A 288,358-nucleotide genomic window follows, 5' to 3' on the forward strand; every position below is an offset into this window, starting at 1 on the left:
TAGCTGGAAGCCTGCTTCATGAGCAGAAGAGAGAAGGCAGATGGAATAGGGAAGGGATCACTACGAAAATGATGGCTGGAGGAACCAGCTGGGATGGGAGATGAAAAACAGTACATTTCTAATGCATTCATTTTCCAGAAGAATTACATAGAGCAAAAACAATGTTTCCAATTATTAGCATGTCACATCTCTTGAAGTAACATAATTGGCTTCCAGGGGCTACCAAACTGCATACGTGCCTCTGATCTTGGGAGATGGCTGCCTGATATTCTCGGAGATAAGTCCAGAAGGAAATGAATAAGGCCAGAAGTATTCCTGCCTGGCAGCAAAATGAGGGAGGAGTGCATTAGGAGTGAGACATGCTTTACCTTTCACAGGAATTTGAAAAAAGGGCTCTTGAGTTTTCCCCTGCCAATGGAAAGTTAGATTTGGAAGTCTGTCAATGAAGATTTAGTCTTAGTCTGCTCTTCATTTTAAGGCCTTTCCTCAGTTCTCTCAGAGGGAGGTGTGTGTGTCTTGAATTGTTTCCAGTGTTCCCCTTCATCTGGGTAAGAAATAGATAACTTGCCTTTTCCAGTGCTTATGAATCTGATGATCTACTACTGTGTTAGCCCTTCTGTCACATACAGAGATGGCAGGAAAATTAATACACAGACTAGGAGACTCATAATTAGAGCAGCAGAATTTGGCACAAATAACTAACAATCATATGCATCATCCTCACTTTCTATCAGGACAACCACTGATGAGAGAACAAGCCTTCATTTGATGGACTTGGCTTCTCTTGCTCTCATCTAATTTGGGCAGAAAGAATGTTGGGTGGCTTATGCTGTCACATGTTTCTCTTATAGCTGATGAGATTACATAGTTTATTTAAAATATCTGCATAGTTTGGTGCATGTAAATCTGATAGGCATACAAATTAGCATTTTTCTACTTTCAGTGGTTATAACTATTGGATCTTGTTCCACTTGGATGATTTATACTGTGGCTTCCTCCAAGTCACGCTTCCCATCAGCATCTCTCTACTTAGTGGCTCCTTTTCAGAAATCTTTCCTCTTTTTCCCTGACATAGCTTGTTTCAAGATTTTAATTCTTTAAATTTTTGTTTTATTTTATTTTATTTATTTATTTTTTGCTTGTTTTTGGGGGGAGGGGTCACACCTGGCGATGCACAGGGGCTACTCCTGGCTCTGCACTCAGGAATTACTCCTGGCGGTGCTCAGGGGACCATATGGGATGCTGGGAATCGAACCCGGGTCGGCCGTGTGCAAGGCAAACGCCATACCCGCTGTGCTATTGCTCCAACTCCTCTTTAATTTTTTTTTATTTTATTGACTCACCATGTGGAAAGTTACAAAGTTCTCAGGCTTATGTTTCAGTTATACAACACTAAAACACCCATCCCTTCACCAGTGCCCATACTTCACCACCAAAAACCCCAGTATACCTCCTGCCCCCGCCCCCCTACCCCCACCTGCGTAACTGATGAATTTCACTTCATTTTCTCTTTACTTTGATTACATTTCATATTTCAACACAAAATTCACTATTGTTGTTGGAGTTTCCCCCCAAGAAAGACAGCCCTACTACCAAGGAAACATTTGATAATTAGTTTTCCATTGCTTAGAATGAAGAGATATGTAGTCCCACTGCTCCAAGTACATAACTCTTTTTTTTTCTTTCTTTTTTTTCTCTTCCCCCTTCCCACACCTCATAATATGGTGGATGCCACGCCGCGTTTCTCCCTGGCCGGCGTGGGGCTATGGCTTAATCCACAGTCTAGAGAAATGGCTGCTACTTTGATCACCTTCAATATTTCAATAAAAAACTCACTGTTATTGTTTGGAGTTCCCCCCAAAGTCAGACCTGCTAAAAAGGAACTGTTTCACATTGCTGACAATTAAGAGATGTTAAGTCTTTTAATTTTGGATTTCTGTATAACGTCCAGGGAAAATTCTGCCAGAAATTGTATAGCCCAGCTCACAGTCCCAATGCATTGCTGTAAGAAGCTGCTCTGGGTGCCAAAATTGGTTAGAAGACCTCTGGACTCAAAGTCTTTAGGAGAAGAGGGTCCTTCTTTAAATTTTTAATTATATTTCTTCTTGCTACTTACCATATGCTATTGTTATTGCAATGACCTCGGATCATACACATTTGATTGCATTTTTCCCACTCTTGATTGTGGTGCTTTCAGACAGTCGGTTGCAGTGTACAGGAGGTCATACATTTCTTGTTGCTAGTAATTTACTTAAAAATGTTATAAAGTGTTTTTTTAAGATAAAAAGGTTTTCACCAATTAGTTATTGCTATTTAATGCATCACCATAGACTTAGTGATATGAATCCAGAATTTAAAAAAAAGGTCTGTGATCAGTCAGGTTATTCTCTGGGTTCAGTTGAACATCCTCATGCTTCTATTGTGGGTTGGCTTTCCTAATCTTGTCGAATCTGCCTTAATACACATTGTTCTCATGGGTTCTGTATCTGGGCTCAAGCCCTTGACAACCACAGGACTCCAAGAGAGTCAGTGAAAACCTGGTGAACCCTATTCAGATCTATTTGGGACCATCATAGTTGCATATTTATTGCATTCTATTTTTCAACGTGAGGAAGGCAGTCAGCATAGATTCAGAAGGTAGAGGAAAAAAATTTTGCCTTTTAAAGGAAAAGTGGCAAAGTCACATTGCCAAGGGGTTTAGAATTAGGAAGAGAAAGAATCCTGATCATTATGGCAAACAATTGATTACAGCTTGTCTTTCTTGGAGATGAAATCACACCTGGGCTGCTATCACACCTGGGCTGGAGCCCACAAGCCTGCATTTGATGCTGATCTGTACAAGGTATCATAATTGCTTCTTTTGAAGTTGCTGCTGCCAGTGAATATTAACCCAGGAGACCACAGCCTTACTAATGCTGCTAAACAGCACAGATGTTTGGGGAACAAATAGTTGCTTATAGTCGCTGCTGCTACTACTGCTGCTGGAGGAAACCCTAGAGACAGACAAAAGTCTCTTTTTCTCCATCTTATGGTCTCCCCTCCAGTGGTTCCCTTGGGAAATCTAACAGGAAGCCAGCTGGGAAGGGAATTTGAAAAATGTATTTTGCAGATTTCTAACCCCCTGTCATACAGAGAATAGCATTGATGGTAGAGCTGAGGCCAAGTGAAAAAATAACTGTACAACAACATTGTTTATTTAACTAATCCCTCATTGCTGGATATTTAGTTTACATGTTTTGAAATGCAATATAAATGTAGAAAGTAAAGTCATTAATGAGATAGCTTTTGAAGACTGTGAAAGAAAGTAAATATTTTAATTTCCAAAAAAGATAATTCAAAGGGTTTATGTTTTCCTTGATGTATAAGATGTAGCAGATCTAAGTAATTCTGTTATACCCTGCCCCCTGCCAAGAACAGGTCTGTATCACTATTTTCAAAAAAGTGAAATAGGGCCAGAGTGATAGTACAGCAGGTAGGGTGTTTGTCTTGCATGTGGTCAACACAGGTTTGATCCCAGTACCCCCATATGATCCCCTGAGCCTTTTTAGGAGTGATCCCTAAATGCAGATTCAGGAGTAATCCCTGAACACCACTGGGTGTGACCTAAACACCAAAATGAAAACATTTTAAAATTCTTTCCACATGACTCTAGAATCTAGTTTACCTTCACATATTGTTGCTATTTGGTTGTGATCTGATGGGATAGCTAAGTCATAATTATAAATTTTTGCATTCTCAAATACATAGTCTACCTGAATTTTCCAATATCCAGAGTCACATTCTAAAATATATGGATCAGGCTGGAGTGATAGTACAGTGGGGAGGGTGTTTTTGCCTTGCATGCAAACGACCTGGGTTCAATCCCCAGCATCTCATATGGTCCAGGAGCACCACCAGGAGTGATTCCTGAGTGCAGAGCCAAGAGTAACCCCTGAGCATTGCCGGGTGTGACCCCCCCAAAAAAAAGCAATAACTAAATAAAATATATGGCTCCTATCTGAATTTCTTAATGTCCAAAGATCATCAAACAATATTTTAAAATATATTTTTAGGGTTTAGTCTTCATACATAGTTTCTTTAATACTTCATTTTTACTATATTTGCTATCACTTAAAATATAAATGCTGATATTATTATAACTATGTTATCCAAAATACAATAAAATTAAATAAAATAAATTGCAAAAATCAAAAATATTTAATGATGGTTTCAGAGGTGCCATTCCATCTTAATTCCTACCATTCAAGATTTTTATCTATGTTCTTCCAGATTTTTTCTGTAAACAATCATAAATTTCATTTTATATTTATAGAATTAAAATATTATATTTCTGTAACTTATTTTACAAGTAAAAACTATATACTATTATATACTGACCTACCTTTTGTTTTACTACAAGTGAAATTAGTACCAGTGATTTCAATACTGTTCATATGCTAAAATTGATTTTATGGTTTTTCTTTCCACACAGAAGTGCAAGCTCCCTGAGGAAAGGGAACTGTGTTTGTTTTGCCCAATGCTTAGAACAGTGACTGGCAAATAGAACATTCTCAAATAATTTTTAGAATGAATAACTAAATTGATTATTAATTTTTCATTTGTTTTAATTATGAGTTGTGGCATTGGTAATCTTATAGATATATTTTATACATTTATTTATTTTTGTAGTGGAGGAATTGCTGGGCTGAAGATCAGAAACAAAAGTGGAGGACTTCAATCCCTCCTTAATTCTTCCCACTTTGTTTAGCAAGTCCCCAGTTTGATGGGAGAAGAGCACTTGTGTTTACAAATCTAGTCTTCCTAGTTATTACTTAAAACTGCCACTGTAGACTGGTGAATGTAGTCATTAGACTTTTCCTTCCTTTTATCTCATGTCATTTTGGGAAACTTGTCTGAGTCTCTAATGTTTCCACTCCATGTTCTGAGACATTCAACTGTCATTCTGCTGAAAGGGAACAGTACCCTTTGTCCCTGCTATTTTTGTTAAGCAGGCTATACTGGCAACCAAACCAAGTGCTCCCAATATCTGTATGATTTTTTTTTTCTAATCAAGTCTTTAAAAACACACATATTGGCTTTCCTGAAAGAAATGGGGGGAAATTTCCAGGGTAGAAATTTGAGGATATATATCATTAACTTCATATCTGGGCTGGAGCGATAGCACAGCGGGTAGGGCGTTTGCCTTACACGTGGCCAACCTGGGTTCGATTCCTCAATCCCTCTTCGAGGGCCCGACGAGCTACCTCGAGTATCTACCCACGGTGTATTCGATATGCCAAAAACAGTAACAACAAGTCTCACAATGGAGATGTTATTGGTGCTCGCTCGGGCAAATTGATGAGCAGTGGGATGACAGTGGTACAGTGAACTTCATATCTAGCCCTTATCAATTCCTAGTTAGGTTATTGGACTTAACTTTATTATTCTTCCTGTTTCTAGTCTCTTTCTTCTAAGGATATTCCCAATTCAAGGTCCATTTCAAATGTTATACTTTTCAGTCAGTCAACAATTTGTGTATGGGCTAACAGCATCACTGCAGTACACCAGTGGCTTTCAGTCTTTTTTTTTTGGAGTTGGAGGAGGGGGTTGGTTTCAGCCACATCTGGCAGTGCTCAGGGAAGACTTGTAGCTCTGTGCTCAGAGATCACTCCTGGTGATGCTCAGGGGGCCATATGGGGTGCTAATGAGTGAACCTGAGGCAGCTGCATGTAAAGCAAATGCCATACCCACTGTACTATTGCTCTAGCCCCAAACCTTTTCAACTGCTGTGGATTGGCAGTTGAAAACCACGGATATGCTAAGTGACTCTTATATACTATACATTTTCAACTTGTTCAACAAATTCTTGGAATTGCTACTGTGTCTAGGAGCTGCAAATAGAACAGTGAACAGAACAGACAAATGAACCTGTGTAGTGCTTAGAGGAAGAAGTGGACTACAGTGCTAACACAGGACGAAGATGTTAGCTAAGTGTGATGCAGGGAATTAAAGCAATAGGAACTGGATGACTATTTTAGTCGGGAAGATATTTTAATCTACAATGGACTCTCTGACGACGTTACATCTATACAAAGATCTGAGTGACAAAGGGAAGAGACCAATCCTTCAGAGCTTAGAGGGACCATTTTTCCAAAGATAGGCCTAGCCAGTGTGAAGGCTTTCAGGTGAAGACAAGTCTGATTGCTTAAGGAACAGAAACAAGGCTCAGGAAGCTGAAGCATCAGGGACAGAGGAAGAATGGTCTGGAGGAAGTGGCAGCCAGCTCCCGAAGGCTTCCTAAGGCAGGGTAGCACTGTAGCACTGTCATCCCGTTGTTCATTGATTTGCTTGAGCGGGCACCAGTAACGTCTCCATTATGAGACTTGTTACTGTTTTTGGCATATCAAATACACCACAGGTAGCTTGCCAGACGCTGCCATGAAGGCAGGGTATCACTTGTATCACTTGTTATCCTGTTGGTCTTCGATTTGCTCGAGCAGGTGCCAGTAACGTCTCCATTTGTCCCTGTCTCATGCTAGTGTAGCCCAATGATATCTGCTCGATCCAGGAACAGGAAGAGCCTCAAATTGTTCATTCAGGGTTTTGACAAAGAAGTCTGACCATCTCGTTGGTGGGCGGCCACGCGGTCTTTTGACGTCCCATGGAATCCACTCGGTAACAGCTCTAGTTCAGCAGTCGTCTGTGAATTGCATTACATGTCTGGCCCATCTGATTTTCGACGCCTTGGCAAATGAGACAGCATCCCTGATTCTTGACTGTCGACAGAGGTCAGAGCTCCGGATTTCTTCTCACTTGAGTGAAATGTGATGTTCCTAGCATCGCTCTTTCTATTCTTCCTTGGGATACCTGAATAGCGTTCTCATCCTGTTTTTGTAAGGCCCAGGTCTCTGAGGCATATGTTAGTGCAGGCAGATCGATGGAGTCGAAAAGATGTGCCTGGAGCTGGAGGTTCTCCTCTTAACCACTTATTCGACACTCTTGAAGGCGTTCCACGCTGCTCTCTTCCCCCTGTGCAGTTCTGGCACCAAGTTGTTCCTCATGTTGAGTTCTCGACCCAGGTACACATAGCTGCTGCATTCGGAGATGTTCATTTCATTGAGAGCAAATGGAATGTCAGGAACTAGCTCGTTTTTCATGAACATCATTTTCCTGAGATTCAGCTGCAGTCTGACCTTTCCACACTTGCAGTTGAAGTCGGCCAGTATTTGTGCCGCTTGGCTAATGTTTGGTGTTATGAGAACGATGTCATCAGCGAAGGGGAGGTGGTGTGGTTGCCGACCATCTATCTTCACTCCCATTCCTTCCCATTCCAGTCGTCGCATGATATTCTCGAGGGTGCCACTGAAGAGTTTCAGTGAAATGGTATCACCCTGCCGAACCTCTCTCTTTATATCGGTGATCACCTCCAAGGTAGGCTAAAGACTGGAAATTTCATACCATATGCAATGATGGGGGATTCTGGGAAATTGTAAACAAAGGAATGACATGAAATGGTTTGTGTTTGAGCAAGATTACCCTAGTTGCTGTGTGGTCACCAGATCACGGGGATCAATAGTAGCAGTAGAGACCTGTTTAGAGCCAGGGTTTGTGGGCTGTTCAATTCCCCTCAAAGTACTTGTTGAGTTTAACATAAAGAAAAACTAAAAGCTTTGCTTCCTTTTTGATAAACATTGAATTCTTGCTATCATCTACTAGAACTGGGGTGGATTGATCGCTTTCCATTCTCTGGTGTGACTTCTTTGACCCACTATTAAGCCCTTTTATCCTTCTTTCCTCTCTCCAAATGAACTATTTCTTTGGACCACAGGGCCTTTGAGTTTGTTGCAGTGAAGTTTTATTTATGTGTGTGATAAAATACAAGGAACCTAAATTGGATTGTTTGAACCTCTTATTTTCATAATTATTATACAACCCAGTGGCATTTAGTATGTTCACAAAGTTTTGCAATCCATTACTACTATGTGGAGACAAAATGTTTTTGTCATCTCAAGAGGAAACTCCACTTCAGAATAAAAAGTAGCTACTTTTTCATTCCCCTTTCTCCCACGACCCCCACCCCCACCCCAAAGCAGCCATTGCTGTCTTCACAGATTTGCCTATTGTGGGATAGTTCAAACAAACGGGAAAATATGATATGTGGTCTTTGTGCTTAGCTTTTATTCAGTCAGTATGTTTCCTGGATTCATCCACATTATAGCATAGTGTGCTATAATGTGGATATCAGGATCCCATTCCCATTTATGACTAAGTACTATCCCATTGCATAGATAGACAATGGTTATCAATTCATCATTTATCTTGTTTCCATTTCCACTTAGTATGTGCATAGTGTCGCTATGGATATTCAAGTTCAAACAAGTTTAATTGAATACCAGTTTTTATTTATTCAGGATATATACTTATCTGTAAATTGCTGAGTAATATGATAGAGGTTGTTGTATTTTGAAAGGATTGGAACTTCTGACAAATCTTTTCAGGGGACACATATCAATCCATGAGAGACGGGTATTACTGAAACTTTAAATCCCTAGGGGATACTGTTATCTGGGCTTGGGGTGGTACCTGAGGTTACATGTTTTCAACAAATTCTCCCAATTGATGCTAAGAATGGTAGTTCAGAGATAGAATGACAGACTTGTTTTAGTTTGGCCAAGGCATTCCTGATTTTAGCAGTGAAACTTGCCAGAGAGAGTACAGGGGTTAAGGCACTTGTCTTGCATGCAGTTGATATTAGTTCTAATTTCCAGTTACACATAGGGTTTACCCAAGAATGAGCAAGAGTGACTCCTGAGCACAGAGCAGAGTAAGCCCTAAAATAAAAATGAAACTCCAGAGTGCAGGGAGACTCATGGTAACAAGTAAAACTGAGATGGTTTGTCATCCTACTATACAGGAGATACAATTTGAAGATACAATTTGAAGGTCCTTGTATCTACTGAGGACAGTCCAAATTTTCAAGATAGCTACAAGCTATCTTAACTTGCCTATTAATTATGCTTATGATGTTCATTTATCTTTATACTTACTTAATTTTTGAAAGGACAGTCCAAATTTTTTAGATTTTTTAAAAATTTTATTGAATCACCGTGAGATAGTTACAAGCTTTCATGTTTGGGTTACAATCTCACAATGATCAAACACCCATCCTTCCACCAGTGCACATTCCCCACCACCAATATCCCGGGTATACCCCCCCTTTCCCACCCTCCCCTGTTTCCATGGCAGACAATATTCCCCATACTATCTCTCTACTTTTGGGCATTATAGCTTGCAACACAGCCACTGAGAGGTCATCATGTTTTGTCCATTACCTACTTTCGGCATGCGTCTCCCATCCCAACTGGTTCCTCCAGCTATCATTTTCTTAGTGATCCCTTCTCTATTCCATCTGCCTTCTCCCCTCTGCTCATGGAGCAGTCTTCCAGCTATGGGGCAATCCCTCTGGCCCTTGTATCTACCGAGGACAGTCCAAATTTTCAAGACACTAACCTAGTAGGCATCTCCCTAAAGTCCCAGAAAAACGGTGAAATCGTGAATTAGTTAAGATGCTGGGTGCCATCTGTGACTATCACACATTCACTTCATGAAATAATCTATGATGTTCAGCAATGTCCTACTTGGGGTGAAATAGAAATTACCAAAACCTTGACAGAATAGTTATGCATCAAAAAGACCTTCAGAGACTAAGGTTACCCACTGTTTTTTGTTTGTTTGGCTTTGGGGCCCCACTGGCAATGCTCAAGGGGCAGTTCCTGGCTCTGTGCTCAGGGATCACTCCTGGCAATGCTCAGGAAACCATCTGTGGTACCAGTAACGGAACCTGGATTGGCCCCATGCAAGGCAAGTATGTTACCTCTTAAACTATCTCTCCAGCCCTTGTGTTTGAAATCTTTGGTATCCTTTTCCGAAAACAGGAGGAATCAACCTGGGTTCTGTAAAATTGTATGTGTGGGTGGAATAGGAATGATTTCTCTAAAACAGTGTCTCTCAGTTTGTGATTAAGCCCACTTGAAGAACTTAAAAAACACTTTGCTCCTTCACTCCACACCAAATGACTCAGGCTACTTGGTATGGGGCATGAGGAGTCACAGCTTGGTCCCTTTGTAAGTTCTCCAGGTGATACAAATGAGCAATCAAGAGTTGAGACTCATTGGAGGTCTTCCTTTACAACAGAAATTGTGCCCATCTGTTTCCAGTTCTTTTCAATTGCATCGTATTTTACTTCCTCGCCCACATGCACTTTTGCTATGATAGGTTATTTACTTAACCAGACTCTCCTCTTCCTCATAGTTGTAGCTTGTTTATGCAATGACCTCACTGACCTTGGGACCACGTACAAATCATTGGAGGTAATAATTACTGCTGCAACAATTGACCTTGGCAGTCTTTACCCAAACCTAATGGGCTCTTTTAGTCTTTCACAGAAGGTATCCTTAACAGATCTACCACTGTGTTAGCCTGTGACAGTGTTGCTGGTTTGACTGCAACTGCTTGGAATCTCCCGTCAGATCTGTATTGTGGGTTCCTATACAAACAAACTATGCAGGGAGTGGACAAGATTATTTTATTTTATTGAGATATAATTCTCATGCCACAAAAGTCACCTTTTTATTAAAGTATGTATCATTCTTTAGGATATCCTTAGTATATTCACAAAATTATGTTACTGTCACCACCAATTCCAAGCATTTTTGCTACTCCAAAAAAGAAACCTTCTGCTCATTAACTGTCAACCCTCAATGTGCTACGCTTCTTGCAACCACTAATCTATTTCTGTCCTCTTTATGAATTTATCTATTCTGAATGTTGACTAGATCATTAAATATGTGGTCTTTTGTATTCAGTGTTTTTGAGTTAGCACATTCTGAAGTTTCATCCATATTACGTAGCGTATAGCAGTACTTCGTTCCAGTTGTGGCTGAATCAGATTCTCTTGTAAGGATACATGGCACTATGTTTATTCATTACTGATGGAGAGTTGGGCTGTTCCCATGTTTTGCCGATTATGAAAAAGCTATGGTAAACATTCCCGTACAAGTTTCTATGTGAGCATATGTTTTCATTCCCAGGAGTGGAATTGCTGGGTCACAATGTTTAGTTTTTGGAGGAACTTCTAAAATATTTCCCATGGCTAGTTTTTTTTTTTTCACTCTGTTATGTTCTGGGTGTTTAGTTTCTTAAGAGCGGGGAAATGATTCAGGCACGTTCAGTGTTTGCCCCAGTGAATGGGTTAAACATGAAATGGCTGGGGGTGGGAGAGAGGAAGGTACCACTAAACAGAAATTTCTGGTCATTTGGTTTCATCTTGCAGAATGTAAGGAAATTAAAAATGGAGCTCTTGGCAGGGGCAGAGACTTGGGATCTGTCTGAGCGCTCAGGTTCCTGATCATCCTTCCAGCTATTTCTTAGGCCACCTGTCAGTCTGAGCCTAACACACAGGCCTGCTTGTTCCAAGGACTATTGGACCACTTCCATCTGAGAAGGCCTAGTGGGGCGTCCAAATGTAGGAACGTGCCCGCTTCGGGGGTGGTAATGGGGATACAGCAAAAAAGAAAACCTCACGTCGAGGACAGCAAAACTGCAACGCCCTAGATCTGCTACAAAGCTGAAGCCTAAAGGCATAGCTTTGACCTCTAACCTGGCCTCCTCCCAGCTCTCCTATTCCCTTCCCCCCGCCCCCCCAGCAGCCCGGCTGGCTCCGTGGCCGGGGGTCTGAGCCTGCGCGGGCTTGCCGAGGCCGGGAGGGGCGGCCCGCTCAGCATGCGCAGTCGCTGCAGGGCCCCCTCTCCTCCTTCCACCCGCGCCCCGCGAGGTGCGCGCTCACGCACGCGCACGCCTCGCCTGCGCGCGCACCGAGCCTCCGGAGGCACGCGCCCCCGCCCCGCCCCGCCCCGCCCCGCCCCCTCCCTCCTCCCGCGCCCGCCCGCCGCCCGCCGCCGCCGCCGCCACCGCCGGAGCTCTGTAGTATGGCATCGAGGAGAATGGAGACCAAACCTGTGATAACCTGTCTCAAAACCCTCCTCATCATCTACTCCTTCGTCTTCTGGGTGAGTGGCCGCGCCTGGCCAGTGGCCGGGTCGCCGTCCAGCGGTGGGTGTAGTGATGCTCGGAGAAAAGCAGGGGGGAGAGAAACCCACCCCAGACCCCAAATCATAATCGCAGCTCCTTCCTTAAGGGGCACGATGCTGGGCCAGGGCTGCAGGATAACTAGGGGCAGGTCTGGGTCTGCTTCGACTTGCACCCCAGCCGGCACTGGCTGCAAGGGGCTGCTGGCCCGGCTGGTGACAGCACATTGTCGACCTTTCGGAAGAAAAAAAAATAATAATACATTGATACCTTTTTTTTCTTTTAAGCGGGCGGGATGGGGTGAACCGCAGGGGAAAGTTGTGGGTTGGTTGGTCTATTTTCCTCCCTGGACAGCCCTCCCCAAACCTCTTTTCCCAGCCGGTTCGTGGCCCCTCTTACAACTAACCTGTGGCGGGTTGGGAGTGGGCGCGGGAGCTCGGGGTTAGATTTCCAATTCCCAGCGATTCCCGAACCCGCGGGGGGGGGGGGGGGCTTGTGCCTGCTTGTGGGTGGAGGGGGGTGGTCGAGGGCGAACAGAGCCCCGAATAACACTGGCGGGATTGCAGTGGGGGCTGGGGGTCGGCGCCGCGGTGGCGCAGAGACGCGGGAGGTGGGGAGAGGGTCTTATGTAAACCAGGGGCATCTTTGAGCTTTCTGGGGGACTTGGATGATGGGGCTTGAGACCCTTTCCCCACACCCTTTTATCTTTACGCCCCGATTTTGGTCTTTTGCTCGTTGCATGAACCCAATTCGCAGAGCCCAGAGCGAGGACCCCCGCCGCCTTGGTGACAGCAATTGAGCCCGTCGCCGCTCCTCATCTAATCAGTGCTGTTACGGATCCCTGAAGCTCAATGCAGAAGGGTGACGTCAGCCCCTCAGCCAAGGCCTCGGGGGGCTGCGTGGTGCACCTCGCGGAGGGATGCGCCCTTGCGCGCGCGGGAGGAGGAGGAGGAGGAGGGGGTGGGGGGGCTCCAGGCTTGAGCCTTACCTCATCCTGTTTGGCAATTCCCGCAATCAGTGCAGGACCGACACTGCAGCGATTCTTTTGGGGAGGTGGGTGGTACCTAAAGACCCCTCCCTGTTATTTTTCTTTCCACATCGACGACCCCTCCCCTATTTTCACATCAAACCACAGTCATCCTGCTAGAGAATAAATGTCGATCACCACCCTACACCCCTCAATAATCTGGGTCATTTCAGCTTCCAAGGCAGTAATTTGAAATCTGAGACTCCGTTAAAAAATCAGTCTCGCCTTTAGTTTGTTTCTGCCTTATCCCCTACCCCAAATTCGCCCTAATTTTTCGGTGGAAACTGGAGCATAGTGCTGCAGGAGATACCCAGATTCTACTTGGTGGTAAATCAGTCTTGTAATGACAAGCTAGGAAGAGAGGTTTATTACGGATGAAAATACAAACCAAGCCAAACGAAAACCGCCCCCCCGAACCCCCAGTGTCTCCCCTACCCCCGCGGGGATTTCGTGGTCCGGGACATTGGCGATTTTTCAGGTCAAGGAAACTGGACCCTGGAGACCAGGCGTATCCAAAGCTCTGCAATCAGATAGGATAGATTAACTGGTATATCCCTGGCAGGGCTAACACGGAGACCGACTTTTCACTTTGCCCTGAAAACGACGCAGATTGAAAAATTCCAATAAGGGAATTGGGGACTATGCACGGATCCTATCTGAGGTTCTAGCCTGGAAGAAGCAATAATGCCTGCTGGTTGCTGAAACTTCCCAGTAGCCAGTCCTGGGAACTGGTATAGCTTTGTATTTATTTCCGTAAATCTCTTTGTGTTTGGCTCTTCACTATGTACTCGACTTCCTAGCCGTTACTGGAATACATTAGATGGGTGATTCTGTTTAGCTTCCTGAAAGATCAGGTTTTTGCTGGATACCTGAAGGAGTGTTGTCCCCTTCAGCATCTTCATGGGCTGGTAAGGAAGGGTGCCTGCAAAGCCAGAGCTTCCCATAGGAGCTCTCTAACCTTCCTTCCCGCTCCCCACCGAGACGGATTACTTAATGCCCCCAAAGACATCTTAAACCAGCCACTGCATTTTATGCTCGCTAAAGCTCCTTGGTGCCTGGATTTTAATTTTTGTCTACTTTCAAGATGTTTTTGTAGTCTTAAATCCATGTTCATTTGAAGCATTGTTAGTAATTTAAATAGAATTCAATCATCACTCCCTACTTGACACCCCAAAGAAGGCAGATGCAAGGTAAATAGGATATTTCCCTTATGAATCCATGGTCTAAATGCCACATTTTCTTTTGTACCTTGAACACGATTTTTAAAAATAACAGATTTATTAAGATGTAATTCACATACTTGATTTACATCGGGGTTTCTTAACTGGGAATTGTGTGTGTGTCCCCAGCATATTCCTTCAAGAGGCCACAGGTGAAAATCCCATAAGTGGGGGTGCGTCATGGCTTGAGACTAGGGGGCCAAATAGTAGAACTGGGGAACATAGGAAGGAAATGAGGTCGGAAGGGGGCGACTCTTGGGAAAGGCTTGAAAAACGTTGCATTGCCTTATGTCATCCTTTTATAGAGGTTCAGTGTATTTTCGTATATTCAGAGATATGTGCAACTGTCACCGTAGTCAATTTTTGAAAATTTTCTAAATGTTTTAAGAAGAAACATTCTTGACAAAGAAATCCTTTATATTTTAGCTAGCATATCCACTAGCAAGTGCAATTGCCAATCTTTATTTTCTGTCTCTTTTAGATTTCTCTGTTCCTATTATTGCAAATAAATGATATCATATAGTATGTGGTCTCTGTGAATAGCTCCTTTCACTCATCCTTAGTTTTAAATTCATCCATGTTCATTCCTCTTTGTGCCCTAATGATAGATAATATGTCGTATGCCTATATCACATTTCTTTTATCCATTTGTCACTTGATGGATATTTGGATTGTTTCTATCCTTTAGCTATTATAAGTAATGGTGCCATAAACATAAACATTCATGTACAAGTTTTTGTGTGGATATATGTTTTCATTCTCCCAAGAGTGCAGACCAAGAAGTGGGGTTGCTTGGTCACATGCTGTGTTTAACTGTTTGAAAGAACTTCCAGATATTTTCTATGCAGGGAAACCCTTTGAGGTTCCCTCCAACAAACTTCTAACTTCTCTATATCCTGCCAACATTTGTCCCTCTGAATTTTTAATTCTAGCCCTTCTAGTTGGTATCTCACTATAGTTTTTATTTTCATTTCCTTGATGAGTAATGATGCCAAGCATCTTTTTATATGCTTATTGGTCATTTGTTTATCTTCCTTGACAAAATGTCTTTTCATATCCTTGGCCCATTTAAAAGAATTGGGTTGGTTTATTTTTTTTTAATTACCGAATTGTTCATGTCTATTATATATTCTTGATTCATTCTCTTTTTAGACATCATTTTCAACTATTTTCTCTTACTCTGTGGTTATTTTTTTTCACTTACTGGTGTCCTTTGAAGTACAAAGGATTTTTTTACATTTATTTGTGGTTCATTTTATCTGTTTTTCTTTTGTTGCTCATGCCTATTTTTGCCTTTTGGGCTACACCCACTGAATGCTCAGGTTTATTCATGGCCCTGCACTCAGGAATTACTCCTGTCAGTACACAGGGGACTATATGGAATGCCAGGGATCAAACCCTGGTCGGCCATGTGCAGGGCAAGCACCCTACCTGTTCTACTATCACTCTGGCCCTGTTGCTCATGCTTTTATCTAAAATCCTTTGCCAAATCCATGATCATGAAAATGTACCTATAAATGCTGTTTGTAAGTGTAACTCATCAGTTAAGTAAATGCAACCAATACTCTTGTCTTTTTCACCCAGAATTCTATTTGGCACATAGTAGCTATTCAAACCTTTTTCAAAATTTTTAGAGGTATGTTACCAACAAGAAAGAGCACTGGGATTCTTTCAGTAGGCCATTTCTTCTGCCCACAGTCACTTTTTCTTTAAAGTGTTCCTCTAAAAGTGGTGGTTCTCAAAACTCTCACAGGGGATAGTTTTGCCATTGGCCCCACCCCCACATTTGTCTTAGTTGGGGTAAGATGCTGCTGGTATCCAGTAGGTAGATGCCATAGATGCTGCTTAACATCCTACACGGCATAGAACAGCCTCTCATAACAAAGAATCTCACTGTCATCCCGTTGCACATCGATTTGTTCGGGCGGGCACCAGTAACATCTCATTGAGAGACTTATTGTTACTGCTTTTGGCATATCCAATACTCACGGGTAGCTTGCCAGGCTCTCCAAGAGGGGTGGAGGAATTGAACTTGGGTCCATCGCGTGAAAGGCGAAAGCCCAACCGCTGTGCTATAGCTCCAGCCCAACAAAGAATGATCCTACTTAAAAGATCAACAGTGTCTGCAACCTTTGCACTGTTGAGATTTACATAACGAAGAGAAACAGTCTCATGCAGTATTCATGTTTCTTAGTGTTTGGAACCACGATACCAATCACAGGAAGAAAAACATTCTTTATGGTGCCCCATAATTTCTTATTTGAAAACGAAAGGTAGGTAGTTCTTGATATAAAGTATTCAAATAGAAAGAATGACCTTCCAGTTAAATAACATGTCCTAGGTAAATGGATCATTTATCTTCCTTAATGTATATGTTTTATTTTCAGGTTTATAGAAGAGGAGGGCAAAACACACATAGGAGTAAGTTATCCTATGTCTTGTATACTAGCAGCCAGTGCCTAGCGTAGTACTCTGTAAATATTTACTTAATGTATGAATGAATAAATACAATATTGTTGACTACTCTTGGGTTTCTTTATTTATTTCAACTCACCTTAATTCGGAAGTTTTTAAAAAGTGTTATTTCCACTCTATAGGTGGTGATTTAAAGGTGTTCCTGACATTGGTGCTATGGAAAGACGAAAAAGAGGACTGTATAAACACTTGCTTATACTCATGATGTATTCTAATGTGTTTGTGATCAGTTTACCAAACATTTTTGCTGTCTAGCTATTTAATTGGAATTTGATTCGTTCAACTTGAATAAATATGCTATCTTGGAGCCAGAGAAATATTACAGGGTTCCAAAGAACAGCAAAGATATCCGTTGCTCAGGAGGAGTTCACTGGTAGGCTACCTTCCTTGTAGGCATGAGGGTGCTAGTTCAGAACCTGACACTGCCCTACTTAGTGTGATCCTGGCTACACTGCCATTTGGGCTTCCTGGTGCCACAAAAAAGTGTGCAACTGACTGAGTACTGCAACCAAGTGTGCAAGCCATGGTGAACATCACAATCAAGTGTGGAAGCACTTCAAGTATGTACAGTATTCCCTCTACACATCATGACAACAATAGTAAAGAGAAGGAAAAGATTTTTATCTCATGCTGTTTTTTTTTTTTTAACAAATCCTTCATGTCAAGCAGAATATGGGGCTGGGGTTTTGGATCACACCCAGCTTGTACTTAGGACTTACTCCTCACTCTGTGCCCAGTGATCACTCCTGGCAGTGCTTGGGTACCATATACGGTGTTGCAAATGAAACCAGGGTTGATTGGATGCAAGGCAAGTGCTTTAACTTTTATACTCTTAATCTCAGACCCAGCAACCAATACTTTTTAAACAAGTGAGATGACTTAAAAAAATTAGTTTTTGTTATTTTTTACTTAGGCACCACGAATTATAAAGTTATTCATAGTTGTGTTATACTTTTAAGTATGCTGTCTATCTGTAAATTCTATTACAATTTCTGTTAAAAACCCAAAACACATTTCTGTGACAATGTGTGTTGTTACTTTACCAAAAAAATGTGTTTTGTGATATAAATGCTAATTTTGAAGTGAATATTTAAGTTCACTGCATCTAAATCTATGAAAATAATATTCTGAAGAGCAATATTTCTTGCTTTGTTTCCCTATAGATTGAATTTAACTAATTCTCTGATTATCTAAGGAGATAATTAGCTTATCAGTAATACTATTTAATTTTCTTTGGTGAAATAGCAGTGAAAAATACTATTTTATTTTCTTTGATGAAATTTGTGTTGCATCATGAATCTTTTGGGGATGATATAAAATATAAATTAATTTTTTCATCCAGAAAGTTTAGGTACTTCTGTTAAATAAAGGGGAAAACATTCAAGAGCAGCCCCTGCTATTTTTAGAGTGTTTGAATTTGGGCACATACTGGACTTCATATTATTTTGCAAAGCAGCAAAATTCAACTAGCATTCACTGAATATATTTTATATGCTGGGTATTTCACTACAAAGTTTATCAAGTTTTACTACCTGCTGCTTTTAGCACATTGCTTTCATTTCTAAGTAACATGTTTATTTTTTTCTCTCGCTTTTTAGCTTTTTGGGTCACACCCGTAGATGCTCAAGGATTACTCCTGGCTCTGCACTCGGGAATTAGTCTTGGTGGTGCTCAGGGGGACCATATGGGATATGGATAGAACCTAGGTCGACCTCATGCAAGGCAAATTTCCTACCTGCTACTATCACTCTACCCCCAGTAACATAATTATTCTAATAAAGGTTTCCCCCACTATTCTACTTTAAAGGCAGCAGTTTGGTGGGCTATTTTGGGGGTCTGGAAAAATTACCATTTGTTTATATGCAATATTTTTTATTGATTCCATACCTTTAAAATAGCCTACCAAATCATACCAAATTGGATAACCCTACCTTGAATAGTGGGGAAAGTCTTTATGGCCCAACATTTCAGTATTAGTGTTATATGTCAATTTGCTGTTATGGAAGATGAAGATTTAGCTTTTTATGACTTTTTAAAAATATTTTGTTAGAGAATCACTGCGATGTACAGTTACAAACTTATGAACTTTTGTGTTTGCATTTCACTCATACAGTGATCGTTTACCCATCCCTCCACCAGTGCCCATTCACCTACACCAATGATCCCAGTATCTCTCTCACCACCTCCAACCCATCACCCACCACTCCACCCTGCCTCTGCGGCAAGGCATTCCCTTTTGTTTTCTATCTTTTTGAGTGTTGTAGTTTGCAATAGAGGTATTGAGTTGCCTTTTGGAAAACAATATGGATGATTCTCAAAAAATTAGAAATTGAGCTCCCATTTGACCCAGCAATACCACTTCTGGGAATATATCCTGGAGAGTCAAAAAGGTATAGTAGAAATGACATCTACATTTGTATGTTCATTGCAGCACTGTTTACAATAGCCACAATCTGGAAAAAAACAGAGTGCTCAAAAACATGACTGTTTAAAGAAACTTTGGTACATCTACACAATGGAATACTAGGTAACTGTTAGAAAAGATGAAGTCATGAAATTTGCATATAAGTGGATCAACATGGCAAGTATCATGTTAAGTGAAGTGAGTCAGGAAGAGAGAGACAGACATAGCTTTTCATGATTTCTTAAGCCTGTCTTGTGTTAGGAAACATATCCACCATTTATCATTTTATATAGTTGCATATCATTTTTATCATATTTTGGTTAGAGCAGTAGTCTGTGATTACACTGTGACTAGGTAAGCTTATTCATAGCTGAGCTATGTAGTTTCTATGATTATTTGAACAGCTTTTTGTTTGCATGTAGTTTAAAATTAATTATTTTTAGGTTCTGGAGTGATAATATCACAGGTAGGGCACTTGCCTTGCATGTCACCAACCTGGGTTTGATCCATGACATCACATATGTTTCTCTGACCAGAAGTGATCCCTGAGTACCACTGGATGTGACCAAACACAGACATACAAAAAAAGTAAAATTATCTTTTATTTTTTTTTTACTGAAGATATACTTCAGTAATAAATTGTTTGCATGTGTGACTCCCTGAGTTCCATCCCTAGCATTGTCTCACACATACACACACACACACACACACACACACACACACACGCACGCACACATGCACACGTTTCTTTGGTTTAGTCATTGCTTGTTTACTATGTTCACTTCTAACATATCCACTCTCTCCTCAAGAATTTGCATCTTTACTTGGAGTAAATCATATCAGTTTCATATATCAATTTCCTATTAGTGGAGACTTTTCTCCCACGGAGTTCTGACCTTTATTCTGAATGGCTGTTCATTGACCTTTGAAACAGCTGAGAACATTCCTGGGATCCTCCTAGGAATCTCTCACCTTTAATGGTGATCTTTGTTTCCTGGATATTATTTTGTTTCCTTTCATGGTTTATTCTTTCATTTTAATGGCATAAATCTTCTAGTAACTTTCTGAAAAAAAAAAACAGATGGACAGATGGGACATTAATATTTTGAGGCCTTGCTAGTATAAAAATCTTATTTCACTCTTGCACTTAGATAATTTGACTGAGTATAGAATTCTGTTTTATAAATCACTGATTCTCATAATTTTGTTGTCTGTACCAGTCTTCTTGCTCTAGTAATTGAAATATTGATAAATCAAATGTTATTCTGATTCTTCTTAAATTCTGTTTTCTTCTTGGAATGCCTTCGGGTGCTCTACTTCTTAGCACTCTGAAATTTCAGAATGTCTTGTTCTGTATTTATTTCCATCTCTTATGTATACCACTTCAATAGAATATCCTTCCATTTGGGGACTTTTTTGGAATTCTATTTTAAAATTAATTTTTCATTATTTCCTCTGTTCTCTGTTTTTATGTTTGGTCAGATTTTAAACAGATTCTCTAATTTTCTTCTGTTCTGTTTTCTTCCTCTTTGATTTTTTTTGGTCTATTATTCCGTAGATCGCTCCCTCTTTACCTTCCATTATTATTTCATTTTAAATTCATCTTCTACCTTAATTTTAGGTGCTTTCCCCCATATATGAATACTCCTTTTAAATAACTCTGTTGTTTTAAAATATCTCTGGCAATATTAGTGATTTACAAAAATGTTTCTTTCTTTAGTTTTCCCCAGGTTTCTTTGTTTTCTAGAGTATTACAGGCTTCAAAATTTTGGTAACCATTTGTTATCTATCATGTACATGTTTAAGTAGAGCAGCAAGAAAACACTGGAAACTACTAGCATCAACAGATTTTTGGTTAACTGTAAGTTTGGTTATTTGCCTAAAAAATTGAGTTTTGGAACCAAGATCAGTATCCTTACATAGTTTTCCCTTGGTCTGCTCTGTAAGCCTTAAAAAGAGTATTCCAATCTTTTTCTGGATGTAGAAGATTAAGGGCAAAGGCATTTCTGGTGCGTGTATATATACTCCCATGTTTATATACATATACTATATATGCTTTTATTTAAATTCGTATTTCAAGTGTAGAATCTATATCCACTGTTCTCTTGTATTAGACTTCAGCAAGTATCTTCCTCACCCTTCCTAGAAACTCTCTGAATCTATGCTAGAATTAGGGAGTCAAGAGACAGGAACTTAAAGAAAAATCTAATTGTTTCCAAAACACTTGGTCCAGTTCATCCTCATCTCTACTTACAGATGAGCATGAAGCTTCCTTTGAGGGGATTTGGGTACAAATATTTTTTTCTTGGTTTTTCTCAGAGATGCCCTAAGATCTGACTTTTTTCTCAACCTTCAAACTGTCATTGAAGTGGTCTCTTTCTCCTTGTATTGTATGTTAAAAAAGATTCTTTTGGTGTTATTTAGTGGAGCTTTGGGAGATAGCCAAAGTATGGATGTGTTCAGTCCATCATCTTTAACTGGAAGTTCTTTACATCTGCAACTGTATAATTCGTTGCACTAGTTAAATGCTTACTTGGTTGTGAGTGAATAGAGCATAGAAAATGACAATAGTTGGGATATCTTAGTAGATTTTGATGTATACTTTTCAATTAAAAAATCTTTGTCAGCCAGAGAGATTATGAAGGAGGCAAGATGTTTAGCTTGCATACAGCTGACCCATCACTGGTATCACATGTGGTTCTGAGCACCACAAAGAGTAATCCTTGAACACAAACCCAGAGATAAGTACTGAAAACTACTGGGCATGGCCTAACACCCTTCCAGTTTACCCAAATCTTTTGACAATCAAGGAGAGTGTTTGTACTTGAAATAAGCTTGCCAAGGTACTTCCTTTTTAAGGTCATTTGGTCATCAGGGATGGGTGTTGGAGAAATGAGAGTGAAGCTTTGAAGGGTGCTGGCAATTTTTTTGCCTTTATTTTTTCTTATTATCAGGTGAAGGCCTGTATGTCTTCTGACTTAATTCAGACCTTGCTGGATTAATTTTATGTAGAAAACAACAGAGTTCAATGTTTTTGGTGAGTGGGGCACTAATATTAAGAGGATTCTTTTTTTTTTTTTTTTTTTTGCTTTTTGGGTCACACCTGGCGATGCACAGGGGTTACTCCTGGCTCTGCACTCAGGAATTACCCCTGGCTGTGCTCAGGGGACCATATGGGATGCTGGGATTTGAACCCGGGTCGGCCGCGTGCAAGGCAAACGCCCTACCCGCTGTGCTATCTCTCCAGCCCCAAGAGGATTCTTAATTATATGATATCAATTATGTAATAAGTAATTATTACATATTATCAATTAATTAGCATGTGATTATTAATATTGGCAAATGATTATTAAAACAGATGTTTTTCTGTTTCTACTATGATACCCATTTATGTTTATTATAGGACTTCTGCTTTAAAATCTGAAATTTCTCATTTGATCAACTTCACTGCCATATTCAATACAGAATATTGTCTTTAGGGTATGTGTACTACCTTTTATATAATTTTGGGCACAGTAAATCTTTTACAGTTAGTAATTACTTAGAAACTAGCTCTGAATTTTTCTTCAAATATAATGAAATTATATTTCTTAGTTTTAACTGTAGATGATAAATATTTTATTTTATTTTACCTGGAACTATATCACTTATGATTCATTCACTGCTCAGAATTATATATAGTTTTAAGTTATCATCTCAGAAGGTGCTGATAATTGAAAGTTAGCTATAACTTTAAACACATCAAAACTTTGTGTTTAAACTTGACATAAATTATTAACACCCTGCTAAACCAATTTGAAACATTTAAAACACATTTTTATGTTTTTCTCTTTTGGTCTTATTACAGCAGCTTCCAATTTGGCTGTTCTCTTAAGCATTAGATTGCCCCAAGCAAATCATCAGATGACTGCTTTTAAATTTATTATTTTGGCTGTTTATCTCTTCCCAGGATAAAGTGCTTTTCATTCTTTTAAAATCTTCCACATAGAACTCCATTATTCATTAAGAAAAGGACATAAGAGCAAAAGGCAGCAGAGGGTTTTTTTTTTGTTTAGTTTTTCTTCTTGGTTATATGATTAGCTGTGCACGTAAGTTAAATAGTTTGTTGTTAGAATTGAGGATTGCAGTTCATAGTGGGGAAGAGTTATAGTGCTTTATATAAGATGTGGGATTTAAAAAAATCAGCATGTCTTTTAGAAGAAATTACAGGTGTTTTATATGATAAGGTAAGGTGAGTCAGGTACCTGTACTAGTTGAACTAGATCAGTGATTTTCAGTCCTGTGTGCTGATTAGGATTGACTAAGAAGCACTAAATACATGCTTAGATCCCACCTTAAGAGCTTCTGCACTAATCTCCCAAGTGATTCAGCTATGCAAGTAGGCTTGAGAACCATTGGTTCTGAGAGACTCAGTTTACAAGAGCATACCTAGTTGAGTTTGTTTTCTGGATCTGGAGAAAGTTCTTGATTTATCTAAGTAGTTTCTAACATTGGACTGTTTATTTGGGTTTGTTTTACTAAAAATGTGAAGTTAGGGGGCTGGAGTGATAGCACAGCGGTTCGGGCATTTGCCTTGCATGAGGCCAACCCGAGTTCGATTCCTGGCATCCCATATGGTCCCCTCGAGCACCGCCAGGAGTAATTACTGAGTGCAGAGCCAGGAGTAACACCTGAGTATCGACGGGTGTGAACTGCCCCCCAAAAAAGAAAAAAAAATGTGAAGTTAGGTTTCTAGTCTCTCTTACTAGATTAAAATAACTCTAAGGAGAATTCTAAGTCAATTCTAACTAGAGGAGTATTCACTAGAATCACCAAAGAAATTTAAAAAAAAACATGTTTTGTGCTATCTCATAAAGTTTCCATTTTAATAGACCAAGAGAGGGTCGTGAGTATGCATTTTAGAAACTTATTTCCAAAATTATTTTATTTTGATTCCTGAGATTTTGACTATGTGGTCTATGATGCAGTTTATATATATATACACATATATAAATTCTTAAAATATGAGTGCTTCCGATGATGTGATTTGTGGTATCAAAACTAGTTTGGAGAAGTTCCATAAGGAATATAGAGCCAATCTAGTATCTTTATCACATGAATCTAGTTTCTGGCATACATCTCCAATTGAAATATTGGAGTTTGAGGTAGTTTCCATTCTGTTGGGGAATCTATTGGTATTTGCAGTTGCTCTGAGAATTTAGGAAGAATTTGGATTGCCCTCTGCCAAAAGATGAGGCCATCATGCAGTATGCAGAAGTAAAATCTGAGTTCCTTTCTCTCCAAACTAAAGGAGCTGTGTTAGTCAAGCATAGTTTATAAATGAAGCACATTGCTTATCTTTTTGGCATCATGGTGCTTGCTTTGGTTACAGATGTATGAGTGGTTGACCTTGGTTGGCCTTAAAACCATGGCTGTTTAGGTGAAGCTGTTGTGAATTGTCGCTGAGAACTATGTTTACTGCAGCAAGTCTGCTGCTGATTGGGTTATCTTGAATCATGCAGGGCTAAGATCGTAATTTGCTTTCTGAAGCATGTTGCCTGGAGCTCATTGAGTTGTCCTTGAAAGACTGAGATGATTTACTACTGACCAAATAGATTAAAAGTGGATTCTGCTACTTACTAGCTCCCATGGCTATTGGATAATCAATCTTCTTTCCACTCCCACTAATATTTAAGAGACTTTTATTCATGCTTCAAACTACCAGTTTTTGTTCTTAGTGAAATGGCTGCTTCTGTACCTTAAAAAAATCACAGAGGTAGACCATTTGGCTTGAAAAGGAACCCAGGTTAATCATAAGAATGGGTGGCAAATGCTTGGAACTCTCTCTTCCATATTCTCACCTCTCTTTGTATTCTGTTTTGAGGAATTCAGGGTCTCCTGATTTCTGTTTCATATTTTAAACTGTATAACTCACTTGAAATTCTTTGTATCTGCTGTCTTGTGTTGCAGGGGACTTGAAATTAGAATTGCACACAAACCTTAGCTTGGACATTTGCTATGTAGCTTAAGGCAAGTCACTTGATCTCTCTGAGCCTCAATTCTCCCTTTATACTCTGTGGTATATGTGCTTAACCACCTCACTGAGGAAGAGTAAATGCTGAATTCATATGCTTTGTAAATTTTTTAAAGTGTCTTATTGTTCAGGAAACTTTGTTCTTTATGGTGTACATCATTTTAATGGCTTACACTTGGGAGTATGATGCCAATATTTGTTGAATGAATATGTTGATCAGAACTCTCCCCATCCTGGAAATTATGGACGAGTAACATTTCAGGTTTTGCAGTTTTCTACCAAAGAGAGCTGGGATTGCAGAAGGATTTGAATGGATACCCCAAATATGGTAAGTTTGAATTGCTGACTTTGCCTCTGTGATGGGGTGTTTTGAGAAGGAAAAATAAGCATAAATATGTTATTAAAAATAAAATGAGGAATTTACGACCTCCATTATGCTCTTAAAAATGAACTGAATTTAAAACTAGTTTAATATATGTAGAAAAATTTTGGCAATGCACAACACAGTCTCATACACGATAAACATCTCCTAACATATTAGTATGGTACACTTCTTACAAATAGTTGCCCAATGCTTATATTTTTTATTTGTATTTTGGGCCACACCCAGATAAGCTCAGGAGTTACTCCTGGCTCTGCACTCAGAAGTTACTTCTGTTGATACTTGGGGAACCATATGGAATGCCTGGTCTTGAACCTGGGTCAGCTGTGTGCAAAGCAAGCACCCTATCTGCTGTACTATCTCGCTGGGTCCTGATCAATTATTATTAAAGTTCATACATCATTTAGGTTTTTCGAAAAAAATTTCTAATATCCTTTGTTTGTTGTGGGGTTCTACTTTGTTTACTACTTTACATTTAGGAGTCATATCTTGGTTACTTCACTATATTTAGTAGTCATATTGGCTTAGGCTTCATTTACTTTAACAGTGTCACTCCGTGGGGTGCTAGGGGGATCATATGGGATGCTGGGGATTGAACATGGGTTGACTGTATGCAAAGCAAGCACGTCACCCATTGTACTGTTTTTCTGGCCCCTTATTTTGATGATTTTGGTAGGTTTGAAGAATATTGGTCATGTTCTTTGTACACAATCTCTCAACTGTGATTTGTCTGATGTTTTCTCATAAGTGGATGATTTGTTTGTTCAGTGGAAGACTGCTTTACCCCTGGGAAGGTAAAGTGTCATTCCCATCGCATTATGCCAAGCCTATATATAATCAATATGATTTATTACTGCTTATATTGACCTTGATTGCCTGGAGAAAAATCAAGTTTTTGTACTGTAGGTTACTACTTAAAACAATCTTCTCATGCTGCCCTCTTGGGACAAAATGCGTCTTTCTCACATTTAAGGGGTTAGAAGTTGTATTCTATTTCCATAATGGTACACTACCATAATTTTTATTGGACACATTAAAACCAACAGTAAATCGTTGTTAGACAAATACAAAACATTTAAATCAGTTGAGACTAATTTAAACTAGACAAGGATTCTTAGCATTATGATTTTAGCAAATGCAATTAGGTAATAACACTAGAAGAGACAAAATTATCTTTATACAAATACAGTTGTACACAAAAACCGCCCAGTGTTTAAAAAGTTTTTGAATTAAACCACCATGAGATAAATCATTACAAAGCGGTTCATGATTGTTTTAACTAAAAATTACTAAGATAAGTTTGTAAAGTGGCTTGTTACAAAGTAGAAATTTTTTTAATTAGGTGATTTTTTTTAGTATTTTAGCATAAGCCTTTGAACGAAAAAGAAAACATTAAATTCTTAGTAGCAATAGAAGTCAAAAGTAGAACAGGAAAGACCACACTGAAATGTGAAGAAAATGAAAATCTCGGGGCTGGAGCGATAGCACAGCGGGTAGGGCGTTTGCCTTGCACTCGGCCAACCCGGGTTCGATTCCCAGCATCCCATATGGTCCCCTGAGCACCGCCAGGAGTAATTCCTGAGTGCAAAGCCAGGAGTAACCCCTGTGCAATGCTAGGTGTGACCCAAAAAAGAAAAGAAAAAGAAAATGAAAATCTCACTGTGTCATAAAATAAGATTTCAACAGATTAAGTGATGCGTTCTTGAATGGTGAGATTTAATATAAAAGTATCACTTTTCTAAAACTGTATTTAAGGAATGTCAATTAAAACCCCCAAAGTATTTATTTTGTGACCATACTCAGCAGTGCTCAGGGATTACTGCTGGCTCTGTGCTCAGAGATCACTATTGAGGAAACATATGCACTTCTGGGCATTGAAATTGGATTCAGCTGTATGCAATGCAAGCACTAGCACCTTACCCTCTGTAAGCACCTTACCCATTTGTGCCCTCACCAAATAATTTTTTGAGGGATGGGGTAGTACTTATATAAAACATTTTTCACATAGAATAAATGCCTAAGATGTGCCTTACTAGTTATTAGAAACTTTTGTGCGAACTATAAAATGGCATCTCTCATTCTCAGTTTGGTGCCTTTACCCTTATGGATTCCTTCCATCTGGGTGTGGGCAGGACCTGTGACTTTCGTCTATTAGAAGACAACAAAAGTGCCCAGGTGTATGAAAACGTGGTTGTGTTTGCATTAAGATGCTAGTGTCTGTCTTGTTGACTCTGTCTCTTGCTGGCTTTGAAGAAGCATGCTTCTATGATGCCATCTGCTTTAGAGAGAGGACCACATGGCAGGAACTGAGGGCAGTCTTTTGGCTTATAGCCACACAGGAAACCGAGGCCCTCAGTATGGCAGGCGGGGAGCAATAGGATAATGCCAACAAGCAGGTGATTTGGAAGCACATCCTCCGGCATTGGGTCTCAGATGAAACTGCAGTCTCCTGATAGCGTGATTAAAGCTTTCATAGACCCTGGACGACATGAACAAGTTAGACTGTGCACATACTCCTGACCCCACAAAAACTAGGAAAATAAATATGTGAAGACTTTATATTTGTGGTAATATTGTTATATTTTGATAAGTGATACCATGATAAAGTCATTAATTCAGTATGATTCAGTGTGAGTGAAATGATGCATACAGAAAACAAAATTTTAGCCTATATGGTTTAATAGAAATGCAAAGGAATATTTATTTTAGATAGAGAAAGTTAGGTTTGGGGCTGGAGGAATAGCACAGCGGGTAGGGCGTTTGCCTTGCACGCAGCCGACCCAGGTTCGAATCCCAGCATCCCATATGGTCCCCTGAGCATCACCAGAGGTGATTCCTGAGTGCAGAGCCAGGAGTAACCCCTGTGCATCACCAGGTGTGACCCAAAAAGCAAAAAAAAAAAAAAAGAAAGTTAGGTTTAAGTTATGCTGTCACTGCTGGATATGTGGGCAGAATGTGAACTGGAGTCTTTCCTTAAAATATATATAAAAAAAACTTCTTCCTGCTTTAAATGCTGAAATAGAAATGAAATCCTCTTGTAAAGGAAAAATCATATATGCAAAACAAGAGTCAGAATGCCCTAGCCAAGCTGGAGACACCAAAGTAATTAAATTAAAAAAATAATTAGTGTATTTGCTTATGATAATTTTAATTATATGGCAAAAGTTATAATAAAGTCAGTTGTACTTTATCAAGATAAGGTGATGTAAGGAGATAGTGTCAGACTGTTAATTATTGTAGTTTTGTCTTCATTAGGAAGGTCTTGTTACCAAAAAAATCCATTTATGTTTTGATGCAGACTTCTCAATGTAGACGGACAGCACAGTTTGCTGACCAGCACTGACCCATTGGCCACAGTTCGGTAATTCATGCTCTGGGGATGGGATTAGAAATTTCCATACAGAACCAGATAGTAACACAATGGCTTAGATCTGACATTGTTATACGAAAACCTTGGAAACAATATGTGAGTGAATGAACAAGGCTATATTATAGTACAACTTTTTTTTGTCAAATTCAGCCAAATTTGACCCATGGCCAATAGTTTTTTTGAATCCTGTTCTGTGGTTTTGAATAAAGTATCTTCTTTAGACTTAATTTTTCTATTTCCTAAGTTTCTATGATCCTATAGGACTGGGAAGGAATCACACTTGAAAACATAGTTTGAAAGTACTGGACATGCACTATCCAGTAAGATAGCCATTGAGTATTTCTTGTACTGATAGTGGAAATTAATGTGTGCTCCAAGTGTGCAATAAATATGAACATTTTGAGGAGTGAATATGGAAAATGTAAATACATTGATTCCCATTTTGAAATGGTAATGTTTTGGATGTATTGAAATAAATAAATAATTGTCTCTGCTTCATTTTGATTATGGCTGCTAGAAAATTTAAGGTTAGATATACAGCTTGCCAGTTTATCTTTGTTGGCCAGTACTGGGTTAAAGTGAGTAGAAGTTTGCGTTAAATGCTATGGGACTAAGGAAGAGAGCTCACCTAGCTGGGGATATTGGAAAGGTCATCACTGGGATAGAAATGACTTTCGAAAGTCATGATATTTTGACAAGTGGTGCTCTGGGGGCTATTAGATGGAAGAAGTGGCATAAGTAGAGGGTGAGAGAAAGCAGAATGGTGTCTGTTTGAAGCAGGGACAGAACTGACTTTAGCTGTTCAGGAGATGGGCCATGTGATGAATCTACATGGCTACATGATTGTGGATTGACTGCCTGGGTTAGGACTTAGTATCTACATCGGTTAGCAGGGAACTGGAGACTTATCCATCTTTTTGAGCAGGTTGTGGTAGCTTTGAGAGCTGTACTTCATAGTTATAATCCAGAAGTAACAAATGGGTTGGAATAAGAAAATCAAGAAATGGTGCAAGTGTTAACTAGATGATCATGGTGACCCCCTCATGGTAAAATGGACCTTAGAAAAAGGTGCTCCAATGTGTTCTGTTTTGCAAATGCTTAGTTTGAGACACCTATGGATTTGAAAGGTAGACCAGTTCTCAGGTTGTTCACTTGTATTTTTTTGATGACAGATGTTGCCCTGAGAAATTCATTACTTTAGCCTTCCTTGTTTTTCTTCTGATCCTTCTCACAGTCCACCATAATCACTGTTAATTGACCGAAGGAGAGGACCTGACCCTTGGTTTCTGTTAGCTGGAAAGTGGGAATTGAGATTATCATTTTGGCAAGGTGAATGGAGTGGTTCATTTCTAGGCATTTGAATTTGAGGTGTAAGAGTCAAGGTTGATGTAGGGCCATAAAAAGGATCACAGGGGCAGTTATCAAGGACAGAGAAAACCTATATCTGGGAGTGGTAGAAAGCTAAGTGTAACTAGTAAATTCCTGGTTACTAGACTGTATAGCTCTTGGGAAGGCCTCCAGAAGTCTATGCTTTTCCCTTCTGGTCTGGAAGAGTGACTCTTCATGGTTCTGAAAAGCCCTGGCCAAGTGGATGTGATTTCTATCCTTAGTTCCTCCTTCCAAACAGTAAAACTCCTTGGCTGAGATGGATGATGTTTGAAGTAGTTAAAAGGCAGATTTAAAATGGAAACCCGAGGTTGGTGTGAAGCTGGAAAGTTGAGAAGAGCCCATTTGTTTAAAGTAAGATGCAGGAGATAGTAAATAATATTCTTTTCAACTGCACAGTAAGCTCAGACTTCTAAGTGCAGTCGATGTTAAAGTGCTCGGGGAAAGTAGGTGTAGCTAAGTAAGCAATCAACAGCACTAATGGAAACCTGCGTTTCCGGTAAGTCTTGCTGAAGGGATATAAGGTTCTGCTACAAGGTGGGAACAAGTTATTCAAGCAAGTTACTTATTAATTTTCTTAACAGCAGCTGCTGTGTTTGTGAAGTGAGTTTGATAGTTGTTTTAGTATATATCCTTCAGAGATGTTTAAAGGACAAACAAACAACTGCTTTGCATATTATGTTCCCTTAAGATAGTCATAGCGCTCAGAGGTGGTTGTCTGACAGTTTTTATAATGGCTTCAAACAGGCAGCTCTGAGTGACGGCTCAGTGAATACTTTTGTAGTTGTTTTGTGTCTCACCTGTGGTGCTCAGGGACTACTCCTGGCTCTTTCTTAGGGATCACTCCTGGCAGGGCTCAGGGGGGTGATATGGGGTGCTAGGATTAAACCCAGGTTGTCTGTATGCAAGGCATCCTACCCCTGTAAATCTCTTTGGACCCAAGAAGATATTTTTATTGTTTTTTGATATGCCTTTTGTTAAAGTACATTTTTAGTGTGGAAGATCATGGTGTTTTTGTTTCCTGTCATTAGTTGCTAAAGTGGTTATTGAGCACGTACTGTAAAGGGAAAGGATAGTATTAAGCACTTCACACACATTACCTTGTTTAATCCGCATAACGTTCTGTTGAAGGAGTAAATTACGAATCCTCATTTTGAGAAGAGACAGCTGAGACTTAGAGTTTGGTTAAGGTGATGTTTAAGGTTCAGTATACCTTTTCACCTTCACTGGGCCTAATTCTCTCATTGTCTCAGGGTCACCCTTCTAGGTCCAGGAGTTAGAGTGGTGGTTTTCAACCTTTCTATACCTGTAGTCTGATGAAAATAGGAAAATTATTTCCCAAATCACCAAGTGAAAATCGAAACCGTTATTTCAACGTGTAACATTCAATGTGCTTAAAATTCTAATATTGTAGATTGAAAATCCTGCATTATTGGCAATAACTTTTTCTTGGACTAGAAGCAGTGCAGGACTAGCAGTTGGAAACTGTGATTGGAGTATACCCTGTGAGTCCATACTGCCTGGAAACACGAGACCCTGGCCTCTGTACACGTGCTCAAGCTTCATGCACAAAGGCCAAGCTGGTACATCAGAAGGATCAAAGTTTCTGTCAAACTTCAGTGCCAGTAGAAAAAAAAGGGCCAGGACCATCTTTTTATGTATTTTGCTGTCCTCCTTTCAGCTCCAAACTCAAGTGAGAGGTATTCGGCTTCAGAGAGAGAGGAAGCGGAAGATTGCCCAGAGATCTTCATGTCAGTGCTTCCCCGAAATAGCTGGGCGACTCCTCGTTCCCTTACCAAAATTTAGAAAACATAAATGTCTTTCCCTCTTCACCTTGTGGTTGATGTATAAAGACAAAAGAAATTATGAATTTTAGAAGAATAAGTAGCATTTTATACTCTGTTACTTAAATTGATACCAAGACTCCAAATTCTTAACCCAAACCATGTGGGTATTTTCCCCCCCACTGTTGTGAACTATGTGAGTATGTGAATTTGTCCCCTATGGCTAGAAGCCCCCAACCACTTTGGACAAGGCAGTAAAGACAGAAGCCAAGGCTCATAGGCTGCTGGAGTTGCAGTTTTCTTTTTCTTTGCTTTTGAGAAGCAAGACGGAAAGGAGTGGAAATCATCAGGCACTTTTGCTATGGAGCAGACATTAGCGTCATATGATATTGGCACCACAATTTGTGTTAAGTAACCCACATTCAAGTGTGGGCCACCAGAGGTACACACGGGCCTGTTAAGTACAGTTATCCTAAACCATACACAGACACAAAAGATAAATCTTGTCACAATTTCTGCATCAAAGTTCATCAGTTTCCTGCCCTTAATTTGCTTTCAGGCGGTAATATCAGTTATTTGTAATTCCTGTTTATGGCAATAGAAATTCTTGCCTGCATTGAAGTATTTATTGCTAATGAAAAGAATGTAAGAAATTGGGCTGGATAAATAATGCCGAAGGTAAGGTACCTGCTTTACCTATGGCTGACACCAGTTCAAATCCCTAGCACCACCTATAGTCCCCCAAGTGCTGCCAGGATTTACTCTTGAGTGCAGAGCCAGGTGTAAATCCTGAGTACGAGTGGGTGTCCCCCAACCTCCCAAAAAACAAAAAAAGAATTTCAAAAATTATAGTACATTGGAGAAGGCCTTTTACAAAGAAAGTCTTTCCCAGGCTGCTAAAATCACATCCTATATATGAAGGGACTCTACATATATGCCAACACTATGATGATTCTAGATATAAAGCTCATTATAAATTATTTCTTAAGTTACCTAGCTAATGCACATGAGTTCTAGTTCAACAATCACTCAAACTGGGGTGCAGGTCTCAAGTTTTAGATTTATCAGGTGGCAGAAGAAAGGGATTTAAACCTTGGAGTGTGGTGACTAGGGATCTAGTTTCAACAGATTTGATTTAAATGTAATCATTCTACAGCACCATTTTTTAATAATCTTGCTCTGGGTTCTTTGATTTCCCTCCTCATCAGGTCCCTATAATTTTAAGGTTTAACTACTGAATATTATGAAGGATTAAAAGATTTATTTGGAGGCAAGGGTTTTGGCCAGAGACAGAAAATGCTTTGTACTTACAGGGAAAGTCTCCAATGAGATGACTTTCTTACATCACTTCCAATTAGTGGGTATTTTGTCATTGTACCTTTTACTGTACTTGGCACTGTACAGTAATACCTACCTGATTATTTTACCAACTGTAATCATCCTAAATACATATAGTACTGTCTTTCCAATTAATGTTACTCAAATGTGGGTTCTATGTGTTGAAATTATTGTATTTCTTTGCTATGTGTTTGAAAAACCAGCCTTTTATGTTGTGGGAGAAACAATGTGAACTGTTTTTAAAAATCATTAGGCAACAGATACTCATGAAATGAAATGTCCAATTTAAGAAATTGAACATTGATAGTAGCCCCAGAAACCTCCAGAGTAAGCTTTGTTATACCTGCCCCTCTCCTTCTTGCTTCTGAGGGAAACTGTACATATTTATTGGCCTTCCCCTTGCTTTCCATTTAATTGCATTACCTATGAATGCATTCTTAAATTGCCTAATTCTTAATCCATTTTCTCATGTTTGAACATTATGTAAACTGAGTGATTCTCTATGATTTTCAACATTGTATGTGATCCATCCATGTTGCTGCTTGGGGCTATGTAAAAAAAAATCCCACACTCCAGTGCACTTTGAAAATCCCCACTCACACTTGCAGATTGTATAAAATCCTCACTCGCGTGGGGATTACACATGAAAGGATGTTCTCGGGCTCTCCGGGCGGCTCTCTCTCACCACCCATGCTCTCAAGCCACTTCACCCGGGAAGGTTGTTGCCTTGGATGGACAAAGGAAGAACGAGGACCAAGCTGGTTGCTGATTAGTTGCCGTTTATTCAATCTCTCTCTCCCAGCTCTCTCCAACCCTTTCTCTCTCTGTCTCTCTTTAACTGCACAATTCTTTCTTCCCGCTGTATCCATCTCCTCTCTCTCTCTGCTGTCTCTCCTTCAATCAATCAAATCCATCCATCCATCTATCCATCCAATTCGTTTCTCCAACCAGCCAGCCAACAATATAATCCTTTTTCTTTCTTCCCCCTTTCTCCCCGCAGCCACTCTTTTTATCCACTCCTCATGACCCCCCCACACCTCCCCACGGGAAGCGTGATCAAAAATGTTTTTCCAGACTTCCCAACCACCTGCAGCCCACAAGGGCAAAACAGCCCTTACATCTGTTTCTCCTCTCCTTAGACCTGCAACTTAATTAGCATCTTTAATTCTCCTTCCTAATATTTGCCATTCTGTATGGACACAGTAATAGACACTTTTAGGCTTGTAGGGTGACTCTTCTGGGGACACCATACCACAGAGTCAGACTATAGTGCTCAGGCTGGATCAATCATTCCTAACCCCAGCAGGGTCCAAATCTAGTTATTACTTTTTGGATCATGACAGAATTTGTCCATGACCAAGCTTTTAACTTATAGTTAAGCATTAGGGCACTTTGGCCAGACCCATTTCGATGCCAGGGTAGCTCATAGCTCACCACTTGCCCTGGGTCCATCCAGTCCCTCATTGACACCCTGATTTGGGGGATCTAGGAAGTAATGGCAACTAAGGCTTAAATCGAGAGCTCAGATGTCCAGGAGATATATGGAATCAATCAATTCCCAAATCACAGGCTTGTCTTTCTAACTGTCTTCCTGTATCCATACAAAAAGCAATTGCTCTGGAATAACTAACCATGCAAAGGACATTAAGGAGAAGAGAAAGACAATATTTACAAGTCAGAGTCTGATCAGGAGACAAAGATAATTGACAGGCTGGGGGGCAACCAACAAACACAAGCTCCCAGCGGCCACGGAGGAAGGGCAAACCCATGTTATCGTACCGGGCTACATTTGTTCTTTTTAATTGCTGGATAGTATTTCATCGTATGACTCTACTACAAGCTGTCTGTTGTTACTGGACATATGGGTGGGCCTCAGTTTGCTTCCAGGAATAGTGCTGTTCTGACCTTTCTTTTGTTTGCTGATGAATATTTGTGAAGATGTAGGTGGATCCTGAACTTTTTTGAAGTAGTCATGGTAAGAATCTGTTTCACATCTTCTCCAGTTCTTGATTTTGTTACACTTTTCAATACTTCCCCTCCATATTATGGATGTTTAATAGTGTCATGGTGTTTTAATTCAGCTTTTAATTAATTTTCCCCTGGGTAAGAGCGAGACTGTATTTTCATGTGTTGGTTGCCCATTCTTATAGCAATTTATGGACCATGTACCATTTTCCAATAAAAATACATCTTATTTTCTCCACAATCCTCTGTTTTGAACTTTTTTTAATTAGTAAATTAAATTTTAAAGATTTTTTTGTAAATTGAATTACTTGTGCATGTATTTAATATATTTAAGTATGTTATTGACATCTAACTTGTGAACAACTCGAACACAAAATAATCACTAATTGAAATAATCACTAATTGTGGCATTGCTCCATCTGACTATGCTTGTTTCATTGTTTCTCTGAACTTAGCAACTTAGTAACACTACTTGGAGTATAAACTAGGCTCTATTTTAAAGACTTCGGGAATTCCCGGTGGGCTGTCCTTTCCGAGATTGTGTTAGAAACGCAGGTTCCTTGCAACTGTCATCTCTGACTGAAAGTGTTACATTTGCTCCTTTGCGTCAGTTTGCAGAGTTGGGATCTAATATTTGATATAGGCAGTGATTCAAATAGTTTTGGAAGTAAAATAGTTTAGGGTATATGAGGAGGGAGAGAGAAAGTATGGCATCCAAGAGCACATGGATTTCTTCAGAAGGCTGATTTTGAGAGGGCCCTATTAAGTAAGAGAAAGGAATAATAAATCCCAAAGTGAGGTGAAGGTACCCCAGAATGGGGGTGTGCCTTCAAATGTGTTTTTAACCTAACATTTTTGAAGTTGTTTCCTTGGAGTTTCTTTCCAAATGTAGAGTTTGAACAGTTTATTTCTTTTTAATCTGATATTTCATATGTGAAGAGATGAGCAATTTAAACTGTTTGCCCACAGTCTGTTTCATATACCCACTTTAATAATCTTTTGTTGACTTAAAGAGATGAAGTTGTGTAGCTTTTTCTTTTAATTTGACCAAATGTTGAGCTTACAAACTTTAATTTAGAAAAGCTAACAGTTTGAAAAACTATATTAAATGTTGAATTCAGACTTGTATCCTGTCCTTAGAGAAGATGATCAATTCTTTAATTTTTATGTTCTACTGGAACAAATGACCAAGTTATAAATTTATTTAGAGGGTCAGTAGTGATGATTTATGGCTGTATAGCCTAGTTTAATGATGACTCTTCAAAAATGTACTTGCTTCCAGATTATTTACCTATGCTCATTAGCTGTGAAGAAAAGCACTGATTGCATTGATTATCTGTGTTTGAAAGTGTACTAAAATCCTTAAGTCATCAACTTTGTCCATTTTTTCCTCCTGGGATTGTTACCATTCATGGCTCGCTTTAGCTTAATTTACATAACTGACCTTTTATGGAATCTAATGCAGACGTTCTCAACTGGGGTTGGATTTGCTCCCTGGGGACATTTGGTAATGTCTGGATACATTTTTGGTTGTCATAACTGAAGTGCAGATGAGTGACTGACATCTAGTGGGTCAAAGAATGCTTTTAAACACCCTGTAATCTACAAGACAACTTTCTACAACAAAATATCTGACCCACAACATTAGTAGTGCTGAGGCTATGAAACTCTAGAAACTCTAGTATAAATGAGCTTCTTCATTACCCTCTTCTTCCTTGCAATCACTGTTAATTCCATGTTTTTGGAGGGAATTACTAATTCCCACTCATGTTTTATGGGGCCTTAATATTATTAATATTGGTTAATTAGCCTTCTTGTGGTGTTTATGCATATGCATATGTATGTTCAATAAAGTGTGCCAATTTTAAGTGTGTGATTTGATGACTTTGGACAAAAGTATGTAGTTTCTGTACAGATAACACTATAATCATGTTTAATTTTTAATGATGTAGCTTGAAATATGCATTTATTAAATTATATATTCCATGACAACAGGAAACTTAAAGTACTTCTGGTACTACAATGATGGGTAGTTAGAAGTATACGATAAATAGTGAGGGTTAACGTCCTTGAGCTGAGTTCCAAATCTTTCTCTATTTTCATATTAACTTGATGGGTGTTTTATTTTACTTACAGGTCATGGTTAGACTGCTAATGATTGACCTGTCCACAAACTTCTGGTTTTCCTTGGCATTCTCTAGGTTTTCTTGTTCATGTAAATTAAAACTGGTACTTAAAAACACGAAATATTTACTCACTTCCAAAGGATAATTTCCAGAATGTTGGCTGCTTTGGTGGTTGAACTTAACCTCAGTACATACTAGAGTAGTCTGTGGTGAAATGAAGGGAAACCCTTGCTTTTACTGCAGAACCACATTCTTAGAGGTAGAGGAAGCTTTGCTTTGACCACTAATTGCTGTGATTGGAACTTGCAAAATGAGGAGAGCCTTGGAGATGTGACCCTTAGTGCTTGGCAGGTGTTTTCTCTCCCCCCCCAACACTTTAATTCCCTTCTAATCAAGGTCATATTCATATTCCAGGTTTCATAGAGAATTTGTTAATGTGTCACAAGGAGGAACACAGAGAAGTTAGATGGAAAGATTCTTGGTGGTAACTATTCATTTATGAACGGAATAGCCATGGAAATTTTACTGATTTTATTTGTGGGTTTATTTTAGGCACAGAACCAACAGTACTGAAATGATAGTACCATGAAAGGAAGGGAGAAAAAGTGCCCACTGATATAAAATTCTGTGTTTTTGGTTGTCCTTTCTTGACCTTGGCACCAATCAGTTGTTAAAGAAATAAGTCATGTCTACAACCCTGTCTATTCTATCATGTAATCTTGGGATTATTTATATTGTAGTAGTTTAATATCTCAAAGAACACTTATGATGAAGACAGTCTTATAACTTGAAAAAAATCAGGAATCTTTTAGACATTTCAAGAGCAAATTAAAGATTCATCTGTGAGGATGTTTGTCCTTTGCCTGTTCTTCCATAGTTTCTAATCGTAGGTGTCTTCTTGCCCGTTGGTGAAGAAATTGCAATCCCAGAAATGATATTTTGGAATGACTTTATGTATTTATGAAAGAGTCCATGGAAATGATTTCTCTTTATTCTTGATAATGATCTAAAACATGGACAAACAATATCAAACATTTAATCTCTCCATTTGTCACTACATACTGCTTATCTGCTTATTTACTCTTCTCTACCACCTAATTTCATTGCCCCTCTTGATGTGGGGGTGTTTTGCTAATGAATTTGTATTTATTTAGCCCCAGGCTGAGGCCAAGTAGACTTAAAAGGGGGGGCCGGGTTTAGAATTTGTTTGGTGGTACTCAAGCTTTCCATTGGTTAGCCAAATTGGCAGGGAAGCACTAAGGGGTCACCCTTTATTGAAAGTGCTGAAAGAACACTGCAGAACTTTCAAAAAATGAAGGAGAAAGATTTGGAATCATGCTTCACTGAATATATGTGGACCTTGATATTTTCCATTCAATCAGAATTTTCCCATGTCTTCAAAATTATTTTAAATTATAATTGTGGAGGCCAGGAAGATAGTGAAGACATTAGGGTACATGCACCCAAACAAGGTTCACTTCCTAGCACACTGTGGTCTCAGTATCACTCGGTGTGACTCTGGAAGCCTCCAAGCACTGCCAGTGAGGCCCTGGTGGTCCCTGGACACATGGGGCCCAAGTATACCATATTCTCAGGTGCTTGGATTGATCCACTGTCCTAGCTGGCAGAGTATCACTAGGAGTGGCTCCTAGGTCTCCTGAGCACTGTTTGGGAGCCCCTTCTCCCAAATATATCATTAAGTGACCATGTATTTTTCCATCCTGAGGCTCACTTACTTAGTACTTTCCCTGTAATTGCATTTTTAGATTGTTTCTAATTTTTCACTAAAAAGACTGTGCTAAATAGCTCTGTATACTTAAATGTTTGGCTTCACATTTTTATATTTGCTTAAGCTGACTTCTGAGTGGTAGAAGCAATGGGTAGATATTTTTAAATATTGAAAGCTTTTGCTAAAGGAACTATTAGAAATGATGTTTACTAATTTTCCCTAACTCGAGAGGCAAAAGTCTGTTAGAGACTAGAAGGAAGTGGAGAAATGGCAGAGCAGGGGAGGGGGGGTGGTCATAAAAATGCTGGCAGAATCCAGATCAGATCCAGAATTCTTAGGCACAACGCCTTAGGATTGTGCTTAGTTAGAGCCTTATAAAGAAATAAGTGGGCATGAAAGCCAATTAATTTTTATCAAATTCATAATTATTATGGCTCATACCACAAACTAGAAAAGGAATGACTAATAAGTTCATCTGGAACTAAGACTGAATCAATAACTTTAAACTATAAGCATTCTTATAAAACCAGCAGCAGAAAAAATTACCAAAAGAATTGGACATTTAAGTTCAGGGAGGTGGTACAAATGGCTGGGTGCACAGGTTTTGCATGTGGGAAATGCAGTTTCCTGGGTTGGCCTTGCTTGGATTCCTTGTACCACATAGTTCCTGGAGCACCATGACCTCCAAGCACCCGAGATAAAAGCCCTTTACCGCTGCCAGTTGTGGCCTCCCCAGCGGAAACAAAATTAATAGACCATTTCTAAAATGCGAGTGGATTTTTACATTTCCCCCTTATACTTTTATATGTTATATAATTAATTGAGCTATATTAATATTATAGTGGGCTGGAGTGATAGCACAGTGGTTGGGCGTTTGCCTTTCACGCGGCCGACCCGAGTCCGATTCCTCCGCCCCTCTCGGAGAGCCTGGCAAGCTACTGAGAGTATCGAGCCCGTGCGGCAGAGCCTGGCAAGCTAGCCGTGTGTATTGGATATGCCAAAAACAGTAACAATAAGTCTCTCAATGAGAGACGTTACTGGTGCCCGCTCGAACAAATCAATGAGCAACAGGATGACAGTGACAGTGACAGTGATATTAATAATACATTCATATAGCTTGCCCTTTAAAAAATCTACAAGTTCTAACATTTTCTCAGTCTTTGTCAATGGCAAGTGTCTGCTTAGGATAACCATTTTGTCTTTTAATTACAATTTTTTCTATAGTTTTCTGTGCTGTGACATGTTTGTTGGGAATAGTTCATATCTGTTAGTATGGCCATGATTATTGAAGATGGTCATTGCTCTTAGGTAGTTTCTATTCCAGTTATAGAAAGCATGCAATGTGTGTAAAAATAAAAGGTGGGCTTTTGTCACTCATAACCCCATTTGTTAGTTGGTTTGCTATGACTGTTTATACATCTTTCAAGTAGCTGAAGTCTTGGATTGATTTTATTTTTTCCTTCCCTTAACAGAGCACTAAATATTATAAAATTTCCCTTAAATAGTATTTTACTAGGATTCCCTGATTTTTTTTTCGGGAGGGGGGCATGTTCAGCAGTGCTCAGGGGCTACTCCTATCTCAGTGCTTGGGGTTGGGAAACTGTGCAGTGCCAGAGAATGAAACAGGGCTCCTTCATGTAAAGCATGTGCTCCAGCTCTTTGAGTCATTTTCCTGGCCCAGCACGTTCCAATTTTTGATGTAATTTCATTTGCATTCAGCTCAAAACTACTTATTTTGATTTTTCCCTTTGTCTATTGTTAACTTAGAAGTGTGTGATTTTATTTCCAAATAGTTGGAGATTTCCCAGAGAGCTTTCCCTTACTGATCTCTAAATTAATTTATTTTTGAGAAGAACATACTTTATCTAAGTCGAATCCCTTTGTTAATACTTTGAGACTTTGCCCAGATTGTGGTGTTGGAAAATTCCATGTATGGTAAAAAGTAACATATTTTGCTCTTTTGAAAATAAATTAAGTTTTTTATTTGGGGGAAAAAGGAGGAGAGAGGATGGAAGGAACATAGAGGAATCTAAGTTCCTTCAGAGAGGAGACAAACCCCGTATTTTGCTTTTATTGGGTAGAATCTTCTTCAGTTATGATTACATGCTTCACTCGTGATTAATTTGGATTCTTTAGCGTTTATATCCAATTTTGTGTGCTTTCTTCCCAACCCCACACAACTTTGGGAGACTGATTCTGAGTCAGAGCTATATATATACTTGGAAGTCTCTTTCTCTCCTATCCCTAATGTTCCTATTCCTTGTCTACTTCCCTAGCTCCACTTTCTGGTTTATGAAAAAGATCACAATGTTTTTATATATAAATGAGAAGATGCATGAATGTTTTCTTGTATATATCCCCTTTTGTGCACAAATGGTAGCATACACAGGTATAGTTTTTACATTTCCTTTTGTTTTCACTGAAAAAATTATTCTGTAAATCATTCCATATTACAAGAGTGTTTTCTCTCCTGTGTGGCTCAACCACTTTCCATGCTTGGCCATTCAGGCTGTTTCAAATATTTTGCACTTGCAGTTTTTCAATGAACTTTATAAATATATATATATATATATTATTGGAGGTATTTCCTTAGTTATAATAACTATATGTGGAATTTCTGGGCAAAGAGTCCCTTTTAAATAATTTTGGGTTTGCATCAGAAAATAGGGAGTTTTCTTTTTATTCCCTTCCTCTCATAGCTTTGATTTAAGAAAAAAATTATACAGGAATATATGTAAGGACTTTCCCTAACGTGTATGGTCCTTCAAGGACACTCCTAATATCTAGCCTTCATTCTTTGAACATTAGGTTCACACCCTTTCATTAAACCCCTCATTTAAATACTGCTTCTCCTAGAACTCTCTTACATGTATTTTAAAATGTCCTTAGGTGAATAGCTGGAGTTTGAGATTTGCTTACCTGCACAGTATTTTGGCCTTGTTGAGTTAAAAATTGCAACGAAAACTGCAATTTCTTTAGAAGTACTTAGTCAACTGAAGACAGTTATTTTTTTGAACTGAAACCGATACCATTTGTGCCCAAAGAAAGTAGGGTCTTTTGTTTGCTTTCATTTTTTGGTTTGGTTTCATTTTGTTTTCAGGCCACACCTGGCGATGCTTAGGGTTTACTCCTGGTTTTGTACTCGGGAATTACTCCTGACAGTGCTCAAGGGACTAGTGCTCATGGGATGCTGAGGACTGAACCTGGGTCAGCCTTGTGCAATGCAAGCTCTCTACCCACTGTACTATTGCTCCAGCCACAAGAAACATGATTTTAAGGAAGAAAACAGGCTGTAGACAGTTTTCAAGTGGTCTGGAAAATCAGACTTGCTTAATTGGTGGGAGGCTCTTGTGCTTCGTATCAAATGGAACTTGCAAATGTTAAATTGTAAACAGGAACCATTAAGTTGGAGCCAGTGGCCTTGGAAGAATCAGAACTGAGCATCCTAAGGACCAGGCTTGCTCTGTCTGTACCTTGCACAAATTGCTGCTCTTCTGAAGTGCCAAATGGGCACACTTTATTCTTTCTGTGCTTTGTAGTTATAATTGGAGCTTTGAAAATCCTTTCTGAAGACAAAATTACATCTGAATCATAGCTTGAAGTCACATTCCCACTGGAGTTTTTTTTTTTCATCAAACTGTTCTTCCAACAGGCTCTTCTGTACCAGGTCTCCTTCCCAAATGACAGCGTGTTGGTGCCACACTTATACCACCCTTTATTTCACCAAGTTGTCTTTGATCTATAGTGTGTTTCTGGGGCCGCAAGCACAGAGGCAATGAGAGGCACTTGCTTTTATCTGCAGATAACAGCTTCCTAATAATCCTGGCCCTTATCTGCATGTTAAAATGGACAAGTGGTGCTTTGCCCACTTGTGTGGCAGCTGCCTGCAAATGAGGCATTCAGTGCCTTTCAGATAATCACTCCTTTACTTCCTTTATGCTGCTAAAGCCTATGGAAAGAAGAGACATATATTCTTCAATCCATGGTCCTATTTGGAAAGAGGTACTGATATCCTAATATACTTTGTTTTCATTTTTTAAAGCACTACTAAGCTCTTTTGTAGAACAAAAAATGGTGTTGTCTATTCCAGACTTCATTACACATAGAATGGTTGACATTCTAAAAGGTTAGTTACTTTTTTTGGTATCTTACACATAAATCTTAAAATTGAAGGGCTAGTTTTGACCGAAGTACTTGCCATCTGTTGAATATAAGTCTATGTTGTATGGATAAATGAGTAGCGCTTGAATATCTTGAGTATCTTTTCCTAGTCAAAGTTCATGCCTCATCACCATTATCTTCCAGTTGTTAGAATAAGAGAACCCCCAGTCTCTATCCTTGATCCCCTGAATTATTGTTTGCCTTATTCACAAAATACCCAGGGGTTATGGGAGCACTTTAAAGTTTCAGATGCACTAACATAGAAGACGGGCACTTTGTTTAGGAATCAGGGCATCTAGAATTTATTTCTGGCCATTTTTATTTTCTGAAACAAGACTGTTCGTAATTCTTCAAAGTTTTGTTTTATCACATTTAAAAAATGGATTTAAGGTTTTTCCAGTTGATGGCAAAGGTATCCTTTTGACAGAGATACTTTTGAACTCAGTGGTTAAAAAAAATCACATAAAAACTATTTGGCATTGTTACCATTTCTTTTTGCCCATCTACAACAGTGCCATTTGATACCACAAGGCTCAGGTTTTGATATCTGGAAGATGGTCCATTATCATCGTCCCCTAATTCTATATTCGTGAATTTGCCTTCTGACAAAAATCAATTTGTATCTCTGATATCAGTGCTTGCATTGCTTCTGCAGTCTTTGGAAACTGGTGCAAAGCAGTGAATGTTTTGAGTCACCTGACATGTATATTCCCAGCTGAGGTTGAACAAGGTGACACTGACGTCTTCTATCTGCTTTCATCTTGTCAAAAAGCACCCTGTGCACAGTCTGTTTAGCATCACATTCCATTTGTTTTTGCTCCTTTGCAGGTGGTGAATTCAGTATTTAAAATGACCCCCCAAAAATTGTCTGCCATAGAGGCAGGGGGAAGAGTGGCTTGGGGCTGGGGGGAGGGAGGATACTGGGGACAATGGTGGTGGAAAGTGGACACTGGTGAAAGGATGGGTTTTTGATCATTGTATGATTAAAACTCAAACATGAAAGCTCTGTAACTGTAGTTCACGATGATTCAATTAAAAAAATGAAAAAAATTACCCCCAAGTCTAGTGCCAAAATGCTGACTAGTGTTGGTAGATGTCAGGAGGCTGAAATTTATGGAGAAAATTTATTAAGTTTAGGCAATGAGGTCATGTCACTGAACCCACTATATATTTTTTCAAAAATATATATCTTCATATGTACATTTGATAGATGTTTTTAAATGAAAATACAAATAAAACAAGATTATGTGCAAATTGCATAACAAAAATGTGACTTGAAGTTCCTGGGAACCTAGCTGTATTTGCACGAGAGCTGTGGGTCGATATTTGTTAATTTCATGTTTCTGAATGTAACTGCTGTAAATAATGTGAATAAACTGGATGCTTAAAATGTAGTAGAACAAGGATTTCAGTTGGGCATCATTTTCTCATGTATGGGTTGTGGTGAGACTACATTGTTGTAAAAAGTTTTAGGTTGAAGTATGTGAGCACAATTTCAAGCTAAGAGATCTGGCAGTTTACAATGGCATGCTTTGAGGCATTCCTAGGGTCATTAATGGAATATGTGAAGGAGATTTTTGCCTGTGAATAAGGTTGTACTCTTTTAGGCATGGCACAGAGATGAAATAGTTGCTTTGCAGTTACTATTAGACCACCATTTGTGTATTCAGTTCATTATCTGTTCAGTATGTCTCTTATTGCTGTACAGATATTAGACATCCATGTTCTCCATTCCTGCATCCATGATTCATGTGACTACTTTCATCGCATCCATGTCATTTATTTCTTGGGTCTTAAAACTGATGCTCTAATTACTTGTAGCTAGAGCCCACTCTTTAATGCAGCCCACAATCTTTAGAGCAGTAATTCTAAACCAGGTTCCATATGCCTCATGTGATCACCAGGATATTACTAGGAGGCCACAGGGACCAAAATGTATAAGTGGAGGACCACAGCTTGGGACCAGGGGCAAGGATAGGGGACACAAGAAGGAAACAAGGTATGGAGGGAAGCATGATCAGAAAAGGTCAAAAACACTGTTCTAGAGCAAATCTGATCCTATCTCTCCAGAGTATGAAATCTCTCAATAGTTCCCAGTGACCTTGGGATGAAGGTCAAGATGCCCTGAGATTTGACCTCTGACTTCTTTGCTACTATATTAGGCAAACCCTGACCATTCAATACTCTCCCATCTCTGGTTCTTTGTACCATCTGTCCATTTCTGTTTTTCTTTGTTTACCAGCCTCCTGGTCTAAAATACTGAAAATTACCTATTATATTGAAGTTGTTGATTTTCCCATCTATTAGGCTGAGATGGAAAGGAGTAGTTTTAATCAGCCTGATTTTCTCCAGTGCCTTGTATAGAATTTCTGACTATGAGGTGACTGGAAGTATCAAGAGATGAGAATTTAGGGATGAATATTTTCTGATTCATGCCATAAGAGATTGACTTTGCTCCCACTCTGAGTATCAGTAAGCTTCAAGAATATATAGTCTAGAATATTTAATAAACATTCAGTTCTGGAAGATAGGAACACAAAAAATCAAGGGTAAAGAGATTCATTTTGAAATATGATTGAAATAGTAGCAACTTATATTAGATCAGTTGTTCTAAGACAAGTAATGCCTAAGGATATATTTGTTAGGAACTAGTAAAGAACAGAATGCAACAAAGTTTTAATACACTAGATTTTAATTCTGTCTTTTCTTGATTCAGAGTGAGTAATATACAACAGTCAAAATGAACGATTACAAGATACGGAATGTAATAACTGAATCTTAGTAGTATTTTTACTTCCTTACTAATACACAGTAGGAGCATATCAAAGTTCCACATGAAATTCCAGATAGTAGTATTTCAGCAGAGGAAGATCTAAGTCAAATACATATTTTAGACTATGTATTAGTAGGTTAGTGTGTGTATGTTCACAAAATTTCAGAAAAGGCCCCGATAAATGGTCATGAGCCTATTTTTTTCATTCCTGTGATTTATCCAATTCTCTATGTGAATTCCTTGCTCTGAGATTCTCCCTATTTGGAAGTGCTACAGAAGTCTCCAACCCTTTTCCCTCTCTTCTAGGTGAGTTAAACACACACATAAGAATTTTAAGCATTTTGTATAGAGAAGAAGGTGAATAAGATGATCAAACACAAAGTATAATATTCACGGTGGATTCAAAGACAAATAGCCATGATGAAAGGGTGGGAGTAATGGGAACCATGCACAAATAACCCATCTTGTCTGAGCCAGTCAGACATTGGAGATGTGGAGATGGATTGCAACCAGCTTTAGTGGAAGCCCCCGTTCTGTAGTGTTTGATTTAGTTTCTCCTACATTTTCTTGGCAGCAGGTAAAAAGCAGAGGGCACCATTCAAACAACAACATGTGAAGCTTGTGAGAAAGTATATACTTCCTATATCTTTCATGCTGTGTGCCAGCGAAGAGAGCCTTGGCTAAAATTATTATGAAAAATACCCTTCATTTGAAAATAATCTTGTTTTACATTTCTTGCAACAGTAGTTACAATTTTCTGTCACTCTACATTCCTTTTTGTGGTAGAATACTTGAAATCTCTTTCTAGTAGCGATTGGTGCAAGATAATGTGCATTTATTTTGGTGGCAGCCTTTTCTCATTCCATGCCACAACGTTGGCCTTCACAATGAGCTAATTTTTAAGGCACTTTAGATTTCAGCAAGATTCCCCAGGATCAGATATGACCAGACAAAATTTTGTCTGTGACTACAGTTTTATCTGTGTTCTACAATGAATCTCTCTTTAGGTAGGCACTCCAGTTACTTCTTAGCAGCTCAGAGATAGGAATCAAGCTTTGGACTCTAAAATAATTTTAAAAGCTATCATAAATGTGTCCTGTCTCTTTGGTGGCATAGCCCTTTTATTCCTGAAATAAGGTTTCCCTGTGTTTTCAGTAACAATGGGAGAGGATGCATATTTGGGGAAGCTGTGTTTCCAACTAAGCAGACAACCCTTTGTGTTTCTTGATCTTATCCTCCTGTAACGCCCTGTTTTCATTGTAAAATACAGAAATGGAAGGAACACTTATGAAAAGCATCTCAGGACTATTGGCTGCCATTCTCTTTTTATTTAGCTCTTTTTATTTATTTTTTTCTCTTCTGTCTGCAAGAAAAATCTCTGAAGCTGTGCCTGATGTTTGTCACTTCCAGAGATAAGCTTTCTGTCACGTCTGTCCAGCTCAGCTAAGAGTAGAATCTTACTATTCTGACAACTTATAAATAGGAGACCTGAGTGAATATAATTTGGCAACGTTTTTGTGTTTCTCAAGCTGCTTGTCTCCATAGCTAGCAAGTGCCATTTACTCGTTGCCTGATTGAATTTTTGTAATTTCTAACGAAAAGTGGTGGTCTTTTCTTTCACTGGGCAGGAAAGCAGCTTTGTGTTCTTTTTAATAGTGGTTGGAATTATCTTCCCAGTCTCTCCCATTCTCCAGGGGGCCAGCCTGAGCTTTTTCACATATTAGCACAAGAATTCGTATAAGTAATGCATGCACACTTGTCCTGCCTTTATTTGTATGCTTGCCAGTGTTCCACTGGCTAATGCAAGTCCCATCACAAAGCCCAGAGCCATTGTAGGAGGCAGGACAACATGAGGGCTTGGATAAAGGCAGTTATGACTTACTGGGAGCATTAATGCAACAGTGTTCCACAGTGGACTTTGAATTGCCAGATACTTTCAGTGAATTGGAAGCAGTGCTTCTCTTTGCTGAATTGAAGGAGGAGACAGCTGAGGATGAAGGGAAATCAATTTCCTATAGTGGTACGATGAATGTGTCTTCAGAATAAGAAATCGTATAGGACAGTCTGGCAAGGAAGTTGTATGGAAAGTGTTTAAAGTATAATGCCCAACCACTTTGTGTGCCTTTTTTTGAGGCCCTGAATGGAACCAGGCAATATGGAAAAGCAGCTAGTATGTGGCTGTAACCACCTGATTTGAGGAATAGTAGAAAAGGTTCATAGATATAATTGGACAATGTGGTAGGCACAAAAGGCAGATATCTTAACCCAGGGAGTACGTCTTACAAATCGTGTATCTGTAAAGGACTTGTATTAAGAATAAATACTTCTTGTAATGCAATAGCATAAAAGGAAATCATACAATTCATTTGGGCAAGAAGTATGAAAGGGTCTTTCTCCAAAGCAGATACAGAAAAGGCCAATAGATACATGAAAAGGACTTGATATCAGCAATCAGAAAAATGCAAATGAAAATTACATTCAAATACCGCTTTCCACCCACTAGAACATTCATAATCAAAAAGGTAGAGATACTGAATATTGGCAAGGACATGGAGACTGTAATTCTCATACACTGCTGGTAGGAATCAGATTGTGCAGCTGCTTTGGAAAACAGTGTGGCGGTTCCTTTAGTGCTCAAACAAGACTTAACACACATCAGGCAACTCCTCCACTCATAAGTATATACCCCAAAGAAATGAAAAGGAACTTCCACACAGAAACTTGTACAAAAACGTTCACTGTATCTTTATTCACAATAGTGAAGACGGTCCCAAATGTCTGTTAATGAGTATATGGATAAATTCTATATAATGAATTATAATTTGACAATTGAATGATTCATACCTTGATATGGGTAAACATTGACAATAGGTACTAAGTATAAAAGCACATAGTCACAAAAGATATATTGCGTGACTCTATTTACATAAAGTATTCAGGATAGACAAACTTCTGAAGCCAGAAAGTAGATTAGTATTTGCCTAGAGTTGAAGAGAATGGGGGACTTTGTTAGCTATACCTGAAGACTAACATTAAGGTTTCTTGATTGTCACTTAAAAATGTCAGTACTATATTATGTATTTAATCTTTTTTATATATAAATTGGAATAAGAATAGAACAGTTATAGGAAAAAGTGGGAATAGAAATTGGGGAATTTAAAAAAATATTAGTGATAAGTGGATAATAGAAGAGGCAGCATCTCACCCAGCTGAGGAAGGGGAAAGGTAGGAAAATGTACAAGATAAAGCATCACTTGACTTGCTAAAGATGACTCTATAAATAGGCATCTGCCCCTAAATTCCTTTCTCAGCTGTCACAAGAGGTCTCCTTTGTGAAGATACGATGGAAATTGAAGCTTGAAACTTAATTTTTGCCCAGTGGAAGTGATTTGAACTGATTATGGTAATTTTTTGGTTTGGGGGCTATACCGAGCATCGCTCAGGGACTACTCACAACTCAGTGCTTGGAGATCATTCTAGGAGGTACTCAGAGAACCACACAGTGCTGGGGATTGAACCCAAGATCTTCTGCATGCAAAGCATGCATTCAGCCTGTTGAGTTCTCAGTACAGCCCCTAATCAATGACTAGAGTTTTTATAATGTAGGTTTTATTCTGGCTGGAGCGATAGCACAGCGATAGGGCGTTTGCCTTGCACGTGGCCGACCTGGGTTCGATTCCTCCGCCCCTCTTGGAGAGCCCGGCAAGCTACTGAGAGTGTCTCGCCCACACGGCAGAGCCTGGCAAGCTACCCATGGTGTATTTGATATGCCAAAAACAGTAACAGCAAGTCTCAAAAAATGGAGATGTTACTGGTGCCTGCTCGAGCACATTGATGAGCAACGGGATGACAGTGGTACAGTGATACAGGTTTTATTCTAAATCTGTTATGATTGGATACCTAAGACCATTTCTAAATGTGTGAAGAAATGTGTCAGGTTTCAAACAAATTATTAGGAATAACTTTTTGGGATCCTCATTTGTTTTGTGAAATAGAACTGCCTATATTTTAGAGTGCCTTGCTGAGTGTTGGTGCAGATGTAAAAGAAGGCAGCCTGAGAAATTAAGATAAAGAACTTCAGTTCTTGCAGATTCATGCATACTTGAACTCTTATACTCTTATACTCGTAATTGTAGCTCAAATTTTCTGGGACCTAATGTAGAAGCCTTCACTTTACTTAGTTAAATGTGATTTGCATGCAGCCAGCATCCTAGAAATCCTGTGTATGATGAATTTCATTAATCCGGTGATTTGTAAAAAGAGTTTGAATTAAATGCTTCATGCTCCAGAGACTGCATTAGACTGCTTTGTATTGGTTGCCACAGTTTCTCCAAGTACAGTGATATAAAGGGAAAAGACAGGAAGAAAAGCTGATCCAGAAACTTGCAGGTAGAGTTAAACTTTCACTGCACTTCAGTTTCTTACCGTAAAATACTATGTTTCGCTTCAATTAGCCTGAAGCTCCTGGGGAACTAATAAACATGCATATATCTGAAGTCCAACCCCGGAACTTCTGGTACTGTAGGTCTGTGGTGGAAGCAGAGAATTTACATTTCTAACAAGTGCCCAGATACTGTCCAGTGACTGTATCATTGGTAATGGTCATCTGTAAAATTTTCAAAATCACTTTTTTGTGTGTGTGTTTTGTTTTTTTGGCCACACCCAGTAGTGCTCAGGTCTTACCCCAGGCTTATATGAAGGCTGTTGAGATACTATTTAGAGAGAAAAAAGTGAGTGTAACGGAAGTGGTAGCAAATATCAAAGATAAAGTCATGAGCATGTGACTGCCCAATAGCAGAATCCAGTATGGGCAGCCCATTTCCAGGTTGGTTGGTTTGGTTACAAACTATTCAGTCCTACTGTTTCCCCCACCTGAACCATTTCTTAGTGGGTAAGAGCAGTGCACCGACTTTCCTTTCCTATGTGCTATTCCTGATGGTTCTCATACTCCTAAGAAATGGGATAAAAGTTAAAAAGTGGTGCTTTCTCCTTTGTTTAACATTAATTATATTATTCAATGGATCCTTATCTTTATTTCATTTTCACATTTAATCTGTTCAGTTGTACCATATATAATTAGTAAGAAATGACTGCCTCAAAAAAGTTGCCATAAACCCATTAATCAAAGATGACATCCTTTAGCATTCTCATGACTTTTTTTTTTTTAGCATCAGCACCTTTACTTTCTACATAAATAAGGTCCTGTTAGTCAAATAATTTCAGCACTTTTTTCCACTAATGTTATTGCAGGTGTTTTTCCATTTCATACAATGCATTTTTATGTCACAGCACTCCATTGCATGCTTGTGTCACCTTCCTGGTGACTAGTGGTATTTTTGTTTCACTTCTTGATGTTGAACAATGGGACGACATCTCTTGCCTTTTCCCAGCTAATTCCTAAGGATATATCTTAGGTGATGAATCCTGGGTCAGAGTATTTTGATGACTGAACTTAGAACAAGGAAGGCATTTAGGGATATGGCCACCCACACACTTAAATCCACATGCAAATTTTGAATTCCCACAAAATGTATTGTGGTCCCTTCAGAACAACACACCAGGGCTCAAAGTCCCTTTTAGTTTTTCCTCCGTAGTTGCTGATTCTGAGGATGGTTGAGTCTGAAATGTGGAACCCAACATTAGAAAAAGAAATCTGCATATGAGTGGCCCTGCCCAGTTGAGATCTTGTTCAAGGGTCAACTGTCCTCCATAAGTGCTTTGGATATCCAGTGTCAGGTTGCACTATGAGAATTTAGCCCTGCTTGTATCCCCAGAATTATCCGCTTAATAATCTGTATGCTTCAAAGTGAGTTTTTATGTATTTTCTTGAGTTTTCATATTTTAAGATGCTGCTTCATCGCATTAAACAATTTAAGTGTTAGAATTTGAATGAAAGCACCAGCAAGCTGAATGTCTGTAGTGTTGCTGGCAATTGTTATTTGCAGCGCTCTCTTCACACAACCTCTGCAGCATTTTTGCACTGCCTGATGAACCGTTTCTATTATTAGTGGAAGACAGTGGGCGAAACTCTGACATGTTTACCATCAGCTTCCTCTGTGTTTAGGACCTGCATGTATGAAAATATCTTTCCTCAAATACAACCTTATCTTTTGAAGCTTGTGCAGCCAAATATCTGTTCATACATCCATTTCAAGACCCTATTCTGTCTGATCTTCTGTTTTAAATATCTCTGAATTAATGGATTTCCAAACATGGTTCTTGGCATATAATATTTTTAAAAACACAAAGTTAAAAATTTCAGAGACCTTTGTTTCCTATATCAGCACAGAGAATCCTTTGAGTAAATGCCCCCTTTATCTTTTGAGAGAGGCAGAATCATATTCCTTTGAAGAGAAAAAACTTGATACTCTAAAGACATTCTTACCAATTCCGGCCGATACAACACTCAGCTTTCACATTAGGTTCTTACAGAGGTGTGGATGTCTGAAACTAAAGAGAAGGGTGGACACAACTAGGAAAAATGATTCTATGTGATGTTAAATTTCCCTCTTGGGTCTCAAAATGCCTCCTTTGTCAGATACGGGAAAGGTTGTGTTATAAAAAATAAGAGGTCAGATAGAAAAATTGAGTGATCATTTTATTTCCAAAATGTACAATTGGCATCTCGAACTTTGATCTGATTCTAGGATTATGAAGTGAACACAACTACAAATTTCTGTTTTCAGTTTCTCTGTGTGGATTTACCCAAATAGACTAGATATCCCTTTTAAAAAACAAATATGGCCAATAAATGTTTTGTATCATAACCATTGTTATAAGCATCCCATAAACAGCATCCAATATAATGTCCACCATCTTACCCAAGAGGTACAAGACACTCAGTGCCCAGGAGAACTCAGGTAGTGGATGACAAAGCTGGTAGTCAAAACCAGCAGTTGTAGTGTGTGATCTTGCCAATGCTGTGCTGCCCAGCCTATAGAAATAAGCATATACACTTTGGCATAGCAGTGATGGATTTTAGGAAATCACAGCTTATGTTTTTGACAAGAAGAACCTGGTCACTATATTCAGTAACAGACCTTCTTCTCAAACTTGTATGCACACTGGGATCATCTGGAAGCCTTGAAACTCAAGCAGCCCAGGGCACATACCTAACTTAGTAAATGGTGGGGTTTGGGTGCAACTCGTTTTTGAAAATTCCCCAGGTGATTTGCATGTGCAGCTATGGCTGAGAGCCCCCTCTCAGATCTAGATGATACATTATTACCTGCCATTACTTTCTCAAAAACATTTGATGAAAAAGAACATAGTGGCTATGTCTTGATACACTTCCTAAGAGGTGAGCATATTCCCAAAAGGAGCGATCACGGTTCCAAAAGGAAGTAGTTGAAGTATGGGGGAAAAAAACGTTTCCTTCTGAAGATTCTGGCTCTGACAGTATTTTAGAAAATATTTTAGACAGTATTTTAGAAAAGATTCAAGAGTGTGAATCTTTTTTGTGGTCCTACAATTTTGCCAGCTGTTTTATTACTTGGGTAAGTAGAAAGGGTTTCTTCCTCAAATTACAGCCCACTTGGTTTGGGGTCCTTTACATCCAAACTTCCAGGAAAATCCCACAAGAGGTCATCAAAAGTTTTTGGCAGTGGGAAATAAGTCCATGTCTCATTGAGATGGCTGATCGGAGAAGGTCCCCGAGAAGGGGGAAAGACTTAAGCCACAGCATCTTTGTACTTCTGTGAGAGCTGTGGGCTTCTTTCTCTTTCTTTCTTTCTTTCTTTCTTTCTTTCTTTCTTTCTTTCTTTCTTTCTTTCTTTCTTTCTTTCTTTCTTTCTTTCTTTCTTTCTTTCTTTCTTTCTTTCTTTCTTTCTTTCTTTCTTTTTCTTTCTTTCTTTCTTTCTTTCTTTCTTTCTTTCTTTTCTTTCTTTCTTTCTTTCTTTCTTTCTTTCTTTCTTTCTTTCTTTCTTTCTTTCTTTCTTTCTTTCTTTCTTTCACTGGACATAGAAAAGAAACACTGGGGCATGTGAGAATGTGGAAAGAATTTTTCTGTTGAAACACTTTCATGATGTTGAACAGCAAGATAGCTTTCAAGAAAAAAGTAGAGTCTAGTCACGGTGGTGAAAACCTGGCAGGCATGACTTTCAAGAAAATCTACAAAATAGGGATTAGTAGTTAATGACAAACATTTAAAATTTAATCGAAGAACTGTGATTTGCAAAGTTGTTGATAGTTGAGTTTTAGGCATTAATATTTCAACACCAACCCCACCACCCACGTGAAATTTCCTCCACCAGAGTTCCCATATGGTAAACATTTCCATTGTTTCATCTGAATCATGCTGGGAATGTGAATGTCTTGGTTGGGGTATTCATTCTGGAGTTGTCAGTCTGTTCAGAAAAGACAAAAAACATGTCATGGAAATGGTGAGCACAGTCTCTTTTGATTGGAGACTTGCATTTGTCTCAGGAGTCTAGGGGCTCATGGGAATCCCAGTGGTCTAAGAGCACCAGGACACTTGTCATTATGGCTATGTGTTGAAGCTAACTACAGACACCTCTGTTCCTGTTGGTTCCTGTCATAAAGTTTCTTCTAGAACTGTGATTCTCTGACTGCTGTCTTGGGGCACATAACAGGATTGTGGTGACTAGACTCTCTGCAGTTGTTTAAGGGGACAACAAAAGCAAATGGTACAAATTCTGTAGCATTTTCAATTTGTGATCAAAATTATTATTATTATTATTTTGCTTTTTGGGTCATACCCAGCGATGCTCAGGGGTCACTCCTGGCTCTGCACTCAGGAATTACCCCTGGCCGTGCTCAGGGGACCATATGGGATGCTGGGAATCTAACCCGGGTCGGCCGCGTGCAAGGCAAATGCCCTACCTGCTGTGCTATCACTCCAGCCCTGTGATCTAAATAATTTTGTAAAGTGCAAAGTATATTCAGAACACAGAGAGATGTTTAGTAAGTAGCTCTAATATCAGTGCTTCAGAAATAAAGAGCACCACATGCCCCTTGTCCCCTCCTTTTAAAACTAGTGCACAGCAGGGAAGGCACTTGCCTTGCACGCGGCCGACCCGGGTTAAATTCCCAGCATCCCATATGGTCCCCTGAGAACCGCCAGGAGTAATTCCTGAGTGCAGAGCCAGGAGTAATGCCTGTGCAGTGCTGGGTGTGACCCAAAAAGCCAAAGAAAAAAAAAGACCCCACAAAAAACTAGTGCAATAGTACTTTAAAGGCCTTCCCCCACCCACCACCCTCCCTTTCCCCAGTTCTGTGATACTTCATTCGTCCCTCACCAGATACCTACTACCCTGACTTGTGTTGCTCATGTTCCTTTTTCATCTGTAATTTAATTGATTTAAATTAAAATTGTAATTTAATTTTAAAAATTAAATTAAAATTTCCTTTGTAACTTATAGTTGATAGAACTAGCTTCATAAGGAATTATGACCATGAGAGACCATTATTAATTGTATTGTAAACCATAGCATCTAAATCAATACAATGTTTATAATGACCCAGGACTTAAGGAAGTTCCCGGAGAAGGGATGCCAAGGTAAGTCCATGGGAGAAGTCTGACTCACGTTTCCATTAGGTTATTCTGGGCATGTCGTGGGAAAGGACATAAGTGAATCCTGGATAAATGGAATTCTCCACCCTCAATAGCTCATGGTGCTGAAATATAGGGTCAAGTGCTAGATGGCCGGCGGAAGGTGGTCTGGAGGACTGGGTAGCTCTGGACTTTAAAATGCTCCCCAGAGTCTTTGTCCTGCTCTCAACAGTGGGTCAAAGCAAAATGCTGCTTTGAAATGAGGGGTGTAATGAGAGTCCACTGCTGAGCTGGGCAGCAGAGCATGGTTGGTGCATGAGACAAGGGTAGTGCTACTATCAGCCATGGTCAGGCAAAAAACCAGGAAGGATCTGAGCCCAGCTCACCAGTCTTCCTGTGCTCAGGTTTAGTGGCAGCAAATGTTTGTGACCAGGCCTCTGTGTACCTCTTCCTGGCATCACCCTCCTCCAATTGGGATTTGTCGTCTTTCTATAACCGGCTGTCACCCCCGGGCTCCCCTAACCTCTCCACCACCTGCCTTTGAGCTGCTTTGCCTTCTGTCCTGCCTTCATGCATGCTTTGGTGATGGACATTCTACAGAAACTTAATGAGAAAAGGGTGATGAGAAGTAAATTGTGTGATCCCTTCCATATCTGAAAATGGCTCTTTGACCATCACACTTGATCAGAGGTTTGGGAATGGAAATTGGAATTCCAACGGAAATGGAAAAAGAGTGCTCCTCTCTCTACTATGGCTGTCAACAAATATGAAGCTATTCTAATTCCTGATGGGGTACTTCTCGTGGCCTGATTTCCCCATTTGAAAACTTTTTTAAAGTCTTTTTGTCTCCAAGGATCTGAAGTTTCACACTCATGGGCCAAGGCATGGTTTGTTTTCATCCACTGTGCTGGTCTGCCACATGCAATGTGCCGTTTTATTCTGACCAAACCCTCCCTCTTCCATTTGAGAAATCTCTCTAGAATATTTCTTTCCTTTTATATTTTCACTTTACAGCATTCAGGGACTAGAGTTGATTATTTCTCTCTCTTAATTTCTTCTATTTTAATCTCTCTGCTCTAGATTTTGGAAGCTACTAACACATCTGCTTTATACTTCTCACAATGTTTGTGATTGTAAGAACATTCTAGCTTCTGAAATTTCTGGGTTTTTTAACCATGGTCTAAGTTTTTAAAAATCATAGTCTGGGGCTGGAGCAATAGCACAGCGGGTAAGGCATTTGCCTTGCACGCAGCCGACCCGGTTCAATTTCCAGTATCCCATATGGTCCCCCAAGCACCGCCAGGAGTGATTCCTGAGTGCAGAGGCAGGAGTATCCCGGGTGTGACTCAAAAAGCAAAAAAAAATCAGTCTGATTTCATGGACGTAATATCTTACCTCTCCAAGGCTATCATGAATTATATGTCTCTTTAGACTTTATACAAGAGCTGCCATTTCCTTGGCCTTCGATGGTTTTATTTTTCTGCTTTGCTTGTTTTGATCTGAGTTTTCAGGCTTTTCACAGATGTGTTGTAATCCTTAGTTGCTTGGGGACTAGAAAGCAGTTGGGAAAACTCGGAGCAGGTGGAGCTTGTCAAATTTGCTTCACTGGAGGGTGATCTGGTTGGGAATTGATTGACAACCTCCAATGCCTGTATTGTGAGGCCTTCCTGCCTTGGTTTGCATAGATGCCTAGAGAAGTCTACAGGGATGGATTGAGCCTGGCAGCTATAGTCAGAAGAGGCCTGGGGAGGGGAATATCTCTGCTTCAGGGTCTCACATGAATCTGGTCACTTAACACCCACCTCTTTTTTTTTCCATAAGAGCATCCATCACCCAATTATGCCTCCCGAGCAACCAGCTCTAGGTGACCCCATCTTAACCAAATAATCCTGCTAGTGTTCATGTAGATGGAGAGGGAGCAGTCCAACAGCTTCTAAGACAGCTTTATTTTCAGCTCTTTATACTTCTTGCTATCATTTTTTCCCTCCAGTTTCACAGGCGCCTTGTGCCCATTCTCAGCTTTACTCCCTCCTGGTTTGACATCAGTGTTTCCTGCACCAAGTGTGTTAGTTACCACTCCTCTGTGTGCTGTGCAGCTTCCAAACTGTGGTTGCTGTTGCCATTTCTCCTTTTGTCCTGGCTTTGTAAAAATCAGTTCCATTATGTGATCTGAAATTGGGTCACAGGAGCAAGTTCAATGCATGGGTGTAATCCACCAACTGAACCAGGAATCTGAAACTTCTTTCTAATGAGGGGAATGCCCATGAGATGATTTGAAGCCAAAGGTCAAGTTCATTTACAAGGTTTCTGACCGTTTCTCAGACACCATTATGTCAGGTGCTAGGGAGCCCCTGCTCCTGCAAGGAAGGATGGAAGTTATCCTCAGTGTATGAAAGAGGAAAATGACATTCAGGCTAAGCAGTGTACCCAAGGTCACCACTTTAAAAGTGACAGTGTTGGGATCTGAATCCCTTCCAAGCTCTGGGTTTTGAAGCCCTGTGAAAGTTTTTAATAAGCTCAGTGCTTTCCTTACACCAGAAACTGATTTGAACTAATGCCTGCGAATTCTGTGAGACACTCTGAGTTAATTGGACTTCGAAGGAGAAAAATATGCTGATCCTTATTGGCTTGAATAATTTTGCCTGGGATTTGTAAAGGAGCATGGGGCACCCACAAAGCATGCAAAGCACCTGCTTTCCCCAGCTGCACCACCCTGCAGCTGGGTGTGTGACGGAAGGTCACTGGTGGGAACTGCTGGACCATTTGTCCACAATAGCAAGGCGTGCATGTTTCCCTGGCCCACCCAGTAGAAATGAGGTGAGTAGAAACTGGTGAGACTGTGCTATAATGACGGACTTCTTTTCATAATGCCACAAGTGCATAATGTCACAAGCACCAGCATCTTAGTTCCCGATTGACAGTTTAGTATCTTTTCCTACCACAGTATGAATCCAGTGATATGTAGAATAAATACAATCATAAAGTTTAGCATCTTGAATCTTTATAGATTTTTAAATTATAAATCCTTTTTCAAACCAAAGTTTGTATGCAAACAGATCAGCTTGCAAGCTAATATGTTGCTGAAAGCCTTCAGTAAAGACTTGCTATATTCAGATATTAGCGTAGTAAAAATATTGGTAAACAATTAGACCATTTTCTGAACGTTGCCAGTGTTCTTTAGGACAAGTTTCAGCTTCAGTGAGCTTTCTAAGCATGACTGCTTGGTTAAGAATAAGATTCTATTTATATTCTCCCCAATAACTATTGCTAGTTCTTGACCTAGAAGAATGTAATAGGAAACACAAAAAGCTGAAAATAAGTTCCTTTAAAAATGCAAAATAATATCAACCTGCTTCTGCCTATGAACCCTTGAAATTAGCTGGGCTTCCATTTTCATACAGCATTGTGAGCCAAATTATTTTTAGTCTCTATGGAGAGAACCCTTTTCATTTGAAAGGATTAAAGAGTGCTGGACCAATTTCAGCTGCTTTAAAATGCACATTTGGGGCCCTTTTATGTTCCCTTGATTTCAAAAGAAAAGAATCGCTATAAGGATGCTCTGTAAACTGCTTCACAGTATTGGCTTACCATTTTAACTAGATCTCTACCTAGTGAAGAAAGTGGTAGCCCTGCCTGGGGTTTTTGACTTGTGAGAAATGAACTATTTTACCTTATGTTTTAATTTCTGTTCAGCATTTTACTTTCAAGGCGTCTCATCTCTTCCATTTTTATTATCCAAAGGAAAACCATTCATTATCTCATATGGGAAAAATCTTCTCTGCCCAAACTACATTTGGGCTCAGAAGAGAGCTTTAAAAGCCTGTGCCAACACTCTGCTGCAGTTTCAAGGGCTGTATCATTGTAGACCTCATCTGAGTCGTCCTCATGGAAAAAGCCTTGACATTAGAGTTGGATGCAGGGTTCACTTCTGCTCACACCTTGAAAAACTCATTTGACCTCACTTGTTGTCATGTTTCTACAGAAGTAAAGTGGTAATGATTTCCAATTTACATTTTTTTTAAAAAAATCAGGTATAGAGGATGTGCTGATGGTTGAGGTCTCCTATAACAACTAGTATGTAAAGAGTTGGCTCCATATTATTGTAAAGAGAAAGAGGCAATTTTTTTAAAAATTAATTTTTTGGACCATGCCCAGCAGCGCTTGGGGGACCAGGCTATATCTGAGATCAAGCCCTGTGTTCACTTAGGCTGGAGCAATAGTACAGCAGGTAGGGCGTTTGCCTTGCACGTGGCCGACCTCAGTTCAATCCCCGGCATCCCATATGGTCTCCCTAGCACCGCCAGGAGTGATTCCTGAGCACAGAGCCAGGAGTAAGCCCTGAGCATCACTGGGTGTGACCCAAAAAGCAAAAAAAAAACCCAAAAAACAACAAATCCTGTGCTCCCACAGCAAAACTTCTTTTCAGTGTCTGAGCACCTGTTCAATGTCATGAACACCAGCATCTTAGTTCCCTATTGCCAGTTTAGTACTTCTTCCTGCAACAGTATGGATCTACTGATTTGCAGAATAAATACAGTCTCAAGCTTTAGCATCTTGAATCTTTATAGATTTTAAAATGTTAAGTCCTTTTTCAAACTGAAGTATTTATGCAGACAGATCTGCTTGCAAGCTAATACGTTGCTGAAAGCCTTCAGGAAAGACTTGCTAGAAAAGGTCTGAGCCATCTTCTGGTCCATAGGGAAATTTTTTTTTTACTCAGAAGGGTGGAGGGTCTCTGTCACAACTGATACGCTATAGCTCCCAAGCAACCACATGCAAATATGCGTGTGTAGCTATGTTCCAAGACAGCTTTATTTACCTATTATAGGAGCTGGCTTACCACATTTGTCCTCCCTGTCGCAGTCACAATGGACTTCTTTACCCACTTTGGAGTATTGCAGAGTCACCTTGGACACAGATGTTTTAAAACAGATTCCTGGGGGTGCCACTGCTACAGAATCATTTTTGCTAAGGCATTTCATTGAAAATGGAGGCAAAACTGATTGTTTTCCATAATGGCTGGGAGGATGAATCTATCACAACTGAACACTGATGATATTTATATGTCTTTCAGTCACTGACAATTAGAGAATTGCAAAACAGCTGAAGCGTGATGAAAGTGTGTGGCCTAACGGCCCGGAGAGATGTGCTCCTAGACTATGCTGAGTTTTCCTTGGAAACACGTGCACATCAGAGACTGCCTCTGAGGGTCTGTTGATAGACTTGGGAAGCCGCATTGTGAATAGATCTGCAAAGTTTTAGTGAAGCTTGGCGGCTTCCTACCATTCTTGGTGAAGCACCATCAGGGGTGTTTGAGGTCCCTTGTTAACATGTGATGCCAAGGGTATTCCCCTGATTCCGGGAAATCAACCCTCACCTTGTAAGGTCACCCACCCATTTGACCAGACGGGTGACAAATAGTGTCAGAGTTGTAAGATGTGCTGGAGACATTGGGTGTTGGGGAGAGTCTATCCTTAAATGCCTATCCTTAGTCTTTGGCTAGGTCTGGAAGAAGGACTAGAGGAAGGAAGGAGACTTAATCAAGATTGATCATAAAAATTGTTTTGATGTTCCCTTCTCTATCTGAGCTGCCTTTTCCCCTAGCCTGTGAGGGAACACCAAGTAAAATGTGGTTGGAAATCCCACGTGGGAAGGGAGATGTGTGCTGAAAGTAGACTAGAGACTGAACACGATGGCCATTCAATACCCCAATTGCAAACCACAACACCCAAAAGGAGAGAGAGAACAAAAGGGAATACCCTGCCACAGAGGTGGGGTGGGGTGGGGGGATGGGATTGGGGGGTGGGAGGGATACTGGGTTCATTGGTGACGGAGAATGGACACTGGTGGAGGGATGGGTTCTCGAACATTGTGTGAGGGAAACACAAGCACGAAAATGTGTAAATATGTAACTGTACCCTCACGGTGATTCACTAATTAAAAATAAATATATTTGAAAAATTGTTTTGAGTGTTTGCAACAAAAGACGGGGGCAGCTAGAAATGGAATGTTCTTAGTGTTGATATAGAAGGTACAAGAGGGAGGTCGGGAGAAATAGGCCAGCATGGGAGTAGGGGGCGGGGGTTGCAGTGGTGGTTGTGCAATGGCTATACACCAGGCAAATAGGAAGCATGGTTTCCAAACAAGCAAGAGCACAGATTCCTCAGTAAGCATGTTAGGGAAGTCAGAACACATTCAGTTGCCAATCTGTTGTACATTTTCTTGCAGCTTTTGAAGAGAACACCAGTTGTTTTTCTGTTCTGTCAAAAAGCGTTCCTCCCTGACCCGAACAGCCAACCTGGCTTGTGCATTTTCAGAGGATGGGAAAGTTCAGAAAATCCCCCAAATGTCAGCAAGCTGACTTCCTTTTCACTAGGTTGTCTCTCCCTTTGTGTCTGGGTGTGTGTGAAAACTCAAAGGGACGAATGTGTGTGGGGTGGGGGATGTTTTTGATACAGGGAATCTGGAAAGTACCATCCAATCAATGAAGTTGAGGCATCATTTCCTTCTGGTTTGCTCCCTGGCGGAGACAATCCTTTGTGTCTGAGCGTGAAGGTGGAGTAGTGAGAAGGGTTTAGCACCTCTAAGTCATTCCCTCCAGCAATTCTCAGACTGTACCCCTAGTTGCTGAACCACCTTGAAAAGGATCTACTTCGTGCTAATCAGAGCACCTTTTTAATTTCAAGTCACTTTCTCACTGGGTTCAGCAATTTAAAAGGCAGACTCGTGTTTTTAAATCTGCCAGTGCTCTGAAAGATGCTGTGCTAACTCTGGGGTCTTCCAGGAGCAGGGGGCACAAAGCACAGCTCTGTGTAATTGGGAATGAGTGTTCCAGAGCCTCTCGTTGGGCTGTGGTTGGTGTGGAGTCATTCTTGGGGTCACAGACTAGGCCAGTCGGCATGTTGAAAGCTGGCTGGCTTTACTTCCTGGCATTGAAATGCTGGCTTTGGACACGCTGTGTTCATTCAGTTGACCCTTATGCCTTACTTAAGGGTCCACCCCTGTCTTGTCTTTGCCCTAAGATTATAGATCTCAGAATCTTTCCATTTTGTGATCTCAATTTTTATGAAGTCTTGGACCAGAAATGCACATTTTTGAGGCAGGAGAGAGAGTCCAGTGAGTAGGGTGCTTGCCTTGCATGCAGCCAGTCTGGGTTTGATTCCTGGCATCAGGTATCCAGTCCCTGCTCACTTCCAGGAATGATTCCTGAGTGCAGAGCCAGAAGTAAGCCCTGAGCCCTGCCAGATGTGGCCGACACAGAAAACAGCAAAGCAAAACCAGATGCATGTTTGTTTCTGCTACTGTCAAGAACCTGATAGAACATCCAGGTGGGTGGCCATGGCTGCCTGCAGGGTATTCCAGGCAGCCTACGTGATCAGGAGGCATAGGTGGCAGCAGCCAGGGCAACTGTTCAGGTCCCACTTGTACCAGGAATGTGGTATGAGAGCCTGCCCTGTTGGAATCAAAAAAGGCTATGTACAAGCCATTTGCTGCTGCCCAGCTCCTGCCACGTTGACTCTGCTTGGTATACTTGGTGCCTCCTCCAAAAATAGGGCAAGTGCACCGTTCTCGCTTTACAGGAGCCCTTCTTCCTGCCCTTGCTATGTTTACATCCCAAAGGGCACCTGCCATGAGAAAGGTTTTCTTGGGGGGCGGCATAAGACATGGCTCCAGTCTTGAGTCTCTCTGGGAAAGCTATCCCAAAGGCCTTTGTATTTTTTTTCTGAAGGCATCTTGATCTCAACGGGAGCTACAGAAACATTGGGGAGATAAGTGGGTGGGCTGATAAGTATATGAAAGGCCAGATCCTGCTTGCAGGCAGGACACAGTCATATGGTTTTCGATTCAGAATCCCTTGTTCTTAATTTAGACTGGAAATCTGAGACACTCTCTGCTTTCCACCCCATCCACATTCCCCCTGCTTTGTATTTGTGGCTTGTCAACACCCAGCACACTGACTAAGCTACAGACTTCTGGCCAATTTAAGAATAGCGTTTCAGGGGCCAAAGAGAAAGAGCACAATGCAGAAGGCACTTGCCTTGCACGTGGCTGACCCATGTTCCATCCCAGGCACCACATATGGCTCCCTTCAGCACCACCAGGAGTGACCCCTGAGTGCGGAGCCAGGAGTAAGCCCTGAGGTCTGCCAGATGTAACTCAGTGACCCAAAAAAGGCCCTTCTCCAGTGTGTGCTAGTGTGAATGTATTCTCTTTTTATTTGAATGGTTGTATTTAGTAACCAATATGAAGTTTTAAAGCCTTAAAGCTTGTTAACATCTCACATTAGAAGATGAAATGAAGAGGGAAAAAAATCACAAAGCAGTGAGCTCTTCAAACCCCAAATGGAGCTACCTAGACCTTCTGAATTTAAAGATGTCATGCCTTCCCATTTTGCCTCTAGTATCTTCTATGCTAGGAGAATGGCTGTGATGTGTTTATTGTTTTGGAAGCTCGGAAGGACATGGCAAGGGTGAATGGACTTGTCTGCTCTGGAGCAAGGTGGAAGCCTCATTTTAAGAGCTAAATTGATGGGGCATGGAAGAAATGCAGGTCAGGGAGCCACTAGTGAAGAGACTGACTTGTGCAAGGGTAGCACTCAATTCTGACATTCTCTCCTTGTGTGTTGTATCTCCTGCCCAACTGCCAGTGATGGTCAGCGGTCAGGAGAAACTACTTCCCATGTCTCACTTACTTGATCACTATCAAATAAAGAATTCCCTTCCTCCTGTAAGCAAATGGAACAGCCAGAACCAAGACTCGTTGTCTGTTTGTTTGGGGGAGGCCATGCACAGCAATGCTCCAAGCTCTGCACTCGGATTGCTCTTGGTGGACTCAGAAAACACTTTGGGATACTGGGGTTCAAGCTCGGGCTGGCAGCATGCAAGGCAAATGCCCTACCCGCTGAACTGTTGCTCAGGCCTCACCAGCTCTCATTTCTTATAGCCAAAGAAAAACTCTGCCTTGGTATATCTAATCCTTGGTTTGGGAATTTCTAGCTTTTCTCTGTCTAGAATTGACAGCCAGATTTTTCTGTGCTTCATTTTCATATGTTGAATTTGGTTCCATAACTTGTTCCGTGCAGGCTTGATTCTTTCTTTGGCTGATGATGAGCATGAGACACTGTGATCCAGAAAGCAGCAGACAAATATTAGTTGTGCACTTTTCTGCATTGGGAATAGACTTGCCTACAGAGAATAATGAGCTGGTTTGTCCTCATTTACACCACAGGCAATGTGGCGTGGGGGAGAGAGAGCCAAAGGCTTGAGGTCAGAAGAGCCAAGTTCTCATCTAGCTCTTCAACAACCTTAGATGGCTGCCCTTGAACAAATCTCATTTGCATTGCATTTTTCTCCTTAATTTCCACATTTGGGACAACCTTCCTCCTGTCTTGGCAAGGCTGTGGAGTTCTAAAGGAGAGCCAGCGTGATACAGAGCCTGTGCAATACTTTGTAAACACTGACTGTGATCGTCAGTTTTATTTATTCTCTTTCGTAACTGTCTCTGGCAGACCGTCTGGTTTCCGACTCGAAGCATTCGTTGGAATGATGAGAGAGTCTAGCTCCCCGAAGCAAATGCCACGTGGTAAATAAGATCAAAGCCCTTCCTGGAGCTCAGCTGCTATTCCTCCAATTAAGAAGAGGCTTAAACTTCAATCGCCTGATTTTTAAAGGACTCCATTATCTTGGCTTTCATTATGCCTCTCTGCTTGTCTTTCTGTTTCCAACCTTCGTTATTCCTCCTCTCCCTATTCTCCTCATGTTGACAGACCCCAGATCTCAATGTGCCTCTTTTTTGCTGTCCTCGCTCCCTTGGTGCTGTCATCTCATTTTCTTCATAAATGGAAAAAAAGACCATTTCTACTTACAACTGCACCCTCTCTTAAGTTTCCCATTCTTTTTTTTCTTCCAAATCATTTTCTAGATACTTCTCGATGCTCTCTTCTCCTCCACCCAGTACTTGTAGTATAGTCATATGGAGCAGAAACATATTTTGATGTCAGAACTGAAATGCTTTGTCATCAACTCACTTATTTTTGAAGCTGAGGACATAGGTCCAAAGTCTTATATACATAGGTTGGTTGCATAGATTCCTGTTTGCTTGGCAAACTGTTATGTGAGCTAGGAGTGACTTTTTTTCAAAGCAAGTGCAATCATTTATAAAGATGGAACATCTCAGATTTGGTCTAGGCAAGAGGTACAAGCAAATAACATATTAGACAGAATTTTACATTAAGTATTATTTTTATACCTAGTCCACAACCCCAAGAGTGCTATTATTTATTTATTATTCCAAAATTTTAGTAAAGCACCATGCATTACAAAGTTATTCACAGTTAGGTTTTTGATATGCAGTGTTCCATCACCAATCCTACCACCAGAGTCAACTTCCTGTGTTCCCAGGTTCCCTTTTCTAACTACTGTTCCCCCGCCACCCCCCAGCAGCCCCAGGCTGCCATCTGGACAGACACCTTTTAAGTTTGTTTATGAAAGTTTGGGTCTTGCAATTTCAGTGTTGTTGACTCTGTGGTTTGGATATTCAGCTGTATATCATTCCTTAACATTACCTGAATCTCCTTGACCCCTGTACCCATTGCTTCTGATCTGTCTTCTCCCCTTCCCCTTCAAGAGTGCTGTTATTTAAAATGTTAAACCTTCAAGTTGTGTCAAGCCAACTAGCTAGAAAAATATTGATGCTATATTAGTTCTGATCATGTCCATCTCTTGAGATCTTTTGAATCATATGCACAATGGAACATTCTATGGAAAGGCAAGTTACTGTATTTATTTTTAAGATAGTATTTATGCTTGCAGTAAATTATCTGCCATTTTGACTGATAAGGGTTGACTTATTCTAGTAGATTCTTAATAGGATTTAATAAATGTACAGGTCCTTATAAGTAGTTTTCTATTATTAATGATTTCTACAGTAAGGAACATTACTTAAAATAGTTTATAGATAAAAGCAAGTATAAATGAATGATTAAGGAACAGTTATATTTCCTGATAACAAATAGTGTACTTTATCTATCCCTATCTTCATCAAATCAAAAAGCAAAGTAGAATATTCAGTGTCCTTTCCTCTAAGGCAGTAGTTTCTTTTTTTAATTTTTAAAAAAATTTTATTGAATCACCGTGAGATAGTTACAAGCTTTCATGTTTGGGTTACAATCTCACAATGATCAAACACCCATCCCTCCACCAGTGCACATTTCCCACCACCAATATCCTGGGTTACCCCCCTTTCGCACCCTCCCCCTGCCTCCATGGCAGACAACATTCCCCATACTCTCTCTACGTTTGGGCATTATGGCTTGCAACACAGACACTGAAAGGTCATCAAGTTTGGTCCATTATCTACTTTTGGCATGCATTGCCCATCCCAACTGGTTCCTCCAGCCATCATTTTCTTAGTGATCCCTTCTGTATTCCATCTGCCTTCTCCCCTCCACTCGTGAAGCAGGCTTCCAGCTATGGGGCAATCCCCCTGGTAAGGCAGTAGTTTCAACTTTGGCTGCATGTTGGTATTACCTACATAGTTTAGGAAGATTGGTGCCCAAGACAGTCTAATTTGATTGGTTCTAAGTGTGATCCAGGCTTCAGTAGTTCTGTAACTTGTCCAGGTGTTTCCAATATAAGCCAATGGTTGAACATACCTGTGATAGGAACTCAAAAATACTGAGGTGCTGAAGGAACTCGCCTGGATGGTCATTATTAATGTGGATGATGCAATTGTCCATCTTTAAACATGTGAAGGGATTGGAACTTTGATAGGATGAGGTACAGTGTGCTAGATAGTAGAGCCACATGGCCTAAGCATTAAAGGAGAAGGGCTGGCTATTTGTAGGCAAAAGGAAAATGTCTGGAAGTACATTGGATCACAATATAAATACTATCTTCCTGGTTACGAGTATCTTGACATAGGATAATGGGCCACCAAATGTGTAGTGTCCACAGAGGAGAGCTAGAGTCTGTGGAGGGAAGTAACTGAAAATAAGTTGGAGAGGAGAGGAGTTATACTTCAGAGGAAAGGAATTACAATGAGACTTTAGCAGAGTTGCCATGTATATCACAGAGACTGCGACTGAAAGTGTTTCCATCTAAGGAAGAGCACGGTTGACCTATAAGTAAAGCATGTGTGGCAAATGCATGGTAGAAAGATTGGTTACAATAGGTGGGAAACCTCAGCCCTCTCAGGAAATACTTTATCTACTCACCCTCTCAGCCTTCATTTCTCTTAGCCTCCATTTCTCTAGGTGTAAATGGCAGTACTAACATTTTCAGATGGTTAGATTATACTGAGATAATTATTTAGGAAACATTTCATGAATGACGAACGTAAGCCATGGAGATCAGTGTGCAAAGATCAGCTGACAGTCGACCTCCAGCTTAAGCCTGGCCACGGTCAACCATTTTGAAGACCATCAGGACCAGATTACCACAGAAAGTCCTTATAAGTGTCTTTACCCCCTATCAGCACTTCAGAGATACCAGCCACAGGTCTCCTTCCGAGGATGAGGATTGTGTTCTCCTATCATCAGGAGACTATTACACGATGTAGCTTTTACCTTGAGGAGGATGCACGACTGCTTTCAGATGGCCCAGAATAGACTCTAAAATGGTAATAACGCATCCTTCCTCTAGAGGGCAGTGCCCTCCACCCAGCCCCTGGTAAATGGCCACAGTAGGACTTTATAGCTTTATTCAGAAAACCTGCCAAGACTCGGAGAGACTGAAAGCTGCAAGGCAAGCCTGCCTAACTCCTAGATTGACTTTCCTAGAATGCTTTTGGCTGAAAGAGGACTTCCCTACAGAGTAAGGCAGTCTTTTTAAGGATGTAAACCTATGGCCTGCTGACCAGTACCCATAGCAGGGCTTCATGGGCATGAGTCCTAAGCACTCTTCGTATTCCCCTTCCCAGAACCCTCCTTTAGGCATGGTATTGGTCCATGGATTCTAAAGAGCTTTCGAAAGGTTCCACACCAGGTGAAGGCCCATTTGTGGCAAGGAACATAACCAAAGTGGGATTTTCATCCTGGGGGCACTTAGTAGTGTCAATTATGTTAAAAAGTCTCTTGTCTTCTGACTCAACGGGCAAAAAAACCTTTATCCATGTGTCATCTGGCCACATGCATCATGCCCATTTGTCAAGGCATTTAGATGAATGTCATATATCTTGACTTAAGTAGGGTGATTAAAAGCTACATGTAAAGCATTATCTTTATGTTTTATCTCAGGTGCATTAAAGATGAATTGTTTTTATTTAAATTTTCTTTTATTGAAATAACATTGTTTTATAACCATACATCAGATAAAACTGTTTTATATCAGATAAAACTTTAAAACTGCTTGTTTTAATACTGAGCTATCAGATATCTATCCTGATTGCTTGCAACACTTCTTCCCTCTTGACCATTCCCTGGTGGGTTTGCAAAGCTCTGTGAGTTTAAGAATTTATATAATTATTGATTTATCAATCTGAATCTCATTGCCCATGTGCTGGATATCTTATTAAATCTGTTCACCTGAGTATGTTTGGATTTGTTTGTAAAACTGACTCTTAGGATGTGTCTGAACACTGATATCTGTGAAGAGAACTTGATATGTTTTAGTTTTCCTTTGGTTTGGGGGCCACACACAATGGTGTTCATGGCTTACCCCTGACTTTGTGCTTAAAGATCACTCCTGGTGGTGGTGGGGATTGAGCCGGGGTCTGCCACATGCTAGGCAAATGCATTGGCCCCTGCATTATCTCTGGTCCTTGTCCATTTATTTTAGGATTTAGCAATGTTAGCATAATATTGACCCAGAATTGACAACATGAATTCCCGCTGTGAGGTTTTAAATTGTGGCCAGAGGCAACTTGTTTATAAAATTACTTGAATACAGATATCTTAGAGAAAGGCAAGCTGTTTCAGAAGCCTCTAAATTATAATGAGCCTATTCTCTGCCAATTTGTTTTAGTACATTGCTCTGAACATTGTGCGGAATTTATTGGAGTCAAGTTGGAGCCTTCCATGCCACTGTCCAGAGGGGCTGGGAACAAATGATTTGGTAGCTGGTCTTGGAGAATCAGTCCTCTGTCACTCTACCATGATCCTCTAGTGAGATTATTAGCCTGACCTATGTTGACTTAAACCTAGGGTATTTTATTCTTTCTTAGCTAGTAATTGTCTAGCAGTGTAGGGCTAACAATAAGGAGAGGGGAGTTACACTGAAAGGTTAAGAGCACCCCCTGGGGCTGGAGTTATAGTACAGTGGATAGGGATTTGCCTTGCACACGGCCAACCCAGGTTCGATTCCCAGCATCCCGAGCACCACCAGGAGTAACTCCTGAGTGCAGAGCCAGGAGTAATGCCTGTGCATCGCTGGGTGTGACCCAAAAAGAAAAAAAAGAGCACTTTCTATATTTTGCCATGGAATAGTGAGAACCTTTGATCTAAGGAAATTAGTTCAGTGTAGAATGCTTTGATTCATTCTACATAAATAGTTATGTTTTATAACTATTCGTAATAAGTATTTTAGTGACCAGTAGGGTTTGAGTCTTCAGACAGTCCCTAGATTTGGGCTAAGTAGCATAGATGCAGATGTGGCTAAGAACTAGATCATGTATTTCAAATGCCTTTTCCCTTTGATATTTTTGTTTTTCATATAAAAACAATGGCTTTATCCAATAGGGATGCAATGTTAGCCTGATAGCCAGTTAAAATATTCTAGTGCTCTCATGTCAAAAGCAAAAGGAAAGAAGTGAAATTGATGAAATGTGTTAAATTCTTTATTTTTCATTCTATGTCTTTGAAAGCCGGTGTGTATTTTGCGCTTAGAACACATCTCCGTTTGCACCCAGTAGCTGGTGGGTATAGCCTGCAGCACTCAGGTCTCTTGTGAAGAATAGCACATCCCAACAGCACTAACAGGGTGATGTGATACCCTCTGCAGAATCCTTTAATATTATTCTCGTTTCTGCTAAGACATCATATTGGTTAAATCTGGGCTTGAAGGGCTTCAGTTGCATCCAAGACCAGCTACCAAATCATTTGTTCCCAGCCCCTCTGGACAATGGCATGGAAGGCTCCAACTTGACTCCAAAAAATTCCGCACAATGTTCATGCTCCATCCAGTTTCCCTTCCACAATTTATTGATTTTTGAATAATATTGGGGAATAACTTGTAGTAAACTACTGCTGTCTCTGCAAGAGACTTGGAATAGCAAAACTAAGCAGAAATATGTAGTCTGACTGCATGCAATGCAGCATGGTGTTCACATGACTGCACAAGCTTGATAAAAGACACACTCCTTCAGTCACCGCTCTTGAAGAAACAACAGGAGGTGTGGTACTCAGGGTCAGAATATCTGAGAGTAGGCCCCTGCTCAATTTGGTGTGTATTGTTCTTCAGATGTTAATACTTTTAAGGCCTTGTCTCCTACAAACTCTAGAAACCAGGCTATTCTCATATAGATGGCATCAGCTCCTTTATGATTTTATTGTGTATTTTTTCCATGGGGGAAGGGGAGAAAGGGATCCTGGGATTGGTCTGATTGCATAGTTTCAGCCAGAATGAGTTTACTCAGCTTGCTATACTGTACTATTAAAGATGTAGAATTCTTTGGTTTATACATGAGAACACTGAGAAGTTTTCAAAAATTTAGACAAGGGACAAAAAAAGGGATAACTTTAATTTGGCCAGAGAGATAGTACAGTGGATAGGATATTTGCCTTATACTAGATCAACCTGGGTTCAATCTCTCACATCCCATCTGAGCCCGGCAGGAGTGATCCTGAGTGAAGAGCCCTGAGCACCTCTGGGTGTGGTCCCCAAACCAAAATAATAACAATAATTTGCCATTTATAACATGCCTACTTTATACGTAGTTTCTATGCCTAAGTAGCATAGATGTTACTTAGATGTTACATAGATGTCCAAGTTAATTTAGGCAGTAATTGTGTTCTTCATATAGTTTAAAGGGTGCTGTTATCTCTGGTTCCATTCATTGTTTTGATATATTTGATATATAAAAATTTTGTTGTGTATAATGTCTATTCTTGGAGATACCTCACTGTTCTGTAGCTATCTTTATTTCAATGTTTTTTAAAAATCAACAAGCCTTGGGTTTATTTTTTTATTATTTTTTAACAGCATACAAATTAATTTTATTTAAAACCATGTTTGACACTTGCTCTTTCAAAAATAATTTTGCTGGAGTAATATTTTTTAATTAATTTATTTTTTAATTAGTGAGTCACAATGAGGGTACAGTTACAGATTCACACATTTTCGTGCTTGTTTTTCCCTCATGCAATGTTTAAGAGTCCATCCCTCCACCAGTGTCCATTCTCCACCACCCATGAACCCAGTATCCCTCCCACCCACCCCAGTCCTATCCCCCCACCCCACCCTACTTCTGTAGCAGGGCATTCCAATTTGATAACTGTCTTTCCTTTTGGGTGTTGTGGTTCCAAATAGGGGTATTGAGTGGTCATTCTGTTCAGTCTCTAGTCTACTTTCAGCACGCATCTCCCTTCCCGCACAGGATCTCCAATCACATATTACTTGGTGTTCCCCTCTCTATCTGGGATGACTTTCCCCCAGTGTGTGAGGCCAGCTTCCAAGCTATGGAAGCCTTGGGTTTAAATGGTGCTGTGTGGTAAATACATGGTTTTCTAGTAAATTTTATCCAGGAGTGTTTTGCTTCTAATAATGCTACTATTCCTCTCATAGTAGGATTCAATTTCTGTACATTTAACGCAAAGGTGGACCTAATAATGAGGCCGATGCCACATTGGTATAACCAGGTAAGGCCTGTTTATGGCTATAACAGTGTCCTGGATAGAATGAGATTTAAAATGGACCGAACATGATGGCCTCTCAGTGCCTGTGTTGCAAGCTATAATGCCCAAAAGTAGAGAGAGAGTATGGGGAATATCGTCTGCTGTAGAGGCAGGGGGAGGGTGGGAAAGACCCGGGATATTGGTGGTGGGGAATGTGCACTGGTGGAGGGATGGGTGTTTGATCATTGTGAGATTGTAACCCAAACATGAAAGCTTGTAACTATCTCACGGTGATTCAATAAAATTTTAAAAAATTTAAAAAAAGAAAATCACCAAGTTATTATTAAAAAAAATGTAAGCTTCTCCACAAATGAAGAACAAATATATGTGGGGAAAATTTTAAATATACCTACTATTCTTATATAATATTAAAAAGTTATTAATGACTAGATTTCAGGCATACAATTTTACAACACCTGTACCTTCACCAGTGTCCACTTCCGGCTATCAATTCCCCCCCACTCCATTTGCCTTCCCCCCATCAGAATGCTTTTATGAGAGGCTCTGTCTCTGTTTCTCTCTCTGTCTCTCTCTGTATGTTGTTGCACTGTAGTTTATGATCCTGTTACTGATAGGGTTTCATTCATATATAACAGATAATTAAACATCTTTTAATGTTCTTAAAGGTCATCTGTATATTTGGTGAAGTGTCTATTCAGCTCTTGCCTCTTTTTTTTCTCTTTTTGGGTCACACCCAGTGATGCTTAGGGGTTACTCCTGGCTCTGCACTCAGGAATTACTCCTGGTGGTGCTGGGGGACCATATGGGATACTGGGAATCAAACCTGGGTCGGCCGCGTGCAAGGCAAATGCCCTACCCACTGTGCTATCGCTCCAGCCCCATCTTGCCTCTTATTTTTTTTAATTAATTTATTTATTTTTAATTCGTGAATCACCATGAGGGCACATTTACAGATTTATACACTTTTGTGCTTATGCTTCCCTCATACAAAGTTCGGGAACACATCCCTTCACCAGTGCCCATTCTCCACCACCAGTAAACCCAGCATCCCTCCCACCCTCCCCGATCCCATCTCCCCCCACCCCGCCCTGCCACTGTGGCAGGGCATTCCCTTCTGTTCTCTCTCTCTAATTAGCTGTTGTGGTTTGCAATAAAGGTGTTGAGTGGCCACTGTGCTCAGTCTCTAGCCCTCATTCAGCCTGCAACTCCCTTCCCCCACATGGCCTTCGACTACATTATAGTTGGTGATCCCTTCTCTGAGTTGCCCTTTCCCCAGAATGTGAGGCCAGCCTCCAAGCCATGGAGTCAACCTCCTAGTACTTATTTCTACAATTCTTGGGTGTTAGTCTCCCACTCTGTTATTCTATATACCCTAGATGAGTGCAATCTATCTATGTCTGTCTCTCTCTTTCTGACTCATTTCACTCAGCATGAAACTTTTCATGCCCATCCACTTAAATACAAAATTCATGACCTCCTTTTTTCTGACAGCTGCATAGTATTCCATTGTATAGATGTACCAAAGTTTCCTCAACCAGTCTTCCGTTCTAGGGCATTCGGGTTTTTTCCAGATTCTGCTTGCCTCTTATTTTTGAATGGGTTTTCTTGTGGGGAGGTGCTGGGAATTGAACGCAGGGCCTTACTCATACAAAGCAAGTGCTCTACCATTGTGTCACATCCCAGGTCACTTTGTTTGTGAATATTGAGGTTTGTGATTCCTTATGTATCTTGACTATTAGCCCTTTGATAAAGGTATGATGTTCAAGTATTCTCTCACATTCATTAGGGTGTCTTTTCATTTCAGTGATAGTTGCTTTCACCTGCAGAAGCTTTCGGTCTGATCTAGTCTCTTTGTTAATTCTTGCTTTTGTTTCCTTGCATTAGAATATAATTCCTGAGGACATCACTGAAGTCAATACCTGATAGGATGTTTTCTCAGCTTTCTTTTTCATATGGCCAAATGGTTTCTTTTTATTTTCAAGCCACTGTAAGTAGGCAGACCCCAGCGATAGGAGTGCCACAAATATATAGAAATGCCACATCTGTACAGTGCAAGAGCAGAAGTAGATGACCCAAACTCCACAAATTTTGAATATTACTCAATTGCTTGTCCTGCCTTTGTCCAGTCCTCACGTACTGCTTTGAGGTAAAGTGGGGCAGTTGTACTTAAAAAAAAATAAATTGAATAGTAAGTGATCAGTACTTCCGTTCATTATCCACAGGTGCAATTATTTCTTTTGAATATGAACCACTTTCAAGTTCTAATTTTTTTTCAAGACTGAAAGAAAACATTTACCTTCTGAATCCTTAAATCTTGTTTGTGTATTTTTAAAATTCTGGCCTCCCAACAGTGGTGGTCTCTATGCATTTTTGTGGCAGAAAGTGTGGGAGCAACTTAAAGGGGAACTGTGTGGGAGTATCTTTGAACTCCACAGTCCTTTTGGGAACCTCAGTTGCCTTTCCTATTTGCACAGACGTCTTTGGAATAGGCATTACCTCATGCTATTCGGGTGTTATTTCCCCCAGAATTCCAGGTTGAAAATGAAGTTAATTACTACACTTTTGAGATAATCTCATCTATTGTTTCCCTAATTTGGGTGATGTTGGTTGAAGAAAGAGCTGCTGCTGCTTGGCTCAGTGATCCATGCTATCTAACCACTGAGCATTCCCGCCGTGACATTACTTATCCAGGACAGTGCTTTCAACAGGTTTCAAACTTCCAAAGCCTTTCCCAAGCCTTTTTAAGTGTTTGCTATATCTCAGGTATTAATTTTTGCAGGTCTCACTTAGGAATGTGTAAAAACTCTGGAGAAGACATACCACTTAGAGAACCTTCTCTAGTGGATTGATTCTAAAACTAGATCTGCCTTAATTGACGTAAACACTTGCCTTCTGACTGTGCTAATGCAACAGCATGGTTTTCTGAAGTCACACAGGTAGTTGCTCTTCATTTTGCACACACATGGTACTGCTAAATTGATAACATTCCACTAGACACAGTTATGGCATTCCAAGTTCATACTTATGTGTTCAGCTTGCATAAAATCCTTCTGCTGCTTCCTGCTGTTCCAAACAAGAGCCTGTTGACATTCTTAAAAGAAAAATTTACTTCAGAACAAACCTACTTCAAGAGACCCTAAAAAGTAAAACCATTGGCATATTGTCATGCAGTTTTCTTGGTCCTCAGCATTGCACTGTCAAGAAGGTATCTCCACCAAGTGTTACTCATGTGGATAGCTGCAAAGGGCTCTTATTAGAGAGGAAACACTTTTAGGACTTAAATATGAGAGGTTTCATTGCTGTCATTGTTATTAATGAGAGGAAATTACCCTAATGTTGATCAGATAAACAAGACCATTAAGTGACAAAGAGGAAGAAGGAGGATGTGTGGTCAGATGTCCTGCCATGCAGGGATAGGGGCCTAGAGGTCATTTGTTCCAGTTCTCTTACTTCAGGGCTCTGTTTTGCCACTCCCTGGTTCAAAGAGCATCCATCCTCTCGAGATAGACGCATATCACCAAATAGTCTAAAGGTTTGCACTGGTTTCCATATAGAGAAGTTGTTCCACATATGTCATCTTGAAACAGCTGTCCTTTTAGTTTTGGCTTTTCTGTTTTGGAGAGCAAAAAAAAAAAATTAATTGTACTTGTATGTGCTCAGTTTCAAAGATCTCCATATTGCTTTTCTGTTGTTAAACTCAATTTCAACTAATTGTTAAGCAGAATTTCATATTTCTACTAGAAAGCCAGGCCTCATAATTTATTCAGCCATCAGATGGTTATTAAGTACATATTTACCAAAGTAGGGAAAGCCTATGTTGGCCTGACCTGAATGGAAGTGCCCCAATAGATGCTCTTTATACAAATGATAGTTACAAAGAGGATTATAGAATATTTTGGGGGGAGCCACACCCACTGGTGCTTAGGGGTAACTCCTGGCTTTGCACTCAGGAATTACTCCTGGTGGTGCATGGGTAATTATCTGGGATGACGGGGATTGAACCTGAGTTGGCCTCGTGCAAGGTAAGTGCCCACCCACTATGTTATCTCTCCAGCCCCTAATGGTAATATTTTTAATTTTGAAAGGCATCTCTTAATTTTTACCAGCAAAATAATCATGGTGGCAGAAAGTTTTGTGTTAAGAAGTTAGTGTATTTAGAGTGTTGACTGAGGTAGGGCTATTTCTACAAGTATATCTAACTGGTTAATTTAATCACATAGAACATCTTATTCATGTCAATGTGAACTCACTATTAGGTTAGTGAATTAAGCATTTCATGTGGGTGCTATTCGATTTCTTGTTTTGTTTCATTTTTTTGATTTGGGGGCACACCAAACCCCTGATGATGCTCAGGGGTTACTCCTGACTCTGAACTCAGGAATTATTCCTAGAAGTACATGGGGGACCATATGGGATTCCAGGGATGGAACCCGGGTCAGCTGTGTCCAAAGCACCCACTTGATTTCTTAATTTTTGTTTTCCTTTCACATTTACAAGTGCTTTCTGAATTTTGGGTAGAATAGACCATAGATGAATCTATATCTTTAATACTTAGAGATATATTGATGTTTGGTTATTAAAATATTTATCTTATGGTACTGTGGGTAGAGCACTTGCCTTGCATGCTGCCAACCTGGGTTAAATTTCTGGTAGCACATATGTTTCCCCTGTGCCAGTGAATGTAGAGTCAGGAATAAGTTCTGAGCACTACCACGTGTGGGCCAAAAAAAAAGTTCATCATTTTAATGTTATACTGGTACTGGATCCTTAGATGATAATCTACATATTTTCTAATTAAATTTCCATCAGTTTTTTAAAACTAACTCTTATCCTCATTTTATATTTGAGATGACTACTACATGCCTCTGTGTGAACTGATTGATTCATGTGGTAAAAGATTGATATAAAATAGCACAGTTATCCTAATTCAGTGTTCATAGTACTTGAAAGCATACTTAGTAATTTTTAGCATCATTCTCACTTTGCATTCTGATTTATTAGCCAATCAAATATCTATATGAATGTTCTTTATTATTATTCATCTCTTTAACTCAATACAAAACACAATAATGAATGAGAATTATGAACGAAACCTGTGGGAACATTGATTTCTAAGCCTCAGTCAGCTTATTAAAAATTCATCTGTGTTGACTTTTATGAGTCCATTCTCACTGTGAACAACCCAATACAGAAAATTTTAATGAGAAAATTTGAATCCAGTTTTTCAGTGTTTTACTTTTTCATTTTTCCCCATTTTTGAGTAATGCCTGGCAGCACTCAGGGTTTATTTCTGGCTCTGTGCTCAGAGATGACTTCTGGCAGTGTTCAAGGGACCATATTCGGTGCTGGGGATCGAACCAGGGTCACCCTCATGCTAGGGAAATGCCTTAACCCTTGTACTATTTCTCAATCTTTCATTTTTCTGTGAATAAAGTCATATTTATAAAAATGTTTTCGCTTTAAATGATAGAATTACATTCTAGATATCAGTTTTAAACCCTGTCGTTTTGTTCCCTCTCAAACATGTAACTAAGATATCTTTTCTCTCAACATATGTTTAGATTCTCCTTACTCCCATTATTTTTTTTTCTCTCCCTTTACCATTGTTGCTGATGTTGAGGGTTGCACGGCATGGTGCTTGCACATTTGATTGTGATACTCCCTTAAGGTTTCACACCTTAGGGTGCTTATGGTACTTGCACCCACTTGTCAGGATTGACTCATTTAATTGTAGTGCTTGCACACACCATTCTGTGCACCGAGATCACATACTCTGTTCCAATGATGGGGTCTGGACTTGGTGTATGTGATAGACATTTTTTAGTTTGTTTTTGGACCATACCCAGCTGTGCTCTGGGCTTACTCCTGGATCCATGTTCAGAAATAACTCCTGAGGCACTCACAGACCCTTCGTGGTCCCTGGTATTGAATCTGGATTGGTAGCACGCAAGGCAATTGCCTTACCCACTGTACTCTCTCTCTCCCTCTCTCTCTCTTGCTCATTCCAGACATTCTTAATGCAATGAGATTAATAAAATGGTCATTGAAACTGAGGAACCAATACTAGGCTACAAGGGTATTTGAGGATTTGGAGACCAGAAAAGGCAAATTGACTATTGTTCTTAGGATCTAAAAGTTCAAACAGACCTGTTTACGGCTTTTGTTTGTTTGGAGGCCACACCTGACAATGCTCAAGGGTTACTCCTGGCTCTGCACTCAAGAATTATTCCTGGTGGTGCTCAGGGGACCATATGGGGTGCTGGGAATCAAACCTGGGTCAGCTGTGTGCAAGGCAAGTGCCTTACTTTCAGGCCCCATACTGCTTATGACTTTTCCAAGAAATATGACAGAGCTCCATCTTCCCACATCTCATGTCTGTGTGCATCACCGTAGGGTTTTGTAAATGGTTTGTCAGTGTCTTTCTGGAGCTCTTTCTTGAAGCTGACTTAAAATAGTGTTCCTGAGGCAGGGCACTCACCTTGTTCACCTGTTAGGGCTCTCCCTCTTCTAGTTCCTGTTTCCCCAGGAAGGCTGCCATTCGGTCACTCTGCCCCTACCCCCAGCACTGCCCCGTCTGCCTCTGAGTCATGGACGTGGACAGGAGAGAGTCATTGTGGAAGCAACATTACCAGTTTCTCCTTTGCTTTCTCAGTAGTCAAACCTTTCCCTCTTTTGTTCATTTTCCTTTGGGAGTAACTAGGCTATGCTCATCCCTTATGTTCCCTGTAATGAGCAGAGTTAGACTAGGGTGGGGGTGGGGGGGCAGGAATCTCTTCCCTGTAATATGTGTAATAAAACATGGCCCTGGTGAAACCAACATCACATGGAAAATTGCCGAGCTGCCACAAAGCATGTGGCAATCAGAATGACCCCTCTGTCATCTAGTTCACGATTGCATCCTGGCTTTCTGGGAGGATTCCACTTAGCTGGCCACACTGGAAGTTCCTGTGTCCTACTAGGATTTCAGCTTACTGCTGCTTTCCATATCCTGCAGACTGGCCTTTGAGTATTCCAGTGGGAAGATTTCCTTCCTGTACAATTCCAGTAGGGCCATTTTTAATTTGTTCCCACCTGCAAATTCCCACAAGGACATCCCGAGGCTGTCTCTTTAACCTTGCGCACCTTAGCACACATTTGTGTCCCCGAAGACTCCTCCACTTGGCTTCCCTTTTATGTGCTCCAGACCACATCTATATCTAAGAGACATCTGCCTTTGTGTTACTGGTACTAGATGTTCTAACATCATGGGACACTGTGCTTCAGTTGCATCCTGGGCCCCTTTGGGTGGCCCCGATCAGCAGAGCTTGATTGGTTTCCACTGCTGCTTAGTTATTGCTGGGGGTGGGGTTGCGTAGCTCTGTTTGTGTTGCCTGGTGCTTCTTGAAACATAGCCATATTTCCTCACGGGAGAGCAAGCCCCTGCTGGTCGGCAATCTTTCCATGCGCTCATGCACGTGGCAGAGTGTCAGCGGGTGTGGCTCCAGTGATTTTCCCCTAGTTGCAGGGAGTTTATTTTCCCTGGACAGCAGAGCTGTGCCACAGGTGGTCCACCACACAACAGGCTCCTTGTTGAGAGAAGTGGCCTTGTGGAGAAGAGCCTCTGGCATGCTTGGGCCCCACAGACATTTGCAATAACTGAGAGATGCAAAAAAGGTTCATGTGGTGGTGAATTTGGGCTTCCCATGAAGCAGAAGAATATGTTAAGATGGGACACATTATGGGCCCCTCAGTAGGCAATACTGGTTGCCTTCGACTAGGCTGGCAGACTGTTACATCAGACTTGGAGGTAACAGACAGTTCCCTAGAGCGCTTCACTTTGTATTGCCCTGCAGATGGTGAGTGCTAAGGATTCTCCTCTACATGCCCCCTGGATAACTCTGTGCAGGGGAAGAATTGGCATCTCTCTTGAATTACACCTCAGGGAGCAATTTATCCTTCCACATACCTCACCTCCCCCCAAATTCTGGCAGGATTCTCTAGCCTTTAATCTGTCCATTAAAAAATCTTTAATTTTTATCTCTTCATGCCTAGTATATTCCTGTGTCATACGTTTTTACTTTTTTAGCTCCTTCCCAGATATCCTTTAATTCTGTGCAACACTCCTCCTTTGGTTGAGGAAAAACCTGCTCTATTTTAGTAAGGATCATGTCCATGTGGCAGAGAGAACTCCTGTGGGCTTGATCCAACTGTGAACCCTGTGAGTTCTGCAGCTCATCTTGGCCAATTTGTTCACCACCAGGATATACTCAATTACCTTTTAAGAATTTACTTCTAAAGCATCGTGACTGCATTTTGAAGCATGTGTGGTAAAAATTTAGCACTTATTTCTGCAGGTGGGTTTTGGTTTGTTTGGTTTTGCTTTTTTGTGCCACACCTCATGATGCCCACAGGCTACTCCTGGCTCTGAACTCAAGAATTACTACTGGAGGTGCTTGGGGCACCATACAGAAGGCCAAAGATCAAACCCGGTCAGCCATAAACAAGGCAAATGTCCTACCTACTCTACTATCATTCTGTCCCTGGTATTCTTTTTGAGCCACTGACTCCATGTCCAGCACCAGAGTTTGGCAGGCTCGTATTCCAGTAAGCAGCCTTAGGGGGGTTGAAAACTGACTTGCTCTTCACTTGATACAGAAAACCCTACAAAATCATACAAGTCAAGAAGTGTTCAAATCTAGGGCTGGAGCAATACTACCCACTGGTAGGCTGTTTACCTTGTACATGGCTGACCCAGGTTTGATCTCAGGTATCACATATGGTCCCCAGAGCACCACCAGGAGTGATTCCTGAGTACAGAGCTGGGAGTAAACCTTGGACATCACTCTTTGGCCCCCCCAAAGAAGTGTAGATCTTCATGATCACTTTAATGCTTCATGTCTATCTCTGAGACTGCCCCAGCTATCAAAGGCATGCTTATCTGAAAAGCCACCAAGTCTCTAAAATATGTTTCTCTCTAGAAGCCTCTTGCACCCTTTCATCTTCTGTCCGTTCTTCAAAATCAAAATTGTATTGACTTAACCTTTTCCACTCTCTGTGACTCTCCAAAAACAGGGCAGGCTCTCTAGGGGATATCTGTGTGATACCGCCAATAAAAGCTTTCAACAGAGTAATAAATATCAGAATGTATACTTAGAGTGGAGATAAACATCACTTTGTGAAACTTTGGTCGATGCGACATAATTACACATATAACCCTTGTTTATGTTGCATAGAAATCTTTTTGATGTAGATACACTGTGGTCAAGTTTGAAGCCCTGGATCTGGAGAGCCCCATCTTCTGCTTTAAGTATCATGCTGTCTTCTCATCCTATCAACTTGCTTTTGTTCAACTTGCTTTTGCTTTTTGTCCAGTTCTGACTTAGCAAAGCCATAACTGGTTGGAACACTAATTCTATGCATTTTCGGTCACTACTAGGTCTTAAATCATCAAAGACAGAATAAACAGGGGCCACATTGCACTTTCTGAGCAAGCAACATAGTCATCGACTTAAGTTTTCTTATGAGTTAGCTGGAAGACTGCTTCATGAGTGGAGGGTAGAAGGCAGATGGAATAGAGAAGGAATCACTAAGAAAATGATGGCTGGCGGAACCAGTTGGGATGGGAGACGCATGCTGAAAGTAGATAATGGACCAAACATGATGACCTCTCAGTGTCTGTGTTGCAAGCCATAATGCCCAAAAGTAGGGAGAGAGAAGGAGAGAGAGAGAGAGAGAGAGAGAGAGAGAGAGAGAGAGAGAGAGAGAGAGAGAGAGAGAGAGAATGGGGAATATTGTCTTCCATAGAGGCAGGGGGAGGGTGGGAAAGGGGGAGGCATACCGGGGATATTGGTGGTGGGGAATGTGCACTGGTGGAGGGATGGGTGTTTGATCATTGTGAGATTGTAACCCAAACATGTAAGCTTGTAACTATCTCACAGTGATTCAATAAAATTTAAAAAAGAAAAAGTTTTCATATGAGTTGAAACAAATTGTTTTCCTATTAGTTCACAGTTAATAAGAAAACTCAATGAGCCCCAGCGTGATACTCTGTGAGCAGTTGGTTCCTGGGGTCCTTTCTAACAGGATAGCAAACAGGAACGTTCTCTGCGGAAGGTCAGCTCTGGTACATTTTGTTTTTATACTTTACTAAATAGGAGCTCCCCAGTGTCTTTGGAGAACTGTACTTAGCTCTCTTTACAACAATACCCTTTGCCTCTGACCTGAAGGGAGGAATTGTGCTAGCAAGCTCATCAAAATACGCATCTAGAAAATCTCCTCAAATATATCTGTATTTAGTCTTCACATGGCCAGGGTAGTAAGAGCTAGAGTTTATGGCTCATTGGTCTTTAGGCATGGTTTCATTTGCATGATCTCATCTGATGTTCTTAATAGCTCCCAGATGGCACAGCCCTCCCCCCTTTTACAAAGAAGACTGGGTCCCCAGGAAGTTCAGGACCTTATCCACAGTCACACAGTGAGATGGGTGCTGGCCAGCAAACCAGTGCATCCTGCATGTTGAGCAGCTCTTTCACAGTGTCTTGGTTGGTGGTAGCATTTGACCTCTTTTTCTGGAACATTCTATCCCACCAGCTCTCGGTATATGTTCCATCTGGTAGGTCCTAGTCTGAATGCTAACTTTCATAAAGCCCTTTTTGCTTCCCTTATCCGGAATTGATTTCTTGTTCTTCCAGCCCCTGTGTGCCACCCAGTGTATATGAGGGTTTGATGTGATCCTTACCTGTTCTTGGGTTGCAGTTCTCAGCAGCTGGTTCTGTTGCTGTTGCTTTGGTTTTCCTGAGGAAGAACCCGCTATTTTCATCAGGGGATCCTTATGTGACAATTCCAGGTTCAGGCCTCAACATTTCCTCATCTCGGGAGCAGTGACTTTTGTCCTTGATGGATGAGAATTTATTCCTGTGTTTTAATAAAACAACTAGGAAGTTATTTTATATGAAGCTCATTTGTTTTCTGATTGTGACTGCACTTGCCAGAATCCTCAGCCATGAATGTGACAGGCTTTTAAAAATGTAAGATGCAAAAGCAAGAATTGGCAGTTTTTGTTTTTCAATGGATCAGTTCCATATTTTGCTTTTATGTCTCTGCAGGAGTTTTGAAAGGGGATGGGAAGGAATCTGTGAGTAAAGGAAGTAGGTTTAGAATGTACTCATATTTTGGACTGGAGGAGTAGTACGGGCATTAAGGCACTTGTCTTAAATGAGGTCAAACTCTGTTTGATATCCAGCACGGCATATGGTCAAGCACCAGCAGGAGTGACCACTGAGCACAGAGCCAGGAGTAAGCCCTGAGCTCAGCTGGTTGTAGCCCCCCAAGAATTAATAAAATAATTTATGCTGGCATCAAAACTGGATCTTGGTTACATCCTAGAAGCCTGATGGTACCTGATGTTTGGTTTACCCAGACTGGGTACTTTGGTGATTTCTACTATAAAATAAAATACATATAATTAAAGAATCAATAGAATAGGAAATATTCTTCCCATAAAATAAAAAACCACTATCTTTGAGCTCGTATTCTATGTGGGGCTACACATTTGAATTTATTTTCCTCCTTCTGACCGCCTTCAAAGACACTTAACAGAAACAGAAAATAAATGGGCAATTTGCAAGATTGTGTCTTATCACTGCTTGCACAGACTTGAAAACAGGTTCAGTGAAATGGTGTTCAAGGTTACAACAGTCCTTCTCTGATAAATCTTGAATTGCAACTGAGTTTCTATCATTCCCATTAGCTCTCTTCATCCACAACATTTGATGTTTAAAGAGAAGCCCTGGAACTCTATGTGATAAAAGATATTCTATTAGTGCTCTCCTGAACAATCTCTCTATCCCCTTTCCCTTTGCTATGACTGACTTGATTAGATTATTTGAAGTTTGATTTTTTCAAATTTGAGGTGAATTGCTATTTTATTGCCCGTTACAGGCATTTTTCTCTCTTCAAATGTTGGCAGTTAAGTACAAGATATACCTCTGAAGTGAAATTTCAGGAACTTTGACATTTATATAGGAAGGAAAGATTAGAGCAACATCATCTCTTACTTCGCAAATGATATTAAGAGACATCAACCTGGGAGTCGAGGCTGATTCTGCTCTGGAGGTGGAGTAACAGGAGAGGGGAATACATTTATTGGGCATTTTGCAGGTGAGATCAACATTAGCCCCATTCGACACACAAAATACAGGCAGCTTTGCCCATGGTTCCATGTTATATGGTGCAGTTTTGTGCCTGGTCAGATGAAAGGTAAAACCCTTGCTTGGACTTTGAACCAGAAGATTTGTGTGTAAATTCTTTGCCCTTAAGATTAGATTCTGAACATAATCATTGCAGCATGATTGTTACTCTAAGAGTGCAATTCTGCGGAGCAGGCTTGAACTTTCTCAAGTGGAGACCTGATCCTTCCAGATGTTTGGCATTGAACAAAGTTGTGTGAGACAATTAATGCCGGTATTTTTGTCAAGGCATATACTGCATTCTTAACTTACTTAAAAATGTTGTTGCCTGAATTTTCACTTCAGAGCAACTTTATAGCACTAAAGGAGGAAAACAGTACCCACTGGCCTTCTAAAGGCAGTAGCAATCCCCTGATAGTAGCAATCTCCCCCAAAGTGGAACTCTCTCTAACGCCGTTTCCTTGATAGACTGTGCAGAATGTTTTCCCATTTTGTTTCAGTACATTCCCCACTGTGCTTTCCTGCAGAGAAGATAATATCTTTCATCTACAGTTGCCAGGTTGAGGCTTCAACCAAAAATGAGAGGATGTAAGACTAGGGACCAAAAGCAAGTGAACTGAAAAGTAATGTGCTACCCCCATCTCTTCTAGCCCCTTGGAATGAACTCCTTGTCATTTTCTCTTGGGAATCCTGAAGTATACCACCCTGTTGCTGACATTTCATTGCAGATACTGTCCCTTAATTTCCATAACAAAGTCTTAAATGCCCATTTCAGGTAGGTTTTATTTTTTAAAAAAAAGTCACCTCCAATAATGGGAGATATTTATTACATTTCCCCCTAGAAATCCATCAGCACTTTCTTTTGTTCTGTGTCTGGTGTGTGCATTTTTTTTCTCGAGTGAATTTGTGGCTTGTCTTCAACCCCATCTGCAGCAGTTCTTGGGGGATTAAAGAAAACACATTTCAAGGTTACAGCTGTCATTAAATTGGGCAGCTGTGGCTAAAACATTTTGAGGATAAATTTAGGACTAAAGGTGACCATTGCTAATTGAAGAAACCAGTAGAATGATTGTGTATAAGGACAAATAGACAATACCATGCTGGGGGTGGATACCACCGAACCTTTCTTTGAATATTTATAGAACAGCTACACATTGTCCATCACTGGGCTCAGTATTCTGGTGGAATAAAAAAGAGATAAGGTTTTCTTTATCTTTGAGACAAATTCTATTTGGGGAACTAAGACCTAAAGACATTAAACATAGGAAGAATAAGCATCTCACTGAAAATGCGAACAGAGTGGTCTTCATAATCAAGGGTGTTAGAGGAATGAGAAATTGGTTCAAGTGCAGAAAAAAGCAGAGAGGACAAAAGATACTCTCCATGACCTAAGGGAGCCTCTCATGCTAAGGTACGTTCACAAATGATTAAAATATAGTGTAGTCATGTAATGGAAGCAGATTCAGAGTGGTCAGTCGGGGATGGTGGCAGTGGATATATAGGATTTAAAGTATACCCTCGGAGAATACCGCTTGGGTTCAAAACCTGGTTTCATCATCAACTGACCCGGTCATCTTGGGAAGCTTCTTTAACCACTGTGAACCACCATTTCCTTGTCTGTCAAATGGGGGGCAACACTAGTACCTATCTTATAGGAGATAGGATTGTTTTCAAGATTCACTATGTTGATTGTAAACACTTTCTTGCTCATAGAAGAGTACCTGTTACAAGTTCATGCTCTAAGTAATGGTAAAGAATAAATAATGCAGAAGGGCAAGAGAAACTTCTGGGAAAGGAAAAAGTGGATGTCCAGGCAAATTATAAGATGGATTCATTCCACAGGATCTTTAAAATGTCTAGCACCTGTCCAAGCAGACAAGACTCAAAATGTAAAGAGGCTGCAGCTGGTTGGGTATTGTGGAAACATCACATCTGAATATAGGGGATTTAAGTTCTGGGAAAAAAATTCTGGGACCCTAGTTGAACTTTAGAACATGGGTGGAATAGTGAAAAGTAGGAAGGAGATAGAAGAGAAAATATGACCAAAGGTTATCAAGGTGAGGCTGCATGTCTAAATGAATCTAGAAGTATCCTAAAAGGTCAAGGGACATATGCAGCACTGTTTCTGGTTACTGAGACTTGGAGGAAAACAGTTTAGCCTGTTTTTACAAATTGGTGTTTGTAAAAGTTTCAGGATTAAACAAAACATCAAAAACAGAATTTCCCTGGTTTTACAAAGGAAAGTAAAATTGTTAGGGATGGGCACAGGGCATGACAGGAAAGAAACCAATTACAGGAGATTGGAGTATTGGTTTAAAAGGGGGTGAAATTTTAGAATTTAAACCTTTCTGCTTGGATGGTGATGAATGAAAGATGAGAAGGAAGGGCAGGACAGTTTATGCCTGGGCTGTGAAATGACCAGTGCTTGAGTCCTTAGAATCTCATGAATCACCATGTTTCTTTCACTCCCCCACATACGGATTTTGGATGACTCTAGTGAGAGTGATAAAAATTACTGGCGCCCACACTTCCCTCTTTCCAAACTCTGCTGACCTCAGTAAACAAAGAGAGATTGCGATTCAAGAGGGTGATATATAGACTGAAATTATTCTGAGTCACCTGTTTGGAGGACCATTTTGCTGAGCAGTGCTGATGTATCTGCCCTTGAGTTTCAGAAGCAGCAGCATTATGTTGTTCTGACAGAGTTCTGCAGTGTTTGCGCTTTATAGCAATCTCATGTGATGAGACAATGGTGATTGAGAAAAATGAGAAGTACCACTGGCATCAAAAGAAATCTTACAATATTCCACAATTTCAGGACATTTAAAAAGTATCTCTTTTGACTTTTAAAATTCAAAACAAAACAATCATAGCACCATAATTTACCAAGTGTTCATAATACAATTGTTTCAGGCATTAAATGTTCCAACACCAACATTACCACCAGTCTGCCCTTCCCTCTCCAGTTTCCCACCCACCACTCCAGCCTGCCCTCTTCTAGGCACACGTTAAATTTGCTTCATATTGTTTGTTACAACACAAAGGCAAACGGATTTATAAAAACTTTGATCAACAGGAGTCAATTTGAGATACCTGTTATATATCACAATGATGTTGCTAAAGTCATTGTCTGAGGATCTAGTGTTAGTTGAGCCTTCTGTGTTATTGCTTAGGCTCATTAAGTTTAGTGGTCTTCTATGCAACTTTTCAACCAGATTTGCTGTGATCCCACTGAGCTGATAGTATATTAAATTCTGAGGTGTCATGCAGCCACATATGTGGCTATTCAGTCCAGAAACAACAAATCTGGAACAATTTGGTGGCTTGGCAGTTTGATGAGGTTTAGTTGTGAAGCTGAGCCGTTTCTATGTCAGAAGGTGTCAGAATGGCTTCAGGCTGCTGTGTTTTCAGGCAGAAAGGACAATCTGCCCACCCCCATCCCAAGAAGGACCGAGAGTTTTCTGCCAGTCTACCTTGGATGATTCAGCAGTATCATGTTCTTTTCAAGATGTGACACTGAGACATTTCTCTGTGGGCAAGATGGTGGGTGATATCCCTTTTGATTTTTTTTTTATTTTTTTATTTTTTTTATTTTTATAATTTATTTATTTTTAATTAGAGAATCACCGTGAGGGTACAGTTACAGATTTATACACTTTTGTGCTTATACTTCCCTCATACAAAGTTCGGGAACCCATCCCTTCACCAGTGCCCATTCTCCACCACCCGTAAACCCGGCGTCCCTCCCACCCTCCCCAATCCCATCTCCCCCCCACCCCACCCTGCCACTGTGGCAGGGCATTCCCTTCTGTTCTCTCTCTCTAATTAGCTGTTGTGGTTTGCAATAAAGGTGTTCAGTGGCCGCTGTGCTCAGTCTCTAGCCCTCATTCAGCCCGCAACTCCCTTCCCCCACATGGCCTTCAACTACAATGTAGTTGGTGATCGCTTCTCTGAGTTGCCCTTTCCCCGGAACGTGAGGCCAGCCGCGAAGCCATGGGGTCAACCTCCTGGTACTTATTTCTACAGTTCTTGGGTATTAGTCTCCCACTCTGATATTCTATATACCATAGATGAGTGCAGTCTTTCTATGTCTGTCTCTCTCTTTCTGACTCATTTCACTCAGCATGAAACTTTTCATGCCCATCCACTTAACTACAAAATTCTTGACTTCCTTTTTTCTAACAGCTGCATAGTATTCCATTGTATAGATGTACCAAAGTTTCCTCAACCAGTCATCCGTTTTGGGGCATTCGGGTTTTTTCCAGATTCTGGCTATTGTAAACAGTGCTGCGATGAACATACATGTGCAGATGTTGTTTCGATTGTACTTTTTTGCCTCTCTGGGATATATTCCCAGCAGTGGTATTGCTGGGTCAAATGGGAGCTCAACCTCTAGTTTTCTGAGAATCGTCCATACTGTTTTCCAAAAGGGCTGAACTAGCCGGCATTCCCACCAGCAGTGTAGAAGGGTCCCTTTCTCCCCACATCCTCTCCAATAGCGGTTGCTTTTGTTCTTTTGGATGTGTGCCAGTCTCTGTGGTGTGAGGTGGTATCTCATGGTTGTTTTGATCTGCATCTCTCTGATGATTAGTGATGCAGAGCACTTTTTCATGTGCCTTTTGGCCATTCGTATTTCTTCCTTGGTAAAGTTTCTGTTCATTTCTTCGCCCCATTTTTTGATGGGGTTGGATGTTTTCTTTTTGTAGAGTTCAACCAGTGCTTTATATACCATTGATATCAACCCCTTATCTGATGGGTATTGTGTAAATATCCTTTCCCATTCTGTGGATAGTCTTTGTATTCTGGTCACTGTATATCTTGCGGTGCAGAAGCTTTTTAGTTTAATGTAGTCCCATTTGTTGATCTCTGTTTTTACTAGATTGCTTAGTTCCGTGTCACGTTTGAAGATACCTTTATCTTCAATATCGTGGAGGGTTTTGCCGACCTTGTCTTCAATGTACCTTATGGTTTGTGGTCTAATGTTGAGGTCTTTAATCCATTTTGATCTGACTTTTGTGCATGGTGTCAGGTCAAGGTCTAAATCTTTCAAATTTCCTTAATGGTTTTTGCATTTCATAATAAATACTATAAACAGTACTTAGAAAGCTACCTATGTTCCCTAGAAACTTTTTTTTTTTGCTTTTTGGGTCACACCCGGCAATGCACAGTGTTCACTCCTGGCTCATGCACTCAGGAACTACTCCTGGCGGTGCTCAGGGGACCATATGGGATGCTGGGAATTGAACCCGGGTCGGCCGCATGCAAGGCAAATGCCCTACCCGCTGTGCTATTGCTCCAGCCCCAAAACTTTCTTTATACCCTTGTTTGAAGGCCTTTTCATGAGACACTGAAGAATGTGAAGGTATCTATTTCTGTGTTGATGAATTAATGTGTTATTTGGAATCTAGCCCTGTCTCTGCATTTAATTAGCTGTGTAATCCTAGGCAAACATTTTCCTTCTCTGGGCCTCAATCTTTTCATTGGCCAAACTGTCAGGTTTGAACTAGGTGATGATGTTAACGGAGATAATAGCCATATTGACTGATTGCTTCTGGTGCACCAGGTACTACTCTTAGTACTTTGCACATATTAACTCAATTAATTTTCCCATCAGCCCTGTCAGAGAAGTACTATCATCAAGGCCCTCATTTCACAGATCAGGGTCACACACAGGGAACTTGCCAAAAGGCTCCTAGCATGTAAATGATGTAGACGTGATTATTCCAACTCAGGAAGATAGTCCCCAACTCTACTCTTATGCACTCTACTGCCCCGTGCTTCTCACTCTCCATTCTAACAGAGAGTGATTTCTAATGTGTTACCTGGCGAGGTTTAGACAGTATCTTCAACTCTAGTGAAATCACCCCACTCATCTACTCTGACAATAGTTTTAGCACCCACTCACTGAGGTGTCAGGATCAGGAAGATAGGTGGTTGTCTTGGCTCCCTTGCTAGTTCCTAGGACTTCCCAGCCTGACCCCCTTGACCAAGGACACCCCTCCACCCCAAGTAATTCTACGGCAGACCTGCAGATAAGCCACTAAATCAAAAGCTCCATAATCTGTTATGAGCTCAATTTAAAATGGTTATCATGGATTTATCAGCAAGGGAAATCAAGCTTTCTCTTGAAAAGTAAGGCAAAAGTGGCTGTGCCCAAAATGACGTCTGTATTCTCTAGCTGCAAGACAATATGGTTGATTTTTCTTTAAAGCATAGCTGACCTCTGGTTTCATTACTTTCTAGAATGCATAACAAAATAAAGGGCTCTCCCAAGAGGCTTTTATGATAGCTAAAGGTTTTAGGCAGGACTGATTCTTGGTAGCATTTTTGTGACTGTGGAAATACTTGGAAGAACTTAGTAATAACTATATTAATAATGGAATAACAATGGGGTAGCACAGTTTTTGTTTCAAATTTCCTGTTTACTAGGCGTGAAGGTCTGTTGAATGCATTAGACATTATTTAAACCACCAATCAACCATATGAAATAATAAAGGAGCCATTTTGCACAAAAACAACTTACAAGTGCAAGGTTGCTTTTTTGATAATGCCCTTTACATGGTTAAGTTAGAGAGGACTTTTTTTTTAAAATTTTTTTTTTAATTTTATTGAATCACCATGTGGAGGGTTACATAGTTCTCAGGATTATGTCGGTTATACAATTCTCAAACACCCTTCCCTTCACCAGTGCCCATCTTCTATCACCAACCCCCCCAGTATACCTGCCGCCCCCTCCCACCTCCCCAGTCCCCACCCTTGTACATGATAAGTTTCACTTCGTTTATGCCTTATCTGGATTACATTCCATGTTTCAACACACAACTCACTACCGTTGTTGGGGTTTCCCCCCAAAAAGGAAAGCAGTCCTATTGCCAAGGAGGCATTTGATAGTTCTCCACTGCTAAGAATATAGAGATATTAAGTCCCGCTGTTTGTTACCTAACTTTTCTTTTTCCCCCTTGCCCCGCGCCACCGAGTTCACGCCTGTTTAGTAATCGCCACGCTGCCTGACAAGGGAAAAAAAAACGAAAAGGATGGTTATTTCCCATCATCGGCAGGCATGGGGCTCTGGCTTAGTTGATAGACTAGTAGAGTGTCTGCAAGCAGTTTCTGGAACCGAAGGGCTTGTGCTGGTATCGGCTCCGGCTCGAGATTCCACCAGCGTCCCACTGTTCCATGTACATAATTTTTCCCCTTATATCCCATTCCCACGCCACCAGGTCTGTTTGCTTAATGGACATCACACTGTAGTTGACGACACGCCGCGTTTCTTCCCGAGAAAGAAGAAAATTTCTTCTCAGCCGGCGTGGGGATATAGCTTAGTTCAGTCTAGAGAGATGGCTACCACTTTGATTGCCTTCAATATTTCAGCAACAGACTTACTATTCTTGTTAGGATCTCCCACAAAAGTCCGACCCATTAAAAAGGGACATATTACATATTGCTGATGCTAAGATGACATTAGGTCGCGCGGCCGCGCGGTTTTGGGTTTCTGTATAAAGTCCAGGGAAAGTACAACCAGAAATAACATCACTACAAACTTTTACCCTTTTATGGTGCTCATAAGATGGAGAAGCCTAGAGAGAGGCTCGGCGTCTCCACTTTGCGCTCAGGAAAAGCGCGAATCCTGCGCTGTGCTCAGGAGGGAGGTGTGGAGAGAGAGAGAGGTTAAAAGAATTGGGGGGTGCCTGGTTCCCACTGTTTCAGCGCACCGTGGGGTCTCTGGTCCCATGCCGGAATTAGTTCAGTGGGCTGTTTGGAGTCCAAGGGCGCTTCCTTGGGCTCTTCCATCATGCTCGCTCCACAGCAGGGTCCAAAGGGAGGTTAGAGAGGACTTTATATCCTCACTTGGCTGTGAGTTACTGACCTGGCAAGTTCCAAACTTTTGTCAGACTTAAAATGCTGATTTCACATCTAGTAACAGTTACTGCACTTTCTAACTTTGGAGAAAGTTTTTTGGCAAAGAAATAGAATACCACTGAATATTTTCTGTAATAGTACTGGAATTACATGTTCATTAAAGAAAGGGAAACCTGTGGGATTTTATGGCCAAAAGGATGTGCCTAGGGCTTTGATTAATAAACATCGTTTGGAACTTTGGCTCAGAATCACATACAGTGGTGGCTTTTGTGCAGATGGTATTTACTTTGGAAAGGATGGGTGCATGTAAAATTGGGTTCTCCAGAAGGAATGTCAGAAACCAGATGAGAGAAAAAGATAATGTTGGAGGAAGTGTGCTCACCATTCACTTGCCTAAAAGATTTTTTTGGAATTCCAAATGTTTAGAAGGAGGGAGATAGATTTAGAAGCTAAGGATTTAACAGCTCAAGTGTATAATATGTAATTTATATGCTGCAAGTATAGGCATTCATGTGGAGTGAAGTACCCCCAAGTTTGAAAAATTGTGTTAAGGTGATGTGGCATGCTCATCAGTTTTTAAAATTCTGCCTTAGAAGAGTAAGCACGTGTAGAGAGAAGCAATTTCACTATTTTGATGTTGACTTGGGGGTTTGTCTCCAGGTTGCCAGAGATTGGTGGTGACTGTGGGAGAGCAGGTTGATACATTCCTGGTTGACATGCTGAGGCCAATGCTTAGATTCTCTGTGCTCCACTTAGAAAGAACAGACTGATGTGATGACTCAACCAGAAAACAGCCTAACCTTCCGGGGCAGAATTGAGGGTGCTATGTACTCTGGAGGAGAAAATGGTAATCCAATTTTGAAAAAGGCTGTCTTGGCTACAGATTTTCTTCTAGTTACACTCAGATGGAAATACAAACATTAAAAACTCTGCACCTTCCTCTCAGTCTCAGGCCCTTTAGAATATTTCTAGAGATTTCTGTGGCTATGCAGTAAGTTAGACCTTTGCATTCTGTCATGGCTTAACTAGCGGATACCAATATTATTGCCATTATCTAAGGGGCGATTTTGGTGCAATTTCAGACTTACTTGCTTTTGAATTTACCATATTATCCACTTTAAACATTTCATTAGGGGCTGGAGCCATAGCACAGCGGGTAGGGCGTTTGTCAGGTTCGATTTCCAGCATCCCATATGGTCCTCTGAGCACCTGCAGGGGTGATTCCTGAAGTGCAGAGCCAGGAGTAACCCATGTGCATTACCAGGTGTGACCCCAAAAAGAAAAAAAACCTATTTCATTAATACTCCCTATCAATACTCCCTTCCAAAATTGGAAGTTTTTCGTAGGTGCTTGACCCTTAGGCTCTTTCCCCAGGTGACTACGTTGACAGATCTTGACACGCTGTAACACCACTTTCTATAGTGTGTTTTCCATGTTTATGCATTGTTTCTCTCCCAGCCCCAAGTTCCTCACTCTGTTGAAAGGGACGGCCTGCTGCAGTAGTAAGAAGCCACTGTTGACTGGGTTTGAAAACCAGAAGATGGGTGGCATTTGACCATATGTGACCAGAGATTAATGTAGGTGGGAAAGTGTCAATCCAAAGGATCCCACCAACACCCTTGGATCACTGCTCTGATGCTTTAGAGTGAGTTCTGCTGTTGACTGCTTACTTTCAAATAGTGACATGGTTCCATTGAGAACCATATGATCAAGCCGCCTGCAATCAAGAGACTGGCGCACATTTGGAGAAGGAGTTACATCCTCCCATCAGCTACCCTGGTTAGGTGGCCAGGGTTTTTGCTTGTGGAAGCTGATTCTGGCCACTAGAGTGGAGTGTTTCCAGGGCCACTTGTGGACAAAGAGCAGTGCTAGTGACAGGGCTACATCAAGAGGCATGCGCTTGTTTTCCACTCAAAATTTTTTGGGTCTCAGTCTACAGAGTGTTTAAAGGGAAGGGAACATCTTGATGGTTACGTGGTCTGTTAGTTTCTCAGTGATATGCGTGGTAGACAGTGGGTTGCAGGGATCCCAGCTTTTTCTGAGCATCTGTTCCCCTCACACTTGCTAGTGGGGGAGGGGAGGGCGGGCAAAGGCACCAGTCCTGGCCTGCACCTGACTGATGTATCAGCAATTTTCCTGGACCAGAGCTAGGATCATTCAGTTCCTTCTGCTGGAATATGAAGTTTGTGTCCATCTGTGGCTGCTCATTAGTCTCTGCTGGCTGTTTGCATTGGGAAGCCCTGGTCACTAAGGAGGGAGAACAAAGCTGGAGAACAGGGAAGGTGTGCAAGAGAAATATAGCCTGGAGCCCTTGCCATAGGGGAGAGTTAAGGGAGGGAGGGGGACCTCCCTCAGCACAAGCTACCTACAGTTCTCATGGAAACAACCATTTTGCTTAAGGGGACTTGTATGATTTTTTCCTGGAGCCACTTGGTCCATGGATCAAATATTCTCTGATTTTAGTGATACAAGAAAGAATGAATTAGAAGACCTCAGCCCCAAACTCCAGTGCCCTTGATGTCAGAGGCTGGCATGCACTCAGGGTGCCTGTTAAGCCCTCTGGCCTGCATGTTAGTCACAGGGGCTGTGACAGGGCTTTGAATCATTTGAATGCAAATTCATCTGATACACTCCAGTGGCTTCCGCTGTGCTCTGAGTCAGTGGCTGGATCCTGAATCAACTTGTGTAGACAGAGAGGGCCTTGTCATTCTGTCCCCTTCAGGAAAGATTGGTCAGTGTGCCATTTTCAATGGACATTGTCACTGGGAAGAAATTTCTGCTATTTTTTCTGAAACACCTATACTTCTATACACTTAAGTTGTTGACAGTGGTGTTCAGGGAAGGAGACTGACATTTGCCATCTGAGTTGGGGGGACCTGATGATCAGGTTGTACCCTTCTGAACTTCCAGTTTGCCTGATGCCACAGTTGTGGGATGCATTTCTAGGGACAAGGAAACTTTGTGATAACCTCCAGTTCTGGTATCACGCTTGATGGTTGGGCTCTTAAGCCCTTCTTTTTAGACACATCTTCCATCCCACACCCTCTCATCTTTCTGGGTTAACATGGACTGCCTGTCGATGTGTCATAGATGAGACTGGTTTTCTGTCAAAGTGCTCATTGTACCAGGAGATTGGCTCCATAGTTTGGAAGCTGGCCTCACACTCTGGGGGAAAGTCATCCCAGATAGAGAGGGGAACACCAAGTAATATGTGATTGGAGATCCTGTGCGGGAAGGGAGATGCGTGCTGAAAGTAGACTAGTAGACTAGAGACTGAACAGGATGACCACTCAATACCCCTATTTCAAACCACAACACCCAAAAGGAAAGAGAGATATCAAATTGGAATGTCCCGACACAGAGGTGGGGTAAGGTGGAGGGGATGGGACGGGGGATGGGGTGGGTTGGGAGGGATACTGGGTTCATTGGTGGCAGAGAATGGACACTGGTGGAGGGATGGGCTCTTAAACATTGCATGAGGGAAAAACAAGCACGAAAATGATAAGTTTTTGTCAGAGTCTTTCCGGATAAAAATTTGAAGATTGACTCTGTTGCCTTTGTATATTTATCACTAACTGGTTTTAGTCATTCTTAAGGTCAACCTGGATTTCTGATTTGAAGTTAAAACATGGGTGTATTTTTGTGAAGGGAAAATAGTGCTATTATAAAATGAAACAAATGCTCCTTCCTGTACCATACCCCTGCCCCCTTAAAAGAGGAGCTCACTGTACTCACCATCTCATTATCCCAAGTAGGCATTTCTATTGTTGTAGTTGTCGGAAAAGTAGGCGACCTCTTATTTCCTTGAAAAGATCAAAGGGAATAAAATTCAGGGTCCTGGAAAATGTCTGGTTTCCCTGGTTCCTTCATCACTAAAGGTTCCTGTTCAGCCTGTATGAAAAGCCAGGGAGATAATTGGCGAGGAAAAGCATGAGACTTCCAGGACAATAAGCAAGATCAGAATGACTTTTCAGAATTGGTGTAATTCTGCCTTTCCTGCTGGCTTTCCATCTATAGGCCTTCTGCCCTGGGCTTGCCTCCTGACTCAGTGGGAATGCCCGGAAAGCTGCTCACCTGCTCTCTCCCACTTCCCCAGGCAACCCTGTCCATTCCAGGCAATGCCTATTCTTAGACACTTCTTCCTTGTATTGAGCCAAAAAATCTGTTTCTCTATAACTTTCCCCAATACTAGCTGAAAATGTGGACTTTTGAGGACTGGCTTAGAAACACAAATGTCATGCCTAATACTGTTTGTTTCCAAAAGAAAAGGCGTTCAGAGTTCCAAACAATTTCTGACTAAATCACACTCATAAATCGGCACGTGCCCAGGAGGAGGCCTGAGAGCTATTGCTATGGGCTATGGGAAAGGAGGGAAAGGCCCAATGCTCAGACAGTCTGTGGTGTCCATCACTTCCCATCTCTGCCTTTGCCCATGTTTCCTGCACATTTGCAACGAGAAAAAAACTACCTGGATAATAACTTAGTCATTGAATTGGTGCAGAATGCTGGTTTCCTCATAATTCAAGCACTTGGTCTCCAGCAAACCACCCTTCGCTTTACATTCCGCACCTTCCTGGACTCTGGGCTGGACTCTGGGTCATGTCGAAGCCAGCATACATAGTAGTTGTGACTCCATTTTGTCCCTGCTGCCTTGGGAGGCAGACTCCTGGTGGTTGGGGAAATTGCCTTCAAGAGTCAGGCAGAGGTCACTGCAGCTCCAGGCTATGCCACTTATCTGCTTTGTGACTGAACAAGTCGTGCTTCATCTGCATAAAGGAGCTTGCACATCAATTGGGATGGAGTGCAGCAATGTTCAATATATACCGTTGATCACAAGCCCATAGGGTATCAGCAATGTGTCTGGACTGAGCTGTTGGTTTGTGAGCACAAAACCAGTTCCAGGCTTTGGGGTGAGCAAATTTCAAGCCACTATTTCAGCCAGTGACAGAGCCAGTTGCTGTGGGTCAGAGCTCTTTGGAAAGTCAAATTCCTCCTCATCAATGTGTGTTCACCTCATACTTAATTCACCCAAGCATGACCACTTGTTTCTCTTTGTTAGGGCCAAGTCAAAGTATTCCAGTGCCCTGAATTATGCTTGGAAGATGCTTTGTGGAAAAACATGGTGGCATAACATAATTCAAGATACTACTATTGTTTGTTTTCTTTCTCTCAAGCTTTACTGACACTCCAGACTGGTTCTCCTGTAGATTTGTGTCCGTTCTTTGTGCTGGTTAGCATTTTGGGTGCATCCCCACCCCTGCAGCAGCGTATTTATTCCCTCTCCTAGTATTTAAAGTAGCAAGTGGTTACTGGGAACAAAACAAGTTTCCATTTCTCTAGCATTAACCTGCTTGGACACCCAGAAAGAACAAGTTGCATTTTTAGAGTTAGAGCGTGCCTGCCGATTTTCCTGTCTGAATTGTGGAAGCCAAATTCTCAGGGTCATTTCAGAGTCAAATCAGTGCCAGGCTACATGACCGTTCTTTTTTTTTTTTTTTTTTTTTGCTTTTTGGGTCACACCCGGTGATGCACAGGGGGTTACTCCTGGCTCTGCACTCAGGAATCACTCCTGGCGGTGCTCAGGGGACCATATGGGATGCTGGGATTCGAACCCGGGTCGGCTGCGGGCAAGGCAAACGCCCTACCCGCTGTGCTATCACTCCAGCCCCTACATGACCATTCTGAGCCAGTCTTTTAGAAGAGTTTGGTAGAGAGTTTGGGGGGAAAAGAACTTTCTCCAGGGCAAGATATTTAAGAGGACATGAAGGCAGTGAGAAGCAATAGTGCAGCAGGTAGGATGTTTAGCTTGTACTCGGCTGACCCAGGTTTGATCCCAGCACCAAATAGTGTTCCCCAAACCCCATCCCGGAGTGATCCCTGAGCACAAAGCCAGGAGTAAGCCCTGACCACCTCTGGGCATGGCCCCTAAACCAAACAAAATGAAAAAGAGAACATTAAGGGAAAGAAGCAGTTGAGTACCTATCCTGCAGCTTAGTGGTAATGACCTCAGGCAAGCCTCATTGTGTTATGAGCATTGGGATAGATCAAACATTAAAGCACTTAGCATAGGGTCCGGCACATTTTAGCACTCCCAGGTTGTACATTTTTTTAAAAGAGAGAAAGAAATCTTGCTGGTTCAAGCAGGACTCTTTCTGTAGACTTCTAGCCATCAATTACAGACCTCATGGAGTTACAGGATGTTAGAGCTTCGAATTATGAATTATAGTCCCATTAGTGCTGATGGATTAGCTGAAACCATTCTCAATGTTTTTTCAGTCAGTCCCCCTTGTGGCCAAAAGCAGAAATTTATTGAAGCTGTGTACTAGTTAGAAGTGAATTGGCCTAAGAACAGCTGTTGTAGACTGAAATCTGAGTCCCACTGTCTGGTCTTTGAGTCAAGTATTCTCTTTGGCTTCCTTAATGTGGTGCTAGGGACAATATACACATGGCCTCTGAAACTCATGTTTACTCACCTGTCTATCATCGTGTGTTCAGTTATTTAGCAAATATTTACTGAGTACCTACCATGTAGAGAGTCAGCATTTGTCTCGGTCCTGGAAATATATCAATGAAGCAGGCAAAATCCCTTGCCCTCACAGAGCTTACCTTCATTTAGAAGGCCAAGTAGATCAAACAGTATTCAAGTGTGATCAGTGCTGAAAGTAGACTATAGACCAAACATGATGGCCACTAAATACCTGCATTGCAAACCACAACACCCTAAAGGAGAGAGAAAGTAAAAGGGAATGTGCCTGCCACAGAGGCTGGGGTGGGAGACATGAGTGGGGGCAGGGGGAGGCACACTGGGTTCATTGGTGGTGGAAAATGGGCACTGGTGGAGGGATGGGTACTTGATCATTATGTGACTAAATGTAAGCATGAAAGTTTGTAAGTCTGTAACTGTACCTCGCGGTGATTCATTAAAATAAAAAGGTATCGCTTCTTGGCCTTTTGGCTAAGGTCAAGTGTAGTTAAAAAAAAAGGTCATCAGTGCAATAGAGAAAGTTCTATCAGGCAAGGGAGGAAGAACTGCTGGAAGGAGGCACAAGCTTTTGGTAGGGCTCTAAGGGAAAGCACCTGGGGAAGCAGAGACAGGATTAAATGAGATCTCCAATGTCCAGGCAGAGAAGAGAACAAGTATGAAGGCCCCAAGGAAGTTGAAGGTTGCATGGTGTTATGGAGGCAGCAAAGAGGTTATGAAGCTGGAACAGGCTCAACGTGGGAAAAGCCAGTTGCACTCAAACCCTTGAGGGGTGCAGGCCACATTACAGGCCATTTTGAAAATATTGACTTATTCTTTGAAAGATAGAATGTGAGGGAAGAATTTTGAGCCGAGGTGAGGTGTTGTTTGACTAGGTTGGAACGGCATTGCCCTGGATGACCTGTTGAGAATAGAACATAGGGGCAAAGCCCCAAGTGATGGCAATAGGAGGCAGTGAGAACACTGGCAAAGAATGTGCTTCTCTGAAATGCCTCCTTTCCCCCTACCCCAAGGATATGTTGCCCTAAAATTAATGTTTCTTGGGGTTGGAGCGATAGCACAGTGGGTAGGGTGTTTGCCTTGCATGCGGCCAACCCGGGTTCAATTCCCAGCATCCCATATAGTCCCGGAGCACCGCCAGGAGTCATTCCTGAGTGCATGAGCCAGGAGTAACCCCTGTGCATTGCTGGGTCTAATCCAAAATGTAAAATAAATAAATTTTTAAAAATTAATGTTTCTTTATCACACTGTCAAGATTGGACATGTGAATTTTCCTTGTGTGTTGTACTTGATGACAGTGCCACTTGAGAGTATAGTGTAGACAGAAAACAAACAATAAATAGGGGGAAAAGAAGTATAACGGGTAAGTTGATTGCCTTGCAACCTTGCATGCATAGCCCCTGAGCCCCCTAGGAGTGATCCCTGAATGCAGAGCCAGGAGTAAGCCCTGAGCACTGCCAGGTGTGGCCCTAAATAAAAACAAACAAAAAAAGTACAGTGTAGACATTTGAAAGTTCCAGGGAATTTAATTATATCACTAACAAAAGTAATATTTTTTTCTTCTTCAACCATCTCAGGAGACGGTTAAGACCACAGAAAGGAGAACAGCACCTCACTTTTGTATAAGAATTTTATGATTGAATACAACATACTCTCCTTCTTCCACTTATTAGTTTTACTTATTTAATAGTAGGTCTTCTGGAATTATGTCTTCTCAGTTCTGCTGAGAATCCAAGATTCTTGGTTTCCCGAAACCTCCCACCCCACTCCATCAACACATAGCTATTTAAAGCACATTCATGCAGGATTCTTCATCTGAGTGTTTGCTTCTTGGCGTTTTGTTGTTTGTAGGTCTACACTACATATAAAGTATTTCTAGGAGGACTATGGCCTATGGCAGGTTGGTTTTCTTTTACTTTGTATTTTGCAGTTGATAATCCTATAGAGAAATGATAATAAGCCAATTCTTTTGAAAACAGTGGAACTCCAGGCAGGATAAATCTGTTCAAGAAAATAATGTACTGTGTGCTGCTTGATTGCACATTGGTGTTTGGGTTGACATTTATGGAGTAACCGTCAGGACTAGCGTATCCTGCTTCCATTCCTAGGCAGTAACTCCTATGGCTGGGTTGCAGTGAGGAGCTGAATTTAGAGACATGATCGATCACCATCTACCATTTTGCACTGGCTGAGCTCCCACTGTGGCTTCATTAGAAACACAGTGACTGGCTTTCAAATTAAAAAACTTGGGAATCACAATCAGTGATTCTGCTTAACTGAGTATTAGGACAGAATGTCTGGATGACTTGTTGTCTCAGGAAATCAGGCACAGGATGTGGGTGAGGCTTTGGTGGATACAAAGGAGGAAAAGGACCATATTTCCTCCCACAAGACTCTTCAAATCTTGATATACACACAATTAACAATACAGAACAGGGTGAATGTGTGGTCAGCAGAAACGTTCTGTCAACACACATTATTAAGATAGGGCACTTGTTTATCAGCGTATACTGACAATGCTGTTCTTATAAAATACTTTTTCTCATTAGTGTGGAACTGGATCTCTCTCTTCACAGTGCAGGGGTGCTTCTGGGTCATCTGAGGAATGGATGCAAGGAAAGAGGTTTTTCCCAGGACACAGCTCTCCCTCTCTTCACTGTTGGTCAAGCCACCTGCTAAAAACACTAAGGCCATTGACATTCCTGACACCAGCCTGCCTTTGTGGGTTATTAACCAGGGCAACAGATAATAAATAGGAGCAAAGGCTTCTCGGAGGAGGTGTGATATAGAGGGAATCCCCCAAACATTAAGCTTCTGTCTCTGGATACTTCAGCTGGTCCCAGTTTCAAGGTACATAAATCTCCCCCTGAGTGGCTTTGCTGGCCCCAATTCCTAACAGGCATTCCCCTGTGTCATCTATTTGTATATCTGGGTCATCAGTGAAACCAGGGATGCAGACTTTCTGCAGTCTTAACCTCTGCTTGACTCACTTCTTCCTTTTTTATGCCCGTGGAGACTTGATGTTGAAGCCAGATACACTCTATTAGTGCAAATTAAAAGCCTAGTGCAAATTTTAAAAAAACCTTATTTTTTTCCAAGGAGAATACCCTAAGACTTTTATAAATAAAACGTCAGGGAGGCAGAACAAGGTGCCCTTCAATTTTCTATCTGATGTCATGGAATGTTTTTCCTGTGCTAAGAAGCACGGAGTGACTTTTTTTTAACTTCTGGGACCTTTCTTTGGGGATTTTTTTTAAGTGGAAAGACACCTGAAATGCAGAATCTCTTTACGGTAATACAAAGGAAATGAGAAACCAATTCAGGGCTGTCTGTTCTTTCTCATTTCCTAGTGTATTCCTAGAACATACAGAGTTCGTAATAACATGCTTGGATGTTTCCTGTGGAAAAAAAAACAGAATTCAGCTTAAGGTGGACTGGCTTGGACCTTGTTCAAAGTGGTTGACTCATTCAAGGATAAAAGGTTGTCTTAATAATGTGCACCTTATTATTATTTGAGCAGCTGTGTAGCCCTGATTTTCTATGATTAGTCTCTGCTATATTCTGACCTTTTGTAATTAGGAAAATATTGTTACCATGGACTGGAGCAATAGCACAGAGGGTAGGGTGTTTGCCTCGCACGCAGCCAACCCAGGTTCGATTCCTCCATCCCTCTCAGAGAGCCCGGCAAGCTACCAAGAGTATCCCGCCTATACGGCAGAGCCTGGCAAGCTACCCGTGGCATATTTGTTATGCCAAAAAAGTAACAAGTCTCATAATGGAGACGTTACTGTGCCCGCTCAAGGAAATTGATGAATAGTGGGGCGACAGTGCTACAGTGCTATTGTCACCATGTTGTTCCATTTCTACCACATCCTGTGCCTCTAGGACACTGACAGTTTTTTCATTCTCCAGCCAGCCTCAGGCTTGAGTTATTCCCCAGCTATACACGCCCCAGGCCTTTGATAAGTGGTATTGTCCAGCCTATTCAGTCTTTTGGCAGACAGATGGATTTTACCTTGGACTGTCTGAGGACACTGGGCAATTGAAAAGAGAAAAGCACATACAACTTGGCACTAGATGGACTCCTGTAGATGTTAAGAAGGCCAGTCCTGGCAATTCACAGATAGTCATCATGACTGGTGTCAGCTGGGAATTACATCTGGAAGACATCTGGGAGGGGGGGGACCAGAGTGATAATACAGTGGGTAAGGTGTTTGCCTTACATGCGGCTTGCCCAGGTTCAATCCCTGGCATCACATATGCTCCACCAAGTCCTTCCAGGCGTGATTCTTGAGCACAGAGCCAGGAGTGAGCCCTGAGTACTGCTGGTTGTGGCTTGCAAATAAACAAACAAAGGAAGCAGTGTTTCCTGGACATAAAGCAAACCTGGAGCCATTTTCTCTGAAAATATCACCAGTTTTACTATACAGGTGAAGAACCTGTGGTGAACTGACAGCCAGAGATGAAATTCTGCATTTTTCATGTTGTCAAAAGGTGTTTATACTCTGCTAGACCATCTGTACTGCAGAGCCTGTCCATGTAGTCACCGATAAGTTCACATATTGCGAAAGTTGTCTACAGGATGAAATATCACCTTTAAATATAAAATATACTCTCAGTGAACTCATAAAACAAGAGTACCATGCCTACATTTTTGGTGTGTACCTGGGATCAGTGAACTGTGCCGGTGTTTTGTTTCCTTGAACACTTCAGAGGAGAAAAAATTCCTTTCTTCCATGTCTTCTTTTTGAAAATTATTATGACTTTTTATTGAAAACTGCACTGGATGGTAAATGTCCACCTTTACAATAAATAGATACAGTAATGGTAACTCACACTAAACAAAACAGTTCTGATAGCCATCATATTCTGTTTGGGACAGTTTTAAAGGTTTTCTCTCTTGTCACAAAAACATTATAGCACAGCGGGTAGGGCATTTGCCTTGCACGCAGCCAACCCAGGTTCAATTCCTCCATCCCTCTCGGAAAGCATGGCAAGCTACGGAGAGTATCCTGCCCGCACAGTAGAACCTGGTAAGCTACCCATGGCATATTCGACATGCCAAAAACAGTAACAAGTCTCACAATGGAGACATTACTGGTGCCCGCTCGAGCAAATCAATGAACAACTGGGCAACAGTGCTATAGTGCTACCTATATAAAGTCTCAAAATAGGCCATCTTTTAAACAAAAAGGTGGTGATTCACAAAAGACTGTGAATCTACGTTCGACTTGTCCACTCTGTTCTGCCTCTTCTCACAGTTCCCCATTTTCTAGTACGTTATTCCCATTTTCTAATGATCTTCCTCCAGCCTCTGCTCCTGCAGACACATTGTTCTCTCACACTTCTAGACTTACCTGCAGTCATCTACAACTGTGGGTTGCTACTGATCACCAGCCCCACATCTGCCTTCTGAACATATCACCTCTTAAAGTCAACTGAAAACAGGACATGGACCCAGTTGGTCTCTGGATTTCCTACTGGCTGTCAGACTCAGTTTTAACTAATCGACATTTGAGACCATCTTGATTCTAGTGGCAGAATTCTTTGACTCCTGTACTATGTCTCTGGCCCCATCCCTCTATCTCTTTTAAATCCCCTGCCATATTGCCCCACATCCTTCCTCTCCAATATGGATTCTCTTCCACACACATGAACCTGGACATTGAGTTGATGAGATACTTGCCTAAAAAGAACCAGCTCAAAGAATGTCTTAATGCTCTGAAGATAGCAGTATCATCTTCATTTAAGAAGTAAATCTTACTGTTGTGCTAGTAAACTGATTAATTTGTGGCTGTTCTTGTAAAACTACAAGGCCCCCTGCTGAGTTTTGATTTTTTTTTTCCTCCCTCCCTTTCCTAGAAATCACTTGCCGCCTCAGAAATCTGGCAGAGCAGTGAGCTTCAAGTCCCGAAACAAGCTGATTTTCTTACTCTTACTGCTGACAGTTTGTCAGGCAGAGAGAGAGAATTGCAAATTTTCTCTTATGTTTATTTGCCTGGTGGCATATCTATAAATACATTAATACGCATGTCAAACTTCAGATTTGTTATATCACATGTTAGCACGAGGCAGTGGGGGGGATGGTGATGGAAATGGGATTTTTCTACCTACTGATCTTACTGAAGAGGGAAGAGGGAACAGGCCCAGAAAAAAAATAGATGAGACACCCAAAGTTCCAATACTCATTCTGATAAAAATGCATTAGAAGCCCTGGTTTCCTACCCCTCCAGCCTACAGCCCTTTATTTTAATTTAATTTTATTTTTTTTGAATCACTGTGAGATAGTTACAGGCTTTCATGTTTGGGTTACAATCTCACAATGATCAAACACCCATCCCTCCACCAGTGCACATTCCCCACCACCAGTATCCCAGGTATACCCCCCTTTCCCACCCTCCCCCTGCCTCCATGGCAGACAATATTCCCCATACTCTCTCTCTACTTTTGGGCATTATGGCTTGCAACACAGACACTGAGAGGTCATCATGTTTGGACCGTTATCTATTTTCAGCACACATCTCCCATCCCGACTGATTCCTCCAGCCATCTAAATACATCTGGTCCCCTAGTCCTGCTCCACTAGAGTCTACTGCCTGCTAAAATGAAGAAATTTTGAGTCTCTTTCAAACATGAAGTATACACACAGGTATACACACAGTAAATCCTAAAGTTGTATATGACCTTCACACTAGGTTTAAATGGAAGACATTTGCAGGCAGGAAGATTGGAGCAGAGGACCCATCTCAGGGGTCAGGAAAACCAATGAGATGGAAAATTTTCAGGTTGAAGCTCAGATGCATTCTTGAGAGGTGGCTGAGGAAAAAAGGCCATGCAAAAAATATCAAAAGAAGGGGCTGGATCGATAGCACAGTGGGTAGGGCATTTGCCTTGCACGCGGCCAACCTGGGTTCGATCCCCAGCATCCCATATGGTCCCCCAAGCACCACCAAGAATAATTCCTGAGTGCAAAGCCAGGAGTAACCCCTGAGCATTGCATTGCTGGGTGTGACCCAAAAAGCAACAAAAAAATCAAAAGAAGGGGCTAGAGTGATAGTAGAGTGGGTAGGGTGTTTGCCTTGCACACATCCAACCTGGGTTCAATCCCCAGCACCTCATATGGTCCCTCGAGTACCCCTAGGAATAACTCCTGAATACAGAGCCAAGAATAACCCCTGAGCATCTCTGGGTGTGATCCAAAAAGCCAAAAAAAATTAAAAGTAGACCATCAGCTGCTCCAAACTCCCCCTTGGCAACCACCCTAGAAAGGACTTGGAAGGAGCAGTTTGGGAAAAGTGTATATAGACTCACTTAGCAGATGAAGAAGAGTTTCTGTGCCCATGTTGCTGGCCCCATGGTGCCCATGTACCCATGTTGCCTAAACACATGTTGATTGTTTGTATACATGCCACCCACATCTTATGTCCTGAGACATGTATTTTGGGATCTCTGCCCTGGAGAAGCCCGAATTCTTTCTTGAACACAAGTCTTTTTTTTTTTTTTTTTTTTTAAGAAATATTTTATTGAACCACCGTGAAAAAAAAGAAGAAAAAATACAAAGCTTTCAGGTTTAAGTCACAGTCAAATACTGATTAAACCACCATCCCTTCACCAGTGCACCTGTTCCACCACCAAGAACCCCAATACACCCCCTCCCACCCCACCCCATCTAAGTAGCTAATGATATTCCCATTATTCTCTATATATATTGAGTACATTCCATATTTCCATACAGAACTCACTATTATTGATTGGAAATTTTCCCCAACAATCAGGCCTGCTGAATAGGCATCATCTAATAATTTCTCTTCATTGCTAAGAGTGAAGACTTTGAGTCCGTGCGGTTGAACACAAGTCTTAATCTACCTCTCCCCTTACCTACCTTTATTTCCTGAATCAACTTGTTATATTCCACTGTCATCCCTCCTGGAAATTTGTTTATTTGTAAGGAGAAGGCAATGGACCCAAAAGGCCTGAGTAAGATTAGGATGGATTTTTCTTCCCTGCAATATTGGGATCATCTACCTTGCTGTGCAGAAAACGTGGACTTTAAGCACAGAAGGCTGCGTCATAGGGCTGGCAGGATGTGAGCATAACAGACATAGTCCTGAATCCTCTAAATATAGGGGATTGGGAAAAATCTTCCAAATTGGTTGTTACATGAATTTCTTTATGATTGACAACAAGTAAAAGCTGATTTTATATGCCTAGTTTTATATACTTTTATACCTGAGGCCATGAAAATATACCTAGGGGCAGAGGGGTTGTGAGGAGGAAAAAGTCTAAGGAGTTCTGCTCTAAATAGCCTGTGTTTCTTTGATTCAACTTTGTGCTGATTTTTTTGCCTTCATTGCAGAGTGCATGGTCCATGAGCCCTGCCTGCAATATCACAACACACACACAGTCCTCTCCTGACGACATAGTCTTGTTTAGTATGGCATGCAACTGAAGAAAAATGGAATAGATGCATGTTACTCTGTCAGACCCAAACCCAGCTCCGCCTCTCATGACCCTGAAAGAGCAGCTGCAATTTGGCCAGGGGCCTGTGCTCTGTGTGCAGAAAAGGAAATGGGAAGGAAAGGAAAAGAAAAAGGAAATGCAGAAAAGGGCAATAAATACGTCTGGGTGCAGGGAAGGCGTGACACTCTAGCCTTGCATCTTCTCTAAGGAATGTTGCAGAGGCCGTTGAGGGACTTCCCAGCATTCCCTACTTGGCTTGACCTGGGAAGGAGCAAGGGATACCAGTAACCAGGAGAAACAGCTATAGTAGGTACCCGAATACCACTATTTTGTTCAATATTATTTTAGGTTGCCCCAACATTATTTCGGGGTTGCCCCACTCCTGGGGATGCTCAGCCTGGCAGTTCGGGACTGAGGGTTCCAAGCTTCCAACCATGTTTCAGTATGTAAGGGGTCGCAGGGTGCTGGGAATTGAGCTCAGGACCTTGCACATGCTAGAGCTGGGCTCTTCATACTGAGCCATTGCCCTGACCCCATTGTTTCAACTTAATGCCCATCAAGAAAGAGAAACCCATGGTAACATTGAAGGAAATGACATTATTTGAAGACCTAGTTTCATTATCCATCATTTGGCTTAAAGTCAGTTTCTAAAAACCCGCCTATGAGGTGGATTGAGGCCTTCATGCCAAATCTCAGCTTTTATAGTCTCTTCCAGAACATTTTGAAGAGGCTCTGCACCCCTGCCCATGACACTGCCAAGTCCTTCAGGGCGCTTAAAGTAGAGCAGACTCTCATGCGAAAGCTTCAAAGTACTGATGTGCCTTTTCTGGTGTTGCCCCTGGTAGATGTTCAGTCTCAACACAAGGCCTAAATTAGTAGTAGCCTAAATTAGAGGTAGCCTGTCACTTAGACATGTGGAGCTGTGCTGTGACCACAGAGGAAGGGCGGAGCTGCCAGAAATAACAAGACACCGAGTGGCTTAGCCTGCTACACGGTGCCGTGTCTGCCCTTTGGGCTTGGGGTTGACATGGGTGCGTGCATTAAGATCTTGCTGGCACTGTCTTCACCAAGGCCATCAGTGGTTTCTCTCTGGGCTCTGATCTGTCCCCTCTTTGGCCACCCTCATGGATGGCTACTCGTGATTTGATTCTTCTAAGAAAAAGAAAGTGAAAAGCTGTCACAGTGATTGATTTCAAAGTTGGAGGTCTCTGAGGCACTCAGACACACAGTGGTTTTAAGCTTTAAACATACTCATGTTGCCTGAAAGCAGAACAGAGATGTCAAGAGACATCTGGCCCTTGCTCTTCACCCTGGGGGTGCTTGTAAAGGACTCTGCATGGGTGAACACTTGTGACGGTAGAAACCAAGAAAAGAACATAACAGATAACAGTGATTTTTTTTGTCCTGGCTTCTTCTTTGTATGTTTATTTTATTCTTTTGGCTTTTTGGGTCACACCTGGTGATGCTCAGGGGTTACACCTGGCTTTGCCCTCAGGAATTACTCCTGGTGGTGCTGGGGGACCATATGGGATGCTGGAAATAGAACCCGGATCGCCATGTGTAAGGCAAACACCCTACCCACTGTACTATTGCTCCAGCCCCTCTTTTGTATGTTTCTTATCCTTGATGATAATAAGCCTGACTATAGTAGAAAATATAACAGAAAATGCTAATGTATTGTGTTTTGGTTTTGTATCTTTAGCTATTCTAGGGTTTTTTTCCAGCCGCCTCATAGTTTCTTTAAACCCTAACTCAAATTCCACCCCCAGATTTCAGCACCCACTCACCTTGCGCCATGCAGCCCCAACTTTTTCTCCTTTGTTTAATCCTTTAATCTTCACTTCTTTGCCCTTAGCCTATTGTTTCCCCCAGATTTCAATGCCTGCTCTGCACTGGCATTTACAACACTTTAGACAGCTGCTCCTCAGACACATTCAGAAGGTCTAGCAGGTGGAAGGTGTAGCAAGTTCATAGATACAGCACCATGCTCTCAAACACAGTGGGGCCTCAGCAAAGTTTGAGGATGAGAAGAGCTACCTTGGTGAAGGCCTTTCCTCCATGGTTGTTCTTAGACTCTTAGCACTCTGGTGTGGAAGAGGCCTCTGGCCTTTTACCTCCCTCATTCAGAAGAGGGGTTCTCTAGAGGATCACTGACTTGGTCAAGGCCAGGACCCTTTGATGACTTTTCTCCCAGGCAACCTGGTGCTCACAGTTTTGATTGCTTAACACCTATTGACAACCTCAATGAGACATCACTGAGATGTGTAAAAGACATTTTTGCAAAAAAAAAAAAGACAAAAATATTTGTGTAATTTGCCTTATGTGAACATCGTACCCAGCTGCTATAGGTATTATACTTATAAATTTATGTGGAGAAGTTTCATGTGTTCAACAATCGTTGCATTAGAAGAAATTACTGTTGGGGCAGGAGCGATAGCACAGTGGGTAGGGCATTTGCCTTGCACTCGGCCAACATGGGTTCGATCCCCAGTATCCCATATGGTCTCCCCAGCACCGCCAGGAGTAATTCCTGAGTGCATGAGCCAGGAGTAACCCCTGTGCATCGCCAGGTGTAACCCAAGAAGCAAAAAAAATAAATAAATAAAAAGAAGAAGAAGAAGAAATTACTGTTTGAAAGCAGAAAAGGTAGAAAAATGTCCTTAATACTTGTTTACCTTAAAGTCATGATTGTGTTAACTCTGAGGTACTGCATATAATATTTGTTATCGTGGTAATTGAACTTCATAAAATCATTAATCACAGTGTTAATTATATAATTATAGATCAGACTATTGCACTGGCGGCAGTATACATTTATTTATATTAACACACTCTCATACCAATAGTGACTGGGAAGAGTATTATAGAGCATTAGTCTTCAGCCACCAGTTCATGGACTGATGCTAGTCTGTCGGTATAAAGAAGTTGAAGACCACTGGTCTACCACTTTGGTTATAAATGCTACTGTGCACTGGTATGCAGAAAGGTGCCCATCCATGGATATAAAAAGGTTGAAGAATGTTGGTCTGGAGACTGTAACTGAAGACGTATGTCTGAAAGGTGAATGAATTACTGGAAACAGTTACATGAGGCTGAAATTTTCTAAGTGTATCAGCCTGAATGATGGTGGATTGTGTTTTCGGGATTGGTTCAATATATTTTCGTTAGGCTATTTAAAGCTGTAAGCAGAGTGGACTCATGAATGGGTAACTTTCTCTCCAATTTTATTTTAAATGACCTGTAATTATATAGCTTATGGATAATTTTTGTAAGTACTTAGCATTTGAAAGATACTAATTTTATGTAACAGATTCTAAGATCCAAGAAAGAAATGCCATGTATTTTGATATCAGTGAATAGTATTCATACCAGAAATTGTTCTTGGCATTGAGTAATAAAAGATATTTCAGGTACTGAAATTTGACTCTAATATTCACGGCACTCTTATCCCTAATGAGTGGGAGAATAGATTCTTAAATTTTGGTTCTGGTAGATGAGCAGCTGTTAACTTTTCCCTTTAGTAGATCTGGCAGGAAAGACTGTTAGTGGAGATTCTTTCTGTAACAACCACCAGGTGTCAGCAGAGGACGTGGAACTCTTAGCAAGATCTGCATTCTATTTCTTTTCTTTTGTAGCACAGCAGGTAAGGCGTTTGCCTTGCACGCGGCCGACCCGGGTTTGATTCCTCTGCCCCTCTTGGAGAGCCTGGCAAGCTACCGAGAGTATCTCACTCATATGGCAGAGCCTGGCAAGCTATCCGTAGCGTATTCGATATGCCAAAGACAGTAACAAGTCCCACAATGGAGATGTTACTGGTGCCCACTTGAGCAAATCATCAATGAGCAATGGGATGACAGTGGTACAGTATATATATATATATATATATATATACATATATATATATATATATATATATATAAGTTCAGCTTTTATTTAGGTGGAGTGATTTACCATACTGTCGATAATAGCATTTCAGGCATGAAGTGTTGATAAACCACATTCAGCACTCAAGGATCAGTGTCCCTCCACTACTAAGTCTACTCCCGCCCCCATCTCCACCCACTTCCTTGCACCCCCTCCCCCAGATAAACCCAGTTCTATTGGATGATTCTCAGGATCTGTTGCTATTGGCCATTTATTTCCTTACTGTGTTTCTTTATATCCCACATTGAGAGACATCATTCCACATCTTTCCCTGTTCCTCTCACTAACTTTACTCATCATGATACTCCCCAGATCCATCCCCATGATCACAAATTGCATGATTTCGTCTTTTCTTATAGTTGAGTAGTATTCCACTGTGTATTTGTACTATAGATTCTTGATCCACTCATTTGTTCTTGGGAATTTGAGTTGTTTCCAGATCTTGGCTATTGTAAATAACACAGGAGTGCAAGTATCTTTTTTTTAATTTTATTTATTTAAAAAAATTTTATTGGAGAATCACTGTGGTGTACAGTTACAAACTTATGAACTTTTGTGTTCGCATATCATTCATACAGTGATCGTTTACCCATCCCTCCACCAGTGCCCATTCACCTCCACCAATGATCCCAGTATCCCTCTGAGCCCCCACTTCCCCCACCACCCCACCCTGCCTCTGCATTCCCTTTTGTTCTCTCTCCTTTTGGGTGTTGTAGTTTGCAATAGAGGTATTGAGTGGCCTTCATGTTCTGTCTTTAGTCTACTTTCAGTTCGCATCTTCCAACCCGAATGAGTCCTCCCAACCTCCTCTACTTGGTGTTCCCTTCTCCATCTCAGCTGCCTTTTCCACCAGCATATGAGGCCAGTTTCCAAGCTGTGGGGCAGACCTCCTGGTCCTTATCTTTACTACTCTTGGGTGTTAGTCTCCCACTCTGTTATTTTATATTCCACATAAGAGTGTGATCTTTCTATGTCTGTCTATTTCTGACTCATTTCACTTAACATGATACTTTCAATGTTGATCCACTTATATGCAAATTTCAAGACGTCATCTTTTCTAACAGCTGCATATTATTCTATTGTGTAGATGTACCAAACTTTAAGGAGTGCAAGTATCTTTTCATAACATCATTTTGGGGCCTCTGGGGTAGAGGCCAAGAAGTAGAATAACTAGAACTTATGGAAAGTTCTTAATATTTTGAGAAGCTCTTAATATTTTTGAAATCTCCATACTGTTTTCCATGAAGGATGAACCAGATGACTGTCCCACCAACAACAGATTAAGAGTTCCTTTTCTCCAAAATCTGTACCAGCATTAGTTGTTTCTATTTTTTGACTCACAAGAGTCTCGCTAGTACAAAATGATAACCCATTGTTATTTTTGATTTGGATTTCCCTGGTGATATATGATGTAGAGCATTTTTTCATACAACTATTGGCCATCTGTGTATTTACTTTAATGAAGCATCTGTTAAACTCATCTCCCCCATTTTTTGGTGAAGTTCTTTGTTGTTTTGTTACTGTGGCTCAGTTTTGTGAGTGGGTGGCCTATAAATCTTCCTTTCTTAGCTTCTTAACTAAGACCATCCTCTTTGGAATGGCTCAAAATTAATCAACCTTCACTGTGCCACCTTACTTGGAGTATTTAATTCAGCTTTTTTTTAATAGAAAGAGCACTAGTGTCTTGATGTTTTTTTCCATTTCAAGCTTCTGATGGCTTTCATGGTGATGGTTCTACGAAGTAGAGCGATTCTGAGGTTAAGATAAGGGATTGTGAGCAAATTCTTGTAGTGCTCACTGACTTGCTCACTCAGATAGGTGGAGTCCTCTTTCACGTGATACGGGGAAAGTTGCTGTGTCCATTCTTTTCCTTGTGCAGAGAAGCAATCTGATGGTAGAACTTATTGGCTCCAAATAGCAGGAGCTTTCAGAATTTAAAGGAACGAGGCCTAGGGATTTTTCACTAGCCTAGCTAGTGAATTACTGGTGTAGAATGTTTTGGAGGCATTAGAAAACATTTTATTGTTGGCAGGACAAGCCTTGGTGAGGTGGGCGTTTGTAAAAAACTTCTGCCTGGGAGGCAGCGGGGGCGGGGGGGGGGGGAAGCTGCCAGGTTCAGCAGGTTCAGGGGTCGGGTTTCGGGAGTCGGTCCCCAGGCTGCTCGCCCAGCTGGGGCAGATGGAAGAAGAAACGAGGGCTAAGCTGGTTGATTGATTATTCCATTCTCTCCATGCTCCCTGTTCCAGTCTCTCTGAGCTCCCCATTTCTCCTCTCTCCTCTCTCTCCCCCAGTACGCTTCCTCCCTAGCTCCTCATTCCTCCATCCCAGCTCTCTGGATTCTGCTCCTTTCCTTCACTAGTCTCTCCACCCCTACTTGTCTCCCTGGGCCCAAGCTTTACCTAGCAATATCAACATGAGAAAGCCCTTCCTGAGGGCCCACCAGGCTCAAAGGAAACACCACCTAGAGGTATTTCAAAGCCCTTCCTGACTGTCTGCAGGCAAAATACCTCTTAAGGTGTTTCTCTCCTTTCCTCAGTCCAATAACTCCATCAACATCTTGATACTAGTTATTTTTGTATGGACACAGTAAGAGATACATTGAGGCTTGTAGGGGAGCTCTCCTGGGAACATCTTGCCAGAGACTGAGACTACAGTGCTCAGGCCAGATTAATCATTCCTAACCCTAGCAGGGTCCGAATCTAGTTATTACTCTTTGGATTATGACAGCATTTGTCCATGACGAAGCTCTTACTTATAGTTAAACATTAGGCACTTTGGCCAGGCCCATCTCGATGCCAGGGTAGCACATAGCTTACCGCTTGCCCTGGTTCCGCCTGTCCTTCATCACGACTCTGCTTTGGGGGTGTTAGGAAGTAAAGGCAGCTGAGGCTTAGGTTGAGAGAACAGATGCCCAGGAAAAAAATATCATGTAGAGTCAAATGACTCCCAAATTACAAAAGCATAGCATTTACTACTGTCTTCCTGTGCCCATACAAAAGGACATGGCTCCGAATTAACTATGCAAAGGACTCAAGGAGAAGAGAAAAACAATATTTACAAGTCAACAGAGCACAAAGAAAGAAATTACAAATAAACACAGAGAAAAAGGGAGCACTGTGATGGGAACATCCCAATAAACCTAAACTACCTGAGGCTATGTTATCCTACAGGGCATTGATTTGTAGCCTACCGATTTTCTCCAGTAGAGGGTGGGGCAAAACACAAGAAGAGTTCCCTTCAATCATCTAACTTATTGGTAAGCTGAAGGAGAGAACACCTGGGGAAATTGCTAGATCAAAAAGTTTCAGCAGGTAAAACTGCAAGAGAGGGTATGGCCCACAGGGATGAACTGTGAGGCATGGCGTGCACCTCCAGGTTTATTCCATGGCATCGTGGCCTGATTCATGCAAGATTCTAGAGTTTAGACTGCTGTGGCAATTTCCTTCGGACAGGATGGCAGAATTTGCTAACTCAAACTATAGCTAATTGCAGGAACTCTTTTGTTGTTGTATATTCAATAAAGTATTATCACCAAAAGGCAATGCACCAGTAGGGACTTCAAAACATGTAGAATTTTTTTGGTAGATATTGTTATGGTAATAATGAAATAAAATCATCATATCCCTTAAAATGTCACGCAGGATGTTCTAGAAAATACTGATGTACACTTTGTCATTGAAAAGGGTAAATGAGCATGCTGGTGGTAGCTAAGAGACGTAACAGTATTCACCAAACCTAAACACCATTAAAAAATTGGAGGTATGGGGGGGGGTCAGAAGGAAGGTGACATATGGACAGGGGTGGAGAGTCTTTGGCACTTTGCTGGCAATGGTGTGAAATAACTTTATATAAACATCAATACCATAAACTTAAATACTGTGGTAGCCCTAATACCTAGACTATAATTTAAAATTAATTAAAATGAAGAAAGGGTGCCCGACATCACTTCCAGGGTTGGATGTCACTCTGCATTGGGCAGTAACTCTCAGACCAGCCCTAAGCAGGTGCTCAGACCTATCCTGGGATAGACTTTTTAATCAGCTTTTTTTGGTAAAAAAAAGTCTTCATTGTTGACCCAGCTTCCTATTAGTACAGTAATTGCCTATAAGGTTGTGTAAGGGAGTATTTGTGTTTTACAAGATCGGTTTCCTTACTGTAATGTCTCTAATGTGTCCCACTGCCTCAGCGACTCCTACCGGTAGTGCCATGGATTCTTGAATATTCAGATCCAGGCATGGAGCTCTGGGTTTATTTGCAGCTGCAGTTTCATACGCCCCTGTCTCCTTCTCTCCTTTGCAGATCACCGGGGTGATCCTGCTGGCTGTTGGAGTCTGGGGCAAACTTACTCTTGGCACCTACATCTCCCTTATCGCTGAGAACTCCACAAATGCTCCCTACGTGCTCATTGGAACTGGCACCACTATTGTCGTCTTTGGCCTGTTTGGGTGCTTTGCTACATGCCGTGGTAGCCCATGGATGCTGAAACTGGTGAGTATGTCGCCATAGGGCACTGCATTTTTAGTTCCTTTCTGTGCGAAGAAAAAATCAGAGAAATACAGTCTGTCCTTGAAGTCATGGACAAAATGTGACTATTCGTTGACTCTAATTTTGGTCCGGAGTCAGACCTACCTAACCCACCCTGTATTCCCTTAGAGTGAAAAACAACCCCCAAACACAGCCTGGCACAAAACAATGGAGTCCTGATCCCTGCAGGTGGACAGTGATAAAGCAGTGGCCAGTAGTTCCAACATGCCATTTCTGTCCGCAGGGAGAGATGCCCTGGTACAGTATCGGAAATCTTCTCAGCTTTGGTCTGCAAGGAGGCACCCCAAACATAAGCGACCTTTATTGCCAAGTTCACTTTGGAGAAATACCTCCTGCCTCCTACAACTTGGCCCTGCTTGGACACACAAACATGCTCTTCTCTAAACCTCCTCTCCCTAGCTGAGTGCTCTTAGAATTGAGCTAAGCTAGGGCTTCCTTATTCAACAAAAGGCTGCTCAGCGCCAAACATTGGCTACCAGGACCGGTGCCTGTACCGTTATTCTAATAGACATAACAGTGATGTGTCCCAAAAGGAAAAAGAGGCTGCTAACAGGCTATTGCTGTGGTCCCTGTTTTTGTAGACTGGTTGCCTAGTTCTCTGCCTAACATTCGCTTTCCTTACACTGTTGACAAGAGTTGACTTTAGGGCTGGAGACATGACTGAGTGGTAGAGTATGCGCTTTATATATTTGGGGCACTGAGTTCATTCCCCACCCCTTATTACCACCACACACACACACACACACACACACATACACACATACACACATACACAGACACACATGCACACAAACACAAAGGATTCCTTAGATAATAATAGTAAAGGCCTCTCCTCAAGAGAAAAAGAAATGCCTCAAATGTTTTATTTCATATGTCGTATTCCATAAAATAGGAAAGAGTTTTGATTGGTACTCTGTGGCCTGGCCTTGTATAGTCCTGGGTTGTTGTCCCGACACATGGAACCGGATAACGGGGTTCACAAGGAGAGGGTGTGAGAGTGATAGGGAGAGGGGAGACACTGTCTCACACACACAGAGGTGAGTAAAAGCTACTTTATTCTAACTCCACAGCGCTTATGTATGCTTAGGCTTCAATCTACTTGTATCATGGCCTTAAGGCAAAACTAAAAGTAACTAATGGCACCCGGGACAACTAGGGGAGATAACAATAGATATCCAGAAGGCTGATTATTAAACCACAAGTCTACCCCAAGAATGTCAAGTCCTGTCTGTTTGTTCCAGTTGACTAACCATATTTCTCTTGTAAAAATGTCCCAGTCCTCCGGTTCTTGAAAAGTGTCTTTCTCAACATGTTTATGCGAATGTTTGGCCGCAAGCTATATGCTTGAAGACCCGCTCACCATAGGTTGTAGTAATATTTAACATGTAGTGATGTGGGGATGTGAGACCAATTCACTCTAAAGGAGCCACCTTTCAAACTGTAAGTGGCCAGTCTCTACTGGAAACCTCAGGAAAACTTACAGGAAGTGGATTTCATGTCTTGGTTACCACGGATTATTCTGGGTTGATGAAAAGACCATAATGATGCCATATTGAGGGACTTCTGGCACTATCACCACATGGCGACTGTGTTAGCACCTTGAGTCCACCTTCTAGAACTTCTTAAAAGTAGGCCTTCTTTGGTCCCTTGCTGTGGTCCTGGACTCTACGTGATGTGTAAACCATCTGGGCAGCATTGGAAAAGCCCCTTTGCCAGAGTGCTACTTCCAAACAACTGAACCAGAATTGATGATGATGAAATCTAGCAGCATATTTTCTAGAAGTTCTGCAGGGAATTTTTTAAACTGCCAGTGCTTAGAACCTTTTCTTAAGTATAATGCGTAGCAAGAAGAGAATGGACTGCTAAGAATCTATCCATAATGAAGGTAGGAAACCTGGTCTTGAGATTTCACTGGTTCTGACACCACCTGGCTTACATCTTCAGTGGCAAGAATGTCACTTTTTTGGTCTCTTTATGAAAAAAAGAGCTCTGAAGTAAATTAACAAGGTTTCTACCCACCAAAACACACCGTGAGTGGGCAAATGAGGGTCAACTTTCATGAAGCCCCCAAAATCTTAATTTTCATTGACCCTAATTTTAGTTCAAACTCTCACCCTCCCCAAAGCAGCAAAATTGTGGCTGCGGGCTTAAACAATGGGCTAGTTATCTCTGGTGGTTTCCAGCACACTGCCCTTTCATCCCCCTAACATGTGCATCATTTCTCCACCTAACATTTGGGGGAGTAAAGAAACTTTTTGCTCTTTATTTTGTTTTGTTCTTTTCCAAACTATTTATCTCATTGCTTTGCTCTGCAAGATGCTATATTACTAGGTGCTGATCATGTTTATTTGTTCCTCACCACCACTGCAAGTGCTAGTTGTATTTTACTGTTACAGGATAATGACACAGAGGGATTTACTGACCTACCCAAGTTCATACAGCTAGTGTGTAGAGAACTGGGATTGCAACCCAGGCATGTCCTTCCAAAACCGGGACTATTTCTGCAATGGTAGTTCATTTGGAAAACAACTTGAACCCTACCCACTGTGTAGAGAACAAACTCTGCCCAGTCGGCTCTTGGTCAAGTCCTTCTGAAGAAGTGACTATTCTGTGTGTGACCATTCCAAGAAGCAGGGAGCTTGCCCAGACAGTAATCTGTTGTTCTGACTGATGAGAGGGAGTGGAAATCACTTGATGAAGTACTTATCTCCAATGTTAAAGTCCTCATGTAGCCTCATTAACTGCATAACAACAGAAAATAACTTTCTGCCTTATAGAGGCCCAATGTGGCTGCCTTTTTCCTAAGACTGGGACTCAAATCAAGGAAGACTTTTGACCACAGTGTCAAATGTCCTTTCACCCACTTGCCTTCTGATTGCTATGTTCTCATGGGACTTTTTTTCTTCTTTTGATTTTTGGGTCACACCTGGCAATGCACAGGGCTTACTCCTGGCTCATGCACTCAGGAATTACTCCTGGCGGTGCTCAGAGAACCATATGGGATGCTGGGAATCGAACCCAGGTTGGCCATGTGCAAGGCAAATACCCCACCCTCTGAGCTATCACTCCAGCCCCCTCCCATGGAACTTTGGAGAGAGTCTAGACCTGGCATGTGATTCTGCCTAGAGTAGTTTGCTTCTAAATGTATTTTATACCAAGATGACAGAGAGAGGAGAAATGGACATTCTGTTCATAGCTCTGTGTTTGGTTTCTTAGTGACTAATCCTTGTCTGTGTGTGCGTTAGACTTGCGTTAATATTTCAAACGACAGTGGCATTTAAAGCCAGTTTTTCCTCCTTTTAATATATGTACCACGAGCTGAGAAAAATCATTTATTATCCCATGCACATATGTATCCTTTATAAGACATGTGTACACTTTACAAGTTAGTGATATCGACATGTGCAGTAGATCCAAATTCCACAGCATCATCTAAGACCATTCCCAATATTCAGGACTGTTGTATTTCATTTTGCGATGAGAAGAAGCAGATTGTAAGACATCTGCCTTGTAGCAAAGGAATCCGTTCACTTTTCATTTTATCTACTTTTCAAAGTCACCAAAATAGGAAACCCTTAATGTCTCCTAAGTACCACGTAATATCCCTGAACTAAGGGATGCACGTGCAGACCCACACACAACATCAACTTGAAAGTATAGGCAGCAGGGAATGAGGAAGGTGCACTAAGCATTTAGGCACTTGCAAACTTTGTTACTCAGTGGCAAAGCAGTTGCCTGTTTGTTGATGGCTATCAATTCCATGTAGCATGCAGCACAAGTAAGATCAGCTGCCTACTGGCCAATGCTGGCTGCCACCTCTAGGCCTGACATTCACACTAAGGAAGAAGAATATCCCTGCATGTACAGATTCTAGTCTTTCCACCAGAATAAAGAAGGCCATATTTCCAAAGGAGGATGTGTTGAAGCCATTGCATATGAGAAGTCCTTAAGGAGACTGAAGGAGAGTTGACTGAATGAGGAGTAAGAGCAGATTCCCACCACAATTATGTCCACACACATATAGGTCCCATTGGCTGCTTCTTGTGTCTGCTGAAGACAGATTCTACACTGGAGAGTGGAGGTTATAAGGGGATAGACTGTGGCCCAGGGAAAGGAAGAAGTCTTTCCAATAATTGAACCCCTTTGAAAATAAAATGAGCTTCGAGGGATGGGGAGGTTGGAGGGAGTGTCCTTACAGATGTCAGATGACCACCCTTGAGTAAAGCAGTATGAAGGACTGTGCCCTGCGTCCTCCCAGGTCATCTAGGTCGGGGATCCTTATGCTAAAAATAGCAGATAACTTATTGGGGGAAAAGCCCTTTCCAGTTTCTCCGAGTTGAATAGGGCTGATAGGTAGAATGTGTGCCTCTCCATGAGGACTTTGAAGTCTCCCCATGAAACAGATGCATCCCTGAACTGAGGCATATAGACAAATCTGGAGGTATATTTTGAAGTTTTTTTCTAGACTCAAGGGATTATGAAGGTGTGCTTCGTTCCCTCTGACAAAAAGTTACCTACCCAAAAGACATGCCATTCTCAACTCTGACTTGCCTAACCGTTCTTGTCCCCTTGGTTTTCAGTATGCCATGTTTCTGTCCTTGGTGTTCCTGGCTGAGCTGGTGGCTGGCATTTCCGGGTTTGTGTTTCGCCATGAGGTGAGTACACACCAAGCAGAGAATGCAAAAAGTCTTGGAGGGATCAATTTCAGGAAAGCTCTAAAATGTGTCAGGGGAGCATAGGCCAACTGGCCGCTGCAGTGGCGTTGCTGTTTGCCAAAGGTCATGTACTATGAGTTGAGAAGCCAATACAACCCAAATTACTGGAATTAAGCTCGACTCAAAACCCAGCTTGTGGGTCCTCAATCTCTTTCTTGATTGAGCCACTGCGTACAAGGATTTGTTGGGGGACTACTTTGCCCACAGTTGCTTCATGAAAAATTGTTTGGATTTTTGAAACTGCAAAGGCAAGCCAAAGCGATTGTGGCACAAGGACAGCATGCCAGATTTTCTCCAAAGTATCGCTGCCCTCTGTCTTCCTGGAGGCTGTCCGTCCCATCTCCCCACACCACCGCTCATCCCTGCCAACCCCAGCTTCTTTCTGGCCACCTGGGGTTAAAATCAGTCTTTCTAGCATGAGAGTCATCAGCAGACACCCCAACTGTTCCTTCATTTTAAAAAAACATTGTATCACTGTGAGATATACAGTTGTTTGTGATTGAATTTCAGTCAAACAATGTTCCAACAACCATCCCTCACCAGTGTACCAGTGTGCATTTCCCACCACCAATGTCCCAGTTTCCCTCCCTCCCACTCCCCCAGCCTCACCCCAGCCTCACCCCAGCCTGCCTCTATGGCACACACTTTTATTCTCTCTCTCCCTCTCTCCACCCCTCCTTTTTCTCTCTCCATCTCTCTCCCTGCCCCTTTTGGCATTAGAGTTTGCACTACATTTACTGAAAGGTTATCATGTGTGTCCCTTTACCTACTTTCAGCACCCAGTTTTTGTCCAGAGTGATCATTTCCAACTATCCTTGTTGTAGTGGTCCCTTCTCTAGCCTAACTGCCTAACTGCCCTCCAAACCACCATTTGTGGAAAACTTTCAACTGTGGACCAGTCCTCCTGGACCTTGTTTTTACTGACCTTGGTATATTAGTCTCATTGTTTTTTTAATTAATATCCCACAACTGAGTACAATCATTCTATGTCTGTCCTCTCTCTGACTGATTTCACTCAGCATGATACTCTCCAAGTCGATGCATTTATAAGTGAATTTCATGACTTCATTTCTCCTGGTAGCTGCATAGTATTCCATTGTGTAGATGTACCATAGTTTCTTTATCCAGTCATCTTTTCTCTTTGTTTTCAGGCACTCCAACAGTACTTCATTTTTAATGACCATGGCAAGTTTTAGGTCTTGAAAACCAGGTGGGATGGTTGCATTTTGAATTCTGTTCTTTGATCAGAACTGCTAGTTTTGAAGACACTGTCACTATCATGTGGCTTTTGTGGCTGTCCTGTGGACTGTCATTGTAGCTGCTCTGTTCAGATGGTGGTAGATGTTAATGCAGAGACCAGCCATTGTCATGCTTCCAGAAGCTGCTGTGACAGTCACTTTTCAGCTGTATTTCTTGATAAAATATTCTTAAAATCTATATTCTCCAATGAAATTCCAATTCAAATTCTCCCCCAACACCCTTATTGTATTCTGAAAAGAGGGACAAAGCCAAAACTGGACACACATGTGTTACCAAGGAAAAGAATAGCAAGGGATAGGTGGAAAATGTTGTAAAGTTGTGTGTTAGGATGATTCTTGCAATTGTTACTGTGGCTTCAACTGTCCCAGGCCCTGTGTTTGTGCTTGGCTAAGCCAAATTCCCAAAAAACTTGGTACTTATTTCCCTACTGCTCTGAGTTTTCCCTTTACAGAGGGTTTACTGACGATGCAAAGGCTGAGTTCTAGACCATATCCGCAATACATCTGGAATTCATCTCCCCTAAGTTTTATCTGAGGTGAAACTTGAGGTCATACTGCTTCAGGAGTGGAGGGGAGAAGGCAGATGGAATAGAGAAGGGATCACTAAGAAAATGATGGCTGGAGGAACCAGTTGGGATGGGAGATGCATGCCAAAAGTAGATAATGGACCAAACATGATGACTTCTCAGTGTCTGTGTTGCAAGCCATAATGCCCAAAAGTAGAGAGAGAGTATGGGGAATATTGTCTGCCATGGAGGCAGGGGGAGGGTGGGAAAGGGGGCTATACCGGGGATATTGGTGGTGGGGAATGTGCACTGGTGGAGGGGTGGGTGTTTGATCATTGTGAGATTGTAACCCAAACATGAAAGCTTGTAACTATCTCATTGTGATTCAATATTTTTTAAAAAAATTAAAACACAGAAGCTTGAGGTTATAGCCTCAGTAGCTCAACATGGGGCGGGGGGGGATCCCAATACCATTTGCCAAGAGCAGCGTAGCTTGCTTCTGCTATAACCCTTGTTTACTCACTTCCAATATGTCTGACTTCACGTTGGGGGTTTCTCTTAATGACTTCTGATAGATCCTCATCTACCTCGGCTCTTTTCCTTAGACACTTAGGCGAGCAGTGGGTAACGATGGCAATGCCATTCTTTGACCCTCACTATTATCTTTACACTTAATGAAATTACATATGAAGACAGCAGGGCAGACATGATATCATTCATTCTGACAGAGTGCAAAAAGAAAGTGCAACTCCCTGGCAGAGATGTAGGGGTCCTTGTTTCTCTAATTGGTGTCCTCACAGTAGTCCATGGTCTATTCTGTTACCTCCCTCTGTCCTTAGTGACAACACAGGTGCAGTGAAATAAGAAGATACAGTTGCATGTAGAGGCCACTTTGGCTTATACGGTTTCTGTAGCTAGTGTCTCTTTATTTATTGTAACCATCTTGTTGACATAGCATTAGGTCTCTCAGCAAGGAGCATGCCAGATTAGGAGAATCACCTTAGTTGGCTCTAAGCTTCCCACTAAGTAATTATTGTTCTGTTCTATCCTCGAAATCCAGAGGGATTTCACTAATCAGAGAACAGCTTTACGTAAGCAGAATTGCCTGATAGTACACCAGACACTCCCCACTTCAGCAGATTTCTAGGGATGCAGAGCCTGAAATTTCACCCAAGGTCAAGTATATTCACAGAGGAGAATGTGCCTCGTTCACTACGATTAGCAAGAGAAGTTCATGACTTTTAGCCTCTTTTCGGAGTTCTTAATAAAGACAGACCAGGGACATTATTTTCACCTCCTATAAGGTAGACTAGGGATCTGTTTCTGACCAAAGCATTTATCCTCCTGAGTAAGGACATATAAAATTATGAAGAAGGGCATGAATCATTTCAAAAAAACTACCAAGAAAACCCTGAAAGGTCTTAACTTTGGCAGCTCACCATCAGCTCTACCCTTTCCAAAACAAATTACTTAAGCCGGTGTTTAACAAGACAGTGCCCTCTGAATTGGGGGTGGGGAGGGCAGGGAGGAGAAATGCTTTATGATTCCCGATCTACTAACCCCCTTGACAAAGTTTTAGAGTTCTTTTATTTCAGAGACCCAGACCCTCCCTCTCTTGCCTGCACTGATAATGGAGAAGAGGCTATTTGGAGGTAGAAGTTATTATGAATCTGGGGTTTGGGCTACATTGGGGTGGAATCTCATTCCTCTTTGTTTCCTGTAGATCAAGGACACCTTCCTGCGGACCTACACTGATGCCATGCAGAATTACAATGGCAACGATGAGAGGAGCCGGGCTGTAGATCATGTGCAGCGCAGCGTAAGTGCCAGGGCAAAGAGTTGGAGAAACTCCATAAACCTAGAGGGTCTGGCCTTAGAACTGTGGGCTGCCTGTGAGGCCACGATACTAGCATTTTGCTGCTGATTCCCATAACCCTGATGTTAGTCCAGTTCCTTGTTTTCAAAGTTGACATCCGGTACTTGTCCCAGCAGTCAGTGTCAAGAAGTACCACTGGCTGGGATATGCCATTTGTCAGGAGAGTAGGTAAGCATCCCAAGGAATGCTTGTTTGCCTTTCAAATCTGAACTCTTGCACAGGAGGTGAGCAGTGAATGTATGACAACCCCACTGAGAGGTGGCTTCCAACCCTCGCATCCAGAGTGCCAGTCCAAGGACTAGCATCCTGGCATTTAGGGAAGAGAGCTCAGCTGAGCTGCAGTCATTGGCTTGAGCAGTGCTATAGATTCAGTCAGTGTAGCTGGAGGAAATGGAGTGTCTGCATCGTGTGTTTATTGCCTAGGATGCCTAGAGTTTTTCAGAGTATAAGAGGACAATGAAAGTTTCCTTCCTGGAAGGGCTCTGGGTGGCAGGTACTGGAGCTCAAGCCTGACTACTCATCAAAGTGAATTGGGTGGGTGGGTTGTTATTTTTTTACCTTAACAGTTGTATTTGGGAGAATAATCAATTTTGATAAAATGTCAGGCTTTTAGGGAAAAGTTTCAATGGATCTGAACACAGAGCCAGGAGTACACCCTGAGCACAGCCAGGAGTGATACTAGAGCACAGAGCCAGAAATAAGTTCTTACCGGTGCACCAGCAGTGAACCCTCAACCAAAATAAAGCAAAAATGAAAAAGTCAAAACCATATGCAGTCAAGGATTTCTCTCAGTTTGAATGGGATTCTTTTTTTTCTCTTTTTGGGTCACACCCTGCAATGCACAGAGGTTACTCCTGGCTCTGCACTCAGGAATTACTCCTGGATGTGCTCAGGGGACCATGTGGGATGCTGGGATTCGAACCTGGGTTGACTGTGTGCAAGGCAAACGCCCTACCTTCTGTGCTATCGATCCAGGCCCTTGAATGAGATTCTTACAGAATAGACTTGTTAGTGAAGCTTCAGCTCTTCTTTATGCACCAATGCTCTATGTGTTCTTATGAAATCGGCCTGTCCTTCCCTTTAAAAGTTGAGTGGGGACTCTCAACTTTGATTTGCCAAACTTCAGTTCCTTTGTTTCCTTTCCTTTTGAACAGCTGAGCTGCTGTGGTGTGCAGAACTACACCAACTGGAGCACCAGCCCCTACTTCCTGGAGCATGGAATCCCCCCAAGTTGCTGCATGAATGATACTGATTGTAATCCCCAGGATCTTCACAATCTGACTGTGGCTGCCACCAAGGTTAACCAGAAGGTAATGACTTCTAGCCCTGAGGGGATCACCGTGACTCTTGGGGAGGGGGCTTTTTTATTTCTGTGAATTTGCCAAGAAGTTCGGAGATAATGGTATAGGAGGTACTCAAGGATTGCCCTTTGTGGGGCCCCATTGCCTGGGAAAGGTATCCACCTCTGGAGACAGCGATGACTCAACTCAATTTGACATCTTCTATCTCAGTAATACTCTGTCCAGCACAGTTAGAAAGGTTCGGCAAGTGGTTTCTGTTAACATTGATGCTGAGGTCAGGCAGTAGATGCTGGCGCTCTCATTCTGGGTGTATGTCTGCTGCTTAACATACCTGCTAAACATGAAATTATTCACAGCTGGGTGCCAGTCTTTAACAGGAAGTGGGGGTAGAGTTGACAGACAACATCTGTTTTTGCTAAGAGGGTAGTCTTTATTTTAGGACATTCATTGTTAGAGGAAAAGAAATCAGCAATTCAACTCATTGGCAGCACCCTAGAACCCAAAGTAAAAGAGAAAAAAACAATGGGCACAAAGAAATTTGAAAGTACATCATAGAAACTAGGGAAACAAAAGTTCAGTTAGAGAAAAGGAATTTCAGTTTTATGTTTCACTTTGCCTTCATAGTCTTCATCATATTCTCTACAATCTATATTCTTCAATATTTAGAAAAGCACCAGATACAAAACATGTTGCTGGAAGCCTGCTTCATGAGCGGAGGGGAGAAGGCAGCTGGAAGAGAGAAGGGATCACTAAGAAAATGATGGCTGGAGTTGGGATGGGAGATGTGTGCTGAAAGTAGATGATGGACCAAACATGATGACCTCTCAGTGTCTGTGTTGCAAGCCATAATGCCTAAAAGTAGAGAGAGAGGATGGGGAATGTTGTCTGCCATGGAGGCAGGGGAAGGGTGGGGAAAGGGGGTATACCAGGGATATTGGTGGTGGGGAATGTGCAGTGGTGGAGGGATGGGTGTTTGATCATTGTGTGCTTGTAACCCAAACATGAAAGCTTGTAACTATCTCATGGTGATTCAGTAAAATTAAAAAAAAACATGTTTTGGCAAAACAAAAAGGAGGACAATCATACCATTTATTGAGTGTGCCTGTGGTTTTGCAGCCATTGGTTTTTTTTGTTTTTTTTTTTTACTTTTTGGGTCACACCTGGTGATGCACAGGAGTTACTCCTGGCTCTGCACTCAGGAATTACTCCTGGTGGTGCTCAGGGAACCATATGGGCTGCTGGGGATCGAACCCAGGTCAGCTGCATGCAAGGCAAACGCCCTACCCGCTGTGCTCTCTCTCCAGCCCCACCAGCCATTGGTTTTTTGATGAATATTTTGATGAAACTTAAATTCTGTTCTTCTAATATTTTGAAGTTTTGATATTATCTGGACTATGTACTGAATAATTCATAGATATAGAGGCATCCTCTCAAGATAAGAATGTTTTGAAGATGGTTTCTGTATTCGACACATTTAATGTTGTTATTTACTTGTAGCCTAAACACTGCAAGGCATTGTTGCTTTCCTAGAAGCTCTTTGTGTCACTCTGAACTTATATTTTGCTATTAGGGTGGTGGGATTTGATCGTAAGTACCAATAGCTTCTTGCCCTATCTAAGAGGATATATTTTCCTACTGGAATTGTCATATGAACTTCAAATTTCAGGTCTCCTCTCCCCATCATTAGGAAGGTAACTTCCAGTTTCCTCTTGGTCATCTATACTAGACACCCACATGTCATTACATTGCCAGTTTTGAAGTGTCAAGCATACCTAACTTCTGGTGGATGCTCTCATTTGTAAAAGCAAGTGCTTTATGGCGATCATATATTAGCATAACAGTCTCAGGAGGTCAGTTATAGAAGCAACAACCTTCTGACAAAGTTGTATTGTTTTAACACCCATACTTTCCCTTTTGTGAAAGTTGGTAATACAGAAGTCAGCAGGTTTGGAATCAGAGTATAATTTAGATTCTAGTTCTGTAATCTCAATCAAGTTCTTTAATTTTCTCAGTCATGTTTTCTCACCTGTTAAACAGATAATAAAAGTCCTGCCAATAGGACTTTGATTGATGAGAGGACTAAATGAGATAAAAAGAAATTAAGCATACTGCCTGGTACATAGGTAATATGTGATAAGTATTGGGAAGTTCTTCTTTCTTTGTACCATAGAGTGTGTTTTATTGAACATTACGTAGCAGATCCTTGTAGGGAGGATATTTGTTAGTATAGAGAAACAAGTTTATAATCATATCCTAGAGCATTTTTATAACCCCAAGTATTGCTAGAAAGAAAGATAAGGTAGCCTTTTATTGTTTTGTTGATAATCTACTAAGTGACCTCCTGCCCCAGCTCCACCCACAATCATACTTCATATGTTCCTGAGCACGTCAAATACCTGAAGAGGGTGCTCAGCTTCTTTCCCACTTGCCTTATCTTCTCCAACCTGGCTTCCTCAGAGAAGAAAGTGAATGAAAACTGATTTTTTTTGTATTAAGTTTTAGAAGCTCTGCAGGTTTAACCTCTGAGACAGACAGTTTCCTGAGTCTGTATCTCAGATTCCCTCATCAATAAAAGAAAGCACATGGAAGTGGGGTGAAGATAGTAATAGTAGTTGTTCATAAGGGTTAGCAGCCATCCATATAGCTTCTTCCTCAGAAGGCATAACAACTGGCATAATGCAGGTACATGGAATTCCAATGAGTACAATAAATGTTTTGGTGTTTTGAATGCTATATTTGTATAGAATGAAAAGTTAACTCTTGGCCCTTACCTGGAAGCCTGAAAAACCAACCATGTACAATTAATTGGGAGATGGGAAGCTGTGAGGCTAGACAAACACGATATTGGTAATTTTATTTTGGAGACCGATTTTATTTTTTGTTCTGCTTGTATAATGCTGAACTGTCTATAGGTTCAGATGGCTAACAGCACTGACTTGAGCTCCCAGCCTCTTAGGAATTTCTTTATGTTTTGTAAGCAAGGAGAAGAGTTATTCTGGTAAAAAGCTACTGAGATGCCTCTTCAGAGAACCATGTGAGACTAGCCATCTATCCCAGTGTTTGAAAGTTCACCCCTCACCGTATTTTTTTCCAATGGTGACAGTGCTTTTTAGATATGCTGGGAGAGTGAGCAAATTATCTGTTTCATTGATGGGTATTTTCTTCAACACTTATCAGGTCTCTGTACATAGATCTCATACCTAACAACCAGATTTCATTTTAGGAAATTAAGAGAGATTGTGGACAAATAAAATCAATTCTTAGTGGAGAACTTAAAATAGAATACAAATATGGCCTGCATTTGTAGTAGTATAAAAAATGTCCTGGAAGACAACGAGGATATGCTGAGACCTAGAAAATGGGTTTGTGGGTTTATATAGCGACAAAAATGTACAGAAATGGGAAGCTTTTATATAAGCATTGGCCTTGGAGTGTATAAACTACAACATCGAGGCTAAGTCACCTTTATTTGGAAAATGTTAGAATATCCACCTCTCTTTCATATTTTCTCTAATCCAAACTTTTCTCCCAGTGAAATATTAAGCAGTAGGATATGTAGTATTATGAGTGAAAATGAAATCAGAAAGCAAACTTCTACTACAGAAAATCAGATTCTAGTACTTTCCCACTCCTGTTCTGTTTTCAAATTTTCTCCAGGTAACTAAGTACTGTAGTCTATCCACAGCATTAAAAACAGGTGTTCAAGAGCTGCTACTAATATAATGTGTCCTTTTTCCTACTAACAAACTGTGAATGTATAGGATATGGCTGATTGAGGACATGTACAGCACTGATAGAATTTTCACAAACTTCAAGATATGTTAAATTGTGATTTTAAAAAATGGCCGCTCTTCATGTATTCTCTGTAAAAATGCTCTTTATCCTTTTGACAAAATTAATGGCTATTTTTACAGACTTTATGAATTAAAGTTGAAGTGTTTTTTAAAAAACTGGAGGGGAATTATGTCCTCCAAGCAAGTTTTAATATATTCGATTTGGTTGATTTGGCCCAGTTCCAAATAAATTTACATATAAACACACACAGAGGCTGTAAATAAGAGTCCACATTTGCTTTTACATTTTGGGTGTTTCCTACCTGAACTAGGTTGATAGAATCTAATCCAAAATAAAACCAAAAATGTGTACTTTAAATGTATGTAATCCATTTTATCCAGTTGACAGTTTTAAACATTAAAACAGGTAAAAATGATCATAGCATTTTAATCATAGCATTTGGAAAGTTCATAGTATTCTAAAGGGAAGTTAATTTCCTTTTAAATTTCATAGTATTTTCAAAGGGAGTTCCTTTGCTTTAATGGATTAAGTTATGAGGTTATATCCCACTTGTCTAAAGCCCATTATATTGACACCTTGGACCCCTGTTCAGGAATCAGTCGCAGAGAATGAGACAGACAAACAAATAAAGCAAGCACACACATGGATTGTCCAAGCTATAGATCACCTGGGAGCCCTCAGTGGTTTCACCCATTTATTCAATACAGTATTACACCTCTACCACTCCCCCAGTCAACAGGTGAGCCATAGTTGACAGGCATTAAGGACAACTAGTAAGCACATCAACATTTAGTAGGTACATGAAGATCAGAAGCTGGCGTATTTAACATAGCTGTCAGAAGATACCCTTAAACTATAAAGTCCTGACAGTTTTTTACTCTATTTTTGTCCAAGTAATCTGTATATAAAAGATTCTAGCAGTCTTATCCTGTATTTGCCTGGTGCATTTTTGCAGCCAGCAGATATTCATTATCTATTCTTCCCTGGATGCATTTCTGCAAATCTTTTGCATTCTAAGAGCTAAATTATTTTACCTAGGGGAACCTATCCTTGGGGTTTTTTTGTTGGTGAGAACAATTCCCACACCATTAATGTGCAGAAAAAAAACATGCCTTAGCCAAGCTCACACAGTAAATTTGTAGCAAAGGTGACTTCAGTTAATAGATATCTCCATTAAAAGTCTAATGGTTTTCAGGTCCAGGAAGATGGCATAGTGGGTAGGTTGCTTACTTTGCACACAACAGACCTGGCTTCTACCCCGTGCACCCTGTATGGTCCTCCAAGCTTGCCAAGCAAGGATGAAGACCTGAGCACTGCTGAGTGTGGCTCCCAAACAAAAAACTAAGTGGTTTCCTTAGGAAGAATCCTCAAACTCCATAGAATTTACAGGCATTTGAACACCTTCCCCCCAAAGATGATTTTACTTTCTCCGAGATATAACCCTACTACTGAACTATTCGTGGATGAAAGCATCTATTTGGGGAAGTGCTTTAAAATAATGCCGTGAAAAGAGAGTTGGGGCAATTGAAATAAAATGAGATTTGTCATGAATGAATTTTAATGTTAGACCCATGATACCACCCCAGACTTGGGGCATTAAACCAATCCAGGGGTAATAGTAGCTTCAGGGGTCATTGAAGGGAGGTCCCTAACTGACATTTTTCCTGGAAAGGGAATGGTAGTCTAGAGAAATCTGGGAACCTTCGTGTTAAAGGAAGTGCCACTTTGCGATTCCTTCTACTACTCATGCTATTTGAAAGGTTTATGTATATTTTTAAAGAATGCTAGCCAATTCCTGGGACTTGGATAGTATTTACAGGAGTGTATGTGAGATGGTGATGAATTAAAACAACTCAGTCTGCCCTGGGTAAAACACATCTCTCAGACCGTCTGTCACTTTTTCTAGGGTTGCTATGATCTGGTGACCAGTTTCATGGAGACTAACATGGGAATCATCGCTGGAGTGGCTTTCGGAATTGCATTCTCCCAGGTAACCCACGTAATTGTGTAGCCTACTCCAGTCTTCCTCCTGATCTCATTTTCCTCCCTAGTCTCCAGATTTTCCACCTGCCTCCCTGTGCATTGGGGAAGGCTGATAGATGGGGTCAGAGCGCCTTGCTCATTAGTCCTCAGGTCATCTGTTTATTGATTTTCCTTTTTCAACTTAAATGAAGTTTTGCCATCAGGGGAATATTGGTTACAGTTCAACTAATGACTAGCTCCAGAAAAACAACTTGCTTCTTCTGTAGGTCAAATGGAGGTTAACTGAACAAAGTGCTGGCTTAATTGGAGCATAAACAACTCCAAACATTAAATGGCTGATCCGGATTTGGGGGAGGCCCTTTGGATTGACCTGTTCCCTTTTTTTGTTAGTTTCTGTGGATTATGTCAGAGATTTCTCCCTTTAAAGAAAGTCGAAATTTCATAAACTTTATCCTTGGGATCTTTATTTTAGTCTCTCCACTTGACTAGTTTTAAAAACAATGGGAGAAGTGATTATGCAAATTGAATGAGCAACACACTTCTAAGAGTGAAAGATAATCAGCTTAATCTGAAATTTTGCCCATTCTTCCCAAGCAGTATACAGTACCATACACTTCTGATCGCCTGGTCAGTTATATAGCATGGTTATAATAATGGTATGGGCAGAAGAACTGGCATGTATGCTTAACAACCCCCACAATTTATGTTTAACCCAGAAGTTTCTTAGACTGACAGATCATTTTCCAACAAAGCCCAATTAATGTTATCTCAGAAACATATCTGTGCCTTTAAGTTACCTTGCCTGGATTCTATTTTGGCTCTCTTGAATTGTAATTACTTTTCCTCTTTCTTCTCTACCTCTTTTCTTTCCGGCAGAGCAATACAGATGCATTTTAATGTTATTCCAGTTGGTCTTGTCCCTGGAATTTTTGAAATTTAAATATGACATATAAAGAGAAGTACGTAAATTATAAGTTTACAGCCTAACAAAGTATCACAAAATGCATATACCTGTGTAGCCATCACTTAGATCAACATAGGCCAACTTATTTTGCAAATAGTTGAAAATAAGTTGAATTTTTTTTTCTTCCCAAGCAGATACAGGAAACTGAATTTTCATCTCACAAGCGCTTGTGAACTCAGTCAACATGTGTCTGTACTTTTGTGGCAGTTTTAATATTCTTTTACTATGCTTTGTTTTTTGCAGCTTATAAACTGAATTAAACCCTCAACACGCCAACACACAGTCAAACCAGAGCCGTGTCACAAACAGTGCCAATTTACTCAGTCTCCAGAGGCATTTCAAATGCAGTTGCTGCCCTGAACTTTATTTTGGTTGTTATCATATTTACGTAATATCACTCTAGTGACATATCTGTAATGGTCAGAGGACATGTAGAGGATCCTGGACCCCAGGTCTGATGCAGATGTGTGGGATGCATTTGACAGATTGTACATAGAGTTAACTTTACATGCGTATGTGCAGTATCAGGTAAAAATGCTCACTGATGGGCCAGACTTGTGGTCGGCATTTGAGGAGGGCTGTCCTTTGAAGGAAGGAATATTTCAGTCTCCTCGAATGCCTATCCAAGAACCACAAAGAAACATGATGCCAAGCCTCAAAGTGCCTGGACTCGCATGGATGAAACATCTTGTCATCTAACCCATGTGGCCTTGAGGGACTGGGAGAACTGTCCTGTTTTCATCAATGAGGTGAACCAAGTCAGAAAGCATCTGATTGATACCTCTCCTCTCTTGCATGTCCTTAGGAAGGGTTTCATGAATATTTGACCTAATGAACATTAATCTCTCCTGCTGCCTCAAAACAAATCCCTGACTGGGATTAGTTGAGTTTGCTCTGTGGCCCTCCAGGGCTGTGAGAAAGGAGGTTGGACCATTTCCTACCCACACAGTAACTCTCCTTAGAGGTTTTAGCTTTCATCAATACAGTTGGTGCAATAAGAAAACAAAACACAAAGTCTGGTGGTGTCGGTGTGATGCCACTGGTGGTACCATTAACCCACATAAACAGATGGGTGCAACAGGGTCAAGACTTGAGACCTCCCATGCTCAGCTGGGGAAAGGGGGATGGGTGGACATGGTGGGCTTTCACTAGCCAGATGCTCTAGGTTCGCGACTGATCATCCCTGGACCTGAGCCAGGACACAGAAATTTCCTGCAAGTCTGCAAAAAAGTTATTGTAGCTGCTACACTGTCTAGGTATACTGTGTGTTTAGCGGCAATAACTTTTTCACGGACCGGCAGCGAGCGCAGCTTTAAATGGTGGCGGAGCTTCAGGGGCCTTGGAAGGTGGGGTTCACTTCCAGATGTCAGTGGATTCAGGGCCTCCTTGGGATAATGGTGGACACTTCCTAGATGGGATGCCTGTTCAAGGAGATCTAGCCCTACTGCTCAGAGTCAGTGACCCCAAACCAAAACATTAGGCCATGCATGTTCAACACCATTAGAGCCAATGACATAGCAAAAGATAACAAATGTTGGCTAATACTGATGAATCAGTTCTATTGGCCTGCGTCTTGGTCTTACTCTAAGAAAAACAGGTTCCTCTGAGGTAGAGGCTACCTCCGAGAGACCAAAGTAGGTGGTAGGAATAAACAAAACTCCTTCTCCCTTTTCATACTGCTCTCCATCTTCTTGTTTACCTTTGCCCCTCCCACTGTTGTGACCTCTGTGCTGTCATCTGTAGGGAGCACACTGACCTTGCACACCTGTTGTCTCAGTAACTGAAGGCGGGATAATATATGAGGAAAACCAAGCTGAGTCTAGCCTTCCAATGGACTGTGGAAGAAATTCATCCTCCCTTAACTAACTTAAAGCACATGACTTCTAGTTTCAAACAATACGGTTTGAGTAGGCATCTAATACTTGTCTCCTAAAATTCCCCAGGCCAAAGGAAGGTCCTCTTATCTGGGTCTCATGGCTAGGTCCTGCTGCCCCAGAAATGACCTGAGGTTGAGTGTATTTCGATAGGGTACCTCATTCCTACATGGATAGCACCTGCACTTTTACTCAAGAACGCTCAGGGAGATGTACACAGACTGAAGAAATCATTACCTCCCCTGCCCCCAACATGACCTGGAAGTCAAAACTCAGGATGTGGTTGTACTTGTAAACGTAGATTGCTCCATTTGTGACACAGATTCTCACCTTTGATTGGCCTTCTTCTCTGTGTGTACCAGGGACGGGTCCTCTGGTCCTCTGTATTTAACACTTCCGTATCAAATATAAACAGACATGGGGCCTTGCTAGGCTTGCCACCTGTTAACCTCAATTAAGCTTCCACATCACAGAATGTTATAGTCCTGAGATGCTTGTTTCATTTGGGGCAACCACTATAGCTTCAGGATTACAATTCTGACCTACTATCCTAAGGCTACTGTGTTATAAACATTTACACCAACGATCAACCATGTTCTTGCCTTAGCTAAGGAAAATCTGTTGTGTGCCTTAATAACCCAAGGATTTAAATACGTGGAAATGGAAGGAATAACATGTGTGGAATGTTGGAATTGGAAGGAATAAAAGGAACAAAAAATTCAGGGACTGAGGATGTTGCTTAATGGTAAAGCATATGCTTGTATGCATGAGACTGAGTTCAATCCCCAGCATTGTTAAAACACACACACATACAGATATGCAGTGTATGTACTCATACTTCTACTCATCCATCCCCTGACCCTCTCCCTAGAGCCCACCAGCTGCTAAGATGAATCATTATTGGCCAGGAATTCTCTTCTGGCCCCTGGAAGAAAAAAACTCATTTACTTGTTCTTTATAGAACTGTGATTTCCAACCACTGTACCACTGACCAATGCTGGTCCATGTGAAAAGAGTGAGGGTCACAGATTACAGAGCTCCAAAGCTGGGTCTAGCTTTGATGAGAGATGGCCAAGTGAGCCTAACAGAAATAGTTCCTTATCCAGCGAGTCTTTTCTGTGAAGCTTCCTAACAGCATTTAGGCAGATGTATTTAAAAGGAAATCCCTCGGTGCCTTCCCAAATACATGGAAGTTTTGTTTAGTTTTCCAGTGAGGTCATTAACATAAAATCACCACAGACACAGTAAGGATCTAAATTTTTGACTTTATGCTTTTTGCTTTCTTGTTAAGAAAGTGCCTTTGACCCTCTTGATGTCCTGTTTATGCTCCTCAGTAATCAGGGATCGAGCCATGTTTGCCTCTTGGGGCCAGGACCAGGGAAGAAGTGGCTCACTTTGTCTCCTTTCATATTTTTTTTGTCTTTAACATGGCAAACCTCTTGGAGTTCTCCCTGTGGTGATTTTTCAGAGCCCCAATGAAAAAAAGTGATGCTACCAGAGATGGGATTGTCCAGAACTCCAGCCCTTTCCATGGGGGCTGCCCCGAGAAAGATGGGAGCAGGTTTTTAGTAAGCAGAGACCTTTTCTGCCCTGTTGCTTGCCTCTGACTTGTGACTACACTCCCAGTAGTTTCCATGACCCAAAAGAAAGTGCAGCATACTACTGACAAGACAAATTGTAAAAATAAAGTGCTGCCTCAAATTTAGATGAAGGCTAATTACAAAGCATCAATCAACCAAATATAAATAATCTGATGTATAACTCTATCCATAATGAGGCGTTTGCTAGCCACTAGGGAAGGGTGAGTGCTGGTTCTGGGGTTTTCAGCATCAGAGACAAACTCACTCTCTCTCCTGTTGGGTTCAAAGCAGGAATTTGTCCAAATGCCTTCATGTTTGGTGTCTTAATACACAACAGCCGTGAGCCTCTGAAGGGCGCTCAGAATCACACAGAGAACACCCCTTCTCTTTGAGGCGCTTTTTTCATATATTCAACCCGAACAAAGGTTTCGTCTAAATAGGAATGGATTTTTCTGTCTACAGATTAATTGGGACTAATGGTGAGTATATTGTCCTGATTCAGACTGAGGAAAAGGCCGTGTCTTTACACTTATCTGGCTTTTTGTGTTATGTACTTGAAATAATCTGGTAACAATGTAAGTATAGGGTACTTCCTCACTTTCCCTTGACGTGGTACTTTTGGACATGAAAGGTAGTTTTTTTTTCCTCTCACATGTGAAGAAAAAAATGCATCAAATTTGAAATATGGATCCTGTGTATGATTCAGAACATCTACATGTCCCAAATCCTATTTTGTTGTTATACTGGAATGAAGCGAAAGCCAATGTATATAAAATATTATTTTCACATAGCTTACATGGACCTCATTTCAGAATATTACTAGGAAATAAAAACCCTTAAAATGTAATAATAACTCAAATGTTATTTAAAAAATTTTCATCTTCCATGTGCAAATAGAGTACATGTTCTCATGCCAGCAGTACAAAATATAAAAAGTTTAAAAGCGTCTATGTTTACCTATGTTGTAAATGTTCCTGTTCCTATGAGATAGTTTGTCAGATGCTTAAGACTGATAGGGTTCCTGTTTAGGGATAGAGGGAGAGACATGTATATTTCCTTGAAAGCAGGAACTTTACATGTTTACATGTTCAAAGGAACTTTCTGGCTCCAGTCTTGAATTGCTATGGAGACCAGGAGCATCGCAAACCATGGCATGGAATGGTCTCTATTATAAGTGCTTCAAACATATTGAGGTCAATGGGGAAAAGATGTGATCATCTTTACAAAGAAAGAGTGCAGGAAGCCAGCTGCAAATAAAGAGATTTCTAATGAAAACACTCACGCTAAAGTTTGCAGTGCAAGGCAGGAAGGAACCCTGGTGGCGTGAAGCAAAGGGCTTCTTCCATAGAGGAGGAGTTTTAACCCGAGGGTGGGACAGAAAGAGAAGCTATTTGGAGATAGGGCAGAGGGTAGAAGCTGATATTCTATGTGGGTTACCCGTGTGATTTGGAAGAGATTCTGTAACTTCCTCTTGGAGGCTATTTGTTAGAGCAAAATTGAGATGGTGATATTGCTCAGGGGTATATGGTATTAAGTAATTTCATATATCTAAATATGCCCTATGCCTCTGATATTTATTTATTTGAGGCTGGATTTTGAGTTTTGAGAGTACCAAGTATGTTCTGGCTAACAATAGTCTGGAAACTTGGCAGTTCTAACAAAGAGGGACAACTATACGGTTCATAGTCATTGTCTTCATGGAGAAGAACTTAACTTTCTCTTCTGGTACACAATTCTGGAGGTTACAGCTGCTCTGTGATTCCTTTGGCCATTTGGTACATGCATGATACTATATATTTTGTGGCACAAAATGACTGCCTCATTTTTGACCAGAGCCTTGTTTAGAGATAGGGTAAGTCCAATAAGGTGGGTGATTTTTTTTCCTTACCTGACAGTGTTTGGAGTTTGCATGTTTCACATCCAACTTCAATCTTGAAAAGATAAGAATGAGGGATTTTACCAAAAACAGGTAATCTTGTGCATTGGAACCTGCATAGGTAGAAAGAGAGCCAGCGGAGTGGAGGTTAGATTAGGTGCTGCCACAGCCAATAGAAGAACCTGGTGTAGGTATCGGGCTTTTGCCTAGAAGATAAGGAAAAACAGATGGGTGAGTGGTTCTCTCACCTGGATGACTTTTTAAAACATCAAGTGTGTGGCCTTAACACCAGAGTGATTGAACAGGTCTGTGATGGGACCTGAGTATTTGCATGTCTAACCAAGTCCCAGGTGACTTGGAGTGGCATGCGCCAGACCTCTGAGCCACTATAACACGGCCAATTGCTTAAGAAGGAGCACTGCCAGTAATAACCAGGAGCTTCAGGCCTCTAGACCCAAGTGTCCAGCTGGATTCCTGTCCAAAGTATCCTGATCCGCCAGTCAGGGAAGAAGAATGTGGGTTTCGAATGAGCATGTCTTGACATGGATGAGAATGTATTGCTAGTATGACAACTTCTATCAGATTGAGCCATGCTAGTAATTAAGACAGAGAATTGAAGTCTTCTGAGGAAATAGGGGTTGTCATTTGTTATTATAGGTGCCCCTGAAAAAAACAGGAGGTGGCCCTTATGTACCGATAGGTCTGTTGAGTATATGTGCTGCCGAAGCAAGCACTAGCTGGAACCATTTGGTTCCAAGATGGCTGCATTATTTAAAAACAAAGAGAAATTCAAGCCCCTCATATCCCCACCCACTTCCTACCTTGCACAAGCCTTACTTCCTTACTTCCTTGGCAAACACCAAAATAGTCAAAAGTAGTGTATAGTTGTCTGGAAAAAAACAATTATGTCAGCTGGTGTAACTAACTTATCACACTGGTAAAATTTCTTCCCAGTGATTACAGCTATGAACTCAGGTTTGGCCTTTTTATTAAGGCCTTGCCAATTCCATGATACTTAATTTTTTTCATTACCCTCAAAATGTAGGAGCACATAAATGTGTCAAAGATTGGTTTAGTGCAAGCTAGTGCTGGCACCTGTGATGAGTTTGAGAACCTTCAGTTATCCTGCATCAGCAGTTAGCCTCCCTAAGTCTTAAATCTCACACTTGGAATCATGTTTGCTATTTTCTGCTGTGTCCTTTCCTCACTCTTCTTCATTGTCTTCCTGGGAACAGCTGATCGGCATGCTGCTGGCTTGCTGTCTGTCCCGATTCATCACGGCCAACCAGTATGAGATGGTGTAAAAAGAAGGTAAGTGGCAATAGGAGCATTTCATTTTGAAGTTCTTACTTTGGACCACATGATGCCCTCCAGTGACATTGATCTTGGTGGCACTTGTCTAGGTGTTGGAACCTCATTTCTGTGATCCCAGGGAGGAAAGGTGGCCATTATTATTGTGGCAAATATGTGGATGCTTTTTTAGCTTGTTACTTTATTTAAGTCCTTGTAAGTGATGAATCACCTATTTTAATTTCTCTTTTAGTCTTTCAGGAATGGCGGAGTAAGATACCTGTTTTAAAAAGGAACTGCAGCAATCTTTGAAAGACTTCCAAAGAATATTAGAGCACAGTACATAATACACCTGCCCTGCTTCCCCTAACCCTCCTCCCCAAGTGCAACTGACACTCCACACAGTCTCTGCTCCACCTTTCAGCCCACATCTGTGTTAGCGTTAACATTTTGTGAAACCTCTTTGTGCCAGAGTGTAGCCAGTTTCCTGCATCTAGTCCTAGTGGACCCCACCCTGGGCCCTGTGAGATCCAGCTCCTCCATCTGTATTTGGTCCAACTACAGCTCATTGTAGGTGATGGGTTTTCACATCATCATTGGCCCCACTGGGCCTTGCATGTAGTGTGGGAGGCTCCTGTTAGCCCTTCATCATGATTGATAAATACCACACCCCTTGATGTAGATAAGCAAATAGATTTCTGTTCTTTTCACCTTATCTTCTTTGCTTTGGTTTTCCCCTTACTATTTTCTCTTTCCTGCCTTCTTCAGGCTGCCTAGGGCATGTAATGAAGACCATCAATCACTGTTTTGAGGAGAAAAAGCATGTTTCGTGCATGATGGAAAGTTGGTTGAGCTTTAGGTGATCTCTCTGTTCATTGTTGGTTACATGCCTAGGTTAAATATAGACACTTTTAGTAGTGCACTTATGCCTCTAAATTGAAATCTGTATAATCCTGTTACAAAGCTGTATCGTTGCTTCCTGTGAGGGCAATGCTATTCTATCTTTCCCTATTAACTGCTAGAGTGTTATTTTACTTCTTTCTGTAATTTTTCCTTGAAATGACATTACAGGCATTGAGGGTCTCATCAAATCAATTTTAAAAGTGAGTGAGAAGGGGAAACAAAAGATACTTTCAAAAGATCTTTAAAACTATTGCCTCTGTCTAGCATGCCAACAAGAATGCATTGATATTGTGAACATTTGTGATACATGTATTAATAAATAGAATCATTAAAAATTGCTGTGTACTGGTTTTGTTCTTGTTACTACATACGTTTATAACCACATTCCATCTTGTCCCACAGGGGATTGGAGGTGAAGACCACCTGACACGTTGACACAACCTAATACATGTTTCTACCCCATCAAAATAACTTGTGTAAAAGCTGAATGGTTAGGTTATTAAATGGACATTTCAGCAACTTGAATCATTTATCATAAATAGTATTTATTGTTGGCTGTGAATATAGGACTTTCACGCTATTTCAGATCAGAAGCAAAATAATTTTGCACTGTTTTTAAAGTCTAGATGTCATTTAAAAGGGGAGGTGAGAGAGGGGAAATTAGCATATATTCCTTCCTTCCTTGTCTGCATCACCTAAATTCCAGTCTAGAGAAAAGATGACATCACATTATTCATTCATCCAATGCCCTGATTTGTACTAAAATATGTAAAATAAATAAACCTTACACTTGATTTAAAGAGCATTTTAGCAATAGGTGCAGCATAGCATATATTATCTGCAATCTATTGTTGCTGCTTTTTTTTTTTCGGTCACACCTGGCGATGCACAGGGGTTATTCCTGGCTCTGCACTCAGGAATTACTCCTGGCGGTGCTCGGGGAACCATATGGGATGCTGGGAATCGAACCCGGGTTGGCCGTGTGCAAGGCAAGCACCCTACTCGCTGTGCTATGGCTCCAGCCCCTATTTTTGCTTCTTAAATCATGTTTTTAAGAAACTAGTAAAAAATACGTTAATCTATTCTCAAATAAGTGATCTAACCCTCCTTAAAAGAGGCTTCTTTTGTAGTCTTTATAAAAGAAATGTTAATTATTATATAAATAACATTCTAACTGTATGTTTATTGGCCTGAGCTCAATTTGGAGTGAACTGGAATAGGCTTATAAAGGCACTGCTTCAAACCCTCAGATATTCCCTCTTCAGCACTTCATTTAAAAGATATCACTTTGGAAACATTTTTCCAAAACTTTCCAATGTTTTATTTTCCAATAGATATGGTACAGAGAGCAGGCACTCCCTGTGGCCAACCTGGGTTCTACCCCTGGCACCCAAGATGGTCCAATGAGCCCCACCAGGAGTGATTCCTGAGCACAAATCCAGGACTAAGCCCTAACTACCAGAAGGTGTGGCCCCCCAAAACAAAAGATATAGAAGTTATATGTTAAATAGACCCAAGCACAGTTCACCTTTTTTGTAAGCAGTGTTGAGTAGTATATTAATATTCATATTTGTATACTTTGTAAAGAAATCCATACACTTTCTAAATTAAGATTTCACCATTATATAATCTCCATGTGAAACATCTAGACCAAGGTGGTTTTGACAACTGTATTGTTTCCATGGGGAATAACTTGTACAAAGTGTATATTATGTATTTAAATGAAATGTAAAAACATACTTAAATAGCTTTTGTTTTGGAGACATAATATTTACATATGGTAAATTACACAAAATGTAAGTTTATAGCTTGATATTTTTTTATATATGTATACACCAGCATAACAGCCAGAGAAGATAAAGAATATTTTCAGCATCTCTGAAGGTTCCTTCCTGCCTCAGTAACTACCTCCACCACACAAGAGTAATCACTACTCTGAATTCTATTGCTACAGTTTTTTTAAAAATCTGTTTAGGTTTCATATTACACAGAACCACACAGGAAAGATTTTTTCAAGTACCTTCATTCAACATGTTGTCTGCAAGAATTAAGAGGGCACAATGTAAATTGTGTCTCGTTTTCAACGTTATATAGGATGCCACTGTATAAATAGCACACTCATCAATTCTTCCATTGCTAGATAATTGTTTTCAGATTTGCACTACTATGAATAAAGTTGCAGTGAGCATTATGTTATACATTTTTGGTGGAAAGAAACACATATGAATGGAAATGTTAAGAAATAGTTTATATTAATTTTTTAAGATATTTGCCTACTGTCTCTCCAATGTAGTTATACTAACACATACGCCCTATTAGCAATGAGAAAAACTTCTTGTTGTTCCACATTATCACCAACACTTACAGCACCTAGAATGTTTTTTGTTTGTTATTATTTGGGGAGGCACACCTAGCAGTGCTCAGAGCTTATTCCTCACTCGGCACTCAAGGATCACGCCTGATGGTGGTCGGGGCGCAATATAGGGTGCTGAGGACCCAGCCAGGGTAGACCATGTCCAAGGCAAGCACTCTACCTGCTGTACTCTGGCTCCACTCAGAATGCTTTAATTGAGCCCTTCTGTGAATATATCTTTTAATTTCCCTTCACCTTATTGTTAATGATAACACTCAGAAGTTGGCAAATTTGGTATCCTTTTTTGTGAGTTCAAATCATCTGTTTTTAAAAATTCAATTGTATTTCCTGATTTGTAGGAATATTTTTTTTGGGTCACACCTGGCGATGCACAGGAGTCACTTCTGGCTCTGCACTCGGGAATTACCCCTGGTGGTGCTCAGGGGACCATATGGGATGCTGGGAATCGAACGTGGGTCCGCCGCGTGCGAGGCAAATGCCCTACCCGCTGTGCTATTGCTCCAGCCCCAGATTTGTAGGAATTTTTAAAGTATAATGGATGCAAGATCTTTCTTGAAGGTATCTATTAAATTTATTTTCTACTTTTTTCTTTTTTAAAATTTTGTTTTTATAAAGCTGTTCACAAAAATTTATTACATTCAATATTTCAACACCAATCCCACCACTGTTACACCTTCCCACCACCATTATTTTGAATTTTACCACCACCACTCAAGCCTGCCCCAAAGGCAGATGCTAAGTAATTTATTTTGTATTCCTTGTTGTGAATAATCCACAAAAAATTATCCAAAAAGTTTTCCTTAGAAGAAGGTGTATAAAAATTGTTATATCTCATCTTGGAGCTTTTAAGCCCCTATTTAAGAGATCACTATATAAGAGATCACTAACATGTTACAGGTTTAGCCTTGTGTGCATATATGTATATATCTGTATATATATATGTATATATATATATGATCAAGCCCTAACTTATGGCTTACCATGTATAATCAGGTAGTTTTTTTCCAACTTTATTGAGATGTAATTGACTTGATACACTTATGCATTGGAAAATGATTACCACTGTAGGGTTAACTCTTTCATCAACTCATAGTTTCCATTACTTTTTTGTGAAGAGAATATTAAGATCTACTCTTATCAACTTTCATGAATATAACAATGTTAACTATAGTCAGCGTAATATATGTTAGATTCCTGGAACTTGTACATCTTACAATATCTGAAATTTTGTACCCTTTCACCGACATCTCTCCATTTCTACTGCCTACAGTTCCTGATAAATGTTTCTACCTGTTTCTCTCATATGGGTATTTTTAGATTTCCTATGTAAGAGATAGAATACATTGGTTTTTTCTAATTTACTTCATGTAGAATAATGTTCATAAGGTATATCCATATTGTCACAAAAGGCAGGGTTTCCTTCTTAGCTGAATAATATTTTTACATGTAATACTCTATATGTTATACAGTATCTATATTGGATTTATATTCAAAATCCATTCATCTTCAGTGGATACTGGTTTTTTACAGATCAGGGCAATTATGAATAATGCTGCAGTGAACATGGGAGTACAGATATCTCTTTGAAATCCTGCTTTCATTTCCTTTGGATGAATATTCAGATTTAAGATTTCTGGGTCATACTGTCACTGTCATCCCATTGCTCATCAGTTTGCTCGAGCAGGCACCAGTAACGTCTCCATTGTGAGACTTGTTACTGTTTTTGGCATATCGAATACGCCATGGGTAGCTTGCCAGGCTCTGTCATGTGGGCAGAATACTCTCGGTAGCTTGCCAGGCTTTCTGAGAGGGGCGGAGTAATCGAACCCGGGTCGGCTGCGTGCAAGGCGAATGCCCTACCCGCTGCGCTATCTCTCCAGCCCTGGGTCATACAGTAGTTCTAATTTTAATTTTTATACTGACCTCTCCAACCGTGCCTGACCGCTACACCCAGCGTTACTTGGCACTGAGTGTGTTGCCTGGCTCTATAATAGGGCTCAGTAGTGCATTGCTGCTCAGACAAAGCAGTGCTCATATATCACTAGGGTGGTGCTTGGGGGAATCATATGACACTGAGGATAAAACTTGGGGCTTCAAGTCGAATTTATTACTATAGCTCTAGAATTCGGTGGCATTTTTGCTTATGTCTTCTTTTCTATTTGATACATCACTGTTTTTATTGTATGGCTATGTCATATCTTGTATTGGTCTCTAAATCTATAATGTGTTAAACAATACTGACATTATCTAATCTGAATTCTCATCTAATCTTAGACTTCTTGAATTTTTGTTTCTTGGAGAGGAAAAAAATGGTGGCCTTTGTCACTTAATAAAGCCTATAACTTAATTTGTATCAATAGGGCAAAAAAAAATCAAAATGATCTAAGAATGATCTGATTGACTATACATGGTAAGCCATAAGAACGGATAAGTGAACTCTTATAGCCTGAAAACTCTTTACAACAAATAGTTCTAGGACGTTTTCTTATAACTAGAAAGTTTTTCCAATTAACGAGTATAATTTGTTGTAGAGAGCTAGGAGAGACAGGAGGAACTAATTTATCTATTCTTGCGTCCTTTTGACCTATTTATTATGTTTCTATGCAGTGATATAATTTAATTCAAAGACTATTAATTGAAGACTTATTGAACTTAGACCATGAGACATGTGCAGAATAAGAAAAAGTCTGTCTTAAAGCAATATTAATTTCTGTGTGAATAGCGAATTCAAGTTTCTATTAGAATAATTCAGACTTATTAGTTGATTGTGAAAAGATTTTGTGAGAAAGATTTGGAACTTTTATATCTTTGAACCTTTGCATCCTCAAATACAGCAGTATGGATTATCAATTGTGTTATAAGAAACTAGGCCATCAATTAGTTTAGCACAGTGACATCAGTGTTGCAATCTGTGTTAATTAAAACACATTCAAGCGTAAGCCACTGAAGGTACACGTCAGCAATAACGTGTTAAGATAATATTTATTATCAGGTTCTCTGGATTGGGAATCCAGGTGTGGCTTAGCCTTGTGCACCTAAATTTCAAGATCTCTCATGAAGTAATAGTTACCCTATTAGTTGGGGCTATCTTTTTTCTTTTCAACTTGAGTCAACTTCTGAAATCATTCAGGTGATTGTTTATAGATCTTGGTCCTTCATCTATTAGTAGAAGCATTCTGTTATTTCTGTATTTTTTCATTAGAAGTCAGTGAATAACTATAGCCTATGTAGAAGGGAAATTCTTTACCCAAATGTATGAAGACACACTGGATCATTGGGTGCCACCATAAAGCTTGCTGGCTGCTACTATACTTAATTTACTTCCCTCTGCTACTTACTGAATGATTCACATATTGTTATTAGGGAATAGCAACCCAGCTAAGGAAGGGGGCGATTTGGTAAATAAACATACACAAACAAGCATAAGTATTTCATTAGAAGTTTAAATTCTAGATGATCAGTAAAACCAAATGCTGTAAGTTTTCAAATATACTCAAGTCATTTGTACATTACCTTTGAAGATCCAATTTCTGCATGCCTACTCTCAAAACCAGTATATTACCTCATTTCCATTGATAAAAGATAAACTGAGGCATATTGACATTTTAGTAATTTCCTTAGGTCTATTGGAATTGGGTATCACTGTAGAAATAGAAATAGTTCATGGACAGGAGTCAGGGAAAAGCTTTTATAAAGAAAAACTAAAGGGCCGAAGTAATACTAGATACATTTCACATGGCTCACCTGGGTGTGATACCTAGCATCTCATATACTTCCCCAGAGCCCATCAAAAATGATCCTTGAGCACACAGCCAGGTGTAGCCCAAAAGAAAGAAAGAAGGAAGGGGGAGGCAGAAGGAGAAGGGGAAAAGGGAAGGAAAGGGGAAGGGAAGGAAGAGAGAGAAAGCAAAGTAGGGAAACTATTGGTTGGCTATAGCTCAAAATAGTTTACTGCTTGTGATTGGTTGTCCCACAGTTTTATCTCTGTAACCTATAGGTACTGAGGTTTGGTCTTGGCATAAGATAGGCACCACAGCATTAGAGTCATTTTAGTATAATAGACTAACACTGTAATATCACATATCTCTTGGTAAAATAACCCTAAAGGGAAATAATTTAAAATAAATGGTCTGATATTTGGTTTTACCCTTTTCTTCCATTAACTATCTTTAGGATTCTTTTAAAATGATGATTAGTGCACTAAGGAAATGAAGTGGTGTGCTTGATACTTATTTTATTTGTCATTTCTTTGGTAGAAAAAGGACTACATCTTTCACAGAACATTGATACACTGATAAATCGTCCAAAGTGCTCTCCAGAATAGTAAGGGTCTAGAAATCCCACGATACGGTAGTTTGTGACAGTTTGGTTGTCAGGTTTGCGTGTAGAGAAGTGGGGCATGTTGGAGAGCTGTAGCCAAGCATAGGAAATCCTATCCTTCGTTCAATATTGAGTGCCTAACAGCTTGAGCTCTCTGGTATGCTCGCCTCCTGGGCAGTTTTATGTAGCCAAGTTGCTTCAATCGCCATGTACATGCTAGGAACCTCCATCTTCAACTAGTCAGCTCACACATCTTTATAAGTACAGACGTGCACAGGTCAGGTCTACAACCAAAGGGGTGAAGGAATAGAAGCCCCGAGTGGTGGCAGTGATGATGCTTACTTGGACATCATATCATGAAAGGTTCTTATCAGTCTGGTTTGAAGACTTGGGAATTTTTGGTGGACTTGACCTTATGCAATTAATATATAGATATTTGTTAAACAGCTATTATGTACTAAACGCTGTTTTGAGTGTCTAATAAAGCAGGCCTTTGCTCTCATGGAACTTCCTGTAAAAAAGCAAGCAAATAAGTGCATAAATAAGACTAGTTAAGTGATAAGTTTGAGAAAAAAGATAAAGGCAGGCGATGCTGATAACATTAAACAGCTAAATTGTAAATGTATGAGTAAATTAAATCTTGATCCTGGGAAGCCAGACTTTAACATCATCTCCGTTGAGTTTAATGAAGGCAGAATGAGGTTCCATTTATACATACCTGCATCTTTGAATTAAGCCATGTGGCCATGGGTGTTGTTTATACGAAAGCCAGTCACTTACAGTTATGTAAACACAGAAAAAAAATTTCTCCAAATAAGAACCTTGATGACACTTCCAGAAATTAAATTAATATCTCAATATAGCCCCTTGAAAAGAAGAGTTAATGTGGGAGGGTATAAGAATGTACATTTTTTATTTTAAAAATTATTAAAGCACAGTGATTTACAAAGTTATTCATAGCTGAGTTTTAGTCATACAATGTTCCAGTACTGATCCCACATCGGTGTCAACTTCCCTCTAACAGTGTTCCCAGGTTCCTTCCCCTCCCATCCTGACAGGCACATTAACTGAATCACCTCGAGATACTGTCACTGTCATCCCGTTGCTCATCCATTTGTTCGAGTGGGCACCAGTAATGTCTCTTATTGAGAGACACCTCGACATACACAGTTACAAAATTATTCGTGATTAGATTTCAATCATACAATGTTCCAACACCCATCCTTTCTCCAGTGTACATTTCCCAGCACCAATGTGTCTCTATGGTGGGAGGGCACAGGCACCTTTTTAAGTTTGGTTGTTAAAAGTTTGGGGCTCAGGGTATCAGTGTTGTTTGTTAACTCTGTGGTTTGGTTATTTAGAAACATTTTTACCTATGGATTTAAAAAATCTTAGTGAATGATCCTGCATACCTTCTAGCAGACACAAAGGAGTTCTGAAGAGCTGGGCAAAGTGGAAACTTTTTATAGCAAAAAAGGGTCAAGATAAGGAAAGAGATCATTGTTTCAGGCAAAGCCACCTTCCTTTGGGGGAATGAAACTGGTTTATCAGGCAAATTATTTCACCACTGCTGACCAGGAAATTCCAGATGGACTGGTTTAAGATTACATTCCTGGGAGAGAATGAAACTGCAACTAAGGTAGTAAGTGCCAGTTTGGTGAAGTTGGATTTAGTACAAATGACTCCATTTTGTGTCTTTTGTTTCTTTTTAAATAGTTTATCCCTTAGCAAGAAACGTATGTATTCTTTTTTTATCTTTTTGGGGCACACCCAGCGATGCTCAGGAGTTACTCCTTCCTGGCTCTGCACTCAGGAATTATTCCCGGTGGTGCTCAGAGGATGATATGGGGTGCTGAGAATCGAACCCGGGTCAGCCGCGTGCAAGGCAAACGCCCTACCCGCTGTGCTATCACTCCAGCCCCAAGAAATGTATGTATTATAATCATGGCTGATTGGCTTTGTTGATTGGCTCTGAACTGTCACCCTTGGTATAAGACAAATTCTATGGATATGAGCCTTTCCTCTGAGCTTAGATTTGAAGGACCAGCTTTATAACTTTAAGAAAAAGGTTTAAAAATAACTGAGATTATGCCCCTCCTGAGAGAAACCAGAACCAAACAAAATGTGACCTAGATGAGCGGTGTGGGCATTACCTGAGAGCTTCTCGGTGCAGAATCTCAAGCTCTACCAAAATCTGAATCAGAATCTGAATTTTAACAAGATCTCCAGGGAATGTATACTCTCAGAAATTTGAGAGGTATCTATTTAGGCCACTGGTTTCCAATCTTGGCTGTGTTTTGTAATCACCTGGGAGTAAAAACTCCCCAGAGGAGCTTCAGATGTGCAGCCAAGTTTGAGAACACTGATTTAGGCCACAGACTGAGTCCTGAGGATGACTAGTGTCCTGAAAATTTGGGCTGTTTGGTCACCTGAAGAACCGAGTTTCTATTGTAAATTAATCAACTAGAACCCTTTCTCACTGGGGAAGTGGGAACCTCCCACCCAACCTCACCTTAGCCTAGCATCCTCCTTGCCTATGAAAGCTAGGACATCATGAATGGAGAAGTGGGTGGAGGGAGTGGGAAAGGCATGGAGAATTCCTTTCTAGCAGATGGTATCATTTATCAGCTGGTTTTGATAGCAGTGAGATCTCATTTCTATGCAGTGATTTTCGATCTTCACCAGGGATTAACTCAGTGAAAAAACTCAGAAAGACTAGCCTCCCTGCTTCTCAGCCTATCTAGTTTAAATTTATTTTATATAAATGCATATAATAATTTATCTGTAGAATTCCTCCAGAGGAGGAAGCCCCACGGATAGCTCAAACTGCTGAGGACAGTAAATAGAATGACTTTATGCATTTGTTAAATCGTATAGCAAACAGGGAATTGTTGGGAGGGGGAGGTGACTAAATATTTGAAGGAGAACACATTGGAGGACATTTCTTCCTTCTTTCACTCCCCCGTCTCCCAGACATTTAGTTCAAGAAATTTAATCTGCATAAGGCATCTTTATATTTTTCAAAATAAAATATGAATCATGGGGATAGGTGCAAACTCTATTTTTAAAACTCCAGTATTTTAATTTTCTGTGGCTCCAGAGGTTTATGGGTTTTAACATAGCCAGATGAAGCTGAATTAGGACTGGGTGTGCATGAGATTTTACTTACTACTCAAGAAGCTACACTCAATTTTTGGTATTGGGGGACACACACCTGCACATAAAAGCATGCAAAAATCTCAAGCTGGTATCTAGAAAAAAGGTACTATGTTGTTTTCATTTGGTAAATGAAAGTACTAAAACTTCTGAGAATCAGAATCTTCAAAACCAGTGATCATAACAGCTGAAAATGTCAGAATGTGCTTACATATGATATTTTTGTTATAGAAGCTGAAACAAACTAAAATGACAGTAGATCAACACCTGGAACATATACTAGCACTGCATTGTAGCACTGTTGTCCCGTTGTTCATCAATTTGCTTGAGCGGGCACCAGTAAGTCTCCATTGTGAGACTTCTTGTTACTGTTTTTGGCATATGAAATACACCACTGGTAGCTTGCCAGGCTCTGCCGTGTGGGCGGGATACTCTCGGTAGCTTGCCGGGCTCTCCGAGAGGGATGGAGGAATCAAACCTGGGTTGGCCACATGAAAGGCAAATGCCCTACCCACTGTGCTATTAACCTTGAGTTCTTTACTCAGAAAAAATCTTTCAAAACAAAGGGAAGTGATTTTTGAGACATTATGAAAGAAGTTGAAAGAATTTACAGTGTAGACATACACTACTATAAGAAAATTTAAGAAACGTTCTTAGAAGAAGGAAAATATTAGGTGGAAATATGTATATACAGAGAAATGAGAGCACCAAAATTATAATTACTTAAATATATTGCTTTTTATATTATTTAAACATATTTAACAGTTAATCAACTGCTTAAACAAAAAGAGTAACAGTATAGCATAGGTTATAATCAACTGTTTAAACCAAAAAATGTAGCAGTATAGCATATATTATGTGTAAAATAAAGTGTATAGCAACAATACTACCAAGATTCAAATGGGAGAAGTAGAGGAATGCTATTGAAGGACTCAGTACATTTCAAGAGGTATGTCACTTGAAGATTAGGGTAATGAAAGATGTCTACTATAAATCTACAAAAAATTTAGAAATATAAGTTAAAGGATGTGATAAAATACAACAAGTAAAACATTTTAAAAAGGCTAGATGGATGAATAAATCAGGACAAAAAGCATGTAGAAAATAATAATTTAAAACAAAATATATCAATAACTACATTAAATTTAAATGGTCTAAATGTCTCATTTTAATGGTAAATATTGTGAGAGTGGATAAAGAAACAACCCAACTATATATGCCTATAAGAAACACACTTTCGGGGCTGGAGAGATAGCACAGTGGGTAGGGCATTTATTTGCCTTGCATGTGGCCAACCCGGGTTCGATTCCCAGCATCCCGTATGGTCCCTGAGCACCGCCAGGGGTAATTCCTGAGTGCATGAGCCATAAGTAACCCCTGTGCATCGCCAGGTGTGACCCAAAAAGAAAAAAAAAAGAAACACTTTCTGGGGGCTGGAATGATAGTACAGCGGGTAGAGCGTTTACCTTGCATACGGCCAACCCGGGTTCGATCCCAGAATCCCATATGGTCCCCCGAGCACCACCAGGAGTAATTCCTGAGTGCATGAGCCAGGAGTGACCCCTGTGCATCGCTGGGTGTGACCCAAAAAGCCAAAAAAAAAAAAAAAGGAAACTTTCTGGAAAAGACTTTTGGGATGCTTGGAGTAGGTACCCAGAAGTGGAATGGCTGTGTCATACGGAACCTAAGTTGTTAGTTTTTTGAGGAGTTTCCATTTTCTTTTCCAAAAAGGTTATACCAGTCAGCATTTCCACCAGCAAAGAATGAGCATTCCTTTTCCCCCACATCCCTAGAAGTGTCTACAGAACTGATGAGGAGATTGCTGGGGTAAGGTTTCAGGAGAAAGTAGACACTCTTGAAGGTGTGTGGGATCAGAACATTGTAAGCATAAAACTGTCATTAAAGTATTGTAAAACTAAAAAAATAAAACAGCAAAATAAGAACACATTTTAGCTGTAAAACTACAAAGAAACTTAAAAGGAAAAAAGATATACTATGCTAACAGTAATCAATACAAACCTAGAGTGACTTTATCACTATTAAACAAATTCTTTGATTGCATAGCAGAAAATATCACCAGTGTTAAAGAATTTCATTTCATACTGATTAAGGAATCAGTTGATGAGGAAGAAATAGCAGTCTCCAAATTTTATGCATTTAGCAAATAAATCAAATATGGTAAAACTATGAAGAGAAGTAAACAAATCAACAATTATAGTTGAAGATTTCAGTAACTCTCCCAACAACTGATAATTTTAAATAAACAAAAATCATCAAGTATACAGTAGGCTTGAAAATAACCAAATATTTACCAATATGGAGCAAATTATGAGTTGTAAGGGAAGTCTCAATAAACGGACTCAAGCTTACACATAATAAGTTTTCTGGCCACAATGGAAATTATACAGGCATCAATAATAGATCTCTGGAAATTCATCAATATTTCAAAACTAAAAATACTTTGACATAGCCCATGGTTCAAAGAAGAAATAAAATAGAAAAATAGAAAGTACATTGACTTAATGGGAATTTAAAAAGACATTAAATTTTATGGGACATTGACATGTTTAGGAGGAAATTTAAAGAGCTAAATGACTATATTAGAAAATAGTTAAATTTCAATTTTTAAATCAATGACAAGTTCTATTTCAAGAAACCAGAAAAAGAAGAGGAAATTAAGCCCCAAATAAGCAAAAGAAATAATATGGATCAGAGTGAAAATCAGAAGAACAGAATACATTAGAACAAATCAGTGAAACCAATAGCTTGTTCTTTGAAGAGACTAAGGGAATTGATACATCTCCAGAGAAAATGATGAAGGGGAATAAAGAAGAAAACAATTACCAACAACAGTAATGAACAAGGTGATGTCAATGCAAACTCATTTGATGTTAAACGTATAATAGTGATAGTAATGGAATATTAGCTACTTTATATTTGAAATTTGTATAAAACTTACTTGAAATCATAAAATAATAAAGTTCACTCAAGCTAAAAATTACAATATAATAAATATATCAATATTTATCAATATATTTATCAATATATCAATACTCCTTCAGGTCTGAAGTGATTGTCTTGCATGTGACCATGTTCAATCACTGTCACTGCTTGTGGTTACCTGAGAACCACTGGGTGTGGCACGAAAATCCCCTCAAACACTCAAGAAATTAAATATCGAAAGAATTTTCTCCAACATAAGACCATATGTGAAATGCAGTTAACATTATTCTTTCCTAATATGGTAAAGGTATTTCCTTTTTCTACAACTATTCAACATATTAGAATTTCTCCCCAGAACAATTGTAGCACTGTAGCACTGTCATCCTGTTGTTCATCGATTTGCTCTAGGGGACACCAGTAACATCTCCCTTATGAGACTTGTTGTTATTTGTTTTGGCATATCAAATATGCCACGGGTAGCTTGCCAGACTCTGCTGTGCAGGCAGGAAACTCTCGGTAGCTTGCCAGGCTCTCCAAGAGGGACGGAGGAATCGAACCTGGGTTGGCTGCACGCAAGGCAAATGCCCTACCCACAGTGCTTTTGCTACAGTCAATTACACAACAAAAACAGTGTTCCTAGGAACAATCAAACAATAGAGCAAATTAGTTGGCTAAAAGTCAGCTGACTCCCCCCATTTTTTGGGTAGGTTCCTCATTTTTATTTTTTAGTTATCTAATGTCTTTATTTTTTAATTGCATATTTTTTTCTACTATGCACTGTTATGTACATGAATATTCATAGATAAGTTTCAGGTGTACAGTGTTCCAACACCAATCCTGTCACTAGTGGCAACTTACCCATACCAATGCCCCCAGATTCCCTCCAAACTCCAGGTTTTTAAGTTTTGTTGTTATTTGGATCTCAAGCTTACAGTATTGTTGACTCTGTAGTTTAGATACATACATATACCACAACTACACCACCAACGTGCCCAAGGCCCTTGAGCCCTCTCTTCTTAGCTCCTGTTCATCTCTTCTTACTCACCCACCTTAACTTTTTTCCTTCCTCCTCCTTCTCATTTCTATGATCTAAGGTCAAGGGTAATCTGGGTATCCCCCTCTTTGATGCATACCATACATTCCCCCCTCCTGTTCTTCTTCTATATACCACAAGATAAATGAGATCATCTGGCATTTGTCCTTCTGACTCATTTCACCTAACATGATGTCCTCCAGTTCCATTCAGCTTGCAAAAAATTTCATGATTTCATCATTCCTTTCAGCTTCAAGGTATTCCATTGTGCTTATATACCATGCTTTCATTATCCACTCATCTGTTGTTGGATACCTAGGTTGATTCCATATCCTAGCAATTGCTCTAAGTGCTGCAATGAATAGTGGTGTGCATATGTCTTTTTGAATGAATGATTTTGTGTCCTGGGGGTATATAACAAGAAGTAAAATTGTTGGGTGATATTTCATCTCTATTCTTACTTTTCTGAGAAACCTCCATACTGTTTACCTCAAGGATTGAACCAAGCAACTTTTCCACCAGCAGTGGATGAGAGTTCCTTTTCTACCACATCCCAGCCAACAAAAGCTGTTCCCTCTTTTTTCAATATGTGCCATTCATATTGATGTGAGATGATACCCCATTGTCATCTTGATTTAAATTTTCCTAATAATATGGCAATGAGCATTTTATTCATTGTCTGTTGGACACATGTCTGTCTTCTTCAGAGAAGTGTCCATTTCCTCTCCTCATTTTCAATGATATTTGTGGATTTTTTTGTTGTTAATGTCTATGAGTGCTTTAATTATCTTGGATATTAATACTTTCTCTGATAAGTTGAGTGCGAATATTTTCTCCTATTCAGTTGAGGTTCTCTTAGTTTTAGCCCGTGTTTCTTTGGCCATGCAGAAACTTAAATTTGATGAAGTACTATTTGTTGACTTTTGTTTTTGCTGCCTCCACCAATGGGACCATATCATTAAAAACATTTTTCTCAGTGTGCTTTATGGATTCTGGTCTTATCGAAAGAGAAGAGAGTCACCTTGAATTGATTTTTGTGTAAGGTATGAGATTTGACTCCAGCTTCGTTTTTCACACGTGGATTTTCAGTTTTCCCAGAACCACCTTGAACTTATTCACCTTGAATTGACTTTTGTGTAAAGTGTGAGATTTGGCTCCAGCTTTATTTTTCACACAAAGTTTTCCAATGTTCTCAACACCATTTGTTGAAGCGGTTATTATTACTCCATTTTATGTACCAAGCTTCTTTGTGGAAAATTATTTGAGCATAGATAAGGGAATTTGTCTCTGGGTACTCAATTCTAACCCATTGGTCAGAATCTATCCTCATTCTAGTATCATGCTGTTTTGATCACTATAGCATTATAATATAGTTTCAAGTTAGGTAATAAGATACCTCCTGATTTCCTATTTCTCAGTATGACTTTAGCTATTTGGGGTATTTTATGGTTCCATACAAGCTTATTGTTGACTATTTTAAGTCCTTGAAAAATGTGTTTGGGATTTGGATTTGGATTGCATTGAATCTATATAGTAATTTAAGCAGGATGGGAATTTTTTTCTTTTTGCTTTTTGGGTCACACCCAGCAATGCACAGGAGTTATTCCTAGCTCTGCATTCAGGAATTACTCCTGGCGGTGCTCAGAGGACCATATGGGATGCTGGGAATCGAACCCGGGTCAGCCGCATGCAAGGCAAATGCCCTACCCGCTGGGCTATCAGTCCAGCCCCATGGGATGGGAATTGTGACATTTATTTCTTTCAATCAAAGGTATGGCATAATTTTCCATTTCTTAAGTTCTTGTTATATCTGTTAAGTGTTTTATAGTTTGCTTGGCAAGCTCCTAGTGGCATATTCATATGCTAAAAACAGTAACAATGAATGGGTCTCATTCCCCTGACCCTAAAAGAGCCTCTAATGTGGCACCAGCACCGTTGACAAGGATAAGTAAAGAGAGGCTGCTAAAATCTCAGGCCTAGGACGAATGGAGACGTTACTGGGCCTGCTCAAGCAAATCTATGATCAATGGGATAACAGTGACATCGTTTTAAAGTTGATTCCTATGTACTCGGTGATTTTGGACACTGTTTTGAATGGAGTATATCTTTTGATTCCTTTACATTCTAGTTCATTATATGCATATAGGAATGGCACAGATTTTTGTGTCCAAGAGTATGACTCAGCAGGAAAGCAGTTTCCGTGGAAGTGTGAAACCCTGGGTTCTATAACTAGCAACAATTATACATACACAGTAAGAATAGTTATGACCCAGTGATTACACTTCTTGATATCTACCCCCAGAACAAAAAACATTAATTTGAAGACATATGCACCTGTATTCATTGGAGTGCTTAGTAAAATAACCAGTACATGGAAATAATCCAAATACCCAACAAAAGAGGAATAGATAAAGAAGCTACAGTATGGTTCTGGAGAGATAGTACAGTACGTGGATTAAGGCACTTGCCTTTCACATGTCTAGCCCTGATTGAATCTCTAGCACCACATGTGGCCCCCTGAACACTTTCAGGAGTGATTATTGAGCACAATGCCAGGATTAATGCACTGGTTGTGCAAAAAATTATCATTGAAAAGCTGTGGCATATATATATGTATATATGTATGTGTGTGGGTATATATATATATGCATATATATACAATGAAATAGTATGAAACTGAGCTGGAGAAATAGTACAGAGGGTAGTGCAATTTTCTTTCATGTGGCCAACTGGAGTTTGAGCCCTGAAGCCCCATGTGATCTTCTAAGCAGCATACCATCAGGGATCACTCTTGATGGTGTCAGGAGACATCCCTGAGTGCAGAGCCAAGAGTAAATCCAGAGCAGCACCAGGTATGTCCTAAATATGAATAAATGAAGAACTATTATACAATTTATTTAAGATGGAATCTTACAGTTTGCTGCAACTAGAGTGGAACTGGAGAGTATCATGTTAAGAGAAATAAATCAGAAGAACAAATACCAGATGATCTTACTCATATGAGGTATATAAACAAAAACAAGGGAATAGACAATATCCAACAATGGTACATCCTTAACCTTGGATTATAAAATGTAGATTCCCATATACTTGGGGAAGAGTGTAGGAAGGGGAACAATGAAGCAAACTAGAAGTGATATAAGGACAGAGGTGGAGGGTCCTGGGCACTTGGAGGGGATTAAGGTGCTGTGTGCACATCAAAACTATAAATGTTAACAATTGTATCTATGTTACCTAAACTACAATTAAAATATATATGCTTCAATGAGTAATTTTTTTCTTTTAACACCTGTGCTTAAGACTGGATATATAGCTCAAATTGTAGGGCCCATGCAATGCCAAAGAGCAAATCTGGGCCTCCCACGTGCAAAGCATGGTTATGTTGTTGCTTAGATATCACGCTGAAAATAGAGGAAAGGGATGGGTTAGTGGTAGAGTGCTTGGCCTACAGACATTGAATTGAGAGTTCAATCCTCAGCACTGCTCAACTTCCTGAGTGAATTCAGGCAACAAAGACTATCTGTTCTCTGGTGTCCCACAACCAAGTGTTTGTAAGAACCATATATAAGTGTGTGACTCCAAGAAACTACTGTGACTAAAATGTGTGAGCACCACAACAATGTGTGTGATCCCTGGTTATCCCAACAACAACAAAGGGAAGCGGTAAAAGGCATTGGAAAGGTAAGCCATAGACTAGGAGTGAACCTTTGCAAAGCATGAAACTGATAACCAACTTGTCTACCACATGTAAAAAAAATGATAAATCTCATTAAGAAAACAACTCTGTAAAAACAGGCAAAATATTTTGACATTCACCCAAGGAGATGTAGTATACAGATGGCACTTAAGTTCATAGAAAAAATTCCCAGTATCATTAGTCATCAGGAAACTGGAAATTAAACTACAATAAGATATCCCTACCTGGGGCTGGAGCGATAGCACAGCGGGTAGGGCATTTGCCTTGCATGCGGCCGAACCAGGTTCAATTCCCAGCATCCCATATGGTCCTCTGAGCACCACCAGGAGTAATTCCTGAGTGCATGAGCCAGGAGTAACCCCTGTGCATTGCTAGGTGTGACCCTAAAAGAAAAATAAGATATCCCTACTTACCTATTTTAGAGTCTAAAATTAAAATGATTTACTATACCAGTTGTTGATCTACTATACTAATTGGCATGCTCATGTACTGCAGGCAGGAATGTAAAATGTTGCAATCACTTCAAAAAATAGCTTGTCAATTTCTTCAGATGTTAAGGAAACATCTACCATATGTTTTATCCATTAAACTCTAGGTATTTACTTAACAAAAAGAAATAAAAGCATGGGTTCATACAAATATTTGTACATTACTCTCACAGCAGTTTTATTGGTAATAGTAAAAAAAAGTAGCTGATGCAAATGTTTACCAGCAGGTGAAGAGATAAACAAATTGTAGCATTGCATAATAAACATTAGATAAAAGCATTAGATAATAAACGGCTTCAGTCTCAGCAGAATCAAAGGTCTTCTTTAAATGGATGAATGTTAGACAGAGCGGCATCTTGAACTCTCACAAAACCTCAATGAGCTTGGTCACCCTGTGGATATGGTAGATTGTACCGAATCTTTTTCAGAACCCGGCTTGCTTACATGGTTGTACTTTGTCTAGTGATCTGCCAATCCTATTCAGGATGACTCAAGTGAACAACTTGTAGACGATGGACTTCAGGCAGATAAGGCAATAGTTGCCAATGTCCTGGATGTCTCCCTTCTTGTACAACAAAACGGTCCTGCTGGTTTTCCATTGGGACGGAACATTGCATTCAGACAGGTAGCGTGTGAAGAGCCGAGCCAGTGTATTGATAAGTACTGGCAACAGATTCTTCAGGTGTTAGGGTCTGACCTTGTCTGGACTGGGTGCTTCTTTACTGATGAAGTGACATGTTGGATTTCAGAAGGGAGAACACTGGGAACGACATATCCATCCTATGGAATTTGGTATGTGGACTGCTGGACTAGAGCTGTTACTGACTGGATTCCATTCAAAAGACCTCATGACCACCATCTACAAGATGGTCAGACTTCATCAAGACCCTGAATGACGGTTTGATGCTCTTTGTGTTCCTGTAGCGAGCAGATACCACTGGGCTACACTAGCACAGGACAGGGACAAATGGAGACATTACTGGCACCAGCTGAAGCAAATTGATGAGCAATGGGACGACAAGTGATACAAGAGATACAAGAATAAAATGCTTAATAAAGCACATTGGATAATACATTGGATAAAATATTAGATAACAAAAGGGAATAAATATAGAGTCAGAAATAAGCCCTGATTACTGCTGAGTGTGATCCCAAAATAACAACAAAATGAAAACAACTATTCCCACAAAGACTTCTATTTTGAAGTTCACAGCACTATTCCTCATAATAGCAAGAATAGAGAATCTCCTCAAATGTCCATCTATCAATGAAAGCATAGATTAAAAAAGTGGGATGTCCATGTAGTAGAATATTGTTTTATTAATAAAGTTCCGATATATGCCACAACAGAGATAAACCTCAAAAACATAAAGAAGCTAGTCAGAGAAGCACATACATTGCATGACTATTTCTATGAAATACAAATAATAGGCATATCTGTTGAGAATGAAAGTCAATTATTGGTTGCCTAGGGGTGAACCAGGTGCTCTGATATTGAGGAGAAATAGAGTGACATTTAAAGGGTACAATGGTGAGGTGATAAAAATGATCTACAATTGATTACGGTGGTGGTTGCACAACTCTGTGAAGTACTAAAATCACTGAACTATACAATTTAAATGGGTTAATAATATGATAAGTGAATTATATATCAGTATTATGAAATAGACATGCCACTTCTTGTTAATTATTTTCAGAGGTATGTCCTAGGTCCCTGAGATCTTCTCATTCTTCTCCTAAGTGGGATTGGTCGAAAAGAAGTGTTAAAATTTTTTGCCAAGTTTAGCAGGAATCCTTCTCCTTTGTGTTGTGCCATATTTGTATAAGTAAAGTCAATTCAGTGTATACAGTACATGAAAGGCATTTGAACTCTGTGAATTGTTAGCACATCTGCCTGCTTCAGAACAGTCATTTCTGTATATGTTCATATTTGGAAGATTGTTTCAACAAATAGTTGTGCATTTTTCCCAAATATGAATTTGATTCACTGAAGAAAGAGAATATCTTTGTTGTAGAATATCTGCTTTTCAATACCCACTTGCCTTTTAAAATTTTTTGAGGTGGTACTAGGTGGTACTGGGGCTACTCACAGCTCTGTTCTTGGGTGTTGATCCTAGCAGTGCTGAGGGGATTGTGCAATGCCAGGAATTGAACCAGGGTTTACCACATGCAAGGCAAGCACCTTAGCCTATGTACTATCTCTCTGGCCCTCCACATTTCATTGAAGTGTAAGAGATGCACAGAAATTGTGCTTACAAACATTTTTTTGTGAAAATATCACAAACTAAAAACATTCATGTCACTAGCACCCAAATCAAGATACAATACACTTGAAGTTCTCAAGAAGCTCTCTCATGTTCAAAAACGAAGTTCTTTTTTTCAGTTGTGGTAAAATCCACATAATATGAAATTGACCATCTTAGCCATTATTAGTGCAGTGCAGTGCAGTACAGTGCAGTACTGTTAAATCGATCTAGGCTGTGTGGTAGACAACTTTTTCATATTACAAATATGATACCATACATCCATTTAACAATGTTCCATTTCACCCTTCCTTCAGTCCCTGATCACCATAATACTTTCTGTTTTGATGGCTTTTTACTAAAAACTACTGGTATTGATGATATTAATGGAGTAAATGCCTAAAGGAATTATGTAATTTATGTCATTTAATCTTCATGGCAGCAATATGAATTAGAAAGCACTATCACACTTCTTTTACATATTAGTAAGCCAACAAAGAGGCAAAAGTTGAGCAACTTTCCAAAGGTGACAAAAGAGAGTGGAACTGGAATTCTGATTTAATCAGCCTATCACTAGCACCTAGCCTGTAATAACCAGGTTATAGTGCTTCTTCTTTATTTTCTGTAATGATGCTATAAAATATTTTCTTGAAGTATTGCACATGTGTGCACTCATAAAATATCCACTTGTCCCAATTATAGTCCCCTTTAATTAAAAAACATTTCACTTGGTGTCCCAAATTTCTTTCAATTTTCACTAAAATTGCAGTATCATAAAGCATATTAAGCATTCAACCTTCTAATACTCCATTTTTGTTCAGGCCAAGCATTTCAGATAGTCTGTACATTGGAAAGAAGAAATCAAAATTAGTTTAATGTATTCAATTCTGTAAAAAGTTATTAGTAATTAATAAAGACTTATGGGGGAGGGGAGTAATTAGCCCTCTTCCCCTGAAAATTAATGGGTCCTTTTCATTATGCTTCTAAGGGGTATTTTATCCAATAGCATTTTATTTCAGATAATATAAAAGGGAAAATGCATTATTTGAGAATGCTGGCTACAAAATGATCACAAACCACAAATCTCTCAAAGATTAACAGGGAAGGAAGATCAAGTAGAACAATTCTGGATAGGATGAAGTTAATAAAGTTAATATATCAATCATTCTACAAGACTCAAAAAGCCACAATATTTTTGAGAACATGTTCAGGCTTATATAAAATAAAAGTTGACATAATTTAAAAAAATAGATTAACCTAATCTTTAAGGAGGATGTAGTACTTTAAGATGCCGGATAGTTGCAAAACAAATAAAAAGTACTCCATAAATTTTAATTTTAAAATGCAAGAAGTTTTTTTTGCCCTGAATGTAGTTGACCCATGCTCAATTTGTGGCACTGCATATGGTCTCCTGAGCATCACCAGGAATGATTCTGGAACAAAGAGCAAGGAGTAAGACCTGAGCACCATAAGGTATGACCCCATCTAACCCCCTAAAAAAATACAAGGACCCTTATGCAAGATATTCCCTTTTCTTCAATTCTAGAGAAAATTGTCTTTCTTTTCCTGCACAAATGGATACAAACTATTTCAGGTTTAGAGAGTTTTAAAAACACGCAAATACACCATTAGGGGAAGAAATAGTTTACCAAAAGGCTATCAAGAGAATCCATTTGCACTTGAGCTAAACTGGTGATATGTTAAGCTGATATATTAAATCTATATGTTAAGGTGAATTTGAATTTTTCATATTTCCTTACTAAGACCCAAGCCAAGATCAAATTTCCCATTATATTCTTTTGTATCTGTTCTGTTAAGTCCCCATTTGGTAAGAACCCAACAGCCATGGTAGCAGTTACATGTCCTGTAGGACAATACTGTTTTATTTTTAATTCCTCTTCAACACTAGTTTTATAATCCTCTTACCCTGACAGCCACTAGGTTTATTCTGGCTTATGTTTGTGGCTTAGGCTTCCCCTCATCCCTTGGCAACCTGTAGTCTGATACCAGAAGCAATATTCAAAATATCTGATTTTACAAGGCAGTATCCCACTGCCACATACATTTAACCTATACCACAGTAATTTTATAATAGGCATAGGGTTAACTTCTTCTGTTCGCTAACATTGTGTTTAGTGAGGAAAAGTTTTAAAAGCCAAACAAAAATCAAATGTCTGTGTATAAAGACATCCATGTCATTTATAGCATTCTGATTTTTGAAATTTTCATCCTACATAAACCCATCGATATATACCTTTTATACAACAGTCAAATTTGGATTATGAAGTAGCCCAATTCCTCCATATATCACTGCACTTACTTATACACTGATAAGAAATAAACACTGGCATTTTTTCCATTCAGCATTTTGCATGTGCCACATTATGGGTGTGTACAATGAGCTTATGGCATTCATAAAGCTTATAAGTGGAAGCAGTACAGAGAAAGGGAAAATATAATAAGTAGATAATATACGTGAGAGAACTCTGACTTAAATGGGATATTGCTTAGCTGGGGCTAGACTGCGTAACTGAAAGTTGAGGAATCAGTTTTTGAAAAATGCTTTGCATCCTAAGGGAAAGAAATCTGAGTTCAGTGTTAAAGGATGAATAGAGGTGGTGAGGTAAAGAGAACATTAAAATCAAAGGAAGACGTTTGGCATAAATGGTAAAGCAAGGTTGTGGTGGTGGATGGGTGGATATGTACCATAATCAGTTCTGTGTTACTGCTGAGTTCAGTGAGAGTTTTATTTTTTTTAATTTTTTTAATTTTATTTTATTGAATCACCATGTGGAAAGTTACAAAGTTCAGGTTTTTGTCTCAGTTATACAATACTCAAACACCCATCCCTTCACCCGTGCCCATATTCCACCACCAAAAACCCCAGTATACCTCCCACCCCCGCCCCCCACCCCCAACCCCGCCTGCTTAGTTGATAAATTTCACTTCATTTTCACTTTACCTTGATTACATTCCATATTTCAACAAAACATTCACTATTATTGGAGTTTTCCTCCAAGAAAGACAGCCCTACTGCCAATGCAGCATTTGATAATTAGTTTTCCATTGCTGAGACTGGAGAGATATGAAGTCCCATTGTTTCAAGTACATAGAATTTCCCCCCCTCCTTCCCGCACCACCAAGTTCATGCCTGCTTAATGAATAGTCCTCATATTATGGCTGACACTATGCTGCCCGCCCGACTCAGTGAGAGTTTTAAACAGGAGTAAACAAAGTCAGAGCTTTATGGCTCTTAGACACTACGATAAAATCTGGAGACTTCAACCTGCAAGCCAAGAATAGGGGGTGGGAGTAGGGAACTATTTGAGCAAGTGAAATAGATTGTTCTGGAAAGATTTAAGAAAGATTGGGAGTAGCCATATCCAGAGTTGATACCTGGCTCTGGTATTTAAAGAGGAAGGAAATTTACATTTTGCTGTACAAATTGACGATGTCTGGTGATCGATTAAAGTGGTGTGAATGGAGGAAGAACCAAGGCTCATTCTAGTACAGGTGACTGGGTGGTTGTTGGGGGCACCAGTGGAGGTGAGACTACTACAGTAACAAGAGTGAGGTTTGGGAGGAGCAGTGAGTCTGTGTTTAGATGAGTTTGAGAAGCCTTTAAAGGTGTCTGGGACAGATGATTGACAGTTATGGAAGTATCAGCCAGGTGAAACTGAGTTTGCCTCCAGATATCTCAGATACCTCAAGTGATTGATGACCAAAATATAAGGGGTGGATAAGATTATTTTCCAAAAATAACTAGAGCAAAAGGTCAACGATTAAAAATTTCAGCAATATGGGCTGGAGCAATAGGACAGCGGGTAGGGTGTTTGCCTTGCACATGGACGACCCGGGTTTGATTCGCAGCATCCCATATGGTCCCCTGAGCACCACCAGGAGTAATTCCTGAGTGCATGAGCCAGGAGTAACCCCTGTGCATCGCCAGGTGTGACCCAAAAAGAAAAAAAAAGAATTTCAGCAAGTACTGTGCAGCACCCAGAAACTACAGTGGGTAGGGTGCTTGCCTTGAATGTGGCTGACCTGACCTCGATCTCTTACATTCCATATGATCCCTAAGCCCACCAGGAGTAATCCCTGAATGCAAGGCCGGAAGTAGGTCCTTACCACCACCGGGTGTCCCCCCCCAAAAAAAAAGAAAAAAAAAGCAACGCAAAACAAAATGAACAAAATTTCAGCAACAAAGAGGTTGAGCTAGTGATCACTAGGCTGGGTATATATGGCATGTTCAGAAGCAAGCATCTATGACAAAAATTTTGATAAGGTCCTCAGACTACAAGTTAGAAGTATTACCAAAGTTTTTCTCATAATATTTAGCTAATGAATGTTTGAATACTGAACGTTGGCAGAGTGTGCATGGAGGGAAGGTAAAGAAGTCTTTCCTAGGACTCTTGCTCTCAGGAGTCTTATTATCTGTATGGAAAAAACAAAAGTCATTCATCAAAGAGGTTAAATGAAAACCTAAGGAATAGACAAACAACTGGAGAAGTTGAAATCTAGCGTTGTCTGTGGGAGTCAGGGAACCAAGAAGATTCCAGAGAGAAGCAGAGCCTGGCTGACCTTGAGGGCCAGATGAGCCATAAGGGAAATATGCTCATATAAGGCAAGGGAACATAATAATAAAGGCCCGGAAGTGGACAATGTAATGTCGACTTTGGATGAAGTCACCACTTCACCTTGTGAGGAGAAATAGATCCTCCAGGAAAGATAGCTCAAAGCCAGCTCTGAGGGGGTGTGAAAGCTGGCCTGGGGAGTTCGGGTTCAGTGTAGGAGAAATGGAAAGTTCAGTGCAGAAAAAGGATTGCTTTCATTAACAGCGGTTGCCAAGTTTGTATTCTCCAAAGAGGAATCAGGAGAAATGTTTCCGACCTTCAGAGAGAAATGAAAGCGGTGTTTTAGAAAAATTAATACAATGCCGGGGTATCTTTTATTTCCCACTTTTGAAAGAGTCTGACAAATCAAATTTTAATTTTATTTTCACAAGGCACAATTTCTCTGCTTTATGTTGTCAAATTTTCTGGTTACTATTATTTTCTAACTCAAATTTCCAAAAAAAAAGGAAGAACAGAATAAAGTACTACCTCACTGAGACTCAGCCCCTGAGATTTTATAAACTTTATGTTTTTGTCATTTTTCTCTTTCAGAGACCTTAGAGAAATCTATGCCCAGAGTCTTCAAAAGTCACTAAAATTGTTATATATTAGGCAATTGAATAAACTGTCATAACCACATGGTGTATAGAGCAAAAAGATTTTCTAAAATGTGATTGTATCTCATCTGTATTTAAGACCCTTATGTCTTCTAATTCAATAGAATAAAGGTTGACAAGCTAATGAAGAAATGGGCAAAAGGACACAATGAGGCAGTTCAAAGAAAAAAATCCAAACAGCCACATATAAAGGAAGATGCTTCCCTTCAATTTTTTAACTCACTTGTAGTGAATGGAATGCAAATAAGAACTGACAAATCACTACTTTTCACATCTGAAAATGTTTGCTATCTTCCTCTGCTGGTGAGAGTGTATGGACTGAGTCAATGGTAATGGCAGCGTAAACTGGTGTATCTTCTGGGAAAGACAATTTGACACTGACTTTCACAATGTTAATGCATTCACTCCTTGACCTAGCAGTCTTACCCTTGGAAATTTCTTCTACAGCTATTCTTGCACAAGTGTTTCAAGATGTATGTAAAAAGGTTTCCATTGTAGCGTTTTTATTGTTGATTATTCTTTTCTTTTTTCCCCCTCAAAGGTGCTTTTCTCCCTCTAGATCATCACAAAGGGGAAGGGGGCTGCTTGGAGCCATTATTATAATTACAGACAATAGACTGAGCCCAATGATGAAAATCAGACTGTGCTTTATGGCCTTGGTCATGATCTATGTACACCCTATAGATCCCCTCTGCCTTCCCTTAAATTCTCTGATTTGTTTCTGAGAATCTGGCCACTAAGTGAGGAGCTACTTTATGAAAAATATTAATCTCACAAATAAAATTGTATTGTGATCTAATCCTATCCTAAATACTCCCAAATATTTTGCACATAGAAAATTAAACCAATTGAATTATGAAAACAAGTTTGAGTGGTAATGGACATTAGTTTCCAAGAGAGTATGTAGGGAGGGTTCATTGTTGTTGCCTAAAAGTGGAGACTTGAGAGAAGTTGGTATGTGGTAGGGCAGTATACAAGACAGTCAGGTATTTCATGAAGGCAAATTCTTCTTTCTGTAACATTTTCTTTATCTTATGTGGACTTACGGTTATCTTGTCCCCAGATTTTTCTTTAAAATGAAGTAATTAGGGTAGAAGAGTTAAGTCAAAAAGCTGAGCACACACTTTGCATGCAGGAAGCTCAGGTTAAATGTCTGATACTTCATAGTTCCCTGAGAATAGCTGGGAATAGACTCCACTTTCTACCATATGTGGCCCCAAACCCTTGAAAATGAAGTAGAATAGAGAATCAATTGAGGAGAGGTACAAAGTAAAGGATAAACACTAATTGGTTTGATCTTCTGTAAATTGAGTATGAGCTACAGACAGAAGCTCTGTAGAAAGTATTTCATCCCTCTTGCTTGGTCTACAGATACAAAACAAACCATTGTGGTTTGCCTCAAGCATAGTGCACAGTTTGGATTAATTCAAAAAGAATATCTCTAGTGAAAAATCATTATTTAAAATGATGAGTGCCTCTTTACTTAAAATAGTAGTGTCAAATTTTCATTATAATACATTTGTTTAGGACATTTTATGAAGGAAAAAATTATGGTAATTGAAAAAAAGAAACATCTCATATAATGCAACTTTCAAAAGCATCTATACCATATTAGTAATTAACTGGAACTTACCGCTCCACCCCAAGTTATAGAAATGCAATATAATCTCTTTTTGAAAAGGAAATGCACCTATAACTTCCATGTTTCTGGACAGAAAATTTGTAAAGGATTAGTAAGAAATTGTAACAGTGGCTTTTTTGAGGCAGAGGATGGGAATTTTAAAAAGTTGCACACAATGTAAATTTTTATTCTGTGAAATTGGCATTTGTATCCAAAAAAGAAGCAGTGTATCATTCAGTTATTTTCCACACACTAAAGAAAAGGTTAAAATTAGGGTTCAAAGGCGAGAGCAATAGTGCAGTGGATAGGGTGCTTGCCTCGCACTAGGCCAACCCAAATTTGATCCCAGGTGTCCTAGATGGACCTCCGAGCTCTGCCAGAAAAGATTCCTGAGTGCAGAGCCCAGAGTAAACCCTGAGCACTGCTGAGTGTGGCAAAAAACCCCTAAAATTAGCAATCAGGTATTGATAAAGAGTACACCACAGATATATCTATATACATGGGCACCACCCACGCCCCTGTGTATATCATTATAGTCCCACCAAACTCTTTGCTGTTTCCAGAATGCATTGAGAGTCCTGAATATCTGTGCTCTTGTGCTATTTTCTCTCTTCAGAATGCCCTTTCCAAATTCGTGTATCAGAAAACATCCTCACATCCTTCAAGCTCTAGTTCAAAGGTACTCTCTTATAGGATTCTTTCCAGATCTCCCCAAACCTGAGTTCCTCCCTAGGCAGGTATGCTCAGATGCACTTTTCTTGAAATGATTGTTTCAATTCAGCTGATGTGCTGTGAATGGTTTCCATTAGGCCTAGTGACTTGCTTGGGTCACCATTTTGCAGTTTGAGCAGGAAGTAGCTTAAGACAAGAGGTGGGAAGAAACTGTCACCGTCTGGGTACAGATTTCACTTACAAATGTGGTATTTCTCCCAACTTTGATTCTTCAAACAGTCGTTTCCTGAACTCTTACCCTAAAAGCTGTTGAAAATGAAGTCAGAGGCTTGTGTCTTACTGGCTTCATTTACCCTAGAACTCCAAAAGATGTGGTTCTTACTACCATGAGCAAATTTACTTTATTTCACTTGATAAGATCATTTAATTCTTTGGAGCAAGCTTCTGCTTGCTTATGTTGGTCAGCTGTGCATCTAAATTGGATAAATTCATTCAGTTTAAATTTTTTAAAATGAAGAAAAAAAACAACTATCCCGATTCCTCTAATATATCAAGTTTCTTTTCTCTCCCTTCTATCTTCATACCTATGGTAAAATTATCACAAATAAGATTCCCCCAAAATCACTACAAAATATACAAGAGTAGATAGTGAAATTCTTATAAAATAAAGCCAATACATGGTCAGTAATCCTACCAGAAATTTAAACATGCAGATATATCATAGGAATGATAAAATGAAGTTTGAATAAAGAGTGATACAACTGAAAGAAAATCTAAAGTTAAGAAGTAAAATCAGGTTCATGATGCCGATATATATGACTTGTACCTATTCTACAGAAGCACCTACACAAGTAAAATTAACATGTTAATAATTGCATCCATATATCAGAAAAATACACATTTATAGCAGGTATGACATATATGTTCATCAGTTGCTCATTGAGAGTGTATACTATAGAAGATGTTTGAATCATTTTATGGGTTAAAATGCAATTTTTGACCTCAGGAAAATAACATGTGCTCATTAAAGAAGGAATAAAATAATCATTTCCAGGGGAATTTCCAACCAAAATGACTTTACTAAGATCAAGCCATTAAGTAGGATGATTGTTAAGAAAACATACCTTGGAATTTTGTTCAGTCTTTGTGTTCCCGAGCTAATTTTGTTCTCCTTTTATCCAAGCCTAAAAGGTTTTGCAGGGGTATTCTGTATCAGAGGAGTATTATAATTCAAGCTTTGCCTTTCGCATCCTCATTAACATCTTTTCCTTTATCTTTAGCATGATGGTTGCTCTGTCCTCTGTCTTTAAGCCAACATGTCTTTCTCTAGCCATTTCTTTGATATCATTCAGTCACCTATAAAGATGTGCAGTGGCATTCACAGGCAATGATTGGCATCAGATTTTCCTCATTATTCTGCCATAGAGTCAGCACTGAAATCGATGGGACACCAAGTGCAATCACAAGAAATTGATTGCCATTTGGGTTCTATCGATTATTCTGCCAAATTCATGACAAGAAGAATAGCTGTGCTAGATGGCAAAAAACCAGTGGCTACACATGCTTTAGCTGCTATTTGAGGTTGGCTAATATGGCATCTGCCTTTTGACCTAGATAAGAAAATAAAGATCTCCCCTTAGAGAAATGCATGCCTGTAGAGGAAAACATTCATTCTTGTCCACTAATGATGTCCTCTTAAATTTACCTTCAAAAGTAGTTATTCATTCATTCATTATCTCTTTTTAATTTTGGGGCCACACCCGACTGTGCTCAAGGTTGACTCCTGGCTCTGCGCTCAAGGATCACACCTGGCAGGCTTCAGAGACCATATGGGATGGAGGGAATTGAACCTGGGTCAGCCACTTGCAAGGCAAGTGCCTCACCCACTGTACTATCGCTCTGGCCCCAACATTTTCCTTTTATAACCTCAAAAAATGTTTAAGAAGTGAGGACTTTTAGAACCATGGTGGACTGAATTGCTATAGATAATATTTCCATCACATATATCTACATATATGGAAAGATGTGAGATGTATTATATCAACAATAACTTTAATATATACTTCATTCCAAAATATAGATGATCCATGGGTTGGTGATGAGGAAAGGATATAGTCTCAGATCCAGATGCATGTCTTCCTGGCCAAGTGTTGAGATTTAATGCCCATACAGGGATAGGAGATGAGATTTTGGGTCCATGGAGATCCATGCAAGACAAGCACTTGGAATTTATTTAATTTCATAAAGCCAGAACTCCAAGAGTTATCCCCTTGGTGGAGGTGTACTAGAAAGATTCTACTGATTGACGCAATAATTTACCAAAGAAGTTTTCACTGCCCACAGTTCTAGGTGGATTTTTTTGGGCTCCTGTTGGAAAATGAAACTTGCAGGTTTGTGGCACAGTGGGTATGAAGTATGAATTTTCATTAACCACCTGATATGAGAGAACCTCTACATTGGGAAATCAATATAAAAACTGGTTCCAGACCAATAAAAATCTCTAAGCCATATTGTTGATTGAAATGGAAACAGAGACTGTACAGATCCTTCTATAATCTAAGACACCTGGGACATTAGGAATATGATTTCTAATTAAATTTTTAAAATTTATTTAATATTTTTCTTAATACACTGTGATTTGCAAAGTTATTCACAGTTAAATTTTAGGCATACTATGTTCCAGCACTAGTCCTACCACCAATGTCAACTTCCCTCCACCAGTGTCCAAAATTTTCCCCCTCACACTCCCATCAGCACCCACAGCCTGCCTCTTTGACAGGCACCTTTTAAAGTCCGGTTGTTGTGGTTTGTATCTTCTGATTTCAGTGTTGTTAACTCTGCTGTTTGGATACAGCTATAAAACACCTCGACACCACTGATGTACCCAAGGCCCTTGAAACCTGATTCCCATCACACTGCCTACTTCTGTTTGCTATTTCTTGATTTCTCTCCCTTTCTGTTTTTCTCCTTCCTTTATTCTGAGGTCAAGTGTAATTAAGTTATCCCCCTTTCATACCTTATATTCCCTCCTCCAGTTACTTTATATTCCACAGATATGTGAGATCATTCTGCATTTGTCTTTCCTCTTCTCGCTTACTTCACTTAACATGATACTAATGCTCTAATTCCATCAAAGTTGCAACAAATTGCATGATCTTGTCATTGGTAGCAGTTACATAGTAGAAATGTGATGATATTTTAAAATGGTTCTTATCCTGTTTAGAAAGAGGGCAGATGCTAATATTTTAGACCAACTACACATGTTAAGCATTTAAGGATGCCTACAAAAATACAGAAATCGAAAGATGACACTATTATCATCACAGATGAAAAAGAAATAGCAATAAATAGGAGTTTGTAAACCAAGAAAACATATGGTACAAAGAAAGTGCCAATTGGGGTGCTATAAATAGGGCCAAAGAGGGGACAAAGAGGTAATACAGAAGGTGGAGTACTTGCTTTGCATGAGGTCAATCAGAGTTCAATCCCTGGCAGCACATATGGTCCCCTGAACACCTCCAGGAGTAATTCCTGAGGTAAGAACCAGGAGTAATCTCTGAGAATTGTTGAGTGTGACCCCAAAACCATAAATAAGTAAGTAAATAAATAGGTCCAAAGAGATGGTACTGGATCCTTGTATGTAGCCAACCTCAGTTTGATTCCCAGGACCACGTACGGTTCTCCAAGCACAGCCAGGGGTCACTACTGAGCTCAGATCCAGGAATAGCCCCTGAGCACCACTGAATGAGGTTCAACCCATCAAAAAGTGTTAAAAATAAAAAATAAGCAAACAGAAAAGACATATATGAACTTAAAAGTTATAAAATAGGGGCTGGAGTGATAGCACAACGGGTAGGGCGTTTGCCTTGCAAGCGGCCAACCCAGGTTCGATTCCCAGCATCCCATATGGTCCCCCGAGCACCGCCAGGAGTAATTCCTGAGTGCAAAAGCCAGGAGTAACCCTTGAGCATAGCCGGGTGTTACCCAAAAAACAAACAAACAAAAAAGTTATAAAATAAACTCTCACCTCATTTCTTAGTTCAATGAGTGTTCTTTAAATGTGGCACTAAAGTGCAGAAAATCAAGGGAGGAAGAAGAGAGAGATATCAAGCAAAAACAGCAAAAAATCAGGCATTGCAATATGTACATGAAAAAAATTTAGGACAAAAAGACATTGTTGGAAATTAAGTAGTTCATTACATGATAGATAACAAAAGGGAAAATATAACTGAAATATATAATAGTCACAAACTATTTGCATATCAAACAATAGATATGCAAAATCTATGAAGCAAAATATCAACAATATTACAAAGATAAAATTTTAAAACTCCACAAAACATTTTTGAAGAATTTTAGTACATCTCTCTCAAGAAGGTCTAGGTAACTCAAAGAGTGTATATAAGGCAAAAATAGTACAATTAAAAGACTGAATCTAATACAATGTGAGAACTGAATCCAAAAAACTGGTAAAGAGATGTTTTCCTCTCAAAACACCTAATACAACAAAAGCTGATGACATATGTCCTTATAAAAGTATCTGCAAAACATTACATAGAACTATTAGACAAAAATGAAGAGATAGAAATCATCATACTACCTCATATCATCTATCATTGGACTTAAATGTAGTGTTTGCTAACATGTGTGTAACTATGTATACCACATGTCTCTCTGGGGAAACAGACAGACAGTGAATAGTTGCTTAAATGAATATAGGCCTCATATCTCAGAAAAGGAAAGTCTTACTATTTGCTTAGCATTTTGTCCCTTATGATGCTGTTGTTTTGATTGTGTCATTGAGCTGTAAATCAAAAGATGTTTAGTCAGCAACCCTTGTTCTGTACATCAATGAATGAAATTTGTGTACTCTCAGCTTGAACTCAATTTTAGGGCTTGGTGACCAGGATGAAACAGGGCAAGAAGATAAAGACAAGAGTTCTTAAAATATCGTTTGTACCTTTCTTATCAACATATGATATTTAAGCATTCTCATTAGCTTCATGGTATTATAAGAAAATAGTTGACATAAAGAAACTCATTCCTTTATTGAACATAGCCCTGATCATATTTCTGTGAACATAACATCATATGAGAACCTGTGTTGGCAGAATTATGGCAAACAAATAACTAGTTGAATTTGACCTTATTCTCTAATCATAGGTTGGATGACCCACTGATATGATAGGAAGATGCTTTTGTTCTCATTATTTTTTACATTAAGCTCAGTAAAACATTCTATAGTTCCAAAGCCTATGATTACTGTCTTGCATGTATGACAAGCTTAAAAATTAGGCCCATCTTTTAAAAAAAGTTTCAGATGTTAGAATGTCCAAACAATGTTCTAATTGTAGATGACTGGGGGTTAGGATCAAAGATCTTGTCAATGTGACAGGAAGTTAAAAATTTACTCTATAAATTTGTCCCATAACTATAGAAACTTTGGGATCACTGACCCAATTTTAGACTAGCAATTCAGGGCTTTTAAAGTCAATTAATACACAATGTTAGGACTTTTAAATCTACTACATTGATCTGAGTTGAGAATATAGCAAGAATGATGACCTATGTACACAAAGTATATGTATAGATGATTGTAAACAAATACATGCATACAAAATCATGTAGGGATTGTATAAAAATACATGCATAGGTCATACAAATAGTTTGTGCACAAAGTATATATGGCTTGCTCTTTCAAGCCTGTCTTCTCGCTTGAATCTCTCTCTCTCCCTCTCTCTCTGTTTTGTTTTCCATTCTGGAGAAACCTGTGTTTTCTCTTAAATGTGTATTTCTTATCTCCCTCTTTATGTCTAAGTATATTTTGTTCAATAAAAAACTATCTTGCTTCACTAAGAAATATATTGTAGGTGAAATTCATGTGTAGATATGAGACAGATTGGTTGATGCACATGATGACTACCTAGCTGGGAGAGATATCTCAGCATTTGACTCTCAGGCAGTCTGGGTTGGAGGCAAGAAATAATATTAAATGATCAAATCCAGAAAATATTTTATTTAAGAGACTTAAAAGAAAGGGAAAAACCAGGAAGCCTTCCATAGTGGGAGGGGCAAGGGTCTCCTGAGCAGAATTCTGGAGAGAGATGGAAACCTTTTAAACCAGGGTGATGTGTGAGAACTTTTCATTGAGTCTAAAGCAGGTGAACAAGTAAAACAAGTGGCTGGATGTTAAGGTTATTATCTTCTGCTCCAGGTTAGTGTATACATTATGGACCCATCTTCCTTATACATGCTGGTAATTCATTTCTTTAGGGTCACTTTTTTTCTAATCTGACCTTGCCTCACTTCCCCTGTCCCTATCAACTCTAGATATCCCTTCTTCCACACCTTGTGTTCTTCCTACCACATGATTCTCTGTGAACTGTATAAAGCAGGTCCTTGAACAGTGTCATTTCAGCCAGTTATTTCTTTATGAAGTTAATAAGAAAAACAAAAAATTCCCAACTGGGGCATTTGAGTGGAGTTTGCATGTTTACATGTATATATGCTTGGGTTTATTCCAGTTACATTTGTTTCCTCCCACATCTCAAAGATGTGCACATTAGGTTCATTGGTGTGATTCAACGGTCCCAGTCTAAATAAGCGTGTATGTGTTTGTGTGTATAAGTGACTGTCAGTGTGTGTGAGTGTACCCCATGACAGAAGTGTTCTCACTGTGCACCCTAAGTTGCTGTATAGAGTTGGACTACTCATGACCCTGTACTGGAAATGAATTAATGAATGAATACAAATGTCTGTTTAGTAATAGAAACATTTTGGTTTTTATTTAGATATTTGGTGATAGTTTTTGACTGAAAAATGCCATCATAGGGCAAGAGAGATAGTACAAGGGTTAAGGTGCATGCCTAGCATGTGATCAACTGGGTTGATTCCTGCACCACATGCCTCCCCATCCCCCCAGCATTGCTGGGTGTGGCCCTGGGGGTCGTCGAGCATCACTAGGTGTAGTCCTGGAAGCCCCTCACCCGCAGCACTGTTGGGCAGCCGGGGTAAACCTTTGGCACCACAGGGCCGAAGAAACTCAACATCCTCAAGAATTGAATCACCAACCTGGTTGGCTGGGAGTTTCCAGAACCATTTCCTGGGTCCCCTGAGCAATGCTTGAGAGGCCCCCAAAAATAAGAAAGAAAAACGCTATGTGATCTTAACTCTTATTTATGTCAATTAGTCTATGTGAAACTTGGTTTCCTTATATGCTGCTGGCTTAAATTCCTGTTTTTTAAGAGCCAATCAACCTACCAACAGCGATTTACTGTACTTATTATCTGCCACTCCCTATTCAGGATCCTTCTCCTGAAAGCACTGGAACACCTACCTCATTTACACAGGAACAATAGGAGCAGTTTGTGATCAAACCTTTACAAAGATATTATAAGGTAAAAGAGGAATGAATCAAAAAACCTACCAATAGGTAGTGGAGGCACAGAAGAAAAATGTGACAATGAAGCAAATAGAATCTATTATGTAATGATACAAAATAAGGTTCAAAGAAAATAAGAAAATGCTAAAGTTATGAAGAAAAAACCACATATATGAGAAATGGCAAAGTTCGGAAACAACATGAATAACCAACAGAAGGGTGTGAGAAGAGCTTTCCAGTCTTAGAAGAAAATTGGCAAATAAAGGAAAAAGATCATTTCAGAAACTGAAGTCCCATAGTCACACAAGAATAAACAGATTCCATGTGAAGTTCAGCAAGGAAAAAAAGAGACCAGAAAAATAAAATGAAATAAATAAGGGCCAGAAAGCAGTAAGGTTCTTGCCTTGCACACCTTCAACCTGGGTTCAATATCCTAAATTGCATATGATCTCTCCAGTGCCACCAGGAGTGATCCTTGAGCACAGAGTCAGGAGTAAGCCCTGAACACTGCTGGGTGTGGCCCCAAAAGAAAAAAAGACAAAATCTTTCTCTGTAAAACAAATTCTATAGTCTTTAGCCATTTGAATCTTACTTGACAAAAAACTACAAGTTTGTTTTTCTACCTTATTTGTTGAACTTTGATTAATCTTACCCAAATTGATTAAGGTTAATTAATTATTTTAATCCAGTTTCAAACAAATACCCTTAAAGCCAATTTTGCATCCATAGACTGTGCAATTCATTTGATATTTTGAAAACATTAACAAAAACATTTTATGCTGCTTTTCAAAGGGAACATCTGTACGTTATTGTTTGTGACAGTAGCTTTGTTATAGCAAGTGAAACATCTGGAGAGACTTGATTACTTGTTGACAGAAACTCCAATGCAAAACATAGGTAAATGGCAATGTATTCTCACTGGGCTCAAATAAATAAGCCCAGACAGTAGGGTCAAGGTTAGCTAAGAAACCGGAACACAGGATTACTTGTGTCCTTTCCTCCTGAGTTACTCTTTGACATTTCTAGTCATTCCAGCCCATTTATACCTGTGACCATTTTTTGATTCTTATGTAATTTTTAGGAACAAGAGTTAAGACTTTTTATATTGTGACTTTTACTCTGGATATTGACTGTGGCCTGCTCAGTCTCTTTCTTATGTTCATTCTCTGGTAAGAACAAAAAATACAAGTATGTAATCCAGGTTGTTTGGAGTCTATTTTGATACCGTTTTTAGTATTCCTTTTTTATTAATAAAAATTATATTTTATTGAATCACCATGTGGAAAATTACAATGTTTTCAGGCTTAAGTCTCAGTTGTACAATGCTGAAACAACCATCCCTTCACCAGTACCCATATTCCACCACCACCAAAAAAAAAAAACAAAACAGTACACCTCCCATCCAACCCCCGACCCCCTCAACTGATAAATTTCACTTTACTTTCTCTTTACTTTGGTTACATTCAATATTTCAACAAAAACCTCACTATTATTGTTAAGAGTTCCCCACTAGAGTCAGACCTGTTGTGAAGAGATATGAGGTTGCGCGGCCACGGTAGTGGCTGCGCAGTTTTGGATTTCTGTATTTTAGCAACTAAGTCCAGGGAGATTTTGGATCATTGCAAGCTTGTAACTCTCATCTGTGGTCGTCATAATATGGCGGTCGCCACGCCCTTCACACCCGGCAAGGAAGAGGCGAGAGAGGGAGAGAGAGAGAGAGAAATACTTTTCTTCTCCTTCTCATGGGGCCGCGGCTTAGTTCTCAGTCTGGAGACATTCTGCAAGGAGCTGCCCATACCAAAAGTAGTTTAGCTGACCTCCGGAGTCATGCTCGTGCAGCTGTGGAGAGGCCACATGCGTGCGGTCCCCAGGATCACATCTCGGTGGCCAGTATTCCTTTTTAAGACTGATTTTTCAGTTCACTTGGTTATTGGAGTCAGGTAGTGTTATTATTTTCCAATGAACACTTTGGGGGCTAAAGAGATAAAGAACACAGGGCTTCTAAAACCTCAGTAGAGAATATGTCGATAACTCTAACTGTCTTATAGCCAAATTGTGTAAATGATGTAATATACAAGGAGGTGTCTAACATGGTGCTGATATATATACAATAGAAATGGCATCTTCAATGTGTAAATGACTACTGTTCAAATGCACAAAGGCATTTTTTCCACTCTTCTTGATGGAAGCAAATCTTCAACTCAGAGACTAAACATGCCAGCTTTTCACTTTCCAGCCCCCTGCAGCTAAAACATGGACCTATAACCCAGTTCTGACCAACGACAACTGAGGAGGTGAGCTTCTAGGGAAGGTTTTCCCTGTAGTAATAAATCCTTCATGGATGGGAACATCTTAAGTTGTGAGGATCTTGTGTTTGCATTCAATGCCTGAGACTACGAAAGTCACTTTGCAATAATGAAGGCACAAGCCTATGTATATAGTTAGTATCCTAAGGAGGTTCACTGTATCACTGTATCACTGTCATCCCGTTGTTCATCAATTTATTCAAGCAGGCACCAGTAACGTCTCCATATGTCCCAGCCCTGAGATTTTAGCAGCCTCTCCTTATCTTCTTTGTCAATGATTGGAGGCTCTTTCAGGGTCTGGGGAATGAGACCTGTTATTATTACTGTTTTTGGCATATTGCATACAGGGAGCTTGCCAGACTCTGCCATGTGGATGGAATACTCTTGGTAGCTTGCCAGGCTCTTCGATATATATATATGATATATATATCATATATATATATATATATATTTCCCTCAGTGATTTTATGGAAAATGGTTAGAGAGGAAAAACAAAGATTTTGGGGATGAGTTTGTGGTGTTACTACAAGCCCCAATGTCATTCATTTCTGTTTTATTTTTGATATCATAAGTATAAAATATCTTAGCATTGAAGTCATTGTAGTTGAGTATTTAGCTATATATAGTCAAAAGTATTATAGCTAATATATTGATGGAACAAGCTCATTTCTCTCTCTCACTCCTCTTTTGTTTTTTTTTTCAGCCACACTCAGTGATGCTCAGGGATTACTCCTGACTGTGTACTTGAGAATTACTCCTGGTGGTGCTCAGGGCACTATATTGAAACTGGGTTGGTCACATGCAAGGCAAATGCACTTCCCACTGTACTTGCTCCGGCCTCAGAATTCTTTAATTTCTAAATACCTCAATAGAATCTAAACTCAATTTTCTTTTAATGTACAGAATAAATGTGCAATAGTAAGTTATCACAGGAGGAAATGGGTCCTTCCCAAACCCCAAGTCCATTTCCACATTCACCTGAAATCTTCCTTATCCACAAAATAAAAATGATTCCTGTATATCAATTCATTATGTGATTTGGGGGGGCAGGGCCACACCCCAGCTGTGCTTACTCCTGGTTCTGTGCTCATGGGTCACTCTGGACTGGCTCATGTGACCATATGGGCTGCTGGGTATCAAATCCAGTTCTTGTGCATAAGGCAAGCACCTTGTCCTCTGTTTTATCTCTCCAGCCCCAAAGATTCATTAGATGTTTTTGGTAACTGCCAACCTTATTGATTTGTGACCCCCAAATTAGAGGCAGTAGAGTGGATTCTTAGAAATGATGGTTTCCCATATGAGCTTTTTCTGGACTGAGTTGTAATTTATGGTGCTAACAGGCTAAAGGAGAGTGATCTGTAATTCAACAACAGCACCCTGATAGCTGCATGGTGTAGGTTCCTCCCCAAATGCCTTTGGTGATGACATCCCAAAGAGAACATGGGCCCAAATGGGAGGAGAGCAAATCAACACAGTAACTCACAGAATCTAGCCTGGATTGAAAAGTAATGAACAATTATAGGATATCAAATTAATATTTAATGAAGATGTAAATGATGAGAGTCGATACTGAATTACTTAGTGCAATCTATTCCAGCAAGAGAAAGCAGCAGCAGTCTGTTAAAGAGAAGTGTGTGTGTGTGTGTGTGTGTGTGTGTGTGTGTAGAGGAGAGTTTGTATAGAGAGACAGTCTTTTTTCATGAGCCATTGTTCTTTAACTTCTCTTCAGCTCTAGCTGAGGCCTTGGCTCAGATTTCCTAAACAACTGACAGTTGCCGCTAGAGTGAATCAATCTTATAATCCTCCTAGCCATTTTATTCCTAATTTCCCTCTTTGTCCATGCTCTGTCTCTCTGTTCAGATTGTGCCCTGAGATAGAAACTTCACATAGGGTTTCTGACATCAGACTTGCCTAGTGCCAACATTCTGTCTGTCCCTCTGTCAGCTGGGTGTCTGCACTGCTGAGAGGAGGATGATGACTCCAAGGCAATTCATCACTTCTGCTGGGCTGGGAGATCTGCTGAGCCCACTTGTGTCAGAAAAACTTGCCAATTCCTCACTCAGGGGGTGGCTCTGAAGGTGCTGGTCCATGAAATAACAGAAGAGAAAGGGTGAAGCCGCCAGAAACATCAGAGAGAGAGAGAGAGAGAGAGAGAGAGAGAGAGAGAGAGAGTCATGGGTTACAAGGTGTAATGAAGAATAATTGCTGGTTGAGCAGGAAACCAAGTCTCCAAAGATGCCATGGGCCATGTCTATGGATCAGTTTATTCTTGGACCCTCCTCTAGATCAGGCAATAACAGTGGTAGGGACTGAGAGCCAGAAGAGTTTTAGAGGAAAACATTTCTCCAGCCAACCACCCCTCCTTTCCACCAAGCCAGGGATTAAAAGGTGAGGAATCAAATTCAAAAGCTTCCTTTCTATTTTTCCTGGGTTGGTCTAGGAAAGAACACCTCTCTGGGGGTGAGGGGTGCATGGTCTCTACTGGTGCACCAGTCCTGCCATAAACTAGAGAAACTGCTTCCCTGATTCGGGGCCGGGCATCTTTCCCAAAGCAGACAGGCAGTACGGATTCCCCGAAGGAAATGAACTTAGTCCTTTATTACCAAGATTATGTCCACCTCTTGGGCGGCCCAGACCTCCCACCACCTTGTTGTAGCCTTGGAGAAACTGCAAGGGAAAACTCAAAGGCTGGTGCTGCCGTCGAAGAAAGAGCACACACTCTTGTTCACACACCCTTGCTCCCTGTTCCAGAATGCTCGCTATGGAGTAGAATAGTGAGAAGGGCTGCTCAGTCACTCTGTCATCACCTTGCAGAACTGTTGCTGTGCTATCTGGTAGCTCAGCGGGTGGCTTTCTGTCTTAACCTATTTCATTTGTGAAGACTGATTCTAGGACCTACAAGACTCTTGGTCCCACACCAATTTTTTTCTTTCTCTAAACAGACTTGTGAAGGCTCAAGTGAGGCTGCATGTCAGAGAAGATGAAATGTTTTCCCTCGCAATGCTAGGAACAGAAACCACTCTAGGTATTTCAAACAGAAGGGGGTTAATACCAGCAGCTGGCTATAAAAGGTTATGGAAAAGTAAGAAGTCAAAAAGGGCCCTGTAAGATAACACAGATATTAGCTATAGCAGGAAGGAGGTGCTACTAATCAGAGGACTAGGGCCACATGGGAAGGAGGTGATGTCACCTGAGACCAGAGACTAGGATCATAGGACAGGAATTAGAGAGATGATGAAGACTGTGAGACTATGGAACAGGGCGAGTTTTGTATTCTTCTCATGAAGTGTAACAAATTATCCTCAAACTTGGTAATAACAGAGACCTAATTCATTTCCTATAAATTGTGAATCAGGAATCTGGGAACATCTTCACTGAATGGTTCTGGTGCAGAACCTCATAAGAGGCCGAAATCAAGGTGTCAGTTGAAGCTGCAGTTAGCTCATGACCCAAATTGGGAAGGATCTGCTTCTGAGATCACACATATGGATGTTGGTAGGCCTCAAGTCTTCTTTTTTCTGGCTATTGGTTGAAAACATAGGTTATATGCCATGTGGAACTCTCTATAGTCCCCCTCACAATATGGCAGCTTTCTTCCTTAGAGAAAGGATAAAGAGAGAAGTAGATATGAGAGAGAGTGAGTAAGTGAGTGAATGAAAGAACAGAGTGAGACATAATTCAGTCTTTTGTCCCTTGGAAGGGGCATTCCCAAACTTTAGCCATATCCAATTCTCTAAAAGAAAGCCATTCAATCTAGAGAAGGGGTTAAAAGGGCACAATACTAGGTTGCAGGACCATTGATGGAAGTCAAAGTCCCTTAGAAACTGCAGTCAAGAGAAAGGCAGCTCAACTTTGGAGGACTCCAAGCTTACAAAATCCTGGAAGTCCTTTCTAAGACAAAACATACGAAATTATACATGCACAATCACATGAGGCCAGCAACTGGGGAATAGATCAACCAAATGGGGACTGTTCAAAAAAGAAAACTATTTGGCAATAAAATGGAATAAATTATTGATTCCTGTTGCAACATGGATGAACCTCGAATATGTGATGGAAAGTAAAGGAGATGAGTCACAAAAGACCACTTATTATGTGATTCTATTTATATGAAATGCCCAGATTAGACAAATCCACAGAGATAGCAAGTACATTCCTGGTAGTCAGGGATTGGCAGTGAGGACCAGCATCGACTAGAAAGATAGAAACTTTGGGGGTAATGGAAATGCTCTAAAACAAGATTGTGGTGATGGTTGCACAACTCAATAAATTTACTAAGAACCATTGACCCATATACATACAATGGGTGATTTTTATGGTTTGTAAATGATATTTCAATAAAGCTGTTAAAAATTATTCACACAGGGCATTGGAAAGGGCCCGTGCAAGCAAGAGGCCCTGGAGCTTAAGCTTCATTAACTTTTCAGGAAATTTGTCTCTGAGGAGGCGATAGAGGTCGTGCAAAGACGCTGCCAGAGACTGAGATGGGAAAATCACCAGACTTTGCCCCTCCTTTCCCCCTCTTAGTCTCTGGCTGTGCCTTCTCTTGGCTACCCTGCTCAGAAGCTGGGTATTATGGAGTACTGTGTGCTACGGACTGGGAGATACCCAGGGATGGCTATATCTGAGAGCAAAGAGGCAATACAGATTCTGTAAGCCAAACCCTGAAGTGGTGCCCATATAACCAGATTGGTACCCATATAACCCATATAACCAAGACAACTTGAAACAACTGTATCATTTGGCGTGGGGGATGTCTTGAGAAGAAATACAGAGAAGCGTGGGCTTCCTAGTGAATATCTAAACTATTAATTATATATCATCAGACAGTGCAGAACACTGGATGCTTCTCATTCATTGTCTGGTTACCTAAAGTCTCACAATCATTCCTTCATGCATGTGTCTGTGTGGGGGATGCGAAGTGCTGGCTTTCTTTGGGTAAGTACAAAGAAGGAAATGAGGAAATAACTCATAGAAGAAGAAAATTGGACCTGTTAAACAGGCATGATTAAATATATTGTCATGGTAGTGTTTCTCTTTTAAGTGTTACAGTCCTAGGGCAAGGATGTGGGAGTAGTCTGGTGCAGGGAAAAGAGGGTTACAGTGTTTGCATAGATATTTATTTTTGCTCTCATTCTAAGTATGTGGCTTAGTGGTAGAGTAAGGATATATATCAAGTGTGAGGCATTGGGTTCAGCACTGCAAAATAAATAGGTATATGAAAATAAAGAAATACATTTATTAAAGTCAGTATCTTTTTATCAACAAGGTGCTAAAATTATTCTAAAGAATGTTGTGTTCAACAATGGCCACTCAATACCCCTATTGCAAACCACAGCACCCAGTTGGAGAGAGAGAGATCAAAAGGGAGTACCCTGCCACAGAGGTAGGGTGGGGTGGGGGGGAGATGGGATGTGGGGGGGAGGGATACTGGGTTTATTGGTGATGGAGAACGGGCACTGGTGGAGGGATGTGTTTGTGAACATTGTATGAGGGAAAAACAAGATCTAACATGTGTGAATCTGTATCTGTACCCTCATGGTGAGTCACTAATTAAAGAATAAAATTTAAAAAAAATTTAAAAAAAGAATGTTGTGTTCAGACCTCTCACCCAATCTCAAATAGCTTATTGGTTGAAATCCTAAAATCGCCAAGGTTCTTTTTGAGATTTAAATACTGTAGACATAAGGTCTTCAAATGGGCACATTTCCATCAGTTATCCCTTAATAGAATTGGGTTACTGCATCAAAGAATATGCAGAAAGTCTTAATTATATATAATAGATCCCTCATGCATGTGGACTCAGCCATTTGATTCAAAAAAAAGTTCATGTCCAGAGTCATTTGAGTCCACGCTGAGTGCACCTTGTGTCTCCAGTACTGTTGGTCCTACATATTCATGCACTCAAATAGTAGATTTGGAAGCACAAAGGATAACAGAGTGACTATGAGAACAAAGAAACAACTTGAAAAGCTTCAATCTGTTGCTCTGGGTGCAAATCATCCTTTGAAATAAGTGATATTCATTCCATTTGGTGTGTCTTTTCATGGGGTTCTTCCTCCTAAGTACATTAAAACACATGTAAATAATTATTCCTTTTTTTTTTTGCTTTTTGGGTCACACCTGGCGATGCACTGGGGTTACGACTGGCTGTACACTCAGGAATTACTCCTGGTGGTGCTCAGGGGACCATATGGGATGCTGGGAATCAAACCCAGGTTGGCCGCGTGCAAGGCAAATGCCCTACCTGCTCTGCTATTGCTCCAGCCCCCTCCCCTTTTTAATTTTGGGCCACACCCAGTGATGCTCAGGGGTTACTCCTGGCTCTTCTCTCAGGAATTTACTCCTAGAGGTGCTTGAGGGACAATACAAGATGCCAAGGACTGAACCCAGGTTGGCCGGTTGCAAGGCAAGTGCCCTACCCACTGCTCTATCTCTCTGGCTCCTTGTCGATTCTCTTTCTCCTTTTTTGGACCATGATATTTATATCTCTATTTTGTGTTTTTACTTCAATAAAAAATTTACCCTTTTGCCAATTATTATAATAATGTGTTTCCTTTCATGGCTCTCACTGGAAAGGATTTGTTTGCCTTCCATATGGCCAACCCTGATTCAACCCCCAATTCCACATTGGCCCCTCAACATCACTGGCCCTTAGGAATACTCCCCAAGCACTGCCAGTGCGGCCCCAAATGTGTGCTCCTCTCCAAATGGGGAAATTTTGTGTTACAGATTAATTACATGTTACGGCCATGCTGCTGCTTATAACCATAAAGAATTATGTTGACTGGGAACTAGGCATCAGAGACATGACGATACTAACTTCACAAAAATAGATTAAGGATCCAAACCAACATTGTATAGTCAGTAGAAAGCACTAGGATTTATATTTATCGACTTGTTTCCTACTAACTCCAACCATATGAGTGTATAGTATCATTATTCCAATTTTACTGGTAACGAATTGAAGTGCAGCCATGCTAAAGACCTTCCCAGGGCTGGAGCAATAGCACAGCGGGTAGGGCATTTGCCTTGCACGCGGCCAACCTGGGTTCGATTCCCAGCATCCCATATGGTCCCCTGAGCACCACCAGGAGTAATTCCTGAGTGTACAGCCAGTCGTAACCCCAGTGCATCGCCGGGTGTGACCCAAAAAGAAAAAAAATAAATAAAGACCTCCCCCATGGGCTTACAGCTAGTAAGACCAGACCACAAATTCGAACCCTGGCTGCGACTGCACCACATGATATCTGTACAAGCTTGGCTATAGAATTCCTCAATGCTCGTGGCTTCAGCTGAGTGACTTTTGCCTCCTCTTCCATCTGTGCATCCTGTCCACCAAGCCGGAAAACTCCCAGAAGATGCAGGTGCGTGATTTCAAAGGGCCCACTTGCAACATGGTCTGACTTTAGCTCAGCTCGGTTGCTTTAATCAAAGACTTTGAGAAGTGAAAGTGGAGAAAGAAGACTGACTTCTTAGAAGCTAGGAACCTTCCTAGTCCAGGATACATTAATGCCTTTAGACAGTAGATGTCTTGGCAAGCTTTTCGAAAGCCCGAAGTGAACAGTCTGGTGCTTTCATCACAGGTAATACTAACTGTCGCCACTAGATGGCAAAGTGGTGCTATGCTACTGTGTTGTGCTCTGAAAAAGCCAGGTGGAAAAAGTCCTCCCCCAGATCCACATTCACTGAGCTGTCCTTAAAAAAAAAAATCAAAAATAAAAAATAAATTGTTTATTTTTGGAAAATGAGGTTCCATATGAAGTTATGTACCTTAATTTTTAAAGTCATTGTTTAGAAATGCGCTATTTTGAATTGTCCTCGTCTTGGAGGCTGTGTTAGATGCGTAAATACATGTCTTCTCTGCCTAATGGCCAGCTGGTCAAAAGCTACCTCCTAATTGATCAGATAAAAACGGGAGGATAACAGAAGATAATGGAGATAGTATGAAATGTACTTTCAAAAGCTCCATGTTAACATAAATGTGACGAATGTATATGGCACAGATGTCATCTGTCATGGCCTCTTCTGTTTAAATAAACTTCGAAGCAAATAACAAATTGGACACACTGCTGGACCTCATTGCATTCATTCAAGAAATAAGCTCCTCTATGTACAGAGCAGCTATAGGCAACATGGAACACAAAGAGTTTTACTCTGGCATTGAAGAAATCTGTGTTCCGGGGTGGGGGGGGACAAAAGACAAATGCACCAATACTGTCAACCATCAGCCTCTGAATCATTCTTTCTCCAGGGCCTTTCAGTTAGAGCCGCTGATTCCCTTCTCCCTTCCCCCCACTCTGCAAAGCTTTGAGACCACCCAGGGTCCTGACCGGGGCAGGCAGCACATCAACATATCAAGACTGGCTCCATCCAGCAGGGGCTCAGGGCTGAGTCTGTGCTGCTCTCTGAATTGCCTTGGTAAATCAAATCTAGCAGAGTCCCTGCCTTATCAGAGGTGCAGAATCACTATTAGCAGGAGGGAGCTAAGAATCATGGTGTAGAGCCAGCGAGGAGAATTGAGCCAGGACGCTTTTCTAGAACTTTGCCATGGGCGATGAGGAATTACGGCCACAGAATTTCATCAGCAGAGACACAGGGAAGAAAAGTCTGCCCGGATTAGGGGAATCTACCCAGGTTAGAGCAAAGGTCCTAGAGTTTGGTTTACTCAACAGCTTAGTCCCCCTCGGAAATTGTTAGAACTGGACTTTATGAGGCTTCACTCCCGTGTGGAGAAATATTACAAGTGGGGCTGGGCCCTTTGTGTGTTAAAAAGGCCCCCCTTCCCTCCCACACCGGGCGATTCAGAAGTATGCGCAAGGTCAATAACTCCAGGGTTTCCTTACACCCCCCCTTCCCCTCCCCCAGGAGAGAGGAAGTTAGCCAAACAGGAGTGGACGGGTTTTGTGCTAAAGAGATTGTGTGCTTTCCCCCCTTTGTTTTACGTTGTAGGTAGTGTGAGAGCCACGGAGGGTTTTTAAGCCAGGAAGTGACCAGGACAGATCTGCTCTTGCAATCGGTCACTCTGCTGAGAGCCTGGCAGGGAATGTGGAAAGAGGCAAGACGTCACCTTCACAACAAAGCTGTGACCCCTTTCTTTTCTCTTCCCCAACCCGGACAGTTTGTCTCCTGGTGATCTAATCCGAGATCCTGGTGTCAGCCACACACCCCTGCTCCCCGCTGCTCCCCTCTGGTGATTAGCAAGCCTACCTCGGTCATCTGCATCTTGTGCCAGCACACCGGCTTGACTTTCTGGAAATCCAGCTGCCATCTCCCACTCAGCGCGGCCAAACCTGCATGTATCATCCACCAACTAGTGTTTCCTCTCCTGCATTGCAGACTTCTGTTTGAAGTATGGCTGTATAGAATGCCATTTAGATTCCAGTGGCCCTTGGAGGCCCCCAAAGCTTCTTTGACCCCCTGACCCATTGAATTACTGCCCTTTACAGTGTCCCAGAAGTGACTGGCGCCTGGTTTTCTTCCAGCACATTGTTATGAGAGTCCACGCCTCAGGGTGATCACCTAAAGGGAAAAATAGGCCTCATTTGTGTATGCAAGGTACTGGCACCCAGCAGAGAGGCTGGCTAGACAAAGGATGTTTAGTTAAAGGAGTGAATTCCACCCCAGAAAGCTGAGGGGAAAAAAACAGACCAGTGGAAAACAGCAAGACAAGACGCCTGCAATACCAATAGGTATGGGGACTGAAACACTCATTGGGGACTCTGGCAACCCCTTGAAGCTTGTGCAGCTGGGTGGTATGAAAGAGGGACTGGTTATGAGGAAGGAATTAGGTTACAAGAAATTACAGAGGGAGTGAATATTGAAGTCCAGGCAGCAGGTGTCGATTAAGCTTTCTACAAGACTGGGGAAGGAGAGATGGACTAACATTGCGTAGGAGAAGGAATATGAAGGGAAGGTATATTGGTGGATGCTTGGGGTTTTTTTTTAAGTAGGAGGCATGTGAGTATACAACTCAAGAACAAGCCTCCAGAGTGAGTGGAATGGAAGGAGGTCAGTGGAGGGTCAAGGCAGAGCTCAACAATGACAGGACAAGTAAGGGAGATCAGATCAGGGACACAGAGGAAAGGACCCCTGGGCCAGAGATTTTAGTTCAAAGGTATCAGCAGGTGGGCAGAGATATTGTTTCAGAGAATGTCATCCCTAGGACCACTGAGGAGGTGATGAAAGATACAGATGTAGAGGCCTTGCAGAAGCAAAGACAGTGAGTTCCGTGTATGTCTGAGGGGAGAGTGAGAGACAGACAGACAGAGATCTGGAGGCGGCCTTGGAAAGAATGGAAAATGTTTAGTCCGTACAGACTTTGGTCACAGTACGAGGTGCTTTCAAGCATTCTGAGCTCACTACCTTCATTGCCTTTGCATCGTCCCAGCCTGTTAGAAGCCTCAGTCTTCAAGCCCTGGGATAAAAGTCATTTTTTCCTGTGAAATCTTCCTTGACCATCTGCGTCTTTCTTCCCCAGACACAGCTGTTTTTCAACAACAAATATAATAATATTTGTGTAATGCTCTACAGTTTGAAAGCAATTACACGTACCTTTTCTTATATTTATAACCTTAATTAGCCACTCTCCCCTCTAGTTACATAGCACTTTGTTCATTGCAGAAATTTGGCACACTATCAGTTCATATCCCCCTGCCCAACCACATTCATTCTATCTACTAAACAGTGAGTTTAGGAAAAGCTGGGATCACACCTGACTCACCACTGTAACCACTGTAACCCAGCACCACACCTGGCCCATTAGAAACACAAAGGCATGGATTGAATTAAATTAATTACTATTTCAAATACATGCGTAAAACAAGCCTACTGATTCCTACCCACTATTAGTAGTATTTTCTCCAGATTAAACGAACAATTCCTGATATCAACTTTTTCAAAAAATGTGTGTTCATTCTTCAGGCTTTTAAGTGAATTTATTTAAACTTCTGGAAATGTGTTTTGTTTTGTTTGGGGACTACACAGGATGTTACACAGGATGGTAAAGGCATACACTTAACCTTTATAATTTTTATCTGGCCTATGAAACAATTCTTAAATTTAAAAGTTAGGGGCCAGAAATGGTCTCAACGATACTCCTGGTTAGTTATAGGCTGGGGTGGGTGGCTTTCTGTATAGTTTTCCTTTCTAGTTACAAAAAAATATTCATAGGCACATTGAATGAGGTTCTTGGCATTTATCTACATTGTTAAGCACTCAGACTGTTTGTCTTGAAAGTCATGGTATAAAACCATCCCTTTTCTTGAGATCAACCAAGCTAAATTTTAAATATGCAATTGGATTTTAAGTACATCACAGTGCCTTTTGTCTTTTGACAGCCCAGAACCTTCTTAATCTGTCATCCAAGTGGGAACTAAATAGAATGACTTTCTGAAAGTGAAATATGAAGGCAGGTTACCCTGATCCAATCTCCACATACAATTTCTTAGAGTTTCCTAAGGAATCCCAGCAGGAGAGAAGATGGAAGCCATATTTTTATACTGTGAATACAACTGATGGCTACCATGCTTCTAGGAGTCATTTCTATCCCCCTCTCTCACTATTGAGCTCTGTGGGGGAGACAGGGATTATGGTGAAATGATATTTAAATTATAGCCTCACTCCTGAGCCTCACTGCCCCTGAGATACTGATTCAGTGAGGGTGCGAGGGTGATCAAAAGACTATGCATATATTAATTGTCTAAGACTAGATTCTCTCAAAATCAGACTTGAGACAAATGTGTGAGGGCAAGAGTTTATTTGGAAGTTAATTCCAGGAAGTAACAAGAGTGTGTAAGGAAGGAGGAGAGAAGGCTTTTATTAGTGAATAGGTTACCACTGGGAAACCATGGCTCAATACCATTAGAAACTTCAGAGGACAGTAAGATCACCCGAGATGCAAGTAAGCCAGAGTATTTGTCAACTTTTGTCATTGACTCCCTGGTATCACCACCAGACTTCCACATGAAGCTGAGGGCCTCTGGAAACCTGAGGAAGCCTAAAGACAAAGAGTTGCAGATGTGGTCACTAAGTAACCTTACTACTTGGTTTCTGCAGGGATGTGGGAAAAGTCCAGGGGATGCAAGTGGAGCACTTACAGAATTTCTGGTGTTTTGGAAATAGAAGGTTCAGAAGACACCAGGTGTGGGAAATCTCACTAGGATTTTATGCAAAAACTTGCTAGCTACATTTGCCTTTATTTTCACACTCTTGGACTATACTGTCTTCTTTGACAGCAACTATCAACAAAGATTACAAGAACAACCTTTTATATTGAAATGTATTCCATTCCACTCTGGAATTTTAGCTACAACACTTATCAAATAACTCATGTGAACAATGCATCGTTGACTAGAAATGGCTTGGATTCAAAAGAAAGAAAGCACAGCATCTCATTCTATTGCTAAAGAGGAAGGAAAGAAGGGTCATAGTTCACATCGAGGTGTCTCAATGGTCTCAGCAGCTGTGAAGGCAAGGACGCTGACATTTTCTTTGTATCGAGACTGTCTGGGATGCCTTCCAGCTGCAGCATTGGGACCTTAATAAACGAGCCATATTATGTTTATACTTTACTGTTTAAGTAATGCTATTTCACTCTGTGTAAAGCCACTTAAAACACCAGTGGAAACACATGCATGGACCATGAAACAAGTTTAAATGGATAATCAATTTTTATCACATATTGAGGGTTAGACTGGTATATCTGAGTGAATTATGAAAGACTGTATGTGCTCTGGCTCGGAGGGTTTGCATGTCAATTCTTTTTCTTTGTCACAGACCAACCTATTCTAAGGGAGTTGGGAATTTCCACAATCTAATATCAAAGCTGCCATTCTAAAGAATGGGTGCATTTCATTTGGTCTTAGATGTTAAGGAACGTATCAGAAAATCTAAACTCCTTTTTATAACAATTCTCTCCTAAAATAGAAGGGCTGAGATCAACATGTAAAACACCAAGAAGGTATGACCAGCCTGGAACTGAGTTTCCTGAGGGATGTCTAAAATGCACAATGTACCCCAAAACTTAGGAGGCACAGTTTTAGCACAAACATGAAGAATTTGTTTATGCAGTTACTAGCAAGCACATGGAACTCATTATACCTGTAAATCTGGCCAGGATGAGAATGTAAATGTGGTCAAGGAGAATTTGGATCAATTCGTGGATAACAGAAACTTAACAGTTCACTAAGGGGAAATTAGGCAAGTTCAAGTTACATCCCCAACCTCAAAGGATGATGTCATCAATGCAAATCACCTTGTTGTTATGAAGGTGCACCACCACTTTTGATACAGAACACAAGATTGGCTAACAGTGATCTGACCTGTTGTGACCATTTTTAAAAGGTTAATTAAAGGGTGCTGGAAATATTATAAAACCTGAGTGTCCTGAACCTATGGACTTTTTGATTCCTAAGTTCCTTGAAGCACTTGTTCAGTCCGAAAAGTAATGGAGTGGAGGAAATACCCTTCACTGTACCATTCCCAAGCATCTCACAAAATACAGAGGGACTGTGAACTCTGACTTTCTAAACCACCTCTCAATTTGATATTTTCCTTTATTTGTAAACAAGAATCCAGAATTGTACAGGATAACAGGCCAATCTTAATTTATTGCACAGTGATCCAGGTCTCATGCAAATATTAATTCACTAAGGCAGCATGTCTGACTGTTTTCTAAGCACTAATCTAACTTCAGGATCAGTATTTCCGCCAACATATTCTAATCACCACTTGGCTTCACTTTCAAAAATCCAGCATTACACTAGTGAAGCTGACTATGTGACAAGTCAAGTGAGTGCATTTGTTTTAATCAAATCGCCATTTGATATTTGACCAGGTGATAGGTTCACAGTCTAGTCACAACTACAGGGACTCCATATGTTCCTTAACTCTGAATCTTCATATCATGACAGGTTTATATCAAGAGTTCTGATGCTAACAGGCATAATTTTGCACATGCGACAACTTTAACTTGTCTTAATTGATTGCATTAAATTGTGGAATATTTTTTTAACCATCGTCTGACCTATGTGCTGAAATAAATAAACATGTGTCTTAATGCAAAACACTCTTACATGAGAGAACATTCTGGTTTTGTTTTAGGCCATCATTCACCTCACACAGATCTTTTCTAACTCATATTATTTTTCAAAATGTTCATAACCCTCTGAGAATTTATTTCTATTACCTCTGCCCCCTTTATGATTTGCAGGTCAGGAAGAAGGAGGCGGAGTAAGAAGAAAAAGAAATTAAAAGAGGCTGAATTTATTATCAAAAAAGAAATGATTTGTGCATAACAAATGTGCATTCAATCAACAAATGTCCTAGGTCAAACCTCCATTTTAAGTGATAAATATATCAAGTTCATTAAAGATTAAGTAATAGCAATCATTTGATCAGTATTAAGTTCAACACAAGTAAGTTATTGGTTTGGGTTTTAGACAAAAATAATAGCTAAAACATTGCATTAAAAGAATTTCTATCAGATGTTGGACTTCTGAACATACTAAAATGATTCTGATTAAATCAAGAAATATTCTGAGTTGGAGAGGGTGATGGGAGGGAAACTGGGAACACTGATGGTGGGAAATATACACTGGTGAAGAGATGGGTATTGGAACATCGTATGGCTAAAAAAAAAAACCCGAGAAATATTCTGAGTACTAAACTAATGCATGTATACATTTTAAAAAATAAAGTTAAATTAGGTTTTTCCTGCTTAGTAAATGAAGAAGAAAAAACAAAAGCTAGATGTTTCATTATTTTCAATAAAACTTGAAACTCCCTAGTTTTGATGCAAAATTGGCATAAAACAACAAGGAACACAAAGAAGATAGGAGAATTACTGCTGTAACAGAGTAACCTGTCATTTTCAGATTCCTGCATCAATTCCTTGAACTCTCAGTTTAATTGACTAAGTTGATTCAATGGGAAATAATAGCAAATAAATAAATGTATTCATTTGTTTGAAAGCAATTGTATCTACATATCTTGTGTATAAAATGCTTTATGGGAATAATTAAAGGGGGTTTACAAAAGAAGTTACAAACCATTTTTATTGTAATTAAATTGGGAAGCAATACACATAAAATAATCAGAAAATTACAACACATTAATAAGGGAAAACAAAATAATACGGCATAATCTACATACATAAATGCAGAAACAACGTATATGGAAATGCCTGGTTCAGGTTAAAGAATTTACAGTCACTAATTAATCAAATTTTAAAAAAATGTAGCATACATACGTGCAAACAGATAGAAAATTAACATTGCTTTGCTTTCCTATCATACAAGTAATCAGGTATTTTTATAGTCAACATTGTAGTCACTATAGTTTCCACTTTTCAATTCTCTAGTTAAAGTTTGATAGTAATTTAACAGTATTCAACAAATTCTAAATTAAGAGGAAATAACAGATAATCTTTCTAATGGGGAAATTCCCATATATTCCTGAAATGAACTACTCTGCTCAATTCATGTAAAATTCCTCATGTATTTGGTTTCAATTATTCTACTTTAGACAAAAATATGCACTATTTCTATGATATGCCCTAGTATTCTTCCTCATGTCTCTAAATCCTAACACATCTATAACAATCATTTGATGAATAATAACATTTCAGTGCACTAGGTAATACATATGTTTTTTATTTGCCACAAAGAACCGTATTTCCTCAACTGATTTATGTACCACCTGGACAAAATTATTTTATTATGGTTTATTTCATTTTCCCTAGCATCCACAACTGAAAAGCACTTGTAAACCAACAACGGCATTACTTTTTTTGTTTTAAAAGCTTGAAAATAAAACTCCACATTTCTTTAGAGAACTTACTGAAAATGCAGCTGCAATATTTTAATTAATTTATTTAGCTTTTTTGGGGGGGGGTCACACCCAGCGGTGCTCAAGGCTATTCTCGCTCAAGATTTATTCCTGGCTCTGCTTTTAAGGATCTCTCCTTGTTGGTCTAGGGGGACCATGTGTGGTACTGGGGATTGAACCGGGGTGGGCCGCATGCAAGGCAATTGCCTTACCTGCTTTACTATTGCTCCAGCCCCCAGCTACAAGATTTTTAAACTAGCACATATAAGATAAAATGAAAACCACCTGTATTTTGCTGTATTTCCTGATAGACAGCTAGATAAAATTTACAGATAGTTTCAATTTTTTTCCAAAATGGAGATATCAGGTCTGACTTGGGGTATTACTTTACTTATTAAAAACTTACTAGGCAGAAAGTTTTTGGTTCCAATGTTAAAACACAAATAGAAAATTTTTCTTTTCTTTTTCCTGCTAGCATTGGATTTAGGGGTAAAAAATTAGATTTATCATAACCTTTGGTCCATGACAGGTTCTAATCATTGCTCTATCATTAGGTCCATTCATGGCCGAATTCAGCTAATTTTTCAATCTGTTTATTTGGTTCATTTGAAAAGGCGATAATCACCTGAAAATCCATACTCCCCCTCCCCCCCAAATAAAGACAGGACTTTGATAATAACTGTAGTTAATTCTATGTTTCTCTCATTATTCCATCCTCTCTTTTCTCTATCTGAAGTATAGGTATTTTTGAACATTATGTAAAATATTCAAAAAGGACTATTGACCCCAAGTAAGTATCCATTTGTGCTAGGCAAGTAGAAAAGAATATTGATTTCATTCTCTTTATGTCCTATTATTTCCAGGGAGGCAGATGAATGATAAAACAATATGTTGTATGAGGCATGTGAGTACACATTCTTCCAGGACAAAGCAATTCAAGAGGCTTCCCAGGTTTTTCATATGTTAAAACCTGTCTTTTTTCCATCTTACTACTCGTTCTTTTCAGAGTGGTCTCCAGTAAAAAATGGAACTCTGGCAGCAACCGACTTCAAGATGGACCAGCATTTCTGAAAAAGCTATTTCTTGATGATAAAATTGCATAATTTCATGAAATGAAATTAATTTTTATTTATTTTGCGACCAAAGTTGCTTGATTTTCAGTTTAACCATGAATATAAACCTTTAGTGGACTGTGTAATGCAGGATAGAGTAAAAGGAATCTGAACACAGTTTTAATATTTTAATACTTATTAAATCCAATATCGCACAGTTACAGTAGATGGCGCTAGACAGGTGCAAAAGACCCCCAACAGCCATTTGGGCCACCTTCGAGATTTCTCCTGAGCTTAGCAGTTTAGAAAATGTGCAATTTAGATTTATCAATTCAGGAGAGGCACTCAGATAAAACAGTTGAATTAGTGAGATCAATGAATGCAGAACCCTATAATTAGACAAATGTTAAGGTTTTTATGGAAATTAACAATGAAGACAACTTTAAAGCCGAGGTCAAATCGTCTATCTTTCTGGGGTATTGGTGCCAATGTTAACTCACTAAATGAATGATTTTCCATTCATTTAAAATAATGTCAGCTGTAAAGTTAATTTTTAAGCTAATTTCCCCTTGGGTATTAGTTATTTATCATTTATAAAGTATTTGTACACTTTGTAGGTTGGCTCTGAGGTTCAAATGTCCTGTACAATATATGCAAAATGATTTGCAGAACATCACCTGGTATACATTTTTCTCTAGATGTACAGCATTATTGTTTTTATTATTATCATCTAAGAGTGCCTTTAAATATTTATGTTCATTACTTTTTTTACAGTCACTTCATGCTGGGTATTCTTATTATTCTTTTAGCATTTTAGGTGAAATGGCACAGATATGAGATAGTGAAATGAATAACTTTAGATGTGTATGTTTTTTCTGTGCAACCTCAGTACGAGATAACCCTGAAACCAAAGAGCCAGTGATCAGGCCAGCACCTGCCCTTAATGAGAGAGTTTTCAATGGTTAGAAAGAGAGGTTCCAAACCATCTTACTTGGGGTCTTTATGAAACAGATGCTTCCTTCCAGTGATCTGCTGAGCATTCAGCAAATAACTTGGTCCTTGGCTTCCCTCAAGAAAGCAGCAACACGACAGTGCTAACTATACTCAAGATGTGACTTATCTCAGAATCTGTCCGTGACTGCAGGAAAATATCAGATCTAGCAGAAGTCACCCCATTTCTCCCCAGAGCCACATTCAATCCACCTTCATTTATCAGACAGGGTATGGAAGAAATTCCTTTTCTGAAAGGAAATTCACATTCTCCAGCATTCATTTCATAAGACATCCAGCCCAAAATACTCTCTTAAATGTATATTATCAAACCCTTCGAACTCCAAAGGCGTTTTAAGATGTTGTAAACTCAGACTTTTAAGCTAGCTCTCTCTGTATATTTATGAATCATCTGGGCCAAGTGATAGAATACAAGAGATACCATTCTAAGACATCTGTATCTCTTAGGGATGGTAAAGAACAGAATAGAAAAATTCCATAGATTGGGATTCTATCTATAGCGACGAGGTTGGGTAGTGTTTTCCTTTTATATGCCCTGTCACCTAAATAGTTTAATAAATATAATGTTAGTATTAGATGATAGTAATATGAATATTTCTCTTGTTTATTTTCCAGTATGGGCTTAATGTGTATTGTCCCTGGCAGAATGTGTCTCGTCCTTGCTGTGATCAATAGTTAGACTAGTCACACTGGAAGTGGCTTCTTCAATCGCACTGACACTATATCCAGAAACTAATATGCAATCAGCCTGTCCAGTAAGAAGGGAGAGAAAAATCCATATTTTTAAATGTCATAGAAGCTATTCCTGCAGTTGCCCAGCAGCCAATATTAATAATTAGGCTGCAGGCCAGGCTTATTGCAAACAACAAATGCGCTGCTTGGGTTCTATTCAGGAGTGCCCAATCTGAAGCTCCTGGCTGGAAGTGGGGAACATTGCAGAGGCGATGCTGGGGGCCTTCCGAGGGAGAGCTGTATGATGTATCATCACTCACCAGCCCTTGCCCGAGACCTGTTTAAAGTGAGATTACAGTCTCAGCAGAGCCTCTCATTTCTCCTGGTCACGGGGTTACAGAGCACTTTACAACTTGTGCTCCGGGAAGGCAGGAAGGGATTTCAATGCAAGATTGGAAGAGCCCCTCCATAAACCTCAGCCAGATCAGCTCTGATGCACAAGAAGTTGCTGCTGCCTTCGCTTAAGAGAAATCCACATCAATGTTTAGGGGGGAGAATGTAAACTTTAAACATGGAATGGAGCACGAGTCAGGCGTGTTTCATCAAATCTCGGGCTGAATAGAAAACCTGGGGAACCTCTGCAATCCTGAGACAAAGATAGCTTTTTCTCAGCATGGAGGAATCTTTATTCCTGATCTTTGTAGACTATCTACTACCAGTAATGGAAGAACAATCCTAAAATGGTCAGTAAAAGTCGTCTTGCAATATAGTTTATTAATAATGTTGCTCAGTGACTATTTCCAATTGTTCCTGCTCTAGTCCCTTCCATGAATGAAATCATTAGGTTCTTGTGGGGGGATTGGAGGGAAGTTTGGGGCTACATCCAGCAGTGCTCAGGGTTTACAATTGGCTCTGTATTCAGAGATTATTCCTGATGCAGTGCTCAGGGAACCATAAGTGGGGATCAAACCTGGGTGAGCAGCATGCAAGACAAACTTGCCAATCCCATTAGTTTCATTTTTAATTCCATTTATTGAAATTTCATTATTTCTAGAACTTAATATATTTTCTTATTATTTAACACAATTGCTATTAACAAAATCCGTGTGTGTGTGTGTTTGCATTTGGTTCAAGATTCACACCTAGCAGTGCTCAGGGTTTAACTCCTAACTCTGAATTAACATTTTAAATGTACTAATTTGGGAGACATTCATTCACACTTTTTTGAAAATTAACCTCTCACAAAATGAGATTATGTTCTTCTCTTGAACTTGCTATCAGTGTTACCATCAAAGTACTATTAGCTTTCAAGCTTCAGGACTTCATCACTTAGTTTTCCTTTCTTTGTTTCTCATAACAGGGAAAATGGGCTGAAGTGATGGCACAGAAGGTAGGGTGCTTGCCTTGCATGCGGCTGGCCTGGGTTTGATACCCAACACTTCACAGGATGCCCTGAGCCTCTCTAGGAGTGATCCCTGAGCACTAACCAGTGTGACACAAAAACCCAAGGAAAGAAAGGAAGAGAGAAAGAAAAAAAGAAAGAAAGAAAGAAAGAAAGAAAGAAAGAAAGAAAGAAAGAAAGAAAGAAAGAAAGAAAGAAAGAAAGAAAGAAAGAAAGAAAGAAAGAAAGAAAGGAAAGAAGGAAAGAAGGAAAGAAAGAGGAAGGAAGGAAGGAAGGAAGGAAGGAAGAAAAGAAGGAAGGAAGAAAGAAAGAGAGGAAAGAAAGAGAGAGAAAGAAAGAGAGGAAAGAAAGAAAGGAAGGAAGGAAGGAAGGAAGGAAGGAAGGAAGGAAGGAAGGAAGGAAGGAAGGAAGGAAGGAAGGAAGGAAGGAAGAAGGAAGGAAAAGGAAGGTAAAGAAAAGAAAGGAAGAAAAGAAGAGAATCAAATAGGATATTCCCAAGGATTTTCTGGTGGTTTCCAAGAAGTCAGATCTATATAGTTTTCAAAGAGAGCCCATATATGGTTTGATTCTGCCATACCAATTTCACTAGGCAGTGACAATTCATCTTTTAAATTTAAATACCGATTTCTTTCTAAAGGAAACATATCTGCAGACTTGGGAGGGAGTGGGACCGTTCTCTGAGATGCTCGATTCAGACTGTTCAGTGTTTGTGTCTTGTGCTGCTCAGGAACCACCAAGGTTACACCCAATGGTGCTGTGAGACAGGTAACATGCAGTTCTAGGAACTGAAGTCAGGGTCTTGCACTTGCTAGGCATGTACTTTATCATTTGAACTATCTCACCAGCCCTTAAATGTTGATTTTTTATGTTATCAACAAACGATTTCAACCTTAAAAGTGCTTGCCAGTCATCCTAGATAGAACTTAACTAACTTAATTTGAAATTTAGTTGTAGTTGACAAAAGCTATGAGAACAATGTTGGTGTGTCGAAGCATAGTAATTCTCAAACTATAAAATATTTGCTATACAGACAAAACCTTTTGTTTTCAGAGAATTCTTTTTCTATTAAATAACTGTAATTGACAAAGTTATTGGTAGTTGACTTTTAGGCATGCAATATTTCAACACCAATCCCACCGCCAGTGTCAACATCCCTACACCCATGTTCCTATATTCCCTTCCTACCCCACCTCTACCTGTCAACTTGATAGGCACATTACAGTTTCAGTGATTGCAGCTTAGATACCATGTTTTCAGTTTTTCTGAAACTGTGTTTTGGATATATGGCTATACCATTTACCCATATCACTGGTATAACTGAAGCCCTGATGCCTATTCATTCATTACTTCCAGTTCTCTTCTTCCTCCCTTAATTTCTTTTCCTCTCTGCTTTTCTCCTCTCTAATCACTGGGGTCAAGGGTGATCTAAGCATCCCCCTTGTACTACATTTCCTCATCCAGTACTCTGGATACCATAGATAAGTGATATCATCCTGTGTTTGTCTTTCTTCTTCTGGCTTACTTCACTCAACACGATATCTTCCAGTTCCAATCACGTTGCAGCAAATTGCATGATTTCAACATTCCTTGCAGCTGCATAGTATTTCACTGTGTATATACCACATCTTCTTAATCCATTCATCTGTCATTGGACACCTAGATTGATTCCATATTTTAGCTATTGTACTGAGTGCAGCAATGAATAATGGTATGTGTATGTCCTTTGAAAGACTTTTTTTTAATGTCCTGGGGATAGATGACCAAAAATTGAATTGCCAGGTCATATGGCAGCTCAATTCTAAGTATACTGAGAACTTCCCATACTGTTTTTTCACAGGGGTTGTACCAGAAAACATTCCTACCAGCAGTGGATGAGAATTCCTTTTTCACCACATCCCTGCCAATACAGATTATTCCTACTATTTTTGATATGTTCCATTCTCAGTGGTGTGAGATGGTATCTCAATGCTGTCTTGATTTGGATTTCTTTGATGATAAGTGGTGCAGAGAATTTTTATTTCTTTAGGACTTGCTTTGAGCCAATAGTCACCACACAAAGAGAGCAAGTACAGGATGAGTGTCATTTGTTTTTAAAGCCATACACAATGTTGGACCTCGTTAGGATATGAGCATTATTTTTATAGATGTTTATTTTAAAACTCCCAAACAATTAAGTATTGTTTATTGAACACTTAACCATGTAAAAACTCTAAATCAGAATTGATTTTCCAGAAATTAACATAAAATATCAAGAAAACATTGCTTGTTGTAAATAGTAAAAAATAAAATGAAAACATACAAGCACGGTGCTATGGGAATACCATGGTAAAATTATTAATTTCACTTAGGACAGGTAGGGATGATACAAGAATCAGTAAAGACATCCTGAAGGGCTCTTTTCTTCCAGGGACTGAGGAGTAATTTCAACCACTGAAAGTTAAGGTGGAAAGAGAGGAATAGGAATTTCAGTTGAGGCAACTGCATAAACAGTGTGCAGATTCATTTTGGAGAACGACTAAGGCAGGTTCCACTGTGACTGTTACACATGGTACAAGTTTGGAAAGATGGATTGTAATGGACTTCCAAAGACCTCCTACAGAATTTGGAATTTGCAAACAATGATAAGCCATAGAGGTTTTTGATCAAGGGAGCAACCTTGCACCAATTATTTTTATTGAATTTGGTGCCATCAAATAATTTAGAAAAATCCAGATATTCAGTAGAAACTCATCAGGGAAAGAACGTTGTATTCCCATAGTGGAATATTAAGCCACCATAATAAGAAATGAGAATGACTTCTGTACACAAATAAATGTCTAGGATATATCATTAAGAACAACAATGAAAGATACAGAGTTGTGTGTTTAGCATGCTATCTTATATTTAAGACAGGAGGCAAGAAGAGCAGTAAACATGCATAAACACAGATTTTGACTCCATTTCCCACAAAACAAATAATGAGAAGGACAAAGAAAATTTAAAAAACTAATAAAAATATTACTGCATAAATGTAGAGGAGAGAGTGGCACAGGTTGGAGGAAACAGTAATAGAAATGAAATCTTTCTCAGCATAAATTATTATATTATTTTGACTTTGGAAATATAGATACATATCAGATAATTAAAAAATTTTCGGTTCACATATCAATGGTAAATAACAGAGACGGAAGAAAGTATGCTACTTAGGGGCATAGGAAGCCTTGGGAAAGACACCAAAATTGAATGGTATAAGTTGTCTGTAAAATGAAACTGGGATCTTATTCAATATTGTCACTGTCACTGTCATCCCGTTGTTCATCGATTTGCTCGAGCAGGCACCAGTAACGTTTCCATTGTGAGACTTGTTGTTACTGTTTTTGGCATATCGAATATGCCATGAGTAGCATCGAACCCAGGTCAGCTGTGTCCAAGGCACAGTGGGTAGGGCGTTTGCCTTAAACGCAGCCAACCCAGGTTTGATTCCTTTGACCCGGGTTCGATTCCTCTGTCCCTCTCAGAGAGCCTGGCAAGGTACCGAGAGTATCCCGCCCACATGGCAGAGCCTAGCAAGCTACCCGTGGCATATTTGATATGCCAAAAACAGTAACAACAAGTATCACAATGGAGACATTACTGGTGCCCGCTGGAGCAAATCGATGAACAACGGGACAACAGTGCTACAGTTGTTAGTCAATATTACTTTTTAATTTTTTTTAAGTAGGAACCACACCCCAGGGAAGCATGTGTCTCAGTGTGGAGACCTGATTGTTTGGTACTGGGAGTGGAATTGATACCCAGTGTTGGAGGATTAGGGCCATGTGATGCTGGGGAATCAAACTCAGAGCCTTAACTACGCTAGTTATCTCCTCTATCACTTGTTATCTCTTCTATCACTCAGCTATTTATCCAGCCCAATTAATTTTGGAGAGGGGGTGAATATAACTTGGGCTACAGCTAGCTCTTTACTTAGAGGTTGCTTTGGATGGTGTTCAGGAGACCACAGGCAATGCCAGATATCAAACTGGGGTTGACCATGTACAAGGCAAGGGCCTTTACCCTTGTACTATCACTTCGACTCCCTATTAATTATTGATTTTTCAGTCCATGAGAGCCAGAGGGTGTGGAGAAATGATAATGTGGATAGAAATGGCTGTGGTAACAAAACTCCTTCTGGTCCTGAGTCCCCTGAACCTCATAGGATTTCTGAAACTTCTATATTCTTCCTTTCCTATTCATTCACAATGACGAAGAGAATCAATTGGGTAGCAAATAAAGTTGTCCTCCTAACTTAGCTTCTCAAATTCTACTGCCATTATGGGTACTGTCACTGGTTTTGCTGGGATCTTTGCTGTGTTTTCTATATTCTTGGCCCAAGGTAATCTTTTCACCAGTACAGATACAACTTAGGTTGTACCAGTTACTTTGGTTCTATTCTATATTTAACCAATGTTCTAAAAATATTCTCAGCACCTCAAGATTGAGGGTTGTTTTGTCACCTAAGCTTAGGTCCTAGCTCCAACATTTGCCAGTGGTGTGACTTTGAGTGAGTCACATAACTTCTCTAAGTTTTGATTTCCTTTACTTTGAAATGGACTCTCAGAGTTCTTATGCCATAGATAATTATGGGGGTTAAAAAAGAAAGTTCATAAAAAGTGCTTAAAGAAGGAATATTTGGTACATACTAATTAATTTTCACTATTATTTAAAGCATAAATTTGGGGAAATATAGCACAGTGGAAAATATAGTAGGATGTGTAATGAAAGAAGTCAAAAAGGCTGATTGTCTTTAATTGTATCTTTTTTTAGATTTTCTTTTTTATTGTTAAGCTGCAACATACATGGTTTAATACAACAAAAAGCATTTAATCAAGTGAAAGGTAATAAACTGAACAATAAACAAATAAACACTCCAGAACCAAAATATTTTCTATTGGAAACATGTTAAGATGAATACGGGGTTTCGTTACCATCTTACTGCGATTTTTCAATTGTATCTTATGTTAAGGTATTTAAAATAAAGTGATATATGTATACTATGTAGAAATAGTACTGGATTAGAATGAGACAAAATATAATATTATCGGAAGTTAGGTAGGGCATTTGCCTTACATGCAGAGACCCTGGTTCAATCCCCAGCATCCTATATGGTCTCCCAAGCACTGCCAGGAGTAATTCGTGAGTGTAGAAACAGGTGTTAAGTCCTGAACATTGCAGGGTGTAACTACCCAAATCCCCAAAAATGTTATCCATAGTTATTTTTTAAAAACCATAGTTAAAAGTGACTTGCATTTGTTTTTTATACTCCTTAATATTTTCCAATTCTCCATCACTAAATACAGTTACTTTAGTACTTTGAAGATACCGGAAATACAATATTAGAAGAATAAAAGAAAGTGAAACTAGCAGGGTGTATATTCAAAAAATGAATACGAAACCATGGCGCTCTCTTGCTGCCTGTGTTTGGTGGTCTCGGGATGCTTCCCCCACCCAGGATGGCCGATGCAATGGGCAGACAAAGGAGGAAATGGGGCCGCCAGGCTGGCTGATCAGTTGCCATTTATCCCATTCTCCCCACACACCTATTCCAGTCTCACTAGGCAGCATTCCTGTATCACACTGCCCCTCATTCCCATCTCCTTCTGTGCCCTGTGCTAGTCTCTCTGTACTCCATCTAGCTGCCTTGGTCTAGAGTCCAACCTCCAAGCATTGGGTGTAGCAAGTACACCTAGGTCAGGTAGCACGATCAACATATGAAAGCCCTTCTAAGATAAGACAAAGATCTCCTGCAGCCAGGAGATCTGATCAAGGGCAAAATATCACTTAGGGGTGTGTTTCTCCTTTCCTTAGTCCAACAATCATTTAAACATTCATCTTAATTCTATTTCTTAATATTAGTCATTTTGTACGGACACAGTAAGAGATACATTAAGCTTGTTGGACATTTTGCTATAGACCCCAGACTACAGTGCTCCAGGCCAGATTAATCTTTCCTAACCCTAGCAGGATCCTAATCTGGTGTTACTTTGGATTATGACAGAGTTTGTCCATGACCACGCTCTTAAATTATAGTTAAGTATTATAGTGTTTGGCCTGGCCCATTTCAATGCCAAAGTAGCTCACAGCCCTGAGTCCATCCAATGCCTCGTTGGGATCCTGCTTTTGGGGTGCTAGGAACTAGGGAAAGTGAGGCTTAGATGAGAAAACAGATGCCCAGGAGTGAATATTATTTGATGTCAATTAACTCCTAAGTTACAAAAGCATAGCATTAACTGTATTCCTGTGTCTATACAAAGAGGACATTATTTTGAAGTAAACTATGCAAAAGGACATACAGGAAGGAGAAAAGAAATATTTCACTTACAAATACAAAATAAGAGTCTTTAGAAATATCTGACCTTACAAGTCAACAGAGTCTGATTTTGGGATAAAGGTGATTGACCTGTTGAGAAAGCAGAGCACAGAGAAGAGGTTAAAGATAAACACACAGGAATTGGGAGTGCCTCTGGAGCACTGTGAATGGTGTAACCCAATAAACCTAAGTTCCTTGCAGCTAGGGAGAAAGGACAAACCAATAATATCCTACAACAGAGTCTTTCTGGATTGTGGGGAGCCATAATCAGGAAGAGATTGAAAAAGCAAGTGGAGAGAAACCAGAGTCTTATGAGGTTACTGGAACTTTGAGACTCAATTTTTGAATGGCAATGAGAGGTCAGTCAAAGGCTATAACTATGGGAAGGACAGAATTTAGCCTGAATTTTTATAAGCTCACATTAAATTGAGGGTTTCTGACAAAAGAAGATGGCATGAAGGTATATAGATTATACTCTTTTGCTCCAAATCCATGGATCTGAATGAAAGTAAACAAGAAAATGCCATCCACAGAGAAACTAAGAAATGGATTATACAACCCAAACAGTGAAGAAAATTTGTCAAGCACAGTGCAATTGAGCAAAGTTATGATCGATGCTGGGAACTAACAAATAGCTCTTCAGATCCTAGTCAGTGTATAAATTCCTTTGCCCGTAAGTGAGAGGATTTTGAGACATAGGCCTTTAGATTCACTGTTGAGGATGGGTAGTGCCATGGTGAAATTATCTACATGAGCCTGTAGATTGGTTTACAACCTGAGAAACTATGAGGGAAAGCGATGTTGAAGAAAGAACCATGTAAGTGCACCATTTTTGTTTTCCCCAGCACAGATAAACTGAGGATGGAGTAGCAATACTTTGCAACAAGGCTGCTGGTGAGCAGAGTCAGAAAGCAAGGAAAAGCAAAACAAAACTTCAACATCGGCCCCTGCAAGTGAAAATTCCAATGAGTTGAAAAATCTAAACAAACAGATCTCCTCTGTGAATGATACCTTTCCCTAAGCTTTGTGCCAAGAGCTTATGAAGATAGGCCCCTCCTAGGGTAGGGTCTAGATTTGGCCACAAAGTTTTCTAAAGCACTAAACCTGATTTAAAGCTACAGTCACCACAACATCTTTTCATTTTCTTTGGTGTTCCTATTTGTCCATTCAAAGTAAAATTTACATACAATAACAGGCAAAACTCTTCTAGCACTGTTCATTTCTTTGTTACCATCATACTGAGCAAGAAATAAATAGAACATATCTGTGCCTGAGCCACAGCACAGCTGGTAGGGTGCTTATCTTGCACACGGCCAACCCTTGCACAGGTTCAATTCCTGACATCCCATGTGGTGCCCCCAAACTCCTCTTGGAGTGACTGAGCACAGTCAGGAATAAGCACTAAGCACTACTGGGTATGGCCTAAGAAAATGAAAGAGAAATAAATAGAGCATTTCCATTGCCTAATAAATCTCTTTTTAGTTCCCTTGCACTCAGAATTCTCCCTCCCACCATAAGCAGTAACTGTTCTGGTTTCTAGCACTATAAATCAGGTTTACCTTATATTGATACTATTATTATAGTACTGTTTCATATTTGGCCTCTTTTGTTAATATCTTTGAGACTCATCCATATTGTCCCTTATAAGCAAGCAAGTCTTTCTTTTTACCGCAGATTGTATTCTATTGTGTGAATGCATCACATTTTAACTCTTCAGTATTCTAATAGGAAAAGTTGGATAATTTTCAATTTGGGGTTATCATGATTCAAGGTGCTACAAACATTATTTTAGTTCATTTGTCTTTTTGGGCAACGGAGTCGCAAATCCGGTGGTATTCAGGGGCTATTCCTGGCTCTGTGTTCAGGGATCACTGCTGGTGATATTCAGGGGACCATATGTGGTGATGGGGATTTGAAAAAGGGTCAACAAGAGCCTTAGATCTTGTACTTTCTCCAGCCCTGAAAACATTCTTAAACAAGTCATTTTTGCACTCACAGTGTTCATTTCTTGAATAAATTAGACTAAAATTAATGATTATATTACATTTGTACAACTCATTTGACAAGATGTTGACAGTGGTTGTATCCTTTTATACTCTAACAACAGTGATGAATCTCAGTTACCACACATCATCACCAACATTTAGTGTTATCAAGCATTTAAATTCCAGCAATTTTAGTGGGTGTACAGTAGTATCACATTGTGGTTTTAATTTGCGTTTTTCTGATGATTAATGAGCATACTTTCATGTGCTTATTTGCTTTCATACATTCCCTTTGGTGAGTGCTTTCCAAGCACTTTACACATTTTGAATTGGGGTGTTTGTCATTTTATTATTGTAGACACTCTTTATGAATTCTGGGTCTAAGCCCCTCGTGAGACATAAGTGTTGTGAATATCTTCTTTCATACAGTGGCTTGCCTTTTCATTTTCTTAACTGACTTTGGATAAGGAGATTTCACTCTTGATGAAGCCCAATTTATGAATTTTAATGACTAGTTTCTTTTGCCTCCAGATTAGGAAATCTTTGCCTCCCTACAACCATAAAAGTAGTTCTTATTTTTCATTCTAGTTTATAGTTTCAGCTTTTCTTGTTTAGGTCTAGTATTCATTTAAAAGAAACTGATGTATGTGGTATGAGGTAAGGCTTTTGAAAAAAATATATGGGTAATCAGTTGTTCTAGCAACACTTTTTGTTCTGCTTGGGTTTTTCGGTACAAAGTTTTGAGGCCAGGGCTTCACATAAGCAATGCCTGCACTCTGCTACTGAGCGACATCCCCAGTGTTTTTAACAGCACTCTTTGGAAAGACTCCTTTCTCTAATTGAATTGTCTTAGCCTCGTTATCATAAATAAATTAACTGTTAATGTCTATGTATATGTATATATATGTGTGTATGTGATTTCTTTCTCTAAGCTTGAAGTTTGGTCTTGATTTTGCTAATTGTATAGTAGCATTGTCTGTAGCACTGTTGTCCCATTGTTCATCGATTTGCTTGAGCAGGCACCAGTAACATCTCCATTTGTGAGATCTGTTGTTACTGTGTTTGGCATATTGAATACATCACGGGTAGCTTGCCAGGCTCTGCCGTGCGGGGTGGGATACTCTCAGCAGCTTGCCGGACTCTCTGAGAAGAACGGAGGAATCGAACCCGGGTCAGCCACGTGCAAGGCAAACGCTTTACCTGCTGTGCTATCCCTCCAGTGTGAGTTTAACCAGGTTTTTTTCTTTTTTAAAAAATGTTTTTCCAACCTTTTTTTTTAATTTAATTTTTAAAATTTTATTTTATTGAATCACTGTGAGATCGTTACAAGCTTTTTATGTTTGGGTTACAATCGCACAATGATCAAACACCCATCCCTCCACCAGTGCACATTCCCCACCACCAATATCCTGAGTATACCCGCCCTTTCCCAACCTCCATTTTTTAACCCCAAACTATATTGCTTGTTCCAAGTCCTATTCTGCTCAGCCACTTCCTCTTCAGCATGCTGTCAGAAAACACCATGTGCTTCAGCTGCCCTCAGTCTCTGATCTCCTTAGGTCAATAAGACTATGCTCTCTGTTTGATCTGTGCCCTGAGCCAAAAGTATCCTAAGGCTAAAAGGAGATGTGCATTTAAGGCTTCACTTCCTGTGTTTCCAATCTCCCAAGGATCACCTTCCTTTGCTGTCTGGTGGCTAAAGCTGGAAAACGGATGTCGCATATGCTTTTTACAGTTTTATTTATTTTTTCATAGTGGGGAGTGAAGATCACTTCCAGTTACTCTATCATGGCTGAAAGCAGAAATGCTTCCCTACTATTATTAAGTAGTGGCCTTTCTCACAATGGCCACCATTAAAAGATAAGCAAAGTGAAGGAAGAAGCCTGCACGGTTTATATACAAATATTAGTGACTTCACTCTCCCACCTGCAAAAACAGAAGAGAGAAGAAAATAAATAAACATAGAGGACAAACCAGAGGAAAACTTCATGTTAGAAGAACTCCCGTCAGGGACAGCACTGTCCCATCGAACATTGTGCCATGGCAAGAAAATGTCCTATTTCAGACCTATTCCAGGTGAGACCCTCCAGACACACTTGATATGGAACAGTTGAACTGTGACCAGTGAAACAAACACACTGAATTTCTAATTTTATGTATTTACATTAATTTAAATTTTGTCGCATTTTAATTATTTAAATTACTCTCAGATAGTGGTTACTGAATGTTTAGTGCAGCTTTCTACTCCCTGATACTACTTTCACATGATTTTTAGGAAGATAATGATGGAGATGGTTGGATAATCAGTGATGGGATACCTTTTCTCACAATATATCAAAAAGGCGTTTTTATTAAATCAATATACTATTGACATAAAAGACAAAGCAATAGGTGCGAAAGAACCGGGAATGAAAAATGATGTCCCAATATGTACTGAGGAATATCCAAATAATAAACTAATTCCAAACATTTGGGGAAAGTATAGATCCATTAGAATAAGTGACACATTTCATTGGATTCCATGTTAAAATAGACTATTTTCCATAGTATAAATGAGACATTTCAGAAATTTTTAAATATAGATGTAAAATTTTATTTTGGGTCACATTTATTTTGTTCTCACTACTGGTTATGCTTTGTTCTTTCTCAAGGATCATTCCTGGCAATGCTAGGGTCCACATGCAGTTCTGCGGATTGAACCCAGACTGGTAGCACACAAAGAAAGCACCTTAGCCACTGTACTATCTCTCCAAGTCCTAGATGTTAAGATTTAATAACTGTAACCTTCAGAGAAAAAATAGGTGACTATATCTACAATATAGTTAAGGGAAAATATTTTATTTTAATTATTTTGTTAAATCACAGTGATATACACTGTTACAAAGTTGTTCATGATTAGGTTTCAATTATACAATGTTCCAACACCCATCCCTTCACCATTGTACATTTCCCACCACCAGTGATCCCAGTTTCCCTCCTGCCTCTCACTCTCCTGCTGTTTCCTCTCTCTCTCTCTCTCTCTCTCTCTCTCTTTCTCTCTCTCCCTCTCTCTCCCTCTCATAAGAGACACAGTGTGGCGAAATGGGTTTAAAAAACTGAATCAAACATTCTGCTGGCTACAAGAAAGACGTTTGAATAGTTAGAGCAAATACAGACTCGAAGTCAAAGGCTGAAAAATAATTTTTCAAGCAAACAACTCATTCAAAAAGGTCATGATGGGGCTGGAGTAATAGCACAGAGGGCAGGGCACTTGCCTTGCACGCGGTGGACCTGAGTTCGATCCCCAGCATTCCATATGGTCCTCTGAGCACTGCCAGGGGTAATTCCTGAGTGCAGAGCCAGGAGTGACCCTTGTGCATCACTGGGTGTGATCACCACCGAAAAAAAAGCAAAAAGGCCATGATGGCCATAGTAGTATCCAATGACATAGATTTCAGGTTGAAAGAGGGAAAACATTTAAAACCGAGATGAAAACAACAAGATATAATGGAAAAATATAGTTATACTTAGCTATACATAGAAAGGCAGGGGTGGGGTCTCACTGATTTCGCAACTCAGTGTGGGGTAGGAACCTCAGTGACGGGTCCTACAGAATCAGGACACCCACTGAGAGGGTACTCAAGCCCACAACCATTTTCTTCTTTATGCCTAGCTCATCATTTCCTTCTGGAAGGAGATAACTTATTTTCTAGGTTTATAGGTTCACAGGTATGGAAGTTAGCCTGGATGGACAATACCTGAAATCTTACACCTTATTTGGATGGTTTGTCTGATGAGATTGGGAGGTTTTTGAGATTTTGAACTTTTAATTTTATTTTTTATAAAGTTGTTCACAATATTTGGTTACATTTAATATTCAAACACCAATTCCACCACTATTACATCTTCCCACCACCATATTTCGAATGCTTCCATTCTGAACCCCCAAACCCTGCCCCCAAAGCAGAACCAAAATAATTTATTTTGTATTGCTTGTTATGAATAATCTACTAAAAATGATCCAAAAAAGTGTTTATTAGAGGAAAATGTGTGAGATGTATTTCACCCAGGAGCCATTAAGTCCTTCTAAAAGAGATTAGTAACAGGTTGTTAAAAATTGAGCTTTATGTGCTTATATATCTGTACAAATATATTTCCCCTAAGATTGGTTGCCTTCTACTTTAAACCCCATCAAATGTGCTGTGCTACTCTTCCTATATCAGTGGTGTAAAGTATGAGATGTTGCGCTGCTGTAAAGGCCACCATGTGGTCCATGGGTGAGGCTCATCCGAGCATGTAGAGAGTGGCCATGAGCATGGCCGAAATTGAGTTCTGGAGGTTTGGGGCTGCTGGTGCTGACTCCATTGGGGTGGGAAGGGGAACTCATTCGCTCCCCCTCTGGGTCGCCCCAGATGAGACAGCCTGGCGCAGGGTCTGGAGGCATATCTAGGGTGTATAGTTCTGTGATTTTGAACTTTTAAGTTAATGATGTTTAGGTAAAATCTTGGATTTAAAATTAATGCTATTAGGCATTAAGACATGTTGCAATATCTTTACACCTAGGAGACAGACATGATTTAAAAGATGGGGTCAGACGAAGGGTGGAATTTATTGAGAGGAATAATGTTACTGAAAATTCCATGTCTTCCAAGAATCTAGGAATGTTACTTTATTTAGAAATATGGTCTCTTTTGTGTTTAAGGGGAGACCCTTGTCAGGACAAGTGGGAATATATAAAGTGTGCTGTAGGGCTGGAGCGATAGCACAGCAGGTAGGGCATTTGCCTTGCATGCGGCCGACCGGGTTCGATTCCTCCGTCCCTCTCGGAGAGCCTGGCAAGATACCAAGAGTATCTCGCCCGCATGGCAGAGCCTGGAAAGCTACCTGTGGCATATTCGATATGCCAAAAACAGTCACAACGAGTCTCACAATGGAGACATTACTGGTGCCCCCTCAAGCAAAATCCATGAGCATTGGGATGACAGTGATATAGTGATACAGTTGTAGCCCTTAGATGAGGTTGTGAGAAGCATTAAAATATTATTTTTGAAGACTTTGTGATGACATAAAGAAAAATGTACGAGTGGGCTGGACAGATAGTACAGCTGTTAGGGCACTTGCTTTGCATGATCCTGGTTTGATCCCCAGCACGACCAGGGGTGGTCCTTGAGTACAGTGCCAGGAGTAAATCTTGAGTAACGCTGGGTGTGACCAAAAAACACACAAAAAGAAAGAAAAATGTATGAGATCATTTAAATGATCACAGTCTCATGACTGAGGGGAAACACAGCAATCTATTAACCACAGTTAGTTTTGAGTGGTGCAATTAGTAGCGATATGTCTTGCTCATGCTGTTCTTTATTTCCGATCTATTTTATCCCCAATGTGCTAGTTAGATAATCTTGGGCTTATTTAGGAGCCTAAATTTCCTCACCTATAAAATGGAGGTGATTAAAGGAGAAAAACACACACATATAAAGCTACAGAAACGTGATCTCTGCTTATGACATTACTTAAGTGAGTCTGAGGACATAAAGGATTCTAGGGAATCCTAAATCCAATGACTAGTGTCGGTGGAAGAACCTATCAAAAAATGGGGAGAAGAAATGAACAGAAGTTTCCTCAAAAAAAATACAAATGGCCAAAAGGCACATGAAAAAATGCTCCACAGGGGCTGGAGCAATAGCACAGTGGGTAGGGCATTTGCCTTGCACTCGGCCAACCTGGGTTCGAATTCCAGCATCACATATGGTCCCCTGAGCACCACCAGGGGTAATTCCGAGTGCAAAGCCAGGAGTAACACCTGTGCATTGCCAGGCGTGACCCAAAAAGCAAAAAAGAAAGAAAGAAAGAAAGAAAAAATGCTCCACATCCCTAATCATCAGGGAGATGCAAATCAAAACAACAATGAGATATCATCTCACACCACAGAGACTGGCACACATTCAAAAGAACAAAAGCAAACAGTGCTGGCGTGGATGTGGGAAAAAAGGGACCCTCCTTCACTGTTGGTGGGAATGCCAACTGGTCCAGCCTTTCTGGAAAACAATATGGATAGTCCTTCAAAAACTAGAAATTTAGCTTCCCTATGATCCCGCAATACCACTTCTGGGAATATATCCCGAGGATGCAAAAGAGCACAGTAGAAATGACATCTGTACTTATATATTCATTGCAGCACTGTTCACAATCGCCAAAATATGGAAACAACCCGAGTGCCCTAAAACAGATGACTGGTTAAAGAAACGTTGGTACATCTACACAATGGAATACTATGCAGCTATTAGGAGAGATGAAGTCATGAAATTTGCTTATAAATGGATAGACATGGAGAGTATCATGCTAAGTGAAATGAGTCAGAAAGAGAGGGACAGACATAGAAGGACTGCACTCATTTGTGGAGTGTGGGGTAGCATCACATGAGGCTGACACCCAAGGACAGTAGATACAAGGGCCAGGGGGATTGCCCCATAGCTGGAAGACTTCTTCATTAGTGGAGGGGAGAAGGCAGATGGAATAGAGAAGGGTTCACTAAGAAAATGATGGCTGGAGGAACCAATTGGGATGGGAGATGCATGCCAAAAGTAGATAATGGACCAAACACAATGACCTCTCAGTGTCTGTGTTACAAGCTATAATGCCCAAAAGTAGAGAGAGAGTATGGGGAATATTGCCTGCCATAGAGGCAGGAGGAGGGTGGGAAAGGGGTGGTATAAAAAAAACAAGTGAATATACATGAGAAAGAAGGCCAAATAATGAAGCAGGGATATTGAAGTCACGTGTCTTCAAACTAATGTATACCAAGGATTGTCAGAAATTACCAGAAGCTAGGAGACAGCCTTGTCTCTCTGTGCCTAACACAACCCTGCTAGTACCTTGAATTCAGTCATCTGTTATTGTGAAACAATAAACCTCCACTGTTTAAAATCACCAAGTTTGTGGTAATTTTTTACAAGAGTCATAGGAAACTAATGCTCTGACTCAGCTTCAGTCTTGTTAACCCAAATGGGGTTTCTTCTGTTAAATAACAGTTATTGGAGCCTCAGTCACATGTCTTTTACCTCTGACTTCTCATTTCTCTCTCTCCCTCTTCTTTTTCAATTTTGTAGAGGTATAATTGAAATGCCCTATTTCATTTCTCTTTTGCATGCACTGAGAATTGGGAGGGAGCTCCAGGCAGTGTCAAGAGATGATACCCCTCCCCCACTCAACCTCCTGATGATCAACGCTAGCTTAGCTGCAGTAGTAGTGTTTCAGAAAAATCATTTAGTTCAATATATATTTAAATAGTAAAAACTGCCTCAAACAAAATTTTCGCATGACAACGGATACCATAAACAAAGTCAATAAACAAGGAGCTGGGAAGCTGTTGTAACCCACAAGAAAAGCGAAGGCATACTATCTACAATACACAAAGAGCTCTTACAAATTGACGAGAAAATGAAAATCAACTCAATAGATATTTTAGGAAAGGGTATAAGGAAACTAGTAACAGAAGTTCAAATTGAAATGGCAAAATTATATGAGACGATGCACAAATTCACAAGCAGTTAGAAAATAAAACGTGAAGCAACAAGGAAATGGCAAAGATTAATAAAGAACAATGCTAGCACTTCCTGACAGCAGTGTGGGGAAGAATGCCATAAATTGCTGGCCAAAGTGAAGCGTCACAGTTTTATTTAAAATATAACCTGGAAATTTCTATTATAATTAGCAATTCATATATTTTTTGATCCAGGAAACCCATGCCATGGAAACTGACCTTAAAAGAGTGTTTTTCCAGCACTATTCAAATGATGAAAAAAATGGAATACCCATAAGAAAGAAACAGTTGAACTATCATAGCCAATTTAGAAGATGAAATAATAAGCAGCCATCTATAAAAAAAAGCAAACATAAATAAGATGATGCAAATGCATTGAAATTCCCATGCATAGTAATTAGAAAAAGCAAGACGTTTGCGGCTGAAGAGATATTGACTTGCATGCGGCTGACCTGGGTTTGATCCCCAGCACCACATATTGCCCTCTGAGTCCTGTCAGATTCCTGAGTGCAGACCCAGGAGTAAACCCTGAGCACTGCCAGGTGTGTCTCTAAAACAAGCAAAAATATTCTTTATAAATTGCAAAAATTCTATTTTTGTAATGCTAATGTTCAGCCAATGAAGGCACATTGAAGGTATATGTATTTTTATCATATCTATGAGATACATTACATTATGGTTCAAATTTTATTTCCTTCCTGTATCCATGCCCTTAATGCAACTTTATCTTTTCTTTCATCAACAGGTGGAATTGGTTTTCCTGTCCTTTGATTATGATTTTAGTCAATGGAACCCTAACTGATGTGACACCAAAAGACACTGAACATGTGTTTTTGTACCTTGTCTACTTGCTTGTGCTTTCTTTATTTCCATAGGGAGGGTATTTTGGACACCCCACTTATATCTCGTGGAGGATGCCCACATCATGTTTTATGAACTGCAATAATAAATAATTGTCATTGCAATTGCAATTGCCTTGCAACCCACTGGTCCATGTTCAAATTACCAGCACCCCATATGGTCCCCTGAGAACTTCTGGAAATGACTTGTGAGCACAGAGCCAGGAGTAATCCCTTAATAAAACTAGATGTGTCCCCTAAACCAAATAAATTTTTTAAAATTCTGAGTTTGGGGTATTCACTGTGAAGAATACCTAACCAATATTTTGTGTATGTTTGTATTTACCTGTGTATACACATCCTGTCTGCAGAGGATTTGATGTACGTAGATAAAAGCAAAAGAATACATAGTAGGTTAACCTGGATTATGGGAATAGTATGATATTGGTTGATGTAAATAGATGAATCCGGAAAAGGGGTAAAACATATAAACACATAAATGAAAGAAGGAAATGCATTAAAATTGCATGCATACTAGTATAAACTATGTGCACGTGCATAATGAGTGAGATATTATCCCTCCCAAAGATAGTCTTAGCATGTGAATTTATTTGGAATAAAGGTCCTTGCAGATGTTATTAAGGTAAAGATCTCTAGATGCTATCAACTTGGATAAAGGTAGAAATCCGGTGGCTACTGTGGTTATAAAAGACAGAAAGGACAAGATTTGTAGAGAAAAAGAGAGGGAAGATTTTGTGAAGAGAAAAGCAGAGATTAGACTGATGGATATAGAAGCCAAGAATGCCAATAATTGCTTGTAGCCATTAGACTCCCAGAGAAAAGCATGGAAAAGATTCTCCCTCAGAGTATTCATTTAAAAGGTGCATTTTGACACCTTATTTTGGACTTCAAGCTTTCAGGAAGGTAAAATAAAAATTTCTTCTTTTTATGCTTTGGTGTTTTGGTGTGTGTGTGTGTGTGTGTGTGTGTGTGTGTGTGTGTGTGTGTGTGTGGTATGTAGGGCATGGAACCTGGATCCACCACACGCATGCATGCATGGCAAATGTTCTGCAGTTGAGTTACCTCCCTGGCTCTCAAATTCTGTTGTTTTAACCATTCAATCAATATAACTGTTATAGCAGCTATAGGAAACCAGTACATAGTGTACAAAAATTTATGCCTACACATATACATATGTAGTGTTGATGAACCAAGATGGCGTTCAGCTGCACATTCCAGAAAAATAACTGCAGTGACTTAGATAAATTAATTAGAAAAATTAATTTTTCTCATGTTACAGAAGTATGGAAGTAGACAGTTTGTGGTTGATAAAGCTCATAGATTCCATCTACATCAAGTCTCTTACAGATTCATGCTTTATTATAAGTATTGTGGTTGTTTTCCCATAGCGATAAATTAATGTTGTGCCTAAGGCTCCAAGCTGTTTTCATGAGGAGGGAGGGTAAATGAAAAGGAAAAGGGCAAAAGGCACAGGCCAGTGTTGTCTGTTGTCTTTTAAGTATTTTTTTAAAATGGGAGCCACTAAGAAAAATTTCCTATTTTTGTGGTGTTGGCCAGACCAGACATCTCAGAGCTACAAGGAAACATAATCTAGACATACCCTGAAGTTTGAGCCAGCGTGATTTATTGATGGGTTCAATGTGAATTTAAGAGAGAATGTAATGAAGTTAAAAATGCACAATTGGAAAAAATGCATCTGCCCTCAATTAAGAATAAATGTGCAATTATATATAAGTCACAAGTAAAGGTTGTTTTTAAAGAGGAAAAGGAAAGAAAATCTGGGAAGAGATGAGAAGGCATAATAAGCTGCTGACAAAGATAAAATTCACAGGCTTGAATTGGGAAATATAGATAATAATAAACAATTAAAGAAATAAAAAACGCATTTGTAATGTAATCTAGGATGATGATGTGTCAATGTAGGTTCATTGTACTTAATAAACGTACCTATCTCTTGGGTACTCCGGACATGTGGAGGTTGGTAGTGCATAGAATATATACTTTCCTCTCAATTTTACTGTGAACCTAAAGTTATTCTACTAATTAAAATCTATTTTCTTGGTGAAAACCACTGTGATTTCTGGAAAGAATGGACAAAGGATTAAGAAAAATGGGTGCAAGCGCCTTTTTTGGTGATGGAACATTCCCTGAACTTTGGTGGTAGGGGCGGTGAGTATTATACACATAGAGAGGTAAGAAGTTACACCCCTGAACATTTTTGGCATTGAGTGTACATCAAAACAATAGGGTGACAGCAATAAGACAGGGGTGTACCAGGAATGAAACTGATGTCAGTGGGCCCCACGGGTCACTTATGTGAAGTGGGGAGGAGAAAGACGGTCACTTTCTCCCCATCCGCCTCCGCCACCCTGGACCCAAGGTTACTGGGTTCTTGTCTCGCCTCACAGAAAGAAATTTCAGGAGTAGACAAGCAGTGAAGTAAATAGATTTTATTTTGAGGGTTTTTGAAGGTGTGGGGAGTGAGAGAGAGGGACAGAGAGACACAGAGACAGAGAGAGACAGTATCATGCTCAAGAGAGAATTCAGGCTTCTCCAAGGGTGGACAGAGAGCCCCTACACATATTTCAGCATTAGACACAAAAGCATGAAAGTACACATCTCAAGAGAGGAGATGCTACTCTCCATGTTTATCCATTTATAAGCAAATTTCATGACTTCATCTCTTCTAATAGCTTCATAGTATTCCATTGTGTAGATGTACCAAAGTTTCTTTAACCAGTCATCTGTTTTGGGGCACTCGGGTTGTTTCCATATTTTGGCGATTGTGAACAATGCTGCAATGAATATATAGGTACAGATTTCATTTCTACTGTGCTCTTTTGCATCTTCGGGATATATTCCCAGAAGTGGTATTGTGGGGTCATGTGGAAGCTGAATTTCTAGTTTTTGAAGGACTGTCCATATTGTTCTCCAGAAAGGCTGGACCAGTTCGGCATTCCCACCAACACTGAAGGAGGGTCCCATTTTCCCCACATCCACGCCAGCACTGGTTGCTTTTGTTCTTTCGAATGTGTGCCAGTCTCTGTGGTGTGAGATGATATCTCATTGTTGTTTTGATGCTGAGTGAAATGAGTCAGAAAGAGAGGGACAGACATAGAGGGACTGCACTCATTTGTGGAGTGTAGGGTAGCATCACATGAGCCTGACACCCAAGGACATTAGATACAAGGGCCAGGGGGATTGCCCCATAGCTGGAAGACTTCTTCATGAATGGAGGGGAGAAGGCAGATGGAATAGAGAAGGGATCACTAAGAAAATGATAGCTGGAGGAACCAGTTGGGATGGGAGATGCATGCCGAAAGTAGATGATGGACCAAGCATGATGACCTCTCAGTGTCTGTGTTGCAAGCTATAATGCCCAAAAGTAGAAAGAGAGTATGGGGAATACTGTCTGCCATAGAGGAAGGGGGAGGGTGGGAAAGGGGGGGTATACCCAGGATATTGGTGGTGGGCAATGTGCACTGGTGCAGGGATGGGTGTTTGATCATTGTGAGATTGTAACCCAAACATGAAAGCTTGTAACTAACGGTGATTAAATAAAATTTTAAAAATTTTTTAAAAAGAGAGAGAGGAGATGCAAGCGACACATGTGCTCAGTCACCACATGCGCTCAGCCACGTGGGCACAAGAAGCACATGGGCTCAGGCAGCATATGTGCACGCTTCCTTTGTTCAAGGTAGTCTTTATAGGGTTTCTATAACCTGCCCCCATGTGGGGCTTCTACCTAGGTAAAAGTCCATTGCTAAGGAGGCTACCAGGGAGGTTGGGAATGGTGATGATCTTCTTTGGGCTTAATCACTAAAGTTAGGGTATTCGAGGAATTTTCTTCATGGGGAGGGTTCCAATCTGCTTACGCTGCTCAAGGTCTTATCAGCCCTTCCTTCCTGCTTTTCCTGTTTTCTGCAAGTTTGACTTTTGCCATTGCCTTTGGAGGGGGCCTTCCCTATACTGCCTACATCAAAACAAGATCAGAAAAGAGCCAGGGTTGGAAAAAGTTTGAGAAAGACTGTGTTAGAAGGAATGGAAAACCTAGAGGAGAAGAAATTAACTCAAAGTTTGAATAAAAGGAAACAACTAAAATTAAAGAAGACATGAATCTTTGGCCGGAGAGTACACCAAATTGAAGGAGGAAAATGATTTAGAACAGTAAATATTCAGGCATACACTAGTGAAGTTACTGATCTCAGTGAATATATCAAATCTTATGAGCATCCATAAAACAAAGCGGGAATAAATCAGGGAAACTTCAGACTTCTTTCCAACAGTGCGCAGTCCTAGAAGATAATAAAGCAATGCATTCAGTGTTCTGAGGGGAGGAGAGGAGGGATGATACAATAATGTTTTAGTCAGCTTAGCTGTGCTCCAGACATTTTTAAAAAAGAAAGGTTAAAACAAACATTCTTGCCCTTAAAGTCTTCCACTGATAAATGGGAAAGAGAAAACTAGTGCGTTAAATAATCAACCTAATAAGTAAAAAAGTGCCTGAACTCCTGTATTATATTTTCAGCTCCCAAGTGATCTTCTTTTTCCAAGAAGAGCTTGTGAGGGAAATATTTTCTGTTGCTGATCTTAGCTGTGGAAAAAGGGACCAGCTGTCAGGAAGAGTGCTTGGAGCTTTTTGTTAGGTGAAGTAGTTTTCAACTTTGTTTTTCAACCAACTGTAGAACTCTTTATGATCAGCAAAGGCAAGAGCCACTGTATCAATGAGAGTTCCAGAACCTTCAGTCCTAAGCAATTTGCTTTTTTGGGTGTGTGTATATTTAGAAGGACACCTTTTTTTGACATTTAATAAACAACATTACATCTTTTTTAAAAAGTGAAAGTAGAATTGATATGAGAAGAGTTTTCTAAAAATCCAAGGGGACTTATAACCAAAGTTACTCTACAGTCAGGTCCAAGCATGAAAACAGAATCCACTCCAGGTATTTTAACAGAGGATTTTCAATCTAGCGGTGGGGTGGGGGAGGGGGGTGGTCAAAAAGGACAAAGTAAAGTAATGCAGAGATAATAATAAGCTCCTACTTCTATGATCTGGGTAAACAAGAAAGAAGAAGTTGGCCTTATTAAAATTTTATGTGTTTAGAGAAAAACACTAAATTGAAGTTGGTGCTCAAAAGTTTGAAGAGGGAAACTGTCAAGCCATTGTTGGTGTCCCTGAGGTTATAGATCTTGACGCTTCTGAAAACAGGTGCCATGCTACTGCCTCCACTATTAATGATGCTGGTTTGTAGAATATGAAAAGAAGTTGTAGTTTGAGACCACCTGTACTGTTCGAATGATCTGTCGGTGCTCTGGCCATCTGATAGCAACAGAAAACACATAGAGGAAGTCCTTTCTTTCTTCCATTGGCTCAATTCAATTTCCTTCTGGTTCTTCCTATTACCAAAACATAACAGGGATCTGGTTGATAAAGATATCTGAAAAATGTCATTTGCAGAATTTTAGCATTATCATTTTTTACTCTAGAGTAGTTGAGAATTTAATTTATTGGTAGATTCTATTTGTCTTTATCTATATGTGCATGAGTGCACAAATATGAGTATGCATGTCTATATGTGTACATATCTAAGAATTTCACATCAATATTCATTAGTATGACTGAGCTCTAGTGATGTTTTAAGCATCTTTGTGATGTTTATTTATCAACGTCATATTGGTTTGACAGATGGAGTCCACCAACACATTAAAATAATAATACCCAACAACCAAATAAAGTTTCACCTAGAAATTTAAGATAGTTTTATTTTAGGGAGTTTATCATGTAATTTACCATATTAAGCAGTCAAAAGAGAAAATCCATAAAATAATATCTATAGTTACTCTCAAGACATATGATTTACATCATTCTTGATTTAAAACCATATCAGTATATTAGAGAACACATTTTCTTATCAGCATCAAGTCACAGTGCAGAAACCTTTAATTTATTTATTTAACCAATGTCTATCAAATAGTATATTTAGTGCACTACTAACATGTCAGGCCATATACTAAGTTCTATATATACAGCATAAATAAAACAGACAGGGTATTAATTTTTCTTATGTTTATGTTCTAATTTGAGACACATAAATAAATACACAAATTAATAAGACAAATACTACCAAATGCTATAAGGAAAATCAATGAGGAAATGGGATATGGAGTGACTCCTGCAGATTTGCCTTAGGTAAGGCAAAAAGAAAAGATCTCTCAGAATTGAACTCCATTTTCACAACTATAATTCAACCTAGTATTGGGAAGTCCAGCCACAGAAATTAGGTGAGGAAAATAAACCAAAGTCAATCAAATTGGAAAAGAAGTTAAGCTACCATGATCTGAAGATGGTATGAATATATACTTAGAAAATTCTAAATTGTCCACGGAAATACTTTTAAATACAGTAAACTAATACAGCAAAGTATCAGACTACAAAATCAACATATAAAAATATGTTGCATTACTCTATGCAAACAATGGCTAGAAAAGAAATGACTTCTAAAAGAATTATTTACAATTATGTCCATAAATATCAAGTACCCAGGGATCAACATAACAGAGTAGACAAGACTTACACATTAAAATTTATATAAATTACTATTAAAATATAAAAGGACACAAGGAAATGGAAAACTATAACATGACATTCCTTGAGGAGTTATAAAAAATAATTCTGTTAAAATTTGAATTAAACCATAAAACTCCATGAATAAATATCAGAAGGAAATCGGTGTATAAAGAAGATGGGGGATATTGCATTCCCTAAATTTAAAACTGTACTATAAAGCTATGGTAATGAAAGTAGTATGGTTGGATTTAAAACAGACTCTCAGGGCTTGAGAGATAGCTACTACAGGAACAGGGGACTTGGGTTGTACAGGACTACCTGAGTTTGAAACCAGTGCCACAGTTGGTCCGCAGAGTATCACCAGAAATGATGTCTCAGCAGTCAGGAGTAAACGCAGAGCATTGTCAGGTGTGTCTCAGTGCTCAGGGATTACTGCTGGAGGTGCTGAAGGGCCCATATAAGGTGAAGGCAAACACCTTAACCCTAGTACTGTCCCTTTGACCCACCCCTCCCCTTTTTATTTTTAGAGAGGGGGCTGGGGTGATAGCACAGTGGGTAGGGCGTTTGCTGGGTTTGATTCGCAGCATCCCATATGATCCCTTGAGCACCGCCAGGGGTAATTCCTGAGTGCAGAGCCAGGAGTGACCCCTGTGCATCGCTGGGTATGACCCAAAAAGCAAAAAAAAAGTATTCTGGACATACAAAAACAAGAGATGAATGAATTTGTGACACAAAAGTTTAAAATGAATCACAGGTTTTTTTTCCTTATATAATGCATATAGTTCTACATAAAATACACACAAATCCAAGATCTTTACCCCTGTCATGTTGCAACAATTCTTTATTTAGCAATAGACATACCTTATCTCTGATGGGGAACAACCCTATGTCCTATCCAGCTGTTGTAGCAATTGTGGTTGGCAAGTAAAAAAAGTAATTCTTAGAGAGTAATTTGGTCAGAAAGCTGTGGAAGCCAGTTTGTAAGCAGTAATGAATAAAAGGGACTTAAAAAAACAAAAGAATGAAGAGAAACAAAGGAAAATAAAAAACTATATTGTGTATCAAAACATTGCAAGTGGAAAAGGTCTAAGACCCTAAACAATTTTTCTAAGGACAAACCTCACAAAAGATAGATGAGTTATAAAACACATAAGTATTTACTGTCATTCTCCATTCTCATATATAGCATCCTGTTCTATACAAACACACTATACAGTGAAAATCTATCATAGCTGTTGTCTTATTTACTGCCTACCACACTGCCTGGTTCTCTATATGGGGCATACCTCAGTTTTATCCCTTCTACTAACCCTGACAGGTGAGGAAACTGAGGCCTACAGAGGTTATGTATCTTCTCTTACCTCCCAAGCTAGATTGTCAGAGAGATGATTCCTACTGGGGTTGGGTGAGGGGGCGGAGAATTAAAGGGCTGTTGAATTTCAAAGCTTTTCTCTTTTCATTTACATTATATGATCTGCCATTCCTTTTCTCTGAAGTATATAGAACGTTAGAGAAAATATATTTGCACTTTATTTTGATAATATAACTGAAATTTAGTCATATGTTTCTATGACCTTTATATGTGACCTTTTCTAGAGCCACAATTTTGTATTATTTTCGATGTGTGGTAGTTTTAATTACTTCAGTTTTTGAGATTTATTACATCCCCTGTTTAGCATTTCGCAGGTGAATTAACTTCCTTGTACACCTCACTTTTTGAGTGGATTACAGAAGGATTCCAAAGTAGTTAGGGGCTTAGGAGGATATCATGCTCTCATTGAGCATTCTTCCTGTTTCATTTCTGTCTCTTTTGATGAGACAGAAGAGGAGAGGAACGGAGAGAAGGGATTGTTTCTGCCTGAAAAACAGTTGAAGTCTATGTTCTAGAAGGAAAGCAAATGAATACCTTATACACGAAGAAATGAAAAATAAAAACTGGGAGGCAAGAAAGATAATACAGGGGTTAAGGCGCTTGTCTCAGATGCAGCTGAACCTAGTTCAATTCTGAGGACTCTAGATGGTTTTCTGAGAATCACCAGGACTGACCAGGGAAGGGTCAAGTAAATCCTGAGCCCTCCAATGAGACCTCCAGACTCTGCAAAATATAGAATTTTGAAGAATCAACCAAATTAGGTAGTAATAACTAAGTTCTCTATTTTCTAAGAACATCACAAAATGGTACCATTAGGCAAATGGTAGAAATAAATGTGAAGTACCTGACCCAATTGGTTGAATGTACAAAATGCATGGTCCCTGCATTTAATCAAGAACAACATTTATAAAAGCAATCAAACTAGCTGTTTTAATGGCATATGATTTTCTTCAACCTGGTATGGAGCGAGCTGAATGTATCCTCTTGAAACAGAATGAAAAACAGGAAGATGGAATGAACAAACACTAATCCTGCACTCAGAGCTTCTTAATTTAATAAGTCTTAGGCTCCCAAGAATCTTCAATTTGTAATATTCTGGGTACTGAATCCAAAGCCCAATGATTTAGATAATCTCCTTCTAGTGAAGAAGACCAACAAGGGAGAAGTGTTTTTAATACATAGCCATGTTGTTCATTTTTTCTCTTATGGGCTTTTTGTTAAGCAAATCAAGTTTGTTTTCCTAAAACCCCAGATCTAATTACTGCGAGAATCATCTCAGCATTTCTACTTTTATTTGCTAATATTTAAAATAAGAACTGGAATAATATCTGAGTCTCTACAATAGAAACCGATGAAGTCACTTTTATAGATATTTGTAGCCCAAAGTCATTGTCACTGTCATCCCGTTGTTCATCGATTTGTTTGAGTGGGCACCAGTAACGTCTCTCATTGAGAGACTTATTGTTACTGTTTTTGGCATATCCAATGTGCATGGGTAGTTTGCCAGGCTCTGCCACGTCGGCTCAATACTCTCAGGTTGGCCGCATGAAAGGTGAATGCCCAACCATTGTGCTATCGTTCCAGCCCGTAGCCCAAAGTAGAGATTTATAATAACAAAGGTTGTTAACTAAACTCTAGGCCACAAATGCTTTATACTTAATAGCCAAGGTACTTTACTATTTTGCAAAACAAAACAAGACAGAGGATACTCTGTCTTAAAGAGGAAAATATGTTTCTTTGTTTAATATTTTTCAAGGAACAAAATGCTAATTATCACAAAGCTCATGGTGCTTACTTGATGTTGTACATGCAAATTTCTTTCCAAATTTCTAGTAATTGCAAAACTATCTAGGAAGAGAGAAAACTGATCATGTTCCTCACTTAGATTTTGGATTCCCCCAGGACCAATGCTGACTTACAGTCAATCTTTACAGGAAAAACTGGCAAGGTTTTGTATGGTAGCATATATTAAAATACATATCTTATATATATATACACACACACACAACACACACCTTGTGCCTGGTTCAGGGTGTAGATTAGTGTCTAGGAAAATTGAGACTGTTAGAACTCTACTAATATGAAATTGTCTATCTTTTTTTGTTTGTCTTGTTTTGTTTCCACACCCACGATGAGCAGAGACTACTTTCTGACTCAGTGTTCAAATTTACTCCCATCTATACTCATGGTTTGTTCCCTAGTAGTACTCGGGAAGTGTGCTACCATGGGCCTTTTGTACTCATGATATGTGCTCCAACCCTTCATTTGTGTAACCTATCCAGAACTTTTTTTCTTTTGCTTTTTGGGTCACACCCAGCGATGCTCAGGGGTTACTCCTGGCTCTGCACTCAGGAATTACTCCTGGCGGTGCTTGGGGGACCATATGGGATGCCGGGGATCAAACCCGGGTCGGCCGCGTGCAAGGCAAAAGCCCTACCCGCTGTGCTATCGCTCTGGCCCCAGAACTTTTCTATCTTAAGGGTTAAACTCTAGTAGGTTTCACATTTCCAGATATTTTGACTTTGAAAGGAGCAGAATACAGCATGCCCAAATATGCCTTGTTTTATTGTGATTCTTTTAAATGAACAGCAGACATAGAAAGTTACCCTTTTTAGGGGCTGGAGAGATATTATAGTGGGTAGAGTACTTACCTTCTTGCAGGCAGCTGACCTGGGTTCCATATCCAGCACTTTATATGGTTCCCTGAGCACCACCAGGAGTGACCCTGAGTGCAGAGCCAGGAGTAAGCCTGGTTGCTGGGTGTGGCTCAAAAACCAAAACAACAACAACAACAACCTTACGTCTTTGTTTTTGTAGGAAACACGTATGCATACAAGGGAAATTTTCATTTGTAAGGGTGTCTCTCACTGGGATCAGAAAAAGGAGAGTGACCATCTGTAGACATTCTCATCCAGGGAGAAGTTTATCTGTTCACTGTGCTTTGGCTGATAACCTCTTATATCTTCCTTCTCCTTCCCACCTCCCAACACATTATTTTGTCTAATTGGTTGAAGATGCTGTATTAAGGTATTTAAAATGGTGTTTAAGATGGTGCCTTGGGCCATTTGGGGGAATTACTCCATTTTGTCTTTTTTTTTTCTTTTTTGGGTCACACCTGGCGATGCACAGGGGTTACTCCTGGCTCTGCACTCAGGAATTACTCCTGGCGGTGCTCAGGGGACCATATGGGATGCTGGGAATAGAACCCGGGTCGGCCGCGTGCAAGGCAAACGCCCTACCTGCTCTGCTATTGCTCCAGCCCCGGGAATTACTCCAATTTTGCCTAGGTATCTCTATGTATGCAGGAGGGTACATGGTGTTAAGTTCATGTTTACTTTTCTCCTGTTAATCTATCTTAGGTTATAGGGGGGCCTCAGTCAAGATCCTAGAAGGAGAAGGGGGAAATTATTTTTTTACCTTATAGAATGATAGGTGATATATAAGTAACAGAGAATAGAATTGCAGATGACGCAAGTTCATCAATGTTCTCTGCCAATTTACTTTTAGATGTGTGGTGGGGGAGGGTTATAGAAAAGTACTATTTTAATTAAATAGTTTCCAAGACTATAATTTCTTTAAGATCATGACTTGGAAATTCTTTTTTTTCATTTTTTTAAATTTTTAATTAGTGAATCACCGTGAGGGTACAGTTACAGATTTATACATTTTTGTGCTCATGTTTTCCCCATACAAAGTTCGAGAACCCATCCCTTCACCAGTGCCCATTCTCCACCACCAGTAAACCCAGCATCCCTCCCACCCTCCCCAGTCCCGTCTCCCCCCACCCCAAACTGCCACTATGGCAGGGTATTCCCTTTCGTTCTCTCTCTCTGATTAGGTGTTGTGGTTTGCAATAAAGGTGTTGAGCGTCCATTGTGTTTAGTCTCTAGTCTACATTTGGCACGCATCACCCCTCCCCTGCATGACCTCCACCACATTTTACTTGGTATTTCCTTCTCTGAGTTGCCCAGAATGAGAGACCAGCCTCCAAGCCATGAAGTCAACCTCCTAGTACTTATTTCTACTATTCTTGGGTGTTAGACTCCTAGTCTATTATTCTATATTCCACAGATGAGTGCAATCTTTCTATGCCTGTCTCTCTCTTTCTGACTCATTTCACTTAGCATGATACTTTCCATGCTGATAAAGATCTGGCTTTTTTTGGCTTTTTTTGCTTTTTGGGTCACACCTGGCGATGCACAGGGGTTACTCCTGGTTCATGCACTCAGGTATTAACTCCTGGCGGTGCTCAGGGGACCATATGGGATGCTAGGAATCAAACCTGGGTCGGCTGCGTGCAAGGCAAATGCCCTACCCACTGTGCTATCGCTCCAGCCCCATGACTTGGAAATTCTTGATGCCAAACTTGTCCATTGCACTTGACAGAAGCAGAGACTAAGGGCAGTAGTTTTACCCTAAAAGTCTAAAGTTCAGGGGATTTTCTGCTTTTTTCCTGCCTTTAAATTTAGGTTTGCGTATTTTTTTTACTAAAACAATACATAGGAAATTTAATTCCAAACTCAGCTCACCAGATCAGATTGTTGACTCTCTCCATTTCCCTTGCCTTTCTCTCCCTTCTCCATCAGAATTTCATATTAATGGAATTTTAAGTGTGTATTCAGATATAACATATGAAGAAAAATGTTCAAATATATGTCAACTTAACAAATTTTCACATATTGAACACACCTGAAAGCTAGCACCCAGCACTCAGAGGAAGAAACAGGATATCACAGTACATGCTACTTCAAATGAAATGTCAAAATTAATTTTGCTTGAATTTTGAATAGATACTAAAGGATATTGGAAGAAATGTTAAATTTTAGAGAATTCTGTACAGAAAATATTAACTCCTTTAAGATCTTCTAAATTAAAAAAATATTTTGAAAATTATTGATTTGGGGGTCTGTTTTTAAATGGCACAATTTAGCTTTGAATTTTATTGGTTAACCCACTGATATAAAAGCTGATTAGTAGTCTTATATTTTATTCCTCTATCTTCCCATTTTGTTGCTTGTGTTATTTTTTGTCAGTGTTGAAAATATTTGTTCCTTTTTGCAACTATTGTACCGATACTGTTTAATGTAATTTCTACACTTAAATGGATTCGGGTTCACCCTGCATCTCTTCATGGGGTTTCTCCATTCCTGTTTTTCTATTAATGAAGCACATTTTTTTTGTTGGCAGGTTTTTGTTCCTAATTTTTTCAAGAAAAGATCTGAGTTTGTGATTGAGAATATTTGATTACTGTTTTTCACTTGATTAATGTAATTTTGTTGAGTCACATATTCTTTCTTGAAATTCCATGTCTCCTGTCTCAGAATATTTTTATAGAGCTGGCTCAATTATCCTCTCTCCTACAATCTTCGTTTCTGGTGACTCATTTTCCAGCTTGTATACTTGAAGACTATTTTCTTTTTCCTTGAAATTGAACGACACAACTATCTTGTTTTTCAATGTCAAGTCTTCTGAATAACTTTACCTGGAATACAGTATGCCTATTAAATAGGAAAATGAATGCACTTTATCAAGAAAAATGTTCCATGTACTGTCTGAAAAAAAATCTGTTTCACTTGTTGAGATCTGTACTTTAGAAGTTCTATACAACATCATTGATATTTATACTGTTGTTTTATCTTCTGTATTCAACCTGTCCTCTCTATTTTTTAACTCTTTGTGCCTTTTCTCTGTGATTATCTGACCCTTCACTTGATGCCAGTAATTTAACTTCCTGTCATACCTGTTTTGTTTCTAAATCATTTATTAAGCCTCTAGTGGTAGTTTGTTTGCTTTTGGTTCAAAGTTTACTTCCCTTGTTCCCAATTTCATTTAAAACATCTTCCTAATGGTTTATACCTTTTCCTAATCATATAAAGGTCATCTAAATGGTATTCTAAAGAAAGACTTGTGGGTTATATTTTGTTTCGAATATATTTTTACATAGTCTCTTTAAAAAAACTTAGTTTGCCAAAATATTCTTTATTCCTTGATTGTGAGTAGGAAATTAGACTAAGTATTCTGTCCAGACCTAATATGACACAGATAAATTCTCCTCAACTCCTGTGCACTTTGTCTAGGCTGTAGTTTTTATGATTAGATTGAAATTTTAAATTAAGCCATAAAAGTATTGAACTTTTATATCAGATCACATTGCATTTTTTGACATTTTAGCTTCAACAAAATGGGTTGTATATGTGTTTAATGATATATAATGCATATGTAATGTATAAATAGTATTAAAATGATACATGATACATTAGTTTAGTATTTGTACATATGAAATATTGATATTTGGGAACAGTAATCTTGCCCATGTTTAGGAAATTAGCCTAAGTACCCCATGCAGAGTGCATTTGTACATCAAAACCATAAATGTTAACATTGTTGTAGTCATGGTATCTCCACAACAATAAGGGCCAGGGATATATAGTATAGAAGTTAAGACACTTGCTTTGCACGTGGCAGACTTCAGCATGATCTCCGGCACTGCATATGATTACCCAAAGACCACTGGGAATTCTCAGAGTCAGGAGTAATCACAAAGCATCTTTAAGTATACTCCCAAAGTCACTTCCCCAAATAAAGTGTAATGAAAATAAAAATTACAAAAACAAAAAAGACATGATGATAGTCTTTCATGTGTTAATTTGGTATTGTAATTTTAAACTTTGAGTCTAATTTTAGAATTTAAACATTTGAGATTATTGGATCATATTATCCACAGAATAAAGTTAAGGAAGAACATTCCCATTCCTGTTGACAAATTGTGAAAGAAAGCCCTGGAATTCTAAGACAACTAAGAATATTTAAATTGAGAAGCTCCTTTATAGTTGGTAAGTAAACCTATAATGAGTCTTCCACTTTACTTATTATACAAACTCAAATCGATTGCATAATTTTCTATGTAGCACTGTAGCACTGTCATCCCGTTGTTCATCGATTTGCTTGAGCAGGCATCAGTAAGGTCTCCATTGTGAGACTTATTGTTACTGTTTTTGGCATATCAAGTATCTGGGTAGTTTGCCAGGCTCTGCTGTGCGGGTGGAATACTCTTGGTAGCTTGCCGGGCTCTCCGAGAGGGACGGAGGAATCGAACCCAGGTCGGCTTCATGCAAGGCAAACGCCCTACTCACTGTGCTATCGTTCCAGTCCATCATTTTCTATATAGTTTAGATTTCCTAAAGCTGTAGAAATATTAAGAGCATAAAGAAGGTATTCTTTAGTATTCTCGGCTTTCCCTAAACTCTCGTTCTTCTTGATTCTCGGCTAAAGAGGATTTAAAAAGATGAAATTATGACAAAATACTAACTTCAACATATTCAGACATGCCAGAATATGAGAACTGGGGTTTGTGGTCAGCACACTCAAAGCCATGTCCCTAGATTTTAGCATCTTCTTATCTTTTCCCAACTAAATTTTGTGAGAATATTGTAATAATTACAGTGAGATTACTCCAGACTAATTGAATGCAGAACATTATGATGCTATTTATGCATTTTTGTATCACCAGACAGTGCTTTCTCTATGGCACATGGCAAAAATGTTTTGATTCCTGAATCTAAAAGAAGAAAACTTAACATTAACTTGGACTTCAGCAAGGGGTTTATCAAGGTCTCTCATAATATTCTATGGTCAAGAAGAAAAATATAGGCTAGGGGACTGTAAAATTAACATGATTCATATCTGGCCAACACATCATATGCCAAAAGGTGCTAGATGATAAAGCTCTCCAAATGTTCTATAGAACTTAGTCCTTTATCCAATGTTGCTTCTTACCAGTTATCAATAACTTGGATGAATATATAGAATAGTTATTAAATGTATGGATCTGATTCAAATATGTTATAGCTCAGAATTAGAGCCTAAATAATTGAATAAAGTTGGAGTAATGATCAAATTTAATATAATAATGTTTAATTAGGAAAAATGATAAAGTTCTGTACTTTGGTTCAAAAATTGCCCCTTTCAATAACAGGCTAATGAAATTTCATTAACTAGGAGCAGTTAATACAAAGTTCATTCAATGTTAGTAAACATTGTAAGAAAGTAGGTGTTTGCTGGCTAGTAGAAGCAATATTGGCTCTGATGTCCCATACTAGATCAAATCCCACTTTAGTCATTGATCCTTATTCTTCTCAGGGCTGATAGGAAGTTGAAATGTGTCAACATATGCAATGTTGATGTAATTATGTGAAACAAACATGACCTAGAAAAGTTTCCATCAATACTACAGAGATGCTACACGGGTTTAAAGTACTTACTTTGTATGTGGCTGACTCTGGTTTGATCCACAGCCCCACTTGTGATCCTGAGCACTATATCAGGAATGACCTGGAGCATAAAGCCAGGAATAAACCTTGAGTACTTCACTGAAGCACTATTCACAGTAGCCTAGAATCTGGAAACATCCCAAGTGTCCGAGAACAGTTGCCTGGATAAAGAAACTAAGGGAATGCCCTGCCACAGAGAGGTGGGGTGGGGTGGGGGGAGGGCTAGGTGTGGGCAGTGGGAGGGTGCTGGGACCATTGGTGGTGGAAAATGGTCACTGGTGGAGGGATGAGCACTCGACCATTGTATGACTGAAACACAAGCATGAAAGTTTGTATGTCTGTAACTGTACCTCACGGTGATTCACTAAATAAAAAATTTAAAAAAAAGAAACTATGGTACATCTACACACTGAAATACTATGCAGATGTTTAAAAACTGAAGTCATGAAATTTACTTATGCATGGATGGATACAGAGAGTATCGTGCTGAGTGAAATGAATCAGAGGGAGAGAGACAGACAGAATGGCAAAATGATCACACACATAGTATGAAAATAATTCCCAAAGACAATAGAAATGAGGACCAGAAAGCTTACCACAAAGGGGGAGGGGGAGTGTAGTTAGGATGAAGGAGGGAACACTATGACAATGATAGAAATAATCACACTGGACAAGAACTGAGTGTTTGATTGAAAAGGAGGTAAAAGATGAAAGTAAGTAAAGTGATATATATGATAACCTTTCAGTACCTGTATTGCAAACCACAGTGCCCAAAAGGAGAGAGAGAGAGAGAGAGAGAGAGAGAGAGAGAGAGAGAGAGAGAGAGAAGTGCTTGCCACAGAGGTAGATTGGGGAGGTTGGCTGGAGGGAAAGCTGGGACACTGGTGATGGGAAATGCACTCTGGTGAAAAGATGGATGTTGGAACATTGTCTGACAGAAACCCAATCATGAAAAACCTTGTAATTGTGTATCTCAATGCAAAAGGGTGGAAAAAGAAAAGTTACTACTTACAATATAACAAGTGGCCATGCCACCATTTTGTTCTGGAAAAGACTGAACTGCTCTTTGAGTTCCAGGTACTCCACCTGCAAGTAACCTGGAGCAATGTCCCAAAAGGGTTTGCAGGATGGATGAAGGGTCCAGAGGAGCACATGAGGAACTAGCAAAGGCTGACTTGAAGACTTGTGAATGGATTCAAGGGAGACCTTACCTACCTTCAAGCATCCTAAGGTGTGCTTCAGGATCTCCTGAACTGCTCAAGCATGGAGGAACTCAAAGCGGAAATGACAAGCATGTGGGCTAGTGAGACAATTTAGCAGGGATGTTGTGAGTGATTCAGCACAAATTTGAGTACAGGACCTTTAACATAACAGTCTGACTATCCTATTTCTAGAATATTTCTCATAAAGTGGTTCCTTCTTAGTTCTGCTTCAAAGTAATGAAGAATCTCCACTATGTATTTACTTGGCGAGGGGAGTACACCTGGCAGTGCTCAGAAACTGCTCCTAGCTCTGTCCTCTGGGGTGACCTTGGGGTGCTGGCATCAAACCCAGGGCCTTCTGTATGCATAACGTGTGCTCAGTTTTTTTGGGCTCTCTTTCTCTCTCTCAGACCCTGCCTAGTTTATTCTCGCTCTGTTTCTTTAGGGATTTCTGGTCATTTAAAATGTCCTCTTTTCCAAACTACCCAAGGGACACAATTGAGGGGGTAATTTGTGGACATTTGGGGGGAAATGGGCCAGCAACGCATAATATCCTAATTGCCGAGAGGGAATTAAGAACTGGAATTTAAGAGCTCCAGAGTTAGAGCCATGGATCAATAGAAATGGAGTGAGCACCCGATCCAAGACATGGCTTTTACTGAGAATTGAATGTATTGAGGAGAAAGCAGAGAGCACAAGCGCTTGGCCTTGAAACTTTGGGCCAAGTACTCAAAAGTCCTTTGCTAAATGGATGACTTCCTGTTCTGTGGAAGCCAAGTGAGGATTGGGCAGGCAGATCGCTAGCATCCCTAACTGATTTCAGACCCTGACTGAGAAAAACGCCCAGGGCCACTCTGGAGTTTGTGAATCTCTGACCACACCCCTCCTAAGTGACCCCAGGGAGCCGATTTTTTTTTCTTCGGTCACGTGTCCGGGAAGAAATTGGCTCCTCGCCGGTTGCTAGGAACGCTGCCGCCAATTCGGCGCGGCTGGGGTGAAAGAGGATGCAGAGGAGGGGAGAGAGCCTGGTCTCCTTACTGGCTGGGGCGCGAAGGTCATTTGCATAACATTCTCTGAGCGCCATCTGATTGGTTGAAGGCAGAGGGGCGGCTGTGGGGTGATTTCAAGGGCCCGGAGATCTGGCCCCGGGAAGTTGCGTTCACTAGTTCCCCCGGTGGGCGTGCGTTATTGCGCTAGCCCTTGGGAGCCGGGGAGGCCCGGTTTGGGAAGTTTTACAGGCAGGTGCATGAGCCGTCCTTTTCGTATAGTATTTAAGCAATGGGAAATAGCTGGGACTCAAGTTAAGAAATGGGGAGATGAAGAGTGACCTGGAGGGAGGAAAGAGATTAGGGACAGGGCAGAGACTAAAAAGAAGGCCTTAGGGGCTTTCTCCCAGGCTGTTTTTATTTTTATTTTATTATTATTTCCCCCCCCTCCCATCCCCGTCCCGGGATCTTTTTTGCTAGGTCACTTGGATTTCCAGTGTGTGCGAGTCATCAGCTTTTCTTAACCTGGGAAGAAGAGAAAAGGAGACAGGAGGTATTTAACAACTCAAATCTGAATGCCAAGTTTTGAGCCAGAGGTCTAAAGAGAGTCTGTAATGGGAGATAAATTGTTTTCGTTTATGGGAGGATCGCCTACTGGAAACTGGCTATGTATTTTTCTTGAGTTTAACAATTCCAATCTTGGGTTTGGGGGTTGAGGGCAATGGGTGGGGGCTCTAGGGCTATTCTGACTCAGTGTTCCCGTGTCACTCTCTGGAAATGCTGGGGGATCATACAGTTCCTGGGATCACGCCAGCCCTCTGAGCCATCTTGGTCTTGCAATGCTCTTTGTACCCGGTTGGACCTGAGGCTTGGGTGGGGAGAGGATAGCGGCACGCATAGCCCACGTCTACATTTAACTGTTTCCGACTCATATAAGTGCCCGTACACTCTGATGAGGTCTCTCCTTAAGTAGATTTACTCTTTGTAAAGTGCTTCACAGGACAATTTTTACATCCATTATCTTATTCAATCCTAACCAAACTTAGACACAGACCATGGGAGAAGCTCCATTTCATTGACAAGGAAACACATGGGGAAGTTTCTAAATCGCTGTACTTGCGAAGAGGGTGCGATTATTTTAATACTATATGCTCCACATTCTTCTTTCCCTTGAACCACCTATAAGGACCATCTAGGTAGATTGAACAGATGGCATTATCCCAGTTTTATAGATTACAAAAAGAAACAAACATGGGCTAAGATCTGGAACTGATATTAGCCCTGGGTGAGAAAGGAAGTTAGATGGAGCTGCTTCCAGGACTCACCGCCTTGGGACCTTTGGTCAATAGGTCACTCTTTGCTGCAACAAATCATATTCTCACTTAAAAGACAATAGGGGGGCAGGCTGGAGAGATAGTGAGACTGGTAGAGTGCTTGCCTTGCACATGACCCACCTGTATTTCATCCCCGAAACTCCATATGGTCCCCCAACCTCACCAGGAGTGTGCCCCACCAGGTGTCATCCCTGAGCACAGAGCCAGGAGTAAGCCCTGAGCTCTCCACAGTATGACTCAAAGACAAAAAAAAAAAACTGAAAGTGAGGAAGATGATGTGCTCCTGGAAAGGAATGCATATATAAATTATTAAGGTGAAGGAAAGTGGGAATAAATAATTCTTTTATAAAAATGGGCTTTATTCTTTTTGTGTGTGTGTGTGCACTTTTTAAACTGTGCAAAGGCACCATCCTAAAAGCTGCTCAAAAGGTTCTAGAGAAAAGTGATTTACGATTGGAAACTCAAGTCTTGTATATAATAAGTTGCCGAATGGCTGGAATAGAATGAAGGATGAGGGGTACAGAAAGGAAAGATGGAACAGGAAAACAAAAATGGAGACAGGTTGTGGCTTAGTAGTCCCAAGGTGAAATTTAAGGGGCAATGCTCTTTTTATTTGGGGGGAGCACACATTTCTGTGCTTACTTCTGCTTCTGAGCCCAAGAGACCATATGGGGTGCCAGTTCAAGGCAAGCGCCTTACTCAGGGTAATATCTTTCCAGCCCATATGGTGCAATGCTCTTAAAAGTTAAATCCACTGATTAACTTTTGGGACATAACCCAGCCTCTATTAAATGATCTTGCGCTTTAAGAACTGTCTTTTGGAAAGCAACAGTTCAACCCCCTCCCCCCCCAATTGTTGGCAAGGCCCCAGTTTTCTGTTAAGTGAGGAAAGACCTCCACCACGAACCTAACTATCGTCACACACTCCTGGCCCGGTAACAGTCCCCAAAGCCACACAACCTGGGTCCTCCAGCAACTGAATAGCGGGATTGGGACAAAAGTTTGGAAGCACGGACACATTTCATCTTTAAGAAAATGTCTTGCAGATTTGTGGGTGGGTCGTTCTTCATTCGGACAGCAATGGTCGCTGTGAAGATTGGGCAAGAACTTGTCTGTAGGGAGACAAAAGCCTCTGAGGTTTCCTTCTCCCAAGCAGCAGGTTAAGTCCTGGGTCACCACCACCCGAGCACCCCACGTCCACGTGCGTCCGGCATGCCCAGCCTCCTTACGTAAGAGACCCGGAATGGAGTTGTTGTTGCTGCTGGTCCCTCTTCCACGACGGCTAATAATAAACTGGGAATGTAGCTTCCGGGCCTCGATCTCTACGAGGCGAGGGTGGGGGAGTCCCTTGGCAAACTGGAAGTGCTCTCATGCTGGTCTTGCCCACCCGGGGAATGTGCGCAAGGCCCACCCAGCCCCCATCCGCCAGCCTGCCTTCTAGCTAGTCCATATGCTGGCGCCTGCTTTACTCGCTCAGTGCCCGGCCCTCCCCCAGCGGGCCAGCTCTGCGCTCAGCACTGGCGGGGTGCGGCTGCTCCATCCTTCTGCCCTGCCCTGCCCTGCCCTGCCCCAGCGCCCTCCCTCCGCCCGGGTATCAGGCGAGAGGCGGAGCTGGCCCGGCGCGCCCCGCCCCCGCTTTAGAAAGGGCTTGGGGAGTGTTACTCGCGGTCATCCCGGCTCGGCTGGGGCCTTTTATCTCTGCGCGGCCTGGGAGGCGGGAGGAGGAGACTTCGGGGGTGGCCCAGAGCGCCGGCGACACCTTTCCGGGCTTCTATAAATTGAGCACCTGGGATGGGTAGGGGGCCTACGCCACTACTGACGTCCGCAGTCACCGTCCGGCCACTGACCACAGCAGCACGCGCAGACAGCCGCCGCCAGCCCCGGGACCTCTGAGCAAGCCAAGGCGTCAGAGGAGGTGGGTCCCCCTCCCCGTGTCGACTACGGGCAGCGTGGGTGCTCGGGCTCAGGCTTTTTTCGCAAGGAGCCCGGGGTGGGTGGGTGGGTGGGGTGGAGGAGCACCCCCGTCTCTCCGAGGCCCTGGGAGGGCGAAGGAGGCGGGACCGCCTGGGTTCGGGGAGTCAGCAGGGCGCCGTCCCAGGCGAACAGTAGCTGGGGGGAGTGGGGGTGGGGGGAAAGGAGGTGCGCGCGGGCGGGGGAGCCGGGCGCCCTAACCCGGTAAATATCGCGTCTCTTTCCTGTGTCTCCCCAGCAGGCCAGGGCTCGAGCCGCGGACCACGCGCCGTGATCGCGAGCTTCCGGACGCCCGGGGCAGGAGGAGCCGCGCATCCTGCAGGGCCGGGCTGCGACCGAGCCGACAGGGCGGAGGAGCAGCCGGGAAGTCGCCGCAGCGGCTGGAGCCTAGGCCCCGGGCGCCGGCCTCCCTCAGCTCGTGAAGGCGGGCATCCGTTCGCCTCGGCCGGCCCTCCCTGTGCCCCCCACCCCACATCCCTCCCCGCCACCCCGCGTCCCTGTGCTTCGGCGCCCGCGCGCGGCCACCATGATGCAAATCTGCGACACCTACAACCAGAAGCACTCGCTCTTTAACGCCATGAACCGCTTCATCGGCGCCGTCAACAACATGGACCAGACGGTGATGGTGCCCAGCCTGCTGCGCGACGTGCCCCTGGCCGAGCCCGGGCTGGACAACGAGGTCGGCGTGGAGGTAGGCGGCAGTGCCGGCTGCCTGGAGGAGCGCGCGCCTTCGGCCCCCGGCCCGGGCAGTGCCAATGGCAGCTTTTTCGCGCCCTCCCGGGACATGTATAGCCACTACATGCTGCTCAAGTCCATCCGCAACGACATCGAGTGGGGGGTGCTGCACCAGCCGCCGCCGCCAGCAGCGGGGAGCGAGGAAGGTAGCGCCTGGAAGTCCAAGGACATCCTGGTGGACCTAGGCCACCTGGAGGGCGCGGACGCCGGCGAGGAGGACCTGGAACAGCAATTCCACTACCACCTGCGCGGGCTGCACACTGTGCTCTCCAAACTCACACGCAAAGCTAACATCCTCACTAACAGATACAAGCAAGAGATCGGCTTTGGCAACTGGGGCCACTGAGGGGGGACGCCCGCGGCTGTCCTGCACCCTCCCCGGCCCCTTCTCCTACCCTCTCTTTTCTCAAAGCTATTTTCTTTCTGACTGCAGGGCGCGCTGGACGGACTGCAAAGTTGGGGAGCCGAGAACGTGCAGGGGAAGCAGAGAGGCTGCATGGAGGAGGGGGACTCTTTGGGGAGAGGAAAGTGATGGCAGGAGACAAGGGGCTCAAGGACCTCCCGATGAGGGGGGGAGAGGCCTACTTTCTGCATTGGTAGGGATGGGACTGGGCTGAAGCCCTGCCTTCAGCCTGTGCCTTTCCTGGAGTTTCTTTTCTGGCTTTCCGGAGAAGGGGCCCTTGCCAGGGCGCGGCGCCGGTTTGCCTCATTTCAGCGCCGCCCAGAGCTGGGCGCAGGGGAAGGCGGGGCGCAAAGCCTCCCGCCGCCCTGCCAATGGGCTGGTGGAGGCCGCAGCGTTGCTAGGATTGCATCAGTTTTCCTGTTTGCACTATTTCTTTTTTGTAACAGTGGCCCTGTCTTAAATATGTTGAATCTCCTCCTTGCTCTGAAACTTAGCCAATTCCATTGTGATAAGCGCACAAACTGCACTGTCTGTCGGTAACCGGTACTACTTTATTGATGATTTTCTGTTACACTGTATAGTTGTCCTGTGGCACCCTGACCCAACCCTTTTATGCCACCATGCCCTCACCCAGTGAGCGTAAACTGGCACTGTGCGAAGCTTGCCACTTAGCCAGTGAAAATAATAGCATTATTATGAGAAAGTGGACTTACCCAAATGGAGCCAGCTGACATTCTTTTCGTGTTGTACTAGAATGATGAAGGGTTCCGCTGTTGTTATGTCTTAAATTTATTTAAAAACTTTTTTTAATCCAGATGTAGACTATATTCTAAAAAATAAAAAAGCAAATGTGTTAATGAAACTCCACCAACGTTTGTTGCTCTTTAATCCACCAGCGAATGGCTTAGAAGTTAAATAAAAATGCATTTGATTACTTTTGTTTTGAGTGAAAGAGAACTTGGTTTCCTCTCTGGTCATTCCAGGTGATGGATAATTCTCTGTAAGTATTCTCTTTGGTTTGGAAAGTAGCTGCTGACACCATATACTCCAAGCCTTTTATTTTTAACTCACCGAATAGGTAGGCCCATATACCTCAACGGAATGCTCATAAATCTTAAAGGGCATGGGAGGAAGGTACTTGTGTATTTTTCAGTCAAGTAGACCAGCTTATTGGAGTCTTTCATTAACATCTCTGATTTTTTTAGAAGACTAAATACACACAAGAATTTTTAAAGCCTAAACAACTTTTAGGCAGAAATTTCACCGGGAATCTGCGAAGTGAAGAATTAGAAAAACACCACATAATGCTATTGCACATGCCTTGCAGGCGTTATTTACAAGTCTTTCATGATGACCTTAGGCAGACTAAATGTGTTATAACCTGTGCTATGGCCTATTTCACTAGATCCCAGAGAAGTGCTAAACTTCAGTAAATTGGTGTCCTGCAATGCTTTCAGTTTGCGGGTGAGCCAGTCTGCCACAGCAGGTCTGACGCAGGCTGTGGTAGGCACCTCCAGGGAACAAAACACCATTAGGACACTTTCTCTATAGAGTGGCATAGACAAAATCTAGGGTTCTACATTTTCTTGGTCATTCTTTGTTTAGGGGGAGGCATAAATGCTCGATCAACTTTGGTTTTCTATCTTTACGTCATAAGACATTTGCTACACTTACAGAGCATGACTTTCAATGCTTATAACAGCAGGTTTATTTTAAAACCCAAAGTTTTCATGGTGTGCACAGCTCGTCTATTATCAGTTTTTAGCAGCAGTGCAGAAATGGGGAAGTGTCAAGATCGGGGTGCCTGTCCGTTGCCTGAGAAAGTTAATCATTAATACATGGAGATAAGCAGGGCTGTACCAGAAGTAAGGTACACAGCCTCTAGCTTTATATTTCCTTTAAAGTGTCAAAGTGCGCACACAAAAACAGAAAGATAGGAAAACTGCAGAAATCAAGAATTTGGAGCCAGAATGCTGTGTATTCAAACCCTCTTGCTACTACTTACTAATTATAAGTAGTTTACCAGCCAGGTTTGTGACCACACTAGAAATCAGGCATGATAATAATGAAAATGCTTCATAGGATTTTGTGAGAATTGAATCAAGAGCATAAATAGAATGTCCAAGCATTGGGGGCCATCACTTAGAGTCTTATAGATTTATCACTTTATAGTTTTTGGTTTATGTCTTTCCATTCCCTCTTATTTTCTTCAGGATTATATGAAGCTTAGGACAACATGCCTCCACTTAATTAAAAGCACAGTTGCAATTACATACATGAAACAGCTGGTGTGAACCATTTCCTTTCTCACCAACTCAAGGGGAAACCCAAATCAAACCCCAACAGTCTTGTTTTGGGCAAGAATGTTAAGATATCCTAACTACAAGTTGTTTGTAGAATGTTCTTATGGCATATATTACACAGATAAATGGATGTTGATGGCAAAACAAAACTTTACAGTGTCATTTTTATAAAACATTGGCATAGGAGTGTTTATAGATAAAAATAGTGTTTCTGGCCTAGAAATAATGTAGCTCACTTAAAGAGGATTGGGTATTTTTTTAAAAAAAATGAACCACTGTAAGGTTTTCTAGGCCCCGTTAAGTACTATTCCACAAAGAGTAATTACTATTTTATTCAAGTTTGGTTTATGAAGCAAAAGGCTAAGCACCCTAATATATCCTACCTATTGAAATTTTTGTCAAGTAATTTAAAATTTTCTTAGTATTTGAGCTAAAGTGACGAGTGACTTCATGTTTTCAGAAGGTCTTTGCTAAGGAACCTAACAAAATTTATAGATTTTAAACCTTGTTAACATAGTGGAACCTCTTTCTGTGAGCTCTCAGAGAAAAATTCAGTTGATTTCTCATCTTGTTGCAATTTGTGAGCAAAGAGAAGGCACATGTTAGATGAACTGGGGTTCAAGGACAAGCTGGAACAGAAATTGACTACTTTCTAGATATTTACATTTGCTAAGAATTTTCTACCACAGAACCCTACAATAAAGCCTTTGAGAAGGTCTGGTTTGGCCCCTTAACATCTTTGCTCATGTGGGATTTTTCACATGTGATCTTTACACAGGCTTCCATAGTGCATTGGTCTGATTTACTTTCTCTAAACCTGAACCCACTTGTTAGAGTATATGAATTTTGATTGGAGATAATTCTTTGAGCCAACTTAAAAATAATATACTCTTTAGGTATTTTCAATGGAGTTATTGTCATTTGCATTTAGTAAATTATTTCCTTTTCTTTTGAGTTGCTGAACAAATATCATTAGGAAAATAGTCTTCCCTCCTTCACTTCACTCCTTATTCTGTGATTCACAGTTGATTGCAAATTAGACATACATCCAGAGGAGTGACAGAAATCTTATATACATTTTAAATAAAGATAATGACCTTTTATGGAAAATCTAGTACATTTGTAGGAATCATTCCCTTCTTATATGGTTTATTTTGTTGAGTTTTGAGTGAAATAATGACAGAAGCTTTTCTTTAAACCTTTAAAGGCCCTTTTTGTACTCAGCAAGAACAACAACAGAAATCCCTGGATCAGATGATTCTAAGAAGCTTCTGATGTGGACTATAGGACTGACCTCTTAAAAATAACTATTAGTCTTTAAATTATGGCTCATCAAGGTTAAATTGCTTTAGTTACTAAGATAATTTAAACTTATAATTATTTTTAAGGTCATGTCAAATTTTTTAATCACATGGGGAAATTGAAATGTTGCTCTTGAGTTACTCTAAGCAGTTTATTAGGCTTCCAGTTAGTTAGTTCATTTGTAACTGTGTGGAATTTTCTGTTAAGTGGTGGCAATAATAATAATGCACTACCACTAACCATTTCTGTAACAGAAGCTAGTACTGTACTTTGCTTCATATAATCATGGATCCTTTTGGATGAAAGTGCTCCACTTTAGAGTTCCCCACATCAACTCTCCTAAATTTTTTTAGCTTCCTACAAGACAAGGAGTCCTCAGAGCCAAGACAATGACCGTAGTTAATTTCCCTTCTTCTAGAAATGCTTGGGTGTCTGGGTCCACAGGGTTAACTTTTCAGATGGCCCTAAATTCATCACAGTAACTTTGTAGGCATTTGTCCTGAGTTTATCCTTCCAATGACAGGGATTGAAAACCTTGAAAACTAGGGTTTTCAAGCAGGATGCTTGAGTATGGAGGTAAGTGGGTGGGAAAAATATGGGACAGCCCTTCTGTGTTTCAAGAGAAACCAAGAGTTTGAAAAATCTGAATTAAGAGGTGAAAGCAACTCAGGTTTGGAGTCTTCCATTATTGGCAAAAGAAGACTCCATGGTTTTTCTATTCCCGACATTCCTCAGGAGTCTCTTTGCTCCATTGAAGAATGTGATTTAATAAGTGACCTATTGGTTAAGGAAAAGGAAATCCACATTTGTATACAGATCTTTTCCAGCTGCTTGCTATTTGGTGCTTCAATAACAGCAACTAGAACAAAGATCCAAGAGAATCTATCTTCTATAAAGCTGCATGATTTCACCTTCTCAAATTTTCTCTCATCCTTTAAGAAAATTGAGTTATGGTTCAGTTTTTAATGTCAGAGTCATGGTCAAGTTAAAGCAGAATACTACTAGTTGTGCATCTGTCTAAAGGACTACTCAAACCACAACCAGGTCATCAGTCCTTCCTGTTTTGGCAGTCTCTATTTTTTTTTTTTTTTTGCTTTTTGGGTCACATCTGGCGATGCACAGTGGTTACTTCTGCCTCATGCACTCAAAAATTACTCCTGGCAGAGCTCAGGGGACCATATGGGATGCTGGGAATTGAACCCTGGTCGGCCGCGTGCAAGGCAAATGCCCTAGCCGCTGTGTTATAGCTCCCGCCCCTGCATTCTCTATTTTTAAGAGGACATTTTTTTGTACTTTCTCATTCTTTTTCTTATTTTTTTCATGCTTTTTGCCTAATATTTCAGAATGCTTTGCTGAACAGTTTTAAAAATATGTGTGCCTGTGGGCTGAACTTGAACAATCCCAAACTGGCATGAATTTTGATTGGAGAGGTGCTTATCATTTAGTTAAGAACAGGGTTATAGAAGGTAATTGTCTGACCTTGGACTGTCTGGAGAAAGCGCTTTTCAACACAGGAGATAAAAGGGCTGAGGAAGTACTAGTAGAAATAGAGTCCAGATTTTTATTTTAGCCAGTTAAATAAACAATATTTAGGGCAAGGTGATTTCTAGAATCTATTTCATTCCCCCCTCCTACCAATCTTTCTAGTGTTGATATGTGTACTTTGATCAATTAACATTCAGTTAACAGGATGAAACTGAACGCAATTCATTTGATGTTTTCAAAGAAAACCAACATTGCAGTGTTTTTCCCTTTTGAATACCACACTGCTGAGGTAAAGAATGTTGTAGCTTGTGGGTGAGCTCAATGGGGCCAATTAAAACCTGACTACTCTTCCACCATGTTGAAATGCCTGATAGAACTTGCTCTATTCTTGGATAATGGCATTTTTTTCTTCTTAGCATACATCCACTTGAGGAGATTTCCTGTTTAGTAGTAAAGGAAAGATGAAAATAAAGTACCATATTGTTGGTTCTGACCAAGGTATTTAAGATTATCTACTTATGTGATGTTAAATTTATATCCTAATTTTACAAATTAAATATATATATATAGGGAAAGAATGCATGTATGTCCAATAGCAGTCAAACTATGTATAGAATGCAAGGAGCATAATGTAGTTTAGTCATTGAAAATAAGGTGTAGCATTTGTGGCGTCTAATTGACATTGCAGCTTGCAACTCGTGGATAAAGGTAAAATTTAGTTTCTGTGGCGATAAATGCTTTCTGGTACTTTCTTCATAACTTAAATATTTGGGGGAAGTACCAGAAAGGTATATATTTAATCCATGTGTTAGGAGTTGGAGTGAATCTCAAAAGCCAGCAATCCTTTGCTTTTAGTGCATTTGAGCAGAAATGGCCCACTCCCTGCAGCTAGTTTGGGTGCTAGTTGTTTGTTTGTTTTGCTTATTTTTTTGTTTTTATTTTTTAAAAGAGAAGGTGCCAAGACAAGTCTGCAAAATTATGCCTTTTCAAGTTTACCAGATGTCATTCCACTGTTCTTGGGTGAGAGTGACAAGGGAAGTGATTAAGAAAGGCAAAGTACATTTCAGGACATTCACACCCATTGGAAATGTTTGAGGTATAGAGGACATCACCTTCTTGGACAACAAAACGTGGCACCTTTTTGTCAAACGGAGAAGGCAGATAATATTAGGTGGGAACAGATGAAATTGCCACTATGTCAGCTCTAGATGGTTCCATAATTCCTTATATCAGTACTTAGGTATCTATTCTTTTATGGGTGTGTTATAATTTTTTCTGTTACCATATGAAACTATTGCTTGCCAACTCCAGATTGGCCTGATTTTGAGGTAGGAGTGGGGGGAGGTAAATAAAGCAAATGAGGTGATTATATAAAGGAGAATAAAAGAATGGAAGAAAGAAGCAGAAACTTAATGAGAAGAAGTGGAAAAGCAACAGAGAAGCAGTAAATCGAATTTTCTATGAAAGGTTACAAGGCTATTTCTGATATTACATAGTCTTCCATTATCTTGCCCCCTTCTAGCAGAAAGCAGAGGATCCTTACTTAATATCCTCCCCCTTAGACTTGCTTTTTTGGGGGGGTGGGGGAAGAGGGCACGCCTGTTGATGCCTAGGGCTTACTACTAGCTCTGCGCTTAGGGATCATACCTGGTGAGCTCAGGGGACCATGTGGAATGCTGGTAATTGAACTTGGGTCTGCTGCATGCAAGGCAAGTGACCTATTCTCTGTATTATATCTCTGGCCCTGGCTGATGCTTTTAAGGACAGGTCATAATGGGTGGTAGATCATCTTCTTGTGGAAGATACATGGTTCTTTTGAGAATCCAGCTTAGGTAACTCAGCTGCAAAACTTAAAGGTATCCTAGGCAACAAACAGAAGTCACAGATAGATGGTCCAGCTGATAGCCTCATTGTGGTCCCTGACAACAGCCAACATCACTTGCCAAACATGACAGCAGGACTTCATTTGATTCTGCCCTCATCCTTTTTGTCACCCCAGCTGATTCCAAGCGGAACAGTTAGACACAAACTGTCCCCATTGAACCCTGCCCAAATTTCAGAATTGTATGTAAAATATTTTCATTCCTTTAAGTTATTAAGTGGTTTGTTACACAGCAGTAGATAACTGGAAAGTTTGGTTCACATTTCAGGATATTGCCAAACTAAATACAAACTATTGAAAGTGAAATATAGTCTGTTGAACAAAATCTATTTTATAGAAGTTTTCTGAGCAGCAGAACCTTTGGAAGCATTCATCTGATGACTAGTATAAAGTATGACATATGTAATGAAAAGTATGATAAGGATCATAAAGGATCAGGGTTAAAGAGATGCCATAAGAAATTCCTTATGATTCCATTAGAAGTCACATGGAAGACAGAACTATACCACCCCAAAGATGTCTGTCCTAATATTTGGAAGCTTAGAGCTTACCCAACTTGGCAAATAGTCATTAAGGTTGACACTGAACTTAAGGTGATAGTCAATTTACCCTCAGAGAAATTACCTGAATATACAGATGGAACCAGTGCAATCACAGGGTTTTTAACAATAGAAGTAGGAAGCAGAAATGTAAGAGTCTGATGCAATATGAGGGAGATTTGATTTGACCTCACTGCCTTGAAGACGGAGAAAAAATCCATGAGCCCAAAGGTGCAGACAACCCTTAAAAGTTGGATAAAGCAAGAGAATATATTCTTTTTAGAGTCTCCAGAAAATATGTAGCCCTGCCAATTTGATGCGGGCCCAGTGACTCACTGGAGTCTCTTGACCTGAAAAATGGTCACAACAATTTTGCATTGTATTAAGCCACTGACTTTGTGGGAGTGTTTTACAGAAGCAATAGGAAATTAGAAATTTATCATGTGACCAGAAAACAGGTGTTTGTGTGTTTGTGTGTGTGTATACATATGTACTATTGGCAATTAATCCATTCATTGCCTTTAAGCTGATTCACATACAGAATTTTGAGCACAGTGACTTACTGCAAACAGGCCTTAAAGATTCTTTACCTCTGGATTTGTGAAAGAGACTTTACTTTTTACTTAAGGTCTAATTTTGTGACAGTAGCTGCATAAACAGATATGACTTAAGGTGCAGCCATTATATTAATAAAATAACTTACTTGAAACATAGTAGCTTTATTTACTATGTATTTTGTGGTTAAGTTCTCAGACTTACTACTCTCTTTTTCTTTATTTTAATTTTTTAAAAGTTCCACTTCCTTCCCATCTAAACAGTATGTTGTGATCTTTATGTGTGACATTTATTTCTGCAGTCTACCGCATGTTTTTGTTATTTTCCCTTTTATTCATATCACTTGTATCACTTGTATCATTTGTTATCCTGTTGTTTATGGATTTGTTCGAGCAGATGCCAGTAATGTCTCCATTCATCCCTGTCACGTGCTAGTGTAGCCCAATGGGGTCTGCTCGCTCCAGGAACACAAAGAAGAGCCTCAGGGGACAGTTTGAGACTCTTTTATTCACATATTTACCTGAAATACAATATACATACATTAAGTAAATACTTTAAGTTTTAAGAAATACATACACCCATGTAACCAGCACCTCAATAGAAGTACGGAGCATTATCATCACCCTAAAACACACTTAAAAGTGCCTGCATGCTCTCTTTTGAATATTTCCCTCTTCTCACGATACTCACCCCCAAACAATCAACAATTCTGATTTCTATCTGCATATATTAGTTTGACCTTAATTATTGAACTTCATGTAAACAGAATCATACAGGGTATATCCCTTTGAGTCTGACTTCTTACACTTTACATAGTGTTTCTGAGATCTACTTATGCTGTTGCATAAATCATTCCATTTTATTGCTGAGCAATAAATTTTATAAATTTAATAATTTTTTAATAAATTTCCACAATATATTTGTTTGCCTATTGGTGAAAATTTGGGATATTTCAGGTTTTTTTTGCTTTTGGGTCACACCTGGCGATGCACAGGGGTTACTCCTGGCTCTGCACTCAGGAATTACCCCTGGCGGTGCTCAGGGGACTATATTGGATGCTGGGAATCGAACCCAGGTCAGCCGCGTGCAAGGCAAACGCCCTACCTGCTGTGCTATCGCTTCAGCCCCTGGAGTGATATTTCAGTTTTTAAAAACCATTTCTTTTAGCTAATATGAATAAAATTATTAATAGTCTTCCTGTTGAAAGCTATTTTGCTGTGCATACATATGTATAGAATGACTAGTTCATAAGTAAGTATATATACAACTTTGTAAAAGACTATCAGAATTTTCCACAGTGCTAAAACCATTTTCCCTTGCATTGGATATGTATGAGATATTCAGTTATATACTTCTTCTAGGGCTGGAGTCATAGAACAGCGGGTAGGGCGTTTGCCTTGTACGCAGCCCACCAGAGTTCGATTCCTCTGCCCCTCTCGTAGAGCCCGGCAAGCTACCGAGAATATCTTGCCCGCATGGCAGAGCCTGGCAAGCTTTCCGTGGCGTATTCGATATGCCACAAACAGTAACAACAAGTCTTACAGTGAAGAGGTTACTGGTGCCTGCTTGAGCAAATCGACGAACAATGGGATGACAGTGATACAGTGGTACTACCTTTGGTTAGTGACATATTCTACACTGATATTGCAAAACAGGCATAGTAGTACAGAGAAGTGCTGCTGGTGGGATGTGTGGGGAGTCAGAGAGTGGGAGAAGTTAACTACAATGGAGTTTTATCATTCTTTTGATTGACCCACCATAACATTGCTAGCGATGAATCTGGGGAAATCAGGTCTCATAAGAAACCTGCACAAGCTCCTATACTGAGTGGATATTGATGTCAGGCTAACCCCTATGTAGACTTCACCTGAAATCTACTTCATCAGTTCAGCATTGGAGTCGATCTCTGTTACCCAAGTTTTAGGAAGTTATGTCTTTTGAGCTGGGGTATGGTTATGCTCTTCACAGGAAAAGGAAATACCAGTCCCAAATATCCATCACTCAGGTTGCCTAGGTCTGTTGTCTATTTTTTTTTCCGGTCTTTAGGCCACACTCAGCAGTACCCAGGGCTTACTCCAGGCTCTTAACTCAGGGATTAGTTTTTGTGGTGCTTGGGGGAGCCCTGTGGGGTGCCAGGGTTAGAACCTGGGTTAGCTCTGTGCAAGGCAAGAGTCCCACTTGCTGTACTCAGTTTCCAACCCTGTTGTCTAATTTTACATAAAGGAACCTCAGAAGAAGTCAGTGAAGCAAAATAGTTTTATTAAAGAATTATGGGAATGAGAGCAAAAAAATGCATTCAGGAGAGAATATTGGCTTCTGCAGAGAGAGGAGAGAGCCCTCAGTAGTTTGGGGGAAGGAGTTGTATATGGGTTTATTCCCAAGTTGCCTTGCCTTGGCTTGGAGCTTGCTGTGTAGCAAAGAGTCCTTGCTAAGGAATTTCCATGGGAAAGAACCTTGGGGTTGGGGTCTTCAGTATTCTTGTTAGGTCTTTCTTCCTGCTGAAATGTCTCCTCTCCTAAGTTGTCCAGATTTGGGCTTTGGGGATAGCTTCATTCAATCTTTTGAGGATTTTGTTCCTGGGGAATCACCTCCAAAGAGGATTCAGCATTCATTCACATTATGGATTTCAACAGAGTAACTCCTTTTCAGAGAATATCTTGGTATTATAGCTTTCTGAAACTCCTGTCAAGTATAACCCCCTACATGCCTGTTTGTCTATATTTATGCCCACCTCAATAGCAATAAACTACTACTCAGTGCACAGTTATTATGTGACTTAAATGGTTTAATTTTTTTCACTTTCTAAAAATTAAATCACTGTGAGATAGACCCTTACAAAGCTGTTCATGATTAGGTTTCAGTCATACAATATTCCAACACTCATCCTTCCATCAATGCACATTTCCCAACATCCTCATGTTCCCTCCCATAACCCCACCAGCAACCCCAGCCTGCCTCTATGGCAGGCACTTTAATTCTCTATCTCTGTGTCTGTCTCTGTATCTGTCTCTCTCTGTCTCATTCTCTGTCTACTCCCTTTCTATCCCTCGCTCTCTCTTTCTCCTATTGGACATTGTGGTTTTCAATATTGATACTGAAAGGCTGTCAGGAATATTCCTTTATCTACTTTTAACACTCAGTTCTTGTTCAGCGTGATCATTCCCAGCTATTATTGCCATACTGGCCTATTCCTTATCTTAGCATTTAAAAAATTTAGTTGCTGTGAATTACAAAGTTACTAATGTTCAGGTTTCAGGCACACAGTGTTCTAGCACCAATCTTTTCACCAGTGTCCACTGCCCTACACCACTGTCCCCAATTTCCCTTATCCCAGCCTGCCTCTGACAGGCACTTTAATTACAAATTTTAGGTGTCTGTAAAATATGAGAGAGTATCTTTGCTTCTTTTTCCGTCCTGTTAATTGAATGACACCGAATGTCTGAAGTCCTAGTAACCCTCTTTGATAATAAGGTGGTGGCAATGTGTTAAGAACAGTAGAGCAACAAGAAAGACAGAACAAGGGTTTCTGGTTGTCATGAATAGTCTTCATCTAAATTTTGTTTTAAAAAGCCCATAAACAAACTATTATGTCGTTCAAATCATTCCAAATTTTTTATTTCTCATATCCAAATTTAATCCTAATATTAAGACAAAGGCTTAAAGAGGTTATAAAGAAAATATATCTTTGAAATATTATAAAAGTTAAATTATAACTTGTAAAATCTTGGAGTGTTTGCCAGTGAAAATTATATATGAGGACCAGAAAAATAGAATAAGGTAAATGTTTGAAAAGGAGGTTCTTTTTCTTTCACATCATTTGTTCTTTTAAGTTGTATTAGACAATAAAACCGAACTATGGCATATTCAGACTGATTATTTAATCTATGAATTTCCATTTCTCTTTTTTTGCCTTTTGGGTCACACCCAGTGATGCTCAGGGGTTACTCCTGGCTATGCACCCAGGAATTACTCCTGGCGGTGCCTGGGGGACCATATGGGGTACCAAGGATCGACTCCAGGTCGACTGCATGCAAGGCAAACGCCCTACCCGATCTGCTATCGCTCCAGCCCCATCCATCTCTCTTTTTAATAATTTTCTCCTTTCATTTACTTCTTTGCTTCTTAATGTATACACTAATGTCAATTTACACAAGAAATTCTAAAGGCTTTCAAATTACATGAACTCAAGCTAAAAGCAATCATTCCTAAACTATGATCAACAGGGAATGAGAAGACATCTAAAGAACTGAAATGGTTCCCACCTCCTATCCATTACCAGTGTGATGTTAAAAAGCAGAATAAAGAGAAATTGGGGGTGGAATAGCTGGGAAACTCCAATAAGTAGGCACCTATTCAACATAAACTCAGAAGGAAAAATTTCCAAAGTAAAAGCCAAAATCTCCATTTTCCCTTCTTTTTTCTCTTTTAAGATGTACTAGAATCAAATGCAAGAGTTCAAAAGTGATTTTAGAAATTTCTAATGTATAGGGAAGACTAAATATAGTAAACAATCAAGCAGCATGTGACAGGGATAATAGAGGCATGCAGGTCTCTGAAAACATGCATGAAGAAGCCTTTAGAGAAGTGATGTTTCATTCAGTAAATATTTTTGGAGCCTACTAAGTGCCAGGCATTGGGCTATTTGCTGGTGAGCCTTATGTTATATGCTTATAATGCAGAGAAGTATACAGACAAGAAAGCAGGCAATTACAATGCAGCCTAATAAGTGCTATGATTTGTAGGCGCACAGTGCTACCGGAGTCCAGAGGAGAACCTAAATTAGGTCTGGAGGTTGAGCAACAATACTCTAGACAAACAACCTGAAGCTGAGATATAACTGGAAAACATGGATTAAATACATGAAATGAATTAAGGAAGGATTCCCTGGGACTATATCAGAAATATCTGCTCTATAGACCCGAGCACATCTTTAGAAATGTCATGGTCAAGAAAGACAGAGTGAGGGGCTGTTCCAGAATAGGCAGGAAAATTTAATGCTATATTTGATCCTTGATTAGCTTCTGAATAAGCAATGTTAACAACATCTATATAAATAGCTGTATTTCTTTTGATATACATCCTGGAATTTTTAAGTTACTTAATGAATCTGAATGAAGTCTATATTTTAGATCATAGCATTGCAACAGCATTAATTTTCTGATTATGATAATTGTACTATAGTTGTAGATTATTCTCATTCCTAGGAAAATATACCCTGAAGTGTTTAGAGCTTAATGTGTATTTGCAATTTATTTTCAAGTGATTTGTTAAGAAAGCTGAAGAGGAGAGAGAGAACATGAAATTTCTAGGTGAGGGGTACATGGAAAGTTTTTACTCTCCTTGGAATTTTCTATAAGACATATATTATTTCAAAACAAAGGATTAATGGACATAAACTTAGACTTTAAGAACAATAGGAAGTAGACCATCAGAGGATTTTGTGCTTTTGAATGATATCTCATGCTGCAGTGTAGTGATTGGTTCAATCTGGCACAAACTTATTTATCACCAGTTCAGAGACTCTTGTCATAATCCACGTGAGTGATGATGGTAGTCTCAAATAAAGTATTAAAGAAGGTAATAAAGAAAGAAAAAAGAAGTGGCTAGAGAAATGAAATATTTGGGAAGTAGGAATCAGGGTACAAGATAGGTTATTATGGTGGTGATAGAGGTGGGGGGGTGGAAATCAAGGGTGACCTTTGGGAGTCTTCCTGGAGTCATTGAGAGAATGTACATTGAACTTGTGAGATAAGCACTAAAGAATTCGGTTTTGGGGGGAAAGATGATTTTATTTTATACCTCATCATCAAGCCAATTCTACTAAGCCTTCCTCCTCTTAGTTAATGACATCTCCATTCTTCAGGATGCATAGGCCCAAAGCTTTGGAATCACAGTAGATTCTTTCTCTCACATCCCAATCCAATCATCAGAAAATCTTATTGAGTCTGTCTTTATAAAATACCACATATCTCACCTCTTCTAACTAACTCAACTGATGCTGATGGTAAAATTTACCATTCTCTCCAATCTAGACCATTTTATAGTTTCTTAACAGGTGTCATTGCATTTACACTTCCTTTCTCCTGGAGCCACATGGATGCCATTAAAAACAGGTCATCCAACATATCCCTCATATCTCTCAGTGAAAAAGTCAATGCCTATTTCAAATACATTGAGGTTTTGTATGGGACGGCTTTTGTATTACTTGGATTTCATCTAAGATTTTCTCTTCATTCATTTCCAGCCACATAAACCCTTGATTCTCAAATTTTCCAGACACACTCCAAGCTTGGGCTCCTTGCATTTGCTTTTCTTCTAGTTTCTGGAACTCCAGAAATTTCTCTTTCCTCAGAGATCTCCATAACTGAAATCCTTAAAGTAACAAAAACTCAAATAAGATAGAATTAATTCTCTTTCACACCATAAAGAACACATGGAAGTAATGTGTACAGGGATGTTATTGTAACCCCATGATATGCCATCAAGGCCCCAAGAAAGAAACTTTTGCTTTTGTAGCTTCAACATCTTTTCTAAAGGATAATTTATGCCATCATGTGAATTCTGGAACCCTCGATACCATGTTCCTGTTTCCTACTGCCTGGAGGAAATACAGAAAGAAATAGAGGGGTAATAAATGGTCCATTATAAGAAGCAATCTCCGCCCTTCCACAAATAATTTTGTGTATAGTTCTTTGGTTACACTTTACTCACAACTTGCAATTTGAAAGCTTTTTGAAAGTCTTTAGATTTTACATCGAGAGGCCATATTTAGTTGCTAGGAAAGCTGGAAAATGCAGTTGTTTATTTCAGGTGGCAACATGCCCAGCTAAAAATTAGAGTTTGTTACTAAGGAGAAAGGGGAGGATGGATGTTGGCATAGGTAGCTAGCAGGCTTTGCTTCAGATATTTTGTTTCTAATGTGGATGACTTCACTATTACCTTACTCTTTGCCAGCACATTCATAGGATGTGGTGCCACTTTGCCCATCTTCATTTAAGGAGATATCACAATAGTATATTCTCTAAATGTAAACTTCTGTGTGAAAGAAATGGATATATAATTTCTTCTGTTTTAATAAATTAGTTGAGACATCAGGAGTTGAAAGAGTTAAAGTTTAAATACCAGAAAATAATTTCCTAGAGTCTGGCATGTTCACAAGTTCCTATTAGAAAAGAATCAGGAAAAGGATATATACTATATCTCATAAAATTTTTTGGATACCCAGTATTTACCAATCACTCAGGTTATCCCTGAGTGAGTGATATGAGAAGGTCTGTGTTTTATTATATCTTAAAAATCATTGATTAATTAAAGATTTTAATGGGCATAAGAAGCTCACCCTTTGAGAGTTTGACCCAAGGCAGGACAAATGGCTGAGGTTGATGAACATTGTGAATTGAGGAGATGGGTAACATGGGGAAAACTATTCTGTGAGACACTAGTGATTCAGTCTGTGGAGATCCAGTGGTGGTACTTGTCTTAGAGGTGGGGAATATCTTATTTGTACTGACTCCCGAATAACCAAAACACTCCGTCCTAACTTGACACAAACCAAAGTTCCTTTGGGAGAAGAGGTTAGTATGATTGGGTAGATGCGCATGTTGTGGTAAGAGTAATGTTTAACTAGAAGGGTCTATGGTTTTATCTTTTCAGGGAGTAATAATCATAGCGAACATAATGAACTTGTTATGGAATTTCCCACTCATACCAATATTTACCAGGTCAATACCCATGGGGGGAGATTAGGGAAATGATATAGATCTTTATGTATAGAAATGGAGATTATTTCAAATGTCTAAGCCAATAAAAATATGGACAATTGGTCAAACGTTTAAAAATATATTGCTAAGGGAAAAGGTAAAAGAGAAATGGAGTCAAAGTGATATACTCTGACTAGCTTACAAGGACAGCTCTGTTGATGTTAGGGAGACTGTGGACAGCAAAGCCTGCTGTTGAATAAGGGGTAAGAGTAGCACTGTAGCACTGTCATCCTGTTGTTCATCGATTGATTTGCTCAAGCGGGCACCAGTAACCTCTCCATTGTGAGACTTGTTACTGTTTTTGACATATAGAATACGCCACGGGTAGCTTGCCAGGCTCTGCCATGTGGGCGGGATACTCTTGGTAGCTTACCGGGTCTCCGAGAGGGACAGAGGAATCGAACCTGAGTCGGCCGTGTGCAAGGCAAATCCCTACTGCTGTGCTATCATTCCAGTCCTGTTAAATCAGAGCCAAGGATGAAAAGTAAGAAAAGGAACCAATTAATCTCAATATGTTTCCTCTGGAAAATACTTTTAAAATAAGGACAAATAAAGGTCTTGAATATCTGTGTTTTGTAGGATCAAACTCATTCCCTTCTCAGCAAGTCAATTCCTTTGCCAAAGGAGGTATTTATAATTCTATGGAAACTGCCTAATTCTCTCATATAATGACTAGTAGGAATTCTAGACTTTTCTCTCTTTAAAGATCAATTTCTTACTAACAATTCCTCTTTCATGGAAGCACACTGTAGTCCAAAGTGGATTACAGTGATTTGGTGATTATTGTAAGATTAAATAATTATTTACATTTGTTGATTTAAGCATTTTGCCAAAAGAAACCATTTATTTTCAATTGAGAAAATAATTATATCCAAAAGAGAAAATTTTTGTTTGCGATAGAAATTCTTTTTGCAAGGTGAGACAGTGATTCTATGAATTTATGGATATCTTATCATTAACTGTTCACTATCGCATAAACATCACTATTATATCAGAAAGAAGCCCTGAAATTAAGTTCACATCTTGATTCATTTGATGATGTTACTATAGTGTCAGTGGAAGGTAAATTCATTTATTTTAATCATTTAACAGTGATTGATCTTTGCTTATTCTGAATATCATTGTTTTCAAAATATGGTCCATTCACATAAGCTAGCAGCTATTATAAATGGATCCTATTCAACTTGAAAAGTGTATTTTATTTTTACATCATGAAAGTTAGAAGGCAGAAAAGAGTGACTATGATAGTTGAATCTGATACTTTTATCACCCAAGTCAAAGAAATCTAGTCATTTTCTTTGCATCTATGATTTACAGATACCTTATCATGTACTTACATCTATTATCGATTGAGTTGGGGACTCTTACCAAAACTTTCACACAAAGTGATCCACAGTAATAGCACATTAGACAGGGCATTTGTCTTGCAAGCAGCAAACCCAGGTTCCATCTCTAGTACCCCATGTGGTCCCTTGAGCCCCTCCAGGAGTGATCTTTGAGCCCAGAGCCAGAAGCAAGCCCTGAGGATTGGTCAGGTGTGGTCCAAAACCCAAAAACATTCTTTTTCACACAAAGAATTATTGTAGCCTATACTACTGGGCTAGTGTCAGGAATAGTCCCTACAATGGATTTTATCCACAGCTCAAAAGCAGGTGATTTCATGGCCTTCAAATAACCACCTGAAGGAGGTAGTTACTGCACTGAGAGACATCGTGTGGGAAGAGATGTGCCAACTATTAAAAATATGAATACAAAAAGATTAATGTGATGCATGGGAAAATGAACAAAATGGTAATACTGATCATTTGAAAAGGGAAACACTGAAGAGATAACCTTATATATTGCTCAAAAAATGAAGTAATGTACTCTACTAGAAGAATGCTCTCTTAGCAGTTGTATCTCTTCTCAAACTTCCCATATTTTCTTTTGATTTTGGGGCCACACTTGGCTGTACTCAGGGCTTACATCTGGAGCTGCACTCAGGGATCACTCCTGGAAGCGGTCAGGGGAACTATACCAGCTGCTGGGTAATCAAACCTGGGTTGGCTGCATGCAAATCAAGCACCTTACAAACTGTACTATCTGTCTGTCCTGGCTTCCCATGTTGATTTCTGATTATGGTCGTATGTCTTCCTTTCACAGTTAACTCCATTAGTACATACTTCCTTCTAAAGCACTTACTTTCCATTTAAATAACCCAGGCTGGCCTTAAAATGTCTTCCATTAAAATTAACTTCCATGTAATACTTAACCACTTAATAAACACTAAAACGTCATAAGAATACTGAACCTTACAAAATACATCTACACCCAAATAATTTTCACGTTCTGACTAAAATATTTTAATGATGGTGTTTTAGTATTGTAATTCTTTTACCACAACTAGTAACCTTTTTAAAGAAAAGACTTTAACAAATGCTTATAATTTAATGCATGTTTCCTGGTCTGTTCCACTTGCCAGGATCACTTCAAAGTGAGTTAAAACACTCTGATGAAAATATCGTTTAAACCAATGCATGTAGTCAGGGTCTGGGGGTGGGGGGTGATGGGAGAGAACCTGGGGACATTGGTGTTGGGAAATGTGCGCTGGTGGAGAGATGGGTGTTGGAATACTGTATGACTGAAATCCAATCATGAACAGCTTTGTAAGGGTCTATCTCACAGTGATTCAATAAAAAAGTTAAAAAAACCAATATATGTCGTCTATAATTTTTGTGTGTATTGAAAATTAGACAATAGAATTCACACCAGTTTAGAGCTGAAATGAACTACAAGAGCATTTAGCATATTTTCCACCATCCATTCTGTGACAGAAGCAAATTTAGGTCTCTTAACTTTTAGAACTTTGTTTCTTTCCTTACATTTACTTCTTTATTATGCCCATTTAAATAATTTAATTTTTAAAAAATTTATATATTTGACATATTTCTTTAAAATTTTATCATTGTAAATGGATTTCTAAAATTTGGGGAAGATAAGTTACAAGTTTCTAAGGGGAATAATTGTTTTATAATTTAGGTATATTACAAAAATATTTATATCTAAGAGATGGCTTTTTCTACCTCAAACATGAATCAGGAATATTTATTAACAAAATTCTTAAAAACATTTTTTTAAATTTTATAAGTTTTTGGCAAAATCTTTCTTCCTTGGTAGGTATGTTGAGTTCCTATTTAAATCAGAATTAAATACCTTACTCATTGGAGAAAAAGAAATGTTCGAAATTTTGGTAGTAGTACAACTTTAAGAAAAATTTAAAGTCCATTCTTTGTCGTCTCATTGAGATCATAATAAATATTTCATTCTCAATCTAATGGATTTGGCTTGGAGGTACCTTACATAGCCATATTGTGATGTTAGGGTTCGGTTTGTTTTAAAAATTTATAGCAGTTCCAAGCAGAAGTTAGATCTGTTCTCACAACTGCCAATACCGCAGGCCATTTTCTATAAACATCTTCTGAAAAAAATCAAACACACATTACCCAAAGAACCAGAGACACAGCTGTTTCTGGTTCTGATCTTAAGAGACATAAACTTTTCCTTGGCAAAGTGCAAGTGAGAATGGAATTGATAAAGTCTGATCACCTATTCCAAGGAGTTATGCCTGGGGATGGAAAAAATGGAAGGGGATGTTTCTGACATCACTTTCTTATGTAATTCAAAACTTATTTCCCAGCTCAGATGAGAAAGCAGAAGTAGTGAGAATATCCTTATAAAACCAAAATAAGATTTTTAAAAAAAACATTGTTTTTTTCCTTATTTAAAAAATGTAAGCCCTTTGAATTAAATGTATACTTACCCCATGCTCTGACAATTCCATTTCTAGGTATGCATCAAAGAGAACTAAAAACATATGTTCACAGAAAGATTTCGACACAGTTTTCCTTTTAATCCTACAATCCTCAAACTGAAACCAACCTGACTACACACTAATACAGTATAGTTATACAATGGAATACTATTCTTTTAAATTATCAAATCACCATGAGATAAACAGTTACAAAGTTGTCTGTGATTGGGTTTCAGTCATACAATGCTTCAACATCAGTCCCTTTGCCACTATCCAAAAAGTTTCCCACCACCAGTGTCTCCAACTTAATACTATTCTATCAAAGGGAACAGACTACTGATACATAAATCAACATGAGTGAATGTCAATATTAAGCAGAGCAAAAAATGCTGGAAACAAAAGGAGACATAATTATTCCCTCTATGTTGAAGTTCAAGATCAAGGGAAACAACTCTGGTAGAAACACATGAGAATAGTAGTTTTAGGGACTAGAAATGGAAGATTTACTTTAAAGAACTAGTAGAGGATTTTGGAGTGCTATTATACATCTTGACTGGGAGTACTGGTTAAATAAATACATGAGGATTTCAAAATTATACTGCTACTGACATATTTTAAGGAGAGATTTATTATGTATTATAATATACTTAGTATTACTGACTTTCTCTCACTAAAGAAATAGTAATGATGGGGCTGGAGTGATAGCACAGCGGGTAGGGAGTTTGCCTTGCACGTGGCCGAGCCGGGTTCAATTCCCAGCATCCCATATGGTCCCCTGAGCACCGCCAAGAGTAATTCCTGAGTGCAGAGCCAGGAATAACCACTGTTCATTGCCAGGTGTGACCCAAAAAGCAAGAAAAAAAATAGTAATGTTTCCCCTTATGTCAAAAATAAGTCATGTCATGTCAAAAATTGTCTAGTGAGAAAATGCCAGGAACAATAAATATCTTATAATACATAAGACTAAATCATATAGCAATCACAAATTGGCTATTACTGATTTATTTTATGAATATTCTCTTTGCCATTTCTAAAAGTTTTGTTGGAATAAACAATATAAAGTAAATTAGTTATATGTGTAAGGGGGCAGGTTGGAATTGAGAGGGAAACTGGGGATATTGGTGGAAGGAAGGCCACACTGGTGGTGTTGAAACACTAAATGCTTGAAGTGACTGTATAATGAATGACTTTGTAAATGACTTTATAAAAGAAAAATTAATTTAGAAAGAGTCCCCATACTTTGCTTAATCTATTTGAGGTGACAAAATCAACCCTAATTGAGAACCAAAAAAAGGACTGGAGCGATAGCACAGCGGGTAGGGCATTTGCCTTGCACGCAGCCGACCTGGATTAGATTCCTTCATCCCTCTCAGAGAGCTGGGCAAGCTACCGAGATTATCCCACCCACATGGCAGAGCCTGGAAAGCTACCCCTGGGGAATTTTTTATGCCAAAAATAGTAACAGCAAGTCTCACAATGGAGACGTTACTGGTGCCTGTTGGAGCAAATTGATGAACAACGGGTCGACAGTGTTACAGTGCTACAGAAGTAAAAAAAAAATCGAGGACTGGGTAGAGTAGCTCTATAGTAGAAAAATCTAACAAACATGACTTCAGCCAGGCAATCAAGATTAACAAGTGGTCATTGATAATGATAGTAGGTACTCTTTTTTTAAAATTTTATTTATTTATTTATTTATTTTTTAAAATTTATTCTTTTATTGAATCACCATGTGGAAAGTTACAAAGCTTTCAGGTTTAAGTCTCAGTTAAACAATGCTCGAACACCCATCCCTTCATCAGTGAACATATTCCACCACCAAGAATCACAGTATACATCCCCCCTCTCCCCCCACCTCCCCAGCCCCCCACCCCGCATGTGTAACTGGTAAATTTTACTTTACTTTCACTTTGATAGTAGGTACTCTTGACACTATGTGATGAGAATGACATTTGTGGTGGTCTTCCTTCTAAAAATATTTAATCCCAGTCATAAGGTGAGAAAAATGTCAGAAAAATTCCAGTGGATGCATTTGTACTGTATACTTGACCAGAACTCAGCAAAACTCTCAAGGTCATCAGAACAAGGGAAGTCTGAGAAATTGTTACAGCCAAGATGAGCCTAGGAAGAAAAGATAACCAAAGCAATGATGTGACCCTGTATAAGAAAAGACAATAGACAGAAATGAAGGAAATCTGAATAAAATGTGGCCTCTAATAATTTAGTAATAATGGCTTACTAAATAGTGACAAGTGTAACACATTTATAAGTTATTAATTATAGGAGGAATTATTTGTGGGTCTATGGAAATATTTCTATAAGCTTCTTACTTCTAAAATATTTTAAAGAAAAAGCCCCTTCAATATTGAGCTTATAGTGCACTCAAAAATCTACAAACATGCCTTTATTGTTTATTTTCTTGTTTGTTTTTAACACTGCTAACCACAAACATGCCAAAGACCTTTTATAAAGTCATTTCTGTCTGCTTCTAGAGCTTTGATCTCATAAATGATCTGAAAAATCTTCTCGGGCTATGTTGGGGCTACATAAGATTTAATTCAATTCGATAAAAATTATTGAGCACTTACTATATGCCACACATTGAACTAGTCAGTGGGGACTTGAAGATGGATGAGATGCGGTTCCCACTCTCCAGGAGCTCAGTCTTGAAGGAGGGCACCATCTGGTGCAACGCTGGAGATATTTATTACAGGGACATCAAGGTGGAAAACATTATTGTATAATGTTTTTCTTTCCCACAAAACAGATTGCGGTGATTCTGGCCTAGGCAGGCCCAAAGCTTGGATTAAGGTGGTAAAGGACTATTTTGAAGAAGAGACAAATACAGGTCAGTGGCAAGTAGGAATCTTTTTTCAACATACTCTCATCATCATCATTATTCTTTCATTATTGGCCTGTGGGAGAATTTGGAGTTTTGTGAGCCATAGGACATAGTTTCTGTATCAATAACAGAAGAAAAAAAATTGTATTCTGCCAGGAAGGCTTCCTGCCTGGTTACAGACTGACCTCCAAGTTTTCCTATGATTATTATTGTGCCAAATCTCCACATCTGGGCAGATCTGTGTTCAAGCCAGTTGCTTGATAATTTTCCGAGTCTTCCTGCTTTTCCATTTTCTTTTATGCAAAGAATAGGGAAGTCTAAGCCCCAATGGTATGATTGGAATAGGGTGAACAAAAATTCTTTACAAATGTTTAACTGCTTTGACAATATTGCTCACTTTTACTATCCAGATTTCTATCTTAACCTAGGGTTCACAGGATCACTTATATCCTGGGCTCCTTTGCAGTTTTAGAAAATTGCCTACCATGAGGAGGCTGGTAAAGTTTAGTGATTCAGAACACAGACTTCAGAGTCAGCGAGATCCTGGGTTTAAATCTCAGCTTGGCTATTTACCAGCTGTGTGAATAGAAGTACTACTTCCCTTGATGATTCCTGTGAGGATTAGATGAAATAATCTACAGTTAATTGCCAGACATAGTGCCTGATGGACAGCAAATACCTGATAATCAAAGTTTGTTGTTTTCCCTCATTTATTCAACTATGTTCCACTATAACGTAAGTTTCATAAAGGCAGGTCTTTCTGTTAATTTCATTCAATTGTGTATTTCAAGTATTGAAAATAGCAATTAGCATATGGGAGGAGCTTATAAAATATTTGTTGGATAATTGCATAAAGCTGCAGGCTTTATTGCAGTCTGCGTATCACACAGAGTATGGAAGCACTCTAGTAATACAGAAAATTCTGTGGCTCAAAGATATTTCCACAAGTTTCTAACACCCCAGCAGTCCCATTGCTTTAGGCAGGTAGATAATCCATTAAAATAGCCCAATTGTGGTGAACTAAAGATGACCAGAAATTTTTGACACTGCTCTCAAGTTGAGATGGGCTTTTTTCCCATCCCTTTGCATATAGACGGGCTCTGATGACTGTTTTGACCAATTAAATGTAGCAGAAATAAGGTTGTGTCAGGTTTTAATCACCAGACCTTAGGAAGTCGCCTCTTATGTGTCTCTTGGCAGACAGACATCGTGAAAGAATTGCAGCAGTCCTGAGATCATCATAGTCGAGAATCACGAGCTACATGGAGAAGTCTTGAAGAATGATTCACCATGTGGAAAGAATAGATGAAGGGAAATTTCTGTGCATAAAGTTTCCAGCGGGGAAGAAAGAAATTAAAAACTGCATGCAAACTTTGAAATGTGCTATCAGAGAGCTCAGTTCCTCCTGAACTGTCTCCTCCCTTTTGTTCCCATAAATGAAATTGATGACCTGCTCACTTTTAGATAAAGAGAGAAGAGCACAAATTGCTTCATAAATGAGCTCAACCATTTCTGGAGTTATAGAATGAAAAATGTAAGCTCACGTGTTTACCATAATGATTTTATTGACTACTCAGCTAGTCAACGCAGGTACTTCACCAGTTTTCAGCTCTTAGTATTCACATCCTTGGGTACTTTTTCCCAAGTGAATAGGACTGACCCAAGTAGCCAAAAGGATTGCTGGAGAATAATTTCTAAGACTACATAATAAATAACATTGCAGTTTCCAGGTTGTGTCTCTTGGACAACTTTCCCTGAGAGAAGTAAGCTGTCATATTTGAGGACACTCAAGCAGCCCTATGAGGAAGTTCATATGGTGAAGAACTAAGGCTTCCTGATAACAGCCAGCATTAGCATCTCAGCTTTTTATGTGTACCATCTTGGAGGTGGCTCTGTAAGTCTCATAGCCCAGACTTCTATCCCAAGAGACTATAAGATAACTAATGTTAATTCAGAATCTGAGGATAATTTTTGGGAAGTCCATACCCTGCTGTGTTGAGGATTTACTCCTGATTCTGAGCTCAGGGATCACTCCTGGTGGGACTTTCAGGTTGGCTAGGTACAAGACAAGCACCTTAATAAGGGTCAGGAGGAATGCTCCACTGTTGGAAGCCTGCCTCATGAGCTGGAGGAGAAGGCAGCTGGGATAGAGAAGGGACCACTACGTCAATGATGGTTGGAGGAATCGCTCAGGATGGGAGATATGTGCTGAAAGTAAATAAAGGACCAAGCATGATGGCCTCTTAGTATCTGTATTGCAAATCATAATGCCCAAAGAGAGAGAGAGTAAGAAGGAAATTGTCTGCCATAGATTCAAGGAATGGGGTGGTGGTGGCTGGAGGGAAACTGGGGACATTGGTGGTAGAAAGTGTACACTGGTGGAGGGATGGGTATTCCATCATTGTATTACTGATACTCAATGATGAAAGCTTTGTAGCTGTATCTCATGGTGATTCAATAAAAAGTTGTTAAAAATGAAGACAAGCACCTTAACCCTCTTGCTGTTTATCCATCCCCAAAGATAACATTAGATTGAAATAAATGGTGTGGTCACTATCTCTGTCCTTATTGTCTGTTTTTGTTTGTTAGTTTGTTGCTGTATTTCCACATGTATAGCTTGTATTTAGAATTCAGAACTTCAAAAACTTTTGTTTCAAGACCTCTGGTATGTCAAGAAACTACATGTGTTTTTGATTATTGTATGTCCTTTAATGATAGATAGGCTCTATCTATCTATGATGTGCTTTGCTAAATCCAAGTTATTGGATACAGTGAAACTCACAAACCAGCTCAAAATTGCCTTGGATTCATGTTTTCTTCATCCAGAAAATTACTTCAAAATATTACTAATATTGTAATCCAGTCTTTCTCAAATAATTAAAAAATATATCTATTTGTGGGTAAGCATGTTAAGATCCACTTAGGCAGTAACTTCAGGACAAGTCTCACATTCACAGATCTACAAAGATGACAGATGGTGGAGGAGTAAGAAAATGAGACACTCCTATCCTTAGTAGCAAGCAGTACAAACACCTAATATTGTGACTTGGACCTGATTTACCTCATCTTTCCCAAAAAAGTTTTTTTTGGAAGTTCACAAGAAACTTCTTTCTGAAGAGGTTATTTTTCCAGATGAACCGTTTGCAAAGTTTTCAAAATTAATTAATCAGAGAAGGGACAATTGTCTATACCATAGGGAGAAGGCTTTTCATGTGGACTTGCTCTCTCCCCATCTGTCCATCTGGCTATGCTTTCAAAAGATGATGACTATCTAGGTATAAAGTGATGAGAAAGTGATGGAGAGGACGCCTAAAAATGTTGCTCCATGTTTACAGACAGATGAGAAAGAACAGACTACAGTAAGGCAGGAGATTATTTCATCTTCTAAGAACTTTTTGTCAGTTGTGACTGAAAAATTTAAGAATGATTTTTCTAAACTAATAGTTTGTTATTATTTCTCCAGAAAAAAATTATAAGGAGAATCATCAATGAATGGCACGTGTTTCTTGTCATGAAAGTCGGGCACTGGGTCATATGAGCTCAACTATGTTTTGTTTATTTCTAAGAATCCATAAGAACCCACTTGGTCTATTTCTTCTCTAGATAACATGTTACTTTTCTATTTTTTTTAGAATCTACGTACCTGATTTCTTTATTTTTGTTGTCTCATGTGGGGGTCTTTTATAAAATTACAAGGTGATTCTGTTTTACTAGATCTTCTTTCTCTTTATCAAATTCTGTGATGCAGGTTTGTACCCAACATGAATATCTTGTGAATGTGTAGGAGAAAGTAATTAATTACATTTGCATCAAAATAAATTCAATAGAGCTGAGCTGGAATGGTAATAGAGGCTAAAAGAAACACTAATTCAGGGACTAGGAGCAGGATGAGAATTGAGATAATTTAAAGTCAGTGGGCAGCTGGTAGGGTAGTGAATTCATAAGGCCATTCATAGAGCCAATTGATGGCTCTACTGTTTATATAGAAATCGCATGTAAATAAGAATGAATAGTTTGGCACAGAGCTCAGTATGACTGTGAGATTGAGTAACAAAAATGATGGCAAAAAATTTATTTAATTTGTGTAGTTTATGTCACCGCGGCTCCTATTAGTTGAGAATGTTTTCCCTGCCATGGCTTAATGAATACCTTATTTTTATGACTCAAGTGGAGAAGCTTCTATAACAATGTGATAACAACAGTACCACAAACCTCTACCTAGCAATTATTCTTTGCAGGCATGTTCCAATCAAGTTTCTCAAGCAAGCAAACAACAACTGTAAAAATGATCTGCATGCATTTGGGTGGACTTGAGCTTGCTATGTGCTCACATGTCTACAGCCCATGCTGTATTTAGATTGCAAGTACCCAAGCCCTAGTGTTTTCAGGTGTCTTTAGCCTGGCATGTCTTCAGTGAGTCTGAGGATTATTGTGTGCTTAATTTGATCTGATGGTGAGGACCATGCCAATCTCTGACACCGGATGATAAGAGAAGTTTGAACATTTTGACAAGAATCGAAAGTCGTGTGACACCTGGCAGTTTGAAGTCATGAAGAAGAGATATCTAATCTACTATCATAACACTTGTAGCATTACATATTTTTAAAAAATCTACCTTAATACATGTGATGGTGAGTTCATAGATAGATTTACAGAAATTGGAAAGTTTTACATTGGGATCTTAGCAAAGACACATTGGATGGTGGCACTCTCAAAACCAGATCCAGAACAAGCAAAGAATCTTTCTTTTCCTCTTTGTGTATCACAAAGTTAAGATGTAACTGTATACAATTTTCTATCCTGTCTTCTTTCAACATTAATTTTTTGCCTTAAAATTGAAATTTCACTTGAGTGAATAATATTTTATAGTGTAGAGGTGCAGTAAATTCATATAATGTTTAACAAATCTCAACGCTGGCACTGATTTCTTCCCTTTCCTGTTCTAAGAACAAGCAGATTGCCTCTGTTTCACCACCTATGAAATAGGTATAATATTAGTGACTTCTTATGATTTACATAACAATTAAATGAGATATAATCTAAAATTTTGGCATAGTTTATGAAGATAATGAATGTGAAGTATAGATTAACTTGTACTGAATCATTGCAAATTGTTAGAAATGGAGTCTGTTTTCCATATTTTTGCTCTTTTTAAGTGTTGCCACAACTGCGTATATTCAAAATTATTTGCTTAGGGTAAATTCCTAGCAGTGGAACAAAGAGCATAAAGCTTCTAAAGGGCTGATTTAAATACCTTTCCAGACTGGTTGCAGCTATTTGCACTATACTGACATTGCCTAACAATGCTCATTTGGTGCCCTCCTTGAGAGTACCAGTATTGTCTTTTGCAACTGTGCTAATGTAATAGGTAAATAATACCTCATTTAAACATCAGTTTTATTGGTTTCCTAGTGACAGAGAATATTTTTCATATTTGTCTTCTTTTGTGAATTGTCTTCACATCAATCAACACATTATCACATGCCACTTTGTGCCAGACATTCTGCTAGACATATGATGAGAACTTATTTATGTCAAGGCAGATATGATCCAAAAAGTCTGATAACACAGTTCATTGAGAATGTCCTCATGTCAGGCACAGGCCAAACACTTAACATGATGATGTGAACCACTTTGAGTTCTCTGTTAGCTGCTCTTGGTTAATCCAAACCCTCTTTTGCCAATTCCTGTATTTTGGCCATATTCTTTGAAGTTGAGAATGCTGTGATTATATATCTTATATTACATTTCAACTTTTTCATTTGTAGACCACACCTGGCTGTGCTCAGGATAACCCCTGGCACTGCTTGTGGAATCATATGCAGTGCCAGGGATGAAACTCAGGCTGACACATGCAAGGACAGTGCCCTACCCATTAGTATCTTTCAAGTGCCATATTACACATTTTAGACAAGCAAACTGAATTTAAACCTACATGCGTATATTAACTAGATATAAATGAACTGTCTCACTGCAAAAGGTATGTATTGCAATGAATGATGAGCAGAAGAAGCTGAAAAATATATTAACCATATAAAGCAAGCTAAGCAATTTTAGCATGCAAAGAGCTGGTGCATTTGATCCAAATTAAGGAAATGTTCTTTAAATATTTATATGTTCAGATTAAAAAACCTATTCTACATTTGGTGACTCAAGTGGAGGCATTTGGTAGTAGCCATCCACCCATCTGTATACCCACTGTCCAGTTCTGTTCTAGATTATATCACTTTGTCTTGACAATTGTACTGTGGTAGCTTTATCTTTTGTGTAAATGAATTAAAACAGTCCAGTAGGGGCTCAAGTAAGGGGGAAAATTTTCCTTACTTTCAGTGGTAGATGCATGAGTCCCCAGTATCTTACACCATGTTTAGTGGATTGCCTCTCACAAGGATGTTTACTTCCCCTTCCAGCATAGTACTAACTTCCAAGTTAGCAGGGTATAATTTATTGCCTTTTGCAAAGACATCACACAGGAGGGAGGAAAGGCTAGTTCATGACCATTCTGCTAGCTCATATTTTCATTGAAATTCACAGCATTGAATTATGGAGATTTTTATTAAACTCCAAGATTAAAAAATAAATTTAAACTTTTCTTGGCAATTCTTTTCACATATGTTATCATAATGGCTGTGGACAGTGTTGAAAACTTACTCCCACAACATCACAAACATATGATAAAGCAATGCTATCTTCTTGTTTTGGCACTTTTTCAGATGGGAGAAAGTAAGATCAGAGGTTATTGATAATTGAAAGTTAAGTATTGAAAGGTGAATTATTTGATGCAAGGCAACTTGATTAGTATTGGATAAGAGTTAACATGCATACAGGACTTGTAGAAACAAGATGATAAGGATTTTGAGATGAAAAATTCAAAGAATCTTTGGGTGTAAACTATCTAGCGATGCCTTCCATCAAAGGGTTGATTAGTTTGTAGGCAAGGTCCTCTAATAAATAATCAAACTGTTCACATGGACAGGTACATCCTTAAAAAGTATTAATGAAAAGAGTGGGGCACTAATGTCATGTAGGGTAGCCAGTAAGAGGTATCTAGGCTGAATATGGACTAGACTTTTCTGGGAACATGATTATGTATCCATTTTATAGGTGAGAAAACTGAGAATCTAGAAGATTAAGTATCTTCCCCTGGTCATACAAAATACATCCTGGAGATAAATTAATTCTAGGAATTGAAGTTTGTCATATCTTGTTCACTCAGAACTTTCCCTTTTATGCATTTTATCATGTGCCTTGTCACAAGTCTCTGGGTATTGATAAGTTTCTACAGAAAGGAAAGGAATGTTAGTTTTAAATTTATTTTAAGGATTAAACCACATAGTCTTACTGAACCGATGATAAAATACTTTGCTAAAAGTAGGTTTGTCCAGGGAATCTAAGTGTACTCCACTCTGTTTCAAAGATAATTCTTGGATGAAGAATAGGGAATCATGTTTTTATTAGAAATTTGATGTGACATATTAATCATTAACATGTCACTATCTGTTTTATCAATGTTATTCAGGGACAAAAGTTATTTTGCTGGTGTGCTCTTAGTTTTTATTTTTTTAATGACAATGTCTATAAATGGGAGCAATGGAGAAAGATAAAGGAAAACTGAGAGTAGATACTCCTATCTCTGTTTCTATTTCTGTCTCTTTAACATTTTCATCTCCCAGGCTCCAATGTCTCCTAATAGCCATGTCACTTCCTCCCACTTCCAATGTTATTTAGCTGATTCTGTGCGTATAGCCCATGATGATAAAATTCCAAAAAAGCCAAATGGTAATAAAGAGAAATATGGTGTCAAGGATCAAAAGTTTATTGGTGGGGATCCAAAAGGCAGCTGAGATAGAGAAGGGAACATCTAGTAGAGAATGTTGGGAGGACCCACTTGGGTTGAAAGCTGCGTGCCTAAAGTAGACTACAGACTGAACATGAAGGCCACTCAATACCGCTATTGCAAACTACAACATCCAACAGGAGAGAGAACAAAAGGGAATGCCCTGCTGCAGAGGCAGGGTGGGGTGGTGGGGGTTGGGGTGGGGGTGGTGGGAGGGATACTGGGAACATTAGTGGAGGAGAATGGGTACTGGTGGAGGGATGTAAATGAAATGCAAACATAAAAGTTCATAAGTTTGTAATTGTACCTCACGGTGATTCACTAATAAAAATTAAAAGAAAACTCTGATCAAGTAAAAGGGATACATGTTTGTTTGGTTTTGCTCTTACAAGTCTACTAAAATCTAAGTTTAGGAGAGGAAGCAGAGGTATAGTCAGCTTAGTACTGGATCCCCACAACTTCAAATTTGTTGACTTCAAAGACCATTTTTTGTTTCCTTAACTCTGTGCTCCACATGCTGATCAGCACTCATTGTAATGTCAATGATGTGTGAATCAGGCCTTAGGAAGGCTTACACTAACAGGGTTTTATAGTATCCTTACCTTGCTGTTGTTACTATTGAGCATAACAAGTCCTTATCCAGGTCTGGGTGAAATGGGAGGAGGCACTCAGAGACTTGGAGAAAAGGAGACCTGGATAAGCATTGGAACAAATCCTTTTAGTAGAAACTATAGAGTCCAGCACACAAAAGAGGTCAAATGATATGCAGAAATGTCTAGTTTGATTTGAAACCAAATGGATTTTTGACAGGTTAGCTGGTCCCAGGTTCTTCTATGAATTATGCTCTAATATTCTTCTCCAGAAAATAGCTTAGAATTAATTCTTGAAATCCCAGATGGGAGATTCAGGCAGCAGGACCTTTCTAAGATCTGCTCAAACGTGAAGAGGGGGCTTTGACTCTTAGAAAGTGCATTATTAACAAGGGTAAAACATATTGAATTATTTTCTCTGAGTTTTTCTACAACTCAACCTGAGCGGCTTGTAGACAAATTTCTCATCTACAGGAAAAGTCCTAATAAAGTACATGAGTCTAGAGAATTCACTTATAAGCACAATGTAGCCAATACTTCTTATTTTAAAAGTTCATAGAAAATACTTGCAAAAATTTGATGGGCTATTAAAAATTAATCCTACAAGTGATACCACATGTATTTTATTTATTTATTTATTTATTTAGTCTTTGGGCCCCACCCAGCTGTCTCCTGGCCTTATTCCTGAGTCTGTGCTCAGTGATCACTCCCGGAAGGGCTCCCCTAGGCGACCATAGGAGGTGCTGGGATCAAAACAGGCCAGATAATGTGCAAGGCAATTCCTACCTGCTTTACTATCTTTCAAGCCCCTAGTTTAAAACATTTAACAATAGAATTCTGTATATTTTGATATAAATATATCTCAATATACTTACCTCTATGCACTTGTTGTACTATGGATGCTGCATAGAAGAACAATTTTCCATTTGATTGTACTTCTGTTTATTTATATGTCCAATAACAAGACTTCAGATCTGATTATTAATTTAAGAGCGCATCACCCAAAAGTAACTGTTGAATCTTGTTAATTTTAACAGTAATGAGACACCGAATTAAATATGAAATGCAAATATACACAAAATGCAAATATACACCCAAACTGACAAAATTGCTAATTGCTCTGGCTTTTAAGAAAAGCTTCTGTGTTACAATTGTACATGAGAAAAAAATTGCTACTAGTTATAAAATGTCTTTGTTCCAGACTTGATGCAAACAGATTAGGGATATAGTCTGTCAAATAAACACATAAAAACCTGACTTTTGGAGACAATAACAACAATGAGCATGTTAAACTACCCCATCTTTTAATATTGTATTTATATAAATATTTGAAAAGCAAATTATTTTTGTCTTAAAAAATAGAGCCCTGAAAATTGTGTGATATTAAAATGGCCAGTGCAATGGAAGTCGTTGGACAACATTGAAAAGCAAAGGCCATGTAATATTTTGGTTAGGAGCTTCAAGATAACTTGAACATTAAAACAATATATATATGTCTACTTTAATAAGGTTTTGGTCATCAATGCCAGACCTCTGACATTCGTGTTTTCTAACTTGCATTTTTGTTTGATTTTTTTGGACCACATGCAGTAGTGCTCAGAGCTTACTCCTAGCCCTGTGCTCAGGGATCACTCCTGGCAGGATTCAGGACCAGATGTGGTGCCAGAGATCAAACCCTGGTTGGCTGTATACAAAACAAGTATCTTAAGTCCTGCTACTATATCCTTAGGTCCTCTCTTTTCCAATTATCAGCTATTTGAATTAAGAATGAAAAGACACATGAAGAAAATTCAGAAATGAATCAAAGCTAGGATAGATCATTAGGCTTGGAGTATTAGATGATATGCTACATAATGAAAATATTTAAAGACCATGTTATAGACTAAAATTAATAAGCCAGAGCAATGAGATTAAAAACAACAAAGATAAACTAGACTTTTAGTGGTGATCATGTGTTGCATATATAGATGTTGATATAAAGCTGTACACCTAACACCTATATATGTTCATCGCTCATGTTAGTTCAACAAAAGTTTTTTTAAAATTTATTTATTAGTGAGTCACAGTGAGGGTACAGTTACAGATTTATACAATTTTGTGCTCATGTTTCCCTCATAAGTTTTGAAAAAATCGAAAAAGTAGGAGACCAAAATAATTCCTAACAGAGATAAAGTTAACTTTCCCATTAAGGGTTCATAAGTGTCAACAGTATAAGAAGGAGGAGATTGCAGAAGTTTCTATGGAAAAGATAAAAAGATTTAATGTAAGATTACTACAAGTTAGTAAGTCTATAAAATTGTCCAAAAGCTAAGATTTCTTTGTCTATATGAGTTACTAAAGGAGAAATATTCTGTTTTCCTTCCTTTCTTCAATCTGCAATCAGGGAGGAGAAGTACTGCTTGGATTTATCAGATTCTGGAACATGATTATGTCACATTTGCCAGTGGTTAGTACCACAGGTCAGTGCTAAGGTGTCTTACTAGTATCCTTGAAACATTGCTAAAAGGGAGGAAGGTCAAGGCCTATCTCCTATTAGAATAAGACTCCACCTCCCTTTGTTCTGTTCTGTGCCATTCATGAGGCAAAAGGGAGTCAGTGCCTACTGTCTTGGAGCAGATCCAACCAATTAACTTACTTTTCTTTTGCCCTTACATTGGATTAGAGTATGGTATGATACAAAATTTGAAGGTCGGTAAAACATTAGCAGGTTTCAAGCACCATCTGCTTTGGGCCTAAGAAAAAGGTTAAGTACCACATGACCACATATTCTACATGACCTGTGTTTCACATGACTCAACCTAAACATCAGAACATTATGGGTGGGGTTTGGGGTCTAAACTGAGAAAACAATGAAGTTTTATCTAATTTTCTTTTTCTACTATTTTGGATGTTTAGTTTCTCTTTCATGGACATCTCAAGAGAGTATGTCAGTGTCTAGAGTGGGAATCTTGAATTCTTTGGTCATAATACCATTCAAAAGCACAGTGATTTTGTCCTCCTGAATTCTCTTATAGTAATAAAAATTTCACTCCCTGACATCTGAAATTTCCCCAGATGAATATATAATTTATATATTATGCTTTTACATAGGAGAAAATAAACTAATGCCTTTTATTATCTTTTACCTTGACTCTCTTTAACAGACTATGAGAACAATATAAGGATTGATATGGCTCTGTATTTCAAACATCTGTTTACAAGTGTCTAGTATATACCCTGATATGAACCTTTCCTAAGCATATCAAAAATTTATTTTAACATTGATTTAACACTTTGTACCTCCTCCCCAGGACATCCCAGGACTCCTCATCCCTACCACTAATTTGCAAATGCACTTCTACTGCTCTTGGAGTATAACCTGTTACATCGAAGAAAATAACTTCTACCTTGTTACTTTGCTCCTCTCAGTTAATCACCAAGTTCCCTCATTACAAAATGTCTCTGGAAGATGGAGAGATAGTACAGCCTGCAGGGCGATTACCTTGCAAGCGCTGATCTGGGTTCAATTCCCGGACACCCCATAGGGTTCCCAAAGCCTGCCAGGAGTGATCCCTGAGTGCAAAGGAGGACTAAGCCCTGATCAGCGCTGGTGTGCCTCCTCACAAAAAACCAAAAGACCCCCACACAAAAAAGTCCTTTCAATTTGTCTACTTCTACTCTCCTACTCTTACCTTGTTTGGCTTCACTATCTGTCACTTGAATTATTTTAACTCAAGAACTGTTTTCATTCCTACCACAATGTTTGGCACATAGTTTGTGACTGTGGACAGTATACTTTTAATGTTTATCTTCAACATAATGAAACATGATATTCAGGAGATAATTGTTTCAGATGTCAGGGAGTGGAACTTTTATTACTGTAAGACTTCAAGAGAGAATTACTCCAAACTATAGAATAAACTGATCTATAAAGCTTTGAAGTCTTCATTGTTTTAAATAGTCAAGGAGTAGCTGGGTAGGGATCAATGGGTGCTGCTGTGGAATGGGCCCTGGTTTTGGCAAAATGCTAGATTATACAAATTTGAGGGTCCCTTTAACTAAGGGATTTAGCTATTTTTTTGAGAGTTTGTTTTGTTTTGTTTTGGGGGCATACCCAGTGGTGCTAAGGGCTTATTCTTGTCTCTGTAATCAGGAATTATTCCTGGAAGTAATCAGTGGACCATGTGGGATGATGGGAATAGAACCTGGGTTAGCCACGTTCAAAGCAAGCACCTTTCCCACTATACAATCACTCTGGCCCCAGGTTTTGATTAAATATTAATTCAGCATGTTGTGTAAGACCCAAAGTATTGAACCCTTTCTTCTTTTCGGTAGAACTAGAGAAACATAATATTCTTCTTGCTGCTTTTTTGTATTTTAAAGTTTTCCAGATGAACCATTACATTATTCTTATAATCAGAAAAAGTTTTGTTACAAGCAAAACAGCCTGTGTACTTTTGAAAGGACACCCCGATCTCTTTTAAATATGCAGAAAAAAATTTTAGATAACAAAGAAACATATCTAGGGGCCAGACACATGATACGGTGGCTAGGGTACTTGACTTGCACTTAGCTGACTCTGCCTACATCCCTTGCAGCCCATATGGTCTCATGAGCTTGCCAAGACTGAGCCTTGAGCATGGAGTCAGGAGTAATCCTTGAGCACTGCCAAGGGTGACTCCCAAACAAAACAAAATATAAACAACAAAAGACAAAAACAAAACAATCATTGATATTGTTTTATATATGCCAGAACTGAAGCATTAGCATAGTGGGTAGGGCGTTTGCCTTGCACGCGGCTGACCCGGGTTCGATTCCTTCGTCCCTCTCGGAGAGCCCAGCAAGCTACTGAGAGTATCCCGCCTGCACAGCAGAGCCTGGCAAGCTACCCATGGCATATTCGATATGCCAAAAACAGTAACAAGTCTCACAGTGGAGATGTTACTGGTGCCCACTCATGCAAATCGATGAACAAAGGAACACAGTGCTACAGTGCTATATATGCCAACTGTTTTAGGGTTTTCTTTAGGGTTGGCTTCATGTAACAGAACAAAAAAATGACATAGGCTTATACAAGCTAGAAGTGTGGTTGTCTTCTAATGTAAAAGCTGTTTGTATATTGACAACTAGAGGTGATCTAGTAGCTTCATAGCGTCAGGCAACAATGTTCCTTAACCTTGCTCAGCTGTGAATGACTTCAGTTCTCCAGGTCATCTCATGGCTCAAATAGCCACTAAACACCAGCATGATACACGTGTTCCGAACTGGTATATGGGGGCAAGGAGAAGACAAGCCCGCCTCCTCTACTTTATAGATCTTCTCAGAAATAGCAGACAACACATCTATTTACTTTTTACTGAGGAGGCCTTAATCATAAGGCCATACCTAACTGTGAGGAACTCTGAAGGGAAAACCGGGGTTTTGTATATAAGGAAGCACACATGAATGCATACTGGGAAACTAAAAGCCATGTGTGTTATAGTTTATGAGTAAAGGTAAGAATACTATAGGATCATTTAGAAAATATCACTGACCAGTGCCGGAGAGTCTTTGGCTCTTTGCTGGTGTGTGGGGTTCGGTAGCTTCTTACATCAAAAACATAAACATTAGCATTACTATAATCATGTTACTTCAACTACAGTAAAATAAAAATAAGAAAATGTCAGTGGCTACGGCTTCTTTGATAAAAAGAGCTAGAAACTCTCTCTGGGATCTATTTACTTAGATCAGTCAATAATTACATATTAAAAACTTACTTTTTGCCTTACTTTTAAAATTTCTCTGCTAAAATGGCTCTAAGCCTTCCTGCTGGGGTGGGAATGAGTGTTAAATGAGATTGGAGGTGAAGCTCTTGGAATACAATATATATCATGTGCTCTGTAAATGTTAGTTTTTACCCTGATAAATATCACTACTAGTGAAGGCATATAGGTTAAACTGAAGACATAGTTCCTGCTTTAGGTTACTTCTCTTTTGGTTGAAAAGATAAACTATAAATAGATGAAATACCTTTCAAACAATTGTGTGGCAATTAAGATACAAACATTAGGGAGAGAAATGTACATTTTCTAAGAATTGATTTAAGAATTCAAAACTTAAAAAAAAACCTATTGGGCATGTGAATGTATATGTATGTTTATGAGAGAAAAAGACACAGAGACAGAGAGAGATAAAGAAATATACCTACAGATATACAGGTAGATTATGGGGTGTTTTTGAAAACCTAAGACTTCAGAGCTCATGATGACCGATTAATTTTCTTCTTTGACTGGTAACCTCCCAGAGCTAACTGCTGGCAATTTCCATCTCAGACTGGGAAAGTTATTTCTGATTTCTTGTAATTTCAGGATAAGAGACCACATAGTCTCCCATTTTCTTTTATGACAATTGGGAAACTATTGGCATTAGGTTTTTAGGGCAAAAACTCACAAATTAAAGTAAGAATTTATTTCTTAGTTTAAGAACCCACTAAAATTACATCAATTGAGTGAACAACAACACAGGTAGGGATGAAAATGAATAACCTATTAGAACAGATATTTCTTGCTTTATTTCTGAAAAGAAGTCTTCCCTAGTATTGCATTCCATTTTATGCAGTACATTTGCTAAGAGAATTCAAAGGAAGAGATCGAGCCCATTGTCCTTTATTCCAGCGGTATTGAAGGCCCAATTTCCTCTTTTGAGGCTCTTAAGGAGCATGCTACATAAAAAGGAATGGACTGCTTGCTATTCAACCAAGGCTGGAATAGCAATACCAATCATTATACTGTTATCTATTTCAAAAATGTGGATTTTACTTGGAGATGGTATTTATTGAAGCCTGCAAAAAATCTGCTTTCTGTCGGGCTGGTAAGAGCAATTTGAAATGAAAATTCAAGCTCAGAGATCAGTTGAAATTTGGCCTGCTCTATATTGCCATGGAGTTTGGTATGATGATGTATGCAGGGGTGGGAGTAAGGGGTGCCCATTGGCTGCCAATCCCGTGCCAGGCTCATCTCCTGCGGCACAATAGGGCAATTTAAGAGAAACCTTTTCCATCTTTATTAAAATGGGGGAGGGCTTGGAATGCTGGGGCTGATGCACTTAAAATGCACTTTGAAGCATCATGGAAATTTTGCAAAAGACTTTTATGTAGCAACAATTCTATTGATAGAGTCAATGAGAGTTTTGTCTGTGCAAGAACTGCAGGATGGGACCCCAAGTCACATGCTTTCAAAATTATTCTCCCTTTGTTGGATATCACAAAGGATATTTTCCCATGAAAACAAGATCTTTTGTTTCTTATGAATTCATTCTAATTGTGAAGCTGGCTGATAGGGTTACTGCATGTTCTTCTCACATTGCCAGGTGGCCTAGGGAGTTGGGGAAATGGGCTCAATCATCTATTAAGGCTTTTCCTGGTTGTAATATGTTTCACTTCTCATCTAAAACCATGATACTTGATGTTCATTTCCAAAGGAGAGAACACTGAGGTCAATGATAGAAGTTTATTCTTTGACTTTTAAGCAGGCAACACTTTTTCTGCCTTTCTGGTTTCTCTACTTTCTTGCAGATTCATGTAGCCAACAAGAAACTGCACAAAAAATACAAACAGGTAGTGAAAGCTAGACAAGTTAGAATATTTATTTTACACTAAATTGCATGTACGAGGTGTGTTCAACAAACATAACAAATACTTTTTTCTCATGCTGAGAACTTACACTTGATTTTACCAATGTCCTTTGTGATAACAAGTCAAAAGGATTTAACTATTAATTAGGGAAATAAGCCATAAAAAATCTGTGTTAAATTATGGGATTTAAAGACAGGTACAGCCTCAACTGGATACTTCATGAACTTGTGCAGAAAAAAAGATGTCAATGTTTTCCAGAGTGCATGGTATCACTCCTTGGGCATCTCTGGTATTATCCAGGGCTCAATAGTAGCTTCCAGTGCAATGGAGAGGTGCAGTCCCCACAGCAGAGAGATGAATTTAAAAGTGCTTTATGAATTCTGACAACAGAAAATGGCATACAACCACGAAAAATTCCACTCAAAAATTCACAATATATTAATCTGGTATAACAAATATATATATATGTATATATAAATCTATTCTTAAAGAAATTTAATTACATTTTATTGTGGGAAGTCTGGGCCAGGACTTTTGCATTAAATTCTTTAGTAAACGATCTATACTATCTTGCCAGATGGAAATTGAGGTATGTGGACATTTTGTAAAATGTAATAGTAATTTGTGGACTGGTGCTTATACACGCAAATATAACACACACACATACATACATATGACCACCTAGCTTCCAGAGAGCATCTATGTGGAGCAAAGGCAGGGAGGATGGATGAGGGTGCCTCAGCTACTCATTCTGTCTCTTTGATCTGCAGACCATAGTTTGTATCTTTTGTTTGTTGGTTCCTCAGTCCCCCTGCATTATCACTTTCATCAATCTTAGAACATATGCTGGCTTTTGATGTCCATAACAACTCATCTGTGGTGGCACTTAGGGGACAGGGTGGGGCAAGATACGGTAGGAGGCAGAGATGACCGGAAAAAAAAATCATACCTGGACAATACGTGCTGTCATTTTGGGATAAAGAATAAAGGGCTTTGTAATGGGTGGGAGGTGAATGGTTTTGTGGGTAGCAGAGGATAGCAGCTTTCCACCCCCACCACTGTTTCAGATTCGTCAAAGAGCATCTCAAGGAGCCATTCAAGGTCTTTGCATTGCTTTGGCTGCTTATTATACTGCTTCATCGACTTCAAAAGACCTTGATCACACACTGACCTATTAAATACCCAGAAGCCGAGTCCAGTGATTGTTGTGTGGAAAAGAGGTTTTCTTTCTCAAGTGTCGGTTTGAGGAGGCGGATCATGAACACAAATGATTCTCACATGTGATTTTCACATGATGTAGCCCGGGTGTAGAAAGGACTTCCATCTGAAGGGAAGGTCTGGATAGGAATTTCAAACATTTTTCTCCCTTATTTCTATCCCTCTCATTTTTCCTGCCCCTATTTAAGAAAGGTGCCTAAGAAATATATGAGCTAAAAGCAGCCAGGGGACCAGCCTTCACAGAGCAGTCTTTGTCAAAAGTGCTAGCACTACGTGATGAAGGCTATCTGGAGAGACACGTGTTTGCTCAAGTGTCTGAAGATTTTGCTTTAGAACATTTCCTTAACAATTTTTTAAACATCGTGGTATGTTTTCACACTCATAGTTGACATGCAGCTGTACCTGACCCTTCTATTGCTGCTGATGCCAGCAACTAGAGCTGGCAATGTGTCTTCCTAATTTCTGCTGTTTAGATTAGTGTCACTCTAAGTGGTCTAATTCTGCTTGCATAAAATAACAGAACTTAAGAGACTTAATAAAGGCTCTAAACTTTAGTCGCCCTGATCTACTACAATTCCTTTTTATGCCTTCACCACAGCACAAGGCAGGACCCTCTGTTGCATAGGCAAAGGACAAAGGACAGGTGACCTTTCATAACCATGCCTCCTGTAGTAGTGGTAATTACAGAATAGGTCCTCCATGTTTGACTGGCTAGATTTACTGTTATCTGAACCTTTTCCAAGTCCCAGGATCTTACAAATCACTCGGTTGTTCCAGAAGATAATGCAATAAGTTGTAACTGATTTCTTGGTAGACTACCTCTCAAGGACACTTAAAGATTGTGCCTTTGTTTCATTTTTGAAAGTAGCTTGCAATTGGTAACGGTGAGACTACTTACAGCACAAAATGAGCAAATGCTATAAATCAGGACTTTGACCCACTTTGTCCAGAGAGTTGGCTTTAAACATTCACCAGTATACACTGACTTGACTGATGCCATTCATGACTAAAAGATGGTTCAATAGTCTGGAACTCATGTGTTGTTTGTAGGAAGTCTGGGTTTGATCCCTGGCCGGCATTGTTCTCCAGTACTGCTGGAAGCAACCCCTGGGCACCAACTCAGGAGTAGCCCCTCAACACTGCAAGGCATGCCCCCAAAGCCAAGACAAAGTAAAAAAAACTAGCTGAAAAAGTCGTAAATGAATTTAACAGCATATTTTGAGTGAGACAAACCAGGTACAGAAGACCACATATTGTATGATTCCATTTATATAAAGTTATGGAACAGTCAGACTAAGCTATAATGAAAAATATCATCTCAAAGGTGGAGTTACTTTTATAAAGGGAAATTATGAAGGGGCATTAAGAGTTTCCCAGAGAGATGAGAAAATTATATATCTTAATATGAATATGGTTACATAATATACATATTTGTCAAAGCAGTCATGGAATTGTTCACTCAATATCTGTGCAGTTTGTTGTATAAAAGTTTTTCTAAAAATTGAAAGCAAATATTGAACCCTATTTAATAGGCTTGCTTTACACAATTGTAAGACACGGCAATTTTGAAATTATCGGCGCATTTTAAGTTTGAGTAAATGAGTAAATATATTGAAAATAAATTGGAGGACAATTTTGTTCTCTCACTGTTGGTGAACAAAAGTCCCCAGGTAGGGATCCCATGATAGAAAGCTGACTATGACAAAAGAATGTTACTGTGTTACAAATGTATGAAACAATCCCACTGAAAGGGATGGGAGAGGAGGTGCTGACCTAGTAACTTAGGAAATTATTGGATTCTCTGAGATGAAAGCAAAAGGAACTGAATTTACACAGGGAGGTCCAGATTGACAATTCTGATTCTAGAGACATATACACTAGAATTGAACAATTTAGTAAATGAATGGTGGATGGTGAGAGACAGACTTTTTACTGATGGAGTGAGAATCTACAGGTGAAACAGCGAAAACAGCCTAGAATTCTCATGTAGCAGTTGATTAGATTTAGAGATATAAGTATGAACTCATATTTAGTTTAGTACATGAGATGCTGCAGATGTAGACATGTGCAGGCAGACAAGTTAGTTTATGCATATATTTAGTCTTTCAATTGAGTTCTACAATGATACTCACATAGAAAAAACACACTTGTTGCCTAGATCTTGATTTCTGACAACACTTCAAAAAAATAAAATGGGTAAATGGGTAAGACTTGGGCAGGAAATATGCAAGATTGGTTTTGAGGACTTATAGTAACCCTAAATAAGGGGCTTCCTTAAAAATCTATTGATATAAGTTAGTCAAAGGGTCAGAGGAGCCAACTGAACAACATTCTAATGGCAAAATCTGGCAAAATTTGAGCATTAAAACAAAGTAGCACTGGTTTAGAACTAAATGTGTAAAATAAACATTAATCAGTCCATGGAATTATAAATAAATTGTTTTTTTTATGAATAAGGTATAGAATCAATAAATGGAGAAGAGAAAAAATCTCCAGACTGGAAGAAGTTGTTCTCAAAATTTACATAAATACTCCATGCTCAGGGACGTGGTGCCAATGTCCCTCCACCTAAAATGTGGGCTGTTCATAGTACTTTCCCAAAGAATGCAGTATGGAAAGTGGGAGATGAGTACATTTGCAGTGGAGAAAGCTGATAAGCACTATCTTAGCCAGGTGATCAAAATCAATATCAAGAGTGATAAGTCCTGTTGATAACATGTACCCTGAATATGATGTGATGGGAAAGGCACTTTGTCTCTTTAGTGTTTCTCCTCTCACCCACATGATGTCTAATCAAGAGAGAAGCACCACGCGAATTCTAAGTGAGGGATGTTCTCCAAAATACACAAATAGCCAGTGCTCTTCAAAACCCAGAAGGTCATGAGAAACACGAAAGCATGAGATATTGTCACAACCAAGAGGAGCCTCAGGAGCCAGGAAGAATATCCTGAATGGGATTTCAGAACAGAAAAGGGATGTTAGGTCCCAAATCTAGGAACCAGGAAATGCTCGTGTGAATTCTCACCAGCAAAAGTTTTGTCAATGTTGTTGACTCCATGGCTTCGAGGCTGGCCTCACGTTCTGGGGAAAGGGCAACTCAGAGAAGCGATCACCAACTATATTGTAGTCGAAGGCCATGTGGGGGAAGGGAGTTGCGGGCTGAATGAGGGCTAGAGACTGAGCACAGCAGCCACTCAACACCTTTATTGCGGGGCCGTAGAAGCTAAATAGAGAGAGAGAGAGAGAACAGAAGGGAATGCCCTGCCACAGTGGCAGGGTGGGGTGGGGGGAGATGGGATTGGGGAGGGTGGGAGGGACGCTGGGTTTATGGGTGGTGGAGAATGGGCACTGGTGAAGGGATGGGTTCCCGAACTTTGTATGAGGGAAGTATAAACACAAAAGTGTATAAATCTGTAACTGTACCCTCACGGTGATTCTCTAATTAAAAATAAATAAATTAAAAAAAATAAAATAGAATTACCATTTAAAAAAAGTTTTGTCAATGTTGTCAATATTGTTTTTATCAATATTGTCATATTAATAACAGTCATGCAAATGTACTGAGTTAATGCAAAAAGGTCACAATAGTGAAATGGATGGGATGCATTGGGAACTAAATACTAGCTATGACTCAATAGACATAAATTTTCTGTGAAGCTGAAAGAGTTCCAAAAAAGAGTCTACTTAAATGACTGAAACCCGGGGCTGGAGCGATAGCAGAGTGGGTAGGGCATTTGCCTTGCACTCGGTGGACCCGGGTTTGATTCCCAGCATCCCATATGGTCCCCCGAGCACCACCAAGAGTGATTCCTGAGTGCATGAGCCAGGAGTAACCCCTGTGCATTGCCGGGTGTGACCCAACCCCCCCCCCAAAAAAAAAATGACTGAAACTCTCAGGGGCAGACTGCTAGAAATCAGCAACTTGGGTGTGGAAAGGAGAAGAGGGTGTGGCCTGGGGGTGGGCAGAGGCAGAGTGCGGACAACGTCAGTGCCACCTCTTATCTGGAGATACGAATGACCAGGCCTGTCCTTAGGTTCCCTTCTGGAGGATTTGGAAAGGTCTCCACTATCTCAATGACTTTTTCTTAGAGACCTAATCTGCCATTATACATGGAATCTAATTAGAGCCTGCAGAGCAGCCTCAAAGACTAGGGAGTCCAAACAGAACTCCCAGACCATCTGAGGTAAACACTGGGATGCCTGCCTCTATTGACCAGTGCCAAGGTCAATCCAGTGGGCAGGGCAGTCTCCCTGTGTGTATGGGACAATACTTGTTCGTGAAAACCATAACAATGTTGTTCTTCTCTGGGCTATTTTCCTGGGGCTTCATAAAGCTTTAATTTGGATGAACCTTGAAGATCTGCTTCAAGGGCTTCATTGTGTTCTTCCGGTATGATGTGATTTAGCAATTTCAGCTAAGAAGGTTCTTGAAAATCAGAGCTTAGAGAAGTTCCTCAGCCCTGCAGACCTCTCTACTTATAAACATTCTATGTGCTCTGATCAAGACTGAAAGGTTAAGTAGGCCGATTGTCCTCAGTTTCATCAGTGAGCTTCATTGCAGCCAGTTTAGCAGTAGCTCAACTGCATGTTCCAGGAGACTGGACGCATATGGTCATTAGCCCGCACTACTTGAAAGTAGTATATCCTTCCCTATTGTTAATTTTCCTTTTGAATTTGGAACTTGGGATCCAATTGCCTGGAGGTCAGGCATTAGATTCCAAGCAATATAGGCCTCCTTTCCCACATTCATTTGGGGGAAATGGCTATTGAGTTATATACTTGGCCTACCTCAGACAACTATAAACCTAGAAAAAACATTGACAGAAAAATATTAGTAACTAAGAACACAGATCATGTATCTTGCACAACGATTCTCCTATCCAGCAGTAATAAACAATGGGACACGGGAAAAAAAGAATTCCCTCTGACTTTGTGTCTGGTTCATCATAGTAAGCAGATATTACCAATAAAATCCGTTTGTAACTGATTCTGAGGCTAACGACTTTTGTATGTGTATAAGCACACCCAGAAGAGTTGATAAGGGATGCCTGGCTCTGAGCCTATTGATCTCAGATTGGGATTTACTGCTGCCTAGAAAGTTCTACCCAATTTCAGTTTCTGCATTGTGCCCGGTAGGAAAATGATAAATACCACTGTGCCATAGGTCTGTCACTTTAGAGAGTACCAAGAATGATGATAAAAGACAAACGCAAATTCCAGAAAAAGTTGGATTGGCTTTGCTGTCAACACTACTGAAATGTGAGATGGGGAACTATTGATAGAAAGCACAGAGTGTCCCTGATAAAATGTTATATAACAATGACCATGCTGTGCAAAGGCACATTTCCCCATCTCTAGAAAAATAGGAGCACCTCTCTGAGAGGCCTGCTTTTAGAAGATTCTTGTCTTTTCCTTCAAAGGGAAATCAAAGCAGAGAGAGAATGCAATTTGAAAAGTTGCTGGGAAAGTTTAGGAAAGCCCCAGAAACTTGCAAGAGTCTTTTCAGAAAATCTTCTGAGTACTGTATATTTCTCAGTACTTTAAAGAAGTGACTGCATTTAAACTTTGGAAAAGCAGCTTGATGGGGCTGGAGCAATAGTACAGCGGGTAGGGTATTTGTCTTGGAAAAGCACGGCTATTCTGACCCATGTAATAGGAGACTTGAGTTTTTGCTTTCCCTGTTGTCAGATAAAGCCAGCAATGCTAAGCTGTCTTCAAGGAAGCTAATGGGTGATGCAACTGACAATGACAAAGGTTCTTTCAGACATGGCAATAAATAGTTTCTGTCATTAAATTAGTTAAGATATGTAAAGAGAAGAGTGTCTGGAATATAGTAAGTGCTCAGTAAATTGTAATGATTTTAGTAGGTATTATTGAAATCCTGCCTTGTCCCCTCTTAGCTAACCTGATTTTTCCTGAAGCTGTCTTTGAACTTCTGTGTGTTCAAAAACTGTGTCCTTTACCAGGTTCCTGTATTAAGTGCATACCTTCCTTGGTTTCTCCATTCAAAGGGCTTCTCAATTACCTTTGAAATGTATTCACCGTTTGCAGAAAAGATCCAGCATGCTGGGGAGATAAGGGGCCCAGGAGCAACCATCAACTGAGAAGAAATTAGAAAATATGCAAAAGTACCCAGCCTTCCTGTTTTTGGATGGCATATTTCTGAGGAATAGTCTCTGCTTTTTGTAGCAGGATTGAGTTCCAGTTGCCAACAGCAGAAGCCCTTTCATTAGAGTTCTCTTTCTTAACATTTCTCATGTTTTACTCTTTCTGGGGCTGGAGCGATAGCACAGCGGGTAGGGTGTTTGCCTTGCATGCAGCCGACCCGGGTTCAATTCCTCCATCCCTCTCGGAGAGCCTGGCAAGCTACCCAGAGTATTCTGCCTGCACAGCAAAGCCTGGCAAGCTACCCGTGGCATATTAGATATGGCAAAAAAAACAGTAACAACAAGTCTCACAATGGAGATGTTACTGGTGCCCGCTCGAGCAAATCGATGAACAACGGGAAGACAGTGTGACAGTGCTACTTTTTGGAGGTCTGGTGATTCAGTGCTTGGGGGACATCAAGACTGCATACAGCCCATGGTGCTCAGGGCTTATGTAGTGCTGGAGATTGAACTCAGGGCCTAGTATAGGCTAAGCATTTGCTCTACCACATGAAATGTCTTCTTGGTCCCAGCTTTTTGTTCGTTTGTTTTGGAGCTATGCTGGGCGACTATGGGGTGCTAGGGACAGAATTTGGGCTTCCGGCTTGTGGTCAGCCCCACTGACTGCTCTCCAACTCACAGCCCCTATTTTTCTATCTTATTTCACTGCCTTCACCCTCTCGATCATGCTTCCCAGATTTATCTCCCAAAGAAAGTGCCTAAGCCAAAGCCCTTGTACAAAGTCTATTGGGTGGGGCTTGGGGTTCAGCGGAACTAAGAAAGGCATTGCTGTTCTCGACTGTTGCTGAGTAGAGCCACAGAATATTGTGTCACAAAATTCGTTATTTGTAGCTACATGCAATCATTGATCATTTGAAGATAAATAGATGCATGCTGATTTCTAGATTTCAAGAAAATGATCACAAATTATAGAAGAATAAGAAACAGGCTTTTGAAATAAGGCCTGTAGCTCGAAGCCCAAGAAAAATACTCCCATGTATTTAAATGTAGGAAGAATCGGTGGCTGCCTTGCAACATGCAAGCAAATCTTAAGCCATAAACTTTGTCACTTCCATCATGTTCCAACATGGACAGAAAAACATGTGCAGTATGTATTACAGTGGTCTGCAAAACTGCATTTGCCGCATGAAAAAAACAAACAAGCAAAAAAAAAAAGCTGTTCAAGGCTTTTAGTTCAGTATAAATTCATTCCTCTAAAGGAAAATGCCATCCTAAACATTTTTACTTGCAAAACAATCTTCAAGCTATAGAGCAATTTATTTCACATGACATTTAGAGAAAATCAACAGAAGTAGCTTTTACAACGTGTGAATCCACAAATCATGTTTCCTCACTATGGTTATGCATTGAAATCTCTTGAGGTCTCCTCTGGCGCTGCCCCTGGGAGAGGGCCTTTAGAGATGATTGTTTCTGTTCACATAAGTATCCTTTTCTCAATGGAAAATTTCTATTATTCCCTACTGGGACACCAATGCTTTTTCCATTCCCAGGCCCACAAAGACCGTCATTGACAAGGACTGTCACATTCTGCTTTAATGCTTTCATTGTCTCCAACATTTCATACGGTACGTTCCTTGAAACAAACAAACAAATACAACATTTTAAATGGAATTAAAAAGGCAAGCTGAACAAGTGGACTCAATATTAATAAAATGCAATTTGACAGATATAGAGAAACGTAAACATGGCAATTTGGGTCAGTTCAGTGAGTATAATTGGAACAGAATCCAGTAAAATTTGATGACAGCATTAGTACCCAACCTTAGCAGATCATTATTCCAAATAACCTATTCCCCCTTCCCATTCATTCCCTTCCATTATTGGAAGGTAGCTTTCATAATGTCAGCTGAGCTCAGGGCTAGAGTGGCCTCCCATTTGGGGATGTGTAATCATAACATCCACACTCCAGCCTGGGTTGTTGCTATTTACCATTTAATGCTGGTCAACAGAAGACAGATGGTAAGCAATTACTTTCTGATGGCTTGCTCTGAAATAATCATTATGTTTAAAATTTTAATTTATTATACAGTTTTCTCTAATTAAGCCTAGGTTCTCAATCAGAAGGATGGACAGGTTTTGAGCAAGGACACAATGGTTGCCAAAATAAAGGTAAATTAAAATATGATGTAGAGGCAAACTTTCAAATGAGTAAGGTGGTGTCGGAAGGTCAGAGGATTGCTGTCAACCCAACGGAGGTGAACATGGGGCTTGATTGTATTCTGCATAGTGTATCTACAGTAGGCAAGGCATCAAGATAATGGCCAATAAGAAAGCAAACTCTCATCTTAGGAATTGCAGCCTGCTATAAAAAGATAATATAAAGGGGCTTTAACAGCAGACATTAAGTTCTCACAATTCTGGAGACCGGGAAGTCCAGTATTGGGGAGAGGACTCCCTTCTTGTACTTTCTCGCTTCTTGTAGTTTTCTTGCTGTACCTTCATGCTGGGAGGAAGAGCTTGTGGTCTCTTCTCATAAGCTAATTGTGGAAGTCCAACACTTGTGACTTTATCTAAATGTAATCTGATCCTAAAAGCATCATGTTTAAATACCATCCGCATTTTGGGGTTTAGGTTTTCAACAATTGAACATCAGATGCAGAGCACACAAACATTCAGTCTATAGCATCTTCAATTACAAATTTTTCTTAGTGTTCAGTTGCCAAAAGAAAGCAATATTCTCGACAGATCCTTTGTCTTCATTTAACTTTTCTGCTTTTGTGGACAGTGTTTAATATACTAAGCAAATCTGCGTGAGTGAACTAAAACTGCTTTGTGTTCTTTTGCAAGATCCTGGCCTCAAGAATTATGTGATTGGGCCGGAGAGAGATGACTCAAAGAGCTAGTGTGCAGGTTTGCACATGAGAGACCTGGATCTGATCTGGCATTATATGGTTCCTTGAGCACTTCTGAGAGTAACATCAGAGCACTGTATCAGGAGGAATCTCTGAACACTGCTGGGCATGTCCATTCTCCCCAAAAATAATGACTTGGAAACTTTTAAACTTAAGTTACAGAAAAAAGTGTTTGTTGATAACCACAATAGCTTTCTTTGGAGAATAGGTATCATTAAGTGAGGACTGCTTCTCTGCTTCTATTTATTTTTTTGTTTTTGACTCACACTTGGCAGTGCTCAGGGCCTACTCCTTGTCTTTCCGCTCAGGGCTCTCTCCTGGCAGTGCTCAGAGGACCAGATGTGTGGGGATTCAAATTGGGTCCCCTGCCTTCATGGTAATCACTTTAACCTCTCTTTGTACATCTTCCAGGCCCTGAGGGCTACATCTTGATGATGACGGTGATGGAAAAATTCACATAAAATTTTCTATTTTCAACTAGGGCATAGTCATTATTTTGTGTGTATGTGTGTCAAGGGTCCTAAGTGGCAGTCTAGTAAAACTCATTGGTCCCCCCATCTCCTTTCTCAGAATAAATTTTTATGGCTTTATTATTTTAAATATTTCTATTATAGTTTAAGTAATATAATCACAAGAGTGTTAATACTGATGGGTTTGGTGTACAAAATTACTACACTTTAACTCCTACAAAAGTGTAAAAGACGCTCCACTGCTGTCCTTATGTCACTTCCATCCTCCTCTACCTTCCTTCTCTCCCACTGCTAAGTAATCTCAGTTTTTTAATCAAAGATCAAGTGTTTGTCACCATTTAATACTGTTTATTCCCTTGTTCTGCTTTTCTGTAAATTACAGACAAGTGAGACTAAGGGTTTTTTTTTGCTATGCTCGGGGACTTACTCCTGGCTCTGGGCTCAGGGGTCACTCATAGTCATGCTCAGGGGACCATTTGGGGATGCCAGAATTTAACCCAGGTTGTCTGCGTGCAAGACAAATACTCTACATGCTTGTATTATTTATTGCTCCACTCAGAGATAAAGTTTTAAATACATGAAATAAAACATAAAATCTTAGAGGAAGCTAATGACTTTAAAACTTTGTTACCAAATTTTTGAAATATCATACATGTGTCTCCTAATTGACTGTATTATTAGCAATAACTGATATCTTTTTAAAGTGATGATGAACAAAAGTGCTATTTTGATTAAGCTGCAACAACAATAATCTGCAGTGAAAATATCTGACTTCCCTTGGTGGCAATAGTCTTGGGTTCAGCCAAAGCTCTCTGTGGTTGTTTTTCTTAGCTTCATAGTAGAAGCCAGTACCTCTTGGAGAGCCGGGCAAGCTACCGAGAGTATCCCGCCTGCACGGCAGAGCCTGGCCACTACCTGTGGTGTATTCGATATGCCAAAACACAGTAACAACAAGTCTCACAATGGAGTTATTACTGGTGCCCGCTCGAGCAAATCGATGAACAACGGGATGACAGTGCTATAGTGACAGTGTTACTTTGGGGAAGGTTGGGGTTACACTCATAAGTGTTCAGGCATTACTCGTGGTTCTGTGCTTGAAGATTACTCCTGGCAGTGCTCAGGAGACTGTATGTAGTGCACCTAAAACATCTCTCTGAAGTAAACATTATATGTGAGTTAGTGGTCTGTGAAAACAAAGAAGTAACATTTTCCTATCCAAGCTTACATGGATAGGAAATTCTCTTGACTCCAGATTAAGAACTCCTTCATGAAATGCAGCTCTTTTTGTTTACTTGTCTAAAATCAGAAGCAGATTCTTCTGCTAACAGAAGGGAAACACTGGAACCAGAGAGGGGTTCAAGCTGAAAGGAACAAGATAAGGCTAGATGGACCAATGTGGGGACACAGTGCCCTGGGGGCATGTTATAGGCTATGGAGTCTACTCCAACCCATTTATATGCAATATGAGAGTTCCATGGCTTCAGTAATGTCCATCCAATTCTAGAATGTATTACAGGAGTGGACATTTTTGTGGCCCATGAAGATGGGCCTGAACTAAGCACCTGAGAATTGAAGTACATTGACCACCCTGGTGAAAACCTCAGAATTGGGGGAGTCACTCGAGTCCTCAGGAAAGGAAGGCATTGGACTTTTTGCTGCACAGAGATCTCGGGCTTTGGGTTTCTTCGACCCCAAGGAATAGATAATCACAGAAGAGATCCAGCGTGACTTGGTTTCTGTAGACTTGCAGGGGGGAGTCTAAAGTGGAGCCAAGGGATAGAAGTGATGATTGTAATGAACTGAGTTGCAGCATCATGTCTGTTCTCACCCAGTTATCATTGGCTTACCCTGTCACCATAATACAGGCTTATTTGAGGACAAGCAAAATGGTAGCACTGCAAGTAGAGCCTCTCACAGGTTTGAGGGATGAATGAAGTGGTATGGTAGGCTGCACAAGAATCTGCATTTGCTGTCTGCTTGGGGTTTGAGCCCTTCACCTCTGCAATTAAACAAGAACAACAGCTGTATCTAATTCCTGCAGCTTGAATGAGAATAAACCCAATATGTGTGTATAGTTTCAGTGCAGCTGGTGGTACATTAATAATGTTGCTATTAGATTTTTTTTGTCATTATGGAGAGCCCGGCAAGCTACCGAGAGTATCTTGCCTGCATGGCAGAGCCTGGCAAGCTATCCATGGTGTATTGGATATGCCAAAAACAGTAACAAGTCTCACTTGGAGATGTTACTGGTGCCCTCGAGCAATGGGATGACAGTGCTACAGTGATTGTCATATCAAGCTACCTCTATAAGAGAAGTCATCTCCAATTGTTA

At 40.0% G+C, this 288,358-nt stretch overlaps 2 protein-coding genes across 3 annotated transcripts; both read left to right on the top strand.

The window, feature by feature from the left end:
- Window positions 1–11,889: 11,889 nt before the first annotated feature.
- TSPAN7 (tetraspanin 7) lies at window positions 11,890–140,215 on the top strand. The gene is made up of 8 exons (XM_004612916.2): window positions 11,890–12,047; window positions 115,711–115,899; window positions 120,537–120,611; window positions 124,160–124,255; window positions 125,467–125,622; window positions 131,315–131,398; window positions 138,921–138,996; window positions 139,229–140,215. Exons 1-7 carry the CDS (start codon window positions 11,967–11,969, stop codon window positions 138,987–138,989), a joined length of 750 nt encoding a protein of 249 aa, XP_004612973.2. The 5' UTR covers window positions 11,890–11,966; the 3' UTR covers window positions 138,990–138,996; window positions 139,229–140,215.
- Window positions 140,216–235,366: 95,151 nt separating this feature from the next.
- On the top strand, window positions 235,367–237,710 carry MID1IP1 (MID1 interacting protein 1). 2 transcript variants are annotated; one of them, XM_055120982.1, is made up of 2 exons: window positions 235,367–235,649; window positions 235,944–237,710. In XM_055120982.1, exon 2 carries the CDS (start codon window positions 236,232–236,234, stop codon window positions 236,784–236,786), a length of 555 nt encoding a protein of 184 aa, XP_054976957.1. In that variant the 5' UTR covers window positions 235,367–235,649; window positions 235,944–236,231; the 3' UTR covers window positions 236,787–237,710. The 2 variants fall into 2 exon arrangements, with proteins under 2 accessions (XP_054976957.1, XP_054976958.1); XM_055120983.1 differs by having other exon boundaries at window positions 235,947–237,710.
- Window positions 237,711–288,358: the final 50,648 nt, after the last annotated feature.

This window comes from Sorex araneus, chromosome X, assembly GCF_027595985.1.
Source record: "Sorex araneus isolate mSorAra2 chromosome X, mSorAra2.pri, whole genome shotgun sequence".
Lineage (NCBI taxonomy): Eukaryota > Metazoa > Chordata > Mammalia > Eulipotyphla > Soricidae > Sorex > Sorex araneus.

Bases quoted from the DNA above. Each gene is read 5' to 3' on its own strand.
- MID1IP1 (XM_055120982.1), top strand. From the start codon at position 236,232: ATGATGCAAATCTGCGACACCTACAACCAGAAGCACTCGCTCTTTAAC.
- TSPAN7 (XM_004612916.2), top strand. From the start codon at position 11,967: ATGGCATCGAGGAGAATGGAGACCAAACCTGTGATAACCTGTCTCAAA. The intron at 12,048-115,710 runs GTGAGTGGCCGC...TCTCCTTTGCAG, and splicing joins TCTACTCCTTCGTCTTCTGG to ATCACCGGGGTGATCCTGCT. The intron at 120,612-124,159 runs GTGAGTACACAC...TGTTTCCTGTAG, and splicing joins GGTTTGTGTTTCGCCATGAG to ATCAAGGACACCTTCCTGCG.